At 43.3% G+C, this 233250-nt stretch overlaps 1 protein-coding gene across 1 annotated transcript; it reads right to left on the reverse strand.

Moving 5' to 3' along the window:
* Positions 1–6357: 6357 nt before the first annotated feature.
* CNTRL (centriolin) lies at positions 6358–191555 on the reverse strand. Its single transcript, XM_073599547.1, has 44 exons — positions 191241–191555; positions 184761–184964; positions 180953–181077; positions 179928–180058; positions 179360–179501; positions 178896–179082; positions 177909–178102; positions 170765–170884; positions 162510–162738; positions 161537–161646; positions 148379–148573; positions 121769–121922; positions 109542–109762; positions 107817–107993; positions 107604–107738; positions 105527–105672; positions 100026–100233; positions 88472–88651; positions 88204–88383; positions 85847–85963; positions 82900–83044; positions 82655–82797; positions 80650–80836; positions 78100–78398; positions 77462–77637; positions 77156–77348; positions 76911–77041; positions 76142–76282; positions 75887–76013; positions 75630–75794; positions 74275–74434; positions 72860–72975; positions 71936–72153; positions 64970–65127; positions 63032–63105; positions 53745–53933; positions 50077–50302; positions 46860–47065; positions 30441–30581; positions 29199–29477; positions 27937–27999; positions 25880–26080; positions 21606–21710; positions 6358–6691 (listed from the first exon to the last, which is right to left on the reverse strand). Exons 2-43 carry the CDS (start codon positions 184930–184932, stop codon positions 21606–21608), a joined length of 6966 nt encoding a protein of 2321 aa, XP_073455648.1. The 5' UTR covers positions 184933–184964; positions 191241–191555; the 3' UTR covers positions 6358–6691.
* Between the last annotated feature and the right edge of the window lie 41695 nt (positions 191556–233250).

The following is a 233250-nucleotide window of genomic DNA, read 5'->3' on the forward strand; positions in this document are numbered from 1 at the left end:
AATAGCATGCAGTGTTGAGGTGCAGCTACCAAAAGCCAACAGAACATTAGCATGCATTAAAGTGGGAATTTACTCCAGAGATAAAACAATAATGCTGCCATTTTATAAAAGTCTGGTTCGGCAGCTTCTGGAGTATTCCATCCAGTTCTGGTCATCAGTCCTCAGAAAGGATGTGCTGGAGAGAGTCCAGGGCAACTAAATTATTAACAGGCTTGATGGAACAATCTTTGCAGGGGTCATCAGCTGGAGATCTGTCCTCAGATTAAACAGGGCATAAGAAGGATATTCAAACCAAGCTCCATCCACCCCATGATCAGATTAATCATAAAATTAAAGAGGTGCCAGATAGTGTAAAATCTCAAAAGGTTTGTTTAATATATAAAGTATTGCACTTACATTAGTAGGTAAAACCAGCGTTGTGTACAATATAGGTGACCACCTTAAGATATCCAGGCACTGTGCAAACGCGATAGCAGGAAACGGCTTCTAACCCCTTTTGTGTGTTGGCTGTGACTTTATACAATGGGTTAGAACCCTGAACCTCACCATGGCGGTATGACTATGTCAGATTTTTTAATCTCAAAGCGGTACATTGTTTTGCATAGAAATTTGGCGTTTTATATTGTAGGTCTGTAATTCTTAGTAATAACACCCTTAAATCTGTCCCAACAATAGTCTAGTAGACATCCCGGGTATGATAAAGTTTGAAACACGAAATTCTAATAAGTATAAATAATATAATAAAATTAATTTTTCCCACGATTCACCATTGCTCAATTCTGCAGGTGTTCTAATTTACTATAGCTGTTTTCTAGCTGGTCTAAAAATGCTTTTGATGTAAAGGGACAATTTTTGGTTGCAATGCACAATCTCATGTTTAAAGGCAGAAAGAACAGTATATATAATATAAAAGTGCATGCAGGGCACTGCATAAAGCATTGGGGACAAAGGGGAGGTGAAATGATTTGATACAGTAATGTAATCTGTAAGATTACAGTGTACTGTATGTGTAATGTATATTGTACTTTTTGAATTTGCCGCCGGACTCTGCCCCCATGCGTTGTGACGATCGCAGGGAACGGAGCCCGGCCCACAGAGCATTGGGCAGAGGACACAGCCTGCAAACAGTGGGGGGACATCGCAGGATCTTAGTGACACAGTTAAGTATGCTGTACCAGGATTCTGCAATGCAATCCCGAGTGTGGCTCGTGCTTACGGGTAATGGTACTGAAACTTAACCCCGAGCCACACTTGGGATTACCGCCAGGGAGGTTAAAGAATCTCTCCACCCACAGGCTGGACTCAAAAATGAGTTGTGATGGTTGTTAAAAGCATCTAAGCAAGTGTCCTGTGTGGGTCTGATGTCTATACAGATGTGCAGAACACTCTGGTTAAGATGCAGATGCTGTTTGAAAAGAGCATTTGACTGGTTGGTCTTCAAGGGATGCAGACCTATCTTCAGGAAGCCTTCATGAAGGCGCATGCCTGCGTGAAATGCATAGAGGCTGAGAGGTCGACGTCCTTTCTGGTTTATCCATCCAGATCAGTGGAACGTGAGCGGTGTGACTAAACCACTTACACTGAGGAAACCGTTTATGTTGGTGAGTCTTATTACTTCCAACATGTGAGTTACATAGTCAGGTTGAAAAAGACACAAGTCCACCTAGTTCAACCATAAAAAAATATCATACAATCCAATATACCCTCAGTTGATCCAGAGGAAGGTGAAAAACCCCCCAGAAAAGCAGGATCCAATTTACTACAGCAGGGGAAAAAATTCCTTCCTGATCCCAGAGAGGCAATCGAATTTTCTCTGGATCAACTTTACCTATAAATGTTAGTACCCAGTTATATTATGTACATTTAGGCATGTGTAAGTGTAAAGGCGTATGTTTTTATCTTTTTTTTTTTTTTGATTAAATAAACGGTATCACATTATATGCCCCCTTGTTGGAATGTTGTATTTATCCCATGAGCTACATCTGGACCCACCAAGAGAGGAGCGGACATATCAGTGAGGATGGTTGTCTTTGAGCCTAATGTTTTTTTTAACTGATCTGTTGAGTGCAATATATTGGCACAAGGTGGAGCATGTTTGGAGGAAGTCCTTTCCAGCACTATATTGTATTCACCCAGGAATCTTTTGGTAATTGGATTCACATAAAATGGACTATTAACACAAGTGCACGGTCATCTCAAGGACTGGGACTGCATGGTTGTTTGAAATTATTGCTTGTTTGTTTCTTCACTATTGTAGGTTTATTGACTTGCACATTGGCCTAGCGCCTCTTTTGTTCATTTTTGCTTAGCCATTGGGCATATAAAGGGGCAGCTGCTCATTTATCACATTCACTATTGTTGGGGTGAGGTGGGAATCGCACCCCCTCATTCATATTAAAAAAAATATATATATTTATATATTATATTTGAGATTTTATATTATAATGTATAGGTTTGTAGAACACCTAGTGCTCATTTCTAAATACCCTATGGAAGAAGAATTAAAAAAAAAAAGACTGTTACCACTGTGGGACCCGGACATTCTTGCACTAAATTATCAATCTGTTTCTACTGAGTGCATTTCCTCTTTTAGGGATTCCATTGACAGACAGACATGTGGAGACTTTTGAAGTTGTCCTTTGTTCTGGCAGGTCCAGCCCTGCAGCTGGCTATTGTCACTTTATAATTTCCCAGACTATGACAAACCGAACCGGAGATGCCATGGAGAACTGTCAAATCCTCCAGAAAGTACTTACGGTACATATGCATAGAATTTATGGGTTAGCGCTTAGTTCAGCTGATCCTGCTTGGAAGGATTTTTTTTTGTACATACCCTTTTGAAGGTTCGCTCATATTTCGAAAATGCCTTTGAAGAATACTTTGAGGCAGTTAGGGCCTTTTCACACTAAAGCACAGCTGCTTTAACACTGCAGCTCTTCTAAAACGCATTGCGTTTTTTTTTTTTTTTTTTAAATACACATAACCCGTTTTAAATGTTGTATTACAGCCCATATGTGTGAATACTTCTCAACAATCAGCTATTCATTGGTTGTTTAGGATGCCAGCATCCTTTAACTACACATTAGGGGGGGGAGCTGGAAAAACTGGGCAGGACAGCTGGGAACATCTAGAGTACCTCAGAACTGATGTGTGAGGGGAGCAGTGGCCCATACTCCATAGGAAGGAAGCCGAGGGGAGCTTTAGCATCTGTATCATGACCACTGTGAGGGGGGGGGGGGGGGGGGCATTGTTTGTGTGTACATATCTGTTGACCGTTAACGATGTCGGCTTTCACCGGCTCCTTAATCAGTTCCGACAACAGCAATTTTTTTTTCTCTTTGTCGCATACATGTAAAAATCCAAATTTTTGGCAATAAAATTACATAAACCAGAACAGGGGGCCCTGTAGAATAAAAAGCTGCAAATGTGTTTCACATGATATTTGTGCGCGACTGTTTATCAAATACAAATTTTACTGAAAAAAATATAAAATCAATTTTAGTGCAAAACCACACTATTTTGGTTAAAATTCAGAAGATGAGGTTGTATCAAGGCATTAGATACCTAACATTCCACATTTTAAAATTGCCTGCACCTGCGATATCACCAAAAACTATGGTACCCACATATCACCATAGGTGATGCTTTAAAAGCTGTTACAGCTCATTCAATTTATAGTTAACTAGGAGCTCTTGTGCTAGAATTATTGTTCTCACTGACGTTCGCGTATGTAGTGCGACCGCAGTTTACATACATGTACGCACCCTGCGCTTGTGTTTGCGCAGGGCAATGGAGGTTTTGGCAGTTTTTCATTTTAATATATATTTATATCAAAAAAAGGTTTTACGTGATTGCTATCAAAAGGGGTTAATAAACCCCTGTGATAGCATTGGGCAGGTGACAGGTACTCTTTTTGGAGACAACCCCAATGTCTCCCCTGCCCTTCACACCATCTAACCAAGCTGATCTGTGCTTGGTTAGAAGTGTCCCCTGGCTGTACTGGTCAGGAAATGATGCATATGAAACCGGAAGTGACATCACTTCCAGTTTCATTGCATGTAAGATCAAGGCATGGCTTTGCCTTACTGCAGTCTCTCTCTTGTGACAGAAGTGCATAGGAGGAGGTTCTTGCCCCACTATTCACGATCACACCTCCCTATTGATCTGTCCCTCCTATACCTAATGTGTACAATCTGTTCTTTTTTTTTTTTTTTTTTCTTCACCTTGCTGACTGGACTTTGCACCTGGTTTCCACCCTTAGTGAGGGTATTTCCCTGTGAGGTACTCGCAAAGGACCCATGGCAGAAGGTCAAGAAAACACTTGTGCTGAAAATTTGCAAACTGCTCAGGAGGGACAATTCTTCCCTTGCACTAAAGCAAGACGCTATTTTAACCCTGGTCTCTGCATTTGATTCTAGTTCTACCTTGGCCATGTACACGCAACAAGCGGCCTATCTGACCCATAGTTGCTTTTTCTGTAATTCTGTTAGGCTTTTTTGGACAGTTACTGGTCTTAACACAGCCATCTCTGTCCAAAGCTCAAAAGCGCCAGGCTGCTTCTCCATCCCTGCCTGGGTTGGAAGTGCGTCTATTTGCTCTAGAACCAAGGGGCGATTGCATTGGACCTAGAGTCAGTGCTAACAGAGGCTGTGGAAGTTTTCTGACCCACAGGTACCTAAACACTTGATGCCATGGCTTCTTGCAAAATACTTGCCAATATAGACATGCTCACTTTTGCTTTTCTTTTTATGGTTACACTTGAGTCTTCTCTGTCTCACTGTGCAACCAAGAGACCTACGAAGTGTAAAAAGACATTGCCCATTCTATTTTTTTTTTTAATGAATGGGTTGCAGGGTCTGTGAATATCCAATCTGTGTAATGTATGAGTAAGATAAGGAATTTTGGTTTATCTTTAAGTACAGGCCACTTTCTCTCTGTTCCTATGCATTGCTAGATGTGAAAAAACAAAAACGAAACAAAAACTAGATTATGGAGTGGGGGGTAAGGTTATAGAGGTATGCCCAGGTGGGCATGTCCAAAAGTTTTGGTGGTGTCCAATTGCCTGGCAGGGTCTATGAATATCAAGCCTACATCCTGTACTACAAGATACAGAATTTTACAGGCAAATCAAAATTCCTAATCTTCTTCCCAGCATGCCTTTTGTAGCAAAGCAAAGAACCAACCAGAAGTATGGGGGACCTGTGTCCCTTGAGGGGCACATGAATTAAATGACATGGGTTCTACCATTGCATACGAAAGGGTTTGAATGCACACACAATTTTTTGGCCAGCCCAGTTTATCCTCTTCCCACTCCCAGCATGCCTGTTTCTTTTGTTAAAGCCTCGTACGCACGGTATGATTGTTGGCCAACCGAGCATCTGATTTGTCTTAAGGGCGTATGCCAGGATCTTGTCTCGCATACTAACTGTACACAATTGTCATGCCACAAACACAAATGTAGTGACGCACTACGAGGAATTTCAGCTCTTAAGCGCCACCCTTTGGGCCCCTTCTGCTAATTTAGTATTCGGTGAGCACTGATTTCGAGCATGTGCGTTTGTACTTTTGACATTTGTGTACTAACCATACAACAATCTGACAACAGACCGCTGTCTGCTGAAAATTTACAAGCCTGCCATCCAACATTTGTTGGCTGAAAGTTGGACAACAATTGTCAAAAGGAGCGTACTAACGGTCTTATCGGTCAGATTTTAGGACAACAATCTCAACAGACAATCCCCTGCCAACAATCGCATCATGTGTACGAGGCTTTAGAGTCCAGGATGATTTTTTTCAGCAATCAGGATTCCTTTACAAGCTAATCTGGTGTCTACAGGCAGTTATCGGATTGGCGTTTCCTCAGCACTAGATAGAGAAACTGTCCTGGCCAATTGTGGTCTTCCTGGACTGTAGCCTTTGGGCACTACATTGTGTGGCTCTTTCCAGACTGGAGTGTACTGCATTTTCAACGGAGCACTTTGCAGGTCTGGAGCTGTGGTACAGCTGAGTGCCAGGGGTCCAGCTATTGCCATCCTCCCAATGCTCTGACAGGTGAAATGTGATCGGTTACTCAGCAGCCTCTCTGTTAGCACCTCCCTTATGTTTTTCTCTTTCCCTGAAAGCTCAATAAGGAATAAACAGGCAAGGGAGGTTGAAGGTCAACATATTAAGGTGCTAGAACATACCACTGCAGTTTCATGTAGTCATAAGTTTTATAAGGAGGGAATGTTCACTTTAAAGCTGTGTTGAGTCTTGGCCAGCTAAAGAGTAAAAGAGGGGGACTGCTAACCTTAATGGTGGTCAGTGAGGCTATACAACTTTTACCTGTAAAAAGAAGTGATACCATTACGTCTAACAAATTGTACAATGTTTTTATTTCTTTTCTAGAAATATAAAAAAATCCATCTGTACATTTTAATCTTTATGTAGAAAAATATTCATTATAAAAACAAATATTCAAATACAAAAACATACAAATTAAATTCTTATATACAGATTAGTGCACATAGAATAGGGGCGTCAGATACAGTAAGGCTCATAATGGCACCTCCATATTGTGATCTGGAAGTAGCTTTTACAATCGGTCAATATGATCAAGTTGTGTATCCAATGGTGGAGGCGGCAACAAGCTGAAAGATTTCCTGTCCTGCTGTGTCTATTGAACATTGCAGTCTCCAATAACAGCTTCCTTCTGAAATACAAACATTATTCTGAGAAAATCTAGATGTAGAAAACACTTTATTTGGCAAATCGGCATCCTTAGGTTTCTCTATGACAGATTATTATACAATCAAGTTTCCTAATACAGAAGCAGCAATACATACACTTACCAGCCACTTTGTAAGGTACACCTATGCAATTGCTTGGAAACACAAATTGCTAATCACATGGCAGCAACTCAATGCATTTATGCATCTAGAATGTGGTGAAGACAACTTGCTGAAGTTCAAACCCAGCATCAGAATGGGGAAGAAAGGGGATTTAAGTGACTTTGAATGTAGCATGAAAATATTCAGGGAGCAGCACTTGTGTGAACAAAAATGCCTTGCTGATGTCAGAGGAGAATGGGTAGACTGGTTTGAGATGATAGAAAGGCAACAGTAACTTAAATAACCACGTGTTACAACCAAGCTATGCAGAATACCATCTCTGAACACACAACACATTGAACCTTGAAGCAGATGGGCTGCCACTCATGTCAGCTAAGAACAGGAAACAGACTACAATTCATACAGGCTCACCAAAATTGCACAATAGAAGATTGGAAAAAATGTTGCCTGGTCTGATGAGTCTTGATTTCAGCTGCAACATTCAGATGGTAGGGTCAGAATCTGGCACAAACATAAAAGTATGAATCTATCTATGCCTTGTATCAACAGTTCAGGGTGGTGGTGTAATGGTGTGGGAGATATCTTCTTGGCACACTTTGGGCCCCTTAGTACCAATTGAGCATTATTTAAACACCATGTCCTACCTGAGTAGTGTTGCTGACCATGTCCATCCCTTGATGGCTACTTCCAGCAGAATAGTGCACCATGTCACGAAGCTCAAATCATCTCACCACTGGTTTCTTGAACATGACAATGAGTTCACTGTACTCCAATGGCCTCCACAGTCACCAGATCTCAATCCAACAGAGCACCTTTGGGATGTGGTGGAACGGGAGATTCACATCATGGCGTAATGCCACCATGTCAATATGGAACAAAACCTCTGAGGAATGTTTCCAACATCTTGTTGAGTCTATGCCACAAAGAATTAAAGTGGGGTTCCACCCAAATTGTGAACAATATCTGTATGTATTCTCTTCCTTGCCTAGATGCTGACATGCCGTTTAAAAAAATTTAAATCGCCATAATTACCTTTTATTTTTCTATTCTTCTTTGCACTTCCTGGTTCTCCTCCCGTGGGAGTAGGTGTGTTTCTAGCCTCTCCCAGACTCCTGGGAGCTAGTCTCAGGCTTCCCAGGATGCCATTGAGCATGTGCGGGAACGAGCAGTGAATGCTGGGAGCACAGCATTCACCACATCCAGGAAATAAATGCTTGTGGGCTTCAAATGCCCACAATGAAGATGGAAACCGCCTGCAGTGAATAATAAAAGTTATTCTTTCCGACGAAATCTGACACAGGCGGACATATTACACACAATATGTGAGTATGTAATGCTGAGAAGAAAAGTTTGTGAATGAACTCAAAAAAAAAAAAAAAAAAACGATAGATAGGTGGACCCCCGCTTTAAGGCAGTTCTAAAAGCAAAAGAAGGGTCGAACCTGGTACTGGCAAGGTGTACCTAATAAAGTGGCCGGTAAGTGTATGTTACATAGTAGGTGAGGTTGAAAAAAAGACACAAGTCCAACCCATGGATATATACCATGCCTACGTCAAGGCTCCTCTGTGTAATGTGATCCGAAAGCCTCATACACACGGGCAGAATGTCTGGAGATATTTGCCGGTTCAAAAAAAATAAATGTCCGACATTCTGCCCGTGTGTATGTTGGGTCTGGCCGGCTTCTTTTGGATGTGCATGCTGGAAAACCAGCAGTCCACTGACTCCCGATCAGCGCTCTCAGCCAGTGTTGGGGGGCTGCCCCTGTCAGAACACAACAGTTCAGCGAGGGAGATTGCTGGACGGCATGGTTAGTAGAGTGTCTCCAACTGCAGCTGTCAGTTAGTGTGTGCCAGGCTTTACTCTATACTTATGTTTTTGAGAGTCTCCAAGTTGGAGGATATATAGCAGCATCCAGTGTATTCCTGTACCTCGTGAGGTCCCTCCAAGAAAACCTCCCCCAACACTGCTATATATGCTCCAACTCAGAGAATCTCAAAAATATAGAGTTAGGACCACAATACACAGAGGAGCTTTGACGTAAGCACTGCGGCTTCTACATAGATTTTCAAATGTGTGCAACCAAAATCTTTTTAATTTGAATTGTTAGACAAGGTCAGTTTGTTTTGTTTTTTGCAGGCTACCTGGTAAGTGTGCTAGGAAATGTTTGTTTGGGTAATGCCTTCTTTAGAAGCGTCTGACGACATATACATATCCCATTAAATACTCTTACCAAGACTCAAATTAGACCAAAAGTCAATCCAAATGAATATTAAATGATTTGACATATTAAGTAAAATTCACAATGTGGTTTATTCACTGAAAGTGATTAGGTGCGTGCCTCATTTAATCACCAATCATTTCCTAATACTCACAAATTCATAAACAGTGTATTAAAGAAAATTATTTAATTGGCATGTGAAAAGACAATTTTCCACAAAAGTCCATCAAAGTGATACACATACAACAAGGCCACCAATGACAGTCCATTTAGATAATAGATACCCCAGTGATTCAGTGTGCAAAGGTCAACAAAAAGTGACAGGGTGCTTATAAAAGGCCATCCCCATATCACGCCTCTTACCACTTTGATGGACTTTCATGGAAAATTGTCTTTTCAAATGCCAATTAATTAATTTTCTTGAATACACTGTTTATAAATTTGTGAGTATTAGGAAATTGGTGATTAAATGAGAAGCGCACCTAGTCACGTTTAGTTCATTTTTTTGATTCCCATATTCAGACTTACTGGGTAGCTGGTCTCATATTAATAATCTCTTGTAAAAAAAAAAAAAAGTTAGATTTTTTTATAAACAGATAACTGTATTATTTTTGGGTTCCAAAAAAAAATAAAAACCTTTATATAAAACTTTAAACAAAATTAAAAAAAAAAAAAAAAAAAAAGGGTTAAAAAGGCAATTTCAATAGGCGGATGACTATTTTTATATAATTATCCCTGCTGGTTTTTGTTTTTTTTTAAAGGACAACCTACATTCAGGCCAGTGAGACGACCCAGGGTGTTCAACTATATCCAGAAGGTTTCATTTATAGATCACTCTAGTTAAATTTCCCCCCGTCCAAGGCCTCTATACCCTGGTCAATTCCACAGAATTCAAGACCTGTGGGATTTCTCTTAAAAAACATCTAAAGTGTAATGAAAGGTTATGGGCTTTAAATCCTTTTCTGGAAACACTTATACGTTTCCATAAGAAAGATCCCATTTGCCTTACATTCTGTGGAATTGGCCAGGGTATTTAATCTTTGAAGGGGTGGAAATTTAACTAGACGGATCTCTAGAAACGAGACACCTTGGATCCCACTGGCCTGAATGCATCATTAGATTTAAATTGTGACCTGCTTATACTTGTAGTGCCACTCTAAGCAAAAAAGGAAAAATTCCTGGTGCTCAGGAATGGGGTTGCTGGCATGAAATATCACCATCCAGTAGTGCAGGGATATGCAATTAGCAGACCTCCAGCTGTTGCAGAACTACAAGTCCAATGAGGCATAGCAAGATTCTGACAGCTACAAGCATGACACTCAGAGGCATAGGCATGATGGGACTTGTAGTTTTGCAACAGCTGGAGGTCCGCTAATTGCATATCCCTGCAGTAGTGTATAGTATACTTAGAAAAATCGCTGCTCTCCCCGTCCAGTCTATGTTGTTAAAGTTTGACATGGTCTCAGCCTTATACCACTCCACAAGCCATACCCTCTGATATGTTTCACCCCACCCATCAGGGGATTGCCCTGATGAAAGCACAGGATGTGTGATGCAACGCATAGGGTGGAGCATGTGGAAGTGGTATACTTCCACACTGGAAGTAGTGGTATCTCCATTTATTCTCGATATGCTAGTGTTTTTTTTTGTATATGCGAGTGTTTTTTTTTTTTTAAATAATAGAATACACTGGCTATTACTACTACACCATTGGAGACTGCTTCCACCTCCCTCTTTTCTCTTAACATGTCACTGGAGTATAACGCTATAGCAGTCATAAATAAGGCCTTAAACGGACCAACACCACTTTCTACCTAGAGGGGTCCTATGGAAGCGTGAGACATCCTAGTGGACAAGGTTGGTGTGATACCTTACTCCAAATGCACAGAAGGCACCTTATGACCAGAGAGTTGCCATTTTGGAATAACACATGCATTGTTTGACCTTACATACATTGTAGGTCAAGACAATAAGGTGAGCACAGTGGAGAATGTGAAGAAGATTTAAAGCACATAAGAATACATGGTGAAGATTTCAATTTAAAGAACTGTTTGCTTTATGACAGAAAATTGATGAACTGACATCACTCTTTGGAAATTAGACACAGACTATATTTTGAGATGCTTTTCTGTTTTTGTGTTTAGATTTTGTGATATGTACATAATAGGTATTACTCAGTGATTAATATTAATATATTGGCAAGTAGCTATTTATTAGGTTTGTATAACACACTTATGGCGACGTATTTATAGGCAGTGCAGCACTTGAAATTTTATAGGACTGCAAAAGAGTTTCCAAATGCCTATCAACTAAATTCCTAAAGCTGAAATTGAACTAAAAAAAAAAAAATCCTACGGCTTTAGTCACATCACTTACCTGTAAAGCTGGCCAAAAATAAGTCAGTTTTATCATTCAATCAGCGGGTTGAATAAAAAAAAACGGACTCAATTCCCCCATCCACACATTCGAGGTGTATGGGGGATCCTCCCTGCTGCGCTATTATATTCTGGCAGCAGGGAAACCTCCCCGCCATCAGAATACATAGATCATCTATCAAGAGGAAATTTTATAGCAGGGGGGTTGCACAGAAGTCGATCGGTAGATCACAGTACAACCACAGTGCCCATACATGGATCAAAATTGGCCAGTGCCTGCTGAACAGGCCTGAATTTCGAACCATCCATGGACAGCTTTAGGCTCCATTCACACTAGCGCGTTTTTTGATGCATTTTGCAGAAATGCATGGGAATTTTTTAACATGGGTTCCTATGGAACATGTTCACATCAATGCCTTTTTGTATCTCTGCATTTTTGGAAAGGGTCAGGGACTTTTTTGTCATGCAAAATGCAGCGTTTTGCATGTAATGGAATTCAATGGACAAGCATCAAAAACGCAAGTGCACCGTTTTTACAGCGTTTTTGATGTGTTTTTGCCGTTTTTTTTTTTAATTTTTAAACTGTAACAAACAAAAAAACCCTGCAAAACACGGCAAAAACGCTGTAAAAACGCTACAAAAACGTGGCAAGCATGACTAAAAAAAAAATCCAAAAACGCTCAAAAGCAACATGCATAGGTGTGAATTGAGCCTCAGTCTCTGAACTTCTGGCGCTGCAATGATTAACAGCTCCAGGTCTTCGGGCAAAAAAGCAGTACAGATGTCAGGAACAAACCGCCTCCTCCTCCATTGAGAAAAGTTCTTAAATTGATTACACTGGCTGTAACATGATCTATGAATGTGGGAGAGTCTGATCAGTCACAGGATTCAATTCCCCATTCACAATATATATATATATATATATATATATATATATATATATATATATATATAAATTTTTTTTTTTTTTTTTTTTTAAGCTAAAAAGGTGACTGGCTTTCAGGTTCTATGTGCCTATTGTCCATTTCTTCCATAGGCAGCAGTATAACCCTTCATTACGTATTACCAAAAATGAACAACAGAGAAATTCAGTTATTGGTTTTATACAGTGCATCCAGAAAGTATTCACAGTGCTTCACTTTTCCCACATTTTGTTATGTTAAAGCCTTATACCAAAATAGATTAAAATCATTATTTTCCTCAAAATTTTACAAAAAAACCCCTCATAATTACAACGTGAAAGTTTGTTTAAAAACTTTGCACATTTATTAAAAATATAAAATGTACACAAGTATTTACAGCCTTTGCTTAATACTCTGTTGAAGCACCTTTGGCACCAATTACAGCCTCAAGTCATTTTGAGTATGATGCTACAAGCTTGGCACACCTATTTTTGGGCAGTTTTTCCTATTCTTCTTTGCAGGACCTCTCAAGCTCCATCAGGTTGGATTAAGAGCATCTGTGCACAGCCATTTTCAGATATCTCCAGAAATGTTCAATCGGGTTCAAGTCTGGGTTCAGAGTTGTCCGAGGCCACTCATTTGTTATCTTGGCTGTGTGCTTAGGATAGTTGTCCTGTTGGAAGATGAACCTTCGCCCCAGTACAAGGTCCAGAACGCTCTGGAGCAGGTTTTGAACAAGGAGGTCTCAGTACATTGCTGCATTCATCTTTCCCTCGATCCTGATCCTCCAAGTTCCTGCTGCTGAAAAACATCCCCACAGCATGATACAGCCACCACCATGCTTCACTGTAGGGATGGTATTGGCCAGGTGATGTACCTGGTTTTCTCCAGACATGACGCTTGCCCGTTAGGCCAAAGAGTTCAATCTTTGTTTCATCAGACCTGAGAATTTTGTTTCTCATGGTCTAAGAGTCCTTCAGGTGCCTTTTGGTAAACTCCAGGCAGGCTGTCAGTGTGTGCCTTTTACTGAGGAGTGGCTTTTGTCTGACCACTCTACCATACATGCCTGATTGGTGGAGTGCTGCAGAGATGATTGTTCTTCTGGAAGGTTCTCCTCTCTCCACAAAGAAACACTGGAGCTCTGTCAGAGTGACCATCGGGTTCTTGGTCACCCAAGCATTCTCCCCTGATCACTCAGTTTGGCCGGGTGGCCAGCTCTAGGAAGAGTCCTGGTGGTTCCAAACTTCTTCCATTTACAGATGATGGAGGCCACTATGCTCATTAGGATCTTCAATGCTGCAAAAAAATTTCTGTACCCTTCCCTAGGCCTGTGCCTCCATACAATCCTGTCTCAGAGGTCTACAGACAATTCCTTGGACTTCATGGCTTGGTTTGTGCGCTGACATGCACTGTTAACTGTGGGACTTTATATAGACAGACGTGTGCCTTTCCAAATCATGTCTAATCAACTGAATTTACCACAGGACTCCAATCAAGTTGTAGAAACATCTCAAGGATAATCAGTGGAAACAGGATGCACCTGAGTTCAGGTTTGAGTGTCATGGCAAAGGCTGTGATTACTTTGTGATGTTTTTGTTTTTTATTTTTAATAAATTTGCAAACATTCCAAACAAACTTCTTTCACGTTGTCATTATGGGGCACTGTTTGTAGAATTTTGAGGAAAATAATGAATTTAATCAATTTTGGAATAAGGCTGTAACATAACAAAATGTGGAAAAAGTGAAGTGCTGTGAATACTTTCCGGATGCACTGTATGTACCTACGCTTTAATGCTTAAAAGGATCCTCTTTTTTTTTTTTTAAATAAATGGCCCCCAGAAACTTTATGCCATAATGTGATCATATGCATAGCATACTTACCTGTTAAACAATGTCCTCCAGCAATGTGCTGTCAGCACTCCTACTTGTCACAACATTCCATCTTCTTCAAGACTTCCTCCTGGGTACACCTTGTTCAGCTACTCGAATGGCCGGGCCGCAATGACATCACTCTTGCACATGGGCACAAGAGTCACAACATCACGGCAAAGAGTAGTACTGTAAATCAGTGGCGTCACTAGGGTTGGTGTCACCTGGTGCGGCAAAACCTGGTGTCACCCCGTCTCCTGTCTGTCCTGCCCAGCGCCTTGCAGGCAGCGCACGGTCACGGGGCGCACCCACAATATATGGTATAGGGCAGGCTGGGGTGGTATAGTGGCAGATTAGGGTGGCATAGGGGCAGGTTAGGACTATGTAGTGACAGTCTGCAGTAACTTACAGCATGCTCGGAGATGAAGACATCCGGGGCTGCTGTGTTCTCAACTTTTTCTGCTTCAGCTGCAGGATCAGCCAGAATGAAGGAGTCTGTGGGAGGAGTGGAGGAGGCAGCCACACCCCCAGCTCCACCCACCAACTCCGGCTGCCTCGGGAGCTATTGGAGACACCTGAGGGACAGCTTAACCTGACGGGGGAGTGTTTTATAGGCAGCCTCCCCTGCACGGCTTGGTGCCCTGCTCGCACAGCTCTGCTGCAGCTCTGCAAGTGCAAGCAATATTTTACAGTGTGTAGTGGTGGCCCGGGTGTCACCCCGCACCCCCATAGCAACGCCACTGCTGTAAACGTACACTGAGCTGCCCATGGGTGGTTCAATGTACATGACTGCTGACTGGCAGGGACAAGCATTTTTGACAGACGAATAGGGTCCCTTCTATCATAAAATTCCTGTCAGCAGTTTTTAAATGTAGTTCAATTCCTCTTTAAAGTAATCATAACGTCTATTCTCTACAAACTTGACCACTGTTGTACAGGTTGCAATTTTCCACCTCCACAAATCTTACAAATAGAACCTTATTTTCAGTTAAGGTATGGTAACATGATCGCAAATCCTCTGCACCAGCCAAAGCCTTGTAGCTAGGGGACGTTAAAATCAACCGTTGTAACACCGCTGGCGGAAGTGACCAAGCAGAGGCGGCTCTCTAATTAGGCCTCGCGGCCGCCGCCTGATTTGCCTAAGTTGTGTGTGGAAATGAGAGGGAATGTCCCCCGGTCAGTGTCCCCGAACCGTCTTTAACACGGTGGAACGCGGTGTCCGCAACTACCTTTCCCAACCGAGGGCGGGTGGGCGGACTGACCACTCGAGAACTGCTCAATGTCCTGGGTCAGTGGGTGGCTGTATGTATTTCCCTCCCCCGGCTCCTCCCCCTTCTGCTGCGCTCATCGAATCTCCTGCATGCAGCGGCTGAGCAGCTCCCTGCTCTACTCTCCAGAATGGATCGGCCTGCAATGGAGGACTTGCCAGAGCTGCCGTGTCATCGAGGAGCCAGTCTGTCACAGCCTTAAGGTACTACCCGACACTGACAGGCCGACAGCAACCCGTGATGTCACCTCCTGACTGAGAGCACCCCGAAAATCAAGGCTGCCAGCCGCCCGTGACCTCACAGCCCTGAGTGACGTTATGTATGCCATCTGGCATATGATGCCACCTACTGACCCCTGCCATAATCATAATCCATCTCATCATCCCCCTCTTCCTGGCATGCCACTTCCCTATCTCCTGTCATCATACTTCTTATCATCTCCCGTCATCATTTCTATCCTCACCATAATCCCCCTGTGCCTGGTATCCTACTACCCCACCCCCGTGTCATCCTCATCCCCCCTGCACCCCACTGCCAGCTTCCTACCACCCCACCCTGTGTCATCTTCATCCTCCCTGCACCCCACTGGCAGCTTCCTACCACCTCACCCCCGTCATCTTCATCCTCCCTGCACCCCACTGCCAGCTTCCTACCACCTCACCCCCCGTCATCTTCATTCTCCCTGCACCCCACTGCCAGCTTCCTACCACCTCACCCCCGTCATCTTCATCCTCCCTGCACCCCACTGCCAGCTTCCTACCACCTCACCCCCGTCATCTTCATCCTCCCTGCACCCCACTGCCAGCTTCCTACCACCTCACCCCCTTCATCTTCATCCTCCCTGCACCCCACTGCCAGCTTCCTACCACCTCACCCCCATCACCCCCCCTGCACCCCACTGCCAGCTTTCTACCAGCCCACCCCCGTCATCCCCCCTGCACCCCACTGCCAGCTTTCTACCACCCCACCCCCGTCATCCCCCCTGCACCCCACTGCCAGCTTCCTACCACCTTACCTCCATCATCTTCATCCCCACTGCCAGCTTCCTACCACCCCACCCCTGTAATCATCATTCCACCTGTATCCCATTGCCAGTTTCCTACCACCCCATCCCCTGTAATCTTCATCCCCTTTACCCTACTGCCAGCTCCCTACCACCCCACCCACCATCACCCCCAACCTCTGATATCCTACCACCCTGCCCCCTGTCATCAACATCCTCATCATCCCCCTGTACCCCACCTCTAGCATCCAACCATCCTACCCCCATCATCATCCCCCCTGTACCCCACCTTTAGCATCCAACCATCCTACCCCCATCATCATCCCCCCTGTACCCCACTGCCAGCTTCCTACCCACCCACTGTCATCATTATGCCCCTTTGCTGACCTCCTACCACCCCACCCATTTTCATCAACATGCCCATCTTCCCTCTCTACCCCACCTCTGGCATCCTACCACCACACCCCCTGTCTTTATCATCCCCATCATCCCCCTGTACCCCACCTCTGACATCCTACCACCCTGCCTCCTGTCATTATCATCCTCATCCCTCCTGTATCCCACCTCTGGCATCCTATCACCCTACCCCTTATCGTTATAGGGAAGATATGATCTCAGCCTCTCACCCCAATGCTGCCACCATCGTCCCAAACTGCATCCTGTCATCCAACCAACTGTACCCCAGCAGTTGCATCACACACCACAATACTGCCCTGCCACCCAGTGAGAGGTAATGATGTACTGTAACCTCTGGCAAACAATCAGTGGGTAATCATTAGCAACCAATCAGTGAGTGATAATGATAAGCAGTAACCTATAGCAACCAATCAGTGAGCAGTAATAATGTGCAGTAACCTCTATCAACCAATCAGTGAGTGATAATGATAAGCAGTAACCTATAGCAACCAATCAGTGAGCAGTAATAGTGTGCAGTAACATCTATCAACCAATAAATGTGCAATAACCTCTAGCAACCAATGGGTGGGCAGTAATGATGTGCGGTACCTCTAGCACCAATCATTGAGTGGTAATATTGTGCAGTAACCTCTAGCAACCAATCAGTGAGCAGTAATGATGTGCACTAACCTCTAACAACCAATCAGTGAGCTTGGAGCAATCAGTGAGTGTGAACCAGACTTTTATGTGTACATTATTAAAGTGTTTTTTTTTTTTTTTAGAAAAGCCTATGTGCATGTTTGTTTTTTAGGATATTGGGGTGGAGAGCAAAATTGCTAGGGGTCTATCGCTTGAGTTATTTTTCCCATTATGGGAGCAAGTAGGGCCTTATGTCTAAGATTTGCCTAAGCCCTCACAAAGCCTAGAGCTGCCTCTGTGACCAAGCCCACATGTCAGTTCGGCTTCCAGGGCAACCAGCATCAGCTAGGCGAGGGGGAGAGAAGCTGTTCGGGAGAGGTTTACACATGCAGGAGCGTGAATGATGGTGTCTGATGTGCATGTGTCATTCAGCATAGTAATTGGGTTCAGAGGGCCGACAATGCTAGCAGGAAATCTTATTCATAAACGGCAATGCACTGTAGTCTGCCAAAAATCTGAACTGGAGAATAGGTAAATAGGCATGATCAACAAGTCAAATCAACTTATAGATAGAACAATATAAACAATGCATAAATAATACCAATGAGGAATTATTACATAGAAAACAAAGGACCTTTTTTAACTTTTGAATGGAATTCCAGGAAACCTGTTCAAAAGCACTTGCATGATTAGGCTGTGATGAAAGCAGCTTTTCCCACTTCTAATTCATGTACCATATATCGGTCCTGAGTCAGTGATACTGAACCCATTTACAGAGTCACTACCCTGGCACACGTATGGAACACATGGGTGAAAGAATTGATGCTTCTAGGAGAGCCAGATTCCACATGTGCTTACCTTTGTAGCACTTTGCTATAGTTAAAACTGTATTTGACTCCCCAGGGGGACCAAGTGTATATAGCACTTTGTCCTGTTCAGATTGGTGGCCCCATTGTCCATTAAATACACACCTTATTGTTAGCTGTATGGACATCTCTGTGGTAGGAGGAGCCCCACTCTTTCTCAGCCGAGTGATCTGTCACGATTATGAATGAATATTCAGCACTGCTTGTTCATTCAGAATAGTAAAAGATCACTCAGAGCTTCAGCTCTGTGTAAAGTATCCGACAGTGCCCTGTATGAAGAAAACGCAGCCAGAGATACAGTCAGGTCCATAAATATTGGGACATCGACACAATTCTAATTTTTTTGGCTCTATACACCACCACAATGGATTTGAAATTAAACAAATGAGATATTCTTTAACTGCAGACTTTCAGCTTTAATTTGAGGGTATTTACATCCAAATCAGGTGAACGGTGTAGGAATTACAACAGTTTGTATATGTGCCTCCCACTTTTTAAGGGACCAAAAGTAATGGGACATTTGGCTGCTCAGCTGTTCCATGGCCAGGTGTGTGTTATTCCCTCATTATCCCATTTACAAGGAGCAGATAAAAGGTCCAGAGTTCATTTCAAGTGTGCTATTTGCATTTGGAATCTGTTGCTGTCAACTCTCAATATGAGATCCAAAGAGGTGTCACTATCAGTGAAGCAAGCCATCATTAGGCTGAAAAAACAAAACAAACCCATCAGAGAGATAGCAAAAACATTAGGTGTGGCCAAATCAACTGTTTGGAACATCCTTATAAAGAAAGAACACACCGGTGAGCTAAGCAACACCAAAAGACCCAGAAGACCACGGAAAACAACAGTGGTGGATAAGCGAAGAATTCTTTCCCTGGTGAAGAAAACACCCTTCACAACAGTTGGCCAGATCAAGAACACTCTCCAGGAGGTAGGTGTATGTGTGTCAAAGTCAACAAACAAGAGAAGACTTCACCAGAGTGGATACAGAGGGTTCACCACAAGATGTAAACCATTGGTGAGCCTTAAAAATAGGAAGGCCAGATTAGAGTTTGCCAACCAACATCTAAAAAAGCCTTCACAGTTCTGGAACAACATCCTATGGACAGATGAGACCAAGATCAACTTGTACCAGAGTGATGGGAAGAGAAGAGTATGGAATAGGAAAGGAACTGCTCAGGATCCAAGCATACCACCTCATCAGTGAAGCATGGTGGTGGTAGTGTCATGGTGTGGACATGTATGGCTGTCAATGGAACTGGTTCTCTTGTATTTATTGATGATGTGACTGCTGACAAAAGCAGCAGGATGAATTCTGAAGTGTTTCGGGCAATATTATCTGCTCATATTCAGCAAAATGCTTCAGCAACTCATTTAACTCAATTCAACTCATTGGATGGCGCTTCACAGTGCAGATGGACAATGACCTGAAGCATACTGCAAAAGCAACCAAAGAGTTTTTTAAGGGAAAGAAGTGGAATGCTATGCAATGGCCAAGTCAATCACCTGACCTGAATCCGACTGAGCATGCATTTCACTTGCTGAAGACAAAGCTGAAGGAAAAATGCCCCAAGAACTAGCAGGAACTGAAGACAGTTGCAGTAGAGGCCTGGCAGAGCATCACCAGGGATGAAACCCAGCATATGGTGATGTCTATGCGTTCCAGACTTCAGGCTGTAATTGACTGCAAAGGATTTGCAACCAAGTATTAAAAAGTGAAAGTTTGATGGATGATTGTTAATCTGTCCCATTACTTTTGGTCCTTTAAAAAGTGGGAGGCACGTATACAAACTGTTGTAATTCCTACACCATTCACCTGATTTGGATGTAAATACCCTCAAATTAAAGCTGAAAGTCTGCAGTTAAAGCACATCTTGTTCGCTTCATTTCAAATCCATTGTGGTGGTGTATAGAGCCAAAAAGATTAGAATTGTGTTGATGTCCCAATATTTATGGACCTGACTGTACATTACACAGAGCAGCAGCTCTGAGTGATTTTTACTTTTATGAACAAGCGGCGCTGATCTTCATTCATAACAGCAACAGATCGCTCAGCACTGCAGCTCTCTGTGTCTATCAGAGGTTGTTTTTACATATACGCAGCTTGGCCAATGGATCACAGAGCTCTTTCACTTTTATGAATTAAGGGTGTGCATAAAACACAGCTGATCACTTATTCAGAAAACTGAAAGCGCACTTAGCACTGCAGAACTGTGTGATACCGGCTGTGTTTATATAAAAGCAGACACTGATAGACACAGAGCTGCATGCTGTGAATTTTGTTTTTCTTATGAACAGCTTTGGTCTCCAGAGCAGCTCCTGCTGCCAGGGACAAGAGCTGTGAAACAAAAATCAATCTCCTCTCTAGCAGCGTTGTCGGAAGGTAGGGGTGCTTCCCGTCTGACCACACTGCTAAAAAAACAAAGGGATGGAGTTGAACAGGGGCCAAGTGTTATATGCACTTGGTCCCTATGGGGTGTTTAATAGCATTATATCATTTCTAATGATAGTTTTTTAAATCTAGGCTGTGGCACTAGTTGTAATTCTGGCCTGGCATGTTGAAGGCTGTTTAGAAAATAAAGTGGTAACAAAAGTGACTTGTTTATAGTGACAAAAGGCTTCATCTTTTCTCCTTGAAAAAATTTGAGTTTTTTTGACTTCCTGGTATATAAAAAAAACTCCAAGTGATGGCAGTTTATAGGGATATAAATAGGATTGAAATGCACATCATGTGATCCAGAGCATTCCTTACAGCATCTCAATTTCAATTCTACAGGTGCTGTGGTGACAGCTCAATGGATGGCACTCTCAAGTGGCCTCTAAAAGTAGCAGAGCATCACCAGCACACCAATGCTGACAAGCTCTTTTATTGGCACAAAATCACAATGCAATGTTTCACAGCTGTAAGAGATACTTGCCTCAGAGCAACAGCACGAAAAAGTTGCATTATGATTTTGTATTGGCTTATTATTATTATATAGGATTTATATAGCGCCAACCGTTTGCGCAGAGCTTTACAACATGATGGCAGACAGTACAATTCAATACAGGAGGAATCAGAGCACCCTGCTTGTTAGAGCTTACAATCTAGAAGGGAGGGTCAAGTGAAACAAAAGGTAATGACTGTGGGGGATGAACTGATGGAGAAAATGAAAATACATTCGTTAGGTGTGGGTAGGATAGGCCTCTCTGTGCTGATGTCAATCTGCTACTTTAACAAATGATAAAGGGAGACTCACCTATTTCTCCAGGTGGCAGACTGTCGCCGAGTATTCACTACCGAACAGTTGCTGTGTTCCCACCAGTCCTGTCACAGGGATAGGACTAGTGCTGGCTTTACAGTTCTGCAATATAGGAAATGGAGACAACCATGAATATCAGAACAACAGATAAACCAGGGCTCAGGATGTGTGCTGGGATTGTCAACATGACACAATGGATCGTACTGGCCCTTCACTATTGAGGCCACACTTTTTTGTAAACATTTTATGATATCTTTTCATGTGACAACACTGAAAAAAGGACACTTTACTACAATGTAAAGAGTGTAAATGTTCTGTCCACTCAAAATAACTCAACACACAGCCATTAATGTCTAAACTGCTGGCAACAAAAGTGAGTACACCCCTAAGTGAAAATGTCAAAATTGAGCCCAATTAGCCATTTTCACTCCCCGGTGTCATGTGACTCGTTAGTGTTACAAAGTCTCAGGTGTGACTGTGTTAAATTTGGTGTTATCACTCTCACTCTCTCATACTGGTCACTGGAAGTTCAACATGGCACCTCATGGCAAAGAACTCTCTGAGGATCTGAAAAAAAGAATTGTTGCTCTACATAAAGATGACCTAGGCTATAAGAAGATTGCCAAGACCCTGAAACTGAGCTGCAGCACGGTGGCCAAGACCATACAGCTATTTAAGAGGAGCATACAGCATATCCAGAGGTTGTCTTTGGGAAATCAATGTATGATGTATGAGTGCTGCCAGCATTGCCGCAGAGGTTGAAGGGGTGGGGGGTCAGCCTGTCAGTGCTCAGACCATACGCCGCACACTCTATCAAATTGGTCTGCATGGCTGTCGTCCCAGATGGAAGCCTCTTCTAAAGCTGATGCACAAGAAAGCCCGCAAACAGTTTGCTGAAGACAAGCAGACTAAGGACATGGATTACATGAACCATGTCCTGTGGTCTGATGAGACCAAGATACACTTATTTGGTTCAGATGGTATCAAGCGTGTGTGGCAGCAACCAGGTAAGGAGTACAAAGACAAGTGTGTCTTGCCTACAGTCAAGCATGGTGGTGGGAGTGTCATGGTCTGGGGAGCTACAGTTCATTGAGGGAAGCATGATCCCCTCCCTTCGGGGACTGGGCCGCAGGGCAGTATTTCAACATAACGACCCCAAACACACCTCAAAGACGACCACTGCCTTGCTAAAGAAGCTGAGGGTAAAGGTGATGGACTGGCCAAGCATGTCTCCAGACCTAAACACTATTGAGCATCTGTGGGGCATCCTCAAACAGAAGGAGGAGAAGCGCAAGGTCTCCAACATCCACCAGCTCCGTGATGTTGTCATGGAGGAGTGGAAGAGGACTCCAGTGGCAACCTGTAAAGCTCTGGTGAACTCCATGCCCAAGAGGGTTAAGGCAGTGCTGGAAAATAATGGTGGCCACACAAAATATTAAAATATTGACACTTTGGGCCCAATTTGGACATTTTCACTTAGGGGTGTACTCACTTTTGTTGCCAGCGGTTTATGCTTTAATGGCTGTGTGTTGAGTTATTTTGAGGGGACAGCAAACTTACACTGTTATACAAGCTGTACACTCACTACTTTACATTGTAGCAAAGGGTCATTTCTTCAGTGTTGTCACATGAAAAGATATAATAAAATAGTCACAAAAATGTGAGGGGTGTACTCACTTTTATGAGATAATATATAATTACAAATTTTTATTTATTTAAATTTTATACTAGTAGTGGCGGCGATCAGCGACTTACAGCGGAACTGCGATATTGCGGCAAACAGTCGGACACTGACACTTTGTGGGAACCAGTGACACTAATACAGTGATCAGTGCTAAAAATCTGTACTGTCACTATACCAATGACACTAGCTGGGAAGGGGTTATACATCTATGGTGATCAAAGGGTAAACTGTGTGCCTAGCTAGTGTTTTACTGTACTATGTGTGCTGCTTTTACTTAGGGAAGTGATGGATTTTATTCACAAAAGCCATCCCTTCCCCCCTCTCAGAACTGCCTGTTTTACATAGGCAGATCTCCGTTCTGTGTCTCTGCCTGACGAGCGGCGGGTGCTGATGGACATCCAGTGCCTGGCATTCGCAGATCAGCTTCTGTTGTGAGTAATCACAGCAGAAGTGGGATGCCAGCGGCGCGCAGAATCACACACATTATATTATATATACACATATACACACACACACACACACGCAATTCTGCACAGGAGGACAAACCTCTGGGAACCCCCCTCTCAACCGCCAAGCTAAACAACCGGGCCGAGACCGCACTCTACCTATAAACAATAACTTTTCAGAGGTAGGATCTCAGCATGTCTGAGCTTGAGAATTCAATCCAGGGTGACCACAATTTTGTAAACTTATGATGACAGCATCCCTGTATACTTGCCGTTATTTCCTCCATTCTCTTTACTTGATTCAGTTCAGCAATCCACTCTTTAATAGTGGGAGCAACTCTTGTACTCCAATGTCTGGGTATGATTATTCGCGCTGCAGAGATTAAGTAGGGAAGCTGTCCTTTTGTAGCCTCTCACATGGAGCCAGAGTATATAGATAGTAAAGCTATTTCTGGAGATTCCTGGTAAGATATGCCAGTGACAGAGGAGCAAATTTGAAATACAGACTCCCAAAATGCTTTAATCCACCATATATGAATCATTGTACCTACATCTCTTCCACAGCGCCAACACTCCTCAGGGTAAATCTGAAAAATTCTATGTAACCTCGCCAGGCATCTATACCATCTAGTTAATATTTTAAGGTTCTTGTATGTAAGTTGAAGAACTAGATTTGAAAGTTAGCAAGAAAGCTTTCTCCCATTCTTCTGCGGGGATCAAATGGCCCAATTCTCTTGGATTTGTAACTTTACTGCAGAATTAGAAGGATGTGTCCGTCTGCTTTGGACACTGCACTTATCTTTTTTACATATTATACATATGAGCCAAAAGTATTATCCTCAGTGACAACCAAGTGTCTAACCAGCAAAATTGATAAATGCGACCTCATATGACCAGTATGACCCATTCTTATGGTTGTGAACATAGTGGGGGGGGGCACAAGAAACTGGCGAAAGTGGCATGCGCCACATTAACAAAGCCGATCGGTTTTAGGTCCATCTGCATCACACAAACCAGCCTTTATTTCAGAGTGAAACAGAGTGAGAACCACAAAGGGATCATCCCAGTTTCTAATACAGTATAGAAAACTGGCACTGGCCCTGCCAGAGTGGACCTGGTGTACAGGATGTCAACTGTCTGCTGGAATTTTCCCTACATGAGAAGAGCCTGCATATAGACAGAGAAAACTCCTTTCCCTACCTATATGTCCAGATGTTAACCCCAGCAAATGCAGTATTAAGAGCCTTCCAGAGAGAGAGCAAGCAGCAAAGAAAATGAAGCAGATTTCTCCTAAGGGGCTTGTGTCTCTTTTATATGCCTAAATCTCCCCAATCTATGGATAGTGTAGGACCCACTAATCATGGGGTACTTTGTCGCAGTAAGTGGGCTTAAGCACCATATAGCAATATGGTGTGACCAAAACCCCATATTTTTTGATAATATTTTTTGAAAATGTCTAGGTGTTTTAAATAAGCCTTGCTGGAGGTAAAATGTCTTTTTTACATGTGTGCGCTGTAATATTTTGTTCTGTTGTATGGTCTTATGGCTGCACCATCTTTAATGCATCTTTTAGGGGGTACCCCCCAAATATCTTGTTTGTCTTTTATAAGCCTGGTACACACTGGCAGAATACTTCAACAGAAACATTCATCCTGTGTGTACAGCACCCTGTCCGGCTTCTGTCGAACAGGCACGCTGGAAGAACAGCTGCCAATTGGCATCCGATCACCGCTCACAGCCAATGATTGCGAGTGCTGACCGGAGTGTTCTGGAGGGGGCAGTCCTTCTGTCAGAACACAATAGCTCAGCAGGGAGTTTGCTGTACTAACATCACACAGTACAGCGAGCTCCAGGCATTAAATAGAAGCTGAGTCTGCTCCATTTTTGTAGTTTAGAAGTGTCACGTAGGCTTTTATGCCTACGCTACTATTTTTTTTCCTTGGTGTACTGTTTACTTCAGTTTTTCATAAGTACTTTTTCCCTTTCCAAAAGCAGAAAATAAACTGAATAGCTGGTATTTTCTCAAACTCAGCTTAGCACATTGATTGGGTTGCTTTCCCTTGCTACGATGTTGCTTTTATGTCCCAGTTGTACATTATAGACAAAAATTACAATGTCACATAAACTTTTGTTACACTCACCAGGCTACGTGTCTCTTCGCTCAGTAACTGTGTTGCACCAGAGGAATTCTGGGAATGGAATGAAGAATCTGCCGATATGTTACTGACCAGTTCATCCAGAGCATTGACCTGTTTCCTCAGATTGTACAGAGAACCAACTGTCTGCAGTCGACCTCTGCTCAGAACATCTGCCTGCTTACACATCTGCTGATGGAGCTGAGCCTAGGAATGCACACAGCATATTAGAATAGAATATTGGCAGTTGTAATTCAGACACATAATTATTCGTTTATATGCTTCCTGTGAGGTCGGTGCACAACTCTCTTCGAAACACATCAATGTGAATACAGAGTGATCACAATTCACAGAATATCACAGATTAATCTGAAGAGGGTGGCGGCAAGAAAGATATAGCCCAAGGCATGAGTTACCTACAAGACATGTGAAAATTGAAATACTTCTCACCTGGCCTATTGTCAAATGACAGCCGAGTGGGAGCTCTCCCATCCAGGGTGGACTTCATTTGATGTTCTGCCAGGATCAGGCCACGCTGCTGTGCAATCTGTCACCCGCTGTGTCCAGTGGATGATAGAACACTATACTGGGTCTGTGCCGGTACCATGTGATTGCTCACAGTGATCACATGACAGTTGTACACAAGGAATGGCTTTCATTCATAGCCATTCATTGTGTACTGCTGTGTTGCTCATTGTGGTTGGTCGCAGTGATCACATGGTACAGACAGGGCCAATCACAGTGAATCTGTACCATGTGATAGCTGTGGCCAATCACATCTTCACAATAGCACACAATGAATAGAACTGATGCTATTCATAAAAGTGATTGCTTATAACAGTGATCATCACCACTATAAGCAATCAGTGTATAAAAAAAATAAAAAAATAAAAAAAATAAAAAATCCTGACCACTTTCCCAGACCAGTACAGCATCACTTTGGTTACACTGCACTGATATGGTCACAGTATGTAAAAAAAAAAAAAATAAAAAAAAAAAAATCGAAAAAAGATAAAAATTAAAGTCACTTTTTTTTATTTCCTTTATAAAATAACAAACACGTCATACTTACCTGCTCTGTGCAGTGGTTTTGCACAGAGCAGCTCCAATCCTCCTCTTCTTGGGTCCTTTTCCGGCGCTCTTGGACCCTCCCTCCTGCTGCTGAGTGCCCCCACCCCACAGCAACCGAGGAGGCTTGCTCCATTCAGGCACGGAGCCGCAGCTTGTCCCCACCCCCTCTCTCCTCATTGGCTCACTGCACAGTCTCTATCTTGAGGGCAGATATGCCTGAAGGTAACCGGTTCCTCCTAAAAGTCCCAAGGGCACATCAGAAGCCCAGCATAGGACAACAGTAACTGAAGGACTCCATTGCCTTGCCATGCTAAAAACTGAAGAACTGCTATATATTAATATTTTTGAATGCCGGCCATAGATGGTTTGAATCTCACCTGGTTCAGCAGGAGCCGGCAGAAATTCTAAACCATGTATGGGCAGGCTGAATGTACCCAAGTTGATTGATCAATCAACTTGGTTTATACAACCAGCCTGCTGGATTTTACATGCGATTTTACAATAGCTAGTGGCTAATATAGCGACTGGCAACAATCACTGTGTATTGGCGCGGTGGTAGGGATTCCCCTTTCGACACTCTTTGCATGAAAAAAATTCTCTCCATCTATGGCCGGCCTAATGATTGAAAGGGCACATTTTTCTTGTGTCCTCATTCAACAACATTACCATTTTCTCTAGGCATGGTTTGAAAAAAAAAATCTAATGTTTGCCTTTAAATATCTTGAAAGAGTCAACAATTTCCATGGGGTGTTCTTTGTTTTTCATATGACTATACAACTCTGTAGGTGCTAATGCATCTGTAAGGACAGGGCAAGTTTTGTGGTTTTTGTACAGTTCATCTATAAATGTCCCAAATGTGATGATGCCCACCAGAGCCTGGAGTAATTAGGGATTAGATTACTGCAGTCAGTTAGGTTCTGATTTCACACTGGTTGCTGTGGACTACTGCACTTTACTGAATATGCAAATTCAGTGTTATAAAATGTGCTCACCTTCAGCCGATCTTCCTGCTGTCGGAGCTTTTCCCTTAGTGCCTCCCCACGCCAGTTTTCCACCTGCAGGGAAGATACAATCTTTGTCATCTCCATAGGCGATTATAATAAACTGTCCAATTTATCAGCGTTGGAAGAACATTAAATAGGACATAATGAGGATTCCTCCTAGTATTGGAGATCATACTATGCCACACAGGTTACACAGGAAATCACTTGGCTTACTAAGGAGTCAGAGGTTTTACACTTCTGAGCTCATTAACCATTCATTTACCCACTTATTAATTAACCACTGAATTGCAGAGTGCTGTGTGTGGCCTGAACTTTTATCTGACATGAGCCCTGATGTTTATTGCTTGAGAGCAAGAATTGTTACAACGTATATAACACACAATAACATGCATCCATTATCTATCAAAAAGCACCACAAGAAAAATATGTGTGCGCCCCTATAGATGACTGTTCACTTCTAAATTATACAAATCAGAGAAACACTTCTGCTTTATGTTTGCTCATTGTACTTTGTTACTTTATATTTCTGTCATTAAAATTTAAAATGAAGAGTTGGAAGCTACTGTAAAAATGCTGGTGATAAAACCGCAAAATAACAGAAATGCCACCTTAAAGTGCCACCGTCAGAAGGCAGTCCAAAATGGTATGTGAGGAGAAAACAGGTAAGGAAAAACAGCCCCAATTAAGGATGTCACAGCTGGAAAAGGGCCACAGGACTTGTGGACAGATAAATCAGTAGAGTAGTAAAAAGACTGCAAGAAAAGACAAACTTGGAGGGGAAACTGACACAACAGGCTAAAGCAGCCCAACCAGTGAGCTGAATGTAAAAAACTGACTCGATTCCCCCATCCACACATTCAATATGAACGTGGGAATCCTCCCGCTGAGCCTTTGTATTCTGACAGTGGGGAGATTGCCCCGCCGTCAGAATACACTGATCAGTGATGCCGGCTACAGCCAGCAGCATTAACTGAGCGGAAAAGATCCAACAGGGTGGTTGTACAGCAGTCAGTCTACTGATCAACTGCTGTAAAACCACCCTGCCCATACATGGATTCAAATTTTGATCCATGTATGGCTGGCTTAACTTGACTCAAGCCATTAGGGAATGGGAATGAAAGGTAGATACAACCTTACCTCACAAGCCATATCACACACAGGATGACGGTTCAAGAGTAAGGCAAAGGAGCTTGGGGGGTTGCAGGCTACCTTGGTCAGCATTTGTTTTTTGTGGATTTCAGTTGACTCACCGATAAGTGACCCTGGCTACTCCCAAGTTTGTCTGCCAATTCTGATGCTGATGCAGAGTTTGCTGTGAAGGGAAAATTCTCCTTCAGACTCTCTAGCTGAGAACCAAAACTTTGATTGCGTTCGAGTGCAGCTTCCGCATCCTCATCAAGATCGTCTTTTGTAGAGCAGTGTAGATCCTGGAGGGTGCTCTGGATTTCCCACTTAACCTTAGCTTTTAACTCTTTCACAGCCTCATTAACTTCTTGCTGCCTCTTGTCCAGCTCCTCCTGACTCTTCAGCTGCAGAGAGAGAAAAAAAAAAAAAAAAAGTTTCATCATTTGTTTGGGGACAGCAAAAATGTTTAGAGACGCTAGAAGACGGGCAAACATGCTCACATAATCTGACCTTCAAGTTTTTTTTTTTTTTTTTTATATAAACAGCCTCTAGAACTGGGGGGTGTAAACGATTGTTAAGGGAAACCTGAATGACGAGTGGTGGGGGGAAACTTTCCTGTGCTTCCTGTCCCTGAAAATAAATCTAAATCCTAACTGAATGACAATTAATCAACTGCCATTTGTTTTTTAAATGATAAAATGCACATCTCCTCCAGCCTCTTGCAATTTCTTCTTGTCTACATGCCCTTGTTCCAGTGTTAGCTGCCCAGCACTTCTTTGGAACAGCTAACTGATGCTGACAACAGTAGACCTTATATGTGCTATGTGGGTTGGCTTGTAGTGTTTGTAGTCTCTACCAGGGCAACATATGACAGGTTGACAATGCAGTAGAACAACTGGGATAGTTGTCACGCAAATAAAAGGAAGTACTGAATAATGAGCATCATAAAGGGATTACTAGAAAGATTAATGAAAGCAGATAAAAAAACAAAAAAAACCTTAAAACAATTTTAGGAATTAAATTAACATGGGTAAAGATTATACGAGATTGTAGTGAGTGAGTTTAGAGCTACTTTAACAGGAAGGACCCGATGAACTCTCTCCTTTGTTGTAGAGAAAACTATTTATAACTATTATACAAGAATATTTATATATCTTTCTATGCTCCAATTCTGAACCCTGCTTTTTTAATGACATCCAGTAATATGCATTGACAAGAAAAATTCACATGATCTCCAGAATGTGATTCTGTGATTGAGGCCAGATATTTGTATTCTCTACAGAGGTGTGTACACAGACATTACTTCTGTACTCTCATATATAGAGCTGATTATCATTACTGTAAGTCAAAGTTGGTAAATGTTTCACCTGGTTTCGAAGTATGGCATGCTCCGTCTGTAACTGTTTCAGCTCTTTAAGGAGACGTTTGGCCCTCTCATGACTGTCATAAGCAGCTTGTTCTACTGCCAGGAGCTGCTTCTTCAGACTGCTGTTTTCCAGTTTCTGTTCCTGCAATGAAAGGAACAGGGTTGTAAAGAACTCTGAAGTGCCATTTTCTGCACAGCTTAGGCAATGTGTTCTTAAAGGGCATCTATCCCAAGAGAGATATGCTGGTTGTCATGTCTGGTCTTGTGAAAATTTTAGTTAAAAAAATTCCAATAAGCCAGCGCTATAACTCCAATACAGTACCCCCTATATTACTAATAGGAGGGTGCATTCTGCCAGTACAACTCAGTGGAGCCTGGTAGATGAAAACTAAACTGCGCAAAGCATTCCTTTCTCTATGTCAGCAGGGTAATAAAAGCAACAACTAACAGAGAGGATCAACCATTCACTGAATAATGGGTTATATACTGTTGGAGACTATCACAGCACAGCCCAGTAAGCCTTAATTAGGGTCTCATATGCAAAGCTCAGTAAGTGCAGCCTAACAATCTATGTGTTGCTGACAGGAGTATAAAAAAACTCCAATGGTTAGTATGCAATAACTTATAAAAATATATCCGCTTACATTGAAATTTGAACTCAGCTGTGTGCCCACAAAGGAGGGTCCCAGATGGGTGATACATAATCCAACTCTTGGCTAGAGAGAGGAGAGGGCAGTAAGAGAGCCGGGATCACTGTCAGATACAACATCGACCTCCAGGGGCTTCCCCTCCAAGTGTTGGCTGCAGCAGAGCTTCCCTCTGGCTGTGTAGTATCATCTGTCAGTGATCCCGGATCTCTTACTGCCCTCTCCTCTCTCTGGCCAAGAGTTAGACCGTGTATCATCCATCAGAGACCCTCCTTCATGGGCACATAGCAGAGTCTGAATTCTAATATAAGTGGATACATTCTTTCAATAAAATTTATTGAATACTGCTTACTGGAGTTTATTATCCTCCTGTCTGTGACACATGTGACACTGATGTGATAGCCTCCAACAGCTTCTTACACATTGGACACAAGTTTTCATGTGGACTTTTTTTTTTTACATATGTGTGGACTTACAACTAATCATTCCACATGGAATACCATCATCTAATGTAACCCATTATTCAGTGAATGGTTGAATCTCTGTTAGTTGTTTTGACACCCTTTGCTGACATATAGGGAGGAGTGCTTTGCGCCGCTTTCTTTGCTTGAAAATTTTAGTTGTCTGTCGGTCTCTGGTTTCAGGATTTGTAAGTCACTGATCTGTAACAAGCATGCAAGTTAAAACTCCTCATCCTTACACTTGTTGTCGGTCACCAAAATAGTATGGAAAACAGAGGATCAGTGACTGCCAACTTGCATTTTCAGATGGAAAAGTTAGCATTGGCCCCCAACTTTACACATTTTTAGGTTTCCTTTAAGACAGGGGCACCGGCTCCTGTCACAGACGGAGTGATACCAAATTTACTCCGCCTGTGACAGGAGAGATACAAGAAGCATCGACTCTGCTCTCTACTGCAGCCACATGCTTCCACCAGTGCTCCGGTCACACTGATGCTCATTAATGGCGGATTGGGAACCCGCGATCTGCGACAGCAGCCACCAGGGATACCCACCAACAGTGCCAGCAGTACCCACCAACAGTACCAGTAGTACCCACCAGCAGTACCAGTGCCAGCAGTACCCACCAGGGATACCCAGCAACAGTACCATCCACCAGGGATACCCACCAGCCGTACCATCTAGGGATCGACTGATTATCGGTGCGGCTGATTATCGGCGGCATGTTTACATTTCTTGTGGCAGCAATAACAGTGATAAAATACAAAAAAAAAAATGTAAAATGACAGTGTAAAAAAATAGGATTTTTTAAAACAGCTTACCTGTAAAATCCTTTTCTTTCGATGGACATCACGGGACACAGAGCCACAATAATTACTGATGGGTTATATAGGTATCACTGGTGATTGGACACTGGCACACACCCTAACCAGGAAGTTCAACCCCCTATATAATCCCTCCCCTTGCAGGGATACCTCAGTTTTGTAGCCAAGCAATATAGTGCATTAGAAGAGGGGCGGGACCTCTGTGTCCCATGATGTCCATCGAAAGAAAGGATTTTACAGGTAAGCTGTTTTAAAAAAATCCTATTTTCTTGCTCGAACATCACGGGACACAGAGCCACAGTAATTACTGATGGGATGTCCCAGAGCAATGCTATCTGAGGGGGGAACCACAACCAAGTAGGGTGCAATCAGACCTGAGGACCCTGTACCGCTGCCTGCAGCACACTACGCCCAAAGGCGATATCCTCATGCCTTCCCACATCCACCTGATAGAATCTGGTGAATGTATGAACTGAAGACCAGGTTGCGGCCTTGCAGATCTGAGCCATCGAGGCCCGGTGATGCACTGCCCAAGAAGCACCAGTAGCCCTTGTGGAATGTGCCCTGATCTGAAACGGAGGAATCTTCTGTTTCAAACCGTAAGCTTGAATGATCAATTGTGGAATCCATTTAGAAATGGTAGCTTTTGATGCTGCCTGTCCTCTACTGGGACCCTCTGGCAGCACAAACAAAACATCCGTTTTGCGAATCTGAGCAGTCGCTTCCAGATAGACATTAACTGCTCTTACTACATCCAAGGAATGTAGTGATCTTTCTTCCGGAGAACAGGGATCTGGAAAAAAGGAAGGTAGAACAATGTCTTGGTTTAGATGAAAAATCTGAGACCACCTTCGGTAAAAAACTAGGATGAGGGCGCAGTACCACTCTATCCTTGTGTATACTCAAATAAGGCTCTTTACAGGAAAGAGCTGCTAATTCTGATACTCTTCTAGCAGAAGAGATGGCTACCAGAAAAATTAACTTCCTTGTCAGCAAGACCAAAGGAATCTGACATATTGGTTCAAAAGGCTGTTTCTGTAACACAGACAGAACCAAGTTCAAGTCCCAGGGGTTTAAGGGTGCCCTAACCGGAGGATTAAGGCGCGTCACCCCCTGCATAAAGCTTCGGACCAAAGAATGCGAAGCAAGTGGCCGTTGAAAAAATACTGATAAGGCCGAGACCTGGCCCCTGATGGTACTCAAGGCCAGCTTCATCTCTAAACCCAATTGTAGAAAATCAAGAATTCTACCGATCACATACTTTCTGGGATGCCAACCCCTGGATTCACACCAGGATATATAAGCTCTCCAGACTCTATGATAAATGCAAGGAAGCCAGCTTCCAGAATGATTTATCAAGGTAGATATCACAGGACCTGAAAGCCCACGACTCTTCAGAACATGGGTTTCAATAGCCAAACCGTCAAATTTAACGTTTGTAAAGCAGGATGGAACACTAGACCTTGAGATAACAGGTCTGGTCGTACTGGTAGTGTCCATGGGAAACCCACCGTCATCCTTACTATTTCCACATACCACGTCCTTCTAGGCCAAGCGGGAGCCACCAGAAGAACTGACTTCCCTTCCTGCCTGATCCTGCGAAGGAGTCGTGGCAGTAGCAGAATAGGCGGGAATGCATAAATCAGTGAGAACCGATGCCACGGAAACACCAACGCATCCGTCCCGCATGCAAGAGGATCTTTTGTCCTTGCCACAAATCTGTCTGTCTATCTTTTTGTTGAAACGGGATGCAAAGAGATCTACATCTGGGACCCCCCATCTTTGGCATATGTTCCAAAAGACGTCGGGATGCAGAGACCATTCCCCTGGAAGTAACCGCTGGCGACCTAAATAATCAGCCTGCCAGTTCTCTATCCCTGGAACGAAACTGCCGATATGCATGGCACATGCCTTTCTGCCCAGACTAAGATCTGGTTCACCTCTCTTTGAGCAGCTCGGCCCCGTGTGCCTCCTTAATGACTGACATAAGCCACTGCTGTGGCATTGTCGGACTCTATCCTGACTGGGCAACCCAGTAGCCTGATAGTCCAGGCCTTTAGGGCTAGATATACCGCACGGATCTCCAGTATGTTGATGGGTAAGGTCCTCTCGGTCTTGGACCATACCCCTTGGACCGCAGACTGTTCCAGAACTGCTCCCCAACCCGACAGACTGGCATCTGTTATTATTACTGTCCAGGTAACCGGTAGAAAGGATTTCCCCTTCTGCAGGTGTTCGGGTATTAGCCACCAATTGAGGCTGTGATGCACCGCATGAGACAGGTGCATCGGAAAGTCTAATGCTGAACCTTCTTGTTCCAGGCCGACAGAATACTGTGTTTACTGTGAATACAGCATTCTTGAATGAAACTGAACATAGGGAACTGCTTCGAATGAAGACACCATCTTCCCTAGTAGCCTCATACAAAGGCGGACAGAAGGACCATTCTTGGTCCTGACTGCCAGAATCAGCTCTCTTAAAGCAGTGATCTTTGCCTGAGGTAGAAAAATTTTCTCCTGGCTTGTATCTATGATCAGACCTAAATACTCCAGTCTTCTTACTGGTTTTAGGAAAGACTTCTAGGTTGAGGATCCAACCCAGGTGTTCCAGATACCTGACTGTGGTCCTCAAATTTCCGTTCAAGGAGGCTACCGACCGGTCTATTAAGAGCAGGTCGTCTAGGTATGCTATGACAGCTATACCCTGAGCCCTTAGTCTGGCCAGAGGAGGAGCCAAGACCTTTGTGAACACTCGAGGTGCAGTGGCTATCCCAAAAGGCAGAGCCACAAACTGGAAATGGCACCCTCCTATCTCGAAGCGCAGAAACTTCTGATGAGCAGGAAAAATGGGCACATGCAGATATGCATCTCTGATGTCTATTGATGCCAGAAATTCTCCTCCCTGCAGGGTGGAGACTACTGTCTGAATTGATTCCATGCAGAAGGATTGAATCCTTAGGAATCGGTTCAGATCCCTTAAATCCAGAATGGGCCTGACATCCCCATTTGGTTTTTGGACCGTAAAAAGGTTGGAATAGAAGCCCAATCTTTGATCCTTCGTGGGAACTACCACAATGACCTCCTGCGACAAAAGTCGCTCTAACGCTAGAAGGAGCGACTGCTTCTTCTCTGGATCTCTGCGGACACTTGACCTGAGGAAACGAGGAGAAGGAAATTCCTGAAACTCCAGCTTGTACCCTAAGGTTACCGTGGAGATTACCCATCTGTCCTGGAAATCCTCCTGCCAGAGCCCTGAGAATTGTCACAGTCTTCCCCCCACTCGAGTGAGCGGGGGCGCCCCCTCATGCAGAGGTCTTAGTGTTTTGCCTAATAGGCTTCTTCCCCCAGGACTTCTTTTGTCCCTGAGGTTGACTCTTGTCTCTGGACCTAGATGGAGGAGGCCGTCGAGACTGCTTGGAGGCTGAAGCCCCCGGCGCTGGGGAAAGAGTCCGTTTGAAAGAGGGACGCTTAATCTTCTTCTTAACAGGTAAGAGAGTGCTTTTCCCACAAGAGATTCTCTTGATATAGTTATCCAAGTCTTCTCCAAACAACCTTTCACCACGAAATGGAAACCCAGCCAGGAGCTTCTTACATGGTGCTTCGGCCGACCAATCTTTCAACCATAGGATTCTACGTATATGCACCAACCCCAGTGAAAGACGGGAGGTTTGCACGATAGAATCTCTAATGGCGTCAACAACAAAGCATAAGGCCGCTGGAAGGTTAGCCAACCCCTGGGCCTGCTGTTCAGGTAAAACTTTGATGACCTGTTTAACATGGTCTCTTAAGTATTGACCGACTCCAATCGCTGCTACTGCAGGTTGAGCCACTGAACCTGCTAAGGAGAAAACATCCTTCAATAGGGATTCCATCTTTTTATCTACAGGATCCCTGAGCATCTGAGCATTGTCTACAGGACAAATCAGACTATTATTTACAGAGGAAATGGCGGCATCAATGGCCGGTATTCCCCACATTTTATTAAAATTTTCTTCCAAAGGATAAAGTGTAAAAAACTTTTCCGGCGGAAAAAAACGTTTATATGGGTGATCCCACTAAGCATAAAGGAGCTTTTCAAGTAAATTATGAACAGGAAAAGCCTGTGCTGTTTGAGGAGGTTTCAGTGACCCTAAAGAAGAAGAGGGTTCTTTAACTGATTCAGATATGGGCAACTTAAATGTGGAGCGGACCAATCCAGTAAAGATCTGCACTAAGACTTTCTCCTCTTGGGAAGTCGCAGAGGGTCCTTTTCCACCTGATTCCTCCAAAGAGGAATCATCCATCCCATCCGGATCCTCTGAAAGGGATTCCTCTCCTTTATCCCAGAGCTCCTCTTCCTGAGGGTCTTGGGGAACAGAGGAAGGCCTAGTGCGTTTTCTTCCACCAAGTGAAGACGTAATCACGGCCATTAATCTTTGCTCTAAACCATTAATGGTTGAGGAAAAAACCTCCTGTGTAATATATACAGGGGCTGAAGTGCCAGAAGCAGGTATAGCCCCTGACCCCGACGGCTCTCCCTGGCTAGCCGTCCCTGGCCCCTCAGGGGGGGAGGATGCTGCAGACAGGGGGCCCTCAGAACCTGAACGAGATCCCCTAGCGTCTCTGGTTCTTGGGGTGTTTGAACCTCTTCTACCCATAGTGCAAAGCAACAAGGTGGAGGTATCAAAAAATGAACACTGACTGCTGAGCGATGTAGTCTGGCTAAAAGCCTTGCTACCCAATGCTCAGTCTGGTGTTACTTTAGTAAATGCTGCCTAGGAGAATGCCTGTGTCCCACCTTACATGCGACTGTCAGCTCTGTGTCCCTCCAGAAGGCTTAGTGCACCTGTAATTAGTGCCTTTAATAGCCTGCAGCCAGTCCTGTGGGCGTCTGAGCACACTGTGCCAACGCCCCGCCCCCCCCTCAACCGCACGCCCCCTCTTCGTTTTTTGAAAAAACGAGCACTTCCCGCGCTAGCCGACCCTTCTAAATCAAACATGGAGGAGGCTGGGGGAGGGGGAGGAGGGATAGAGGCTGGTAATGATGGGCCTGCCTGTGTAATGGCGGCGGTGGCGGCCGCTACAGCTGTGAAAATGCGGTGACTAACTGCCTTACAGATCACCTGCGGCCTCCCCCTAGTCTGGGGGGAGATATCCCTGAGGAGAGCCCCCCATCCCATCCTACCTGGAGCCGGCCGGAGGAGCTTGTACAGCGTCGAACACCTGAGACAGACATCAGCATGAAAAGGTATGTGCTCTTGGCAGCCCCCGGTGGTCACAATAGGCATAGCATGCATTTACCTTAACCAGTTGCCGACCGCCGCACGACGATGTACGTCAACAGAGCGGCACGGGCAGGCAAAAGGGCTTACCTGTACGTCCTTGCCTGCCCGCGGGTGGGGGGTCCGATCGGACCCCTCCCGGTGCCAGCGGCGGTCGGATCGAGGTCAGGGTCGATCAAAGGTGAGGGGGAGGCCACTCATTCGTGGCCCCCCCTTGCGATCGCTCCTGGCCAATGACAAGCTTCCTCGGCTTCTGTGAATGTAAACAGAAGCGGAGGAAGTGATGTCATCTCTCCTCGAGCCGGTCTTTTCGTCCGGCGCCGAGGAGAGAAGACATCCAAGTAAGTGCACCAACACTACACATACAGTAGAACACGCAGGCACACTTGTCACCCCCCTGTCACCCCCCAGTCACCCCCCTGTACCCCCTGTCACTCTGACACCAATAGCAGGTTTTTTTTTTTTTCTGATTTATTGCATTGGTGTCAGTTTGTGACAGTTACAAGTGTTAGGGCAGTTAGGTTAGCCCCCTTTAGGTCTAGGGTACCCCCCTTCAGGTCCAGGGTACCCCCCTAACCCCCCTAATAAAGTTTTAACCCCGTGATCACCCCCCGTCGCCAGTGTCACTAAGCGATCGTTTTTCTGATCGCTGTATTAGTGACACAGGTGACGCTAGTTAGGGAGGTAAGTATATAGGTTTGCTGTCAGTGTTTTATAGCGACAGGGACCCCCATATACTACCTACTAAAGGTTTTAACCCCTTGATTGCCCCCTAGTTAACCCTTTTACCAGCGATCACCATATAATTGTTACAGGTGACGCTGGTTAGTTGGTTTGTTTTTTGTAGTTTATTGTAGTTTATTACAGTTTTAGGGCACCCGCCGTTTATTACCCTATAAAGGTTTAACCCCCTAATTGCCCGGCGGTGATAGAAGTTAAGTTTTTAGGATCAGATAAGGTCTGCGTCGCCCCAGGCAGCGTCAGGTTAGCGCCAGTACCGCTAACACCCACGCACGCAGCATACACCTCCCTTAGTGCTATAGTATCTGAACGGATCGATATCTGATCCGATCAGATCTATACTCCCCAGCAGTTTAGGGTCCCCCAAAAAAACGCAGTGTTAGCGGGATCAGCCCAGATACCTGCTAGCACCTGCGTTTTGCTCCTCGGCCCAGCCCAGCCCACCCAAGTGCAGTATCGATCGATAACTGTCACAAAACACTAAGCACACATAACTGTAGCGTTCGCAGAGTCAGGCCTGATCCCTGCGATCGCTAACAGTTTTTTGGTAGCGCTTTGAATCAGTCGCTGACAGTCAGGAGCTTTTTTGCCTGTGAGTCTCACTAGTGTACCCCTAAATTTAGAGCCCAAAATGGCAAATAGAAGGTACACTAGTGAAGAGGCCTACACGTTTCTGAGCATGACAGATAGTGAAGAGGAAGTCACTCATCTGTCAAGTTCAAGCTCAGAATACGAACCTGTAGAGGACAGCGGCTCCATGACAGATAGCTCTGACGACGGAGTTGTGGTCCCTGCTAGGGTCAGGCGTACCAGACCCCGATCTTCTTCTTCTGTCCTTGAAGTGCAAGAACCGCAGGGCTCTCGTATGGAGCAGAGAGGTACTAGTGCCGCTACTCCTTCTGGTGAACTGGCAAGCACCAGCGGCCTAGTACACCCTGGTCGTACATCCAGCACTGCAGTATCACGTGGTGACGTGGCGAGTCCCATAAGTGCAGTTCAAGCTGGCGAGGTGGCAAGCACAACTAGTGTCCCGCTGCCACCAATAAGACAAAGACAGGCCCGTCGTGCCCATAGTGCCCTTCCTGCTGCATTCGCCAATCCGAATTGGGTACCCACCACTTCTGCAGCACCCGTACTTCCCCCTTTCACTGGCCAACCCGGAATTCAGGTGGAAACAGTTGACTTTATGCCACTGGATTTTTATTCACTGTTTTTCACCGAAGATCTCTATAGATCTATTGTGGACCAAAGCAATTTATACGCTGGTCAACACATCGCCGCTAATCCCCAGTCCTCCCTTGCCAGAGATTGGAGACCAATTACGGTCTCCGAATTTAAGATCTTTCTGGGCCTTTCCCTCAACATGGGCATAACCAAAAAGAGTGAGTTGCGGTCATATTGGTCCACTGACCCAATTCACCATATGCCCGTGTTCTCTGCTTCAATGGCCAGGGCACGATACGAGCAGATTTTGCAGTTCATGCACTTCAACGACAATGAACTCTGTCGTCCTCGTGGAGACCCTGCATACGATCGGCTCTACAAAATTCGGCCCCTCGTAAACCACTTCAACCAACGTTTTGCAGACTTGTTTACCCCCCATCAAGTTGTCTGCGTTGATGAGTCCCTGATTAAGTTTTCTGGCCGCTTGTCCTTCAAACAGTACCTTCCCAGCAAGCGTGCCAGATACGGGGTCAAGATGTATAAGCTCTGTGACAGGGCCACAGGCTATACATGTAGATTTATGGTTTACGAGGGCAAAGATAGTCACGTAGAGCCGATAAACTGCCCTGACTACATAGGAAGCGCTGGCAAGATAGTGTGGGACTTGGTGTCACCCTTATTCGGAAAGGGGTACCACTTGTACGTGGACAATTATTATACGAGCGTGCCACTTTTTAGTCACTTGTTTGATCAGCAGATTGGAGCATGTGGCACCGTGCGACCTAATCGCCGGGGCTTTCCCCAGCGGCTTGTAGAGTCCCGTCTTAGGCTGGGGGAGAGAGCCTGCTTGAAGTATAATAATTTGCTCGCTATGAAGTGGAGGGATAAGAAGAATGTTTTCGTTCTCACCTCCCTTCATGCAGACACGACGACCCAAATTACTACGGCGACTGGTGTTGTGAAGAAACCCCTCTGTGTCCACGAATACAACCTTAATATGGGAGGGGTGGACCTCAACGACCAGTTGTTGGCGCCGTACCTAATTGCCCGTAAGGCCAGACGCTGGTACAAAAAAGTGTCTGTTTATTTATTTCAATTGGCTTTGCTGAACGCTCATGTGCTATACAGAGCTTCAGGACGGACTGGATCCTTCCTTAAATTCCAGGAAGAGATCGTCAGAGCCCTTCTGTTTCCAGACGGTGCTCCACCTCACCTTCCCAATCCAAATGCAGTAGGCTGGCTGCATGAGAGGCATTTTCCTTATGTCCTCCAGAGTACCCCTACCCAACGAGCCCCCCAAAGAAAATGTCGTGTCTGCAGAAAGCGCGGATTTAGGCGTGACACCCGGTATTATTGTCCCTCCTGTCCTGGCAATCCTGGTCTTTGCATTGGTGAATGTTTTGAACGCTACCATACATTAGTTGAGTATTAGCGTAGGGTACAGCACTGCACAGACTAGGACACACTTCCACAGGGTCTCCCAAGATGCCATCGCATTTTGAGAGACCCAAACCTGGAACCGTTACAGTTTTAAAAGTTACAGTTATAAAAAAAAAAAAAGTAAAAAAAAAAAAAAAAAAAAAGTAAAAAAAAAAAAAATACACAAAAAAAATATAAAATAAAAAAACCAAAAATAGTTGTCGTTTTATTGTTCTCTCTCTCTCTATTTTCTCTCTATTGTTCTGCTCTTTTTTACTGTATTCAATTCTGCAATGTTTTATTGTTATGTTTTATCATGTTTGCTTTTCAGGTATGTAATTTTTTTATAGTTTACTGTGTTTTAAACATTTTTTTGTTTTCAGGTACGCCATTCAGCTGCAGCGCGGATTTATTTATCTTGACAGCAACAGCGTTTGCTCCCACGATACATAAAGCCGTGACTCCAGCGCTGTCGGAGGTGATTTCACCACCACAGTTACATACTTCAGCATATATGCCGAAGCGTGGGGGCAGAAGTGGGTGGAGGAGCGATTTGCTCCTGCCTTTTGCGGGAGGATGCCCCCATGCTTCGGCATATATATATTTTAGGTAGGCACAGGTTGCATTAAATGTTTTATTTTTTACTATGGTTTTTTTTTGTATTTGCTTTGCAGGTATGGTAAGTATTACTGTTATACTGTAATGTTACTTTGTTTTTTGTTAACCATCATTTGCTTAGCAGGTACGCCATTCAGTTGCAGCGCGGATTTATTTATCTTGACAGCAACAGCGTTTGCTCCCACGATACATAAAGCCGTGACTCCAGCGCTGTCGGAGGTGATTTCACCACCACAGTTACATACTTCAGCATATATGCCGAAGCGTGGGGGCAGTGGGTGGAGGAGCAATTTGCTCCTGCCTTTTGCGGGAGGATGCCCCCATGCTTCGGCATATATAAATGGTGCATGTATGCCCATCATTAGAAGTGGGTGGATGAAGGGAGGTATTCTAATGGTGGGCATACCCACCGATCAATATCTTTTTTTCGTTCAGCCCACAGGCTGCATGAAAAAAAAGTTTACAATATATGCACAACAAGGACCAGCAACGTACTGGTATGTTGCTGGACTTTGAGTGGTTATACCAGAATGATGCCTGCAGGTTTAGGTATCATCTTGGTATCATTCTTTTCAGCCAGTGGTCGGCTTTCATGTAAAAGCAATCCTAGCGGCTAATTAGCCTCTAGACTGCTTTTACAAGCAGTGGGAGGAAATGCCCCCCCCCCCCACCGTCTTCCATGTTTTTCTCTGGCTCTCCTGTCCCAACAGGGAACCTGAGAATGCAGCCAGTGATTCAGCCAGCTGACCATAGAGCTGATCAGAGACCAGAATGGCTCCAAACATCTCTATGGCCTAAGAATCCGGAAGCTACGAGCATTTCATGACTTAGATTTCGCCGGATGTAAACAGCGCCATTGGGAAATTTGGAAAGCATTTTATCACACCGATCTTGGTGTGGTCAGATGCTTTGAGGGCAGAGGAGAGATCTAGGGTCTAATAGACCCCAATTTTTTCAAAAAAGAGTACCTGTCACTACCTATTGCTATCATAGGGGATATTTACATTCCCTGAGATAACAATAAAAATGATTTAAAAAAAATAAAAATGAAAGGAACAGAATATTGCTCAAACATGCCATGGGAATATGTGAAATTACACCCCAAAATACATTCTGTTGCCTCTCCTGAGTACGGGGATACCACATGTGTGAGACTTTTTGGAAGCCTAACCGCATAGGGGACCCCGAAAACCAAGCACCACCTTCAGGCTTTCTAAGGGCGTAAATTTTTGATTTCACTCTTCACTGCCTATCACAGTTTCGGAGGCCATGTAATGCCCAGATGGCACAAACCCCCCCCAAATGACCCCATTTTGGAAAATAGACACCCAAAGCTATTTGCTGAGAGGTATAGTGAGTATTTTGCAGACCTCACTTTTTGTCACAAACTTTTGAAAATTGAAAATTGAAAAAAAAAATACGTTTTTCTTGTCTTTCTTAATTTTCAAAAACAAATGAGAGCTGCAAAATACTCACCATGCCTCTCAGCAAATAGCTTGGGGTGTCTACTTTCCAAAATGGGGTCATTTTGGGGCAGTTTTGTGCTATCTTGGCATTTTATGGCCTTCAAAACTGTGATGGGTAGTAAGGAGTGAAATCAAAAATTAACGCTCTTAGAAATCCTGAAGGCGGTGATTGGATTTCGGGGCCCCGTATGAAGCTAGGCTCCCAAAAAGTGCCACTCATGTGGTATCCCCGTACTCAGGAGAAGCAGCAGAATGTATTTTGGGGTGTAATTCCACATATGCCCATGGCATGTTTGAGCAATATATCATTTAGTGACAACTTTGTGCAAAAAAAAAAAAAAAAAAAAAATTGTCACTTTCCCGCAACTTGTGTCAAAATATAAAATATTCCATGTACTCATCATGCCTCTCAGCAAATAGCTTGGGGTGTCTTCTTTCCAAAATGGGGTCATTTGGGGGGGTTTTGTGCCATCTGGGCATTTTATGGCCTTCAAAAATGTGATAGGTAGTGAGGAGTGAAATCACAACTTTACGCCCTTAGAAATCCTGAAGGCGGTGCTGGGTTTTCGGGGCCCCGTACGCAGCTAGGCTCCCAAAAAGTCCCACATATGTGGTATCCCCGTACTCAGGAGAAGCAGCAGAATGTATTTTGGGGTGTAATTCCACATATGCCCATGGCATGTTTGAGCAATATATCATTTAGTGACAACTTTGTGCAAAAAAAAAAAAAAAAATTGTCACTTTCCCGCAACTTGTGTCCAAATATAAAATATTCCATGGACTCAACATGCCTCTCAGCAAATAGCTTGGGGTGTCTACTTTCCAAAATGGGGTCATTTGGGGGGGGGTTGTGCCATCCTGGCATTTTATGCCCTTCAAAACTGTGATAGGTAGTGAGGAGTAAAATCAAAAATGTATGCCCTTTGAAATCCTGAAGGCGGTGCTTGGTTTTCGGGGCCCGTACGCGGCTAGGCTCCCAAAAAGTCCCACACATTTGGTATCCCCGTACTCAGGAGAAGCAGCTGAATGTATTTTGGGGTGCAATTCCACATATGCCCATGGCCTGTGTGAGCAATATATCATTTAGTGACAACTTTTTGTAATTTTTTTTTTTTTTTTGTCATTTTTCAATCACTTGGGACAAAAAAAAAAATATTCAATGGGTTCAACATGCCTCTCAGCAATTTCCTTGGGGTGTCTACTTTCCAAAATGGGGTCATTTGGGGGGGTTTTGTACTGCCCTGCCATTTTAGCACCTCATGAAATGACATAGACAGTCATAAACTAAAAGCTGTGTAAATTCCAGAAAATGTACCCTAGTTTGTAGGCGCTATAACTTTTGCGCAAACCAATAAATATACGCTTATTGACATTTTTTTTACCAAAGACATGTGGCCGAATACATTTTGGCCTAAATGTATGACTAAAATTGATTTTAATGGATTTTTTTTATAACAAAAAGTAGAAAATATAATTTTTTTTCAAAATTTTCGGTCTTTTTCCGTTTATAGCGCAAAAAATAAAAGCGGCAGAGGTGATCAAATACCATCAAAATAAAGCTCTATTTGTGGGAAGAAAAGGACGCAAATTTCGTTTGGGTACAGCATTGCATGACCGCGCAATTAGCAGTTAAAGCGACGCAGTGCCAAATTGTAAAAAGTGCTCTGGTCAGGAAGGGGGTAAATCCTTCCGGGGCTGAAGTGGTTAAAGGAGAAACCTACTAAAATTTAAAAATTCTGTGGAATCTCCCTTACCTTATCCAGCCGCAGGGTTCTGTTGTACAGACCCAATCTTCGCCTCTCACGGTGGGCTCCGTTTGAAAAAACCGTCAGAGACTGGGGCCCCCTACGAATAGGGGGATCCACAGTTCTGGCCCTGTAAAGCACCCGGCTAGAAATTAGGCTAGAAAAACCATTTTCTAATATGCGGGGTCCAGCTCTCTAAAAAGAGAAGCGTTACAGGTAAAACCTCGTTTCTTCGGACACAAGGCCCGGGTACCATCCAATTCGGCCTAGAAAAGACACTTTGGAATGGATCCGGTTCGCCTGGCCTGCCCTAGTATAGGATATAGGATATTCCCTTTGGAGCGCAGCACAGGACATCTTTACATGTCCATCACCTAAGACACTGGTGTAAAAACGGAGGTATTACTGCAAGGGGAGGGATTATATAGGGGGTTGAACTTCCTGGTTAGGGTGTGCCAGTGTCCAATCACCAGTGATACCTATATAACCCATCAGTAATTACTGTGGCTCTGTGTCCCGTGATGTTCGAGAAAGAAATCATAATTTTAAATGTACAAAATATCAGCAAAAAATATCGGCTATCAGCAGGAGAGGTGGCCGAAATATCGGTATTGTATCAGCACCGAAAAAACAATATTGGTTGATCCCTAGTACCATCCACCAGGAATACCCCAACAGCAGTACTCACGAGCCATATGATCCACCAGGGATACCCACCAGCCATGCCATCCACCAGGGACACTGCCAGCCGGACCCACAGCAATAAAAGCCAACAGTACCCGCCAGCAGGACCCACCAGCCCTGGAGGACAGCCAGCAGCAGCCGCCAGCCATACCTGCCCTAGGGACAGCAGCAGCCACCAACCCTAACCGCCTGGGGGACAGCAGCAGCCGCCAACCATACCCGCCTGGGGGACAGCAGCAGCCGCCAACCATACCCGCCTGGGGGACAGCAGCAGCCACCAGAGATACCTGCAGAAATGCTAAGGAATAAGAGACGATTGAGGTCAGTTGAGGTGCAGGTAAACCACAGTGCATCAGTGTGAAAGCAGCCTTATTTCCCATACACACGATCAGAAATTCCGCCAGCAAAAGTCAGATGTGAGCTTTTGGTCAGAAATTCCGACCGTGTGTATGCTTCATCGGACTTTTGCTGGCAGAATTCCAGCCAGCAAAAGATTGAGAGCAGGTTCTCTATTTTTTTGGTCACAAAAAGTTCCTATCCGAAAATGCGTTCGTCTGTATGCAATTCGGATGCGCAAAAAAATCACGCATGCTCGGAAACAAATCGACGCATGCTCGGAATCATTGAACTTCATTTTCTCGGCTCGTCGTAGTGTTATACGTCACCGTGTTCTTGATGGTCAAAAGTTCAGAGAACTTGTGTGACCGTGTGTATGCAAGGCAAGCTTGAGCGGAATTCCGTTGGAAAAACCATCCAAGTTTTTTCTGACGGAATTTCCACCTGTCCTTTTTTCGGTGCAGACCCACTCAACCCACTTCTATAGAGCAGCAGATGTAGACGGATTTGTGTCCGTTTACACACGCCTATGTCCAATCCGATCCACTTAAAAAAAAGAGAAGGGGATCCGTCCCCCTTCTGTCTGGGCGGATCGGATTGGAGGGCCCATAGAGCAGGCTGTGTCCATTCTGCATACTCAGAGTGGACACAGACCCGTCACCTGCCCGCTACGCTCATTATGGCCTGCGACCGGTTACCAAGTGGCTAAAGTGGCCCTCTCTCTTAAAAAGGTTGGGCACCCCTGCTTTAGGACACGGTGACATAAATTACTGGTTTATGTAGAGGAGTTTTACAATAATAAAATTTGATAAATATATGGTCAGAATTGAATATGGATAAATTGGGGTGGAATAGCTCCAGAGTATTTTTCCAGCACAGCAACGGCTTCCTGTACAGTAATCCCTCAGAAGAACAACACTGACAAGTGTCAATTGTTAACCAGCACAGGTTAGGCTGTCCAGCAATTACATTATGGGAACATTGCATACCTATTAATAAATGTTATACACCGGTAGAATTTGATAGATCTGCCACTGCCATAGATAATACAATACCTCAGCCGATTTCTCGAACTGCAGCCGCTGTTTTGTATTAGCTTCTTTCAGCATCATTATTCTATTCTCATCATTCTTCTTCTCACATGACAATTGTTCTCTCAAATTGCTCGATTCATTCCTGTAAAACTCAGCCTCTTTCTTCAGCTCCAAAATCTCATTGGTTTTATCCCGTAACTGCACCTCATGCTCTGACAGGAGATGACCTGGAAATACAAAAATTTTCCATGAAATAGATTTCTTTATCCCCCTGGCTGTCAAAAAATGTCCAGTGTTTTTTAGAAGCTGTTTGAGAGTGATTAGATTAGCCCACACACACACACCGGCTTTACAACTGACAAAGAAGCTCAACCTAATCCAGGTGTGTCACTGTTCAGTTATGCATTCTGTTCTTGAAAACATCTGGTAATTTAAAATCAGAACATTATTATAAAGAAAGACTAGCAAGAGTGGGCCAGTTCAAGAATGGCCAGGTTGGTTGGGGATGGGGAAGATGAAGAGTGGCAGCTGGGTTGGTGGCAGGTTTGGTGGTGATAGTCCTTTGAGACATGGTTGTGGGTGTGCCGGGGAGGCTCATGCCCAGTAGTGAGTCGGCATGAAGGTGTGCTGGTGGGTGTTGATGGCAAAGAGAATGGAGGTGTACACAGGCATGGTGGTAGTGGGAATTACTGGTAGAGTAGTGAGAAGGTGACTGGAAAATGTTAGGAGTGGGGCTGGCAGAGTAGGCTTACCAAACACCTGCCAGCACTTCTTTCTATGTGTAATCTTCAGTGGGTATTTGCATATGGCCAGGTATGCCCTTTGGTCTCCCCTATGAGCAGGGACCCATTTGCAACAAATGCATCTGTTGCCACTGTTCCTACATTAATGTCTTGGGCAGAGGTGATCTTAAAATATGTACAGAGGAGCACTTAAGTTGTGTGTGCATGGGCCCCCTCCAGTAATATCCATGTGTGATGTATTTGATTTAAATATACCCCTGAGAATCCAAATAAAAAAAAATGAAAGAATTTTCAAATTGGACATCTACTGTACTTACCTCTTGTGTTGCCTCTGGAGGGAAATCACTACTGCCCCATTGCAAAATAAAGAAAAGGTTCTTCATTAATTGATCAGTGCACTTTTGAAAAAAGGGCACCATACCATCCAACTCTCCTGAGCTCAATCATAGTACCTACTGCATTCCAGGTGCAGACATCTCTTATTATTAGAGCTGCAATGTAACCCAAACAATACTATTTCCAGTGCAGCATTTTTCTGTCCCTGCTTGCCGTGTATGAACAGTTAACTTATAGAAACACAAACAGAGCTAATGGCAGTCACCTCTATTAAAGACAGCTGCAAAAGGTAAACCCAAAAAGAGAAGAGAAGTTCCACCACACTCCAGTAACTAGGGCATTTGCCCCCTCCATTACAACTCATGCATGTGACAACAGCAATGAGGCGGCAAGCGGAATATGGAGATGTGACCTCGGTGCTGCTAATTTGTTGCCTATGTGATTAAAAGCGCTTCTGACCACCTTGATTATTTTAGGGATCCATCGCATCAGGTGAGGAGACACGCAATTGGGCATGAGGGCAATAGTCTATGGTGAAAGATTTCTGATACTGTGGAAGATTTACCTTTATTGAAGACACACTGAACTGTGGCTGCTGTTTTTTTTCTGGACACTTACAAACAAATTGGATAAGATATGGGACATGCTTTATTTTTTCATTTACTGCACATGATATATGATTGTATACTTTATGAACATTGTTGTGTGTAAGCACATTTGGTCATTTTTATTAAGGAGCGGTTCACTGTGATTGGGTATAGATTAGTGTGGTGATTGCATTGTGGAGTGATAGCGGCTCTTTGATGTTTTTTTTTTTTTAACCCACAATATTGCCACAAATCCCAGATGGAATACAAAAGCCATTTTGGATTAGTCCAGGGGGTGAAGTTATTATTTATAAAATGCTTAAAATGAAAAAATTTGTTTTCAATTTTGAATGCAACTAAAATCTCTAATCAACTAAGCCAGGGGTCTCCAAACTTTCTAAGCAAGGGGCCAGTTTTTTGTCCTTCAGACTTTAGGGGGGCTGGACTGTGGCCAGCAGCAGTGAAAATTTTCCTGGCAACAGTGGGCGTAAACATGTTCATATTTGGTTTTAGTGGGAGGTATAGTGTCCCATCAATGGCAACATTAGACGGAATGGTGCCCCATTGTTGGTGTCAGTGGGAGAAATGGTGCCCAGTCCTTGGTGTCAGTTGGCAGAATAGTGTCTCATATCAGTGGGAGGGATGTTGCCCCAAGGGCTGGATAAAGGCAAGCAAAGGGCCACATCCAGCCCAAGGGCTGCAGTTTAGAGACCACTGAACTAAGCTAATGCTTATCCAATAATATTAATTTTGAACTTGCAATCTTTAGCTCAGGACCAAATCAAGTTGGAAACTAAAACTCCATTTCACTTTCTGTATTCTTTTTTTTTTTTTTTTTTACTATAGAAAAAAAATACACTAGTAAAGACAGTTTTCACTTTTGCCTCCCTTCCTTTTAACAAGATAGCATCTAATGTGCAAAATTGAAGCTCTTATAGTGTGCGTTTGTACCTGCCCTGCTTCTGCAACATGCTGATAAACTGAATAATAGTTTAATTGGACAAGCAGCTCTCATTTAGTAGCTACAAAAGTATACTTTTGTATTTCATACAGCTCCACTCTGCCTTACAGCAGACTTCTTTTAGAGTCACCATACACATTACAATCTGATCACACAAACTTTTTTAGATCTTTTAACAAATATGTAGTGCAAGGGTCACACCTGATTATAATACGGGCACCTACCTTAGTTATCCAGTCAATTTGTATCCATAGGTTTGGTAAATCTGAAGGAGATTGTGCTTTTATTTTGTGAGGTGAGCTTATGGCTATTACCTGGGACCCATTTCCAGGACTAACTAGAAGCTCTATAAAGGGAATATTTATAGAAGATATATTGATCTACTGAGAGGACAGCTGGGAAGGATGTTCACAAACATATCCAAAAACAAGGATAAACCATTTTGTGAAGAAGACATTTCCATAAGGTTTGCAACTCTTTAAACTCAAAGCAAAGATCCAAACATTTGCTTTCTACTACAGACCGAAATCTTATGGAATGTTAGGGGTTAAAAGAACATTTTTAATAATTACGCTTTGACAATGGAGATTACACTGTACTGGGAAACTTACGTGCATTGGCCAGAGACTCCTCCAAATCTCCACACCATCTCTTCTCCTGCTGCAGCTTATGAGCACGCTCCTCTAGTGCAAGGACTTTGGATTTTATTCTCTCCAGAGTGTTCTCTTGGTTTGATAGTTCATGCTCATATTTTTGCTTCTGATCTTCCAGTCTAGCTGCTGAAGCCCTGAGCTGTTCTTCTTGGTGCTCGATGTCCTTCATAATTTGTTTTAAACGCTGAAAGGAAACATTTTTGCTGTCAATAATGTAAGATGTCATGTGGCAAAATCTTTAGCCACCTTTGTTCTGCTGTATTTAAAAAAAGAAAATGGCAGGAAGGTGGATGGGTATTTTTGGAGTGCGTCTATTTATAACAGTGCTTCAGGAAACAAAGTGGGGCCGCCAGTGCAGTCATGAACAGCTGTGATCTGCATTTGATCTGAGCAATCATTGGGCAGTTCTCCTTCCCCTGTTGTGTTGTTGGGTCTCGGCATATTGAAGGTGAAGGTGGGTGGACTTAAAGTGCCAAATTATTTTGGGATGCATTTATTAATTGTGGTGAGAAGGGTGGTTAAATGCCAATGACTACCAATAATTGAGAGAGTGCTATAGGAAAATGGAGGTCAAAGCGGAGTTCCTGCCGAAATATGACTTTTAAGATAAAAATACCCCTAGAATACTCATGCCTCGTGCAATGTAACAAAGGTATGCTGTAAACTTTTCCCAGTTTTCTATTTGTGCAGCATTGTTTTCCTACTGGGCATCTCAGTCTTTCCTGGACTCCGTGCATGCTGGATACCCAGCATGCACATGCTGATCTCGCACATGTGTAGTGCAATCTATGGCAAGCTGACCAAGATTTTCCATAGACGCCAATGTTAAATGTTACTGGAGCCGTGCCATGCCAAGCTGACCAAGAATTTCCATAGATGCCAATATTAAATATTACAAGAGCAGTGCCATGCCAAGCTGACCAAGATCTCCCAGGAGCCAATTCAAAACCGGAAATTACATCCACGGCCACTAAAGGAAGAAGTGAAATTAGATATAAGTTTAAATCAGGTAAGTGAACAGAATTTTTTTTTTATAAATTGCCATTATTGCTGCATGGTGAGGAGTGAAAAATGTGGGTGGAACTCCACTTTAAAGACAAAATGGCTATCTGTATGCACAATTATTACACTGCTCATTATATATTTAGCAATAAAGGCCTGGGGTAAGAACACTGAAACTGCAAATTGTTTATGTTCTGCATGTGGTGCAAGACACCTCACCACAGGACTATGGGGAGAGGGAGGGGATAACGGTCTAGAAGCACTCCCGAAAATAATTATTACTAATATGATAAAGTATTATTACTGGGCAATTATGCCATTATATTCAGGTGACATACAATTGTATTAGCAAAATGACAAGCTAGTTTATAATGCTAGTGCCTAATCGGGGTATAGTGGGGGTGTTTTGTATGTAGAACAGTAGATTATTAGTAGATTATTCAATTAAATTTAATATGTGCAGGAATGCCTCAAGCAGGACATGCTGCATCATATTGTAAGTGGCTATACTATGATGAACACATTTCTTCCTACTTTAGATTGACGTTCATGTCTAATTTACAACAGTTTGGTGAGCTAGGGAAGAGGGTATATCCAAAAAGAGTACCTGAAAATCCTCTCTGAACAACATTACCTTGGGATAGACTGCCAGTGTTTGACAGCTCCAATATCAGATAAGCAGATACTGAGCTTTGCTAAAGTCTGTCTGCACTTGCACCTGCAATGTGCATGAGGTATATTGGTTAGGGGCCAGACTAGGAAGAATGTGTAGTTTAAGATCCCTCACTAGTTTTGGAGGAGGACCAGGATAACTATAAGCTATATATGCTTGTTATATCAGTGGGAGGGGGTCACAGGTTAGATTGTTTCCACTGCCCAGCATAACTGCTGCTGTGACAGATAATCGCTGGTAAAGCCCATCGATACTTTACTATCTTTTAGTGAGAAGAAGCCATAGGTCTGGGTTGGAGGCACGCTTTTGTTTATTTTGTTGTCTGACTTGCATGTCATACTAAACAGCTACACATAATAATAATAGTAATAGGTCTGAATAGTATGAGTGAGTACTCAAAAAGGAATAATACACAGCAGCTAGCACAAAGAAGGTGATCAGCCAACATCAAAATTGTACAACGTGACAGTGCAGCACTAAAATAAACAAAAGATGCTACCCAAAATTACTAAAAGAGTAAATTAATTGATACAATTAATGTAAAACTATTCATATGTTAAAGGCTATCCCCCAAAAAGATATACAGCATTATAAACAAAAATAGTCCATAATAAAGTGCTTATAGTGTAAACAGTTCTGAATACAACAAATACATTTTAGCCTTCTCCCTCCAAACAGTGCATGCAAAGAGTCCCAATGTGTATGAATGCTCCACTCTGTCCCCAGCAGTGTGCCAAACCCCCTACCTCCTATATGCACTCACCAGATATTAAAGTGATTGCAAAGGCTCCTTTTTAAAAAAAAACAAACAAAAAAGCATGTTCTACTTAACTCCTCTGTGCAGTTGGTTTTGCACAGAGCAGCCTGGATCCTCCTCTTCGCTGCTCCTAGCCCCTCCCTCCTTTGAGCACCCCTCAGCCAGCAGCTTGCTACAGGGGGCACCCAAGCCAAGTCAGAGCTCCGTGTATCTATTCAGACATGGAGCCCCGACCTGGCCCCGCCCCCTCTCCCCCCTGATTGGCTGACTTTGATTGACAGCCACAGGAGCCAATGGCGCCACTGCTCTGTCTCAGCCAATCAGGAGGAGTGTCCTGGATGGCTGAGGGGATCATGGACATTGCTGGAAAGAGAAGGGGCTCAGCTAGGTAATTGGGGGGTGCTGCTACACACAGAAGGTTTTTTATTGATTGGTCTATGTTTGAAGGCAAATATGATAATCATAACTTAAAACTAGTTTAGGATTAGCGATCAAAGTCAGTGACAAGGGTGGGAATCTGGTTCTGATGTCACAGCAACTCTGAGGCAGAGGCAATGAGACAGTTAGATGAACAATATTATATCAAGGATTCATAGAACCTTTTTCTTTTGTCTCTAATGTCAATGGGTTATTAACCTGAGCATGGTGTGCAAGTGGGCTTTGTGTGGAGTTATGCTTTAGAGACTATCTTGTATACATATGACTTGCGATCTTGTACTGTACAATCAAGATAAACTGTTTCTGTATCTGTTTAAAAAGTACTGTATTTGCTGGAGTTAGGCTTTTATTTGTTAGTCACTTATGAAAAATCCACTAGTCCATCTAACATTACCCTCGCCAAGTGTGTGTGTTGCTCCTCCAAACATACAAAACACACCCTAAGAAACAAAGTTTGTTATTGAATGGATCACCAAGTAAAGATAAAAGAAAAAAAAAAAAAAAAACAAAGAAAAAAAACATGCAGTCACCACATCTAAAGATTAGTAAGCTGTAATATATTAACATTTTTGTTTTTGGGTTTAGATACGCTTTAAGTCAGGAACTGTTGCAATAATTGCAATTATTAATAATATTAAACCTTCTGTGGTAAGAAGTTTTCACATAGTTACTTCATAACTATGCTGAATTTGTAATTCCACAGAATTGCATTCTATATCGAACAGGATCATTAAATTAGCTGTGTGCTGGTCTTACACTTTCTTGCTGCTTGATCTCGCCTTCCTTGTCTTCAATTGCACGTTGCTGCTGTTTCAGGTGTTCTTCCTTTCTGTTCTCCTTTTCCTGCAGCAGCCTGTATCGGCTTGTGGTTTCTAACACTTCATCTTTTAGGGTGGACTGCTCACGCAACATGTCATCCCGCTGTTTTGTAGTATTCCTCAGATCCTATAAGAGAACAATTGAACATGAATGTAATAAAGTTGTAGCACCTGCCTTTATTATGTTTGCTAGAGGTTATTGAAGATGAGGAGATGGATGCGGCTACGAAATTGTTTCTTAGATTACTTTTATTTATGCCCTGCAAACTTATTGTGAAGAGATGGATCCATGTTGAATACCTCTCTGTGGGATGAAATTGGTCAATACGGATATTCCGCTCTATCAAATGACCTATAAAGCCAAGGGAGCTCCAAAAAAGTTTAGGAAGGTTTGGTTCCGCTGGGTTGACTCTGACACACTAGAAAGGGAAGTCGATACTTGAAAGGTTAAGGGATGATGTTCTCTTGGATAGTGTATTGAGGAGAACTAACACACACACACATATTACAGGGACAGGAGGGGGGGATATTTTTGGTTTTGTTGTTTTGGATACTAACTGTTTATGTTGGGAATATCTGAGTATGAGGTTTACTGTTAACTCCATAAACAAAAAAAAGGGGGAGGAAAAAAAAAAATTGGATTTTTAAAACAGCTTACCTGTAAAATCCTTTTCTTGGAGTACATCATAGGACACAGCGCCTCAAGTAATTACTTGGTGGGTTATGGGCCTACCTTTAGGTGTTGACACTGGTATAACCAATACAGGAAGTTGACTAACCTATATAACCCCTCCTCCTTCCAGGAGTCCTCAGTTTTTGTAGCCAAGCAATATAAGCAATATACTCTCACCCCATAAAAACAGAGGGGCGGGAGCTCTGTGTCCTATGATGTACTCCAAGAAAAGGATTTTACAGGTAAGCTGTTTTAAAAATCCTACATCATAGGACACAGAGCCTCAAGTAATTACTTGGTGGGATGTCCCATAGCAATGCTACTTGAGGGGAGGGAGACACGACCCGTAGGGCACCCCCAGACCTTGAGGAATTATACTGCTGCTTGCGGCACACTGCATCCGAAGGCGATATCCTCATTCCATTTTACATCTACTTGATAAAATTTTGTAAATGTATGCACTGAAGACCAAGTCGCGGCCTTGCAGATCTGAGACATGGAGGTCTGGTGACGCACTGCCCAAGAAGCACCAACCGCTCTGGTAGAGTGTGCCTTAACTTGAAAAGGGGGAATCTTTCCCTTTAAATCATAAGTTCGAATTATAATTTGCCGAATCCACTTAGCCACAGTGGATTTTGACACTGCCTGTACTTTTTTAGGACCCTCTGGCAGAATAAATAAGACAAAACTAAATTCAAGTCCCAAGGGCTTAAGGGTGATTTAACTGGCGGATTAATCCGCATCACTCCTTGCATGAAACCCCGGAATAAAGAATGCGTAGCAAGTGGTCTTTGAAATAAAATTGATAAGGCTGAGACTTGGCCCTTAATAGTACTCAGGGCCAACTTCATCTCTACGCCTACTTGTAGAAAGGCAAGAATTCTGCCTCTAATATATCTCCGAGGGTGCCAACCCTTGGATTCACATCAGGAAACATAAGCTTTCCAGACTCTACAATATATAGCTCTAGAAGCTGGCTTCCTAGCATTAATTAAAGTAGAAATAACTGCCCTGGAAAGCCCACGTCTTTTCAGAATGTGGGTCTCAATAACCAGGCCGTTAAATTTAGCATTCGTAAAGTAGGATGGAATATTGGCCCCTGTGAGAGCAGGTCTGGCCTTAGTGGAAGGGACCACAGAACCTCCACTGCCATCTTTACGACCTCTACATACCATGACCTTCTGGGCCATGCTGGTGCTGCCAGAATTACCGGTTTTCTTTCCAGCTTGATCCTGCAAAGAAGTCGAATCAGCAACTGAATAGGGGGAAATGCATAGATCAGTAAAAGCTGATCCCACAGTATCACCAACGCATCTGTTCTGCATGTGAATGAATCTTTTGTTGTGGACACAAAGTTGACTAACTTTATGTTGCACTGGATGCTAGAAGATCTACATCCGGAGTCCCCCATCCTTGACAAACAGCCCGAAACATGGCGGGGTGAATAGACCATTCCCCTGGGAATAATCTGCTGGCGGCACATGTAGTGCGTGTGCCAATTCTCTATTCCCGGAATGAAGACTGCCGATGGGCACGGAATATTTCTTTCTGCCCAAGTTAGAATATGGTTCACTTCTCTCTGCACTGAGAGATTCTTGGTGCCCCTTTTGGTGATTGATATAGGCCATAGCCGTGGCATTGACGGATTGGATCCTGTTGGGACAATCCCTTAACCTGGAAGTCCAGGCTTTTAGAGCCAGACGCACTGCCCGAATCTCTAGGATGTTGCTGGGCAAGGCTCTTTCGGTACGTGAACACTGTCCTTGGACAGTTGTCTTCTGTCATTACCACTTACCAGATAAGTGGTCTGAAGGATTTACCCTTTAGGACATTCTTTAGTAACCACCAATTGAGGCTTTGGGACAGCCTTGGGGACAGCCGCATTGGCAAGTCCAAAGCTTGGATCGTTTTGTTCCAAGCAAATAGAATACTGTTTTGCAACATTCTCGAATGGAACTGGGCAAAGGGAACTGCTTCGAATGAAGCCACCATCCTTTCTAACAACTTCATGCAAAGGCGAATGGAGGGACCTCCTTTTGACCTGACCATCCGCACCAACTCTTTTATGGAGTTGTGTTTTTTCTCTTTCTGGGCAAGAACACCCTTTTTCTGGGCTGTATCTATGATCAGACCCAAATACTGCAGCCCCTTTTTTAGCGATTTTAATGGAGACTTTACTAGGTTGAGAACGCAACCCAGACCTTTCCAGGTAACTGGTTGTAATGCGTACACCTTACTCCGAACAGCGATTGGTCTATTAGCAATAGATCGTCTAGGTATGCCAAGACTGTTTAAGCCTTGTGCCCTTGACCTGGCTACAGGTGGGGCTAGCACCTTTGTGAACACTCGAGGTGCTGTAGCTAGCCCGAAGGGCAAGGCTATAAACTGAAATGCTGCTGTTCTACTTCGAACCGCAGAAACCTTTGGTGAGCGGGAAATATATGGACATGCAGATATGCATCCCTGATGCTGATAGGCGCCAGAAGTTTTCCTCCTTGCAGGATAGAAACTACTGACTTGATCGACTCCATAGAAGAAGCGGATCTTCAGGAACTGATTTAGATTCTTTTAGCTCTAGAATGGATCTGTTGAATTTCTGCATGGCTCTGTACATGTACAGGAAACGCATGAAAAAGGCAGTGAAGGTTCCAAGGAACCTAAGAAAAAACAGAACTATCAGCTGACTCTACTAGAGGTAGCTTGAAAGAGGCACAAATCATCTCTGCAAGAGGTTTGTACCAGCAATTTCTCAGATTGCGAGGCTGAAAAAAGTTCTACTCTAGTTGTCTCCTCTGCAGAGGAGTACTCGGTTTGCCTTTCTTCCCGATTACCTGAGGGTAATCCTTCATCCTCTACCCACTGTTCCCTTGATAAGGGATCTCAAGTGGGGGATCTAACATGCTTCCGATCCTTGGATAGCGGATGCGATTAAAGTCGCTAATTTTCCTCTAGGCCCTGCAGGGCGGAGGAAAAACGCATCTTCAATCATGTATACAGGGGCTGAATATTTTCTCCTCTTAGGCTCAGTTTCCACTATTGCAACCCCAAAGTTGCGCGATTTTACCGTGATCTTTTGCCGCCGAGAATACATCGGGGCGACAGGAAACAATGCCTGTGTATTCTAGAGGTTTATGGACCTCAAGTCGCATAAAAGTGGTACCAAAGTAGTGCAGGGACTACCTTGAAGTCGCACAGATCTGAACAGTATTTCTTGGAAATCATGCCCTAGAGTCTGACGGTGGAGGCCGTCACCGTTGCCTAGAGGCAGCTGCCCCTGTGCAGGGGAAGGAATCCGTTTAAGTGACTTGTCCAAGGTCACAAGGAGCCAACGGTGAGGACGAGGTCCCACGTCTTTCAGGAAGCCTCCCATGGCTACGCTGGCCATCAGAGTAGTTAACCTGTGAGGAGTGGCTCCTTCACTAGTAAACGCCGACATCTGGATCTGAACCCATGTCTGTCAGGAAGTCTCCCATGGCTGTACTGGCCGTTAGAGTACTTAACCTGTGAGCTGTTGTGGCTTCACTTTAAATAAAAGGACATTTATACCTTCCACTGGACAAAAGAGCTTTACTGCTAGAAATCATTTGGATGTATTTCACCAAACCTTCCCCAATGAAAAGGGAAACTAGTCAGACACCCTTTTTTGCAAGATGCTTCGGCTGACCGACCCTTTTAACTACAGGGTCCTAAGCATGTGTTTTAGCACAAGCGCAAGACGAGACACCTGGTGGATAGGGTCTTTTATGGCATCTATGGCGAAACATAGCGCCATTGCTAGGAGGATTTTAACAAAAAAATTCCAACTCCTTATCTGTTAGATGCTTAAGCAATTATGCATCTTTATTGATGCTGGAAATCGCAGCGTCTACTGCTGGTACTTTCCAACCTTTGTGAATTTTTCCTCCATGATAGAGAACTGGGAAACTCTTTGGAGGGAAAAAATGCTTATCCAGATGATCCCATTCAGCATAAATAAGCGCTGTAAAAGGTGTTTTTTTTTTTTTTTTAAACCAAAGAAGGGACCTGGACTTTCAGCTTACTCTGTTAGGAGTAGTATAAAAAGTGGAATGAACCATCTCTGTAAGACTTTGTACCATCAATCTGTCAGATTGTGAGGTTGCATAAGGTTCATCAACTGTTCATCCGCAGAGGAAAATTTGGCTTGTTTTTCCCCGTGATCACCTGAGGATAACACCTCATCCTGTGCCCACTGTTCCCTTGGAAAAAGGGGTTTGAGGTGGGGGAGGGGGATCTAGCATGATTCCTATCCTCTTGGATGGAGAATGCGATTAAAGCCGCTAATCTTCCTTCTAAGCCCAACAAGGCAGAGGAGAATGCATCTTCAGTCACACACACAGGGGCTGAAGTGTGAGAAGCAGTTGCACCACCAATTGCTTCCAATGATTCACCCTGGCTTGCCATGTCAGGTATCTCCGGAGAGGATGACAGTGTGGAGGCATGACTGGATTTGCCAGCGCCTGGGGGTGGAATCCTTGGTACCTTTGTGGTACACTGGAAATCAAATGTGCTAAGCACAACAGCAGAGGCACTTTTACAAATTATGGTACATTTGAACAATAGTTTTAGTAAAAGAAAACAATGTCACCATAAGGATCAGCCTTTAATGCTGAGTACCATAATATTTCCTGTGCTGGAAATGCCTGTTTACACACCTTTACATGTCCAGCGCTCCTGTGTCTTAGTGTGACAGACTTCTGTCTTCAGCATATGAACTGAGTGCGTCTGTATTAAGCCTCAGGTGAGAACCTGATTACACATAAGTGTCAGCTGTTACCGCACCTCTCCGGGAGGAGAGGGGAGGGGAGGGGGAGGGGAATTTTTATCAGCAGTGTTTGTTAAGCTCCTAGTTTTAAAGGAAGACTTCACTTTATACAAAAAAATGCAAATGGCTGGTTTTGTATGTTCATAAACTACTGCTGTAACCCCTTTAGATCCCTCAGAAGAGGAACACCATCTGTTCAATTAAGAACTCCACTCTGGCTGCACGGACCACACCCGCTGCTATAGCCAGACACAGAGCTGCTGAAAAAGCATCGTACTAGGTAAGTGTAATATACTCCCTCTAGAGGAGACATTTTAAGGCATACAGTTATACATTTTATATATATATATATATATATATATATATATATATATATATATATATATATATAAATATAATGTATTTTTGTAGGAAAAGGCATAGGTGGACTTTTTACAGTTCCTAGGCTTCTCCCCTTACCTTATCCTCGCTGCAGGATACTGCTGATTTAACAGACAGATCCAACTTTCACCCATCACGGCGGGCAATGTAGTTAAACCTTCAAAGACTGGGGCCCTTTTAATAGGGGTTCCGCTCCTTTGGACCTGTATAGCACCCCTCAGGAACAACTTTAGGTAATATGAAAAACCAAAAAGAGTCCTGGTTCCTAGGGTCCAGCTCTCAAAGAGAAGCTTACAGGCAAAACCTCGTTCTTCAATGCGAGGCCCAGGTACCATCCTATGGCCTCAGTGGCGAGGATGGATCCGGTTGTGGAGGTTTTTTAAATCCAGCATGGATCCCTCCCTGGAGCTCCTCAGAGCACATCTTCACTCGTGACCAACACCTTAGACACTGGCGAAAAAACTGAGGACTCCTGGAAGGAGGAGGGGTTATATAGGGGAGTCAACTTCCTGTATTGGTTATACCAGTGTCAACACCTGAAGGTAGGCCCATAACCCACCAAGTAATTACTTGAGGCTCTGTGTCCTATGATGTACGATAAAGAAAAAAGGTGCTTATCAGCCTTTGAAGTCCATTGTTATCAAATACGGTGTCTGTGTGACATGTGAGAATTTTGGTAACAGTTATTTTGGATGGATTCATTCTATTCTCTTTGTATGTCTCTGTATTTCTATGGATATTTTTCTGTAATGAAAATGCTCCTGTTTGTAACCTCTGCTGAATGGCAATAAAAATGATTTCCAAAAAAAAAAATAAAAAAATTATAGCAACTGAAATATTGCCAACTAACCTTATCTAATAAAGAATGCCTGACTACAGAAATACGAATTGCTTCCTTTTCCCTATTTCATTCCATCTTCTCCATCTTACATTATACCAGTAGAAAAAATTGCTCAGAAAAACACTAAGATTTTTGTACTTCTTGTAAAAATCTTTTTCCTGAAGTCCCAGGGACACCAGCATTCTCAGTCAGGTAACATAACAGATGGATTATACTGCCACCTACAAGAAGCTAGGACACCAACAAGTAAAAAATGCCAGCCCCATCATGCCTTAGGTTTTGTGAGCAAGCAGTACAGGACCCAATAGAGCAAAAGAACCAGTTTCCCTTCAAATGGACTTCAAGAAAAAGGTTTTACAGTAGATAAAAAAATTATATTTTTTATGTGCATGATTTGAAAAAAGAATTCCTAAACAGTCTGATATCCAAAAGCAGTACAACTGAGGAGTGGGAAACAGCAACTGAAAGGAATCAACACCTAAAGAAATGGCTAGATGAAGAAACCGAGTATGAACATTTCTATGACCAGGTACACCTACCAATCAATCTGTTTTAGACCAAGGGAAAACTGCTACCTAAAAGGAAAGATGGACCTCAACCAGCAAAAAGACGGATCAACCAACCATCTATCAATAAACAGGAGTAAAAAACTACACAAAAAAACAGGAGAAAACCAGACCAATAACTAACATCGTCAACAAGGAGAATGCTAAGCCCAAACCCTAAGGAGTAGTTCAAACACACATACCAAAGTCCAATAGAAAAAAAGAGATGTTTGATTAATCTGCAGAAAATAACAAAACAAAATATAAGCCTTACATATCTAACCCTTAACTTCAGAGAAAGGAAGTTTTGACAGACATTCTATTCTCCGAGCTTTCTTAAATAAATTAAGCTTTGGATAGAGTGGAGAGGGATTAGAACACTTGCCAGTTTTTATTGCGTTCTGTGCCCAATTAAGAAGATTCACCCTCTCCATTTATCCTATTTACCATTATCATTGAAAGTGAAAGTAAAAGTAAAAGAAAATCCCAAATTTTGTGTTGTCCCCAGAAAAATAGAGGGGAAATCTTCTAATGGGGACACTAGTTTTGGTGACCTGGGAGTCCCCAAGTAATTCCCTTGATTTACAGAGATTTTCTCTAACTTCCTCCTAAGGGACAGGAAGTGAGGGGAAATCTCCACAATGGCGAAAAAAAAAAATCTGACGGGGTTATAACCCTTCCTTGCTCTATCCAAAATAATTTAAAAAAAAAGTGCCTTTAGTTCTCTTTTAAATAGAAACAATATGATGCCAGCTTACATCTAGCAGAGGACCCTAAAACAAGGAGGCAAGGTCCACCCTCATGAACCAGCATCTACTCTTTTTACACCAACCACCCACTGGAAAAGAAACTAGGGGTTAAAAACTCAGCAACATTGGGTGCAACCTATTCTCAAAAACACAGTCTAAAAACAAAGAACAGACATCTCAGGAGTGCTTTGAAAGTTTGTGGCTGCCCAGACTGGGCTTTTTTCTTTTAAACATTCACAGGGTCAGGTAAAAATACAGGACTATTGAACAGAGGGGAGAAGCAGAACACACAGAATAATATAATCATTCCATATGTAGTTGGGTGTAATTGTGTGACCAAGCAGCCGCACTCTGCCCTGGTACCATGTGATCGCTGTGACCAATCACAATCAAGTCCAGTAGTAAACATAGTTGCCATTTATACAGCCATTCAGAACTATTGTGATTGGTTACAGTGATCACATGGTACAGGGCCAAGCACTGCCTTCCTGTACCATGTGATAGCTGTAGCCAATCACAGCATTTTCAATGGCTGCAGGAATGCAGGGGAGAACTGTCAGAAACGATTGATTATAAAGCCATCATGACTGTATAAGCAATCATAGTACAAAAAAAAATCCAGTCACTTTGCTAGAGTAGTGCAGTGTTACCATGATAACATTGCACAGCTCAGGTGACAGGAAATCTAGATTACTTTTTTTTTATACTATGGTGACATTGTACCGCTGTAGCGATAACGTACAATGTCTGGCTGCTCTGATATCAATGAATGCCAGTGCCGCCAGCCATGATCACTGCCACAGCAGTACAATGTCACTAGATCAGTGCTGCCAGTCAGTGTTCCTAATCACTGCCACACCAGTCACATGGTCTGTGATCACCACCACACCAGTCCCAGTGTCCATGATCATCGTCACACCAGTCACATTGTCCCTGGTCACCACACCACCAGTCATATTGTCCCTGATCACCGTCACACCAGTTACAGTGTCCCTGATCACCACACCAGTTAGTGTCACCACACCAGTTTAAGCCAGCAACGGTATCCCTGATTGTCCCCACACCAGCCCCAGTATCACTTGACCAGCATAAGTCAAGGATATGATGAGGTCTAACTGAATAATCCTAAAAATCAGATTGTCCCTTTCTATTCTTCCATACTATAGTAAAACAGAACAGGGAGAACCTGACTGTTAAGTATGGGTCAACATCAATAGATTTACCCTCAGACACACAAAGCATGAAACATTTACCTGCTCTACCACCCTCAGCTGATCCCGTAAGTCAGTCAGCTCATCCTGCAGCAGCTTCACTTCCTCCCTTTTCTCTATAAGAAAGAAAACATTGTGAACACCAGCTCTGTTTTTTTTTTTTGCAAGAAGCATCCTTAGATATAAACTGCATAAATGGGAAACTGAAGGTAAATATAAATCTTGCAGAAAAGAACAAAGAGAATAGGCAGAACAGAAACAGTTCATTATTCATTTAACTCAGAGACTGGCTTTTGAAATAGACAAAATAAGCGTATGGACGGGCCGCCACTGTTATTCACACTAGTATGTGGCACATGACTGCTTCCACTAGGATAATTAAGAGCAAAGTTTGGGACTTTATAAAGTCTTTTGATAAACTTTGCTCATAATTATCCAATTGTCGGGGATGGAGGTACAATTTTATGTCCTCATATAAAGTCCCGAATTCTTGATTCCTTTTATTTATTGTATTATTGGGGATGGAATCATGTGCCATACATGGCCTATATTTTAGTTGGTAGCATACATTATATACCTATTACTGTGGAGACACATATCAATGTGTCTGGCGATTTTATGATGTCACTATTGTGATACCATTACGGTGCTATGTTAATATGCTATTATGTATTATATGGAATTAAAGTTTGCTCATTTTTACTGTATTATATTGTATATATTATGTTATAATGCAATACGAATAGTCACAATTATGGTATACCCACCAAACATTATTGCGCTGGGCCACCTCCCTGGCTGCATGATTCATACTGAGTCCCAAACTTTGCTCTCAATTACCCAATTATCGGGGATGGAGGTACAATTTAATGTCCTCACATAAAGTCCCAAATTTTTGCTCTCTCTCTCTCTTCATTGCTTCCACTAGGAGGTTAATCACACAGGTATTTTGCTTAAAAATACGGGTGTAACATGTACCATGTTCCTAAAAGTAGACTTAGCTTTTAAAAAGAGATTTCCTCAAATTACACAAGATCCATGCACTTATAGTTCAAAGGCATACATGGGGAGATTTACTAAAACTGGTGCACACAGAATCTGGTACAGCTGTGTATAGTAACCAATCAGCTTATATATTCAGCTTGTTCAATTAAAGTGTTACTAAACCCATAACAGTAAAATCAGCCAGAATATGCAGTAAAGAATGCTTGTTATACTTACTGTGGAACCTAAGGGGTTAATCCTCCGTATTGTGTAAAAAGGCGGTTTGTTCCTGTCTTCTCTGATCCTCTAAGCTTTGACAATGAAACCTAGAAGCTGACTGGTTGCTATGCACAGCTGCACCATATTCTGTCTGCACCAGTTTTAGTAAATCTCCCGCACAATGTCCAGACATTCTGGTCCAGAAGAAAGCAAATAAAACCCTTTCCATGGTTCATGCCAATTTAGCCCCCTTAGTGGAGAAACGGGGATTTGATTCCTGATGCAGACATTAACACATGCATAAGCTTAACCACTCTAACTGTAAAGAACCCCTTCTTATACTCTATGTAGGAGTTATGAGAAACAGACAAAGGTTTGCATAATAGGAGTTGGCAGATACAAGCAAAGGTGTTCTTACTATGTGGCAAAGAGGTGGCACATTGGTCAAACTTTGGTGACAGACACAGTCTGAGCCATTAATAGCATTCAGGGGTTACAAATTTAGTTACGGGTTGTTATTAGTTTTGTGGAGCAGGGTAGAGGAGGCAAAGGTTAGTCAGGGGTTACAGATGAGGATAGAGAAGTTAGCTGCCTGAGGCAGGGAGAGGGGGACAAAGATAAATAAGTCTGGGGTGACAGATGCAATCAGAGGAATTTGCCAGACATGAAAAAGGCTAGTCGGGGATTACAGATGTGGCCAAGGATGTTAGTAGCTGTGTGAGACAAGAAAGAGAACAAAAGCTAGTCAGAGATGACAGATGCAGTCTCAGCTCTCACCTTGCAGTGTCTGTTGAGTGGCTGTGGTTTCCTTTCTCAATGATTGTTTCTGCTTGTTCAGCTGACTGAGCTCACTCTGTAGGCTTTTTATATCAGACTCCAGCTTGTCTAGCGTGCTGCTCGCCGTCCTTGTACTCTCTTCTGTGTTGGCTAGGGCCCTGATCATGAGGGAAAATAGTTACAAATCACAATGTGTGATAAAAAAGAACTTTTAACGTACCTGCAATTCTATATCTTGGAGTACAGTACAGGACACTGGAACTGATACATAGACTGTGGGTTTTATGCCGCTACCTTCAGGTGCATGGACACTGACAAAGGCTTTATGGGTCTGCCCCATAGTGTAATATAACCCTGTCCACTTTGTGGGAAGCGGTTTTGTTAGCAAGCAATATAGAGATAAAAAAGAAGAGAGGGGAGGGGCCTGTGCCCTATACTAACTCCAAGACATTGAATTTACAGATATGGAAAAATTCCTCTTCTCGTTATTGTACAGTACAGGACACAATAATCAATTCATTGACCATAGGATGTCCTCAAGCAATAGTCGAAGGGGGGAGTGCACCAAGACTGCTAAATAGCTGCAACAGACCCACAGAAAGAAAACGCAGGCCAATTGGCCTTAAAACAAACTCTTAACAGTAGAAACACCTCGTAGCAGAAGCAACGGAAACTGAACAGCTGCCTAGCAACCAATCACTTGGGAGAAATGTGAAGCCGAATTTAGGTGGTGGCTCCACTCAAAGGTAGGAATGCAGACTCTAGGTGCTGTATAGGCCCAAGAATCCAATTTTAAAGGGGCATAGGCTAGAGAGGGAAGGAGGGACATTATCTTTAAGGGTAGAAGCCTCAGAAAGGAAAAAAAAAAAAAAAAAAAAAAAAACGACCACGCGGTTGGGAGCAGAGAGAGGAGCCCCAATGGGATATTTAACACTTAGTACAAAATCTTTTGTTGGTAATGACAGCTTCAAGACGCCTCCTGTATGGAGAAACTCAGGTGCGATTTTGGCCCATTCTTCCACACAGTCTTTAAATCTTTATGGTTCTGTGGCCTCTTCTATGAACTCTGATCCTTAAGTTTTTCCATAGATTTTCTATTGGATTCAAGTCAGGTGATTGGTTGGGACATTCCAGCAGCTTTATTTTCTTTCTTTAAAACTAATTGAGAGTTTCCTTGGCTTTGTGTTTGGGTTCATTGTCTTGCTGAAATGTACACCCTCGTTTCATCTTCATCATCCTGGTAGATGGCAGCAGATTTTTATCAAGAATGTCTTGGTACATTTTTCCATTTATCCTTCCTTTTAATGACATGACGTTTGCCAGTACCGTATGCTGAAAAACAGTCCCACACCATGATGTTCCCACCTCCAAACTTCACTGTTGGTATGGTGTTTTTGAGGTGATGTGCAGTGCCATTTGACCTCCAAACATGGTGTGCATTATGGCATCCAAAGAGTTCAATTTTGGTGTCATCTGACCAGACTATATTCTCCCAGTATTTCACAGGCTTGTCTAAATGTCGTGTAACATACTTTAAACGAGCTTCAACATGATTTTCTTCTGCAATGGAGTCTTGCGTGGTAAGTGTGTATACATACCATGGTTGTTAAGTGCATTACTTATTGTTTTCCTTGAAACAATTGTACCTGCTAATTTCAGGTCTTTCTGAAGCTCTCCACAAGTGGTCTTTGACTCTTGGACAACTCTTCTGATAATTCTTTTCACTCCTCTGTCAGAAATTTTGTGAGGAGCACCTGGTTGTGCCCGGTTTATGGTGAAATTACATTCTTTCCACTTTCGGATTATGGCCCCAACAGTTTTCAGTGGAACATTCAGAAGTTTAGAAATCCTTCTGTAACCAATGCCGTCAGTATGTTTTGCAACAATAAGGTCTTGAAAGAGCGCTTTGCTTTTACCTATCATGAGATATTTCTTGTGTGACACCTTGGTAATGAGACACCTTTTTATAGCCCATGAGTTGAGACTGAACCAGCTAATCTTAATTTAACCTGACAAGCGGCAGGATTGCTTTCTAATTACTGACAGATTTAATCTAATGTCTTGGCTTTCCAAGCCCCTTTGCACCTTCCTTTCTTTATGTGTTCAATACCTTTTCCCTGTGTCATTACATTTTATTATACATAACTTAATTTCTGAACTTATTTGTTTTGGTTTCTTTGTATATATGGATTGCATGGGTTGTTACCGACATGTGGTGAACATTTCATGTCACTAGCACCTTTAGAAATATATTTACTTAGAGAAATGGTGACATGTTCAATACTTATTTTACCCGCTGTATATAGAATAGGGGATGAGTAAGAAACTCAGGATGAGCAGGAGCATCATCTTGTGTACAAATGGGGATGTAAAGAGTGGTGGCCTATGTAAGAGAATATTGGGGTGGTAAGGATATCAAGAAATTGTCTGTGCAGGCTGTCATGCATCCATAGGCTAAGGAGGATGGCTACAGACCACCCAAGAAACTCTAGAAACAGGGGGATTTAAACAGTTTTTGATACAATTTGGCAATAGTGTACCCTGTATTAAGCTCTACAGCTAGGTAGGGAAGGGCAGACTAAAAACCATATCCCAGAAACAGCAATTGGCGAACTGCAGTCATAGAAGCGATGGGTGGGAAAATAAGGAGTGTCCGAGCTCAGGACAAGGCCTGAGGGTTAAGCCAGGTAAATCCCATCATGGCAGAACTAGGTGGTGGGGTTCCGGGCTGTGGAAAAAACCTCCTTGAGTAGTGGGGATAAGGAATCGGTCACCCGAGAGAAAGGAAAAATACTTGGGCTGTCTTCAGGAGAATTTGCATAACAGCAAAAAGCATTAAATAAGGGTCAATAGATAGTGCCTAGAAGAAGGTCTCATTTTTTCTTTTTTTAAAAAATCAGACATAGACAAGAATGTCATGCTGAAGAGGGTGTCTGAAGAGACGTTAGTATCTAGACAATATTATGTCAGGAAATAAATACTTCTCAGAGTAAACAGCAGCTGTCAACCCCTGGGATCTCATTGGTTATCCCAGGGCTTGAGAACAATGCCAATAATGAAGCACCACATAGACATAGTGAATAGACGTAGTCATTCATGTCAGTAAAAAAAGATTTACAGGGAAAAGTAGACAGAAAGGAAATTAACCCCCAAAATATAGGGTATGCAAGCCTTCTAAGGACAGGGGTTTGCTATATAGGGCTACGTAAGCCTTGAGATAGAAGCAAACAACCAATGTAATCATAAAGTGAGAAAGGGGTTAAGAAACATTGTTCTTAGAACTAGAGAGGCTTTATACACCTTCCTACCTGCACTCTGTGCATTTCCCCTGCATGGGTAAATGCAAGATGTGCACAGGTTATGTAGATTTGTAGCATCATTTGTTACCTTATACCAATAGCCTATAGTTGAGTAAATCTTCACATTCCTTTGTCAGCGGTTTCTGTTTTTGTTCAACCATGAGGAATGCTGGATGGCACTGAACATCTCTGCCTGTAGACTAAGAACTGGACACATTCTGTGAAGAAACTACATATCCCACAATCCCTAGGTCTCTCAGTCTCTCGAGCTTAGCAGCAATTAGATCAGAGCCACAAATAATCAATTCAATGATTGGAAGAAATGTAATTCATTACATTAGCACTCCCACATCTGTGATGCAACACAGATAAATGTTGAGGCATTGATTGAACTTGGCAATGAATTGTGGTGGCAACCCCAATTCCAAAAAAGTTGGGGTGCTGTGTAAAACCTGCATAAAAACAGAATGCAATGATTTGCAAATCTCAAACCTTTTTTTTCCACAATAGAAAATAGAAAACATATCTAAACATTTAAAACTGAAAAAATTTACTATTTTAAGAAAAAAATAATGTAACTTTGAAATTGACGGCAGCAACACATCTCAAAAAAGTTGGGACAAGGCAACAAAAATCTGGCAAAGTACAACCCCAATTCCCAAAAAGTTGGGACAGGGCCATGTTTACCATGGTGTACCATCCCCTCTTTTAACCCCCACTCTGTAAATGTCTAAGAATTGAGGAGATCGGTTGCTGTAATTTGGGGAGAGGAATGTCACCCCATTCTTGCCTGAGCATATGTTGCTCTAAAACCTGGCTATATCTTTGAGCATTACTGGTGCCTTTCTGGATGTACAAGCTGCCCATTCCATATGCACTCCACATACTATCAGAGATGCAGGCTTTTGATCTGAGCACTGATAACAAGCTGGACGATCCTTCTCTCTTTAGTCTGGAGGATACAGTGTCTATGACTGCCAAAAAGAACGTAAAATTTCTATTTGTCTGACCACAGAACAGTTTTCCAATTTGCAACAGACCATTTTCAATAAGCTCTGGCCCACAGAAGACATTGGCGTTTCTGGATCATGTTCAGATGTGTCTTCTTTGCAAGATTGAGCTTTACCATGCATTTTTGGATGGCACTGCAAACCGTTTACAGAAAGTGATTATTGGAAGTATTTCTGAGCCCATGCAGTGATGTCCATCACAGAATCATGGCTGCTTTTAATGCAGTGCAGTCTGATCACAGACATCCAATATTGTGTTTCAGCCTTGTCCCGTGTGCACATAGATTTCTCCAGATTCTCTGACTCTTTTGATGATATTTTGTACTGTAGATGATGATATATTTAAAGCCTTGACATTTTTATTTTGAGGAACATTATTCTGAAATTGTCTGACAATTTTTAGACGTAACTTTTCACAGATTGATGAACCTCTGCTGGGGAGGGGGGGTGGGGGCAGCGGGCCAATAGCAGCTGCTGTGAGAGCAGAGAGATTACATCATCTTTAACCAGTGACGACATTATACTGTGCCCCCCCAATTAAAATACCTTCTTTTTCTGTAGCGGGTGCTGATGCCGACCCCCCCCTCGCACATTTCATCAGCCGCTGCTGCCACAGGACAGGGCAGCTGTGTGGAAACTGACAGGCTCTGTGAAGGGAGTGACACAGGCAGAGCCGCAGCTGCGGGGGATTTCCACCCCTCCTTCTCCTCCTTGAGACGAGCAGCTCTCATTCACCCGGCAATGTCCTATTGGCTACATTCAGGGCCAATGGCTGGGAAACTAACAAGAGGATTATGGGACATGTAGTCCCGGATACCAGCAGGCCCCAGGATAATTCCCTGAGAGTGCACAGCAGCCCCAACATGCCAAGCGGGAGGGGAAGAGGAAGAGGGGAGAGAGGACCGTGAGAGGAGAAGAGGGACCATGAGGCTGTCAGGTAGAGGGAGCCAGAGAGAAAGTGGCAGTCATTCTACTAGATATCCCCCAAGGTAAGAACTTACCTCCAGGTGGGGATTAAGGGGGCAGGGATGCAGGCTTCCATAGAGGTACAGGACCTTATCACTGGCTGCTCCCACCCTGTCCTCCCCTCCACCTGGCTGCTCCCACCCTGTCCTCACCGCAGCACCTGACTGCTCCCACCCTGTCCTCCCCTCCACTTGGCTGCATCCACCCCATCCTCTCCTCCACCTGGCTGCTCCCACCCTGTCCTCCCCGCCAAATGGCTGCATCCACCCCATCCTCCCCTCCACCTGGCTGCATCCACCCTGTCCTCCCCTCCACCTGGCTGCTCCCACCCTGTCCTCCCCGCCAAATGGCTGCATCCACCCTGTCCTCCCCTTCACCTGGCTGCATCCACCCTGTCCTCCCCTCCACCTGGCTTCTCAAACCCTGTCCTCCCCTCCACCTGGCTGGTCCCACCCTGTCCTCCCCTCCACCTGGCTGTATCCACCCTGTGCTCCCCTCCACCTGGCTTAAAAAGGGTATCCAACAGTCAAAGGTATGGATTAGCTCCTGTCACTACAGCTATGCCTGTTATACATATTAAGTGATCGGCAGGAGACTTGGTCTGTCCCAAGGTTCTAAATCAGGAAAATTGCTTTGTGGTTACAGATAAAACAACCGAAAGTCTGAAAAGTGCCATTAGCACAGCTGAAAGTCCAAAGGCTTATATGAAATTGTATTAACCATAACACAGATATTTTGGGAAAGTGAGTCTATGGAGACTGGTTCACACCAAAGGCTTTGCTGCAGAACAGAGTCAGGAAGACACTCTCTGGCTGACACAATACGTGTAGTCTACAAAGCTTTAAAATGCAGGGTCCAAAGATCTACCAACAGATGACTCTACAGAGACTGGGTCACATCAGAGACTGTGCCGCTGCTCAAGGCCAGGAAGATACTCTGAGGCTAATGACATGGTAAACAAGGCCTGGAAAGCACCATTAGAGTTCAATGCCCGAAGGTCACTATCATAGACGTACCGACAAATGAGTTCTCAGAGACTGGGCCACTCCAGAGGTTGCGCCTCTACTTTGATATAAGCAAGGCAAGTCAGTGCCTGAAGGGTATCTTCACCATGTCCAGGCTTACTCACAAGTGAATCTACGGAGACTGGGTCACACCAGAAACCGTGCCATTGCTTTGGACCTGGAGAGTGCCCTGCCCTATACTAACAGAGTACAATAAGGTCTGGAAAGCAGCACAGAGCCAAGTGCCCTCCCAAGCTATCGCTGAGAAAATGCCAAACTAAATAGCAATTGTATAGAGACTAGCTTAAGCATCTCAAAGTCTTAATTGAAGAAATAGTCATCAGAGTATTAAGAATGTTAATAGAAGAGAAGAAAAAAAAAAAATTATATATATTTTTATATATATATATATATATATATATATATATATATATATATATATATATATATATATATATATATATATATACATATATACACACACACACACACACTAGATCACTGACACACATAAAAGTAAAGTAAAACTTCCAGGGATGGATGTGTGCATGAAGTAGACTAGTCAGATAATATTATGGAGAAGAAGAATACTGGACAGCAGAAAACGGACCAAACAATGTACTGAAAAGCTGCTTTCTGTAGTGGTCACCACAGTATGTCAGATAAAATCAGAAGTTTAGCACTTACTTCTTAGTATGAGCCAGTGTGTGCTCCAGTTTATCTCTGCTCTCCTCCAGCTGTTCCTTTTCTTTACTCAGGATTTCCACCTTCTCCTGCAGCGTGTGCATCTGTGTCATAAGAAGCTCGATCTCCTGGTGATCTTTTTCAAGCAGCTGCTTCTTCCAGTCTGCCTCACTGTGTATGCGCTGCAACATTCTCTGCAGGTTCTCCAGTTCCAGTTTACCCTGCAATCACACGTTGCCAGGTAAAAAAGAAAATCAAATAGTACTGTACTAGCACACAAATGTATGTGCACAATTCTGACATAATAAAAAAATGTAAGCACTTGTGCCTTTACAGATCCCCCTGTGTGAGTGACAAATGAATTATTGTATCTGAAAAAACATTTTTCTTTCTTTCCTGTTTTTTCTTTGTCACATATGTTTTTTTTTTAAACTCAGTAGCTTGTACTATTTTTCATAATCTATGAATTGTGCTCCATGCCCAGTGTCCAAAAACATGAAAATGAAAAAGCCTGTCTGTTGAAACAATTTAATGTGTCTCGGCAGATTATTTTACTCTGCAGCAAGTTATATTACTCGTATTGTAAAACACACATACAGCCAACTGCCTCTCTGTACAATACTGTCCAGTCTGAGCCTCCCAAAAACGTTTTAGGCCTCACACATGGATGGTGAGTGTGAAAATATGCGTACAAAATTTCAGGTGCTTTCCCACACCCGGGAAGCCACAGGTGCTATGTACAGCCTGACGCTGATGCTTCTCTGCATCTGTGTTTACCTATGCATGCGTGTACAACATATTTCCTGAAAGCATTTCCGCTTTCACGAAAATTCTCAGAGTTTTAAGCCCAGCACATTTTCAGCCTCTCACCGTCCGTGTGCATGAGGCCAATGCTGGGTTGGGATGAGGCTTATTGGCAGAACTCACCTGCAGCAGCAGTGACTGAGTCTTCTCCAGATCATTCATTTTATGGTCATGCTGTAGTTTCAATCCCTGAAGCTCGCTCGTTTCTAGTTGCTCCATTTCCAGCACATGCTTCAACTCTATAAGAGAAAGTATTTTTTTTACAAGCAGAGAGCCACAGCAGAGCAAAAACATTTCAAGACCAACTATAATATAAGTTATAAGACTTTAAAAGACTGCTAGCAGTACAGATCTTTACCGCTATCGCAAAAAAATAAGTAGAAGAGAAACATTTTAGCTCAAAAAACACAATCCACCCGGTGTCCATAGGCAACTTGCACAATAGAGTAACAGTTCACAACCACACATTAGGGGATGAAAACTGGATAAATAGCAGATAAGGCAAGCACTCCACGTAGGAACGGAAAACCTTTATGAATAAAGAAGCAACAAACTGATCTTGATTACAGATGTACTTCTTGATCATATGTTGTATGTCCAGCACATTTTGGGGCAAAAAAAGGGTTCCCTTCTACAGTGCAGTATGTACAAAATGTCTGTGGTTAAAAGTTGTCTCTAAAAGAAAATAAGGACAGAGGGCGCACCAGCCTTGTGCATTACCTTTGCAACACTGAAATTTATTAAAAGTAGAATTGCATACTCACAAACGAGTGATAAAATCAGGCAGATGATAAAAAGTCAATCATTTGCATCATCCAGCAAGATCTGCTGGCCAGCAGATCTTGCTGGATGATGCAAATGATGGACTTTTTACCAGTTTGGCACTACGGCAGATCGCATGTAGTTCTTAATGAACTGTGATGATGCTGGTGAGCATTCTGGTAGTTCATTGATCCTCCTGCTCTTCAGTAACTGTCTCACCATATGGGAAGTACGGGCAGCCAGCTATAATGAGAATCTGCAGGAGCCTGATATTGCATACATGATCTACTGATCATGAGTGCAATGCTTTCCAGGCTCCTGTGGGAAAAAATAATAAATGCACATATTTCTGCAGAAATATGTGTATTTATTGTTTTTTCCCCAAAAAGGTTTAAAACTACAGAAATTTGGTAAATACATACCTGATGAAAGGAAACTTTAACTGTCATAAAATGCATTGGCAATACAAATTAATGCATAAATAAAGTACCCCGATCAAGATTAATTTACTTGCTTATTTGCCTATAAAAGTTTGTCTCTCCTGTTTGGAATAAAGTGCACCCTTTATCTGCTTTCGTATCTAGCAGAAGTTGTCAGACTGTGCCAAGAAAGGAGGAGGATCTGCACCCCAGAAGCATGATCTCTCACTGGGTATCTTACTGCAAACTTAAAAAAGAACACAGGTAGGCGATATGCTGAAAAATAATAAAATCAAGGGGTTTGCGGCAAGTTTCCATTTTCTACTGGGATAAATGAAGACATGCTAGATATATTACCAGTTTTCTGTTTGTGAACCTGAGAGGTGAGTTTTTGTAGATTGTCCTCTTCCTGCATCACTTCTTGTTTAAGGTTGGAGAGCTGCAGTCTTTTCTCATTCAGCTGCGCATTCAGTTCCCCTTTCTCAACACTTAAATCTTCCAACAAGGTCTTCACCTCCTACAAGACAAAGCAGAAAATAGATGGTTCAGTACTTCTAAACTGGCTGACGGTAACATCAGAAATCATTTATTAATTAATTTAGTTTATTTACGGCTATAAAAAAAAGCTAGAAACTGGCCCTTGCTGTCTAGTGGAGAAACTTTTATGTGCCCAAAAAAAGACTATTTTTTTTGCAGAGCAGCCTAGGAGCCCCCAAATACGTGGATTTTCTTAATTCTTTGCATCTCCAGAGTCTTCCTATTTGTCCATTATACTTGATTTGATTGTAGCCGTATTTGTCCATTAATATGCCATGTTAGCCTCACTAACCAATAGGCGACAGGCTAAGTTCAGAGCCACAATTCATGATTCACTGGGTGCTCTGTAGAAAATATGACTAGACAGACATATAGGCACTCAGGAGGTGCCTTTCACTACAAGAAAGGCACAAAGTTTAAAACTTTTGGAGCCACAGATATGCTTTAAAAAAATATATATATATTACATTGTACTCAAAATTCTGTTCTGTAATAGCATGTGCTTCTCTACTTTGTGGCACACATCAGTAGTTCCTTACTTGTCCTTCCACACAGGTCCATTCAAAACCAAACTACATAGCAGCCATAGATTCCATTTTTTTGCACTGATGAGAGCTAACAACCTAGAAACATTTATATACAGTAGATGACTCTATATTTAAACCAGTGGTTCTGAATGGACAGTTGGATGCATGGTTCTACATATAGACTATATCTGGGTTAATAACCAGCAGCTTTGGATGGACAGTTGGCGCCATATTTAGGATGCATGTAGGCCAAGTAATCCAGTAACTCTTGGTAACTTGGTAAGTTGGTAAATTGGATAAACAAGCTATAAAACCAGCAGTTCTGCATTGAAGAGGATAAATGGTTTTATATTCAGGCTGTATCTGTGGTAAAAACAAATGGTTTTGGATGGGAAGTTGGATAAATGGCTCTGTATTTAGACTGTCTCTGGGCTATAGATCAGTGGTTTTGGAAGTAAAGTGGCATAAATGGCTCTTTGTTTGTGATGTATCAATCCTATAGTTCTGGATGGACAGTTAAGTAAAACAGATATGCTGTGTTGTCATAACCGAGCTATTTACCTTCACCTTTTATTTACCTTCCGTTTATTAAAGGAGGGCTGTGCTAAAGCCTCTCTCTATTACTATCCCAACTGCTTGAAGGATTACCTTTATCTCCCGCCTTCTCTCAGCTGCCTCCATCTCCCCATCTCGCAGGACCTCCTTCAGATCAGTCTTCTTTAGCTCAGTGTGGTTCTGCAGGAGATGCAGCTCCTCTTTCTTCTGTCCCAAGAGCCGGTCCAATTCTGAAATCTCCTCCTGCTGTGCTGAGATCTGGAGGACAAGAACAGCATTAATTAGTTCAGAGGGCGATTATAGCAACATTATAATTGCCCTAGTGAAACAGAAAGCAATAATTTACTTACCTGATTGTTTAGTCTTTCCAGAGCCATCTTCTTCTCCATAAGGAGATTTTCAGCTTCCTTCAGTGTCTGCAGATGGTGGTCTTCCTTCCCCTCCGCTATCAGGATGTCGTCCTGCAACTTCTGAAGACTGAAAGTGTGAAATTTTCATAGAAAATGATAGAGGGGCGAGAAAAATGAAGAGAATAATTAATATTTCACAAATTTACCAAAGCAATATATTGCATCATACATAAACATGGGACATAAAATGCCTACCTATCAGCCATGGTTTGGATCTTGTGGTTCAGAGACTGGAATTCAACATCTTTTGCAGACACAACACTATTTATCTCATGCAGGATGTTTTCCTGCTCTGCTCTGTGCTGTTCCAAGTTTCTGGCATTTGCTTGTAGAGCCCTAAATACATAAACTTTCATTTATAAACATGCAAAAACTGTAAGGGCATTTTATTTTGTTTCTGGGAAGCTTCACATATACAATTATTGTCAATTCTAGCACGATGACAATGTGTATCTATGTGTTCTAGCAGACACTTTTCACTGCCTGTGCGCATAATAAGGTCCACTGACCTGATTAAATCTTTCTGGGAGTTACGTTTGTCTCCCTGGCAATAAGACCAGCATCCTCTGCCGACTGCATGAATGCACACTAAGGCAACACAAATGCAAATGTTCACACATCTTATATGTGTTTATATGTTTAGGTGACCATGTATGAAGGCCTAGGACCAACTGGGATTCAGTCATCCGTTAAAGTCTATATCATCCTACACAAGGAATAAATAAACAAATACAAAACTCAGGCGCTAAATGGGCAAATCCAACAGCCTGTCAGGCATTATAATCAGGGGACGCAAGCCTAAAGTGTACTGATTTTGGCAGTTTGTTTCCATGTCTTCTACTGAAAACGGGACCTGATCTGTTCTCCTTATGGTGCTTTTGACAACGCATGTGAGTGAATAGTGAAATGAAGGTGTGCAATCCTGATCATACATAACTGTACATTCAAACACATTGTGACATACCGCAGCTGTTGGTCAGCTTTTACAAGATTCACAGCCATTTCCTCTGCCCTTTTCTCCAGCTCTTCTGCATCATTCTCTGTTTGGGATAAATGCTTCTTGGCTATACTGTATTTTTCTTTTAAATCTGCAGTCTGGAAAACAGAGAATTACAGGATGACAGTAACTGTCACATATCACATTCTTCAATGTGCAGTCTTTACAGCAGGTACTGTAATACATTACATACAGAGCTGTTAACTACCAACCTTTTCCTCTGTGTTTTTCAGTTCATTTTCTGCTTCTGCCAGCAACCGGTCAGCCTCTCGGAGCTCTACCCTTCTCTTCAGAAGTGTTTTTTCTATGCACTCAATCTCATTCTCAATACTGTCATGATGCTGCAATGATCTCTCTAGCTCCAGCTCTGTAATCAGGTGGTCCAGATGTCCCTCCATGAAATTCCTGAAACGGCACAAATTGCTAGCTATGCTAAAACATACTCAAAAGACAAAACCAATCTAAAAATCACAACTGTTATTACACATTTAGATAATTCCTGCACACGAGACACTTACTTGCGCTTACGTTTCTGGGCAGCATTGTGTAAATCATCGACCTCTCTTCTCAGCATTTGTCTGCGACGTTCCAATTCTTCAATATCACCTTTTAACTGTGCTTTTGCTCTATTTTCTTTTTTATGTCGAGACTTTAGATGATCAATAACATCTTCAAGGTGAGTAACTTCATTTTCCTATTAAAAATAAATTTGATGGGAATCTATAGTAAATTTTACATTTCTACATATACAATCAATTTAAAGGGTATGTAAAGGAAACTAGTTTTGGATAGAGTACAGAAAGGTAGACACTTTGTCAAGGTTTTTTTGCAGTTTGTGCACCGCTGGGGAGATTCACCTCCCTTTTTGTCTAATTGACCATTGTTATCATAACAGAAAATTAAAATGGGAAGGGGAAGTCCAAACAGCTTGAGTTGTCATCAGAGCAAGAGGTGAGGGAAGTTCCAATAACAACTCTCTAAGATGGTAATCCCATTTAGTTTACAGAGATTTCTTCTCATTTCCTCATTTAAAATACTTATTTACTGAATTACAGACAAGAGTTCAATTGATTAAATAGTACAACATTATCCAGTGCCACATGGTGGTACTCCTACATGTAATTATCTATTATGCATATTGGGAAATGGGACTCACCAGATTGTGGTGTGCAGACACATTGCAGTGCAGAACGCCAGCTGGAATGACTGGAATAGTAAACTGTGGAGGAGGAGGACCATAAACAAACTGAGTGCCAGGAGGTGGGGGCCCATATATAACAGTCCCAGGGGCCACAGAACTCCCAGTGGAGGGAGGTGGAGGTCCATAAATGACTGTTCCTTGGGGGACTGGCGTACCATTAGGAAACACTGTATAAATAACTGAGCCGGGAGGAGGGACAAAATGACATGGTAGTGCATCACTATCACTGTGTGAGCCTCCATCAACGTCATCATCTGCCAAGGAAAGAAAAAGATTACTAAATGAGACAGTAACTGACTTTCCAGTCCATTTATTGTTTTACGCAAACCCAAACAAATACAATTACCAAATTTCTGGCATTAAAGGGAACCCGTTTTAGATGACTGGATTTTTGTACTTACCGTAAATCAATTTTTTTGGAGTTCATTGGGGGACACAGGAATTCAGAGAAAATCAGATTATAGTGCTGCCTACTGAAGGATTTGAACCCTGGCAAAAAATAAATAAATTGTGGCCACCCCAGTATAACCCTTCCTGCTCTCAGCATGCCTCAGTTTGGTGGACACACAGTACAAGAGCATTAGCACCTGTGTCCTTCAATAACTACAAGAAATGGATTTTAAAGTACAAAAATCCTGTTTTCTTTCTCGTACATTATGGGACACAGGAATTCAGAGACTGTCAGCATGCCCAAAAGCAGTCTAACTTAGGGATGGGTAAAATTAACAAAACACTACTAGGTCCACAAAAACAATAGAACCAGGGACTGCCTCCAGCTCACAGCACAGCCTGAACAGCCGTACATCGCAGCTGGCATTACGGAGGCATGAACATTCACCTGATAAAACTTGGTGAAAGTGTAAACAGAGGACCAGTTGGCAGCCTTGCAAATCTGGGAAACAGCCTGGCGAAAAAGCCCAGGAAGTGCTCACAGGTCTAGTGGAGTACATCTTGACAGGGGAGGGTGGAATTCGACCTTTAAAGCAAAACTAAAATTGGTTCTAAAGGCAAACTATTTTACCCTAATGCATTCCCTGTACTTGCAGGGAGAAGAGGGGTGGGACCTCCAAAAATAGTAAAGGGACTAGCGCTGAGCAATATTACTGCACAGAGCAGGTAAGTATAACCTGTTTTTTTATGTAAAAAAAATTGCCTTAAAACAAAAAAAAGAGAACATACAGGCTCTGTATTGTAGTAAGTCCAGGTGGGAGTAAGGCCACACAGAGGCAGCCCCAGACCCACATGGGGACAAAAGAAAAAAAAAGCTGCCATGTTTGAATGAGAACAGTGGCTGTAAATCCCATTGTGGGTTCCAGCTAAAAACAGCACAACTTAGCACCCAGTATAAACTTAGGAACTGGCTGTAACTCCCGTTGTGCCAAAATTATAAGGAGGCAGCACCCTGGACTTCCTAGATAGGGTCATAGCTCTGACTTTACCGCAGTGTCTTCCAGTCCCGGCAGCCACTGGAACATCGGGACTAGGCCCCTAGCTCATCACTCACCTGGTGGCATAAAGCACAAGGAAGACTGCAGGAACAGGGTTACATCAGGTGGTAGTGTCATGGCAGTGGAGCTGTAAAAGCACCTATGCGGCTAGTTTAACACGCTGCACCATGTGCCTAGGTGAGCACACAAGCAGGATCCAGTGCCCAAACTAACATTAAGGAGGGGATTTTGCTGGGGCTGTCCTTACAACTTTGTTTGCCAATGTCCAATCACCAGACCGCAGCTGCATAACTCAGTAGTCAAAAGGCCCGTACACACTATCACAAAATCAAACAAAAAACAAAGCTTTTGAAGCGATTGTACGATAATTTGATCATTAGTACACAGTCCAAAACTATCTGAAGGGGCAAACACGAAAATTTTTCTCGTACAATATCAAATCATACGATTTTCATATAATCAGTACAGTTTTCATCTGAAAATACAATACAACACATTACATTACTTCCAAATTTTTATTCCATCATATGAGAATTTTTGAACTTTAGTAAACTCTTAATTTTTGATATGGAGACTAGCATGCAAAAAAACAAAAAAAACCCAGACTATCATTCGCCTGATAGTCTCATCGTGTGTACCAGGTGAGATCTACACAGTAATTATATTTGACACAGGCAGAGCTCACACATGCTGCAGGAGACCATTTTTCATCACAATCAGCCAGGACACTACAAACTGCAGCCACAATATGTGAGCCCATCATTACAAGGTAAGGCAAATGAACGGCACAAGGAATATTAACTATACTTGTGCTAATACCTAGTTAAAACACAAACATTTGAAAGTAAACAATGCCCTCAAAGTTGCACGTGTATAGTTTGTTCTGAAGATGAGCATCCAGCTGCTAATGAAAGGAGACCTGATGAGGTCTCCTGGCCTTATGGGCCTAAGCAAAGTCACGCTTTGTGTAGCTACAGCAAAAATGATAAGATCTCTCCTATAGAAAAGTAATTTGGTGTTTCACATGGAAACGATTTAGTACTGCTACTGAACCTACCTTTGTGGCACCTGTGATGCCTATGATGAAATGGTGAGTATACCCAATGCCCCATTGCTTGAGGCAAACGCTTCTCCTTTTTGCTGTGTCTGTGGTGACCACCTTTCCATCTTGCAGGAGATGAAGTCAGTGGGTAATGTAAACTGACACCAGAGTCTTTGGTACTTATGGAATCACGGCCGGAGTTCTGCCATATAAAACTCAGTTTAGTATTGTTGTATATCCTGCAATATTGCTGATTTTTAAAAATAGACATTTTAGGGGGGAAAAAAATCTGAAAACTAAAACAGAATAAGTTTTCATAGACATTATGGGGTTGATTTACTAAAACTGGAGTGTGTAAAATCTAGTGCAGCTCTGCATAAGAAGCAATCACCTTCCATGTTTTTTTGTCAAAGCTTAAGTGCACTTTCACACTGAGGCGTTAAAGGCAGTAAAGCGCTGCTATTATTAGTGGCGCTTTACCGTAGTTTTAGCAGTGCTTTTCGGCCGCTAGTGGGGCGCTTTTAACCCCTGCTAGCGGCCAAATAAGGGTTAAAAGCGCTGCTTTGCCGGCGCTGCCCATTGATTTCAATGGGCAGGGGTGTTTTAGGAGCGGTGTATACACCGCTCCTAAAGCGCCTCAAAGGTGCTGCTCGCAGGACTTTTTTTAGCGTCCTGCCAGCGCACTGCTCCAGTGTGAAAGCACTCGGGCTTTCACACTGGAGTGACAGGAGAGGCGATGAAGACGCACTATTTTTAGCATTATAGAGCCTGTAAAGCGCCTCAGTGTGAAAGTAGCCTTATTGAACAAGTTAAAGATAGAAGCTGATCGGCTACAATTCACAGCTGCACCAGATTTTGTACTCTCCAGTTTTAGTAAATCAACCCTGTGTGTTTTTTTATACAATCATGTAGTTACAGTACTTATTGCTCCCATACAGACAAGGACAGCAGAAAAAAAAAAAAAGACAGGAGTATTAGGAAATCCAAAACAATGTCCTATCTAGACCTTCCCAGGAAAATTTAAAGCACAGCAGCAACAGATATTCTACAACGTTGTATTTAATTCTGGGGAAAACAAGGATAATGCATTAAAATGCTTTAACTATTGTTTTAGGGCACCTTGGCACTGTCAAATTTAGGCAATTCTCTACGCCTGTGTGACACCATGCTGTTGGTCTGTTACAATGGCAGCACTAGAAAGCTTGTGGGGGGGTTAGGGGAGGCAGAAGAATAGCATTGAAGGGGCACAAGACTCTTCCACAACCAGCCCCCTAACAGAGGCCATTTGTCAAATGAATGGAGCAGAATATACAAAAGATGGAGCATAATATCCCCCCCTCCCAAATACCCTTAAAGTGATTTTAAACACATATTTTTTTTTCTTTAAAATAACAAACATGTCATGCTTACCTGCTATGTGCAATGTTTGCACAGAGCAGCCACGATCCACTTTTTCTCGGGTAGCCCATCATAGGAAGCAGCTTGCTATGAGGGCACTTGTGTGGGCCAAGCCCTGCCCTCCCCTGCTCCCTCCTCACTGGATGTGATTGACAGAAATGGGAGCCAGTGGCCTATGAGGAGGGAGAGAGCCGAGAGAGACGCTGCTCTCGTAAACAGCACTGGATTGAGATTGGGGTCAGATAAGTATAAGTGGGCACTGTGGGGAGTTGCACAGAGAAGGTTTTTTTACCATAATCCAGAGAATGCATTGAGGTAAAAAAAAAACTTCAGCCTTTAGAACCAATTTAAAACTTATGTGGGGGAAAAAAAAAAAAAGGAGCAGGGCTTCCTTATTTTCCTAAATTGTGACATAATGGTCCATGCAAAACTACGAGTGCATTTTGCAATCAGTTATTTACCAACAAACCTACTTCCCATACATGAGCCTTCAAATGTAGCTGAGAGGGCAAAATGTCCTTAACAATGACCACAATTTATACATACACATTAATCACAGAGATTTCTATTTTTATTACAGTGTGCCCTTAAGGTAGTGCTCCTCCAAGCATAATACACTTACATTGGAAGAAGATGGCACATAATACCAGTAGCCTCTCCTTCGGAACGGGTCGGTCATGCTGGTGATATAATCATTCTGATAACCGAGGGCAGTTCTGAGGGAATCAATCTCATCCATCAGATTGTTGATCTCTCCAGTGTTATCTGGAAAACAAATACATTTACTATGAAATCTATAACTGAAAAAAGCCTAGAGTGTTGTAACTATGTCATATGTGTTATTTAAATCCGTAAAAAGCATCTCACCAGCTCGGACATGCTCCAGCACGTGTCTGAGGCGCTCTATCTCAGCTCGCTGCCTCTGCAAAGTATGGTTGAGTTTGTCAATCTCCAATTGCTGGGAGTTGGAGATGGTGGCTCCAGCATCTGCATTCTGCATTTCTTCCCGGAGCTGTGATAACACAACAGGACAGAAGCATATATGTCACATTTCCATGGCATGACAGTGCACTGAATCTCCATGTATGATGACAGGTAAACACATTTACTTAAATGAGTGTGGAAAACCGATAAATTACCTGTCACTCAGTTTAGCCAGATAGTAAAGGAAACATGACCTGATACTATGAAGGTGGCCACAGGAGAACAGATGTTGCCCTTCGAACAGATGGGGAGAAATATTTCTGTCCTTGGCAGTGCGGAATTCACCAATGCCAACTTGTGAAGGTTCCGTTCCCAGGTAAATCTCTCCAGGACTGGTACCATCTGCTGGAAACTGGATGTCAGGTGCAGAGCCGATTGTTCCCTTATAGGCAAGTTGTCCAGGTACCCAACAATTGGGATATACCAAAATTGGAGCCAACACCTTGATAAACACTCTGAGGGCCATGGATAGGCTGGAGGGTAATTGCACGAAATGATAGTGACAATCCCTTACTGGGAATATCATAAATGTTGGGGAGGTCAGAAAAGCAGGAGGTGCTGGCATTCATCTTTGATATTCACTGATGCCAGGAAGTCTCCTCTGCTGGCAGAGGTGAGATGTCCTCTTGGGACAGCAGCCTTTTTAGTGGATCTGAAAATACCCTTGAGCACATGAACCATGGAAGGGAAAAGCAACCATGTTGCAGACCCAGTCATCTGAGGCCTCCTGAGTCCAGGAGGCCGGAAAGGCCAATAAACATCCTGTGCAAGTTGGGGGTTCCCTTTCGCAGAAGAGGATTTGTCTCCGGAACTGGAGATCTTAGGGGTCACCAGTCACCTTCTGAATGTAGGCATCCAAGGATGGTCCAAACAAACATTCACCCTCAAATGGCAGCCTCTCAATTTGTTTCTTGCAGAGTTCTACTGACAAATACTTAAGCTATATGATTCTTCTCATGTGTACAAACATAGTGCCCACTCGTCAAAAGGTGCCTTATGGAAACTTCTGAGGCAGCCAACGAGGCTCTCAGAAAAATGTTTAGGTGGTGATAACACTTTCTCCACGTGAGCCCAAATCTGCATGCATCAATTCCTATAATTAACTGCATACATAACTTCTTATAATTCAGGGTGCACTTGGGAATTTTAAGCAGCCGCCATGACCCAAAACCACTGAGGGGAAGAAGATTTTGGCAGCGGTAGCTTAACCACTTGTTTACTGGGCACTTAAACCCCCTTCCTGCCCAGGCCAATTTTCAGCGCCGTCACTCTTTGAATGACAATTGCGTGGTCATTGCACAATCTACCCAAATGACATTTTTATAATTTTTTTTCTCCCACAAATAGAGCTTTATTTTGGTGGCATTTAATCACTGCTGTTTTTTTAATTTTTTGCTAAAAAAATGAAAAAAGACTGAAAATTTTGAAAAAAGCAAAACAGTTTATAGTTTGTTATAAAATCTTGCAAACAGGTAATTTTTCACCTGAAGGTGACAGTATAACCCAAATAGTCTTGTGTATAAAGTGCCCTTTGTGCCCTGTGATGTATGATTGACAAAACACAGCCACTCTCCTGGCATTGTGTTTGTGGGAGGGGTTATTCTGTGCTGACCAATCGTGTCCAATTCTCCTGTAGACAGCAGTATAACCCAACATTCTAAGAATTCTGATAACTTCTGTGTGCCTCAATAGACAATAAAGAACTAGGGTTTTTGTACAAACCATGAAATCCTTACCTTAGAAACCACTGATGGACACAGCTCCCTACTCTCAAATGTTGTTTTCTCGTTGGACTGTTTGCTACAACTGTGTAGGATTGGTGGGGGAGGTGTTATAGTCTAGGGTGCTCACATTTTTTTTTTTTTTTTTTTATGTGCCTAGGTTGCTTATGATCAAGCATGGTCCCTCAAAAGATTACAGCTAGTACAAAAATCTTATTTTACCCCCTTTCCGGATGAAGGTGGAACAGAGCACTTTGCAGTCACCCCTACAAACTACAATAACAAATCTCTGCCTATTAATGCCACTGCAAACGCATTTCAAACCCCAGTCTTCTCTGCATATAAAGATTTTATTGAGTTATGTGAGCTGAGCATTTTTAAGGCAAACTTGATTAGGTACAACATACTGGTGAGGAGGAGTTACAATTTGCAGCTGCAAGAAATGGTTTGCGAATAAAGATAATTGTCAGATCTTCTGCAACAGAAAATCACGCTGCAAATGGCAGGAAAAAACAAACATTAAAATGGTTGCAAACCTCCGACATGAAATATGAACAAAGCATATTCCTTGATGGTGTGTACTTGTCTCAAACCAGAGCACTAACTGTTATTTCTGTCTGCTGCCTTGTTCCTCTCCCATCTGCATGAGTCACTTCTGACAAGTTTTCCTGATACCAACAGAAAAAATGTGATGGGGAGGGAACACCAGCACACAACCTGTGATTAACAGCCTCAGATCTTTTCCTGTGTGCTGTGTGTAAGGGGTTCTGTTGCCTTCCCTCCAATCAGCTCTCACTGAGCTCTGCAGAGTGTAAATTCAGCTCCATGCCCCCTGCTTTCTGAAAGCTCAGACAAGCTATAAAAATTGTGGACTTTGTAAGACTGTAAACAAGAGAAGACTTTATATAAACAGGTACAACTTATGTAGGGGGATTTGTTTAATCTTTGTGTATCATCTGAGGCTAGTCACTTCACTGGGTATATGTAAGTGTTTACAACCACTTTAAACAATGTTGGATGAGAAGTCTGAAAGTTCCAGACATGTTTATATGCAGTAAACCTGTACCATCCGGTACAAAGAACTAGTGATTGGGCTCAGCAGTCCTCACCTGTCTCTCCTTATCTTGCAGCAATTCTTGCAGAAGATCAATTTCTGCCTCAGCTTTAGCCAAATCTCTAGCCGCTTGAGCTGCCTGGGAGCAGAAATTGTCTGCTTCCCGCATTCCCTGCCACAAAGAGAAAAGAAAATTGTCCTCATTATTGACATCAACATTATTAGATCTACCCAATCTAAATACAGCATTATTGTGTCAGCTATTACTGAAAGCAAAAAGTAGTACAGTTCATAAGAAGCTTAGTAATGAATGTTATCATTTTTCAGGTTTAGTGCCCTGCATTTTCACCTTGTGCAATCAGAGAACACCTTGCATTCACTGTATCAATCAGCAAATGGTGCTCAAGCCAAGCGGCCACCCCCTGTGGTTACTGTACAGCAGGGCAGCCGCCATTCGGCATTGGACCTGGAAGACAGCGGTGATCATTGTAGTAGTGACTACTACAGTGATTTCCATCTTCCACAGGGACCCCACAGGTATGGAATATGCATACCTGCATTGATCCAAGGTGGACCAATGTAACTATGCAAAAAAATCCATATCTGGAATTCAGCCTCAACTTTAACTAGTTTTTCTGAAAAGAACGCTCATGCTGGTCATTACTATGGCATTTCTGGGTCAATCTCAGCAATCAGTTTACATAAAAATTACAAAATGAATGAATGCAACCTACCACCAACAGTTATTGTTGGAATTGTGCACTGTGTTTAGTTGTTTTTGTGACTAAACTCTGGTTAAAACTGCCTTGCGTTGGCCAGCACTGGAACTGAGAGTCAAAGGTGAGAGGCCCCCTGAATTTATGCAGTTGCTCCCCTAGCAATTGCCTGAACTCACTTTGATAACTCGTTATCTTCTAATTCCTAAGTAGGCATTATCAGTAACACTTTTTCTGACACTGAATCAGCTATCATAAAACTGAAACATTCCTCATAACTACAGGGCTCTGTTATGAAACACGGCCAAGCACAGCAAACATAAAGGGTCTTCGGACATCATGTGGTGTCTCCTCTTAGGCAGGACTATTACTTTTAGGCCTCATACACACGGACGTTTTTAAAAATGGGCTGTAAAGCTAGTAACACCTGGAAAAAAAAACAGCGTTAAAAACGTGATTTTATTAGCATTTTGATTTGGTGTCAATGCGCGCTTAACGTCGTTTGTAAGCGTTAACGCTAAGGTGCGTTTTTTTTTTTTTTAAAACATCCCTCTGCGTGTTAAACTTCCACTCCCAAATTACCCACATAAACATTTTTACAGCTTAAAAACGCTGACGCTAAAAAACGTCGGTATATCGCTAATGCGCGTTTTTGCAGTTTTTTTAGCTTTTTCCGGCGTCGGCGTCAAAACAGCTCTAGCTCTGGAGCCTCAGAACGCGCTGGTCCTTGATTTTTTTGGAGCTTAAAAACGACCATGCCTGTTACAGCTCAAAAATGCCATGGTGTGTATGAGCCCATTGAATAACATGGAGTGGCGTTCTTAAGCAGCAAAAAAAGCTCAAAAAATCCGCTGTTAAAACCGTCCGTGTGTATGAGGCCTTAGAGTAAAGTACAAAAGTGTTACTAAACCCAGGACCCTGCATTCAATATATTTGGTCTCCCACAGTACACAGAAGATTGAAATGCAATAGTTTTAGTAAATATAAACTGCTAAATACCTTTTTTCATCAGCAGTATATAGCAGTCTTGTGACCTCTATCAGTGTCTGATTAAAGCCTGTAGGAGGAATTTTCCTTCTACTCTGACTGTCCTATGAGGCTGCAGGACCCCTGACCCTCTGTTTGGACAGTGGGGATTGGCCCTGTGCTGATCACATGCACCCTCCCAAGGGAAAAAAAAAAACTCTCTAGCAATACACACCAAACTGAGCATGTGCTGCTTGCACCCAAGGCTCTATTCTATCAGGAGATGGATTGGGGACAGTGGAAGAAGGGGAGGATCAGAGAAGACAGAATCAAAACAGCCTTTTTACACAATGCACAGGATTAACCCCTTAGGTTTCACAGTGAGTATATACAGACTGATTTTACTGTTGTGGGTTTAGTAACACTTATAGCTATTTATGTCTGTAGCACCTACACAGCCTTTTACAATTAATGACCTCTAGAAAAATAAGGGCAGAAACCTGCCCTCAGTCACTTGGTTATTAAGACCCATGCTGTGACAAACAGGGACTATAATACAGCAGGAAGACCCTTTACACATTTGGTCTAAGTTTTCTCATTCACAGAAGTGCATACAGAATCATTAATTGAGCCCATGTTTTTTAGACTTAAGTACACTGATAAGAAAATGTCATAAAACACGAATTAGCCACCACAATTGCCATTTGATTCTAAACGTGCCATATAATACCTCAGAACGCTCTCGGTTGATCTGAAGTACTGTGCCATGGAGAGACCTCAACTGGTCTTTGGCATCAGTCAGCTCTGAGGTGGCCAATTTGTCTGACATAGCCACGGCCTTCTTCAACTCCCTGAGTTCATTTTCAAGTCCGGAGAGGTGTTTCTGTGCCTTGGTATCATCCATTCTCCTCTGGAATAAAGGGGTCAGTGTTAGATATACAGTATATGGAGTATATGTGTCTAAATTTCCCACATACAAATCAGAGTGAGATTCCAACCTCACTCTCCAGATCATGCAGTGCTGTGAGCAGTCTCTCCCGCTCTTCATCTGCTTCCACCAGCTGCTGGTCAGCCAGACCTTGAATCTCCTCCATTGTCTTCAGCTTGCCATTCAATTGATGTACTTCTCTCTCCAGTTGTTGCACTCTGGCCTCACACTGCTTTTTCTCCTGCTGGATCTGCAATCACAAATTGGAATTAGTTCCGATTGTACACAGGGGGTCAGGATTAAAAGCGCATACATAAACTGTGCATACATACATGCAAACACACATGTACGCACACACACACACATACAGTAGCTCACAAGTGTGAGTACACCCCTCACATTTTTTGTAAATATTTTATTATATCTTTTCATGTGACAACACTGAAGAAATGACACTTTGCTACAATGTAAAGTAAAGTAGTGAGTGTACAGATTTTATAACAGTGTGAATTTGCTGTCACCTCAAAATAATTCACACAGCCATTAATGTCTAAATTGCTAGCAACAAAAGTGAGTACACCCCTAAGTGAAAATGTCCCCGTGTCATGTGACTCATTAGTGTTACAAGGTCTCAGGTGTGAATGGGGAACAGGTGTGTTAAATTTGGGGTTATCGCTCTCACTCTCTCTTACTGGTCATTGGAAGTTCAACATGGCACCTCATGACAAAGAACTCTCTTCTAAAAATGATGCACAAGAAAGCCTGCAAACAGTTTGCTGAAGACAAGCAGACTAAGGACATGGATTACTGGAATGATTGTCCTGTGGTCTGATGAGACCAAGATAAACTCATTTGGTTCATATGGTGGCAAGCGTGTGTGGCGGCAACCAGGTAAGGAGTACAGAGACAAGTGTGTCTTGCCTACAGTCAAGCATGGTGATGGGAGTGTCATGGTCTGGGGCTGCATGAGTGCTGCCGGCACTGGGGAGCTACAGTTCATTGAGGGAACCGTGATTGCCAACATGTACTGTGACATACTGAAGCAGACCATGGTCCCCTCCCTTCGTAGACTGGGTTGCAGGGCAGTATTCCAACATGATAACGACCCCAAACACACCCCCAAGACGACCACTGCCTTGCTAAAGAAGCTGAGAGTAAAGGTGATGGACTGGCCAAGCATGTCTCCAGACCTAAACCCTTTTGAGCATCTGTAGGGGATCCTCAAACAGAAGGTGGAGGAGCGCAAGGTCTCTAACATCCACCAGCTCTGTGATGTTGTCATGGAGGAGTGGAAGAGGACTCCAGTGGCAACCTGTGAATGGTGGCCACACATAATAATGACACTTTGGGGCTCGATTTGGACATTTTCACTTAGGGGTGTACTCATTTTTGTTTCCAGCGGTTTAGACAATAATGGATGTGTGTTGAGTTATTTTGAGGGGGCAGCAAATCTACACTGTTATACAAGCTGTACACTCACTACTTTACATTGTAGCAAAGTGTCATTTCTTCAGTGTTGTCACATGAAAAGATAGAATAAAATATTTACAAAAATGTGACTGGTGTACTCACTTTTGTGAGATACTGTGTAAACACACACTATATATATTATATATTATAATAGTACAGTATCTCACAAAAGTGAGTACACCCCTCAAATTTTTGTAAATATTTTATATCTTTTCATGTGACAACACTGAAGAAATTACACTTTACTACAATGTAAAGTAGTGAGTGTATAGCTTGTATAACCATGTAAATTTGCTGTCCCCTCAAAATAACTCAACACACAGCCATTAATGTCTAAACCGCTGGCAACAAAAGTAAGTACACCCCTAAGGGAAAATGTCCAAACTGGTCCCAAAGTGTCAATATTTTGTGTGGCCACCATTATTTTCCATCACTGCCTTAACCCTCTTGGGCATGGAGTTCACCAGAGCTTCACAGGTTGCCACTGGAGTCCTCTTTTACTCCTCCATGACAACATCATGGAGCTGGTAGATGTTAGAGACCTTGTGCTCCTCCACCTTCCATTTGAGGATGCCCCACAGATGCTCAATAAAGTTTAGGTCTGGAGACATGCTTGGCCAGTCCATCACCTTTACCCTCAGCTTCTTTAGCAAGGCAGTGGTCAGCTTGGAGGTGTGTTTGGGGTCGTTATGTTGGAATACTGCCCTGCGGCCCAGTCTCCAAAGGGAACATGGGGACATATTGGCATTCATGGTTCCCTCAATGAACTGTGGCTCCCCAGTGCCGGCAGCACTCATGCAGCCCCAGACCATGACACTCCCACCATCATGCTTGGCTGTAGGCAAGACACACTTGCCTTTGTACTCCCCATCTGGTTGCCGCCACACACGCTTGACACCATCTGAACCAAATAAGTTTATCTTGGTCTCATCAGACCACAGGACATGGTTCCCATAATTCATTTCCTTAGCCTGCTTGTCTTTAGAAAACTGTTTGCGGGTTTTCTTGTGCATCATCTTTGAAAGAGGCTTCCTTCTGGGACGACAGCTATGCAGACCAATTTGATGCAGTGTGCGGCATATGGTCTGAGCACTTACAGGCTGACTCCCCACCCCTTCAACCTCTGCAGCAATGCTGGCAGCACTTATATGTCTATTTCCCAAAGACAATCTCTGGATATGACGCTGATCACGTTCACTCAACTTCTTTGGTCGACCATGGCAATGCCTCTTCTGAGTGGAACCTGACCTGTTAAACCGCTGTATGTTCTTGGCCACCATGCTGCAGCTCAGTTTCAGGGTCTTGGAATTCTTCATATAGCCTAGGCCATCTTTATGTAGAGCAATAATTCTTTTTTTTTTAGATCCTCAGAGAGTTCTTTGCCATGAGGTGCCATGTTGAACTTTCAGGGACCAATATGAGAGAGTGAGAGCAATAACACCAAATTTAACACACCTGCTCCCCATTCACACCTGAGACCTTGTCACATAACACCGGGGAGGGAAAATGGCTAATTGGGCCCAATTTGGACATTTTCACTTAGGGGTGTACTCACTTTTGTTGCCAGCGGTTTAGATATTAATGGCTGTGTGTTGAGTAATTTTGAGGGGACAGCAAATTTACACTGTTATACAAGCTGTACACTCACTACTTTACATTGTAGCAAAGTGTCATTTCCTCAGTGTTGTCACATGAAAAGATATAATAAAATATTTACAAAAATGTGAGGGGTGTGCTCACTTTTGTGAGATTATATATATATATATATATATATATATATATATATAAATAAATAAATAAAACACACATACATACAGATAGCCTTTTAAAAAACGGCAGTCCCTTACATTATCTCTTCCTGCCGGTATTTCACTGTATGGGGAGACAAAGAGCACAGCACACACTGCTTTCACTTAGGTGTAAACGGTGTGACCAGCTCCCCACATTGCTGGTTTACAGTTCGGCTGAGGATCGGGGAGCTCAGTCTCAGCCGCCCTTGCTGCTCCTTTTATCTAGGCATACAGGGGGCCTACACTGGCATTTCCACTGCAGCACATCTGGATAGTTTTTTGGATACCTACAATCTACCTTCCAAGTTCCTTCTAAAACTGTGTACCTAGAAAAAGTGATGCTGTTTTGAAGCCAAAGGTCACACCAAATTATGATTTTATTTGGATTTCTCTTCTATTCATTTACTTTCCATGTTGTTTATATATATATATATATATATATATATATATATATATATATATATATATATATATATATATATATATATATATATATACACACACACATACACACACACACACACACACATATATATACACACACATACATACATACATACATACACACACTATACTACTGTGCAAAAGTTTTAGGCAGGTGTGAATAAATGCGGCACATTATTTTTTTTTTTTAGAAATAGAAGTGTTTATAGTTTTTAGGGGGTGTGTATATATGTATATACAGTGGGGACGGAAATTATTCAGACCTCCTTAAATTTTTCACTCTTTGTTATATTGCAGCCATTTGCTAAAATCATTTAAGTTCATTTTTTTCCTCATTAATGTACACACAGCACCCCATATTGACAGAAAAACACAGAATTGTTGACATTTTTGCAGATTTATTAAAAAAGAAAAACTGAAATATCACATGGTCCTAAGTATTCAGACCCTTTGCTGTGACACTCATATATTTAACTCAGGTGCTGTCCATTTCTTTTGATCATCCTTGAGATGGTTCTACACCCTCATTTGAGTCCAGCTGTGTTTGATTATACTAATTGGGCTTGATTAGGAAAGCCACACACCTGTCTATACAAGACCTTACAGCTCACAGTGCATGTCAGAGCAAATGATAATCATGAGGTCAAAGGAACTGCCTGAAGAGCTCAGAGACAGAATTGTGGCAAGGCACAGATCTGGCCAAGGTTACAAAAAAATTTCTGCTGCACTTAATGTTCCTAAGAGCACAGTGGCCTCCATAATCCTTAAATGGAAGACGTATGGGACAACCCTTCCTACCAAACCCGTCCGGCCAACTTGAGCTATCTGGGGAGAAGAGCCTTGGTGAGAGAGGTAAAGAAGAACCCAAAGATCACTGTGGCTGAGCTCCAGAGATGCAGTCAGGAGATGAGAGAAAGTTGTAGAAAGTCAACCATCACTGCAGCTGTCCACCAGTCGGGGCTTTATGGCAGAGTGGCCCGACGGAAGCCTCTCCTCAGTGCAAGACACATGAAAGCCCGCATGGAGTTTGCTAAAAAAAACACCTGAAGGACTCCAAGATGGTGAGAAATAAGATTCTCTGATCTGATGAGACCAAGATAGAACTTTTTGGCCTTAATTCTAAGCAGTATGTGTGGAGAAAACCAGGCACTGCTCATCACCTGTCCCAACAGTGAAGCATGGTGGTGGCAGCATCATGCTGTGGGGGTGTTTTTCAGCTGCAGGGACAGGACGACTGGTTTCAATAGAGGGAAAGATGAATGCGGCCAATACAGGGATATCCAGGATGAAAACCAGCTCCAGAGTGCTCAGGACCTCAGACTGGCCTGAAAACAGAAACAAATGGACCAAACCTCCGGACTCAAGAGTGGGCCATACCCCAACATCAGGAGCCCAGCCCCAAAAAACAAAAACACCCACTAAAGATCCACCCACCAACACCACTGCCAATACGCATACAAATCACAATTCACCACCAGTGGCCACCACCACCGACCACCTCATCAGACGACAGGAGGCCAACCCATCGACTCAGCCAAAACCGATAGAAATTACATCACCATGCATTTTTTTAGGAGAAAGAGCTGTGGACAGTCAGAACCCCACAGCTCAACAACAACAACAAAAAATCCCTCTAGAACTCCCACAGATGATGATAAGAAAAAGAGAAGATGGAGAAGAAGAGGACGACGAGGAGGACAGAAAAACAAAAAAAGGGAAAAGATAACTCCTACACACACCACAATCAAAATTTTTAACCTATCCAGTTCAGTCTTTGATGACACAGAACTAGATGTCCTACGCAAGGGCCTTAATTTTGCCCCTAAAAATCCACCAAACCTCTTCGAGATCTTCGTAGACCTCAACAGGTACACAAGAAATCTCACTCTGAAAAGGTACTTAGCTCTCCAGGAATCGGCCTCTGAAGCATCATCCTCACTCACAAGTACTAGATTTGACAAGACTCCGTATGTAGATAATGCACTCGAAAATCTAGAGAGTCTATACCAAGGAGCTTGCGAGGACTATGAAATAGAACCAGAACTCCTAGCCCTTATGGAAAAACAGATCGTACACACAGAGTTCCAACCCAAGTCTTCTTTTCATCCCCACTGGGCAAAAGCAAAATACATTCCCATCTTCTATGAGATAGTGCTGGATGAAATTAAAAGGATTTGCCAGAACGACCACACCAACGGTAAATATACTAAAATCAGGAACAAAGACTCCGAAGTCTGCAAAGAAACCCTTAAGAACTTCCAAGACCGTGAAGACATCATTATTAGACAAGCTGATTAGGGCGGTGGTCTTGTAATTCAAAATAGAGACGACTATATGGCTGAGGCTCTTAGACTACTCGGAGACACTGAGACTTATGAGAAACTCCCTGCCGATCCTTTACCATCTTTCTCCATCTCTCTGGAAATTCTACTTAAACAAGCTAAGGAGAACGGAGTCATCACAAAAAGTGAATTCCTTTTCTTGAACAAACAATACCCACTCACCCCCCACTTCTACCATATCCCCAAGATCCACAAGAACCAGACACATCCACCAGGCAGACCCATCATTGCTGGTATTGACAGTCTAACTAGTAATCTAGCCTGCTATATAGACCATTTCCTACAAGACTTAGTATCACAACTCCCATCTTACGTTAAAGATTCTGGTCATATGCTCGATATCCTCTCATCTGTCTCGTGGCAGCCGCAATACAAATGGCTTTCTCTTGACGTCTCATCTCTTTACACCTCCATAGAACACAAATACGGTTTAGAAGCAGTGGAGTACTTTCTATCAAAAAGCGATACACACCCCCTACAGACTAAATTTCTCCTCGACTCCATAAAATTCTGCCTCACTCACAACTACTTTTCTTTTGTGGGTGAGTTCTTTCGACAAACAAAAGGGACAGCTATGGGAGCAAAATTTGCTCCCAGCTACGCGAACCTATTCATGGGCCTATGGGAAGACTTGTCCATCTGGGCCAACAACCCCTTTAAGGATCAGCTTGCACTGTACACCAGATACATCGATGACATTCTGATCATCTGGAACGGATCGCATACAGATCTCAATAAATTTCTGGACTACTGCAACTCCAATCCCTTTGGCATCAACTTTACCCACGTAACTGATGACACATCACTTGTCTTCTTGGACCTCGATCTCTTTATCGACGAAGAAGGAATGATCACATCTAAAACCCATTTCAAACCCAGTGCAGGGAATTCTTATCTTCATGCCAAAAGCCACCATCATCCCAAGTGGATCCGCAACATCCCTTTTGGGCAATTCTGTAGGTTGAAAAAAACCTGCACCAAAAGAAGTGACTACGAAATACAAGGGTCCATCCTAAAAAAGAAATTTTTTGAGAAAGGATATAAAGAACATCTGATTGAACAAGCCTTCCTAAAATACTGGTCACTCTATGATGAACACCCCACAGCTACCATGGTAACAACCTTCAAAAAAACAGAGAGGAAAAAGCAGACAATGAAGGATTCTATCAGATTTAGCACACAATTCAACACCAAAGCCTTTGACATAGAGAGCCATCCAGAAAAACTGGAACATTCTCAAGCAAGATCCCATTCTCAATTCAATCTTACCACCCAAACCTGAAGTTGTATTCCGGAAAGCAAAAGACCTCAGAGGTCTAATAGCACCAAGCAGAGTACGCAAACCACTGAACCAAACCAAGACACCTACAGACCGTTGGACATCCCTGTTTGACCAGAAGGGTAACTACAAATGTGGAATCAGAAACTGTGGAGCTTGCCCTTTCATGGCACATAGAAAAAAAGAAGTCACTGGAACAGACGACCGGAACCATAAGATTGGCCAATTCATCAATTGCGGCACCCCCTATGTGATTTACGGCCTTATTTGCCCATGCGGGCTACTATATGTCGGACGTACAACACGTCCCTTGAGGACAAGGTTTAGCGAGCACAAATGCAGCATCAACAGCAATATACATCATCGGTCCATAAAAAATAAGAAAAACCACAACTACTCAGTACCCAGGCACTTCAGAGAGCACCACAATGGAAACCCAACAGGTCTCAAAGTGTTTGGTATCGAAACCATCAAAAAAGACGATGATGCTGGGAGGAGATTCAAAAAACTCTGCAGACAAGAATCCTTCTGGATATTTTCTCTCGGGTCTATGGTTCCTGATGGACTAAATGAAGATCTGGAAATACATGGCATCATTTAGCTCCAAATTTACATTAGCATCCATCATCACCATTCCCCGTCTTGAGCAATTCCCACAACCCCCCCCCAGTCCCACTCTGTCCAACCCACCTTCTGCCGACTTGTCATTCCCATCATTTTTCATCAATTTACTAATGATAGTGATGATAATAATAATTAAATAATTATATTATATATAATAACCATTTTTTCCACATATATAATTTTTCTTAATTTTTACCGGTTTTGCCGCTGTTACCACTTTCATTTGTAATATTACCATTTATAATAATAGGTTTATTTCTACTTTCATTTTCCATTCAATATTTTTTCATCATTCTTTCATCACCTTTTAATTTTTTTTTTTTTTTTTTTATTATTATCATTTTCATTCCAAATACTTTAATTTTATTTAATTATTTAACTTTTTATTTATTTTTCCATTTTCATTTTCATGTTTCATTCTCATTTCATCTATTGCTATTCCATAAATTCATTTCATTTTCATTTTCAATACATCTGTATTATAATATACATCCCCCCCTCCCGATGCCCCTGCACACCTGAGCCGCCTGTGTGTGAGTGTGTGTGAGTGTGTGTGTCCGTGTGTCTCCATCCGTTCCACACGACACACACCAGACCGGCTCATTCTCCGCCTAGAGCTCTCTCTGTCTCCAGGCGCTGACAGGAGCCAGATCACGTGACCGCCCTTGGAGCGCACAACCACGCCCACCCGCCTGACGGCGTGCGCTCCACCGCTGGCCACACATACACCTCCCAGTCATCCAATCCTCTTACAGCCCACGCTCAGGCCCGCCCCCTCAACCGGCTTTATAGTAAGTATCCTCGTCTGCCATTCTCCCTCACTTAAGACAGAGTGACTGCTGCGAACACACACGGCTGCAGCATTCTCTCGTGAGACTTCTACCCCCCTCCATCCTCCATTTACTGGACAATACCTTTCCAGGAGTGCTACAAGACAAAAGATCTTCCCTCCACCCAGCCAGTGACAGGTACACAGCCTTCTCCATCTTTTTATCTAGCTACATGCCTAAATATGATTTCCTGCCAGTGCCCTGGGGGATCCCCCCTCCCCCCCCCCCCTCCTCTAACATCATGTTCCTTTTCTCCCTCCCCCCTCCACCAGGTTCACACCACCCCATAACCAGTCTCTACATACTTAAAGGAGAACCCACACACCATATACTATCACATAGGTAGGTGTATTTTTTTCTACATGACAAGGCACCAGCTTTTCCTTTGTCAATATATATATTTTCCAACTAATACAACAACCTCTTAAATTAACCCTTCTGAGTCATACACATATATATACATACATATATGCGTATGTATGCATTTTTTATTTTTATTTTTATTTTTATTTTAAAAAATCTTAAAAAATCTTTTTATATATATATATATATATATGTTTATATATATATTTTTTATATATATTTTTCTCTCTTTGACCATTCATGTATACTATCCTTAAACACTATGCCATATCCAATTGGGATAAATATTGTTCCTTTGCCAATTCTCTGTACACATATGAGTTCCCATTCCATCACATTCATACATCAATCCATTTTTATTCACTTATTGTGTGATTGTGTCTTTTGTTTTATGCATATTCACCCATCATGCGCTTCCTGTTTTGTTTTGTTTTGTTTATTTGATTTCTTGTTGCATTTTCTCGTCATGTGCTCCATACTGCAATTTTAGCTGATATTCTGTCTATGTATGTAATTGCACACATATACAAATGTTCTCCTTTTTATACTGTCTGTGTATACGTGTGTGCCTGTGCATGTGCACACAGGTGCATACACGTCTACAATTTGTACACATGTGTGTATATATATATATATATATATATATATATATATATATATATATATATATATATATATATATATATATACATATATATATATATATATATACATATATATATATATATATATATATATATATATGTGTATACATATATATATATATATATATATATATATATATATATATATATATATTTCTCTTCTGTTCTCTGTTCCACCTAGAACGCTTGATGGTGGACTGGTATGGAACACAGAAAATCGCATCTTCCATTTCAGGCCGCTTTGTCCAACTAGCCATCATGTTGATGTACATACTTTGGCCTACTGGCGATTAAAGACTGCACCCTGGTTCTCAAACAGGCTCTGATGAAGAGGTCATCCTCGAAACGCGTTAGCCAACTCTAAATACCTGCCTAAACATGGGCTCTTGATATATTTTTAACCCATTTTTAATTTTTGATGTCTTTCATATTTTGTCACCTGTTTGCATGATACGTAGTATTGGTATTATTCTACTGTTTTTATTTGCTCTTTATTTCCTCTGAAATAAATTTTATACATTTTCTATGTTTTGATGTGAGCTTGATCACGCGCCCTTCATCCATCATTCTCCACTTAGCCTACCTGACCACCCCGGGGTCATTCTCTGGGCAGCGGGACAAGCATTACCATCTCTTCTAGCTTCGTTACAGTTCACAATACTACTCTTCCCAAAATCAAATCAGACCCTCACAAGCGCAGGAGTAATTTTTCCTTGTCCACAATCTGGCCTGAAGGTTTACCTTCCAACAAGACAATGACCCTAAGCACACAGCTAAAATAACGAAGGAGTGGCTTCACAACAACTCCGTGACTGTTCTTGAATAGCCCAGCCAGAGCCCTCACTTAAACCCAATTGAGCATCTCTGGAGAGACCTAAAAATGGCTGTCCACCAACGTTTACCATCCAACCTGACAGAACTAGAGAGGATCTGCAAGGAGGAATGGCAGAGGATCCCCAAATCCAGGTGTGAAAAACTTGTTGCATCTTTCCCAAAAAGACTCATGGCTGTATTAGATCAAAAGGGTGCTTCTACTAAAAACTGAGCAAAGGGTCTGAATACTTAAGACCATGTGATATTTCAGTTTTTCTTTGTTAATAAATCTGCAAAAAATGTCAACAATTCTGTCTTTTTCTGTCAATATGGGGTGCTGTGTGTACATTAATGAGGAAAAAAAATGAACTTAAATGATTTTAGCAAATGGCTGCAATATAACAAAGAGTGAAACATTTAAGGGGGTCTGAATACTTTCCGTCCCCACTGTACATATACACACACACACACACACACACATAAATCTACACACTATATAATCTGCACCTTCTCCGAAAACTAGTTCATGTCAGCACTGCTGATGGCAGATAGGGGCTCAGACTTTATACAACCCTTGGCTCTCCTGGACAGGCTACTAAGCTGCAGGTTGTAAATTATGCAGTACGGTATCTCTTTGTATCGCCTTGGCGCAGAGTGACCGTGTACTTGCGTGCAATAGCACCAATAGAGCTGTGCTGCGAGTGCGCGTCCTGCATGCTCCCGTCAGTGAACTGCGGCTAACGGAAACCTCCCGATTGCTGCTTGCGATTGGGAGTTTTTCAATGATGTGAACGTCGTGATTGCAATCACGGCGGTCACATAGCCATAAGCCTCGCCCTGCCTCCCGACATTCTAAAGTCCCTAAAGGGCCAGCGGGAACCAGCGCCAAGGGGTTACTACACTTATATACTAACGTGACAGATTTTTCAGTGCACTCGTACCAAGTTTCTAGAAATTTCAAACTAACAAAAAATGTTTCTGTTTTGATCTCTCACAAGACTGGACTGAATAGAAGTCTCTCTCACCCTGGCTTCTGCAGCTTTGTTGCAAGCTTTCTTATATTCTCCAGGAGCCTCTTTGGCTCTCTCCTGCAGGGCTGCTATTTCCTCCTGTAACTTTCTATGTCTCTCCTCTGCTTCTCGTTTCTCCTCCTCCGCCTTCCCCAGAACCTCCTTTATCTGCCGCTGCAGTTCAGCAAGATTCTGACCAAGAACGTCTGAGGGACCAGAAGACCTAAAGTGTAAAACACAAATAAACAGTTGTGAATTTCAGCATCACTTGCTGTGAAATATATGTAATTTTTTTTCTACTTTAAGGTAAACTCCAGGCATATATATATATATATATATATATATATATATATATATATATATATATATATATATATATATATATATATATATATATACATATAAAAAACAAATAAATAACCCTAAAATAAAGTGGGACTGTTTACTTGCAAGTAAAATGGGTTATAGGAAGCTACATTCATGTAATTGGACAATTACAAAAAAGGAGCTGCGGAGAGATCCCCTATATCGACCTTTCCACTCCCAGCCAGGCCCAGTTTTGTAACAAAGCAACAGGAAGATCATAAACAACAGCGGGTGGGACCTGTGTGCTGTGTACTGTACTCCAAGAAACTGAGTTCACTGGTAAGTCAAAAATTCAACTTTGTTGTACAGCAAACACAAGATCTATGATCTTTAACCATGGGACATACAAAAGCAGTCAAACTGAGGGGAGCACAGCAAACGCTAACAGACCCACATAACAAACCTGTCAAAAGGAGCTCAACAAAACTTGGGAGAGCAGCTTGTAGCACCTTACACCTAAAACTGGTATCAAAGGAGACCTAAACATACACTTGGTAAAACCTAATGCAGGTTGCCACTTTACAAATCTGAGAAACAGATGCCTGATGGTAAAAAGCCCTTGAAGCACTAACTAATCTGGTAGAGTGCACTTTTTTTTTCGAAAATCTTTTTATTTGTATAGAAAAAAAAAAACATACATCATACAAACATTCAATAACACAAAAAAAGGCCTGGTGTGGCTCCGGTGGTGTTGGTAGAGTGACCGTTAACAGAAAAGGAAGGAGTCCTATCCTATAGGCCAGTGGTTATCAACCCTGTCCTCAGGGCCCACTAACAGGCCAGGTTTGCAAGATAACTGAAATACATCACAGGCAATATCATTTGCTGCTCAGTGATTGCAGTATTCTAGTCTGCATCTCCCCAAGGTAATACATAAAACCTGGCCTGTTAGTTGGCCCTGAGGACAGGGTTGATAACCACTGCTCTAGGCCACATGTGTCAAACACAAAGCCCATGGGCCGAATTGGGTTTGGAAATTGCTGTTTCCCCATTGTCATGGTGTTAATCATTTGGGCCACATATGTCTGGTTTCCCCTCTTTCTCATGCGTTATACGCCATAGCCAGGTGAGCTAATACCAGATATATCCCAGTTTACTTTAAACATCACAATATGTTATGAATAACAATTTTTGTTGTAGGTGAGGTGATGCGCCAAGGCAATTTATGTAATTAGTTATTAATAAACAACACGGCCGATGGGGGCGAGTAATATGAGCATGTTAAGGGAAATCCACCAGTGCTCTTAAAAAGGTGAGCATCTATTATATTTGCAGACCCTGATTTACATTTAAGTGGTAATCTCGGTGCTTTAGTTTGGTTATCTTTTATATATATTTCAGGTTGTACAGCAGCCCTGACATAGAATTAGTAAGCCCCTCAGACTTTTTTGCCGTTTGTCGATTATACCAATTGGGTCTATTTGCTCTCATAAGTAACCCTATGTTTGCAGTAAGGTTGTAGGTATCATGTTTGTTTTGGACACCACTTAATACTTTATATTTGATAATATTCAGGCCAGTTACATTACATGATTGCCGCCTATTAGCATGCTCCCACACACGCCCAGGGACTTGCTGGCTTGCTGTGTCGCCCATGTGCACCCAATCCATTTGTGTATTAAAGTGAGTACAAGTAACAGGGGTTAACCCACATTATGTTTTTTTTTCTTTTTTTGTGTGTTAATATGCTAATACCCTTTTAGATGTTTGTATATATTTAGTTTTATATATTTTAAAGAGCACCCAAGAGCTCCTGAAGAAGCAGTTCACCGCGAAATATGTTGAGCCAAGATATGGAACAAACCCCCATACATGACTACTGAAAAGTTACAGCATAAATCACGGTTGGGGGATATCCTTCTCTAATGTGGAGGGCGCTGCTTTTTTATTATTTATGTCTACTATCAAACAATTCTCTCAAAAGCCGTTTTAAGCTGATAATAAAATTATGGATTTTATAAATTTGTGTTTGTGTCTAAAATGTACGTTTTTCAATATATCCCAGCTCTATTTAGTAATTACTACACAGCACAGGGTGTATAATCTTCGAGTGTCCACAGTACCACCCTATGGTCATATTTTCTGCTGAACCCAGAAAGTCATCCAAAGATTGCTTTCTGCACTGTGGGAATCAGCAACCAGAAGCCAGGGGCCATCCAAGAAATGTTAAGGCATCACTTTATCAGCAGTAACGTATCTCCGGTGTACCTGGTATACCTTACATGTGAGCATTTCCACTGTTCACTTACAAAAATCCCTCTGCACTTAACAGGGATTTTCTCTGCTTGTACACATTGCATGCATGACTTAGTTGATTAGGTGAGTGGAATCCGTGGAGGGATTGGCAGAGAGAAGTGGAGCACATTTCATAATTGGTAAGCTGGACAAATTTGGCAGCAGCATTTATGATAGACTGAAGGGGGGGGGGGGGATAGCCTGTGTGGAGGTAAGAGAACAAGGAAGGAGTGGCAATAGTTGATGTGAGAGATAACCAAGGAAATTAGTAGCTTGGTGGTGTCATTGGTTAATAAGGGGCATGTAGTGGAAATGTTATGGAGGCTAAGGCAACACGGTTTTCTAGTGTATTTGGGTGTGGGGATGAACAGACAGGTCAGAGTCCTGGATTAAAATGATTGTAAAGGAATTTTTTTTTTAAATAACAAAACATCTCTATACTTGCCTACTCTGTGCAATAGAATTGGACAGAGCGACCTCTAACCTCCTCTTCTCAGGTCCCCCACTGGATCTCCTGTCTCCTCCCACTTCCCATGGGGGCACTTATGCATTCTCGCTCCTGACCCTGCTGCTGCGTCCATTGAAACAGACAGCGGGACTCGGCCCTGCGCCCCACTCCCTCATCACTGGCTTTGATTGACAGCAGTGGAAGCCAATGGCTCCCAGTGACCCAGCAACGCCATGTGAGACACATAGGTGAGGGGAGAGAAGAGCTGCAGGCATGTAAAACGTTGGATTGAATGAGGGCTTAGCTAAGTAAAAAAAGGGGGGGGGCCCAAAACCGATGCCTAAGCATTTTTTTACCTTAATGCAAGGAATGTATTAAAAGGTAGAAAATGTTTAGGCTTTAGAACCACTTTAAAACATAGCACCCTGGTATCAGGGGAGGGACTGATGGTTGTGTTATTGATTTTGATGGAAAAGTAGGGGGAGGGGAGGAGTCATTTACACAGAACCAGATTCCTGAGTCACAAAGCCAGGGACAACTTGGTCCTCAGCGACAAGCTTACCGGTCTGTCCAGAAACCAGACTAGTTCCATGATGAGAGAGTGTTGCATTTCAGTGGTCTGGAGTTAAACTAGGAAAATGGAACTGCCTCGAAGGTGGTTGCCATCAGGCTCAGGGCTCTTATGCAAAAAAATGGAGAGTCAGATGATTGATGATTCCTAGACTAGAGAGTTCAAACCTGGGGCCAGAGAGTGTGAAATTTTTACTGCGAAAGGAATTCTCTGTCCCGAGCTGTGTCTAGGACTATTGATACTCCAAACAATAAGTCGGTTCCAGAAAAGGTTTCTGTAGGTTCATGATCCATCCAAACCAATGTACCACTTGGACAGTCAAAGACATATTGTCTGACAAAACCTACCCTCAGTAGGAGGTTGTCCATATATCGCACAATGAGGCTGTGGATGGGAGCGCAGCAGGGCCAATCCTGGAGCCAGTACCCTGGTAAATACTCAAAGTGCAAATGAGACAATGAAAGAAAGGATCGCAAATTGGTAGTATGGGGTCCCTCGGCAAAGTGTTGGAATCACAGATACTCTGGAAATAAGGGAGCATGTATGTAAACATCCTTGATCCTTGAAGACATTCAGTGCTTTGAGATACAAGATGGGGTCGATTTCCCTTTTGGGTTTGAACATAATGAACTGTTTGGACTAAAACCCCTGAAACTGTTCTGTCACAAATGGTGGCAATGACACCATGATTCAAAATGCATGCCTAAGAGGGCTTGATGGAGACCTAATCTGTACTCGAACATAGGAAGGCTGGAGATGAGAAACTGAGTTGGGCGCAGGGAGTGAAACTTCAGGTTGCAGGACTGGGATGCCAAGTGTTTGAGAAGCAAGCTGTCCAAAGATCTACAAAGGCTAACACATTTTTTGAAAGTGGGGGTGCAATTTCATGCAGAGGAAGGTCTGTCTAAGGATTTGGCAGAGTTGAGTGGCAGGTCTTGCAGGTGAACGGGGAGCAAAGCTTGGAGGGTCTTGACAAGGACAATTCGGATAATCCTGGATGAGCGGTCGTGATCAGCTCGGGAAAGCTGTGTACCAACGATGAGATTATCCTATGATCGCTTCAAAAGAGGTATTTTTCATTGGCTCAGTGTGGGATCAAGTCCGATTGGCTAAAAAAAAAGGTATGCATATGGATTTCTGCTTTACAGGGCTAGATAGGTTAGTGTTAAAGCGTGGATGTCTATAGATGCAGGGATTTTAGTGTTAGGGTGGACTTCTACTTTAAATGTGAATTATGGTCTTAAAATTGTTGCTTTTACTCCAGCGTTAACAGTGTTATCTCACATGTGGCACAATTTGATGTACATACATTGGCATGCCTTGGAAATGTGTTTGCATTCTGGTGTATACAGAGTGCTTTTAAATTTTAAAATGAAATTTGAAAAAATATTTGTATTTATTTTATTGAATTCATTTTTTCACACATTTTTTTATTTACCTTTATTGCTATTACAAAGGGGTTCCCTGGAGGGGCACTAGAGCCAGGAAACCACTGAGGGCAGCGTCTGTGGATTCCTGTAAAAGTGATCAGGCTGCTCTAGAACTACCTGGATAACCTTTACCTGAAAGATGGGAGACAGATTTAAAAACCAATGCCAAGCTCACAGCTGCAGCAGCAGCAGTGAGCTTATTTTACCCTTTGAGTACCAGAATAATTATAAATGTACCTTGACAAGGTATACTCAAATTATACATGGCTGGAAAAGTCAGCACACTGACTCATTCCCCTTCTACTATGCTCTGTGCAGAGTTTCAGTTACAGAGAGGAAAATCCACTGCTCTGCAAAACCATGTTACAGTATGTATTAAACATTGATAAACAAAAAAAAACTATCAATTCAAAGCCAGACATTTTATGTTATAATAGGGTTGTTGTCACAATGCCAAGTAACTTACCTGACTTCTCCCACTCCAGTCTGCAGCTTTCTCTTTAGTTCTGACACCCGGGTAGTGATCTGTTCAGGATGTACCATGTTCTGCAGGGCGTCATTCAGCTCACCCTGTGCTTTCTTCAGCTGCTTCTTCAGCGATTCATTTTCTCTCTATAGGGGAAAGATGACAGGGAAATAGTGAATGAAAACACCCTATTGTTACACCTGAAGGCATGAATAATACCAGGAGCAAAAGAATACATTGGTGCAGTCCTCAACATCCAAGGATACTTTCACTGTATAACCCACACTTTTTTTTTTGCAGTCTTTAAAAAATGGACCTACCGATAATTCAACCCAACTAAACAAAGCGCACTTGGCTCACGAGTGTCTTTAATAAGTGATGTCTGTGTTGCCTCAGAGCAACCACTGACATTAGACTTTATCCATCTGTAATTTCTTTACTTTCAATGTGATTGGAGAGCATATTTAAAAAGTGAACTATCAAGGACGCTCTAATCCATGAGGCCAATTCTGTTTTAAAGTAAATTCATAATATTGTATTAATTTATTAATTTATGTTCAGGTTTGAGAGGAATGTACCTACAGAAAGACAAATGGGGTATAGGGGGTGAGGAGAGTCTGGGGTCATTTTGGGGATCATATCCAGCAAGCAGAAGTGGCTGCTGCAAAAGATCACTGTTTATGAGCAATATATATAACATTCATCCACATGAAAGTGTTACTAAATCCAGGACCCTACATATGCTATACCTGGTCTCCCACGGTACACAGAACATGGAAATGCAATAGTTTTGGTAAATATAAACTTCTAAATACTTTTTCTCATCAGCAGTTAGAGCAGTCTTGTGAATTATATCAGTGCCTGGTTAAAGCTTGTAGGAGGTGTTTTCATTCTCCTCTGACTGCACTATGAGGCTGCAGGACCCCTGACCCTCTGTATGGACAGTGCTTATTGGCCCTGTGCTGATCACATGCACTCTCCCAAGAAAAAAAAACAAACTCTAGCAATACACACCAAAATGAACATGTGCAGTTTGTCCCCTAGCCTCTGGTCTATCTGCAGATAGATTGGGGATGGTAGAAGAAGGGGAGGAACAGAAAAGGTAGGATCAAACAGCCTTTATACACAATGCAGAGGATTAACCCATAGGTTCCACAGTGAGTATAACAAGCTTGCTTCACTGCATGTACATCTATAAAATCTGTCATCTGTACAGCACAGACAACCAACAGCAAGAAGGAGTACATTACAGGAACAGACAAATTAAGAGATTAAAATGACAATGCCACAAAGCATGGAGGCTGTCAGTGTAGACTTCCTTCTGAAAATGCTAGATGCCCGGCTGTGTTACAAATGGAAAGCTCAGTAATGGCAGTCTCCATTAAAACTCAACTGACCCCTCTGTTTAAAGCAGCTAAATACAATTCAAGTGTATCCAAACAGAGTTCAAAGTCTTACAATTAGCTTTCTATAGAAAGCAGCCACAGCAGCAAAATAAAAAAAAAATAAAAAGTCTGTCCCCTGCCAGCCAGCCAGCTGCAGAGTGGGATAGTTGCTTTCCATGGGGAGCTGTGGTCTCTGCTGGAGTCCGACAGTCCAACATGCCCCATTGCTGAGTGAGAGCTGGAGCTCTCCATTCAGCTTGCAGCATGAACTTAAACGATTGCAAGGCTATAGAGCTGAAACAGCAGGGTGTGTCTGCAGAAAGAACACTCCTTTAATATAGTGCCAGGGTCCCACTCCACAGCTGCAGGCAGGGGGAAAAAGCTTTTTTAAATGGCGAATGCTTAAAATAAAAAAAAAAATAACTAAGACTTTGTACACCTTTTGTTTTGATGCACCTGTAATGCATCTTAAGGATTTAAACTGGAAGTTCAAATGGACTTTTCTCTCATAACAGTGCTCCTTTAATATTACTGATCCTCTTCAATGTAAAACATTGGTGAAAAGTTCAGGGTTTTGTATTGCTTTCATAACACTGCAGTTACTGTGGTCATACAAACTACATGCACCTAAGGACTATGTTTTTGTCAATGTATACTGTCCCATTTGTGCACACTGCAACCACATGACCCACCTGCAGCTGCTGAAGCTGATACGAAAGCCGTTTGTTGTCTTTGTCCCTCTCCTCCAACATGTGAGCCTTAGTCAGCGCATTCTCTAGTTCATGCCTGTCTCTCTCCATCTCAACTTTCAGCGCAGAACTCTCAACCTGTAAAAATATCACACACAGGATTGGCATTTCCTCCACTTTATAAACCATCATCAGCTCAGTCATGTGACAGCTTACATGTCCTTGCAGCTTTTGCCTCTCTAGCTCCTGCTTCAGTTGTCCGATGTCTGCTTCTCGTGATCTGAGCTTCTCCTCCATCTGGGTTTTATAAGCACTAAGGTCGCCCTGGGCCTGGCAGAGAGATTCGTTCAACTCCTGTTGTTCTTGCAGACTTTGTTCCAACTCCTCGATTTCCTAGAATCACAAAAGCTAGGCCTCATTCAATGGCAAGAATAGGGTCAGCACTAAACTATGATGGAACCAATGCAGAACCTGTAAGGTAAAGAATGAAGGTGCCTATGGACATAAGGTGGCAGTCAGGTAAAAGATCTTTCCATAACCAACTCATCCTGGGGGCAAACAATAGAAGTCAGCAAGTTAAACTCAACCCAGCCAACTGTTTCCCCAAGAAGGATTGCCTGAAGAGTTACGAGACAGACACACAGTTGTTTTATTTATATCTAGCTATATGCAAAACAAGATGGTGAAAGCTTTTATAAAATACAGTTTATTTATCATTGCCCAGTTGCCCACAGCAACCAACTGTCATTTTTCTCTCAAGTCAAAAGGACAATCTGACTGGTCGCTAGGGACAATAATGAGTGATCTTTAGAAAGTTGAACACCCCCCTGGGTCAGACAGCTGCTAAGAAGGCTAAAAAATATCTTTGGCTGAATGAAAGACGGGGTATTTTCTTTTGGATGGACAAGTTAGAATAAATCCAGCAAGTCTCATTTTGCGATACTACATTTGGGTGGGGGTGTGGGTGTGGGTGGGGGGGTGTGGGGGGTGGGGGTGAACCTTTGATACCTACATAAAAGAAAAACAGCAGGATCGGTGCCTTAGGAGTGATACAATGCTTTTTTTTGGCCCTTTTGGTAAAACATGGAGTCTATTCCATAGTATGTACTGAGCTTGCTAAATCGTTGTACTGTAAGTAATGCAGCATTCTAAGCTGTGTGAGCAGAGTCATTCCATTGTTGCAGCTGTGCGTACAAAAACTTTCCACCAAAATGTATCCATGTAATCACTGGAATTTTGCGGTCTCACGGTTACAGTTTCCCTCTAGCAACAAGCAAAATTTTAACATTTTTCAATGGGTACAGCTATTCAATAGAGAGGAGACAAAGGAGGAAATTAAGTTAAAGTGTTACTAAACCTAAAAACGTTTTTTACCTTAATGCATTGCTTAAGGTAAAAAAAAGTTTTCAGTGTCTCTGTGCTGCCCCCCCACCCCCTTCCCTGTGTGAAGGGGAATAAAGGGGAGAAGAGATCAGCGCTGTGCACGGCTGCATCCTTTCTCCCCTTACTTCCTCTTTACACTGCATTCGAGCAGCATCAGGAGCCATCGGCTCTTGCTGCTGTCAGAGGAAGTGGGGGGGCGGGCCTAAGTCCCCGTTGTGTGAGTCTATGGAGCGTGACTATGTAGACACACAGCTCAGGAGTGCGTGGGCCACCTCTCCCCATAGCCAGTAGCTGGTTATGGTAGTCCCGCAGAAGAGAAGCCAAGTTCGCCACCGGGGACCCAAGGAGAGGAGGATCAGGGCCGCTCTGAGCAATACCACTGCACAGAGCAGGTAAATATAACATGTTTGTTATTTTTATAGAAACAAAAAAATTGAGTTTAGTAACTTGGGATGAGTAAAAACAGAAAAAATTTTGAAACACTCATAGTGCACCTGGTCTTGTACCCTCAAACCCCAATTAATGGAAAAAAAAAATACATTATGATACATGATGTACCTTCTTCATATCTTCTGTGTCCTCTACCGCTGCCTGGAGCCTCTCCCGCTCTTCCTCCAGCTCTTCCAGTCTCTGCAGCAGGGTTTCCCGCTCAGACTGTAGCTCTCGACACTCATCATGGGCTTGCTTAGCCTGACCCTTCACACTCTCCAGGTACTCCTGTAATCCAGAGATGATCCCTTCAAGATCTCGCTTCAAGACCTCATTTGCTGCTATTTGGCCTGCGTACAATAGACAGATCATTTAAAAACTTTACTGTACTACTATAATCTACAAAACCAAAATTTTAGATGAGCCTTTTTTGTCTTCATATGGTAGAACTCTGACTAAGAGCAACAAGTGATACTCTGCATTGGTTGTCTCCCTTGAATGTTCGGGCACTATGTGACCTTGTAACACATGAAACAAATCTGACATTGCACAGAGTGTGTTGCCACCAGGGCCAATCCTGGGGTCACAGATGCCTGGGACGCCTGGGCGTGGTCATCTTAGAAACTCCTCCCCTTTACATATATGTTTCTATGGCAACGACTCAAACACAGAGATGCTCCCCTAAGAAGTCTTTGTTACCCTAGGATCCTCCCATGATCTTTTAACAATAAAACAAATACAGGAAGAGCGTACACTAATGAGACCTGAAGGGGAGTCTCTCTGATGCACACAGAGAGGGCTTCTGTTAGAGAGTCTGTTAGAAAGAGCCCCCAGACATAGTACAGGAGATGGTCAGAGACTGCAGACATGATACAAGAGACAGTCAGAGACTGCAGACATAGTACAGGAGACGGTCAGAGACTGCAGACATAGTACAGGAGACGGTCAGAGACTGCAGACATGTACAGGAGACGGTCAGAGACTGCAGACATGACACAAGAGACGGTCAGAGACTGCAGACATAGCACAGGAGACGGTCAGAGACTGCAGACATAGCATAGGAGACGGTCAGAGACTGCAGACATAGCACAGGAGACGGTCAGAGACTGCAGACATAGCACAGGAGATGGTCAGAGACTTCAGACATAGCACAGGAGATGGTCAGAGACTGCAGATATAATACAGGAAATGGTCAGATACTGCAGACATAGTACAGGAGATGGTCAGAGAGTGCAGACATAGTACAGGAGACGGTCAGAGAGTGCAGACATATTACAGGAGATGGTCAGAGAGTGCAGACATGTTACAGGAGATGGTCAGAGAATGCAGACATATTACAGGAGATGGTCAGAGACTGCAGACATGTACAGGAGATGGTCAGAGACTGCAGACATAGCACAGAAGATGGTCAGAAAGTGCAGACATATTACAGGAGACGGTCAGAGACTGCAGACATAGCACAGGAGATGGTCAGAGACTGCAGACATAGTGCAGGAGACGGTCAGAGACTGCAGACATATTACAGGAGACGGTCAGGGAGTGCAGACATATTACAGGAGATGGTCAGAGACTGCAGACATAGCTCAGGAGATGGTCAGAGACTGCAGACATACTACAGGAGATGGTCAGAGAATGCAGACGTATTACAGGAGACAGTCAGCACCCCCCCTCCATTAGTACAGACCCCCCCTCAGGACAAACCTCCCCCCCATTAGTACAGACCTCCCTCAGGACAAACCTCCCCCCTTCATTAGTACAGACCCCTCCCAGGACAAAACCACCCCCCCCCCATTAGTACAGACCTCCCAACAAACCACCCCCCCATTAGTACAGCCCCCCTCAGGACAAACCGACCCCCTCCATTAGTACAGACCCCCACAGACAAACCACCCCCCATTAGTACAGACCCCCCTCAAGACAAACCACCCCCCTTCATTAGTAGAGACCCCCTTCCATTAGTACAGACCCCCGGACAAACCACCCCCCCATTAGTACAGACCCCCCCACAAACCACCCCCTCCATTAGTACAGACCCCCTACACAAACCACCCCCTTCATTAGTACAGACACCCCCACAAACCACCCCCCTCCATTAGTACAGACGCCCCTCACAAACCACCCCTTCTCTATTAATACAGACCCCCCCCCCACAAACCACCCCCCCTCCATTAGTACAGACCCCCCCTCAGGACAAACCCCACCCGGGCGGCAGCTGGAGAGGAGAGGACAGTGTGCAGCCGGGCTGCCCGGGTGGAGAAGATCGTGACAGAGAGGAGGAGAAGTACAAATGACAGGCACTGCACGGCATGGACTGTCCCGCCCCCCCAACGACGTCACTGCGCGGGTCTCTCTCCGAACAGAGACAGCTGCTCCGATCTCCTCTGACAGGAGGATGGAGGGGGGACGGACTTGGGCAGGAAACACAGTGGCGGCAGTGGGCGGCCTTTGGACACCAACAAGGAGAGGAGGAGGAGGAGGAGGGAGGGGAGCATTCTGGCGCTTGAGCGCCCCCATCTCTGTGGGGCCTGGGTGAACTGCACCCCGCGCACCCACCTAGGATCGGTCTTGGTTGCCACCGTCTCAGACGTGTATTTATGGAAAGGAATCACATAAACCACCCAATTGTTATCAGAGGGTACAATCATGTGAAATCTACCAATGTGTCATAATAAAACATTTCAAATTTACATAATCTGAATATCCCAAAAAACGCAAGCACAGAGTCAAATGTTCACCATGCTCATATTAGCCTGTGACACTGGTAAATGCTGCCATAAAGATTTTTGGGTAGTCAGACATACAGCCACAATGTGACCACCCTACCAAGCATTTAGGGCAACTGCCAATACCCAATCACAAGAGGTCACACTGGGCGCGTCTAGCTTATAAAGCACAGCAGGGAAGGCATAGTGGAGACGACTCCAGCAGCAGAATTGTGGAAATTAAAATTAATCAATCAAAGTTTTTCAGTATACAATATTTGATTGCTTCTGCAACTGACTTTAACCAGTTGTGTCTGCTGGTCCCTATAAACATCATATCGTGTCCTGGTTTGTCTTGAAACTGTGGGATCAGCGAAACACAAAATGTCTAAGGGCATCTTAAAGATGAAAAAGTTTATTCTGTATAATTTTTTTTTTACCTTCTCTGGTTCCTTTCTCCCCATGTCCTCGACATGTAAATGTATTTTTTCAAATAAAACTTTGAAATTATTATTACTTATAAATTATTGAAATTATTGAAATTATTATTACATATAATAAATCCTCTATTACCATGCTATCTAACAATGCAATCATTTTTATAAACCCTAATAAAAAGAAACAGTTATTAAATAAATATAATAATTATATCCACATACACAACCAGCAATAACGTTCAAACACGGGCTGCAAATAATAATAGTCTTTTCATAGCTGCATGCTGTTTATCATAATAATTATCATAGTGCTCAGTGAATTTACAAAATGTAAGCACAACTATAGGTTTTCCCATTTTTTTTTTTTTTAATAAACTAGTATTACACGATTACGGTATGTTGCATTTTATGTTTATATCCTTCCCACACAGAAAACACATGAAGATGGGGTTGGAATGATGGAAAGGACTGAAATGTGTAAATAAAAAAGAGGCGGAACAGAAAAATTCAGGCTGGGAGATCGTATAAAAATAAGGAGCTTAGAATCACAGATCTAGAAGCAGGCTTTAAAGTATAACTAAAAGGCAAAACTTTTTTTTTCAGTTTTGGATGGAGTGGAGAGGGATTAGAATACCTGTCAGTTTTTATTGCTGCCTGTGCCCCTTTGTTAGGAGATTCACCCTCTCTATTTGTCCTGTTTACCATTGTCATTGAAAGTGAAAGTAAAAGAAAATCCCAAATATTGGGTTGTTCTCAGAAAAAATAGAGGGGAAATCTGCCAATGGGGACATAGTTCTAGTGACCTGGGGGTCCCCAAGGAAATTCTTTAATTTGCAGGGATTTCCCCAACTTCCTGTTTGACTATGGGGCAGGAAGTCAAGGGAAATCCTTCCAGTGGGGCACAGATGGCGAAAAAAAACCTGACAAGGGTTATAACTAGAAAAAAAAAAAAAAAAAAAGCTCGATTTACAATTCGAATCGAGTTTTTTTTTTTTATGGACACTGCGCCGGTCCTAAGGAGCTGCGGGCAGGAGTTTTTAGGTGAGGCTGCGGCTTCGGCCTAGTCCGCGGCGTCTGGCCTCGCTGACTAGGCCGAAGCCGCGGCCTCACCTAAAAACTCCTGCCCACAGCTTCTCAGGACTGGCGCGGTGTCATCGCCGGTCCTGGGGAGCTGCATGAAGGAGTTTTTAGGCGAGGCCGCGGCTTCGGTCTAGTCCGCGGCGTCTGGCCTCGTGGACTAGGCTGAAGTCACGGCCTCGCCTAAAAACTCCTGCCTGCCGATCCTGGTGAAAAAAGAAAAAAAATCTAAAAAATCGATTTGCTGAAAATTTTAATCGATTTGACCTCTCAACTCGATTCAATATTAAAATCGATTATTTCCCCAGCCCTAGTTATAACCCTCCTTTACTCTATCCAAAATGGGGAAAAAAAAGTTTTGCCTATAGTTCTACTTTAAACGAGTGTCAGAAAAATGTCAAAGTACTTATGTTAGATACAGAAAAGCAGCTAGCATTTTCAGGAGACCAGTAATGGTAAGCCTTATACTTCCCTCATGACAGTCACCTTAATGTAACCGAGATGCTGTAATAAGCAAAACAACATCCTCAGCGACATTACTGGTGCACTTCATTATGTACCTGGTAAGGGCTGTACCAGTTTTACAGTAAAACATCAAATGAAGAACAGTCAAAATACAGATAAAAATTAAACATATGTTTTTATCAATTAACAAACATTTTCTCTTATCTGGTTCTTTTATTTCAAAACCATCTAGGATATTATTTTTAAAGCCGAGTTCCACTCAAAAGTGAAAGCTCTGCTTATCTGCCTCCTCCCTCCCCCTTCCGGTGCCACATTTGGCACCTTTTAGGGAGAAGGGGGGAGCGTGTACCTGTTTTTTGACAGGTACCCGTTCCCACTTCCGAGAGATCTCAGCATGGCGAGATCACTTGGAAATTCAGCCCCCCTCCTCCTTCACCCGCCGTCGGGGCAATTAAGAAAACGCATGCGTAGTAGGGAACTGGCTGTGAAGCCGCAAGTTGCCCCCAAGATGCTCTAGGAGAACTCTGAATGTCCCGCGCAAAGTCATTCATACTTGCCCCCACAATGGCACCGCCGAATAGTTCCACGTTCACTATCCTATCCTGGAATGTCCGTGGATTAAATTCCAAATTTAAATGGGCTCTGCTGTTCCGCTACCTCAAATCCTACTCCCCTAACCTAATACTGTTACAGAAGACACATCTTGTGGGCAGCAAATTACTGACACTTAAAAAACCGTGGCTTCATAGAACAATTTACGCCTCATATTCCTCCTTTGCCCAGGGACTGTCCGTGCTGATATCGAAGTCCTTCCCATGCGAGATCGAACATGTCCACACGGACACCCAGGGCAAATATGTGGTAGTGGTTTTAACATTTCTGGAACAACGTTATATTGTAACAAATGTATATATACCCCCTTCTCTTCTGCAATACTCTACACTATCATGGAGAAGATAACCCCATACTGTCCTGCCAAATTAATCCTTATGTGCAACTTTAATGCTATCCTGGCCCCATATCTAGACAGGCCCAATCCCCCCAAATACTTCTCCACGGAGCTGAAGACATGGGCTCTGGCGATGGGGATGGATGAGGTATGGAGATGGAAACATCCCACAGTCAGATCATTCTCCTGCTTCTCCACGACCTACAAAATGGCCTCCCGCATAGATTTAGCCTTTGCCAATCCATCCTCCATGTCGAATGTACTAGATGCCACCTACCTGTCCAGTGGCCTATCCACCCACAAGCCCCTGATACTTACTATGCGCTCGCAATGCTCCCACACTTTGGCTCTGTGGAGACTTGGGCCCCAGTGGATTGCCCACCCAGAGATAGTAGACAAAATCCCCCCCTTCTCATTGAATATTGGAAGCATAATTCAGGGTCCTCCTCACCAGAGATCACTTGGGATGCATTTAAAGCGTTTACACGTGGCCAATACATGTCCTCCATCTCAGCGCAAGGACCAAGAGGTGGCAGTGACTTCCTTGCAGGAGACGGTTGACCCCTGCTCCGCTGACCCTTCTGAGGCCAAGTTTAGCGAACTTCAGAGTAAAAAGAGGTATCTGCATCTCCATTTGACTGAGGTTACTAGACTTTAACAACAACAAACAGCGATTCTTCGAGCAGGGGGACCGAAACGGATGCCTATTAGCAATGTTGGCACAGCATGTTCGTCCACTGACTTTAATCTCTGAAATCAGGCCTCCTTTGGGGGCGGGGGGGGAGTCGGTCTCCTCGCCAAATGACATACTTGATGCCTTTCGGCAGTTCTACAGCTCACTCTACACATCCGCACTGCCACCGAGTTTCAATCCCAGAGATCTGGCGGAACAGTTGGACCCCCATCGGTGGGGCCGATCACCCCAGGGGAGGTCATGGCTTCCATCCAATCCTTCCCGGCGGGGAAGTCCCCAGGTCCTGATGGCATCCCCATTGAGTTCTACAGGACTCATGGAAATCTACTAGCGCCGATTTTGGCGTCCCTCTACTCGAAATGTATAGAATCAGGGGAACTACTGACCTCTATGGATCATGCCCATGTGGTGTTGATCCACAAGCCTCCTAAAGACACAGTTGAATGGCCTTTTCTGTGGGAGGTCCTCCGCCGGATGGGTTTCTCAATATTGTTTATACAATGGCTACAGACAATATACAAGGCCCCTACTTCGGCCATTAAACTAGAAGAAGGCCTGTCCCAGCATTTCCCATTGTCCAGAGGCACCAGGCAGGGCTGCCCTCTCTCTCCAGCATTATTTGCCATCACCATTGAGGCGGTGGCAGAAGCCCTCCGCACCTTCCCGCATATCAAGGGACTGCGGATTGACTGGCTGGCTGGAGAGGATGGCTCTGTATGTGGATGACCTCCTCCTCTTTCTCAATGACGCGGGGCCATCGCTGCAGGAAGCATTGCAGGTTCTAAATACATTTGCACCAATCAAAGGCCTTCGGGTGAACTGGTCCAAGTCCCTCTTGTTCCCCATTGACCCAGCAGCCCAGGAGAAGGCTCCCCCGGATCTACCGCTTTTATGGGTGGATCAGTTTCGGTATCTTGGAGTGGAAATTTCCAGGAAAGCTACATAACTCTGAATCTGTCCCCAGTGATCCTAGAGGTTATGCAGAAACTGAAGGCATGGAAGTCTCTACCCCTATCACTATTAGGCCGAATCAACTTGATTAAAATGAAAGTTCCACTGAATTTTACCTACCTCTTTACACATTCGCCACACTGGATTCCAAAATCCTTCTTCACTCAGCTCAACAAAATGTTCTCCTCCCTTTTCTGGGGTCCCCAATCCCCAAGGTACAGTTGGACCACATTGATGTGCCTAGCCTCCCAAGGGGGTCTGGCATTCCCAGACCTATACAAGTACTTCTTGGCCACATAACTGGTCACATCGGCATGGTGGCTGAACCCGCATGCCACCAACTCTGCGGTGCTACTAGAGGCGGCAGTGGTGCAATCTCTGGAAGCCCTGAAATTTCTGCTTTTCCGTGGCCCACATGCTCCCTATAGCCTAACCCCATCCATGTGTACTACCTTACAGGCATGGAGAGCAGGTCTAAAACATGAACATTATCCAAATGATGCACACTCCCTGAACGCCCCGCTGTGGTGCAACCCCACACTTGCCCAATTTTACACGATACCAGAGCCTCACGTATGGACCAAATTTAATGTTAAAACGCTCTCTCAATTGGTTGAAGGCAATTCTCTGATCTCATTTTCTCTCCTCCGCTCTAAATTTAATGTCCCAGGATCACACTTCTTCAGATATTTACAACTCTCCCATGCCTTCAGATGCTAATTTCCTCACTCTAGCCCTCAGCTCATACAGGCCTCTCTGGAAGATGTCCTCAGACTTGATTGCACAAAAAAAAACTTCCCAGATATACTCTCTTCTCCTTAGAATCTCACTACCAGCCATGGGAAAACTCAGGGCCCGTTGGCTTCGGGACACCCCAGAGCTTGATGGGGACAACTAGGATGACATCTGGGACTTCCCATTCCGGCCCATAGTTTCTCATAGAGACCAGTTAATACAGTTTAAAATAACCCACATTGCCTATTACACCCCGTATAGGCTCCACAAAATGAACCCTGCCTTTCCCCGGAGTGCTGGAGGTGTGGGGGAACTCCGGGTGATTTTTCCCACAACTTCTGAGCCTGCCCAGCTATAGTGGGGTTTTGGGAGGAAGTGTTATCATGCATTTGTCTGATCAGTAACATCTCGCTACAATCCTCCATGTCAGTATGCCTGTTGGGACAAGTTGAGCAGCACATTCCCACTGTAGCGGGGAGCACCATGGTGAGTCTGTTGCTGTTTTATGCAAGAAAGGCCATTACTCTTCACTGGAAGAAATCATCCCCGCCCACAAGCATATTCTGGAAACATCTAGTGAATAAGAACCTCCCACCATATAAAAGACACATACTTCAACAGAGGATGTCCCAAAAAAATACCAAAAAGTGTGGTCTAAATGGCTAGCAGAACCGTCCACAGCATAATATAAACCTCCACAGGTGATTGTAAAATAGTCCTTCCTGAAATACACCCCTCATCACACAAGTCTCCTATCTATTTGGAGGTCTGAGAAGGCTAACCTTTTCTCTCAAATATATGAGTTTCGTTTCCTACCAAGATTTCTACCAGGGGTCTAGATTCATGAGAGAGCAGCAAAGACAACACCTCCACTAATATTTAGGATATTTGGCCAAGGGTTCCGCACCTTCTCTACTCAAAGGTGATACACACTTTATCAAAGTTGATTTTATACTGCCATAACCATATTTGTCCTAGGTGTGGGCCGCCTTTGTAATCTTGCTTGTTATCTGTTGTATGTGTTTATAACACCAATAAAAAGATTTATTAAAAAGAAAAAAAACAGATGGATTTTGGCCCTGGTATGGCCAGCTTTGGAATAACAGTTCTGCAGTGATTTTGTGCAGAAGAACAGACTTTACTGCATACTGCAGCGGAAACGGGCTTGTGGGGGTTTCAAAGGCATTTTAGTGTTTATAGACCACACCCAACTGTAACTAGAGAAATTACAGAGGAAATGAAATCCATCCATCATAAATCCAGCAGCAATCACATATGGAGGGATGGTAACCATATAAAATAAAAGGCACTCGATAGAAAGTACCAGTAGTTTCTACTAACATTATAAATGTCTCTGAGTAGTCAGCTTTCTAAGGATTAAATTAAAACCCTAAAATACACAGCTGATCTCTCAGTGATCCCATGAAAGAATAACCTGAGGCCCTTCACACCACATGCAGTCCAGTTTTTTTTTCTGAAACAAAAATGCACGTTACAGAAAAAAAGGGAAACTTTAGGGAAATAAAACTAGGAGGGGAAAAAAAGCACCAAAAACGCATTGAAAATGCATCCAAAACGTACATGAAGAGAGGCATCCAGACTGCGTTTCTGTGGTGTAAACTGACCCATAGACATCAGAGAGGGCCTGAGGAAATGGTCAAATCTCAAGTCACATGTGTCCAAATTTGGGGGCCTATTCACACCAGTCTAGTCCACTGCAGTGTGTTAATGTGTGCCGTCCTAAGGCAGTCTATTGATTTCCGTGGGCTGCCTAAGGCACCATCATAAAGGGACAAAAATTGTGCATGCTCGGCAGTGCAAGTGCGCTAGGGTGCTATTCAGAATAGATGGCAATGCATTATACCAACATGCATAATATGTGTTACTGTAGTGCAATAGTGTGAATAGGACCTCACAACAGGGTGGTCCAATGCAGAACGTTTAATGTACACACGTTGACATGCATTGCGTTAAGGCATGGTATGCTGTACATTACCTTGCACTGCAGTTATGCAGCCCAATTATTTAAAGAGCTTCCTAATGCACCAGAACAGGCCACCTGGTACAGCGCACAGTAGCACAGGTGCGTTGGGGGTGGCATCCACAATGAATGTAATCTGTTACACCACAGAACAATGGAGCTTCTGCTGCTATCAATCTGCCTTGTGAGGGGAGAGAGAGCTGCTGTAGCACTGGATTGAGAATGGGCTCAGGTTAAAGTATAAGAGGGGTCTAGGAGGGAGCTGCACACAGAAGGTTTTTTACCATAATGCATAGAATGCATGAAGGTAAAAAATCTTCTACTTTTACAACCACCGAGTACACCCCTCACATTTTTGTAAATATTTTATTATATCTTTTCATGTGACAACACTGAAGAAATGACACTTTGCTACAATGTAAAGTAGTGAGTGTACAGCTTGTATAACAGTGTAAATTTGCTGTCCCCACAAAATAACTCAACACACAGCCATTAATGTCTGAATCGCTGGCAACAAAAGTGAGTAAGTGAAAATGTCTAAAATGGGCCCAATTAGCCATTTTCCCTCCCAGGTATCATGTGACTCATTAGTGTTATAAGGTCTCAGGTGTGAATGGTGAGCAGGTGTGTTAAATTTGGTGTTATCGCTCTCACTCTCATACTGGTCACTGGAAGTTCAACATGGCACCTCATGGCAAAGAGGATCTGAAAAAAAGAATTGTTGCTCTACATAAAGATGGCCCAGGCTATAAGAAGATTGCCAAGACCCCGAAACTGAGCTGCAGCTCAGTGGCCAAGACCATACAGCAGTTTAACAGGACAGGTTCCACTCAGAACAGGCCTCGCCATGGTCGACAAAGTTGAGTGCACATGCTCAGCGCCATATCCAGGGGTTGTCTTTGGGAAATAGACCTATGAGTGCCGCCAGCATTGCTGCAGAGGTTGAAGGGGCGAGTGGTCAGCCTGTCAGTGCTCAGACCATACGCCACACACTGCATCAAATTGGTCTGCATGGCTGTCGTCCCAGAAGGAAGCATCTTCTAAAGATGATACACAAGAAAGTCTGCAAACAGTTTGCTGAAGACAAGCAGACTAAGGACATGGTTTACTAAAACCATGTCCTGTGGTCTGATGAGACCAAGATAAACTTATTTGATTCAGATGGTGTCAAGCGTGAGTGGCGGCAAACCAGGTGAGGAGTACAAACACAAGTGAGTCTTGCCTACAGTCAAGCATGGTGGTGGGAGTGTCATGGTCTGGGGCTGCATGAGTGCTGCTGGCACTGGGGAGCTACAGTTCATTAAGGGAACCATGAATGCCAAAATGTACTGTGACGTACTGAAGCAGAGCATGATTCCCCCCCCTTCGGTGACTGGGCCACAGGTCAGTATTCCAACATGATAATGACCCCAAACACACCTCTAAGACGACCACTGCCTTGCTAAAGAAGCTGAGGGTAAAGGTGATGGACTGGCCAAGCATGTCTCCAGACCTAAACCCTATTGAGCATCTGTGGGGCATCCTCAAACGCAAGGTGGAGAAGCGCAAAATCTCTAACATCCACCAACTCCGTGATGTCGTCATGGAGGAGTGGAAAAGGACTCCAGTGACAACCTGTGAAGCTCTGGAGAACTCCATGCCCAATAGGGTTAAGGCAGTGCTGGAAAATAATGGTGGCCACACAACATATTGACACTTTGGGCCCAAATTGGACATTTTCACTTAGGGGTGTACTCACTTTTGTTGCCAGCGGTTTAGACATTAATGGCAGTGTGTTGATTTATTTTGAGGAAACAGCAAATTTACACCGTTATACAAGCTGTACACTCACTACTTTACATTGTAGCAAAGTGTCATTTCTTCAGTGTTGTCACATGAAAAGATATAATAAAATATTTACAAAAATTTGAGGGGTGTACTCACTTTTGTGAGATACTGTATATTATAGATATCTATAAACAATTTTTTGCCTTTCATTTCTATTTTAAACTAAATGGGTTGTTTTACAAGGTATACCTTAAAGTTAGATTTTTACAGAAAGATGAAAATTGCATACCAGATGCCAAGATCTCTACAGCTACTGACTTTTCTGAAATATGATTTGCACCGAAGGTGACTTCTTATTATGCATTTTTTTATTATATGCTGAAGTTGAATTGCCCAGGTTAGTGACAGGCATTACATTTTTAGTGACCTAAAGAAACCAACAGAGTTCATCTTTCTACAATCTCACTCCAGCAAAGTGTAATCTCATCGGTTGATGGGGGTAAGTGCACTTTTCTTGCAATCACTGCAATTTGCACTGCTATAGTACTGTCACACCTTTTTGACACACTGTCCTCTTCCATATCACCAAAATACAGACCTTCTGTCAGCTGTTGCTCCAAGTCTTTTATCTCCTCGGTTTCTCTGGCAATACGGGACAGCATCTCATCCAAGCGCCCTTCCAGCTGCTTGTATTGTCTGTCCATCATCTCCAGCTGCTGCTCTTTACTGGCCTTCTGGGCCCGCACATGGACCTGCATAGAAAACATATTATGTATTAGAAAGGAGCCTCAAGCCTGAAATAAAAACGTTCATTATCAACAGTAAGCAATCAAATGCATCTTTTCATTTTTTTTTTTTAAACCTGCACAATATGCAGCAGTAATAATTTTCTGAAAGTCAAAAAGTAGAAATAAAAAATATTATGTGATATTTCAGTTTTTCTTTTTTAATAAATCTGCGAAAATGTCAACAATTCTGTGTTTTTCTGTCAATATGGGGTGCTGTGTGTACATTAATGAGGAAAAAAAATGAATTTAAATGATTTTAGCAAATGGCTGCAATATAACAAAGAGTGTAAAATTTAAGGGGGTCTGAATACTTTCCGTCCTCACTGTAGATCCCTTACAACAGTGTTTCTCAAACTTTTTGTCTTGCGGCGCACCAAAAAGATCTAAAAATTTTCACGGCGTACCTGAAAAGATTTATCAAATTTTTGTCGTGAAGAACTTATTTATTTTTACATATATATTTAATTTTGACTTTAATGTGAAGGATGTGCCTGCTTTCGAGAGACTCCAAAGTTGAAAAACAAGCGTGCATTTCATTGTCGATTTTAAGAAGTCTCTCTCTCTTTTTCGATTTGATTTCAGTCTTAAAGGGGGGGGGGGAGAGAATCCACCTGGGCTGCTGGTCCAAGTGTTGAACTAGACCAGGCATGTCCAAAGTCCAGCCCATCCGTTTCGAACTGCCCATCTGGTAATTTGGACATATATATCTTTTGTGGCCCCCAACGAATCCCCGAGTGCCAGGGCCACAAAAGATATATATGCTGGCTGCCTCAGCGGGGACAGGAAGGGGGTGGGAAAAGTGCCGTACATACAGGAGAATTTCCTGTTTACACTGCGGCCTCTGTAATAGGAAGTCTTGTCTCCTGCGCTGCCATTGGAAGACTGTTCTGTCCATCGTAGTAGGCGGGGCTTTGCATTAAAGAGGCCACAGAGAAAACAGGAGTTTCTCATGTATTTAATTTGTTGGCGCTCGTCCCGCCCCCCTCCCTGTCCCCTCCGAGGCTGCAGATGGGCATGGATCAGGCTGCACTGATGGCAATGGTGAGTCTGCATTCATGGCAATGGGGGTGCTGCATTCATGGCAATGGTGGGGCTGCATTCATGGCAATGGTGGGGCTGCATTCATGGCAATGGTGGGGCTGCATTCATGGCAATGGTGGGGCTGCATTCATGGCAATGGTGGGGCTGCAGATGGGCACTGATTAGGTCGCATTAATGGGCACTGACCCTTATTTTGCTTCACAGTTCTTTATTTAAAATTAATGGTGAGGCTGCGTTGATTGCAATGGTAAGGCTGCATTCATGTCAATGGGGAGGCTGCATTCAGGGCAATGGGGAAGCTAGAATTATGGCAATGGAGAGGCTGCAGCAGATGGGCACTGACCCTTATTTTGCTTCACAGTTCTTTATTTAAAATTTAAAACATTTCCTGAAACTTCCCTCCTAAAAGTGAAGGTGCGTGTTATACACCTGTGCGTGTTATACACCGATAAATATGGTATATCCAAATAACACGCCCAAGCTCAACCTTAGTTCTGAGCAGCGCTCGGGATTCGCTGGGGGCCACAAAAGATAATCTCTCTCTCTCTGTCTCTTACTATAATATGGGCATAAAGTATCCATTTTAATAGAGAAATCCTCATAAAAAAACAAACAGCAATCATTGTGCAGTATCTCAATGCTGTTTATTTAAATAGATTAAAAAGAGACTATGCACTCACATTTTTTTGGTGCCCGTAAGCCGACACCAAGCTCTTCCAGCAGTTTAAATGGGTGTAGGACTGTCGCCGTATCCTTTCTGAGCCGGCGTGCGGTGCAAGCCTCGTTTTCACCCGCCTGTGTCTTGGCCTAGGCTGACAAGGACACTGTGCCCATCAATTGCCACCACTGTGCCATCATACGCAGCCACTGTGCCCATCAATTTCCGCCACTGTGCCATCAAACGCAGCCACTGTGCCCACCAATTGCCACCACTGTGCCATGTGCCCTGATGTGCCCCGATGTGCCCTGATGTGCCCTGATGTGCTATGTGCCCTGATGTGCTATGTGCCCTGATGTGCCATGTGCCCTGATGTGCCATGTGCCCTGATGTGCCATGTGCCCCGTGCCCTGATGTGCCCCATGCGATGATGTGCTATGTGCCCCGAGCCCTGATGTGCTATGTGCCATGATGTGCCATGTGCCCTGATGTGCCCCGTGCGATGATGTGCTATGTGCCCCGTGCCCTGATGTGCTATGTGCCCTGATGTGCCCCGTGTACTGATGTGTCCCGTTCCCTGATGTGCTATGTGCCCTGATGTGCCCCGTGCGATGAGGTGCTATGTGCCCCGTGCCCTGATGTGCCCCGTGCCCTGATGTGCCATGTGCCCCGTGCCCTGATGTGCCCCGTGCCCTGATGTGCCATGTGCCCCGTGCCCTGATGTGCCCCGTGCGATGATGTGCTATGTGCCCCGTGCCCTGATGTGCTATGTACCCTGATGTGCCCGTGCCCTGATGTGTCCCATTCCCTGATGTGCTATGTGCCCTGATGTGCTTTGTGCCCCGTGCCCTGATGTGCCCCGTGCGATGATGTGGTATGTGCCCCGTGCCCTGATGTGCTATGTGCCCCATGCCCTGATGTGCTATGTGCCCTGATGTGCCATTTGCCCTGATGTGTCCCGTTACCCGATGTGCTATGTGCCCTGATGTGCTATGTGCCCTGTGCCCTGATGTGCCCCATTCCCTGATGTGCCCTGTTCCCTGATGTGCTATGTGCCCTGATGTGCACCGTGCCCTGATGTGCTATGTGCCCTGATGTGCCCCATGCCCTGATGTGCCCTGATGTGCTATGTGCCCTGATGTGCTATGTGCCCTGATGTGCCCCATTCCCTGATGTGCCCCATTCCCTGATGTGCTATGTGCCCCGATGTTCTATATGCCCTGATGTGCCATGTGCCCTGATGTGCTATGTGCCCTAAAGTGCTATGTGCCCTGATGTGCCCCGTGCCCTGATGTGCTATGTGCCATGATGTGCCCTGATGTGCGATGTGCCCCATGCCCTGATGTGCCCTGATGTGCTCTGCGCCCTGATGTGCCCCATTCCCTGATGTGCTATGTGCCCCGATGTGCTATGTGCCCCGATGTTCCATATGCCCCGATGTTCTATGTGCCCTGATGTGCCATGTGCCCTGATGTGCCATGTGCCCTGATGTGCCATGTGCCCTGATGTGCCATGTGCCCTGATGTTCTATGTGCCCTGATGTGCCCTAAAGTGCTATGTGCCCTGATGTGCTATGTGCCATGTGCCCTGATGTGCCCCGATGTGCCCTGATGTGCTCCGATGTGCCCTGATGTGCTATGTGCCCTGATGTGCAATGTGCCCTGATGTGCCCCGATGTGCCCTGATGTGCTATGTGCCCCGTGCCCTGATGTGTCCCGTGCCCTGTGTTGTGCCCTGATGTGCTGGGCTCTGTACCGTGCCCTGATGTGCACTGTACCCTGATGTGTTGTGCCCTGGGTCGGTCTGGATGAAGTCCAGGGCCACATTTTTGTCCCAGTCCACCCCTGGCTCCCAACTGTCTGATTTGGAGCAATGTCCCTCTGTCCTCCTCATTTGTCCCTCATTTTGATCTGATCTCTATAATTGTATATAAAATGCACTTTTTATCATTCAGAAAGTGTTTCCCAGTGCTGATAGGTATCCCTCATTCCTATCGTAAAAAGTTGGGAGGTATGCCTTCCCTACTGACAGAACAGCGATATGCTGAAGACATAGGAAGACCGTCGTTCTGCTTCTCTCCTGAGCGATCAGTGGGCCCGGCGGACATTGAGTTCGCCAGAACCGCCGATTGGCTCCCGTTGTGCTCAATCACAGTGGGAGCGGGTTGCCAGGGCCACGCCTGTCTGCGTCCCAGACCCAGAAGTGCAGAATCACGTACAGGTATTTATGTACAGTATCTGTTAGCAAGTGGTTAACTAAAACAAATTCCCACATAATATTACGTATTAGCTAAGATCAGTAGTATATTTCTGCTCTACAGCATACTGTACAATGTGCAATGCATATTATAATGCGAGAACTCGGTATGATCTCAAAACTGAATTTCTCATTGTTAATTCTTGTAGTTATTAAATGTTTTATAATATGCATATTTTTATTGTGTGTGTGTATGTGTGTATATATATATATATATATATATATATATATATATATATATATATATATATATATATATATATATATATTCATTCATTCTTGATTGATTTTTAGATGAATTTAACTGCAGCTCAGCTGCAGATAATGACCATAAGGTATTCCATTTTACAGCAGTAACAGCAAAAATATATATTTATTTATTTTTACTTGATTTTTTTCATTAAGACCCCTTTCACACTGAGGCGTTTTTCAGGCGCTAAAGGGATAAAAAATAGTGCCTGTAGAGCGCCTGAAAAATGCCTCCCCTGGAGCTCCAGTGCAGCCCCAGTGTGAGAGCCCGAGTGCTTTCACACTGGGGCGGTGCGCTTGCAGGACGTTAGAAAAAGTCCTGAAAGGAGCATCTTTGGAGAGGTGTATACACCTCTGCTTAACCTCCCTGCCCATTGAAATCAATGGGCAGCGGCACTTTTCGGGCGCATTTACCCCTTTCTTCGGCTGCTAGCGGGGGTTAAAAGCGCCACACTATCAGCCGAATGGCGCTGCTAAAACGACGGTAAAGCGCGGGTATAACTAGCAGCTCTTCACTGCTAACATGGAGTGCTATCAGTGTGAAAGGGGTCTTAAACTTCTCTGCTGGAAGTGGACATGGCAAGCCATAGTTTAAAATTGGCTTGCCATTCATATTAGATAGTGAAAGTGATTAAATGTCATAATGGCTATCTAATCTATGGCTATTGATGGCTGTCCCACTGCAGGGGCATCCAGGTAATAGGCAGTTAGCCCAGAGACAGCTGATCCCAGCATGCACTGGGGTCAGCTACCACTTCAAGGGATTGTAAAGGCAGATTTTTTTTATCTTAATGCACACTATGTATACTATGCAAGTATGCATACTATAACCCATCTCTATCCAGCAATGTCCACGAGTGTCTCGGCTGTCCGAGACTCTCCCTCCTGATTGACTGAGACACAGTAGTGGTGCCATTGGCTCCTGCTGCTGTCAAATAAAGTCAGTCAGCCAATCAAGAGAGAGGAGGCAGGGCCGGGCCATGGCTCCGTGTCTGAATGGACACAGGGAGCTGTGACTCGGCTTAAGTGCCCCCATAGCAACCTGGTTGGGGGCACCCAGCAGGAGGGAGGGGCCAGGAGCACAGAAGAAGGACCCGAGAAGAGGAGGATTCGGGCTGCTCTGTGCAGGAAAGTATAACATGTTTGTTATTTTTATGGAAAAAAAAACACAAGACTTTACAATCACTTTAAGGCTTGGTTGTGACTTGCTGTCACAGCCATAAGAAGCTCTGGGCATCTGTACATGCTGAGATCTCACTGATCTCAGCATGTACAGTCTGTCTGAGAGTTTAAGGCAGGCTGTAGGTGTTTATTTATACTTTACCACCCTTAGTGGTTGGCTAACAGTATATTGATAGTAGCTATATGGTACCACCCATGTCTGTGTTTCTTTTTATATGTAGATGAGAGCTACGTAGGTATCTTGCATGGAAAAAAGGAGTGATCCTGTCACCATTAGTGGCTTGCTGTCTAGTTGGGCCTTAACAGCCATGAGTGATGGGAGAAAAAGGCTAAGCGGAGCAGAGTACAGATTAAACAGACAGGAAAAATTGATCTATTTTTCACAAAACCTGTGACTCCTAGTACTGAGCAGGGTGAGGAGGTGGAGGAAGATGTAACTGATGATGTAGTAGCTACATTCAGTTATGATACTTCAGAAGCAACCAGCAGTATTATCAGTGAAACTGAGGCTTATGAATCTGGTGCAGAACGACCTCCAAGTTCAAAAGAATTTGATAATCCTGTTGTAATATTAGGTGTGAGCTCTGACCTTGCTGAATGGGTTCTAAATGATTCTACCCGAGACCATGTGGCTAAACATGGAATAGTACAAAATGAGAATCTGGACTTCACACAGTCTAGAAGGCTCTATGCTGACAAAGCTCGGGTTCTAACTAAACACCTGTTTCAAAAAAACAATTTTAATGGAGAGAAACAACAAAGGAGCTATTTGGTTTACTCCCAAAGCAAAGGAGTAGTGTTTTGTGCTCCATGCCGCTTGTTTGGTGGTAAATCCCAGTTGGCAGAGAGTGGTTTCAATGACTGGGAAAAATGGCACAGCATGATTAAATGAACATGAGCATTCAGCTGAACACAAATCCTGCATGCTCGCTTTAAAATCAAGAACATGTATATCGGGGAGAATTGATGAGAACTTACAAAACAGCTCTCTGATGAAATCCAATATTGGAGAAATGTTTTAAAAAGGGTTGCTGCTGCCGTTAAGGCACTTGGCATTCGAGGGCTTGCTTTCAGAGACAAAGATGACCATTTTGGTTCCACACACAACGGAAACTATATGATGATGTTTGAATTTCTTTCAGAATTCACTTACAGAGACACCCATTCTAAGGCTTCAAAGAGAACTAAAAAGAATAATAAACTGACGAGCGGGACAACCTTGTGGACCATACCTCTACCTTTCAACCCTTTTTCTTCTTTCTCTTTCCTTTTCTCCACCTTACGATTAAAGCTCATTATCAGAATTTATTTGACCTATATACACTCTACTTGTAAACAATATGTATAGTAGGTATAAATCATTTAAATACCTACAAAAGTAACTAAGGAAATGATATATATCTTTAATTTAGGTTTACGTGAACCCAATGTTTAATATTTGAAATTTCATGATATTTACCTATATAAACCCTACTGTAAAACAATAAGCTTACTTTACAGATCCTTGTAAACTTACTTTATGTATCTTTATAACATTGTATACTCAATAAACTTCTTTTGACAAGGAATTTCTTTCAGAATTCGACCCATTTATAGCCGAACATATTGCCCGTTATGGCAATGCAGGAAAAGGAGTCACATCCTATCTCTCATTTGCTACATGTGAGCAGTTCATTCAGCTAATGGCTGATAATGTTACAAAGCAGATAGTTCAAGAGGCAAAGACTGTAAAGTATTTTTTGATCAGTATCGATTCAACACCTGATAGCTCCCACACGGATCAGCTGGCCTTCATCTTAAGGTATGTCAAGGAAGATGGTTTACCCATTGAGCGCTTTCTACACTTCATTCCAAATCCTGGACATAAATCGGAACAACTGGCTGAAGTGGTCCTTGCCACTCTTAAGTCATATGGCCTTGATATTGCCAACTGTCGTGGTCAGTCATATGACAACGCAAGCAATATGTCAGGTCATTATACAGGCTTGCAGGCCAGAATTCTTGAAAGAAACCCACTTGCTGTGTACATTCCATGCTCTGCACACTCTTTAAACCTAGTAGGAAAGCATGCTGCTGAAAGTTGCAAAGAAGCCTGTGCATTCTTTTGTCTCCTACAGTACATTTATACCTTTTTTACTTCTTCTACTCACAGATGGGAGATTTTACAAGAGCACTTGTCATCTGTGCCTAACACTCTAGCTTTAAAGAGACTGACACACGGTGGTCAGCCAGAGAAGATGCCTGTCGGAGCTTAAATCGGAACTGGACTAAAGTAATCCAAGCTTTAACAACAATTAAGGAAAATACAGCAGAGTCACCAGGAACGTGCAAGGAAGCAGAAGGTCTACTGAATAAGCTGCAAGGAAAGGTATTCCAGCGAGGAAAAGCTCAGCAACTTCCGGCAAGACACAAGAAGAGGAAGCTCAAGAAAAGTTCCAGATCAACACCTTTTATGTCATTTGTGACAACTTGGTTGCAGAACTTGAGAGAAGAAAAACTGCATACGACTCTTTCTTTGGAAAGTTTAAATTTATTACGGACCTCACAAAAATTGAGCCATCAGCAGTATTAAAAAATGCTACAGAGCTTTGTACTTCTTAAAGCAAAGACTTGGAACAGGAGTGCTTTTTTGATGAGTACCTCCACTTTCGTTCCTATCTCCTAAGTTCTTCTGTAGAACATACCTCTGTTCCAGATATGTCCCAAGTGATAAGAGAGAGAGAATTGCAAAGTATTTATCCAAATGTGGACATTGCTCTCAGTATGTTTTTATGCACAGCAGCAACTAACTGCTCAGCTGAGCGTTCTTTCTCAACTTTTAAACGTGTAAAGAACTACTTGCGATCCAGAATGGGAGAGGAAAGATTGAACTCACTGGCTGTGTTGGCAATTGAGTCAGAACTCACAAAATCTTTGGACTACGATGAGCTTAACAGCTTTGCCACACAGAGAGTTCGGCGAAAGACACTTTAGTTTGATTTTGGCATCCTCTGATTCAACAATTTGCACTTATTTCAGTTCAAAATAGTTCTATATTAGTTTAAAGTTACATAAGTTATTAAAAACATCATCATGCCAGTTTCATGATGGATTGATTGCAATTTGCACTTATTTCAGTTTATATCTATATTTTAGATTAATTAAAGTTATCTAAGTTATTAAAAACATCATCTCAGTTTCATGATGGAGTGATTGATGCAAGTATGGAGTGAATGGTGTGTGATTTTTTTGTGCTATTACAGAGAGGAAGAGGTGGAGCTCTAAAAAGAAAGGGTGGAGCCTAAAGAGGAAGGGGTGTGGTTTACAGAAGACAGGGCGTGTCTTAAATAGGAAGGGGTGTGTCCTTGACAGGAAGGGTGGGTCATATTTAAATTAGGGGTGCATGAGTTTAGTCAGGCCTAGGGCAGCACAAAACCTAAATACACCACTGGGCGAGAGCGAGGTTTGAACCGCAAGGCGGGTGAAAACGAGGCTTGCACCGCACGCTGGGTTTAGAAAGGATACGGCGACATTCCTACACCCATTTAAACTGCTGGAAGAGCTTGGTGTTGGCTTACGGGCACCAAAAAAATGTGAGTGCATAGTCTCTTTTTTAATCTATTTAAATAAACAGCATTGAGATACTGCGCAATGATTGCGGTTTGTTTTTTTATGAGGATTGCTCTATGAGAATGAATACTTTATGCCCATAGTATATTGGGGTCAGCAAAGATAGATGTTGCAGGTGGAGTGGTTATCCCTTCTAAATGAACCAAAGGCACATTTATACCGATATCTGGTGAGTGGCCAATCCATGTGGTAGTGGTGTTGTCACTGAAGTGGTGAACTTGTCACTAGGAATCACGGATGATTAATTTAAAAGCACAAGAACAATATACTCACTAAGGACAGTTTCTAACGAAATCTTTGTATAAATTGGCACATTGCATATTGCACAATAATAATAATAATAATATAAGCTTGGCATTTTTGGATGTATACACTATGCTGGAATATAATTAAGGTTTGTTTAGTATCACGGATAAGATGAAAGAACGTCCGCATATCATTGTATAATATATATTTACATATACATTTTTTAAATTTAAAAAGTGGTGTATCTGACTGTAAGGTATTGGGGTAGCTCAACATTATTTTTTATTTTTTATTTTTTCCTTCACTGGTGGATTCCTTTGATTGCAGCAACCGATTTATAATTTTAATTCCAAAACACAATAGAATTACTTTGGGCCGGTGACTCACACACACTTATCGTGCAGAGACTGTACCCTAAACCGCACATGCGCAGCTCAGTGTACATTCTAAAGAAGACTGCAAACAGGCAGGTTCAATTTATTTTACTAGAGAAGAGGCATATCATGCTCACAGTTTCATGTTGCTTCTACACTTTGATTCTGCTTTATTCATAGTAATCATCAATTCAAAACATGTCCCCTTCTCTCAGAACCTGGGCTTCAACAATTAAAGCCAATGCCTGTGAAGCAGAAAGGTAAATTGGTTTCGTGACATAGAAATCTGGACAATCTGAAAGAGCCCACAGTGCATCTGCCAGTATTCTTACCAGGTTACCATATTACATCCACCTGGGCAGGTTTGAAGCAATGAGGATCATGAGAATGCCCTCTAGCTCGACCCTGCAAAGAAGACGAGGAAAGGCACAGATTGGGGCATACTAATCATATGGAGTCAGAGCATCAACTGCTTCGCTATAGGATCCCTGTACCTGGAGACAAACCTGTCTAATTTGTTGTTGAACCTGACTGCCAAGAGGTTCACATCTGATGTCCCCCACCCACAGGTCCACCAGGTACCTGCATAAGGACCTCTCCACTGGGTCTAGACGTTGCCTGCCAATTGTCTTCTTCTGAGATGTACATGGCGGAAAGGGCTGAAACATGTTCTGTCCAAGACAGAATGTGATCTACCTCTCTTGCCATGGCAAAACTTCTGGTTCCTCCTTTACAGTTGGTTATGGTATGCCACCAATGTGACATTATCTGACTGTATCCAGAAAAGATAACCCTCCAGCAGGATGGTTCGACGCTGCAAAGACAAATTGCCCAAAGCTCCATATATTGAGCAGGAAATGTGACTCATCTGACAATTAAGTTACCTGCAATGTGCCGATGACTTTTCCTCTGGCGAACAGGGTAGCATCCTTGCTGAAATTTTTTTTAAAAGCTGAGAAGGAAAGTCTTTCCAGATTCAAGAGCTGTATTTCAAGGTTCAACCTGGTCCTCAGTGTCAAACAAATCAGTCTATCCAGGGACAAGACTGACCTGTCCCACCGATGACCGAATGTTGTGTTGTAGAGGCTTGGAGTGAAACAAAGCAAATAGGACTGCCCTGAAGAAGGCTACCAATAGACCCAAAACTTATATAAAAGCAAAGGAGTAAGGCGACACCTCAGTTGGAAAGCTTGAACTTAAGATTGGACAGTTTTAAGTTGCTCCTGTGGAAGAAACATCCAGGGTTGCGCTGTGTCCAGGATTCTAATCAATGGGTTGGTATCAGGGATGATTTATGAAGTTTCGGGATCTATCCAAACTGCTTTAATGTCTGGACAGTCAAAGCCTGCACTGACTGTTCCCTAAACAGGAGGTCATCCAAGCATCTCGCAATGAGATTCCACAAGAACAAAGTAGGGCTAGTATTGGAGCCAGCACCTGAGGTTCCACACAAGAGGCCGAAAGGCAGACCCTCCCCTTCCCTAGTCCCCCCCTTCCCCTTTTCGTTCCCTGTTTCCTTGCACATATCTTATACATTTCCTATAGGTTTCCATGACTAATCATAATATTGTTTATGAGCTGTAGAGGATTATATATTTGTTTGAATCCTCTTTATTTTTATGTTCCTTATGCTTGTAAATTGGAGAGCAATATGGATTAAATACTGTAAGCTCAGGTTTCTTTATGCCTAAACGCTGGTATATTTGATGCTGACAGATCCCCTAGACCAGGGGTGTCCAAACTTTTTTCAAAGAGGGCCAGATTTGATGAAGTGAACATGCATGAGGGCCGACCATTTTGCCCGACATTCTTTGAACCATTCAAATTTGGTCTAAGTGTGTTCGTCCGAGCACTAATACACTGCCCATCAAGAATTCTATTGCCTTTGTGGCTGTGTGTGGTGAAGAGATGAGTTAGGGCGTGTTATTTGGATATACCATATTTATCAGCGTATAACACGCACAAGTGTATAACACGCACCTTCACTTTAAGAGGGGAGTTTCAGGGAAAAAAAAAAAATCACATGTGACACGAATGCAGCCTCACATGTGACTTGAATGCAGCCTCACATGTGACTTGAATGCAGCCTCACATGTGACTTGAATGCAGCCCACATGTGACTTGAATGCAGCCTCACGTGTGACTTGAATGCAGCCTCACGTGTGACCTGAATGCAGCCTCACATTTGACTTGAATGCAGCCTCACATTTGACTTGAATGCAGCCTCACATGTGCCATGAATGCAGCCTCACATGTGCCATGAATGCAGCCTTACCACTGCCTCAGTGCAGCCTGATCGATGCCCATCTGCAGCCTCAGAGGGGACAGGGAGGGGGGGGTGGGACGAGCGCCGACAGATTACATACAGGAGAATCTCCTGTTTACTCGGCGGCCTCTTTAATACAAAGTCCCGCCTCCTATGATAGAACAGTCATCCAATGGCAGCCCAGGAGACGGGACTTCCCATTACAGATGCCGCCGAGTAAACAGGAGATTCTCCTGCGTGTAATCTGACGGCACTCGTCCCACCCTCTCCCTGTTCCCCCCGAGGCAGCGCCGATAAATAAGGTATATATATCTTTTGTGGCCCTGGGGGCCACAAAAGGTATATATATATCCAAATAACCAGGGGGCCGTATTAAACCAGAATGCGGGCCTCAATTAGCCCGCAGGCTGGACTTTGGACATGCCTGCCCTAGACTCTACCAATTAGTTGTAAAAGTATAATTTAGCTGATATGTAGTTTGTGCGCTGTTACACCATGATGTCAGCCAATTAAGGTGTGAAGGGCACCCCCCTTGGTTCTGAGGAAGCCTGCGATTACAGGAAGTAGGTGAAACATGTAGACTGTAGCTTCCATGCTACAGAGTATGGGGCTCTCAGTATGACACACTGTAGTATTGACTAAGCTTTGACCAACTGCACATGTGCTGATTTGTTAAGCTGGAGTCAGAGCAGACCTGTGTGATCCCAGCTGCACAGCGCTACACCTGCGAGTCTTGGCGTCTCTGGTTGCAAGAAATCTGGGCCACGCTAATCCCCCATCCGCCAGGCACCAACCAGCTAACAGCGAGTCTGTATGCCCCTATAAGCACGGTCAAGACTGGGGTATTTATGTCCCTGTATTATGCTACTGATGGGATAACTGTCTTGTCAAACTTCTGGGTGCTGGACTGTCCTGTATGGAATCAGTGGAACTTATGGTGCCTTGATAAACGATTGGAGAGGAATGCTGACATTCACACTATTTGGCCCTGTTGTTAATTCATTTACAGCTAATCTAGCATTTGCAAGAAATAAGAATACTGCAGCCTTCATATTTACCCAACTCGGCTGTAACTCTGGAATCCAGCTACCTTGTGCAACCTGTGTTCAGCTTAAACTTTATTTCCCTTTCCCTAGGGATGAATGGTTATATCCATGAGCTATTGGATCACTATTAACTGAGTGCAGAGATCTTGCATCTCGCAACACTTTATTTAGATATGCTATGAGCATTCACTGACCTATACTTTTTGGCTCTCTCTTACAGTTATTTATGCCCTTGAAGCTTAATCATCCTTCAATCACACAGTGCGATATCCTTGATAAGCTATTTGGAGCGGTAACCATTACCTGCACTCTCCATGTCATTTCATTTATCGTTGTACACTAATTGGTATGTTTATGTATGCTCGGCTTTGAACTTGGAAACACTGACAGGAGTTCACTGCGGTATGGTATACATCAGGGGTAGGCAACCTGAGGCCCTCCAGCTGTTGCAGAACTACATCATGCCTCTGGGAGTAATTGTAACTGCCAGCCTTGCAATGCCTCATGGGAAATGTAGTTCCACAACAGCTGGAGGGTCCCAGGTATACATCCTATGTATTATTTGGTCTAGTGTGAGTCCAGGCTCTGTTGTTTTTATGTTATATAGTGTTGGGTTTAAGGCATTATGATGCTATTTTTCAAAATCTGGAGTCCATAATAAAAGTACAGTTTTTTAATATTATCATTTGTGGTAGCATTAAGTAGCTACTCTGGGGTCTCTTCCCCTATTGATTGTTAAAAAGCAATATGCACTATGTACACTGACCCACATCACATGGGTGTAATAATGGAATAATTAATTCTCCTTTTTCTTTTTCACCCGTTGAGGTGACATATATTACATTTTTGTGTCACACCCACGCATAATTAGTATAGGGGTCCCAGAGCAAAGCGTAGGAAAAGCTGATGCGTTGGAAAGATGGGGACACATAGGTATGCATCTATTGTGTCTACCAAAGCTGAAAAGTCTCCTTTATGAAGGGAGGCAATAGTGGATTCCATACAGAATTTGAGCTCAAATCCTGAAAATGTTGATTCAGAAGACCTCAGTGGAGATTTCTTTAGCTGCGCAGTGATATAGGAAGGTTGGAGGTAAAAAACAAACAGAGGAGGGGGCAGGGAGCAAAGCTCCAGCTTGTAGCCCTTGGTGACCACTTTCTGCACCCAGGCGACACAGATTCACGTAGTCCAGGTAACTGCAAAAGTTAACAAATGTCCTCCCACTCTGAAAAGTGAGGGCTCACTTTCATGCCAAGAAAGATTTGTCCAAAGATTAGGTTGACTTTCAGCCCCAAACCTTGCAGCTGGACTGAAAGCCAAGCTTTTTTTTAAAAAAAGGTACTTTGAACAATCAGCCAGGGTTTGGCAAAGCAAGATTACAGCAAAGATGGGTGAAAAGCAAAGCCTGCAAGTAAAAAGGGCGTTCTAGTGGGTCTTCCAACTATTTATCAGTTGATTCCTTAAAGTTAGGTACATCCTCCACCAGTATGGTAATCGCCTTGTTAAGGGGGGATAGTGCCAGAGCTACAGTTGGGACAAACCACTTTTTAACAAAGTCAAAAAAGTACAAGGCCAATAAGCACTTAGGGGGAGCAAACATTTTGTCAGTGTTTTATCACTATCCATACATAATTTGGAACAGTGGATGCATTGGGAATCTCTTGGCAGTCTTAGGGGCTGTAAAGGACCCAAGAGTGGAAATAGCACTGGTAGAAGCAAAAGGCTGATCCTGTAGTATCAAAGTGGTATTCACCACATCAACAACAGCCAAAACAGCCTCTTTAAATTTGTGAGAAATGGCCGGAAAATTGCAGCTAACTCCTCAGAGGCAAGCACATCAGGCAATGACTGGAGTGACTCAGAATCAGACAGAATATAAGCGGTTGATAGCTGAGAGGCAGCCAAGCAACAGGTAGATAAGATCCAGAATCTGAAGATGAAGGTGTGGGAGCACGTTTGTGGTCTCTGAGCCCAGAGTCAGCAAATAACTTGATTTGAGCCATAAAGTCTTGCATGAATATAGTAAAAACCTAAGTGGGGAGGGCAGAGGAATTGGCCACACATGACAGAGCTATAGAAGACTGTAAAGGATGTAAAAGATTCAAGGAGCAGAGGGCAACAGGATACAAAGCCAAAGGCAGTGGCTGCATGAGTATGCATGCTGCAAGCACCACAGGAGACATTAGTAGAGTGTGAGCTGGATCCCCTACTTAAGTGTCCCCCACCCCTACATCCCAGTGCTGCATCCGTTTCCAACCCTTCCCCTGGAAAGTACTCCAACGCTAACTTGTTGCAAGAGCGGCATCTGAACATGGCGCCCTACATGAAAACCAGGGCCGGAATGCCACTTCCAGGCAATCCCCACAATGTCCAGTCCAGTGGGGTCTAAAAGCCAGACTGAGGACAGTCACAATAGATAGCTGCAATTGGAGAGACCAGCTCTAGAAGCGATGTAAAGAAGAGTCTTGATTGTAGAAAAACGGCTGAAGAGTAAGACAAGGCAGAAAAGTGATGCTGGTAGTAGAAGGGGTTATACAGTTTTTGTTTGCCAGTATCCAATCCTCCTGTTGGCAGCAGTATAACCCAAAAGTTGAAGAAGGTCTTCCTGCTTCCTTCAATCTTCGAGAAAGAAACTACTGTTTTACCACTATACTAGTATGTAAGAATCCGCAGCACAATCATTTGCAAGAGAGGATACAAATCAATAGACTTCCGTCTGGTAAATATATTTCTGTTCTATACATTATACCTAAAAGATAAACAGTTATGGAGCAAGGAAAGTGAGGGACAAGGAGTTGGGTTCTAGAAGGGCATTGAGGTACAAAAGAGATAAAAGGTGGCTGGGGTACAAAAGAAGGTTTAGGGTACAACAGTGGGACAGAATGGTCATTGGGGACAACAGTGGCACAGACAGGGATTGGGGTATCATAGAGTTATTGAATGTGGATAGGTGTACAACAGGGGATCATAGGAGATGAGAGGTACAAGCTTGTGGGTACAACAAAGTGGGCAACTGGAGCACAAATAAGGTTAGAAATTGATGTGCAATAAAAGTACAGAGGAGGAATTGGGATATACGATACAATACAATTGCAGATGGGACACAAAAGGGGATTGAGGACCAATAGAAGTACAGAGGGTACATTAGACTTACAGAATGGGAAATGAGGCACAATAAAAAGGTACAGAGGATGGAGGAGAGGTGAAAGTCAGGTTTACAAAAAACAGATTTGTAAACTTGAAGTCTGTGAGATAAAAGAAGCTCTGATAAAAAATGAAAAAAAAAAGTAACATAAGCAAAATGGAAAGATTTAAAGCTCAGTTCATCATATACAAATTCAGAAACAAGAGAATAAATCAATTCTTTGTGCAAGCTGTTCTCTGCTAAGAGCTAGTTAATTATTAATGACACACAGAGGATGTTAAAATGATATATGTGTGTATAGACAGAAGCTGAAAGGGAGATCATATACTTATGCAGACATGTACATCACAGCACTGCAGTATAAGCCTTGCTAGAAGTTGTGGAACCTCAGATCCCAGCTATTTCAGCCTTCCAGAGCTGCACTTTCCCTACTTTACACAATTGCATAAAAGCGGTTCCTGACTTTAGTATGGAGTCAGCAGTCACATGTTGGCAAATGATTAAACACAGCCATAATTTAAATTACCAGCCTGCTAAAAATAACTTGCCAAATTCAACAAATACTTCACATACGCACTGTCCTAAAGCCTAAATTCATCATTATTACACATGTGCCAAGCTACTTGCTGGCCATACTGCATATTCATATTATTGAGGGCTGCTTCACACCAAAACTGCACAGGAACATGGTGCACATTCCTGAGTTCCCCTGCAGTGCGACTTTCAGCCCATTCATTTGAATAGGCTGAAATCACACTGGATTGCACAAAAAGTACTGCATGCGATATTTTTGAAAAACACGTTGCATCAAATCACATACTTCTGCAGTACAATGTGAGCTGGTGCCCACAAATTCACAGTGTTTGCAATGCTGTTAACAATGTATTGGCACCCGCAGCAGATCGCATAGGCTGTGCACGCTTTGAACGTGTTGCAGAATGAGCATTTCCCAAACTGTGTTATGGTTGAACCTGCCCTTATTACCTCATTTAGTCTTTCTGCTCTCACCTATTGTTTCCCCCCCCCCCCCCCAATTTACAGATTTCTGCGCACACCAAGATGGGCGCTGTTATCACCTTAATCTGTCACTCACAGTCACTCATGCTTGTATTGTGGGAATCGCACATTTAAAAAAAAAAAAAATCTTGAAAGGATGAGAACACTTCAAAAAAATATTTATATAGTTAAATACATAGACAGGGTCACAATTGCTTGCTACGTTCAAACATATCAAAAAAATAAATATATTTTATTTTTTTGACACACAGGAGATATATATATATATATATATATATATATATATATATATATATATATATATATATATATATATATATATATATATACACATATATACACACACACACATTGTTTTACAAGACATCATAAAAGACGTCTTGTATGATAGAAAGTATGCTGCCCTTGGTAAGCAATCAGCTTCTCCCATTACTTACACTACTAGATAGCTTATGTGTGTATGTACACATTACCAAGATTCATACTATAAAATATATAATATATATATTATATATATGAACCATATGCATAATTCGTACTATAAATATATAACTAAGCAACATGTGGCCTTGCAAGGGATGAAAAACAAAGCATGTAATGCCCGATAAGCCCCAAGCTGCCCTCCTGAGGCACTACATACACCAGCATGCTCTTCTAGTCAGGACCACCGGCTGCTACAGTTACAAGTCCTGCCACCTATTGACAGCTACGGCCACTCCCTGTAAAAGCTGCTTAAACAGCACACTTTGACTTGTAGTTCTTTAGCCATGGTTATGTAAACAAATCCAAAAATCTTCTGCTACAAAGCTCATCAATTTAATTTGCCTTCCGTTTCTCTGCAGCTCAGGAAGCAGAATGAACTGCACACTCCACAGCAACAAGACAAGACAAGTTTTAGTAACTTACAAAGTTGTAGCCTACAGCAGCAGGGGTGAGACTAGCCCTGCCTGATGATCCTCCATGTATGCAGGGCAGGAGGACAGAGCCTAGTGCTGGGTGTCAGTCTCCTCTACCACAGCACTCTAACAACTTCCTCATGTCATGGTGAAATGGAGGAAACTGCTCGCCCAGTATCCTGAGCTCCGAACCCCTGATGGTTTGAAATCACAACACAGGAAGCTTGATCAGTCAGCCAATCAGAAGCCAACATCCCCAGTGCCCCTCCCCCAAGAAAGACTTGAATTGTTCTCCGTCTTGTAACACTCATCTACAATGTATCCATTTATAACCCTGCCCTGGATGCGGGCCACTATTCATCATAATACACAGTGCTGGGTGTCCTGTGAGCAGAGAGGATGAATACACACTGATTGCTCCCAGCAGGGCTCATTATCTGCGAAAGTTTGTGTTCTACCAGATCATCAAACCTAGTGATAATAAACAGTGTGATGATGAAATCCAGATTTATTTATTTTTTTTGCACTCATTCTGTATTATATATAGAATAAGATGTTGCAGGGAACAAAGCAAAAAACCTTAAAGATATAGTCTGTTACAAAGATAAAAGGAGATAAAACGGTACAAGCTGGTTCAAATAAAATGCATTTTACAATAAAGTTACCAGGTACACACAGTTACATATATGTTTTATCAATGCCAGTTCATGCGTATTTGTTAGAGGTGGAAGATCAGGTTTACCAAAGACTTCATACAATTCTCTGGTAGCCCGGTAATTCCAGCATTGCCCCCAGCAACTATGGTGGCTCATTCCTCCTGCATTCCATGTAATCCAGCAGCAGGGAAGATGGTTTGTGTACCCTGGCACCAGATCAGGTGTAGCAGTTTAGTTGCTTTCAGAAAAAATTAGAGGAGATCTTCTGACCTCTGAATTGCACAGACATATAAAACAGCCAGAATGCAGCTGAACAGGACATGTGGCATCCACAAAAACTGAAATGCATAGCAAATGCAAGGATAACACATATCTACATTGCTCAACACAGTCCAAACATGGATTTTCACATCATTCAAAAATGCTTCACAAAACATATCAGCATCTAAAAACACTCCCTATATACACCAGCCCATAAAGCAGACTTTCTCCACTACATAAAATAAAAAAAATCGTCTCTGAACACCTTTTTTTTTTGTTTAAATAGTCCTCTTTCAACTTCTTTTTCACCTAGGCAAATGCCATAGCCTCTACTACCACTGGCTCCTGGAATATCAGCATCTCAAACCCCAGGAGCCTTTGAGCACCTTTATTTTATTTTTTTTGGGGGGGGGGGGGATTTGCGTCCTCAAGAGAGCGGAGAGGCATGTGTACATGCTGCTGCATCCCCTGGAAAAGAGTGGGCGATGGCTTCAGCTGCCCTTACTTAAAATGCCTGTTGACAGACATCGGGTGATCGCTGTACAGTAAAACCTTGGATTGAGAGCATAATTCGTTCCAGAAACATGCTTGTAATCCAAAGCACTTGTATATCAAAGCAAATTTCCCCATAAGAAATAAAATAATGGAAACTCAAATGATTCGTTCCACAACTATTTATTCATAGGTCCTTCAGGTTATAGTCTATATAAAAAAGATTATAGCAATGTGATAGGTTGTGTAACCATAAAATGTCCATCCACAAATGGAAGCCTCCACAAGGGGATTAGAAGCAAAATCCAGCAGGAGCTACAGAGTATAAAAGAGAAGAGAGGCGCCTCGAAGTGTAACAATATGTTGCTAAATGTTGTGCCTTCATTAAATGTAACCATATTGCTACACTTAGAGGCGGCTCCCTTCTCTTTTATACTTGGTTGTGACGTGACGCTACTTGTATATCAAGTCAAAATTTATTAAAACATTTTGTTGTCTAGCAAAATGCTCTCAAACCGAGAGAGAGAGAGAGAGAGAGAGAGAGAGAGAGAGAGAGAGAGAGAGAGAGAGAGAGAGAGAGAGAGAGAGAGAGAGAGAGAGAGAGAGAGAGAGAGAGAGAGAGAGAGAGAGAGAGAGAGAGAGAGAGAGAGAGAGAGAGAGAGAGAGAGAGAGAGAAATATATATATATATAATGCATGTGAACAAGCTGTGAATGAACAGCATTCACCACATCCAGGAAATCAATACTTGTGGGCTTCACATGCCCACAAGCAAGATGGAAACAGCCAGCATCACATTTTTTAAGTTATTCTTCAGTACGAAAACAGACAGTCCTCCTGCTTCTTCTGTGGACCATGTGCTGGGAAGCCTGTCACAGCTGTTACCCCCCCCTGCCTCATGGAGCCCCCGCCATCAGCACTTCAGCACTTACCGGCCAGGCATCTTCCTCCTGGGATCCCTCTGCCCTTGATTGGGACCCTCGCTCCTTCCACAAAGACCCCAGGCTTCCAGAGACAGACTTCCCTCTCTATCCCCACAGCACAGAGACTCATATCAGGCCTCAGTGCCTCCCCCAGCCTCACAGCTAACAGAGCTCCAGGGGGCTCATTCACATAGTAAACACCTGGATGGAGCAAACAAAGCATTGAACCTTAAATCCACTGCTCCTCCACAAACACCCGAGGCGTGCACGTCATGGAGGGATTAGGTTCGCCGTATGCCCACAAAACAGGATTTTCACATGCTTATCCAAGAAGTGCGCGATACATGCAGATCTGAAATCAATATGCTCCGTACTGACCTATACCAATTGTCTACCAAAGTCACATCTCTAGAAGAAGACGCATGTGACACAAAGCTTGAACTCTCGCAAATACACGATCGCCTGACCTCACAAGCTTCGGCTCTCAGAGACTTCCAACGCCAACTTGAAGACCTCGACAACAGAGGCAGGCACAACAATATCAGGGTCAGCGGCCTCCCAGAAGCCACCCAGGACGAGGATTCGCAAGTAACACTGCAAGCTATTTTCAACAATATACTGGGTCTCCCGGAAAACCAAAGAGTTAAAATGGATCGTGTCCACCGCGCACTCCGCCCTCGGGGACCGGGACCCAGACCACGCAATGTGATCTGCAGGGTTCATAACTATGCCCTGAAAGAGGACATAATAAGAAAAGCGCGCAACATGCACACCATTGACTTTGATGGCGCCTCCATACAGCTTTTTCCAGACCTGTCATGGATCACCCTTCAGCAACAACGCTCACTACAACCGCTCCTCACCTCCCTGAAGGAACATGACTTCCGCTACCATTGGGGTTTCCCTTTCAGCCTCACAGCTAAGAAAGATGGAGGTCCACCACCCTACGGTATCCTGAAGACCTCCACTCTTTCTGCAGTAAGCTGGATATCCCAGTCCCACCCACCCCTGGTTGGGACCCTCTTCCAGCCCCTCCACCTCGCCCGGAACCCAAGTAAATAGGAGAAAACGCCAGAGGCCGCATCCTGCCGGCCCTCCTTCGTCCTCTTACCAGGAGATAAATCTCCGCTTCTTTGATACCCTTTACTACATTAATGCTCAGTTGACTGGTTCTCTTCCTCTGACTACTTTTATAGAGCTCAAGGATGTACCCTGTTAGTCCCCTTACCTAACCAATGGCTGGGTTCTACCTAACGAGAATTCAGGGTTATGGTTTCAATCTGTAACCTGTTAAAAATACACCTAATTGATAGCATTTCATTTTTCAAATTTCAGGAGGTATCCCCCTACCCCTACCCTACCCCTATCCATCTCCCCCCCCTATCCTATCCCTCTCTCTCCTCCCCTCCCCTCTCTCCCTCCCATTCCCTACTTCCCCCCTCCCATCCTGTATCAGGGTAATGTACTATACCTAGAAAAACATCTTCGCCTCTCCGGGGTTCCTTCATAGGACGCGAAGACGGGGGATATGTTTCTATTCTGATATGAGTCCCCTAGACTATTTTTTTTCTCCTGAGCAAATTATCGTACCAGTTTAGACTATTTTCTTTCTCCTGAGCAAATTATCGTACCAGTTTTCTATATTTGAGGTTTTAGTTTTGGTTAATGATATACCGGTTAACAGTTGATAAACGCAGGTTTTCTGTTCTACTTTATTGTGCTGCATACTTAATTAAACGCAGGCAGGCCTGGGAGAGGGTTGCACCCATCCTGGTTCTAACCTATCCTCCCTCGGGAGATCTTCGAATGGCTTCCTACCCCACCCTCTTTGGCGGTATTTCCTCTACCTCCTCTGTAATGGGGGGTCCTTCGGAGATCTCCAACCCATCACCTTTTTTTAGGTGGGTTAAATTGTGAATGGTTATTACCTGATCTTGTACTAAATTTCATTTTTTTTCTCATCTGCCTCTCTCTTCTTTTCTCTACTACAGGAATTTCTCTTCTTCTCTCCTTCCCTCTCTACCATCCCATGGATGTCCCCTGCCTCTGGAGCCCGGACTTCACTCATAGAATCGTCAATCTTCGATATGTAACACCTCTAAAGATTTGATTACTCAACTTCCTAAATATCAAGATTCCGTCCAACCGGCTGGGTAAGCTACTGTCTTCCCTTCCTATCCAACCACCATGATTGACATACTATCATTAAATGTGAAAGGCCTCAATTCCAACATTAAACGAAGCCTAGCACTACGAGGATTCAAGCGGTCCAAAGCTGACATAATTTTTATTCAGGAGACGCATCTCACTAAATCTGACACCATGGCATTCGCATCCAAACACTACCCTCAAATATACCTAGCCTCTAATCCACGCAAACGAGCAGGGGTAGCAATTCTTTTCAAACAAGGGTCACCCTTCCAGTTACAATCCATATCTTCTGACCCCCTAGGGCACTATCTCATTCTTAGAGGTACATGGAAAGGGGCCAATCTTACTTTATGCAACATCTATGCCCCGAACACTAACCAAAACTCCTTTTTATCCAAAGTGTATAAATGATTATTTGCATCCCCCCACCAATATCTGGTCATTGGAGGGGACTTCAATTTGATATATTCCATATGCCTGGATAGAAAAATTGCAATAAGCGTATATTGATTGGTTTGCGCAAAAGTTATAGCATCTACAAACTATGGGAAAGATTTATGGCATTTTTATTATTTTTTTTACTAGTAATGGAGGTGATCTATGATTTTTAGCGGTATTGCGACATTGCGGCGGACAGATCGGACACTTTTGACACATTTTTGGGACCATTTATATAGCGAACAATGCACCGATTACTGTGTAAATGACACTGGGGGCGATCAAGGGGTTAAATGTGTGTTCCCTCAGTGTGTTCTAACTGTATGGGGATAGGACTGAGTAGGAGAGGAGACAGACATTTCGCTGTTCCTACTTACTAGGAACAAAATGACATGTTTCCTCTCATCTGACAGCACAGGGATTTCTGTGTTTACACACACAAATCCCCGTGCTTGCGCTCGTGTACGCGATCGCGCTTGGCCGGCGGCGATCATGATCGCCGGCCACAAGCATCAGGTCCCCCGCTGTGCAGCTCTGGTGGCTCTTAAAGGAACCCCTTTTTGGGTTTCTCTCAGTGGTGCCATTGTGCCATTGTGCCACAGTATATGTACGCGAGCCGGACGGGAACCGGTTAATATCATTGTCCTTAATGTCTTAGAAGTGTTATTGGCATTGCCTGGAATTTATACAATAGTTTTGGGAGTATTACCATTTTTACCATGTTTATTCTTCCCATCCATGACAGTGGACGTATTGCTATTTTCCTAATCTCTGGAAGAAGATTAGGAAAGAACAACAACTGACCAAAGTGCTGGGAGCGGTACATGACTATGCGACTGATATAAAAACACAAAAGAAATGAATTACATATGTTTAGCGAGATGGTATATAACCCAGTGAAAGCTTAAAAATATCAGCAGGTTAAATCCCCCCTATGCTGGAGAGGTTGCGGTCAGAGGGGTACTATGACCCACATTTGGTAGGTATGTACAAAAATAAAAGAGTACTGGCAGGAAATACAATGTTATATAAAGGGAAATTACAGGATAGGAAACCCCAAATGATCTGTGGGTATGCTTATTTAATAACACAAACTGTACAAAAAACAATATAAGAGAACCCCGACACCATACCTTTTGAACGCAGCGAACGGGATATTCCCTATAAAATGGTTAGACCCGGGACAACCCACCATAAAAGAATGGTTAGAAAGAATAGAATATATATTTGAAATGGAATAAAGTAATGAATCACAAGGAGAAAAAATATTAAATTCTCCAAATTGTTGCCAACATCCCGAATTTTATTTATAGAAGGAACCCTCTCAAAGGAGGAAAAGGGAACACTTGTACCCCCCAGGTACACAGGGACTTTAAAGGCGAACAGTCACGATATTATTATAAAAGCATATTTATTTAGAAAAATTACTTTAAAAACATGGTACTAAAAACATGATGATGATTTATACAAAACATTGATATACATCGCAGTATACATGCGTTTTGTTTTCTATACATTCCAAACTGAAGCCTATTTTCTCCATAGACCTAACACGTTTCAGGACAAAGTCCCTTCTTCAGAGGTGTTTTGTAGGAGAAACAGATGGATGTATTCAATATTAATATTTGAAGATATGTGCAATATATCAGTGTATGTATAAAATTGTATTTTCCTGAAGAGTTTGAAATGGACCTCTGCCGCCAAATGTCCATCAAAAGGATGATGGGCCCCGTCCGCGCCCAGGGAAGCCCACACAAAGGTCTCACAATAGGACGACCACCACGGCAATACCGAAAGAAACCTTATAAGGTGGATCGATATAGCAAGGGCATTGTTCCTTTGGTCAGGCGTCAGGGCCCATCATCCTTTTGATGGACATTTGGCGGCAGAGGTCCATTCCAAACTCTTAAAAATACAATTTTGGACATACACTGGTATATTGCACATATCTTAAAATATTAATATTGAATGCATCCATCTGTTAGGTCTATGGAGAAAATAGGCTTCAGTTTGGAATATATAGAAAACAAAATGCATGTAAACTGCGATGTATATCAATGTTTTGTATAAATCATCATCATGTTTTTAGTACCATGTTTTTTAAGTAATTTTTCTAAATAAATATGCTTTTATAATAATATTGTGACTGTTCGCCTTTAAAGTCCCTGTGTACCCGGGGGGGGGACAAGTGTTCCCTTTTCCTCCTTTGAGAGGGTTCCTTCTATAAATATATTTGAAATGGAATACCTGAGCAGAAGGGAGGAGGGTCAGGTAGAAATGCTCAATAGTATATGGGAAAAATGGAGAGGTTTCAAGAAAACTAGGAAACATATAGAGAAATTGATCAATTAGGTATTGGAAGGGAATAGAAAAAATTGAAATTAAGAAGAGGAAGGAAGGGGCAGAGGAGACCAACAAAGGAAGGGGAGATTGGGGGTGCGGGGAGGGGGGTAAACAATACTGTACATATATACACACACACGCACACACACGGAAATGTTTTGATGTATATTGTTGTTCTTTTTTAACATTTGATATATGTTGGTTTGTTATATATAAAACCAAATAAAGTTTAAAAAAAAAAATGCCAACCACAATACACGCACATGTATTATCTGAGTCACAGACTCATTACTAGCATTTTTAAATAGCAGTCTTCTGGCATTAGGCTCTGGGCCGGAAGTGACATCACTTGGCTCCACTGTATGTCAGACAGAGGCATAAAACATAAGGCGGAACTAACTGATATATATGATATAACTGATAAAGTCAACAGTTCTGACTTCACAGCTGCAATATTGTGCTAGGACAGTGACTCAAAGTACTGGAGCAAAAGGTGGCCAGGCAACTAACAATATTAGCAGGCCAACAATTAAAATTATGGAGGATATGTGGGTACCCTTCCAAACAGGTCCTTCCAAGAACTGACAGCAAATCTATAGCAGCACATGTACAGAGTGGAATTTTCCACACAGGTGTGCAGCCACCACAACAATGGTGAAGAGGCACATAAAAATGCAATAGTCATAATTTTAGGGAGTGAAGTCCAAAAATAGTTCATTTCTAAAGAAATATCTCGATCCAGTGGTGTGCATGTCTGCAGCGGCTCTTGTCTGTGTTTCTCATTTCAAAAAGGCTCCCGCTGCTGTCAATCAAATCCTGTGAGGGAGCAGGGGGCAAGGCAGAGCCGTGCTGTGTGTGTCTTTGGATGCACACAGCTCCGCCCATGAGCAAGCCCGCAGGTGTGCCACCAAAGCTAGCAGGAGGAGCCAAGAGCGTCGGCAGGGGACCCCAGCAGGCAAGGGGCCCCAGGTTCAGGGCCTCTCTGTGCAAAACTATTACACAGAGCAGGTTAGGATTAAGGTTTGTGATTTTACAAAAAAAATCTTTACAACCTCTTTAAAGTAATTTTTAGCAAACAAATGCAGGATTTTAACATGTGTACAAAAAAATTAAAACACTGCCCCAGTAGACAAGCAGTTAATCTATTTATATGTAGGTCACTTAACACTCACATGTCGGGGATCATGGGGGCTGAGAGAGTCGAGATGCCTCTGCAGTTCTTCAAGCTCTGTGTATTTCTTATCCATCTTCCTCCGCTGGTGATCCATCTGCCTCTCCAGTTCCTGCGCTTCCTGACGCAGCTCATTCAGCAACTGAATTTTATGGCTTAGCTGCTGACGAAGTTTCTCCTTTTCGGTCTCCAAGATCTAAATGGAAATTCACACTTTATTTACTTTTTTTTATTAAGGAAAAAAGGAACAACATATCCACAGAATGAAGTTTGGTTTCTGTTTAGTACAAGTACCACACACATTTTATGCCATATGCTGTATACAAGTACAGTACTGTGCAAAAAACGTAGGCAGATGTGAAGAAATCATATTAAAGTAAGAATGATTTCCAAAATGTACATTTTAATTTTTATTTTATTTTTTTATCAATTTACAAAATGCAAAGCGAGTGCACAGAAGAAAAATTTAAACCCAATCAATATTTGGTGTGACTACCCTTTGGCTTCAAACCAGCATGATTTCTTACACTTGCACGCTTTGTAGACTTGCACAAAGTCAGGGATTTTGAAGGATTAGAGGGGGGTACGATTAACCATTTATACCAATTAAATCAGGAGCTAATGATCATCAATCTCATAGGTACAAGTATAAGGCTGACCGCAGGTCAGCCTGTTTTTGTAGGCGGAGTCAGGCTGCATAAAGCCCGCCTCTGCCTCTGTCCTTCGTGGTCGTAGGCGCTCGTACCCCACCCACCCATTCCCTTTTCTTTATTTCAATTGATTTCTTTCTCTTTTCATACTTGGGTATGCCCCCTTTTAGGCATACTGACCACGGCACACCTCAGGTCAATGTTTTTGTTTTGGTTTTTTGTTTAACTCTTCACTATCACAGGTTGACTCCGAGTACAATGAAACACAGTCATTAACTGAAACAGAAAAGGCTGTGTAGCTTAAAACTGCACGAGGAACAGCCATATTCTGCTACTAAAGTGAGGTTGTGGAAGACTGTTTCATGTCACAGGTCATACACCATGGTAAGACTGAGCACAGCAACAAAACACAAGGTAGTTATACTGCATCAGCAAGGTCTCTCCCAGGCAAAGATTTCAAAGCAAACTGGGGTTTCAAAATGTGCGGTTTAAGTTCTTTACAAGAATTACAAAGAAATGGGCAATGTTGAAGACCGTAGGCGCAGTGGTCGGCCAAGGTTAACCTAATGCAGCAGATGAAAGACATATCATGCAGGGGCTTATCATGAAATCAGTGGGCCCGTGTGCAAGATCAAAAGTGGGCCCTAGACATTGAGGAAAAGTAAAATGCGGTGCGCAAAGCGAAAGGTGGACATGTTTTAAATAGCGATAAATATTGGGCGTGGCTTAAAGGGGTGTGGTTAAATAGAGTCTGACTTACATGGAGATGACTTGCATAGTGCAGAATGTGGTAATGTTAAATAGGGAATGTACAGTATGGCGGTGGGTAGTATGTGCAGGAGAGGGGTGTGGAGTGTTTGGCGGTGAGCAGGGAGAGGAGTGTCCCAATCCCGGCACTCTAAGGCAGGATTGGGACATGTGTATGCATGTATGTGTGTATACATGCATGTGTATGTGTTTATGAGAATGTGTGTGTGTATGAGTGTGTATGTATATGTGAGTGTTAGTCCGGTCACATGGAAAATGAGTTGTGTGCAGCTGAGTCATGGACAGAGCAGTCATGTGACCCTATGCAGATTGTAATGTGTGCAGACAAACAGATCTTCCCCATCATCTCACTGACCAGATCCCTGGACTCATGCAGATGGATCCTCCCCATCCCTGGACTCCTCATACAGACTTCACCACCAGCACCCTGAGCAGCCTCTGCATTGCCAGGGTGTAAACACAGGACATCGGGGAGGGGGGGCTGTCCCTGCCAGTCAACCCAGCAGCCTGTGGCTCATTGGTTTCCAGACCAACCAGAGGGCAGAGGGACAGTTGGGAGGCAGGATCACAGGAGGTGTGCAAGAGGGGGGCAGTGTTAAAGGAGAGCGGCAGCGTGACAGGAGAGGAGGGGGGCGCAGCGAGACAGGAGTGGAGGGGGACGCAGCGAGACAGGAGGGGGACGCAGCGAGAGAGGAGGGGAGGGGGACCCAGCGAGACAGGAGGGGAGGGGGACGCAGCGAGACAGGAGAGGAGGGGGACGCAGCGAGACAGGAGGGGAGAGGGCGCAGCGAGACAGGAGGGGAGAGGGCGCAGCGAGACAGGAGGGGAGCGCAGCGAGACAGGAGGGGAGGGGAGCGCAGCGAGACAGGAGGGGAGGGGAGCGCAGCGAGACAGGAGGGGAGGGGGGCGCAACGAGACAGGAGAGGAGGGGGACGCAGCGAGACAGGAGAGGAGGGGGACGCAACGAGACAGGAGAGGAGGGGGACGCAGCGAGACAGGAGAGGAGGGGGACGCAGCGAGACAGGAGAGGAGGGGGACGCAGCGAGACAGGAAAGGAGGGGGACGCAGCGAGACAGGATAGGAGGGGGAGCCCAGACAGGAGGCTGCAGAATGTGTGTACTGCAAATTTATGAAGCGGAGAGAAGACAGAAGATGAAAAGATAAAATAAACAGGAGGATCGGTGCTGACTTACTACATGGTTTTGTAGGGAAGACAGAGAGGTGTACAGGGAGGGTGGAGGTGAGATGAGTCGGACGAAGTGAGAGTGAATAATAGTTGCAAGTAGGAAAGATAAGGAAGAGTTTGGGCTGCTGGAACGGAGGAGTTGGGGAATAAGTACATTGTGCCATGAGGCCGAGGAAGGATGACAGTCTGACTGTTCAGTGAGGCGAATACCGAAGTTCCCAGTGCACCCTTCTCAATAATGATCAAGCCCACTCCCAGAGCAGGTGCTCCTTCTGTCCATGCTTTGTCCTTGCCCTGGCAACATCCTGCCACTTCAAAGGATGCACCCTGTGCCCTCTACTCACCTCCGATGCTCCACCCCCTCCTCTTCCTTACTGCCTCCTGTCTGACCCCGCTCTGTCCAGGACTCTGCAGGAATCATCCAGCCATCCACCTGTGGGCTGGGCTCGCCGCTTCTACTTGGTGATGAAGTGCTCCAATCCGATCTTCTCTCTGGGACCGGCCTCCCCTCTGCTCGCTGTGCCGTTAGTCGGGTGTACTGGGGATCCCTCTACACAAGTGTTGATGCATGGCACTGCTCCCCTAAGGCATCCAAGGGTGCTGTGTATGTCAAAGCACAGTGCCCCCCCCCCCCCTTTCGGGGGATCATGTGCAGTGAACACCCTGCACCCATGGATGATACGCCACTGACATCATGCTTACTTCCCTTCCACATTGGAAGATTTCCAGCAGTGCCATCAGCACAGAACTAGCAGAAACTTGTAGGACCCAGGTACACCCATCCTGTCAGCAGAAGTCTGGCCAGAAGTGGTCTTCATGGAAGAATTGTGGGCAAAAAGCCATACCTCAGACGTTGAAACAAGGCTAAGCGACTCAACTGTGCACAAAAACATAGGAACTGGGTGCAGAAAAATTGCAGCAGATGCTCAGGACTGATGAGTCAAAAATCTGAAATATTTGACTGTAGGAAGAGGCAGTTTGTTCACTGAAAGGCTGGACAGCGGGAAATAATGAGTGTCTGCAGGCAACAGTGAAGCATGGTGGCGGTTTCTTGCAAGTTTGGGGCTGCATTTCTGCAACTTTAAGATTTAGTGAGGATCAATGGTGCGCGCAATGCTGAGAAATGCGGGCAGATATTTATCCATCATATCATACCATCAGGAACGCCTGTGATTGGCCCCAAATTTACTTTGACCTGTCTTCAGCGTAAAGAAGAACAAGAGTCTTGGAAGTGATGGTTTGGCCGCCATAGAGCCCTGATCTCAAACATCCCCGAGTTTGTCTGGGATTACATGAATAGACAGAAGGATTTGAGGCAGCCTACATCCACAGAAGTTCGTTCTCCAAGACGTTTGGAACAACCTACCTGCAGAGTGCCTTCAAAAACTGCAGTTGTACATAGAAGAAATGGTGCTCTTTTGACAGGAAATGGTGGTCACACCAAATATAGATTTGTTTTGGATTTCTCTTCTGTTCATTTACTCTCCATTTTGTGAATTGATAAAAACAAACTATTAACGCTTCTATTTCTGATAGCTTTCTAAATTTACAGCATTTTTTAACACCTGCCAAAACATTTTGCACAGCAGTATAAAATGAATGGTCCACTCAAAAAAATCAAACCCATAATAATAATAATAATTTACCAACATAGCCCAAACATGTTAACACCTACTAACCTTAATCATACAGGACCCAGGACATGTATTCTTAGAGCATGGGATGTTCCCAAGAAATAATTGAGGGGTGAAGAACAAGCCAGCTTAACAGCTGCAACAGGCGCACGGGAAGAAAACAACAAGGCCAATGGGACCAAAACAGACTATTAACAGTAGAAACACCTCGCTGCAGGAGCAAATGCAGAGACTAAACAGCAGCCCAGCAAGCCAAAAGTTTGGGAGAAGAGAGCAACAACATAGAAAAACAGAACTGCCAACAGACCTACAAAAAGTACAAGGCTAAAAAATTTGAAAGCACTCAAAGAATAGCTTGAAGCACCTTTTGGCTGAAGCTCACATATCTAAGCCTGAACAGCCCCCTGGTAAAACTTGAACACGTGAACAGAGGACCAGGTGGCGCTCTTGCAAGTCTCGGAAATAAATACTTGCTGAAAAGCCCAAGAAACGCAAACAGCCCTCATGGAATGAGCTCTGATGGAGAAGGGAGGAACTCTTCCCTTTAAAGGCAGAGGCCCTGAAAATAAGTTGTCTGATCCACCTGGCAATAGTGGAGCAGGAAGCAGGAGGAACTGGTACAAGCAAAACAAAAGCTGCTCATAGATTATTTGAATCTTAGGCGGTTCAGCTGAGATTTGAACCATGTATAGAGAGGCTCATTGTACCCAAGTTAATCGATCGATCAATTTGGGTACAAACAGCCTGTCATATTTTTCATGCGATTATAGCCGCTAGCAATAATCACTGTGTGTGCTCTCAGCAGGGATGGCTCCTAGGATAACACAATAGCTCAGCGTGAGGGATTCCCCAATCAACACTGACTATGTTGATGGGGGAACTGAGCAATTGGCTTTCCTGCAATCCTGAGGGCTTTAACCGTCTGTCATCGCACCATGCAAAGTAAGACTTCTAAGTGCGAGGGTAAATCCTACAGGTGTATTTTCTTGCTCTTAGTAAGGAGAGAAAAACAGAATCACAAATACCCCTATCCTTTAGGACATGGGTTTCAACAGTAAGGCCACAAAGCCAGCGACTGAGAAACAGGATGGAACTGGGGGCCTTGGGCCAGTAAGTCTGATTGGTTTGGGAAAGCCCAAGGCTCATGTGCCAGAAGTCTGATTATATGTGTGCCAAAGTACTACTGGGTCAATTTGGTGGGATGAAAATCGCCAGAACCCTTACCTTCTCTAACTTACGCGGCAGATGAGGGAGGATCCTAATCAAAAGGAAGGGCATAAACCAGTTAGAATTGAGTCCAAGGAGTCACCACAGCATCTGGTGTGTATGCTATAGAACTCCTGGTCCTAGCCATACATTTTTTTCAGCTTGTTGTTGAACTTAGAGGCCAGGATGTCCTCAATGGGTTTTCCTCCAGCTTGACTTCTGGTGTCCCTCTGATGGTCTATGTAGGCCACTGCTGTGAAATGAGGTTCACGGTTATAAGATAATCCCATGGCTCTCAGTTCCAGAATGTTGATCGGGAGTTTCGATTCCTCTAGGGACCCTGGATAGTTACAGAGTTGTAAACTCTTTCACAGCCTGTTAAGCCTGGTATCTCTTGTGCCCTTCCAGGACATGTGAAAGAACAATTTTCCCAATTTCAGGGCAGAACTGGAGAACCACCATGCTAGAGAGATTTGTCTGACTGCATAGTAGCAAGGAAAGATTTTCTAGTAGCTTTACAACCTTTGACATGTTTTATTTACTTGCCACTGGAGAAATGTTTCCATCTAGGTGGAGATCTGCCCAACAAAGACAGCATTAAAATCTTACAGAGATGGCAGCCTCTTGCTTTCTTAAAAATCTCACAGAGGCACAAACTCTTCCCAGCTCCACCCAAAACTACAAAGCAGCGGGGTTGCACTCAAATTTTTAACTTAATCTTACCCCCTTCAGTTAATTGCATAGATGTTGAAATGCCGCACAAAACTTTTTTTTATCGCTGCAATTACCTTTATATTGTACTTTATTGTGGTACTTCCTGTTTCTCCTCCCATGGGAGTAGGCGTGTTTATTGCCTTTCCCCCGGCGCCGCACTGTCTCCTGGGAGCTTAGTGTCAGGCTTCCCGAGATTCAGTGCGGAAACAATGATCATGCGCGTGAACAAGCTGTGAATGAACAGCATTCACTGCATCCAGGAAATCAATGCTTGTGGGCTTTACATGCCCACAAGCAAGATGGAAACAGCCAGCATCACATTTTTTAAGTTATTCTTTAGTACGAAAACAGACAGAGGCGGAAATATTACACCCAAACTGTGAGTATTATTTTGGGATTAGAAAAGTGTCTCAATGACCTAAAAAAAAAAAAAAAGATTGGTCGCCGGACTCCCGCTTTAAATATTTGTTTACATGTACACTGGCCACCCCTAAACTTAACTCTCCTGGCAGCAGAAAAACAAAGGCTTCACGTACACTACAGCTTCTAAACTTGAAGTTTAGGAGCTTTTGGTGTTTTTTTTTCCAAAGTTCCTAAAAACGCAACTCCATAAAGCCTATGTGTTCATGTACACATAGGCTTTTAGGATTGTTTAGGAGCTGCTGTGGTTAGGGGAGGTTCAACCTCCGTCTCCTGAACGCAAAAGAATCGTGTTCAGGATAGGAATGTTTTGACCGTCGGCCGCAAAACGTGGTAAAATCACAGCACAATTTTGCCACATTTTGCGTTTTCCCGTGGCCGGCGGTCATAATAGGCTACTATTTGTACATGGAGCCTAAGGCTTCTTGCTGCTGAACAGGAAATTTTAGCCTCCTTTATAGGTCTGATAGATGACTTCAGCTTATTTACAGATTTCATAATACCAGCTCCAGCCAAAACTTTCTATATTCCCTCGTTTTTTGATGGAGTATGGAATGGTTATTAGGGGTCAAGCGATATAGTTTTTTCAGGGCCGATACCAAGTTCCCAGGCTGCCTTTCAGGCTGATAGCCGATTTTCTGTACATAATTGTCACCTGCCACCAGATGCATGTCACTTGCCACTGTCACCAATATGCAGCTTGCCACTGTCATCTGCCACCCATACACTACTTATATACTACTTCTGACAGCCTCTTCTCAGCAGCGTCCGAACAGGTAAACTTCCACATGCAGGCGGGCGGGCGGTGAGAGATGACATAACTCTCTCTGCTCACTTGTGGCTGCAGCTCTGTCAAGAGTTCAGCCTTCACAGTCCTGCTGCAAGGACGGAACATCGGTGATGCAAGGCAGGCAATGAAAGATGATCTCTGCTGCCCTCCGCACTGCTGACAGAGATTGTCAGAGACTGCAGCAAGCACCACGTGGGGACAGGGGGAGGAGGTCTGACCAATATCAGAATGTTTCTGACCAATACTTTAAAAAATGTGAATATCAGCCCCCAATAAATCGGCCACACCGATAATCGGTTGACCCCTAGGTTACATTATTTTTAAGGTTTTTATTTTGAAGAAATAGCAGAAGCCAGCACACCAGGTGACATTGAAAAGTTTTATGGAAGACTCATATCAACACTAGGATTTTGATTTTATACAGTACAGAAGACAGGCTCTTTAAACACCATCACGGGGTTATAAACAGCCACCTTCAGATGCCTGAACACTGGTAAAATAGAAGGCTGCAGGGACATCTCTCTATATAACTCTTCCCAATCCCAGCTAGCTTAAGTTTTGTAGCTAGCAAGAGAAAGAGAGAGAGATAGAGAGATAGAAAGATTGCCAAAACCGAGGGTAGGGACCTTGTCCTGTATTGTACTTCAAGAAACTGATTTTACTGGCAAGTCAAAAATCCTATTTTCCTAGTTGTACTGTATGAGACACAGGCTCTCGAACCTAGATTCACGCTTGTGGAGATCAGGAATGCTCCCAAAATCAGCCACGTTCCTGACCCACGGGCAAAACGCACTTTATCACATGTGTGGGGGTACCATTAATTCTTAATGGCAGCCCCAATCATTAGAAAATGCAGCATTCTTTCCCAGGTGCCAAATCACAAGGTGCTGTGGCAAAACAAAAAGGAGGCATGACTTCTTTCCCTGCATGTCTGTGGGTAGGGAAGCCAAAATAAATGAATGGGCTGCTTACCTGCAGAACGCAGGTCAATTAAGTGTGAAGCAAGGCTTAAAGTGGTTGCAAACCTCAGACATGAAATATAAACAAAGCATATCCCTCTATAGCGTGTACTTGTCTCAATTAAGAGCACTAAATGTTATTTTCTGTCCGCATGAATCACTTCTGACAAGTTTTCCTGACATCAAGAGAAAAAACGTGACAGGGAGAGATTTCCAGCAGACTGACAGCCTCAGGTCTGTTCCTGTGTGCAGTGTGAAGGGGGTGTGTCCCTTCCCTCCAATGAATTCTCAGGGCTCTCCTCACTGAACCCTGCAGAGTGTAACTAAGGCTCTTCCCCTCTTTTTTCTGTACTCTCACACAAGCTTTAAAAAAAAACTGGACTTTGAACAGGTGTAGAGAAGGGATGACTGCAGATAAAACAGGTACAACTTATGTAGCAGGATTTGTTTCATCTCTGTGTATCACCTCAGGCCAGTCACCTCAGAACACGGATAAAATTCTGTTCCTCAAAAACCATACAAATGCAACAATTTGATCTAAAAATATATGAACTTAATTTCTATTTCCTTTATAGTAATAATTTAGAAGCTGTATTTAGTAACAAATTTGATAGTTATGTCACAGGGCCTATTGGGTGAATTACGAGAATTTACAGTCAATCATTGTGGTGATTTTGTGGTGAGTTTTGTATTTAGTATACAGCTATGGTAACCATTCTAATATATTTTGTTTTTAGTGTGTTTAATAAAATGTTTTTTTCTAACAATTACATCAGTGCCTTAAAAGTCCACCTAGGGGATTTTCCTTTTTTGTCTAGCTAACTTGGATATGGCACTCTATAGGGACATCTTCACCGATATAACCATTGATTATAAGCAGAGAGCAGCATTTCCACTCCTAATCACAGCAACATAATCTGCTGCGCGGTTGAGATAATTTGCAATAGTCACTAGCGCAACTTATCTCAGTTTCATAAACAGACACCTTACTAGCAGGATCACTAGATGAAAATAAAGGAATTAAAGCCCGAAAAAGAAAACAAATACATCAACCACATTGAAGGATTGGTAAACTGCAATATAACAAACAAACAAAAAAAAACAAACAAAAGTCCCTTTCTTTTATTTATACAAAAAACTTTAAAATAAGATTTTTCCCAATCTGCGCCACTCCCCCTACAACCCTCCCTCTCTAATTTTCACCTAACCCCCCCGCCTCACCACTGCATTTTTTCTTCCTTTCCCAGGTGATTTTTCCTCTTAAGATCTTATACCTTCTGACATCTTCTGCCAATAGCTATCCGAGGTTTTGTATCTTACCCACCCATTCCAGACAGAAGTACATTTATCTAGTTGCCCTTTATCTTTAAAACAAAGTAATTCCATTTTGTGATAGTGCTCCACTTGGTTAAACCATTCTCTTATATCTGGACTTTCACTCTTTAACCAATTTTTTGGGATCAATCCCTTTGCAGCGTTTAGTAGTTTTGGCGTTACTTTTTTCATGTATTGCTTTTTGGGAGAGTTGGCGTCGTGGAACAGACAAGTCAGTCTATTATTTTCTATCTTCTCTCCCGTTTTCTCCTTTACACATATAATTACTTCTTGCCAGAATACACTGATTTTCGAACAATCCCACCATATGTGTATCACTGTGGCTTTTTTTCCACAATTTCTCCAACATAATGGTGATCTTTCCTGGTTAATTCTATGGAGTCTCTCCGGAGTCATGTACCACCTAACTAGAAATTTATAGTTCATCTCGATGGTGTTTACATCCCATGCTTGGTTATATTCTCCTGCAATCATTTTCTCAATTTGTTGCTTTTCCAAATTTGTTTCCAATTCTTTTTCCCATTTTTCTATGAAGGAAGGCCTTTTTTGTCCTTCAAGGTCCGACAGGAACTCATAGACTTTTGAGATGCCTCTCTTCAATGGCATTGGTGTCACACAGAGTTTTTCCAACCAATTTAATTCTTCTCTAAACGTGTGCGGTGATGTAGTGACTGAGTGCTTTAATTGAAAATATTCCCATTCACGTAGTTTCCCACCAAATTTAATCTCTAATTCTTGTGCAGATTCCATCTTCCCTTTCCTAATGATATCTTTGATTTGTGGGTTCTTTATTCTAAGTCTTCGAAATATATCCTCACCCGGTGTGAAAAAATTTGTTCCTGTGAGGGCAATTAACGGTGAATTGTGTACCAACGGTTAATTGTGTACCTTTCTAGATGCCCATTTATACACAATTTACACAATCATTAAAATACAAACTTTTTGAAGCTTTAAAAGCGCTCAAAAAAAATAGAACCTTTTACAAAGACGAGCTAATAAACACCAACATAAAACAATGCTACACAGTATATCGTAGTTGCTCCTCCCCTCTTTTATGAACTTATTCCCACTTTCATTGTGTAAAACTTGAAGAAAACTTGAATTAAGAAGATTTTGATAAGGGGGAGCTCCAACGATTTAACACTCACAATGCTTTTCGTAGGTACTACGTTAAGAGCTTCCTCAGGTGCTGCTAAACTCAAATTATTATTGATTTCAACACTAAAGCTTTACCCTTAAATAATTTGATTCTGAGTTTAGTTATGCTTTACCAAATGTGCAAAAAGAGGTCAAGGTGGTAGCCTTGCAAATCTGAGAAACAGATACCGGATGCTGAAAAAGACCAAGAAGCATCAACATGTCTGGTAGAGTGACAATCAGGAATTCCCTCACTTTGGAGAGATTTTCTCTCACTTCCTATTTTGGCTATGGGACAGGACGTGAAGAGAAATTTCCTCAATAGGACACAGATGGTAAAAAAAACTTGACAGGGGTTATATCCAAAAATAAAAAAAAAGTTTTGCCTTTAGTTCTACTTTAAGGTCCCAAAAGGGACACAGGAAAGTGCATAGGGGAAAAGATGTGTGGTACACCATGAACAAGGTCTTAACTCGATAGTGATAGAAGTAAAACATTTCTGAAACAGAACGGCCAGGGCTGAGATTTGTCCTTTGTACTCGAGACTAGATACTGACCCACAGCTTGTACCACGCAAAAAAAAAAGGCCTTCCAGGTGCGATACAAGAATTAGCAAGAAGCTGATTTCCTAGCCTTAAAAAGGGTAGGGATGACAGAGTCAATATGCTCCTGTGTCTAAGGACCGTGGCTTCAAAACAGCCAAGCCATTAAAGCCAGCTACCAAGAAGCAGGATAGTATTTGCGCCAGTAGAGCCGGAAAATCAGGAAGGGCCCACTGATCATTTGCCAGGAGTCTCAGTATATCCAATTACCACATTCTCCTGGGCCAATTCAGAGCAATGAGAATCAGTAGACAAGCGGGAATTCAAGGGGCATAAAGGCATAGATAAAGCTGAACCGATTCCACATACCATGCATTGAAAAAACCCAAAGGTCCATGGTCCTGGCGACAAACCCATCTAGTTCATTGTTGAATCTGCACCAGAGCCATGATCCTGTAGTAAAGGGCTTTAAACATCTCTGGATGGAGAGCACATTCCTTCAGATCCAGGATGATTGTGAAAGTCCACCCTTCAATTTTCTATGTCTGGGATATGGACAGATGACCGGGCTAGAGCGTGCTGTTCTGCCTAAGAGTGGATGAAGTCCAATTCCTTTTGAGTGGCGCAATTTCTGGTGCCAACTGGATTCTCGTTGGGTGTCTTCGCAAGAGTACACTGTTGGAGACAACTGAATTCATCTGGAGTTGTATGTGGATATTAAGGTGTGTTTCTGTCAATGACTCCTCCTCTGATAAAGTCCCCTGCACTGAGAGAACATCCAGGACCTTTCTCCATCCTAACAGGCTGGCAACTGTTGTGAGAACCTTCCATGTTCTTGGAGGAAACGGCTTCCCTAACTAAAGCTCTGTGTTGGATCCACCACTCTAGGGAGAGCCTGGCTTTGAATGTCTGATGTATGGAATGGTTTAAGGACTGTATCGATTTATGCCATACTGCTAGAATAGTGAGTTGCAATGATCTGGAGTGAAACTGGGTATATGGAATAGCCATAAAGGATGCAACCACTAGACCAATGACCCTCATGCAGACACAAAGAGAGGGCTTCCCCTGGGCCTGAAGAGCATGGGTATGGGAGCAGAGTACAGAAGTTAATCCATTGTCTAAAATCAGGCCCAGGTACTCCAATCTGTGAGATGGGTCTAGCAACAACTTCTTCAGACTGAGGTTCCAAGTTAAGCTCTGAAGAGTCTGCTCTGTTTGTTGGATATTGGCTGGTTATTCTTTAGAAACCAATGGGAGATGCGTTTTTGATGCACTTTTGAAAAGTGCGCCAAAGATGCAGCATACTAAACTTTTAAAAAGGCACCACTCCCACTGTGCGCTGGAGTGAAGAGTCCCAAAGGATTTAAAGGGATACATTGTTCATGCATTTTTCTTCTGCTTTTTATACCCCCAAAGCACACCAAATCCAGATTAATGTGAAAGGGTCCATACAGAGGTTTATCACGACATCCACTGCACTCTGTTACACAGTGTCAAAAGGGAGTTTAACTCTTCTCTAAAAAAGAAATGTTTTGGTTGAAGTAGGGCTTTAAAGGAAAACATAAAGTAGATCACATCTTTAAAAGGAGGCACAAGCAACAATGTAAACCTGACAAGTCTGGTCAGTCAACTCTTCAAGGCGGCACAGCACTCCCTGCAAGTGACAGAACCTTCTCTTCAAACCACCCAACTTCAGATCACACACACACACGTACTGGAATAATCTTTCCATTTTCCTTCAAAGAAAGGCAATGATATTACAAGTAAAATACATATAAAGACAAGGCAACAAAGCAGTTTCTGTGACTCACTCACCTTTCGCTGAGCCACAGCATCCTCCAGTTCTTTCAGTTCCTCAGTTGCCTTTAGGATCTGCTGCTCTGAGTTTACTATTTCCTGTTGCAGTTCGGACAACTTTACTTGTGCTGAAAAAACACAAAAATAAAATGTTATACCAAAATTATATTCAAACGTAGGAAGGGCAGATACTCAAATTATACCACATTGGACCAGTCTTTTAAGGGAGAGAGGTAACTAGTTTGAAGCCAACAATGCCTTAGGCCACTCTCACACTGAGGCGTTTCACCAGCGTTTTTGTGCTAAAAATAGCACCTGTAAACTGCCTCTTCTGCAGTACACCGCTCCTCCACCGCCCCTGCCCACTGAAATGAATGGGCGCCACTTTCAAGGCACTTTGAAAGCAGCGCTAAGCGGGCACTTTTAAACCCCTTTTTAACCCCTTCTGGGGGGTTAAAAGCATCCCGCTAGCAGCGCCAAAGCGCCGCTATAACAGAGGTAAAGCGCTGCTGAAACCAGCGGCGCTTTATCGCTAAGGGACCCGCCGCTTCAGTGTGAAAGTGGCCTTAAAATGTTCAATGCAGAAGGTATGACATCACTGCCCTAAGGTTTTAGCAGCACTGTTGAGGCTGCACAGATTTGGGGGGGGGGGGGGTTATTGCACAGCCTTTCCCCATGCCTACTGTGTAAGCACTGCCCCATTTATTCCTATAGCCAGGTCCACATTTAAAGGGGAACCAGCCATATGAGTAAGGCTACTATGTGCAAGCACAGCAGGTTCAAGGCCTTCATTAAAAAGGCTAAGCGGTACCAAGTAGAGCCGCACAATAAATATTTCCAAAGCTGAAATGCAGACTGCTGAAAATTATTGAAAGGTTCACTCACTTCAACAAAATGAGAGAAACTGTGAACACTTTTCCAGTGCAGGTTAGACATACAATGACACCACTAATTGTTACAATAGGCTTGACATCTCTGTGTAGAATGTTACCTGTCTGTATATTCTTCTCTCTCTCATTCAGGTCTACATCAAGTGTTGTATGGATCCGGGCACGGATTTGCTGATTTTTAATCTGGTCATCTCCATCCACCTCAATCTTTCCCACTTGCATGTGTTGCGTGCGGTCAGGGATAAAACCCTCTTGAGCATACAGGTTCCTCTTATAGCGGGCTTTTCCAATGTAAGGACTTTCACCAGGAGTCTCCTCTGCATCCATTTCCTACAAGTGTACAGACATTCGCATATTGCACTTTTTAGCTACTGTGGCATCTAGAAGTAAAACTGAAAAGCTATGGGGGCCATGAAAAAGAAAACTGGGGACACTTTCACAATAAAATATTTCCTTGTATGCCCCTAGGGAGTGTATATTTTTATAAAAATAGGATTTTTTATAACAGCTTACCTGTAAAATCCTTTTCTTTTGAGGTACATCACGGGACACAGAGCCTCAGTAATTACTGATGGGTTATAGGGTATCACTAGGTGATTGGACACTGGTCACACCCTAGACAGGAAGTTCAACCCCCTATATAACCCCTCCCCTTCCTGGGGATGCCTCAGTTTTGTAGCAAAGCAATAGAACTGTATTAGAAGAGGGGCGGGACCTCTGTGTCCCGTGATGTACCTCAAAAGAAAAGGATTTTACAGGTAAGCTTTTATAAAAAATCCTATTTTCTTTCTCGTACATCATGGGACACAGAGCCTCAGTCATTACTGATGGGATGTCCCAGAGCATGCTATTTGAGGGGAGGGGACCACACAAAGTAGGGTGTAATCAGACCTGAGGACCTCGTACCGCTGCCTGCAGCACACTACGCCCAAAGGCGATATATTCATGCCTTCCCACATCCACCTGATAAAATCTGGTGAATGTATAGACTGAAGACCAGGTTGCGGTCTTGCAGATTTGAGCCATAGAGGCCCGGTGATGCACCGCCCAAGAAGCACTAATAGTCCTTGTAGAGTGTGCCTTGATTTGAAAAGGTGGAATTTTCTGTTTCAAACCGTAAGCTTAAATAATCATTTGTCAAATCTATTTTGAAATGGTAGACTTTGACGCTGCCTGTCCTCTATTGGGACCTTCTGGCAGTACGAACAAAACATCCGTTTTGCGAATTTGAGCAGTTGCTTCCAGATAGGCCTTGACTGCTCTTACTACATCCAAAGAATGTAGTGACCTTTCTTCCATAGAAAAGGGATCTGGAAAAAAGGAAGGTAGAATAATATCTTGGTTTAGATGAAAATCTGAAACCACTTTCGGTAGAAAGCTAGGATGAGGGCGCAATACCACTCTATCCTTGTGTATGATTAAATAAGGCTGTTTACAAGAAAGAGCTGCTCTGATGCTCTTCTAGTAGAAGAAATAGCTACCAGAAAAAATTTACTTTCTCGTAAACAAGACCAAGGGAATTTGACGTATTGGTTCAAAAGGCTGTTTCTGTAAAACTGACAGAACCAAATTCAAGTCCCAGGGGTTTTGGGGAGCTCTAACCGAAGGATTAAGACACGTTACCCCCTGTATAAAGCTTCGGACTAAAGAATGCGAAGCAAGCGGCCGTTGAAATAATACTGAGAAGGCCAAGACCTGGCCCTTGATGGTACTCAAGGCCAGCTTCATTTCTAATCCCATTTGTAGAAAGTCAAGAATTCTACTTATGACATACTTTCTGGAATGCCAAGCCCTGGATACACACTAGGAGATCTAAGCTTTCCAGACTCTTATGATAAATCATTCTGGAAGCTGGCTTTCTTGCATTGATTAAGATACAAATCACAGGACCTGAAAGCCCACGATTCTTCAGAACGTGGGTTTCAATAGCCAGACCCTCAAATTTAGCATTTGTAAGGCAGGATGGAACACTGGACCTTGGGATAGCAGGTCTGGACGTGACGGTAGGGTCCACGGGGGACCTACTGCCATCTTTACTATTTCTGCATACCAAGCTCTTCTGGGCCACCAGAAGTACCGACTTCCTTTCCTGCCTGATCCTGCGAAGAAGTCGTGGCAGTAGCAGAATAGGAGGAAATGTATAAATCTGGGAGACTGCCCAGATTAAGATCTGGTTTACTTCACCTTGGGCTGCACGACTCCTGGTGCTTCCCTGGTGATTGGTATAAGCCACTGCTGTGGCATTGTCGGACTGGATCCTGACAGGGCAACCCTGTAACCTAAGTGTCCAGGCCTTTAGGGCTAGATACGCCGCACAGATCTCTAGAATGTTGATGGGTAAGGTCCTTTCTGTCTTGGACCATTCCCCCTGGACAGTCGACTGTTCCAGGACTGCTCCCCAACCCGAAAGACTGGCATTTGTTGTTACCACTGTCCAGGCAACTGGAAAAAAGGGTTTTCCCTTTTGTAGATCTTCAGGTATCAACCACTAACTGAGGCTCTGACGCACTGTAGGAGACAGACGCATCAGGAAATCCAATGCCTGAACCTCCTTGTTCCAGGCAGACAGGATACTGTTTTGCAGCAGTCTCGAATGAAACTGAACATAGGGAACTGCTTCGAATGAAGCCACCATCTTCCCCAGTAGCCTCATACAAAGGTGAATAGAAGGATCTTTCTTTGCCCTGACTACCTGAATCAGTTCTTTTATGGTACTGATCTTTGCCTGGGGTAAAATACCCTCTTCTGGGCTGTATCTATGACCAGACCGAAATACTCTAGTCTTCTCACTGGTTTCAAAGAAGACTTCTCTGAGTTGAGGAGCCAACCTAGGTATTCCAGGTAGTTGACTGTGGTGACCAAGCTTTGGTCCACGCGGGCTACCGAGCAGTCTATCAAGAGTCGGTCGTCTAGGTATGCTATTACCGTTATACCTAGGCCCTTAATCTGGCCAGCGGAGGGGCCAAGATTTTGTGAACACCCGAGGTGCAGCAGCTAGCCTGAAAGGCAGAGCTATAAACTGAAAGTGGCATTTTTTCTACTTTGAAACGCAGGTACTTTTGATGAGCAGGGAAAATAGGTACATGCAGGTATGTGTCCTTGATGTCTATTGACGCCAGAAATTCTCCTTCTTGTAGGACTACCGATCGGATCGATTCCATGCGAAAGGATCGTATCTTTAGGAATCGGTTTAGATCCTTGAGATCTAAAATGGGTCTGACATCTCCATTTGGTTTTTGGAACCCTGAAAAGGTTTGAATAAAACCCCAATCCCTGCTCTTGCGTGGGAAACAACAACGATAACTTTTTTGCGACAATAGACTTCTTTTTCTCTGGGTCTCTGGGAACATTTGATCTGAGGAAACGAGGAGAGGGGAATTCTCGGAACTCTAGTTTGTAACCTAGAGTTAATGTGGACATCACCCATCTGTCCTGGAAATCCTCCTACCAGAGCCTTGAGAACTGTAGCAGTCTTCCCCCCACCCGAGCGAGCGGGGGCACTCCTTCATAAAGAGGCTTTAGCGTCTTGTCTAGTAGGCTTCCTCCCACAGGACTTCCTTTGTCCCTGGCTCGACTCTGAGATCTATTTCTTGAGCCTGACGGAGGAGGCCGTCGCGACTGCCTGGAGGCTGATGCTCCTGGCACTGGGGACACAGCCTGTTTAAAAGAGGGACGTATACCAAATCCTCTCCGAACAGCCTTGCACCATGAATGGGAAACCCAGCCAGAAGCTTCTTACATGGTGATTCAGCTGAAATTTTTCAACCATAAGATTCTACGCATATGTACCAACCCAAGCGCAAAGCGAAAGGTTTGGATGATAGAATCTCTGATTGCGTCAACAGCAAACACAAAACCGCTGGTAGGTTGGCAAACCCCCGGGCTAACTGTTCAGGTAAAACTTTGAGTACCTGTTTTAATATGGTCTCTCAAGTATTGACAGACTGATTGCTGCCACTGCAGCTCGAGCTATTAGGACCTTCTACCACTGAACCTGCCAAGAAGAAAACACTTTTCAAAAGGAATTCCAATTTCTTATCAGTTGGATCCCTAGGTATCTGAGCGTTGTCGACAAAATAAGCCAAACTTATTTACGGAGGAATGGCGGCATCAACTGCCGGTATACCCCCCATCTTAGTAAATTTTTCCTCCATAGGATAAAGTGTTGAAAAACTTTTTTAAGCGGAAAAAAAATGTTTATCTGGGTGATCCCACTCAGAATAAATAAGCTTTTTCAGTAACCATAAACAGAAAAGCATGTGTAGTTTGAGGAGGCTTCAGTGAACCCAAACTAAAGGAGGGTTCTTTAACTGACTCAGATACGGGTAACCTGAATGTGGAGTGGACCAACCCAGCAAGAATCTGTAGCAACACCTTCTCATCCTGAGAAGCTGAAGAGGGTCCCTCTCCACTTGATTCCTCACAAGAGGAATCATCAGTCCCATCCCGATCCTCTGAGAGGGATTCCTCTCCTTTTTCCCCAGAGTTCCTCAGCTTGAGGGTCCTGGGTAACAGAGGGAGACCTAGCGCATTTTCTTCCACCGAGTGAAGATGCGATTAAGGCCATTAATCTTTCCTCTAATCCATTAATGGTTGAGGAAAAAACCTCCTGCGCAATGTATACAGGGGCTGAAGTGCCAGAAGCAGATGCAGCCCCTGACCCCGATGGCTCTCCCTGGCCAGCCATCCCAGGTCCTTCAGGGGGGGAAGGTGTTGCAGAAGGGGGGTCCTCAGAGCCTGAGGGAGATCCCCTAGAGCCTCTGGTTTTCGGGGTATTTGTACCTCTTCTACCCATAGTGCAAAGCAACAAAAGGTGGAGGTACCACAAAAAACACTGACTGCTGAGCGATGTAGTACAGCAACTGCCGCTGCTACCAATGCCCAGTCTAGTGTTTCTAAGTAAATGCTGCCTGAGAGAATGCCTGTGTCCCACCTCACATGCGACTGTCAGCTCTGTGTCCCTTCATAGGCTGTGTGCACCTGAAAAAAGTGTGCCCTTTATAGCCTGTGTAGCCAGCGATGTGGGCGTTTAAACACGCCGGACGTCGTGTTAATGCTCTGCCCCCCCCTCCTCCGACCACATCTCCCGCCCCCCTCCTCGGGTTTTTCAAAAACGTGCGCTTTCCCGCGCGAGCCGAGGCTCTGATCCTCGGGACAAGCATGGAGGGGAGGCTGGGGTGGAGGAGAGAGAAGGGCCGGTAGATGAGGAACATGCCGAACAGTAGCGGCGGCGGCGGTAGCGAGGTATACTACCGCTGTTTAGTTCAGGCCACCCCGGCCCCCCTAAATCTCGGGGGGAGATATCTCTAAGGAAAGAGCCCCCCATCCCATCCTACCTGGAGCTCGGCTGGAGGAGCGTACAGCGTGGACACTGAGACAGACAGATCAAGCATGAAAAAGGTATGTGCTCTTGGCAGCCCCCGGTGGCGACAATAGGCATAGCATATATTTACTTAAAGGAGAAACCTACTAGAATTAAAAAATTCGGAGGAATCTCCCTTACCTTATTCAGCTGCAGGGTTCTGTTATACAGACCCAATCTTCACCTCTCATGGTGGGCTCCGTTTGGAAAAACCTTCAGAGACAGGGGCCCCCTAGAATAGGAGGATTCGCAGTTCTTGGCCCGTAAAGCACCCCGCCAGGAATATGGCTAGAAAAACCAAATACTGGATCCCGGGGTCCAGCTCTCTAAAAAGAGAAGCGTTACAGGTAAAACCTCGTTTCTTCGGACACAAGGCCCGGGTACCATCCAATTTGGCCTGAAAAAGCACTTTGAATGGATCCGGTTGCATGGCTTGCCCCAGTATATGATATTCCTTTGGAGCTTAGCACAGCACATCTTATTCGTGACTAACACCTAAGACACTGGCGAAAAAAACTGAGGCATCCCCAGGAAGGGGAGGGGTTATATAGGGGGTTGAACTTCCTGTCTAGGGTGTGACCAGTGTCCAATCACCTAGTGATACCCTATAACCCATCAGTAATTACTGAGGCTCTGTGTTTTCCGTGATGTACGAGAAAGAAATCTTATTTTCACATACTAGGGAGCAGAGATGTGACGGAGAAAGAGGCTTCATTCTGCATAGCAAGTAATGGGAACACACGGCAGGGAAAAAAAGTGTGTGTGTTACATGCAGGCCCTCTGTCCTCATAGGCCTGGGAACAGCCATACTCCTGTTGTACAATGTTTGGTAGAGGAGAATGTTCTTCTATTCTAGTATCTTAAGTTTACCCACACCACAATCTTTTCTTCCAGATCCATTAGCTTATATTTTCACTGTACTAAATATTCAGGCAATGGCATCAAATACAGCTTGAAAAATCTCTAATTAGCTCATGCACACTGCAGCTCAAAAAAAATGCTTTTACAGGCCTTTGAGCTTTTAATTCCCTGCCTTAAAGCTTAAAGAAGAGTTTTTGAGCAGAAGCATATTTTTTTTTTTAACAAACACTCCCCGTCAGCTAATTTTTCACTCCCAAATGACCACAGGTCATTGCAAAATGAGTTCCAGTCACCATTTTCATTGAGCAGGAGCAGAGAGATCACTGTGAGAGCAGAGAGAATTTTTAATGTTTTACTGCAATCATCATTTTTTCAATTCCACAAGGATATCCATTGTGACCTTATTAACAACATCATTTGGATATATTATATATATATAGTCTCTATCTCTCGCCTGTGTGTCAAAAAAGAAAAAGAAAAAAAAGAAAGAAACAACTTTTGGCCACAAAATTTGGCCAGAAAAAAAATGGTCAAACTACAATTGACCACAGCATTTCCACTGGGATTTCCACAGCATGGCCACTGGGAAGTTCCTGTACCTCCCAGAGCTTCCAATGAGTAGACAGTATTTTCTTAACCACTGTATACGGGGAAAAAAAAAAAAAAAGTAAAACTTGAACGCTCATAAAAAAAAAAAAAAAAAAAGTTTTTTACATGCCTATGCACATTTATGCGTCTATTCTGCTTGAAAGTTGTTCTTAAAAATGCAAGTTTGGTGGGGGGGTTCTGCCTGTAAGCTCATATGCCTGTAAACTCATGTAAACGCCTACAGTGTGCATGGACACATTGGCTAACATGGAGGACAGTTTCCAGGCAGAGAAAAATGAGAGAACAAAAAAGCCCAAACACCTGTAGGAGCAGCTTCTTTAAAGAGGTTGTAAACAGCCAACATCTTTTACTGGAGTTACTTCCAGGTTCGCGGGCTTCGGCGCTGTGATTGGCAGAAATTAGGTAGTTTCTTCAGTGCGCCTGCGCACGTTTAGTAGATATTTACAGTACTTACAGGTAAGCCTTATTATAGGCTTACCTGTAGGTGCAAGTGGTGTAACAGAGTTTACAACCACTTTAAGCTGCAGTGTGCATGAGCCCTAAAGCAGAAAATAGCTGGGTCATCAAAATACAGACCCTGTAATTTGAAGCCCAAAAGGAGCTAAGTATATCAATCAGTGTTTTATGTAAAAAGTTCTGAAAACACATAAAGACCACTAAGACCTGATCAGCTGTGTCCAACCTTTTGACTTTCCTGGGTCACATTGGAAAAAGAGGAATTGTCTTGGGCCACACATAAAATACACTAACAAGGACAGCTGACGAGTAGAAAAAGTCGAGCAGGTCACAAGTTAATGATCACTGATATAGATCATGTAATGTAAAGTAATAAAAAAAATATATATTTTTTTTATTATTAAAGTAAAAAAGAGGGCAGCATAAAAAGGTATGCAATATTTGACACTGTTTTTGATAAACTAACGCATCAATATCTGGTTCAGTGAATGTAGTAGCAATTCTCAATGTGCTCATCAGATATTTTGGTTCCAAGTTTGCCCTTTGTGTGCTTCAGTCTTGAAAATAGTTGTTCGCAAATATTTAGATTGTAAGCTCCACGAGCAGGGCCCTCCTATTCCTTCTCTATTGAACTGTGTTGTAATTGTACTGTCCCCCTTTATATTGTAAAGCGCTACACAAACTGTTGGCGCTATACTGTATAAATCCTGAATAATGATAATAATATTATTCATAATAATAGGTGCTGCCGAAAACTGATGACATGAAAAAGGTGTTATTGTGAAGAGTGGGATATTTTTGGGAATAGAAAAAAAAAAAAAAAAAAAAAAAAAAAAAAAAAAACTTATAAAAGTCCAAGAAAGAGACACTGTCAAATTTTTCTTCAGCTGCATGTGTTCGCCAAGTGCAAAAAAAAAAAAAAAAAAAAAAAAGAAGAGGCGGGGGGGGGGGTTATGATTTTGTATTGGGCTGCATTTCTAGTGGTCTCGGGCCTCATGCAGCCCGTAGCCTACAGGTTGGGCATCCCTGATCTAAGCACTTTTACAGCTATAAAACATGTTTAAATACCTCTGATGTCAGATATCCTAGCGGTTCAAACTTGGCATCTATCTTGTAGAAGGCAAGCTCTTGCTCCAGCTCATATTGCTTCTGGCAGGCACGGGTTAACTCCAGGGTCTTCTGCTTCAGCTGCACAGGAGGAAACATCCAATTATTTTTTATTTTTGGGACACACACACACACACAATAGGGAATTTTTGAAAATGCTTCACAGACAGGCACAGAATAATGGGGGGCAGGCAGAACACATCACATACACCACATATGACATGCCATATGATGACGAAGTATATATTCTTGGATTTAGTGGTCTAAAGAGTGAAACCACCTCACTGATCTGAGAGTTCAATGTGGACATGATTGGGAGGGCACAGATCAAATGATAGTTTATAGAAAATAGAATAATGGAAAGAAGAAATCCAGTCAGCAACAAAAATGTATCAGTGTTAATGACTACATTCTACTTACAATTATTTTTTCCCTGAGCAGCCCAAGCCTTACTTCCATCAGTGTCCCCCCCCTCCCCAGTCCTAGTTAAACTTTGTTTCCTTCCTCAATACCTTTCTCCTTGCGTAAACAAGATAACTTTGTATGATGCCCGAAGAAGAAATGGTCAGAGCTGCTTTGTATGAAATATGCAGACTGCTGACGCTCATACTATCCCTTGCTCATTTCTGCCATTAACTAGGTATTCCCATTGTGCGCCCAACTAAAAATTTGCCTGCTGTACAGAATATGACAAAAACAGAATGTGAAGATGGCGGAAAAAAATGAAGGAAAAAGGACTTGTAAAAAGGTAGCAATTTTCAGTGAATAGTCTAAATTGATGTTTTTATACAGACTGGAATTCTTCTTTGGCAATTATATTCTCTGCTTCCATCAACTTAACTACATCTAAATAATATGGACAGATGTAGGGTTAAAAAGTACAAAAATGCGGGCAGTCACAAACAATTCTAAAAACATTCTGAATTTACATAAAGGTTTTAGCTGCGAGATGCCCTATATACTGCTGCGGCTTGCAGTTTGGCCACATAAAGCACCATTGCACAGCTTGTCACATGCATAGTGACGGTATACCTCACACATGGCATGCAGACCCCCTCTTGCAGAAATCACAGTGCAGAGCTACAGGAGGAATGACAGAAAACGTGAATGAAATTTCATGCAAACACAAAGCCACAAACAAGAGCGTACTAAACCTTAATTTAACATGGGGGCTACCTTTACACAGGCGTACAAGCTCAAAAGAAGAAAGGCACTGACACATCAGGACAGAAGCTGGATGAAGTAGGGAAGAAAAGGTGACAGATTGTTATAAGATGGACAAGTAGACAATACAGTAAGAGTGCCCACATTTGCGACCAACACAAACTCTGGATTGTTACAATCAAGATGTCTATTCGTTCTCTGTCATCAACATACACACTCTTGGACCAATGATCTCACAGAAAGAACTCTGCCAAGTGATATTGCTTTCCTGATGTGGTACAGCACTAGTGGAGTTTGTTCTCTACATACTCAGAGAAAAGCATTCAATTTCACACACAGACTGTTCTACAGCAGATGTCGCCAACCAGTGGTCCGTGGACCACTGATGGTCCACGAGATAATTTTGGTGATCGCCAGAGGTTCTGTCGCAAATCAACATTGTGGTGGATGTATACTGCCCAATTTTGTTTCCAGTGTTGTTGTCAATGCGTTGACAGTCAATACGGTCAGTAGGCATTGAGACCCAATGAATGCTCTGTAGTTCCGACTCCTGTGAACTGAGGGAGGTGCCGGGAGTAGCACAGAGAGCAGGAAGTGAAGGAGGACACCTTCCAATGGCAGTGCTGATCAGAGACTGTGGAAGGGAGCATGGAGCACGAGCACAAGGCTGGATAAGGAGGTGAAATTCCAATCAGGAGTCTGTGTAAGGCAGCAGTGTGATGCAGAGTGCAGGGTGGGCAGAGAGCCAGAGCATTGGGTTTATAAGGTGTGTAAAATTCATGTTAGTGGTCCATGGGATTCAAAATTGTGAGTTTAGTGGTCCGAACAGTTGACGACCACTGTTCTACAGTACAGTTGCTTAAACTGTCATCTCATGAGCAACTTTAATATTACACAGTTACATTGATACAGACACAAGATGAAATCCAGCTCATGAACTCTTTAGACAGGGCAGTCTAAACGTCATCACCACAGCTCAGCAAAATGCTTTTATGGGCAAATATTTTAAGACCCAAAACTGTCACTTAATTTTAGGAGGGAAACAAAAAAAAAAAAACCATAACTACTGTGAATATTGCAACTGTGACCATGCACAATCAAACTGCACTACTGACATTTCTCCGTGTCACCTGCCTGTCCATCACAATGCCAAAATCCAACAAATATGCAGACAGGATAAGTGTTATGTGCCCAAGTTGGGCAAGGTAAAGCAGAAGGGACAGGGAGTTGCACTTCTACTTCATATTTTTTATTGTTTTTCTCTTCCCCGTTCTGCAGACAACCCTGCTCCCCCTTGTCTGTCTTAGCCCCTGGGTCTCAAGGCTCGGGCACAGCGCACTGACCCCCGGTCCTAGCTGGTGGGTCGGTGTTAGTTTATATTCTATACCCTTATAATATACGTCTTATCACGTACTTTTATGTGAAACTCTTTCTTATGTTTTATGTCTATATTCCCTGCATGGGAATTTGTTATCTGGTTTTCCCTTTTTTCATATTTCAATAAAAAACCATTGTACCAGAAAAAATGCATACACGGTTAGAAATGCGAACATCAGAGAAAAAATTTCCATCCTCCTCCTTCAAATGTTCTGGTCACTGTGGTCGAAAACAAATGGCAATTTGACCCCACTAATTATTAGAAAAATGAATGAATGTTTTTACAACAAAAACGTTGAACAAATCCTACTACTGTATACCCAGCTTTAATGCTCATTACTGTCCCCTAGCAAAACCATATACAGCCCGATCTTTGGCCCAATTCACACAAAAGTGTCAAGCACATGCTTCTTGTAAAGATGGGTTTCTAAATGCTTTCTCCATTGCATATTATCTCTACTGTAGGTATATAAATAATCACATAATATCCAATTTTATTTGTATCTGCAAATATCTCAAAGTAGTTAGAAAAATACATGCATGGCATGCAGGGAAAAAAATGCACCATGCATTACAAAATAAAAGATCATTAAACACATTTGGAATATGTAAAACTTGGTGGCTGGGATGCATAAAACCAACTTACTGAAAAAATAAATAAAATATCTAATGTACTAGTGTTTCTCCAGCCAGTGGTAGAAACAGATTTGTCTTTGGTAACAGGTAGAAACCTTCTGTCACACTTGAACAGACAGACAAACTACAGTTCTTCCACGTGTATAGTATGTAATGGCAGGACGGTGTTCTCCACTTGTAACAATATTGTAAAAGTAAGGGGAAAGTTTAATAGAATGGGGCAAAGTTTAAACCTCACAGTTATAAAGTGTCACTTGATATTTTAAATGGGTGAGGCAGAGCCATTACAACAGCTCTTGGGTACTATGAGGCTCAGCCATACCATCTGCTTTTTCCATGCTGTGTGACTGCCAGGATTCCTATCCTTACAAATACCAAAAAAGGGCTATAAATGGGAGGGAAAAGTATCAAAATCAGCAAGGAGCAGTGGTCCATTCTGATAACTGTACCAATGAGACTGTTGAGGCTGGGTAGAGAAAGCCCTTTAAACTTCACACAGACACAAGTCCAAACAAAAAGTTCAGGCCTCAGGATCAGGATATTTTACATATGAAGTCTGAATGCTTTAGACTGCATATAGGGTTATGTGCATCCCAAAATGTAAATGTCAGTGCAAAAGTATCACACCAAGAGAATGCTACTTGCAAAGCAATTTCCTCTTTTCTGCCTGTACTGAACAAAATGACAAGAAATCCTGAGAAGACAGAAACAAAATGAGTAACATTTTGATTACTACACACTATACGATTTACCTGGTACATACTATGAAATCTGGTGACCTTATGAAACTCTGTTTACTAATACTTTGAATGTTCAATAGATATCCAGGAAAAGGGGGAAAAAAAAAAACACATATAAACGCAGTAAAGCCAAGAGTGGCTATTAATGATTTTCAATGTGGCCAATATTGCTCTATAAAAAAAAAAAAAAAAAAAAAAAAAAAGATACTTTGCCCTGTGTTTTTTGAAAACCTGGACATTTGATGGTAGCCACAGAAAAAACAGAATTCAGCCAATGCTGCGTGTCTTCCCAACTCCCTACGGCCAGAGACCCATCCATTCAAAGGTAACATCCCACAACCAGAACAGATAAACACGATGATCCATAAATTTGTCCAACATTTATTCACTTATTACAAGGTCAATGACATTAACTGAGAGGATGCATGTCTTATGACAAGATGGTCCAGTCATGGGCTTTTGGTAAATTTCAACATATGCGCCAGCATTAGCAACACATTTCTCTAGGTGGAGTTGAATGTTCTGCACGGCCCTTTGCAACATTTTGCTTGGGACTTTCTCTATACACCCCTCGAATTACCGCTTATAAATTGGTTACATTCTGAGGTTTCCTGGCATACACTTTCTCTTTAAGCTATGTTCAAACTGTTCTGACACGGAAGTTGCATGACGTATGATCCGACTTTGCCCAGCGATTTCATGTCTGACTTCCATTAATGGCATCCGACTTGCAGTCTGGTATGAATTTTAAGGAGGAACCCATTTGCCAAAATTAAAAAAAATAAATTAAAATTAAAAGTTGGATCTTCGTGTGACATCCCCCGGACGGCCACACCCCATGGCTATATAAGAAATAGCAGACACCTGACCTGACATAACAGTGGGAGGCAGCATTAGAGCAAGACCGGGTCGGCGGCGGCAGAAAACACGGAGCTACGACGGGGACGGGGACATTCTTCATTTTCTAATAAAGGAATTTTCCAAAACCGTCTCTTGTTTTTTTGTAACACTACACTTTTTTTGGGTTGTTAAGTAGGGGTACTCAATTAAATTGGGGGGGTGGTTGGGATCTGGAGCCCCCCCCCATGTTGAGGGCATGTTGCCTGGTATGGTCCGGGGGGGGTTCTCGCTCACCCCCCCCCCCCGACCTGCTGGGCTGCATGCTAGGATAAGGGTCTGGTTTAGTCTTGGGGGGGACCCCGCAATAATTTATTTTTTTCAATTTTGGCAAGGGTGTCCCTCTCAAGATTCTCGGAGCACAAGTCGCATGCCACAAGTCGGATTAGTTAAGATGATGATCCGACTTGGATGCGACTTACATTCAAATCAATGGGCTGAAATTGTGCCCACGTCGGACCAAAGTAGTTCAGGGAGCATTTTCAAAGTCAGACCAACACAAGTTAAGATGGCTCTGGAAGTCAGAGCGCATGTTGGACCAGTATGAACCAGTTAAAGTACCTCTAAAAGGAAAAAGTCCAGCGGTGTTAAAGTAAAACTATAGGCAACATTTTTTTTCCCATTTTGGATAGCGCAAGGGAAGGTAGTAACCCCTGTCAGATTTTCGCCATCTCTGTCCCATTGCAGAGATTTCTCTTCACTTCCTGTCCCATAGCCAAACAGGAAATCCCTGCAAATTAGGGGAATTCCTTGGGGACCCCCAAGACACCAGAACGAGTGTCCCCATTGGAACATTTTCCCTGTATTACTTTTCTGGGGACAACCCAAAATTTTGTGATTTTCTTTTAATTTCAATGATAAATGGTAAATAGGACAAATAGAAGGGTTGAATCTCCTTAATGGGGGCACAGACAGCAATAAAAAAACTGACAGGTGTTCTAATAATTCTACTCTATCCAAAACAAAACAAAAAAGTTTTGCCTTTAGTTATACTTTAAGTCTGGACTTCTCATGACAACTAATGACTCATCCAGGGGAAAGCAATGGCTAGCCAATCCCATGTTGTCAGTGCAAAATGTGCTGGTGAACGGTCCTGCACATTTTCAGCATCCTCCCAGGCAGATACAATGGGATGGACAAATTCCTTGAGAATGTTCAGGTATTTCTCAGTGTTCAGTGTTGCTTGCAAAATGTATGGGCCAGAGACTGGACCATTACAAATGCCACACCACATTCACCTTAAATGCAGTTTTTTAATGGTCCAGTCTGGATGCTGTGTACTGGGAGCCCAGTAATGGCAGTTGGGCCGGTTTACAAAACCACTAACATGGACACGGCATCGTCTGACAAAAGAATTTGTTGCAAAATGTTCAATTCCGCCTCATTTCATGCCAGCATGGACTCCGCAAACTCCACTTAGATATCACAGTCCTCACATGACAGAATTTGGACAAAGTGTGGTTTCCATGGCTGCCAGTTAATTTCCTTCGTTAAACGCTGCACTGACTCATGCGACATACCCAATTCCCGCTGGTATTGCGGAAGGAATTTCTTAGGGGTATTCTGGAAGGCCGCAGCTTTTCTTTCCTCTTTGAAAGCGGCTTTTGGCGACCCAGGGCCCTTCTGCTGATTCACTAAACCACTAGTAACAAGTTGTTGTGCAGCCTCTTTATGGTTTTGTAATCCGCCTCATGTTTACCTTTCACTGTTGTTCACCATCTCTGCACGAGAACTGGGGATTGCCTCATCTCCATTTCCGCAGCAATTTAAGCACAATCATACACCGACAGCCTGCTGGACACCATTATCGGACTTGCATTGGAAAGTGCTGCCACACACAGTAGAAGGAGGAACGAAATAATGAAAGTACTAAAAGGACATAGAGGAGCGTGCAGTATAGGAATGAAATTTCATACCTCACCCAATTCCTTCAATTATTACGGCAAACAAAAAAATTGGACATAAATATGGATCACCCTGTACTTTAGAAATGATACATCTAAATGGAATTGCACAATATTGGTACTGGCATAGATTAAGCTCGGCAAGTCTACATGAATCACAATCTGACATTTTAACTGAATTTGGCTTTTAGTAGATGCTATGCTACAAAGATTTGAAGCGAATTTTAAAAAAATCAATCCATAGTATAGTATAGTAGATAATAGAAAAACCAGTCTGAATTTAAACTGCATCAGTCTGAAGTAGTTAGGTCAAGGATTTCTTGTTCTGGGTTACTGCACAGCCTTAATGAAAAAGCAAAAGAGGTCAGTATGGGTCACTGTATTTACCAGCTCATTTTTGGTGTCCATCTCTTGCTCCAACTCTTTGCAGCCCTTCTTGTGTTGTTGAGCCTCCTGCCTCAGAGACTTGTTAAGTTCATCCTGGTGGTGAAGCTCATTAAGCACATTAGCCTTCTGGCTCTGCAGTTCTTCAATCTCCTTCATCTTTTTCTCCAGGTCTCTCTCCAGTTTCTCTACCTCTTCTGTAAGCAGAATATCTCTTGATTACTAGTTTTAAAATTTTAGGCAGCAAGCCATGTGAAACCAAACATTTAGATAGCTATAAGTTTAAGTGACATAGCCAGTCATCCCTTCATAGAAACAGAATATCTTTGGGGTTTGGAATGCTGCAGTTTGGTCACCAATATAGCAGTTCTCTTCATCAGAGAAAAAAATAAAATGCATTAGTTTAAGTGATTGTAAAGTCTTGTTTTTTACCTAAAAAAAATAAAAACAACAAACATATCATGCTTACCTGCCCTGTGCAGTGGATTTACACAGAGCAACCCAGATCCTCCTCTTCTGGGGTCCCTCTTAGGCGCTCCTGGACCCTCCCTCCTGTTGAGTGCCCCCACAGCAAACAGCTTGCTATGGGGGCACCTGAGCCGAGTCACAGCTCCCTGTGTCCATTCAGACACAGGGCCACGGCCCGGCCCCCTTTCTCTTCTCATTGGCTGACTGACTATGATTGACAGCAGCGGGAGCCAATAGCGCCACGCTGCTGTCTCAGCCAATGAAGAAGGGAGTGCCGGGCAGCCAAGACATTCCTACAACATTGCTGGATCTAGAGAGGGCTCAGCTAAGTATTGGGGGGGGGGGGGGCTGCTGTACACAGAAGGCTTTTTATCTTCATGCATATTATGCATGAAGATAACAAACCTTCTGCCTTTACAATCACTTTAATGCAGTTGACTAAAACATTTGTGTTCAATAGCAGATAAATGTCATCAGAAGTTAAAAAAATGATATATTTAAATGCAAAATGTAAACTTTTACCCATATTAAAGCGCTCATGTGCTTCTTGTCTCTCCTGGTTTGTGACTGGCTGACCATCCAGAACATTCAGGGAGCGCAGATGGAAAATTATGTAGAGGCGATAATGGGGAAGATCAGCAATCGGATTATCCGCCAAGAAGAGCGATGTTAAATCTTTTAAGGTCTTCAAGCGAGAGACATCCTGAAACTGTAGAAATACCACAATTAATACTGCATGGGAGCATTCAGGAACACAAATCATGGGAGGCCAAAATATTGGCCACATAAGTCTAACCTATCATTGAAGGAAGAACAATTTAGGGTGTCCCTGTTAACCAATCAATTTCTTCCACTGGTTCTCCCATAACATGTTGAAGGAATACAATTGCTACAATGGATAACTAAATCCCTGAGAGACAATTTGATAAATAAAGCCAATTCTGTTCTGGCAATGTTATTCATGCATAATAACCAGTTATACTTACTGAAAATATTTTATTCTGCTTTAGATTCAGGGTGCTAAGTGCTTTCATCTTCTTTCCAAACCATACAGGTATGTGCTCAATCTCATTCCCAGCCAGGATCAGCTTCTGCAGGCTGTGCATGTGCTCCAATCCTTCAATTTTACTGAACAAGAAATCAGACTTAATTAAGTCCCCTCAACAAATACACAATCCAAACTGAAGATCAAAAACAATGGTGTATTTTTTACCAAAAATGGGCCACTATTGCTGAATATAAGTGGTTATAATGTACAGTATATGCAACATAGAGCTGCAGTGAGTGAAAAATCAGTCTCCTGGTAAGAATTAGCCTGAAAAAAAGCAAACTGTAGATTTTGGTTTAATATGATCATAATGTAAGGTGCTAAAGGCGTTCCAATATTTTAGTAGACAAGGAGTATCATAACCTAAGCATACAAATTAATTCAGAAACAAAATGATTATAAAATGTGGAAGCTTTTTATTGTACTAAAATGCATACTCCCCACACAGTATTACTTTTTTGTATCTATTATAATAACGGAAGTGACAGTGTCTGACACAAGGGTACCTGATTCTGTTATGCGACAGGTTCAGCTCACGAAGCCGACTCTGTTTCTCCAGTTTCTCAATTTTCTCTATGAGATTATAGCCAAGATTCAAGACTTCCAGCTTCTCACATTTCTCCAGGTTTTCTATATACTGAAAACACAGAACTGTAAGTCAGAAAAAAAAAAACGCCAAAACACACACACTTACCCCCAGTCCACCCCATAAGTACCACCACCTCCATTCTATTCAGATTTTGAAGGAATACATACAAGACTTAAACACAAAGTATATAACCAAGATATAGAGAAAATGCTGTGCTCTGAATTGCCTGAGTGGGGACAGTGCATCCTCTGTATTCAGAATGAGAGGGTCAGGGTCATGTAAGACAGAGCCCAGGTAATAAAAACAGGACTAACACCTTCTCCATCTCCATCAGCATATAGAGTGCCATAATAGTAAAAACTGCACCATTTTAACACAAGCCAGGCTATCCAAATGACATTTTCCTCTGAAAAAGGTACAACTTACAGTATGGCTGAAAAATATCTGCATACTGCAGCTATGCAATTTTTTCTGAAACATTTTTTTACTGAAACATTTTTTTACGACGCCCATTAGCAGTGCTCAACAAAGCAGGGGGCCAGGTCTAGAGATTCTAAAGAAAGTAACATTGCCTTTATTTTTCTGCAGTGCAAACTGTACTAAAGCTTTTAGTTATATGAAGGCCTCCGGAACAATGTGACCTGAATATGAATGTCAGCTACATTAACTCTGACCGATAACCGCCAACTAGATCTATGAGAAGAAAAACATTTACAACTAATGAACCCTTTTCTTTTCTAAAAGGACAATGAGACCATTTCTGCTTTATATTCCACAATATTCTCAAATATTTCTAGGATGGTGTGATTTCTGGTTCTTCCCCAGTACATTAATTTGGTCCTCGCTGTCATTATTAGAATACATAAGCACAGCTGAATCCTCCTCATATTTTACCGAATGTACGATACTTGATTGGGTTTATTGTATGATCTCATAAACTACCTTGAATTTCTTGCCTCCTTCCTTTGATAGAGAGAGATTTAGGGTTGTCACAAAAGAAAAGTTTTCCTGTTTCGACAATTTTCGAATAAGGTTTTCAGTGATGTAGCGAATTCCAGATTCATTATCTTTTCCAACCAAAAAACAAAAAAAGGTTATTAGTTAGAATGAAGAGGGTATGTGTGTCTGTATACCTATTTTTTTTCTGATTAAGCATAAAGTTATAAATAAAATAAGCTAAAATCAGGTCTGGTCAGAAAAATAGAGGCTTACATTGACTACCACAGTGGACTGGACCACCTATTTATAACAACTAGCATATTTTGGCAGTGACCCTACAATGATCCTGCAGTACTCCAGTGTTAGGCGGACCACATATCCATGCATTTCACAGTGGCCCAAGTTTGTAACTTCCACAGGTACTGTAAGGGCTCATTTACACTTGCTTCGGCTTCAACACACATTAACGGCTAGTTTACACTTGCTTCAAAACAAGGCTTCTGATACACTTTGTTAAAGCTCTCTGAACACCGGTCAGAGCTACTGTCACTAAATAAAATGGTTAGCTTACAGTCCTGTTTACACTTTGCTTTTGCCTTGGCTTTGCTTCAAAAATCATACCCCATGTAGCTTTAGTGGTGCTTCAAAGTGTTTTAAAAGCCTACATAGAAATCTATGGCAAAGCTCACTTGAAGCCCCACTCCCGCCCCACTGAAACCTCAAAGCCCCACCAAAGGCTCATCGAAGCTCCACCAAAGTTTCTGGCCATCGAAGCACCAAGCAAAAGCAAGGTGTAAACAGGACTGTAAGCTAACCATTTTATTTAGTTACAGGAGATTTGACTGGCGTTCAGAGAGCTTTAACAAAGCGTATCCGAAGCCATGTTTTGAAGCAAGTGTAAACTAACCCTAACTGCCTCCCACAGGTACTCTAATTATTTTCTTCCAGAACTTTTAGAATGTGCCTTAAGTGGTATTAGGATTGTATCCCCCCCCCCCCTTTCTATTAGTTGAACTGGATGGACTTGTGTCTTTTTTCAACCAGACTAAATGTGTAACTATGTAAATATGACTGGACCAGAGAAGTGTGTTTCAGACAGGGGCAGACCAGCACACATGTTCCTTAGATCACTACACATACACAACCGCTATTTCAGAAATATGTTAATCAGAAGTCCTGATTTCTAGTACACTCATTGTACATCTTCAAGACTGTCACCTTTGAAAACTTTAAAAGGGGTTGTAAAGGTTCGATTTTTTTTTTTAAATAAAAATAACAAACAAGTTATACTTACCTGCTTTGTGGGTTTTGCACAGAGCAGCCCCGATCCTTAATGCATAGAATGCATTAAGAGTGCATGCATGAATACACAATGCTTAGAAAAACCATGAGATTTTACAATCCCTTTAAACAACTCCACCATTTGGCTCAGGCTCATAGCAGCCTATCTAGCAATAAGAATCATGACTATTTAATAACTCTGTTTTGGATCTAAATAAAACCAGCCATACATGGATTGAAATTTGGCTGGTTCATCAGGGACAGCCTGAATTTCGATCCATGTATGAATTATGGTTATGAAGAAGTACATAGGGGAAGGGTTTGGGACTTTGTATGAAACATGCAGCCAGGGAGGTATCACAACAAGAATGTGTCTGGTGGTTGTATTGTAAGTTATAACTATGTACATTACATAATGGTATAATACATACAAGAAAGTATATTAAGTAAAATGTATTTCATACATAATATATAGTAACATGGCCACATAATGGCATAGTAGCATATTATTGACATTATAAAAACACCAAACTCATTATTTTGTGTCTCCACAATATAAAACAAAACCATAATTAAATTGGTACAATGCAGTAAAACATGATCAGTATACTGTTGGTGACAATCTTGAGATGTAAACTAAGGGCATCTATATAGCTTGACGCATTTCATGGCTAACTTCCACTCTTCAGGAGCGGATGCAGGTTAAGTGTCTATAAAAATATTAAAAATTACAAGGGGTCTGTCTATAAGAGGAGGGAAAGAAGGATGGAAAAGTAAATCACCCACTCATACTTAAACTGCTAAATACCTTTTCTTATCAGCAGTATATACAGTAGCACATCTTGTGACTTTCTATTAGTGTCTGGTTAAAGCTTGTACAGGAGTTTTCATTTGCCTCTGACTGTCCTATGAGGCTGCATGACCACTGACTTTGTCAGGACAGTGCTGATACACACCAAACTAAGCATGTGCAGAGTGCCTCCTAGGGCTCTGTACTATCAGCAGATGGATTAGGGACTGTAGAAGAAGGGAAGGATGAGAGAAGACAGGATCAAATAGCCTTTTTTACACAATGCACAGGATTAACCCCTTAGTTTCCATAGTGAGCATAACAAGCATGCTTTACTGCATATACAGACTGATTTTACTGTTGTGGGCTTAGTAACACTTTAATGCATATAATGTATTAAGGTAAAAAACCTCGAGGCCCTAGAACTAGTTTAAGATCATTCGGCTATTCAAGTGTAAAATGTGAGTTGTTAGCCAGCAACCTATCTTTTAGGCTGTCATTTAAACTCCCTTCCAAAACCACCTGCTGAATGCTGCTATGGCCTGTAAAACAGCTATGTGGAGACAGAACAACCCACAATAGAACAGTGGCACGCCAGAGTAACCAAAATACAAATAATAGAATAACTTACCACAGGATTAAAAAGGCAAAAAAAAAAAAACACTTTCAAATGAGGTCACCTAGGTGCCTACACAAAGACTCCATCTCCGCAGGTCATAATATCAAGGCTGGCCCATAGACAGTTTGAAACTCGGTCAGTTCAGCATGAACCGGCTGAGATTCAAAGCGTGTCTGGGCAGGTCTGAATGTACCAAGTTGATCGATTAATCAACTTGGGTACATCTAGCCTGCTGGATTCACTTGCGATTATCACTAGCAGCTGCTAGCAATAATCGCCATTTTCTTCCAGCTAGAACGGCTTCCGCCACCCGCACCCTGCCGGGAGCAGACAGCTGTGCGCCAGGAGGAATTCCCCTGACAGCACTGTCTACGTTGATGGGGGAATCCTGCAAAATTTCTTTCCTGCCACCCGTGGCAAAAATAGCGGTAAAATCGCAGAAATATTGCACGACTTTGGGGTTGCAATAGTAGAAACCCAGCCTTACATTTTATACCCCCCCCCCCCTCCCAGAAGGTTTCCCTCAATGTACCCCCTTTTATTTCCATATATACACCACTTATACTCTAGAACAGTGATGGCGAATCTTGGCACCCCAGATGGTTTGGACCTACATTTCCTAAGATGCTCAACTACACTGCAGAGTGCATGAGCATCATGGGAAATGTAGTTCCAAAACATCTGGGGTGCCAAGGTTCGCCATCACTGCTGTAGAATATCCCCCCCCCCCCCCCCCATTAATTCGACCAGAAAATGGAATGTGATGGGTAGAACAGCGGTCTCCATCAAGTTGTGTGTATTGAAATAAGAAAAAAAAAAGTATACGAATGATTGACTTTTTCTAGTGTCATACAATAGAAAGTACCATATTTCTTTGAACTGATTTATACCGTGTTGATGTAACTCCAATCTTACAGAGCTGCACTACTTTATCTGTTCAGATAAAGAATTTATAATAACACAAAAAAATTTTTTTTAAATAAAAAGTTGCCACTCTAGGTCTCTTTTAATGTAGTTCTATACTTGAGAACAAGAAAGTAGGATCCACATGTGCTGCAGGAATGGGTTTCTAATCCTTCTAGTTTTTCATTCCGTATAAACAGTATACTTGCACAAGATACCTTGGTGCATCTCATATTCTGATATTTCACTATCCTCAGTCATGTCCAAGCTGCGGCTAATGACCCCAGTCCTTAGATACGACGCAGGGTTTTGGGGTTTCATTGCTAGAGATGCAGATTGTAAATTCGCACTCGAAAATGGCAATAAGGGAATTCTGGAGTTTTTCTTCATTGCTAGGATTTTCGCCAATCATAGATTGTGACCTGTAGAGAAAAAGTAAGAAGTGTGAATCTCTGAAATTTTACCTCCTAAGAGCTCTGTATTTGATTAGATTTGTTGCCCACCATTTCCATAACCATAAATTCTTTGGTCCGTCAACACCTACAATCAGCCTCATAGATATTTTTGCCAGTTTACTACAAGCAGAACATACATAATACACAAAACTATGGTCTCTATGAAATGAGACATTTATAAAAGAAGTATAAATGATCAATTTCTGCAAATAAAATACATGCATGGCGGAAAATAAAACAGACAATTTGCTGCACAATGGGTCTCATTATCCATAGCAACTGGTCAGAAATGAAAAAGGTACAACATCTTTCTTTTGCTGTCACTGTCCAATAAATTTCTTACCATGACTTTAGCTTTTGGTAACACAAAGCGAGGAAGGTCGTACATAGGGGTGCAGTGCCGAAGGGGGTACATGTTCCCCTGTTTATGCGGCAACACTGATTCAAGCCCCAAAAAAGGCCTCCCCTATGGGATAAGTGCAGTATTTATACATTCAGACATACTATCGGTCTCTATACCTAGTGGGATTGAGCACTCACCCACTTTAATAGTGGTCCTGTTGATACTGTACTGAATACATTTAGAGCGGATATCTGGTACTATTTACCGCTGTGTGTGACCTATATTTTAATATATTCTCACATAATTGCTATATATCAGTGATACCCTATCATAGACCACAGAATATGTGGGTATCCATACACAAATATGAAAATTTCAATTCTCATTTGTCTTGGTCATTTTTTAGTTCTGTAAGGTTCCCCCATACCCTGAGCCACAAGTTCACCAGCACCTACCTAATCTTTGTCCTGAGGAAGCTAATATCTCAGTGAAACGCGTTGACTAGCACATTTTTGGAGGCATTACTGGATCAGAAATTTTTCTTCCACTTTGATACATTTTGACATCAATCTCTGTACCTTAGATCCAGCCCTCTGTAACTGCATAATTGGATAACAGGTAACTGTGTCCATACAGGGTGTTGTTTATATGTTGGTTATATGTTTTTTGTAATTTTAATAATGTTGTAATAAAATGTATACTTTTTATTTACTTTTCCTCTCATTGTGTGCCCACAAAGTCCGCCAATTTTTTGATTTGGTTAATCCTTATATATAGCTTTTGGTAACAACTTCACTTTTATGTATAAATCAGCCAGATATTAGAATACACATTAGCTGCTCTCAATACTGTCATCATAGGAAGCCTGCAGAAACCAAAGAAAAGCACACACCGCTACAGGCAAATCTTCAGGTGCAGATGGATGACAGGTGCAGACCCCGGCTCACCACCATCCAATGCAAATAAAATAAAGAAATGCTCACACTCCGAATATCCAAAAAGCTTGCTACCTTAATAGTCACAAGTGTATCAGACAAACACAGGACAAGCACTTGACATGTTTCGCAAGGAATAGCTTGCTTGTTCACAACCCTTGTGACAATAAGCCCTCATGCACACAGGCTGTTAAAATAACGTTATGAAAACGCCAGTATCTTTGCAGTGATTTTTTTTAACTTTTTTCAACGTTTTTGCAATAGCGTTTTTTCAAAATTTTTTTTTTTTTTTTTTTTTCAATGGATCAAAAACGTCAAAAAACGTTGGTGAATGACGTTTTTGAGCGTTTTTGAGCGTTTTTACAGCTGAAAAACGTCTCTCAGAACCCACTGGTCCTGGGTTTTTTTTTACAGCTTAAAAACGCCCATGCCACTTAAAAACGCCTAGGTGGGCATGAAGCCATAGACTAACATAGACAGGCCTTTTTAAGCTGCAAAAAAAGCTCAAAAAAGCAGCTGTAAAAACGTCCGTGTGCATGAGGACTAAAGGTACATCAAGCAAGCTTTATGGATATTCGGAGTACGACCATTTCTTTATCATAGGAAGCCTGCATGGGTACCCAAAAATGTTTCCTGCGTGCACCAAACCTTTGCCTTCCATCAGATGGGCACAATGTCTGACTCTGCTGAAAGTACAAATACTTTACAATTATCTATTCTATAATATAATCTTCCGGCTGAGAGTGTTATCAGCCTACATGCTGAATAAAAAGATACATACCATGTCAAGGCACAGCACCTCTAAAACAGGGGCATTATCGCCTGCGTAGAAAAAGTGCTTTTTCATTCTATATCAAGACCTCAGAGATCGCACCTAGAAAATGCTAGAAAGGCCTGTTGCACACGGTACTGATGTTTGAGCATCTGCTTTTTTTTTTGGACGTATTTTCAAGCATCTGCTTTGTGTATATTTATGCATGTATTTGCACATTTGTTCACACAATACATTCCTAGGGACAATTCATTTATATTTATGCTCGTATGTGCGCAATTGCACGTGCCAGCACAAAATACTGACCGGGCACGCAGATTTTTCTATTTTTATTTTTTTTTACTCAAGAAGACGCAACACTTGTTTATGCGTCTGTGTGTATAGGCACATTGTAAACAGTGGACTGCATTGTAGATCAATAAAAAAAAGAGCTTTTTTAAACTGCATTGTGCAGGAGGCCTAAAACAGTTCAACTATGTTTACTTAAACAGATGTGGTGCTAAAATCCTCAATCAGCTGAATATAACAATGTATAGAGGGTGCCTGGACACCAAATTACAAATGGCTGACAAACCTGCACGATGTGCAACAAGGTGAAACATCAAAAGACTCACCGCACAATGACGATTAGTAACATCTGAACAGGAAAAACAAACATAATATGAAAAAGTGTTAATAATCAGCAGGAAACTAGAGCTGACTAATGCCCACTTCCTTCCTCTTCTCAGTATAGGATTCTCTCTATATATGATGCACTCCTTTACAGTGCCTATTCTGTTTGCACATTATTTGGATCACTTTTACAACCTATAGTTTAGAAAAGTTGACAGACACTCCACTCCCCTATATACACACACACACACACACACACTACTATACACACTACTGTAGTGCTGCCTTGGTGACTAAATTGCTGTCATAATAATAATAAAATCAATAACAGTATACAGTACCAATAAAATGACAATGTAACAGAAGAAAAATCAACTGACAAGCACCAGGCATAATAGTAAAACTACTACAATCCAGACACTGTTGGTGTGTACATATTATTATGGAAGTGATAAATAAAAACAAGCATTGCAAGTAGCTGTAATTAGCTGCGGGAGCTGGAAGCCTCCCACTGCTTTCAATGAGGCTGCAGCTAATCACAGACTGATTGTATCGCATATAAATCAGTACTGGGCAAAAACGCATATGGGAATGTGGCCTTCACACTTGTGCAGCTTGTCCTGTGACTTGGGACCCGATGATTTCCAATAAGTACCATTCACATCTGTGCAACTTCAAAGTAGTCCCCGCACTACTTTGGTCCGTCTTTGATGCGACTTGAGGTCCATAGACCTCAAGATTACACAGGCATTGCTTCAAGTTGCGTCAAAATCACGTGACTTTCAGGCCGTACAAGTGTGACAGGGGACTTAAAGTGATACTAAAGCTTCTTCTTTTTTTTTTTTTTTTTTTTAAATAACAAACATGTCATACTCACCTCCACTGTACAGCTCGTTTTGCACAGAGTGGCCCCGAACATCCTCTTCTGGGGTTCCCCGGTGGCTCTCGCGGCTCCTCCCCGCATTAGTTAACACCCTGAGAGAAGCGCTCTCCCGAGGGGGTTACCTTGCAAGCGCGCTCCCGAGTCATTCATTCGGCGTCCATAGAAGCCAAATGTATGACTCGGCCCCGCCCCCCGCATCATTGGATTTGATTGACAGCAGCGGGAGCCAATGGCTGTGCTACTATCAATCTATCCAATCAAATCTGGGACTCTGTGGAGAGAAGGACGGCGCGTCCCCGCCGAAGAAGATGAAGGGGCTCGTGACTGCCAGGTGTTTGTTCATCTTAATGCATTAAGGTGAAAAAAAAATGAGCCTTTATAACCCCTTTAAAGCCTTACGTTTGATCAAGAGGTCAGATCATGTCTGAGGATCTCGGTGTGTGTTAATCCACCTACTTTCTATTCTTTTAAATAAACTTTCAGAATCTTACTCATGAGTAGAGGTTGTTGCTTTCCTCATCAGAAGAAAACACTGAGAACAGCAGAAATCCATAATACAGTAATGAACTCCATACTGTCAGCATGGTGAGCAGTGCACCAAAGCTAAGGGACACAAAATATAGGAATTTTGACTGACCTGTAAATTGCTTATCTTGGAGCACAGCAAAGTACACACTACTTGTATCCATAGACCATGAGTTATATGCAGCTACCTTAAAGCGGTAATAGACCGCAACAAAAAAGATGAAAAAAAAAAGAGCCCCTGGGTAGTTTTTGTGATAATGTGCTAGTATGCACAGCATACTAGCACATTATGACAGACTTACCTGAAAACAATGCCCTCCAGCAGCAAGTTGTCACATCAAATCCATCTTCACAGGCTTCGGCCATATGTACAGCCGAGCCGTGATGACGTCACGCCCACGCATGCGTGCAGGAGTGATGGCCACGACATAGGGCGCTTGAGGATTGGCACGGGAATGGGTTCTGATAGGGACAGGAGAAACTATGTTTCTTTAAGCTGGTACACAGAGACCAAATATCACAGAAACCGTCGGACATTCGGCCAGTGTGTACAGCAGCCTGTCTACAGAAGCCAGTGTAACGACCGGCTTCTGTCAAACAGGCATGCTGGAAAAAAAGCATGCGATGAGCGCTGGCAGAGTGTTCTGGTGGGGGGCACTTATAGTGTGTACCTAGCTTAAAGGTGTAGGCCCTGGAGAAGAAACCACCTTAAGTAGGAAAGAAGTCTTTGGTCTCAAAACTAAATTTATCTTTGTGCAAAACAAGAAATTGCTCTTTACTGGAAAGTGCTGTCACATCAGAAACATACTACAGGTGGAATGGCTATCAGGAAGGTAACCTTACAAGTGAGCTCTTCCACAGAATACCTCTAATTGATGTAAAGGGACTCCCGTAAGATTTACCATCATACTTGGAAGACTTACTGGGGAATATGCAGTATACAGGGTATATAACATCAGAAGGGATCGGTGTATACAGGGTATATAACATCAGAAGGGATCGGTGTATACAGGGTATATAACATCAGAAGGGATCGGTGTATACAGGGTATATAACATCAGAAGGGATGATAGGTGTATACAGGGTATATAACATCAGAAGGGATGATAGGTGTATACAGGGTATATAACATCAGAAGGGATGATAGGTGTATACAGGGTATATAACATCAGAAGGGATGATAGGTGTATACAGGGTATATAACATCAGAAGGGATGATAGGTGTATACAGGGTATATAACATCAGAAGGGATGATAGGTGTATACAGGGTATATAACATCAGAAGGGATGATAGGTGTATACAGGGTATATAACATCAGAAGGGATGATAGGTGTATACAGGGTATATAACATCAGAAGGGATCGGTGTATACAGGATATATAACATTAGAAGGGATCAGTGTATACAGGATATATAACATTAGAAGGGATGATCGGTGTATACAGGGTATATAACATTAGAAGGGATCGGTGTATACAGGGTATATAACATTAGAAGGGATCGGTGTATACAGGGTATATAACATTAGAAGGGATCGGTGTATACAGGGTATATAACATTAGAAGGGATCGGTGTATACAGGGTATATAACATTAGAAGGGATCGGTGTATACAGGGTATATAACATTAGAAGGGATCGGTGTATACAGGGTATATAACATTAGAAGGGATCGGTGTATACAGGGTATATAACATCATAATGGATCGGTGTATACAGGATATATAACATCAGAAGGGATCGGTGTATACAGGATATATAACATCAGAAGGGATCGGTGTATACAGGGTATATAACATCAGAAGGGATCGGTGTATACAGGATATATAACATCAGAAGGGATCGGTGTATACAGGGTATATAACATCAGAAGGGATCGGTGTATACAGGATATATAACATCAGAAGGGATCGGTGTATACAGGATATATAACATCAGAAGGGATCGGTGTATACAGGGTATATAACATCAGAAGGGATCGGTGTATACAGGATATATAACATCAGAAGGGATCGGTGTATACAGGGTATATAACATCAGAAGGGATCGGTGTATACAGGATATATAACATCAGAAGGGATCGGTGTATACAGGATATATAACATCAGAAGGGATCGGTGTATACAGAATATATAACATTAGAAGGGATCGGTGTATACAGGATATATCTCACCCTCTGCTTACAATCCTGGACATCAGGAGGACTCGATCAACTGCCAGCTCTTGGTATCTCCTCAATATGAGTCGGGCCGCCGGTTGCCATGGCGACGCGTTGTTTGGTAAGTGGCAGTTGTAGTTCTGCACGGCTTCTTGTCCCCGCAGAGGAGCGCAGAAGCTGGGTGCGGATCTCCCGGAAAAGAGGAGAGCGGTGGATCGATGCGGGCAGAGCGGTACCCGGTGGAAGAATTAACAATTGGAAGCCGCGCAATTACCGAGCCATGGGCGCCGCCATATTGGAGAAGACTGCGCCTCAACTGTCTGACAGCCGGTGGGCGGGGGGAATGACATCACGCACATGTGACTCGGCAGTGAACGAGGAACGGACTTTCCAGGACTCAGCTGTGACTCCTTTTTCTTCTCCGGGACTTCTGTGGTCACTGCTCTGTAAAGCCTTGGGAAAAAATTCTTACCTTCCAATATTTAGGATGATATATTGTACAGTATACATAACTCCCAACTGTCCCTGATTTGGAGCAATGTCCCAGTTGCCAACATTGCAAAAAAAAAATTTGTGGGGCACTTTTTTGGCTGTAGGCGGGGCCATATAATTAGGGGCGGGGCATGCATTTGTAGGCGTGGCATAGCAAAAATAGGAAAACTGGGCGTGGTTTAAGGGGAATAGTGGGCGTGGCTTACATGGGCATGTCTCAAAGGGGGTGTGGTTAGAGTCTGAGATGAATGAGGGATGGAGAGGGAAAGGGGGAGAGAGGAATGAAGGGACAGCAACCCTAGCTCCTACACAACAATGGAAATATGTGTATTCTAGAAAGTTTAACAATCAGCAGATAAAGATACTCCAAACACCTGGTGTTAGCGCTTCAATCATCCCGGCACCATGATTGTTATGGTGTCAGGATGATTGAAGTGCATTAATTCTATTATTACATTGTAATATAAAATGAAATCATTCAACTCACCATAATGCCGAATCAGTCGGATCCCTGAGCGTGTCATTAGCCACATCGCCTGCCACCAGCAGAGTCCTTCCTTGCATCGGGTGTCCCCAGCAGAGTCCTTCCTTGCAGCGGGTGCCCCCAGCAGAGTCCGTCCTTGGATCGGGTGCCCCCAGCAGAGTCCGTCCTTGCATCGGGTGCCCCCAGCAGAGTCCGTCCTTGCATCGGGTGCCCCCAGCAGAGTCCGTCCTTGCATCGGGTGCCCCCAGCAGAGTCAGTCTTTACACCAGTGTTCCCAGCCTCAGTCCTTAAATCAGTGTCCCAGGCAGAGCCATAGTTCCCCCCCTGTACATAGTTACCCCCTCCCCCTGTACATAGTTTCTTGCCCCCCCGTGCATAGTTACCCCCCCTGTGCATAGTTGCCCTCCTGTAAATAGTTACCCCCCTCCTGTAAATAGTTAACCCCCCTCCTGTATATAGTTAACCCTCCTGTATATAGTTAACCCTCCCCTCTCCTGTACATAGTTAACCCTCCCCCTCCTGTATATAGTTAACCCCCCTCCAGTATATATTTAACCCTCCTGTATATAGTTAACCGCCCTTCTCCTGTATAAAGCTAACCCCCCCTCCTCCTGTATATAGTTAACCCCCCTCCTCCTGTATATAGCTAACCACCCCTCCTCCTGTATATAGCTAACCCCCCCTCCTGTATAAAGTTAACCCCTCCTCCTGTATATATCTTACCCCCCTCCTGTATATACGTAACCCCCCCTCCTCCTGTATATAGTTAACCCCCCTCCTGTACATTAAAGTTAAATTGCTGCAGAGACAAGAGCCAGTGGCGTCACTACAGCTGGTGTCACCTGGTGCGGAAAAAAATTGGTGTCACCCCCCCTCCACCAACTATGGTCCCCCTTCAGTACAGACCCCCCCACTAAGTACAGACCACCCCTCCAGCAGTATGGATCCTCCTCCCTCAGTACAGACCCCCCCACTAAGTACAGACCCCCTCCATCAGTTTAGACCCCCTCAGTGTAGACCCCCCTCATCAGTATAGACCCCCTCAGTACAGACCCCTCTCCCTCAATACAGACCCCCCTCCATCAGTGCAGACCCCCTCCATCAGTGCAGACCTCCCTCCATCAGTGCAGACCCCCCTCCCTCAGTGCAGACCCCCCTCCATCAGTGCAGACCCCCCCTCTATCAGTGCAGACCCCCCTCCATCAGTGCAGACCCCCCTCCCTCAGTGCAGACCCCCTCAGTGTAGACCCCCCTCTATTAGTGCAGGCCCCCCTCAGTGCAGACCACCCCCCCATCAGTGCCAGTGCAGACCTTCCCCTCCCATAATGCCCCCCAGCACATGTCCATTTGTCAAGAGCAAAAGGAGCATGAGTGCCCGGCGCTGTGTGTTCAGTGGAGAGGGGAGGGGCCGATCCATGCAGCTAACCCCGGCTTCAGTATTGTGAGAGGAGAAGCCGATTCATTGGCTGCACGGATCAAGCCCCCTTCCTCTCTCCACTGAACACAAGGGAGAACGATCTAGCGGCGGCCGTTTTGCTGAAGCCAGATGTTGAAAAAATGAAAAAGCAAACATTCCCAATCTCCTTGGGCAAAATCCCGATTCGGGACAGCCTCCGATCGGGACGAGGGTCCCAAAATCGGGATTGTCCTGGGAAAATCAGGACTGTTGGCAACTATGAAAGTGCTGCTGCAGCGCTTTGCCAGCGGTTTGGTGGTGCTGCCCATTGTTTTCAATGGGCAGGGGCGCTTTAGGAGTGGTGTATACACCGCTCCTACAGTGCTGCAAAGATGCTGCTTGCAGGACTTTTTTTACCGTCCTGCAAGCGCAGCGCTTCAGTGGGAAAGCACTCTGGCTTTCCCACTGGAGTGACAGGAGAGGCGCTATGCAGGCGCTAGTTTTAGCGCTATAGCGTCTGTAAAGCGCCTCAGTGTGAAAGCAGCCTTACTATGGTTTTTGGTCTGTTGCTGTGCTTTGGCAAACCCCTATTATGAATGTGTAGTAACGCACTGAAATGGACCCCAATAATTTAAGAGTTTGTGTCAACTTTGAACTTGCTTTAGTGGCATCAGTGTGGTAGAAAATTTACTAGACTTCAGTTATCCAGGAGAGAATACACCCAAGTCAAGCAATCGCTGAGAAACGGACACAGACACAGCAACATGTCCTTGAAAGCAGTTTCTAATCTATTAAAGTGATACTAAAGGCCGTTTTTTTTTTTTTTAAATAACAAACATATCATACTTACCTCCACCGTGCAAGGTTACCTGAATGCAGAATGCAGGACTCGGCCCCGCCCCCCGGCGCCCACGTCATTGGATTTGATTGACAGCAGCGGGAGCCAATGGCTGTGCTGCTATCAATGTATCCAATCAAGAGCCAAGAACCCCAAGCAGAGAGAGAGCGCGTCCCCGTGGGACAAGTTTGAGGGTTCAGGTAAGTAAAATGTGTGTGTGTGGGGGGGGGCTTGGGGGGCCGGTCACTGACAGGTGTTTTTTCACCTTAATGCATAAGATGCATTAAGGTGAAAAAACACAAACCTTTACAACCCCTTTAAGCAAGCACTTGATTTTTATATACACATCTTATGTATATCAATGGTACTAGACATAAATATTTGCTAGAATTTCAACAAAAGCAAACAGTGACTAGATAAAACTGATTCAACCAAAATTTCCTTATCTTTAAAGCTTAACGGTTACAATAATGTATACTAAGCAGAATGTTCTAGTATATTTCCCAATGCTAAGCTACAAGCTAAAGTAGTGTTCTCATTATCCATGAACTCTTTCTTAATCAGATTGTTTTCAATTCTAAGATTATGCAGGAAGGAATTGTCAGGCACGTTAATATAAATATGTATACGCACCTAAATACGCCTATAGACGTGTAAACATGTGTGCGCGTGTAAATTACTGCACTCTCACTTTCCATTTTTGTTTTAAGGCTACATACCAATCTATGTATTACTGATGTTTACACAACTGTGAGCATTATTCCATAGACAATGTATCAATATCCAGATTAGTAAAAAAGTGATGTTTTATTTACTTCCGTGTGCAAGAGGCACAAAAAAAAAAAAAAAATTTTTTTAAAAAGTGATCCACTTTCCTTAAAGCATGTTATACAGCACAGTGCTTGTGCTGTGTAATTTGCCCCCCTGTATCATCTAAAATACCTGGTTGAACCTGCATGGTTCTGCCCTCCCCCTGTAAACTGGCTAATGGTACTAGCTTGTCTAACCTTCTGTTAATTCTGGGGTCCATCAGATCTGGTAAGAGCAATATAATAGCTGGTGGAGGGCCTGTCACTCAGAATATCAGTGGATTGGAATTCATCTTCTCACGAGGTGTCTTCATCTTTCCTTGTCAAAAGAAGTTTATTGAGTATACAATATTATAAAGATACATAAAGTAAGTTTACAAGGATCTATAAAGTAAGCTCATTGTTTTACAGTGGGGTTTATATAGGTAAATATCATGAAATTTCAAATATTAAACATTGGGTTCACGTAAACCTAAATTAAAGATATATATCATTTCCTTAGTTACTTTTGTAGGTATTTAAATGATTTATACCTACTATACATATTGTTTACAAGTAGAGTGTATATAGGTCAAATAAATTCTGATAATGAGCTTTAATCGTAAGGTGGAGAAAAGGAAAGAGAAAGAAGAAAAAGGGTTGAAAGGTAGAGGTATGGTCCACAAGGTTGTCCCGCTCGTCAGTTTATTATTCTTTTTAGTTCTCTTTGAAGCCTTAGAATGGGTGTCTCTGTAAGTCATTTAATCTGTTACCATGGCAACAGGACAGAGTCATTGAAGTTTGACAGGAACTGTTGTTTTATCCAAGGATGCCAAAGTTTTTCAAATTTTGGAATTTGATTTTGATCGATGGCTACCATCTTAGCATGGGACATTGTATTATTCATTCTGTGAATTGTTTCTGCTAGTACCAATGTAGGAGATTTCCATGCCTTGGCCACTGTTTGTTTTGCAGCTGTTATTAGTTGGATCATAAGTTTGAATTGAGAGAGTGTTAACCATTCCGGTTTTAGATTAAGTAAAGTTAAATATGGATCTGGTTGTATTATTTTTTTAAATATTTTAGATGCAATCACGAAGACTTCCTTCCAGAAGGTTTGGATTACTGGGCACATCCACCATATGTGTAAATATGTGCCTATTTGTGGGCATCCTCGAAAACAAAGAGCTGAGGTATTAGGTGAATATTTTGCCACTCTAGCGGGTACAAGGTACCAGCGAGTTAGGACTTTATAATTTGTCTCCAGTGCTAAGATGTTGGGTGAAGATGACTTAGATGTGAGCCATATGTTAGACCAGTCCGTGTCTTCTAAAGTTCGTCCCAGGTCCTCCTCCCACCTCTGAACGTAAGAGGGTCTATTAAGATTTGCTACTCCATATAATTGATTATAAAGTGATGAAATTGTACCTTTAGCAAATGGATCTTTTGTACAGATTGATTCAAAAATGGATAATTGGGATAATGGTGTATCCCCCTTTAGGAATGGTGTATAGAAATTTTTGATTTGGAGATATCTAAATATCTCAGAGTTTGGTAGATTATATTTTTCTCTAAGCGATGGGAATGAAAGGAATGATTTAGATGCTATGAAGTCATTTAGTGTCTGAATGCCTGATGTTGTCCAAGCTTTAAAAGAATTTGGGTAGATCCATGCCGGATAAAAGGCCGGATTTCTGATAAAAGAAAGGAGAGGATTGTGTGGAGATTGTAACTGATATTTGGTTTTTAGTTTATCCCAGAGAGATAAGAAGTGTTTAGTTATGGGATTATGAATTTTAAAGCGGTCTTTAGGATCAAGCCATAATAAATTTGATATTAATAGAGGGTCATTTTCTGAAGCCTCTATAAATACCCATAATGGGATTTCCTGTTTTGCATGGTATTTGGACAGACTGGCCAAATGTGCTGCTCTGTAGTAGTTAGTAAAATTAGGGTATCCCAGGCCTCCTTTATTTTTGGGAAGATGTAGTGTGTGTATAGGTATACGTGGTTTAGAAGAGCCCCATATAAACGAAGTTGCTCTTTTTTGTACTATTCTCAAAAAATAGGAAGGAATTGGAATAGGGAGGACTCTGAATAGATAAAGCAATTTGGGTAGAATAGTCATTTTGATTGCATTAATCTTCCCTATCCAGGATAAAGGAAGTTGCGACCATTGTTTTATTAGATTTGTGATCTGTCTTAATACAGGAGGATAATTGGTTGAGAATAAGTCAGAATGAGATGCTGTTAAATAAATTCCAAGATATGGGATTGATTTTTCTGCCCATGTGAATGGGAGTGCAGCCCTAGCCGGGATCAATTCCATGTTTGTGAGTGAAATATTAAGCACTAGGCATTTCTTAGGATTAATCATAAGGCCGGATAGGGCTGCAAATCCATCAAGAGCTGGTATTAAGTTAGGACCAGAGACCTGTGGTGATGATAGAAAAAGTAATATATCATCTGCAAATATACATAATTTGTGTGTAATACCTCCTACTTCAATGCCAGTTATAGTTTGGTTTGTTCTGATGTATTGGGCCATGGGTTCGAGTATAAGGGCAAATAATAAGGGAGATAATGGGCAACCCTGTCGGGTACCTCTTTCGATATTAAAGGCTTCAGATTTGTATCCAGCATATTTTATATAGGCTTTGGGTTTATTATATAATGCTTTAATCCATGTTAAAAAGTGGGGTCCAAAACCCCATTTTTGTAATGAATATTGCATATATTGCCAGGATACTGTGTCAAATGCCCTCTTAATATCGAGAGATAGAAAACATAAAGGGATTTTCCGTTTTTTAGCAATATGTGCCAATAACACTGCTCTGCGTATATTATCGCCTGCCTGTCTATTTGGCATGAAGCTTACTTGATCTCTATGTATTAATTTTCCTATAATGCTATTGAGGCGTTTTGCTATTATTTTTGCTAATAATTTAATATCGAGGTTTAACAGAGGGATAGGCCGATAATTCACACAGGAAGTATCATCAGAAAGGGGTTTTGAGATCATACAAACAATTGCCATTAGTGTTTCTTGCCGAAAAGAATGTCCATCTAGAAGTTTGTTAAAAGTTTCAGTGAGAATGGGAGAGAGTATTTCTGAGAATGTTTTATAGTATAAAGCAGAGTAGCCGTCTGGGCCTGGTCTTTTGTTAAGTTTTAGGTCTTTTATGGCGTTAGCAACTTCATCTATAGTTATAGACTCATCCAAACTGCTTTTTTGATTCTGAGATAACTCAGGTAAGGTTATTTTTGAGAAGAAGGATTCAGCCTCTGTAGGATTAAATTCATTGTTTGTCTTGTATAAAGTTGCGAGATGTGAGTGAAATTTATGGACTATTTTAACTGGATTACAAGTGTAAACATTTTTTGATAATTTCAAACGTATTGGTTTGAAAGATTTGTTAGTTGAATTTAATGCCCGAGCCAAATATGTACCTGGTTTGTTTGTATTCATGTAGAAATTGTGTTTGGAGCGTTTGAGGGATTTATCAACTGACTCAGTGAGAAATAGATCGTATTCCAATCTAGATTTTTCCAGATGAGATTTTGTACTCTGAGATGGATTATCTTGAAATGATATGTAGGCTGCATTAAAATTGAGTTCTAGTTTTTTTGCTAGATTTTTGCATTCCCGTTTAAATAGTGCCATTTGTCTTTGTATTGTACCACGCAATACAGGCTTATGAGCTTCCCACAGTGTTATTGGGGAGATGTCTGTTGTATTATTAATTGATATGTATTCCTTTAAAGCTTGTTCAATGGCCATCTGATGTAGTGGGTGTTTGAGCATTATGTCCGGTAAGTACCACGTTGGGTCATGCGCTTTTGGTATGGCTGAGGCTATAGTAGTGTATACTGCATTATGGTCAGACCACGGAATCGGAATTATATCTGATGCAATAATTTCTGGTATCATTCCTATTGTTAGAAAAATATGATCTATTCTGGTGAAGGTTTGATGAGGGTGCGAGAAATAAGTGAATTTCTTTTTCATTGGGTTACTTTCTCTCCATGAATCTACCAGATTGTATTTGGAAAGAAGTTGAGAAAAAGGTAATCTAGAGGTTATTTTGGATGGTGTAAAAGGTGATTTATCTAGAAATGGGAGAAGAACCTGGTTCGAATCCCCACACATTATCACTGTTCCTATTTTGTGTGTATTAATCACTTGTAATATATGTGAGAGGAATGGTGTAGGTTGTTTGTTAGGAGCGTAGTAGGAAATCACCGTGATTGCTGTATCCATTATATAACCCATGAGTATCAGGTATCTACCTTCTGGGTCTTTCATTTCTGATGATAAGGTGAATGGTGTGGATCGGTGAAATGCAATTAGAGTTCCCCTTTGCTTGGTACAGGCAGAAGCCGTGTAAATTTGTTGATAAAAAGGAGAAATATATTTTGGAGTAGAATCTTTGGTGAAGTGTGTTTCTTGGAGGCATACTATGTGAGCCTTCTTGTTATGGAAAGTACGGAAGGCTTTGGTCCTTTTTTGAGGGACATTTATTCCCTGAACATTCAGGGAAAGTATATTCAGTGGTGCCATGGCAATAGATCAAATAGTTTTGACTTACTTTTTGTTATGCAGAGCTGACTGCACAGATCAACCTGTGTGGACTGAAGAGATGAATAGATAGAAAAGAAACCAGTGAATTCTGGAGTAAAGAGTAAACAAAAAACATATGAGATTAGATGATACATTGTATAAATTATTTTTTGCAAGTAATCACAATTTACCCGTGAAAGAGAATAAATATCTCTCTCAGGGGAATAAGTGCCTTCGTCACACTCCCACATAATATGGTTGGGAGAATGAGGAGGGCTAATGGGGGTACACGGATCTTCCGCTTACAGGAGAGAAGTGCTATGTCAAAAGACATCAAAATGATGTTTCATTAATTGGAGTGCAGAATATAGTTTTTGTTGAAATTATTTATTCCAGGGTGGTTGTATATGGTTAGTCTTGCCCTAGGCTAAATAATTCAATTAGAAAGGTACTGTTAATAACTTTGGTATTGATGAAGATAGTTTGAATTATTTTGGGATTTTAACCCTTTTAGAGTAAACAATTACATATTTTATTCATATGTAACTGTTTAGATATGTTAACTCATAAAATTGAGGTTGTATTGCTTCAGATTAGAATAAACAAAAACATAATTCTAGGAACTAGTTAGGTAATAATATATTTGTTTTAAGAAAAGAAAGAAAAAGCTTCCATTACTTCTGGATTATTGAACATATTTGTCCTAAAAAGTAATAAATCTATTGTTATTACCTGATAATATATAACTGAACAAGAATTTCCTTATTTCACTTATATATTCTAAGGCTATATGAATCAGAAGTAATAAGAAATATAACTGGAATGTAACATGATCCCACACAGTGTGTGACTATCAGAATGCAGTTACATTCAGTTATAAATATAGGTTTTTTATAGAGAACCATCTCTTAGTATAATAAATGAAGAGATATCAGGAATTAGGATGTCAGTCCATTGAATCTTCTTGGTCCATGGATGATGTGGCATAACGGCCTCTTTTGTGAGAATGATGATTCCCATTTTGTTCTGAAATTTTCTGGGTGCTGCCTGAAGGTGAAGATGATGCCATTCTTCTGCGTGTGGGAGTGTTGCTGCTTGTGGGTTCTGTCAGATTTAATTTTAAAAGGGTTTGTTGTAGTTCATCTGCTGATCTGCTTCTGTAAATTGTACCTTGGTAGGTAAATCTGACTGAAAAGGGGAAGCCCCATTGATACATAATGTTGTGGCGTTGCAGTTCCATTAGTTGGGGTTTCATGGATCGTCTTTTAGTAATAGTAAGTTGGGATAGGTCAGCAAAAATTTGATAATTGTGTCCTTGAAAATTAAGTTCCTTTTTTTCTCTTGCAGCAATTAGTATTTGTTCTTTCGTTCTGTAATAATGAAATTTTGTGATTATATCACGTGGGGGTCCATCTTTCTTTTTGGCTGTGAGGGCTCTGTGTACTCTGTCCAGTTCTAAACGTTCACTAGGGATATCTGGCTTTAGTTCTTGTAATAGAGCAGTAATAGTAGATTGCAGGTCTGTCACAGTTTCAGGTATTCCCCTTATGCGCAAGTTTGAACGTCTGGCTCTATTTTTGTAATCTTCGAGCTTAGTTTGAAGTATTAAATTCTCTTTTTTTAATTGTTCCAATTCTGTTATATTTTCTTGGGTTGTAATTTCAATTTCATCCATTTTTATTTCTAAGGCTGTGGTGCGGTTTCCCAGCTCTCTTATTTCTTTGGTTAGGCTTTTTGTTATTTGATCTGAGGTTTGTTTTAAAGCCTTATGAAGCATCTTTTCAAATTGTAATAATATTACTGGGGATACTGAGGAGGCTTGTGGAGAAGTTTGTGAGAGGATTTGTTCTGTATCTGACTGAAATGGAGAGTCTTGCTGTGACATTTTCTGTCTGTGAGAGCGCCCTGATGCTGTATCTTGTGAGGTGACTGGAGCTGCTTCAGCTACAGTGAGTGCCTGTGAGCTCTTTGTGAGGTGATTTTTATTTCTGCCACGGTTTCCTCCCAGTACCATATTTCCTGCCCAAACTTTCACAGTTTGTTCCCTGGGGCAAAAAGGTTCAAATGGATACCTTTTGAGCCTGCAGGCTCCGCTTTGTCCTTCTCTTCTCTCCTCAGCGGTGTGGAGCTCTAACAATGCATGTCTGCTCCGCTAGGCTCCGCCTCCTGCCCCTCGGTGTCTTCATCTTTCATCCTGGGACTTGCAGTTCCTTTGTATTTTTTGCTTATGATTGAAATTGTAGTTCCTGAACAGCTGGAGGGCCATAGATTGGAGACCCCTGCTCTAGAGATAGCCCCCCAGCTCTTTCTGAGCTTGGACCTCAATTAACTCCTTTGGGAAAGCAGGCCCCTCCAGCCCCAGTATAGTAACATCGATAACTAATAAGCATGTTATAAGACTTCTAGCAGAGCCTTTAACAGGTTTAAGGTATCCTGGTCATAACTGGGTGTTGTAAGCATACATTAAGCCAGAGCCTGCTAATAGCTGTTGTTAATAGCTCTCATAAGTAGTTGTAAAATAGTCTAGCAAGGATGCATATTGTTAGGTTTGGCTCTATACTTATCTGAAACTGCCCTGTCATACATATCCATCACTAAATTCTGGTTATATGTGATAATCCGTACTATAATGTAGACTCTAAAAAACGTAACACTAATGAATAAGAGAAAAACAATCAACACGCCTATTCTATAATGTACAACAGACAAAATTACCACATTAAATGTCTTCAACAATACATGTGTAGCACCCTGTAGTTTAAGCAGGGAGCTCCTCACAAATTTACTTGCCAGGAGTAGCTATCCTGGTTGATTGATAGAGATCTATTGATTTCTCCCTAAGTTTGGCCTTTTCTCTTCTACCGCTATGTGGCTGGGTACTTAGTGGGGCTAGATATGAGAAGGGCAACCCAAGGTCAGGTTATGGGTATATGGGGTATCTCAGCCAATGGGCAGGGGTTTTCTTGAATCCCTTGGCCTGCTGGGAGAACCTGTATGTTTGGGTGGAGTCAGGTGATCTATGTTTTGTGCCATGTGCCCCGGGCTGCTAGGCTGGAGAATCAGGAAAATTCAGGCGGTGATCAAGTCAGGGACCCAACCAGCGGAGGTGACACTTGCAGAGCAGCCTTGTGAGTCAAGCCAGAGACCGAGCCGGTCAGCAGGGGTGAAGCTTGAGAAGTATCTGGAGTGCCAAGCTAGGGACCCAGCAGGGAAGCGTGGTTGACACTTGAGGGAGATACCCCCGCAAATATTGGAGGAGCTCAAGGGATTCAGAGTCAGTGAATCAGAAGGTCTAGTGAGAGACCGGGAGCTCAGTGTCGAAGAACTACAAGGGGCAGTTGTAGTAAAGCTGAAGGAACTGTTACATTTGACTTAGGAACTGTTAAAGACTGTTGCCATAGGAAACAGCATTTCTGCATGTGCAGATGTGGTGCCTTGCTGGGGCCTTTCCCTGCATGGCTGTCCTCCTATTGAAGTCTCGGAGTCTGCCAATTGAATCTACAACTACTTAAGGGTGTCCTGGCCGTAACCTTCTTTTCCCCAAAAATATAAAAAGGACTAATAAGAGAAATAAAACCTCTTTTACATCCAAGAAGTGTCTGGTGCCCAATAACTTTGTCCACCTTGCACCCACTATGCCTCACAACCCTCCACTTATAAAAGGATGTCAGCTATCTTTGGCCAGGAAAGTTCTCATTAGACTGGACCAGGCCAACCTTGCTACACATGCATCCTAGTCATATCATGTTTGGTCTTTATCTAAATGTAATTTCATTCCATTCAATAATATGTTAGTTGTTGGAGTGTGAAACTCTGTCATCTGGAAATACTGATATAATTACAAAAACTGATATTAAAGTGATACTAAACTAACACTGTTTAATTTACATAATCTCTTCTCTTTATGCATATGGATGATGGCCTATGTTTATTTTATTAAAAAAAAAATCTACATACCTTTTTTTCATAATCGATATACAGTTGTCATGTGACTGTCGGGGCACTAACAGCAGGAGAAGGGCTCTAGGACCCAGAAGCTTTACCAGCACTTATGGCAGAAGAAGAACTTTAAGTGGAGTTCCACCCACTTTTACAACTCTTCAGCATCCCTCACTAAACTGTGCACTGTAAATGAATTGGATATTTTTTAATTGTTTTTCTTAGCACCTACTGTATATCTGCTGTATTCATTTTTCACTTCCTCCTCCCTGGCCCATCGCATCATTTCCTGTTTGCAATGCCTTCTGGGAAGGGGCGGCAACTTCCTCTGACACTGCCGTTGCTATGGAAACCTGACCTGAAACCTATTACACTGCTTGTGCTGCACCGAGCATGTGCAAGATCTGCAAGGATGAGATCCAGGAAGAAATACAGTCTGGCTTCAGATGCCCACACTTAAGATGGCCACGGCCTGCTGTAAGTTTATAAAATAACAAACTACTGCTATAAACTAACAAAACAGACCTTAGTTTGCAGACTAACTTTACTAGAATACATTAAGCTTGTGTATTATAGGGGTATTTTTATTTAAAAAGTATAGTTTTGGCTGGAACACCACTTTTAGGACCCAGCATCTCTACCAGCACTTCACGTGTGCCTATATAAGGAAGCTTGTTAGTGGCTGCAGTTGCTGGTTGATCTTCGGCTCCTCCAGTGTGTTATCTCTGTGATATTCCTGTTCCTATGTCTCCTGTTACTGATCCGGCTTGTCCTTGACCTGTCTCCTGTTTGGTTCCTGTGTTCGATCTCGGCTATCTACCTGACCACGTCTACTCTGATACCCACCTGGCTCATGACCTAGGTTTCCTTCTGACCACGCTCCAGTCTTAGTCTAGTTGCTTAGCGGGCATGAAGGAGGAGGGAGGGAGTGGGCTATCAATTATCTGGAGTGTATTTGCCCACATGTGTGACTCTATATTCACATGGGCTAGACAGATAAGTATAAAAGAGAAAATGAAAAGCGTAAGCCAGCCATACATGGATCAAAATTCAAAAAGTTCAGCAGGGACCAGCCAAATTTCGATCAATGTATGGGCAGGCTGGTTGTGCAAATGTTGATCTATCATTCTACTTGTGTACAACCAGTCTGCTGGAAAATTTTCTCTTGATCAGTCCCTCCAGCTGAAAACTGAATCATGCTCAGTAGATGTCTCAACAGCTGGTCTACACAATCTTAGGCTGCAATGGGGACACGGACAAGGAGGGAGGGACAGTGAACAGCAGGATCAACCAGTTATTTTTTTTGCAGGTTACAGAAAATTAATTCAATAGTGAGTATGCACCACATGTAATACAGAATGTACTGACAGTTTTTAATGATGAGCGTTTAATGACACTTTAACCAGATGCCGACTGCCCCACGTACATTTACTGCGGTGGCTCCTGTGTGCAGAATCGTGTACCAGCGACCCATTCCCGCTGCGATTGGACATAGCGGGAGCCAATCAGCGGGTCTGGTGAGCCCGATATCCACTGGTCGTTCCTAACAGAGGCAGAATGGCGGTCTGCCGATGTAAACAAGGCAGATCGCCATTATGTTAGTTCTGATAAGCAGGAACACAGATCTCTGTCTTCCCACAGTTAAATTATTCTTGATATATATCTTCCCACAGGGTGCTCAGTTTGAAGCTGTGGAGCTTGGTGTAAGTGGAGCTGGATTAAGTGGGAGTTAAAAACAAGTGTTAGAGTATACAAGTCTTGCTGTCTGTTGGTGTGTGTATTGCTGCTGTCTGTTGGTGTGTGTATTGCTGCTGTCTGTTGGTGTGTGTATTGCTGCTGTCTGTTGGTGTGTGTATTGCTGCTGTCTGTTGGTGTGTGTATTGCTGCTGTCTGTTGGTGTTTGCTGGGTTGCATTTTGGGGACTTTTCCTTTTAGTTTTTTAATTTGCCTTTTGCTGTCACTTTTTAAATAGCTTTTTTTTTTTTTTTTCTTTTCTGTTTCATCAGTCTATCAATTAAGGGGTGTGGTTAATTGCTCCCAGGTGCCTATTTAACTTGTTGTAGGACTCAGTTTGAGCGTGCTCAGTTTGAAGCTGTGGAGCTTGGTGTAAGTGGAGCTGGATTAAGTGGGAGTTAAAAACAAGTGTTAGAGTATACAAGTCTTGCTGTCTGTTGGTGTGTGTATTGCTGCTGTCTGTTGGTGTGTGTATTGCTGCTGTCTGTTGGTGTGTGTATTGCTGCTGTCTGTTGGTGTGTGTATTGCTGCTGTCTGTTGGTGTTTGCTGGGTTGCATTTTGGGGACTTTTCCTTTTAGTTTTTTAATTTGCCTTTTGCTGTCACTTTTTAAATAGCTTTTTTTTTTTTTTTTTTTTTTCTTTTCTGTTTCATCAGTCTATCAATTAAGGGGTGTGGTTAATTGCTCCCAGGTGCCTATTTAACTTGTTGTAGGACTCAGTTTGAGCGTGCTCAGTTTGAAGCTGTGGAGCTTGGTGTAAGTGGAGCTGGATTAAGTGGGAGTTAAAAACAAGTGTTTAAAACAGGAGGTTATAACAGGGGTCATAGTACCTGTGTAGTGTGAGTATCTGAGTGTTGTCTGAGTAGTGTGTGTGGATCGTTAGTACTTGTGTATTGTGTACCTGTGTATTGTCTTGTCGTGTACCTGTGTATTGTCTTGAGTATTAGTGCCAGGAAGCTAGTTGTTAGGTAATTTGGACAGGGTAAAATCCCCAAATCCTCACTAAATTTAATAGGTACGATGCCTGGCGGGTGTGGAGAGGCGACTCTTTGTACATCTTGCCGCATGTATGCGTTCCTTGATCATCCGATCGAGGGCGAATACTGCTGTGCAAAATGTAAGCACATTGTTTCCCTGGAAGCCCAGGTTCTGAATCTGGGGAAGCAACTGTCAGCACTGAGAAGTCCCTCCATACTAAAGGTGAGCCAGGAATGTACACGGCAGGTGCCGGCAGGGGCCAGCACAGAGGCGGGTGGAGACAAAGAGGTGCAGGCACTAGCAAAGAGTAGATGGGTGACAGTTAGGAGGGGTAGAGGGGGAAGTGCCAGGGAGGCCGATCCAGGACTGGAGCATCCCAATAAGTACGCTCCATTGAGTGACATTGGTGTAACCAGTCAGGGACCAGCACTACTGGAGATGAGGGACGCTCCTAGCTGCCAGGGGAAGAACTCCTCCAGTAAGAGTGGGGGGGCAGCAAAGGGAAAGGAAAGACAGATTCTGGTGGTAGGGGACTCAATTCTTAGAAGGACAGAGAGGGCAATCTGTAACCAAGACCTGAAGCGCCGAACAGTATGTTGTCTACCGGGCGCTCGGGTTCGGCACATCACGGATCTTGTGGACAGATTACTGGGAGGGGCTGGGGAAGACCCGGCTGTCATGGTGCACGTTGGCACCAATGACAAAGTCAGAGGCAGATGGAGTGTCCTAAAGAACGATTTTAGGGACTTAGGAGCTAAATTGAGGAAAAGGACCTCCAAGGTAGTGTTCTCAGGAATACTACCGGTACATCGAGCCACACCAGAGAGGCAGAGGGAGATTAGGGAAGTAAACAAGTGACTGAAGAGCTGGTGTAGTAAGGAGGGGTTTGGGTTCCTGGAGGACTGGGCCGACTTCTCAGTCGGTAACCGGTACTATAGAAGGGACGGACTGCACCTAAATGAGGAGGGTGCAGATCTGCTGGGAATGAAGATGGCCAAAAAGTTAGAGGGGTTTTTAAACTAGGCGATGGGGGGGAGGGTCCAGAGACAGTGATAGCCAGCGCGGAAGATATTCCAGAGGGTAGTATTGGGGGCATTAGTGGTAGGTTAACCAAAGCACAAAAACACAAGGTGAGTATAGTAGCAAGTCCAAGTTGCAATCTTGAAACACCCAATACGAGGACAATATGCGACCGGTCTAAACTATGTGGCATGTTCACCAATGCCAGGAGCCTGGCGGACAAGATGGGTGAACTAGAGATACTGTTGTACAAAGAGGATTTGGATTTTGTGGGAATTTCAGAGACCTGGTTCAACAGCTCTCATGATTGGCTGGCAAACATTCAAGGGTATACCCTATACCGCAAGGATAGAGAGGGTAAAAAAGGGGGAGGGGTATGCCTATATATCAAGAATAATGTACAAGTGAATGTGAGAGATGACATCACTGAGGGGGCTAGGGAGGAGGTGGAATCTTTATGGGTAGAGCTCCAAAGGGATGAAGCTAAGGGGAAAATAATACTGGGAGTATGCTATAGGCCCCCTAACCTGAGGGAGGAAGTGGAGACGGATCTCCTATCACAAATTGGATTAGCAGCAAGGATGGGAAGTGTTATCATAATGGGGGATTTTAATTATCCAGACATAGACTGGGCGGAGGGAACCGCGCATTCATTTAAGGCTCGCCAGTTCCTTAATGTCTTGCAGGACAATTTTATGGGTCAGATGGTAGACGCACCAACTAGAAATAAAACATTACTAGATCTACTGATTACCAACAACACAGACCTGATAACAGATGTGGAAATACGGGGCAATTTAGGTAACAGCGATCACAGGTCAATTAGTTTCAGTATAAATTACACAAATAGGAGACATGAAGGGAACACAAAGACACTGAATTTCAAAAGAGCCAACTTCCCTAAACTACAAACCTTGCTAAAAGGCATAAATTGGGAAAAAATATTAGGAACAAAGAATACAGAGGAGAGATGGGTTTGCTTTAAGAGCATATTAAATAAGGGCATTAGCCAATGTATCCCATTGGGTAATAAATTTAAAAGAGCGAACAAACATCCTGGATGGCTTAACTCCAATGTAAAAATGCATATAAAAGCAAAGGAGAAGGCCTTCAAAAAATACAAAGTTGAGGGATCATCCACAGCATTCAGAATTTATAAAGAATGCAATAAGAAATGTAAGGGTGCAATTAGGATGGCTAAGATAGAACATGAAAGACACATAGCGGAGGAGAGCAAAAAAAATCCCAAGAAATTCTTTAAGTATGTTAACAGTAAAAAAGGGAGGACAGACCATATTGGCCCCATAAAGAATGAGGAAGGACATCTGGTTACAAAGGATGGGGAGATGGCAGAGGTATTGAATTTATTCTTCTCCTCAGTCTTCACGAGTGAATCAGGGGGCTTCAGTAACCAAAACTGCAGTGTTTATCCTCATGACACAACACAGGAAGCACCTACATGGTTAACAGAGGACGGAATTAAAATTAGACTTGAGAAACTTAACATTAATAAATCACCGGGACCAGATGGCTTGCATCCGAGGGTACTTAGGGAACTCAGTCAGGTGATTGCCAGACCGTTGTTCCTAATTTTTACAGACAGTCTATTGACTGGAATGGTACCAGCTGATTGGAGAAAAGCCAATGTAGCACCAATATTTAAAAAGGGCCCAAAAAACATCCCTGGGAATTACAGACCAGTTAGCCTAACATCAATAGTATGTAAACTCTTGGAGGGGATGATAAGGGACTATATACAAGATTTTAGTAATAAGAATGATATCATTAGCAGTAATCAGCATGGATTCATGAAGAATCGTTCTTGCCAAACCAATCTATTAACCTTCTATGAGGAGGTGAGTTGCCATCTAGATAAAGGAAGGCCCGTAGACGTGGTGTATCTGGATTTTGCAAAAGCATTTGACACAGTTCCCCATAAACGTTTACTGTACAAAATAAGGTGCGTTGGCATGGACCATAGGGTGAGTACATGGATTGAAAACTGGCTACAAGGGCGTGTTCAGAGGGTGGTGATAAATGGGGAGTACTCAGAATGGTCAGGGGTGGGTAGTGGGGTCCCCCAGGGTTCTGTGCTGGGACCAATCCTATTTAATTTGTTCATAAACGACCTGGAGGATGGGATAAACAGTTCCATCTCTGTATTTGCAGACGATACTAAGCTAAGCAGGGCAATAACTTCTCCGCAGGATGTGGAAATCTTGCAAAAAGACCTGAACAAATTAATGGGGTGGGCGACTACATGGCAAATGAGGTTCAATGTAGAAAAATGTAAAATAATGCATTTGGGTGTCAAAAATATGAATGCAATCTATACACTGGGGGGAGAACCTCTGGGGGAATCTAGGATGGAAAAGGACTTGGGGGTCCTAGTGGATGATAGGCTCAGCAATGGCATGCAATGCCAAGCTGCTGTTAATAAAGCAAACAGAATATTGGCATGCATTAAAAGGGGGATCAACTGCAGAGATAAAACAATAATTCTCCCGCTCTACAAGACTCTGGTCCGGCCGCACCTGGAGTATGCTGTCCAGTTCTGGGCACCAGTCCTCAGGAGGGACGTACTGGAAATGGAGCGAGTACAAAGAAGGGCAACAAAGCTAATAAAGGGTCTGGAGGATCTTAGTTATGAGGAAAGGTTGCGAGCACTGAACTTATTCTCTCTGGAGAAGAGACGCTTGAGAGGGGATATGATTTCAATTTACAAATACTGTAATGGTGACCCCACAATAGGGATAAAACTTTTTCGCAGAAGAGAGTTTAATAAGACTCGTGGCCACTCATTACAATTAGAAGAAAAGAGGTTTAACCTTAAACTACGTAGAGGGTTCTTTACTGTAAGAGCGGCAAGGATGTGGAATTCCCTTCCACAGGCGGTGGTCTCAGCGGGGAGCATTGATAGCTTCAAGAAACTATTAGATAATCACCTGAATGACCGCAATATACAGGGATATGTAATGTAATACTGACACATAATCACACACATAGGTTGGACTTGATGGACTTGTGTCTTTTTTCAACCTCACCTACTATGTAACTATGTAAAGCATCCCCATACAGTTGGAAAGCACTCCCTAGGAACACATTTAACCCTTTGATCATCCCTGATGTTAACCCCTTCCCTGCCAGTGTCATTAGTACAGTGACAGTGCATATTTTTTTGCAATGTCGCAGTCCCGCTATAAGTTGTTGAGTGCCACCATTACTAGTAAAAAAAAAAACTAAAAAAAAAAAAAAAAATTTCCTGAAAAATATCCTATAGTTTTGTAGACGCTATAACTTTTGCGCAAATCAATCAATATACACTTATTGGGATTTTTTTAACCAGAAATATGTAGCAGAATACATATTGGCCTAAATTAATGACATTGACATTTTTTTATTGAACATGTTTTATAGCAGAAAGTAAAATATATTGGTCTTTTTATGTTTATAGTGCAAAAAATAAAAACAGCAGAGGTGATCAAATACCACCAAAAGAAAGCTTTTTTTGTGGGGAAAAAAGGACATCAATTTTATTTGGGTACAGCATCTCACGACTGTGCAATTGTCAGTTAAAGTATTGCAGTGCCGTGTCACAAAAAATGGCCTTTTTTGAAGGGGGCTTTCGGAGCTGAAGTGATTAAGGGAGTGTCCACATGAACATCACAAAACCTTTTAGCAACATCCCAGCACACCCCCTGATTACGTCATATTTGTAAAAGCCCTTCAAGGATTTCTAAGGGTCATTCATGAAAGCTGTTGAATTTAATACATCAGATCAGACTGATGCTGCATACGCACGGTCGGAATTTCCGACAACAGATGTTCAATGTGGGCTAGTTGTCGGAAATTCTGACCGTGTGTAGGCTCCATCGGACATTTGTTGTCGAAATCTCCAAAAATTTGAGAGCTGGTTCTCAAATTTTCTGACAACAAAATCCGTTGTTGGAAATTCCGATCGTGTGTACACAATTCCAACGCACAAAATTCCATGCATGCTCGGAATCAAGCAGAAGAGTCGCACTGGCTATTGAACTTAATTTTTCTCAGCTCGTCGTATGTGTTGTACGTCACCGTGTTCTTGACGTTCGGAATTTCCGACATTTGTGCGACCGTGTGTATGCAAGACAAGTTTGAGCCAACATCCGTCGGAAATAAATCCAGGATTTTGTTGTCGGAATGTCCAATCGTGTGAACACGGCATATCTCTGCAGCAGATTGGACTGTGACGGAACCAAAGACCAGGCAGACTTTGCTATGTGTTTTTCACTTTTGAATGCTGTTTATTTTACTGTTATTTTCTATTTTGTAAAATATTTTCTGCAAATATTGTTTTTCTTTTCGTTTAATTAAAATTATATTTAAAGGAGTTCTATAGTCACTTTAATTTTATAATATCAGCATTGTAATAGCAATACATGCATACAGTTTTTTAAACAATGGAGTCGGAGAGAGGACCCACTCAGAGGATCTACTTTGGGCCGTTATAGCATCTTTTAGTTGCATATAATAAAATCTCATAGATTGCGGTAAACCGAAAAGGCCTTGCAAGGTTTCAAACGTAACCATTTTCCCATTGTGGAAGCTCTGACTAAGGTAAACCACCCCATACCTCTTACACAACTTGCCGTGCTGTAGTTTAGCTATTTCTGGATATGAGTCGTTAGCCCAGATAGGACTATAGTCTGTGTACCCCGTCACCCCTTGCAGATATCTAGTTTTATTCCAAATTTTTTGGATAAGGTTATATGTCGGGAATAGTTTATTTGGTTTCCCAAATGCTGTCGACTCCAGGGCTGTTGATACTGAGTCTCTCCCCACCGTATGTAGCATTACTAATTCAGAAGAGTCACCGGTCTCCCTCTCTCTGTCTGTTCGCATGGATCATACCTATCAACTGTTGTAGTTGTGCAGCGATATAATATAACCAAGGATTTGGGAGAGCTAGCCCTCCCTCATCCTTTGGTCTTTGAAGATGTTCAAGTTTAATTCTATGTGTGCGGTTCTTCCAAATAAGTGTACGAAACAGGGAGTTAACAATTCTAAACACCTTCACAGTCACTACCGTCGGGGCATTGTGGAGCACGTAGAGTAATTGTGGCATGAGGATCATTTTAATTAGATTCACTCTGCCCGTTACCGACAGGCAGAGTGAGTTCCACGTTTTGATCCGGTCTCTAAATCTTTGTAGCAGCGGGGAGACATTCAGTCTTCCATAGTCACAAATGTTGGGTGTCACCTAAATACCCAGGTATCTAAATTAAGTAGTCAGTGGTACTATACTAGAGGTCGGGGCATCCCACCCTCATCAATTAACATCAGAGAAGATTTGGTCCAGTTTATCTGAAGGCCGGAGTATCTACCAAACTCCCCTATAGTGGCCATTGCTTCTGTAAGAGAGCCTTCCACGTCGCCCAGTAAGATCATAGTGTCGTCCGCGTATAGCATTATTTTCTCTTGTTTGTTCCCATATTTAAATCCCACAATTCCTGGATTTGTTCTCACCTTTATCGCTAGGGGTTCAATGGCTAATGCAAAAAGCAGGGGTGACAAAGATCACCCCTGGCGCATGCCTTTACCCAACGTGAAAGTGCGGGACATAGCTCCGGTCCCTGGATGGCTGCTTGAGGACTGTGGTACAGCAGTCGCACCCAGGAGATATATGACTCTCCAAAGCCAAAACGGTGGAGAATCTCCCAGAGATGCTCCCACTCGATGCAATCAAAGGCCTTCATAGCATCTAGTGAGAGGAAGGCCCTCTGTCCTACATTATCCGCCGGGGATTGCATATTAAGGTAAAGCCTCCGTAAGTTGACAGCCGTCGACTTATTAGGCATAAAGCCAGCCTGATCAGGGTGAACGATTCCTGTGATGGCCCCGTTCAGCCTAATTGCCAGAATTTTGGCCAGAAGCTTAATGTCACTCTGTATCAAAGATATGGGTCTGTTAGAGCACGGGTCCATAGGGTCCTTTCCGGGTTTCAATATGAGGAAAATGTTAGCCACGACCATGGAAGAAGGCAAAGCCCTCCGCTCCCTAGCCGAGAGATATTCCCACTCGACGCTATCAAAGGCCTTCATAGCATTCAGTGAGAGCAAGGCCCTCTGTCCTACATTATCCGCCGGGGATTGCATATTAAGGTAAAGCCTCCGTAAGTTGACAGCCGTCGACTTATTAGGCATAAAGTCAGCCTGATCAGGGTGAACGATTCCTGTGATGGCCCTGTTCAGCCTAATTGCCAGAATTTTGGCCAGAAGCTTAATGTCACTCTGTAGCAAAGATATGGGTCTGTAAGAGCACGGGTCCGTAGGGTCCTTTCCGGGTTTCAATATGAGGACAATGTTAGCCACGGCCATGGAAGAAGGCAAAGCCCTCCGCTCCCTAGCTGCGTTAAACACTGCCAAAAGTTTGGGCAGGAGTATGTCTGCATATTGCTTATATACCTCCATGGGTATCCCATCCTCCCCCGGGGCCTTACAGTTGGGAAACGCCACCCGTGCTGTCTGTAGCTCCTCCAAAATAATAGCGGCATCCAGGGCCCTACATTGTTCAGTCATGAGTTGTGGAAATGCAATGCTCTGTAAGTATTCTGTAAGCTCCGTCTGGGTATACTGTCCAGTCAGGAGATAGAGATTCTCGTAGAATCTGGTCAGTTCCTCCAATATCAAGTCAGGGGAGTTCACTATCCAGCCCTCTGTCTTTTTGATAGCCCCGATAGCGTTGTTGGGAGTTTGCTATCCGGGCCAACATGCACCCCGTGCTCTCCCTCCTCCTCATAGAAAGCTACCTTGGAGAAAAAAAGTTTTTTCTCTGTCGTGGAGGACAGCAACCGCTCATAAACTGATTGAGCCGACTGCCATGCCTCCCTGGCCGAGTCTGTCGGGGTTTGTACATAAGCCTCCTCCAGAGCCGCCACCTGTTTTTCAAGGTCCTCTCTGTGCCCAGAGGAGTTCTTCTTTACCTTATTAATTTCAGAGATAAGTAACCCCCTAACATACAGTATGTCTTAAAAGTGTCCCACAGTGTCACCAGGGAATCATTAAAGTTCCTTCCATCCAGAAATTCCCTCATGCTCTGCTCCATCTCATCGTGTGTCAAAAATAATTTTAGCCAGAAGGCATTAAATTTCCACGGGGCTCTGGGGAGTGTGGTTGGCGGGGATACAATCAAGTATATCACTACATGTGAGTGATCCGATACACTGCAGGACTTATACATCACCTCAGAGACAGATGGGAGCATGGCAGGGTTACCCACGCGCAAGGTCAATTCTGGACAATGTCCCATGAGTCTTGGAGAAGCAAGAAAAATGTTTATCAACAGGATGTTTAAACCTACATATATCAATCCAACCCACCTCATTTAGTAGTCTCAGCAATGGAGACTCCCTCGATGCGACAGAGACCCCTGAATTCGGGTGTCTGTCCATGGAGGGACTCAACCAGCAATTGAAGTCACCCACTATCAATAGTGGGGTAGATCTGGTTTGCCCTCTAAATACGTCAGCAGTAGTAGAGTAGAGAGTAGAGAGTACCGCCACCGAAAACGGCGGGGGTATATACACACAAGCCAGAATACAGTACACTTTTCCCACTCGGCAATGCAAAAAAATTAATCGGCCCTCGGTATCAACACAGACATCAATTTCCTGAAAATCTATTGAGTTATGGATCATTACACTCACACCCCTGGAATAGGAGGTGTGAGTGGAATGGTAGGCCCTTTCCACCCATGCATATCTAAGGCAACATTTTGTTTCATGAGTTAGATGCGTTTCCTGCATACATAAAATCTTAGGATGATATTTCTTCATACATGTAGATACCATCATGCACTTAAGTGGGGAGCCTAAACCTCTGACATTCCAAGAAACTATTGGTAATTCAGCCATCTGGAAGAAGCGGACATATCTTCAAGGAGGAATGCAATAACAAACCAGAGTACTGAGAATGATGTGATAGATCAAAGTCTCCTTGGTCAGGTAAACTCAGGGGTTCTCCTTGCCACACATGCAATATAGATAGTGGCTGCAAATACAGTCTCCAAGTGCGGGGCATAATGTCAGAGTAGGTGGAAACCACATCAGTGTCAGGAAATGCAGAATCCTGCGACCAAAGCGCAGTAGCGTGCAGGTATAGCTTTCGATATAAGTAAAAAAAATATATATACTCCAAGAAAAAAACAAAAAAGAACCAGGCTGTCAACAGGACAACCCCATGAATGTAAACCATAGACAAGAACCAACATGGTGATCTTGATTTACCCCTTACAGAGGGGAAGCACATTTTTTCTTGCCTACTTCACAAGATACGATTCACAAGGTAATATTACGTCTCCCAGCAGCATAAGACTGGGGAATTCCCCAGAAGTGCAGACTCTTCTATTGCCATAAAAAGATGTAAAAGGAGGAAAAAGAGGCATGTATACATGCAAAGGGGGAATGTAAAAGGGGGAAACCCCAGCAACACCCAGGGGGCAACAAATGAGCTTCAAACAACCTTCCTGTAATAATCCTGTGGAGGTCTCTGAAGGGGCTCAGTGATGACTGAGTCAGGCAGGTCTTTCTCCATCTTCATCCCTAGCTCGGTGATGTAGGGCCTGTTCATTGCGATCCAGCCACAAGGCCGCCTCCTGTGCCGACTCAAGGAAGTGGGACTGTCTATTTGCTGTAACTCTGAGTTTGGCTGGGTACAACATAGCATAGGGTAGCTGCAAAGCTCTCAGGCGCCTCTTAACATCCGAGAATTTGGCTCTGGATTTCTGCACCTCCGCTGAGAAGTCTGGGTAGAACGACACTCTGACCCCATTTACCTGCATATTGGCTTTTTCCCGTGCGTTTTGCAGCACCGCTTCCCTATCTCTATAATGCAGAAACCGGGCCAATATAGGTCTGGGGGGAGCCCCTGGCTGCGGCGGGGGCGGCCCAGTGTGCGATGTGCCCGTTCAACTGTAAAGAAAGGGGAAAAAGCTTCCTTCCCAAATATCTCAGTCAGCCAGGTCTCTACAAAGGTGGTGGTATCTCTCCCTTCCGTTTTCTTGGGCAGACCTACAATACGGACATTATTGCGATGCAGGCAATTTTCCATATCGTCAGCTCTTTGGTTAGTGTCTTTGGCAATTTGATAGGCAGCATGGGCCTCACGAGCAACTGGCTGGAGTCTGTCTTCTACCTCACTCACCCTGCTCTCCGTAGCAGTCGTGCGCTCTCTGATTTTTTGCAGGTCCTGCCTTAGCAGGGAGACATCCTCTCTCAACCCTCCAAATTGCTCCTTAAGGGTGTTCACAGAGGCTGTGCAAACATGTACAGCCCTAAGTATGTCAGCCAAAGTGGGTTGCATTGTGTCCTCAGCGTCAGTATCAGCAGGGAGGAGGGAGGGTTGTTCTGTCCGAGTGTCTGTATCTCCATGACCTTCAGTGTGCAGTGTGTCCTGTAGTAATGTCTCATGAACTGCCACTTGTGCCCGCTCAGCAGACCCCCCTTCTTCTCTGTCCTGGTAACCCCCCAGTTTTTGGGCATAGTACAGCATGTCTTTCGGTGGGTCCTTACCCTGTAGCTTACCCTGTCCCCTTGCTGGAGCCTCCCTTGATCTTGTCACTGCCTTGCGGTGTGCGCTGTGCCAGGGCCACGGCGGCGCCATCTTGGAATTTGGAGGTCATATTTTCCTTCCATTTCCTTGCCTTCCCTCGGGTGCAGAGAGCTGGCGGGTGATCCAGGAGGGTGAGGGAGTTGAGAACCACGTCCTCTCACATGCCGGTCTTGGCCACGCCCCCCCAATTACAATACACTCTGATACAGTAGGAATCAGAGAACCTTGCTCTTTAAAGCTTACAATCTCAAGGGTCAAGAGATACGAGAGCTAATAACTGTGGGGGATGGACTGATGGAGAAAATAAATCTTCAGTTGTAAGACCCCTTTCACACTGAGGTGTTTTTCAGGAACTTTTGGACTAAAAATATCTCCTATTAAGCGTCTGAAAAACGGCTGCCCTGCAGTCTCAGTGTGAAAGCCCGAGTGCTTTCACACTGAGGCAATGCGCTGGCAGGACGTTACAAAAACTCCTGCAAGCAGCATCTTTGGAGCGGTAAAGGAGTGGTGTATACACCGTTACTAAAGCGCCCCTGCCCATTGAAATGAATGGGCAGTGGCGCCAAACCGCCGGCAAAGCGCCGCTGCAGTGGTGCTTTGCGGGTAGTTTTAACCCTTTTTGAGATGCTAGCGGGGGTTAAAAGCGCCCCGCTAGCAGCTGAAAACCTCTGCAAAAACAACAGTAAATCGCCGCCAAAATTACTGGTGCTTTACCGCCGACTCCCCAGTGTGAAAGCAGCCTTAGGTGGAGGCCAGATAGACTTCTGAAGAGATGAGTTTTCAGAGATTGTCTGAAAGTGGACAGAGTAGGAGATAGCCGGACAGATTGGGGTAGAGCATTCCAGAGGATGGGAGAGGCTCTGGAGAAGTCCTGGAGACAAGCATGGGAGGAGGAGACAAGGGAGCTAGAGAGCAGGTCTTGGGAGGAGTGGAGAGGACGGTTTGGGTGATATTGAGAGTGAGGCCCCTTTCACACTGGGGCGGTGGGTGCGTCGGCTATTTTTAGCGGCACTTTACCGTCAATTTTGCGGCACTATTTGGCTGCTAGCGGCCGAGAAACGGTTAAAACCACCTCAAAGTGCTGCTACAGCAGCGCTATGCCGGCAGTATAGCCGCGCTGCCCCATTGATTTCAAAGGGCAGGAGCGGTTTAGGAGCAGTGTATAGGTAGACAGATTGGGGTAGAGCGTTCAAGATAATGGGAGAGGTTCTGGAGAATTCCTGGAGGTGGGCAGGTGGTTAGGTGGGCATTAGAAAAAAGTTTGGTACAATGGAAAAAAGATTGGGACTTTGAAAGTGCTGATAAACCTCCCCTTGGAATAACTGGTAATTTATTATATAGAATAAAAATATTATTTTAGTTGGTAGATAAAAAGTATGTCTCATATCACATGAGACATCCCACTAAAAAACAATGTGACAGCATCAAACTACTCATCCCCATATATTCCCCCTAGTCTCCAATTGATATTATAACCTCTAATAACTGATCAAATACAGCATGGATAGCAAGAAATACATCAGTCAAGGAAAATATAAGCCAAGGAGACAGCCACAACCCAACGCGTTTCGTCTTGTCTGCGTCTTCAGGGGTTCTAGTGGAGTGTAGATGGGTAAGTAGAGATGCTGTAAGAAAAATATATAATATAGATTCATGAATAAATTCAAACATATATATTTATTGATATTTCATATAATATAATATTGATATTTAATGATGGTATATATATATCATAAACACTTACATTCGATATATATGAGTTCTGGGGAACCCAATGGGGGTATAAACACACTTCCACCAAAGCACTTAGATATGAATCAGGTGTCTGCCAAATATCAAAAAATAGCCTCGCCCTGCCACAATAGTAAGTAAATACATTTTCTTTCAAACTCAGCATTAAAGCAAATTCGATATTTATGCATGTATATATATTCGTGATAATGATTCTTAGTTTGGAAAGTCGTTTATTGAATCTATTAACACACACAATGACAATATCTCTTCTCCTCTGCTCAAATACAATACAACACCCTTGTCACTCAGTTCTCAGGAATGCACTGTGCCAATAATCCAACCTCCAGCACAAAATTAATCAGCTGATTGGACTGTAAGATTTACTTGTGTTGACCTTTTATTTTATTAGATCTTTAATTAATTCGAATTACTGAATCAAGACGAATACATTCGTTATATTTGCTATAATTTCTTTCGTATTAGTTACAACTCTTTATTTTTTTATTAGGACATTCAGATGCATCAGCATGTCCGAAAGATGCAAAATTCGGCCGAATTTCGACTTGTTACGAAACGAATTGCACATGTCTAATATGCAGCCACTTGTGCTCATCACATGCAGCCACCTGTGCCCATCAAATGCAGCCACTTGTGCCCGTCATATGCAGCCACTTGTGCCCATCATATGCAGCCACCTGTGCCCATCAAACGCAGCCACTTGTACCCATCAAACGCAGCCACTTGTGCCCATCAAATGCAGCCACTTGTGCATGTCAAATTCAGCCACTTGTGCCGAGTATATGCAGCCTTTTGTGCCCATCGTATGCAGCCACTGTGCCCACCGACCCCCCCCCCACTCGCGGGCTCATGGCTCTGGCAGCACCCCCAACCCCCCCCCCCCCCCCGCGTGTGGCTCTGACAGACCCCCTGGCACTTATTGCCAGGCAGCAGCTCCTCTCAGTGCACCAGAGCGGTGGCAACCTCCGCTCCAGCATGTGTCTCCTCCGCACCTCTTCCTAAGTGCCAGGCATCCAATAGGGTGGCCTGGCGCTTTGGCCAATCAGGAAACAGGTCTGATGCCCTGCCTCCTGATTGGCGGGGAGGAAGGTAAGTGTGAAAATAGCGAAAATTACTTTGCTATCATCACACAATTGGGTGGGATTAGAGCGCACTCTCTGCCCCCCCGAGTCCACCCTATTTTGAAGCCTATTAGAGCCTCTGGTTCTAATCAGGTGCTTCAAAAAGTACCACCCCCTCCCGCCCCCGCCATAGGAATCCATGCGTCCTGAAAGAGGCCGGGCGCACGGATGGGGGGTGGCGCCCGTGCGCCCACAGTGCACGGGCCGGACTTGCCTACACACGATCACACCAAAGTCTGATGGATTCGTACGTGATGATGTACGACCGGACTAAAATAAGGAAGTTCATAGCCAGTAGCCAATAGCTGCCCTAGCGTCGGTTTTCGTCCATCGGACTAGCATACAGACGAACGGATTTTTCGACCGGGCTTGAATCCGTCGGAAAGATTTAAAACATGTTTTAAATCTACAGTCCGTTTGATTTTCGACCGAAAAAGTCCGCTGCAGGTCCGATGAAGCCCACACACGGTTGGATTGTCCGACGGATTTGTTCTGTCTGACCAGTCTGGTCGAAAAGTCCGCCCGTGTGTACACGGCATAAGACATCAATAAGGAATGTAAGGCAGCATGTATGCAATAGATGGGGAGGAAAATCCTGAAAACGTGACCTGTTGGGGGTCTGGAGTTGAGAAACATTGACCTAATCCGTCTACCTCTAGTGTATTACATTCAAAGTAAATGTAAATGAGCCCTAAGAGAATAAGTACAGTGAACTGTATTTCAAATGCCATGTACACACGGTCGGACTTCATTGGACCTGCAGCGGACTTTTTCGGTTGAAAATCAGACGGACTTTAGATTTGGAACATGTTTCAAATCTTTCTGATGGACTCGAGTCCGGTCGAAAAATGCGCTCGTCTATATGCTAGTCCGACGGACAAAAACCGATGCCAGGGCAGCTATTGGCTACTAGCTATCAACTTCCTTATTTTAGTCCAGTCGTACGTCATCAGGTACGAATCCGTCGGACTTTGGTGTGATCGTGTGTAGGCAAGTCCGTTCGTTCGGAAGTCCGTCAAAAGTCCGTCGGAAGTCAGTCAGAAAGACCGTCGGACCTTTGATGCTGAAAAGTCCGCCCGTGTGTACACGGCAAAAGAAGCAATATGTATAATTTTTAAATAAATGTGTTTTTTTTTTTGAATGCTATAGAGACAGACATTTATAGGCTGCTCCCATGTAAGGCAAAATAAATTGTGTTCTGGCTTCTTATAGGTTCAGGCAGGTCCTCAAAGGTTCAGGCAGACCTGCACTATTTTCATTGGTGAAAAGTTGGATGGGGGTTCTTTTGGTCAGCACAGCAGTTGATGGTCACTATACACAGAACAATGTGGCTTTTTCTATAATGTCAATTTATACATAGAAACCCTCATCTCATAGATGTCAGTATAGACTGTCCAGAGAATATCAAACATTTACCTTGGAATAAATAAAAACTGCACAATATATATTCCCAAACCACAAAAATTTAAACAAATTATTTCCAGATGAACCAGGAAATGGCTAGTAACATAATGAAGAGCAAACAAAGGGTTAGTGGTTTCCCGTAAGGGGACTTCATTCAGAGAAGTGGGCGTCTGGTATCAGACCTGTTTGCTCAGCTACTTATTGCACAATAGCTGTTTGTTCATTTTGTTTTAACAGATTAACCAACTACCCAGATGTAAATTCCTAATGAAAGGCATTCAATGACAACTAAAGCCCTACTGTTCTTTTTTTAACCTTAAAACTTGTATACTTCTCACCGTGTGTTGCATCCCAAAGCTGCTGATCTCCTGTAGCCTCTTTACAGCCATTTCATGTCTACCTGCAATCCAGCAATGGCTGCATGGCTTTTCTCAGGGCTGATTTCTTGATAGTGACAACAGTAGACTGATGAGTAGCTCTCAATAGAGCCAGTTCACACAGGTCCGGGGCGGCCGCAGTCTGGATTGCAGAAGGGTCCTGTGCGTCTTTCGGTCTGGTTCAGGTGCAAATTCAGGCAAAAATTCCGGCCTGAATCGCACCTGAAATGGTGAACAGACACGCCCGGACTCCAGGCACAAACCCACGGACGCACATATGTGAACCCAGCCTTATAGGGCGTACACACGGTCGGACTTTGTTCGGACATTCCGACAACAAAATCCTAGGATTTTTTCCGACGGATGTTGGCTCAAACTTGTTTTGCCTACACACGGTCGCACAAAGTTGTCGGAATTTCCGATCGACAACCACGCGGTCACGTACACCACGTACGACGAGACTAGAAAAGGCCGGTTCAGAACCAAGCGCAGCACCCTTTGGGCTCCTTTTGCTAATCTCGTGTTAGTAAAAGTTTGCTGAGAGACGATTCGCGCTTTTTCAGACTCGTGGCTTTCAGATCGTTTTCTGCCGTTCAGTTTGTGCTTGTGGGTTTGTATCTGCTCTTCAGTGCGTGCAAGCAAGTTCCGCGTGACTTTAAGTAGTCATTGTATTCTTGTTCGTTCGTTACTGGTTTTCAGGTCGCTCTTCACAGGCCTTGCTGTTCTTCAGTGCGTTCTGTTACTTCGTTCTGAGCAGCCGACTGTTTTCTAGCTATGTTTCGTATGCATACTCCTCGTAGAGTTCGTGCTGTACGGGGGATTGGTGTTGGGGTCCTGACCTTGACACAAGTCCAGTCCATGAACAGGGTGGGGAGGAGTTCATGGACCAAGAATTGGTTGCTTCAGCGTGACCAGTTCTCTCATATGCCTTTGCTCCGTGAGATCCGTGAGAATAATCCTGATGATTTCAGGAACTTTCTCAGGATGACGGACCCCGTGTTTCACCGTTTGTTGGCTTCGCTGACCCCCTATATCAGCAGGCAGGATACCTGCATGAGGCAAGCCATCACTCCGGAGCAGAGGTTGGTCGCTACCCTGCGGTATTTGGCCACAGGGAGAAGCCTGCAGGACCTCAAGTTCTCGACAGGCATCTCCCCCCAGGCTCTTCTTTGTGGACATTTACTGCTTGTGTTTGTTTGAGCTGACCCTGACAGAAATGTGTGGAGTGCAGAAAATGTCGTGATTGTGTAACCTTACAAAGCACTGTTGGCTGTTATTTACTAAATGCAAAGACACTTTTCACTACAAGTGCACTTGCAACTGCACTGAAACTGCACTTGTAGTGCAAAGAGGATTTGCCCTTAGGAAATTACCCCCATTTTCTCATAAAACAACAATTACATCACCCCAAAAGTGTTGTAGCGTTGAGACAATAATCCACACATTCTTGATGAACAATCTTTTTAATACCTGCACAATCACATGTGCATTTACCAAAGGTTTTTCTGACAAACCAACATGTTTGTTGTATAACAATTTTTGTGGTGTCATTATCCAAAATCAAAATGTGCATTTTATAGAAAACAGGCCTGTGTAAAACCAACAAGAAAGAAACAAATCTTGATCTTACAAAGTTCACATTTGGTAGAACTTGAAGGCAATATCAGACATGAGTATTTAGGAACTGTGTTTGATATTGCGTTCAGATGGGGTGAAGTCACCCCAGGAAAAGCCAAATTTGGAAGATGCACACAAATTTCACAATGTCAACATGTGCTACCTGCCATCACGGGGGATCAAGGGACGTGTTTTGGGGGAGAAAGCCCTTCCTCACCGCTACTTTATTATTGAGGAAGGGGTTGCACCCCCAAAACGCGTCCATTGATCTCCCGTGATGGCAGATAGCACATGTTGGCACACTGTGTGCATCCTCCAAATTTGGCTTTGGGAAAAATCACAAAAACATTTCGCACATTGTAGCACACAAAAGAAGAAAGTGATTTGGAGGGGTTTTAAACTCGCCCCAAAACATCAATGATGTTTTTATATTTTGGAATAACATCATTGATGTTTTGCTTGATGTTTTCCAATTGTAAATTACACCCCATGATCTCCCCGATCAGGATCTGGGCACTTTCGGATGTGAAAGGATCTTCATCCACAACCTCACGATCACCTAAAAAGAGAGGAACCCCAAAATAAATTAGGTTTCCCAAAAAATGCCGCCATCCATCTCTTATCTGAGCCTGTGGTCGCAGACACTCACCTGTTGTGGTGACTAGTTCCACAACCTCTTCTTCCTCCTGCTCATCTTGTGTTGGGGGGATTTCCCCTTCTTCCAGAGGGGGGGGGGCTCTGGTCTCCTTGGATGAGGGGTGTCCTCCGAGTCTTTTCTCCCCTATGTAAAACAAAAATGGTATACTTAGCACACAGATATTTGATGGCAGAACTATAAAGATGAAACATTGCTTGGAAGTGGGGTACAATTATCTATTTTAGCAGAGTTCCAAGATGTAGCTTTTTTTAGTGTCCTTTGTCAAGCTGCAATACTTTACCTGTTTAGTACAAGCTTCACAGATGTAGCCCCCCCTATAGTATACACTGGAGCACCTGTGTGGCCCCCTAATAAAAATGGTGTTCTTGTGTCCCACACTAGTGCTCCAGCGTCCAGATGTGAAAACAGCTGCTGAGTGTCCTCTCCTTACACAGAATCTAGTTTGCATTTCATTCTAGTAACAAAGCCATCTACACAACCCAATTCTTTGAAGACAAGTATAAGGCGTCAAAATGGTGGCCAAATGCATATGGCCTAAACAATGGTATTTTATCGTCCGAAATAAAAATGTGTGATCCGAAGGAATAATGTGCCCATGAACATGAAAGTTGCCATTTTAAACTGTACAACAGTTCCTAAAAGCACATGGAGCAGCACGAACGTAATAAACATAAAGAATATGAACACAGCACAACTACTTACTTTTTTGCAGCACTCTCCGGATCTTTCTGTACTGCTCATGTTCTCGTAATTTCAGGTCCGACCACCGCTTCCTGAGCTGATCTTTCGATCGTCGTAACCCAAATTTCCGGTGCAGACTCCTGACCACTTTCGCCATGATCTTGGCCTTTCGGACATTGTGGTTGGGGTAAGGCCCATACTTTCCATCATAGTCGGCCTTCTTCAGGATGTCCACCATCTCCAACATCTCCCCAAAGGACATATTTGAGTCCTTTAATCTCCTTCTGGATCGGGACGTTTCAGGCTCCGGCCTTTCCTCCTCCTCCTCGTTGCTGTAATTAGCACGATCCTGCTGTCTATCCGCCATGTGCTCTTCCTCCACTGCACCGAACGAAAAGGGGCGGGGAATAGACTAGAAAGAACGTCAGGGGCGGGCGGAGTTATACGCATGCGCAGTGTGTATAAATCGTAACGCGCGCGTCTTACGTACGATCTGTGAGCGGAGGAAGGAGCATCGGAGACGCCGATCGTGCTAACGAAGGTAGGATCTAAACTTGGGCCTATACTGGTTCGAAATGGAAGCCTATATTGTAACAAGATTAGGGGAGTTTGGCCTGACATTAGGGTTTGTCTTGTGTTGTGTCTTGCAGAGAAAATGGATGGGTTCAACGACCACAATTTCCTGCCCCTGTTCATTGACAAGTACAGGGAGCTGCCCTGTCTGTGGCAAGTCAGACACCCCCACTATAATCACAAACAGAAGAGGCAGGCAGCGCTGGAGAAACTGCTGGAGTTGGTGAAGCCGGTGGTTCCCACGGCAACCATCCCCTATTTAAAAACAAAAATTGGTGGCCTGAGGAGCACGTATCTTAGGGAGCGCAAGAAGGTCACAGATTCCCAGAGGTCCGGTGCTGCAGCAGATGACATTTATGTCCCCAGGCTGTGGTACTATGAGAGACTGCAATTTCTGTCAGACCACACTGAAGTCAGGGAATCCCTCTCCACTCTTCCTTCCACTCTTCCTTCCATCCCAGCTGAGGCTTCCGATGTCCAACCTGGGACTTCCAGCCAGGAAGAAGTGGAGGAGCCCAGCTGGAGCCAGGTATAGCATTCTTCTACAGATTTCTGGTCAATAAATAAATGATCTTTACTAGATGTTATTATTGATCACTAAATGCTGATTGAAAAAAGTGTTTTACATATCAATAGACAGTAGTGGGCACCCAAAATTGGGACAAGAATGCAAAATGCTGGGCTCAGAAGGATAGTCTGTTATATTTGTTAACATTCAATTTGCAGCAGTCAGGAGGTGAAAATTGTGTGTGATTGATGTAAAAAATACTAAAACTATGGCCCTTTTTCATACACAGGAAGACCTCAGCCAGGAGGAGGCTGTGGAATGTGGCAGTCAGGAGGAGGCGGGGGTTAGTGTCAGCCAGGAGGAGGCGGGGATTAGTGTCAGCCAGGAGGAGGCGGGGCTAAGTGTCAGCCAAGAGAAGCCTGGGACAAGTCGCAGCCTGACTGAGTCTCAGGTTCCTCCTCTCCGCCTGCCACATAAACGAGCCAGGAAGATGACTCCCAGTCCTGTGCAGGATTCAGCATACAGGCTGATCCAGGAGGCTTCGGCGTCCCTCAGAGCCTTCCCCAGTCCTGAAGAGGCCTTTGCTTGCATGGCTGCCACCAAATTGCAGGGCATGCAGGAGGGCCAACGCAAGATCTCTGAGGACCTGATTTATAAAGTCCTACGTAAGGGGGAGAGTGGGGAACTGACACACAAGACGGATGTCATTGAGATGGATGATCCTCCTCCTCCTCCTGCTGCCACAACTCCACCACCATAGCCAAAGGCTGGAAGGAAGCGTGGAAGGAAGACCAAAGAGTGATGACCCTGGGTTCAGTCTGGTCTGACAGAAGATGCAGTCTCTCGTATGACCACAGCCTGGGGACATAGATGTCATCTGCTGCTTTCCGGATCTCTGGGACTTCTGGACCAGACTGCCCTCCCTTAGATATGGACTCCTCAGGCCACCAATTTTGCTTTTAAATAATTGATGTCTGCCCTGGGGGTCCAAGGCTTCACCAATTTCTGCAGTTTCTCCAGCATTGCCTGCCTCTTTGTTTATAGTTGTGACCCCTTAATAAAATTTTTTTCGGTAAATTCTACTCTCCTGTGTGTGTTTTCATCCAAAAAGGACAGTTTGTTGGTGACGATTCAAATACATTTCTAAAAACATAAAATGTGAAATTAACAAGGGACAACAACACCAAACAATCTCCTACAGATTAAATAGAACAACATATTAGTGGTGTTGTGGGAACTTGTCACAAAAAACACACAAACATTTTCGGGAGTACAAATCAAAATCACCAAAAAAAACAATTAAAAAAGAGAAACACAAAAAAAGAATCTACATTAAAGTCAAAAAAAAAAAAAAAAATATGTTGTCAGATATGAGAAATCAAAATATATTGAGGGAATCCCGATAAATAGTAACGAAAGAAGTTTGTGAGAAGTGTGTGTGAATATGAGCATCAAAATTACTTAATTCTTGTCACATTATAAAGAAGAAGAGAGTGCGCTGTATTAAACCATTTTGAACATTGCAGCGTGACGAAAGTGCTGTATCCATTGCGAACGCTAAGTTTACCAGAACGAGCTGTCCCGTGTCGGAATTTCTTCTGAGCATGCGTGGCACTATGTGCGTCGGAACAGGCCACACACGGTCGGAATTGACGCGATCGGATTTTGTTGTCGGAAAATTTTATCTCCTGCTGTCCAACTTTGTGTGTCGGAAAATCCGATGGAAAATGTCCAATGGAGCCCACACACGGTCGGAATTTCCGACAACACGCTCCGATCGGACATTGTCCATCGGAAAATCCGACCGTGTGTACGGGGCATTAGTCTCTATCACAAGCCTGATTACAGGGTGAAAACACAAAAACACAGTTAAGAGGCATGCATAGAGCGTTGTCACCCTACAACAGAAAGTGCCTGAACAACGACCTACATGCCAGGATCACTTGTTAATATTTTACTAAAAACTGAAGATTTTAAAATATTAACAATGACCTCTGAAATGACAAATTTTAAACCTTATATGAAATTTTAGCGATTGTGGTTATATATGCTTAAATGTAAAACTTTGGCTATATCTATGAAGATGTAACTTGATCTAAAGTAAAATGTTAAGTTGATCTTTAGTTTGAGTTGTCATTAGGGATGAGCTTCGTGTTCGAGTCTAACCCATGTTCGACTCGAACATCGGCTGTTCGATCGTTCGCCGAATTGCGAACGATATGGGCCGTTCGCGCCAAATTCGTGTGGCGCGTCACGGCCCATAATTCACTGCGGCATTGCAGTGCATTGCTTGCTGATGATTGGCCAAGCATGCACTATGACCCGCATGCTTGGCCAATCACAGCGCCGCCTTAACAGAGAGCCATAATTGGCCAAAGCCAAGGAGGCTTTGGCCAATTATGGCTCAGGGGATTTAGTACACGCCCCACACTATATAAGGCCGCCTGCACGGCGGCCCTGTGCAGTGTGTTCCGGTGTGCTTAGAGAGAGAGAGAGACAGTGTCATTTCATTTGAGTTAGCTAGATTAGGCAGGACAGTCAGTCAGTTAGCTGCACTTAAAGTGTATTGTGTATATATATGCATCCCAGGTGTTGCATATATATATATATATATATATATACACTGTATTCAGTTTAGCTAGATCCGTTCCTGTTATCTTCTAGACTATTTACATTTAGTGCAGTGCGTCCTGCTCACAGTGTTCAGCTAGATCCGTTCCTGTTATATTCCTACTGACAGGCAGGCTTGTCTTGTTACAGTATTTTTGAAGAAAATTACTGGTGTTCTTTTGATCCTATTAGTACCACAGTCAGGCAGCTAGACTATTTACATTTAGTGCAGTGCGTCCTGCTCACAGTGTTCAGCTAGATCCGTTCCTGTTATCTTCTTACTGACAGGCAGGCTTGTCTTGTTACAGTATTTTAAAGAAAATTACTGGTGTTCTTTTGATCCTATTAGTACCACAGTCAGGCAGCTAGACTATTTACAGTTAGTGCAGTGCGTCCTGCCCACAGTGTTCTGCTAAACCTACAAGTAAGTGGGGTGCGTCCTGCTCACAGTGTTCAGCTAAACCTACAAGTTAGTGGGGTGCGTCCACCTCACAGTGTTCAGCTAAACCTACAAGCTAGTGAGGTGCGTCCTGCTCACAGTGTTCAGCTAGATCCGTTTCTGTTATCTTCTTACTAACAGGCAGGCTTGTCTTGTTACAGTAAATACAGCTACCTGAAGAAAATTGCTGGTGTTCTTTTGATCCTATTAGTACCACAGTCAGGCAGCTAGACTATTTACAGTTAGTGCAGTGCGTCCTGCTCACAGTGTTCTGCTAAACCTACAAGTTAGTGGGGTGCGTCCTGCTCACAGTGTTCAGCTAAACCTACAAGTTAGTGGGGTGCGTCCACCTCACAGTGTTCAGCTAAACCTACAAGCTAGTGGGGTGCGTCCTGCTCACAGTGTTCAGCTAGATCCGTTTCTGTTATCTTCTTACTGACAGGCAGGCTTGTCTTGTTACAGTAAATACAGCTACCTGAAGAAAATTGCTGGTGTTCTTTTGATCCTATTAGTACCACAGTCAGGCAGCTAGAGTATTTACAGTTAGTGCAGTGCGTCCTGCTCACAGTGTTCTGCTAAACCTACAAGTTAGTGGGGTGCGTCCTGCTCACAGTGTTCAGCTAAACCTACAAGTTAGTGGGGTGCGTCCACCTCACAGTGTTCAGCTAAACCTACAAGCTAGTGGGGTGCGTCCTGCTCACAGTGTTCAGCTAGATCCGTTTCTGTTATCTTCTTACTGACAGGCAGGCTTGTCTTGTTACAGTAAATACAGCTACCTGAAGAAAATTGCTGGTGTTCTTTTGATCCTATTAGTACCACAGTCAGGCAGCTAGACTATTTACAGTTAGTGCAGTGCGTCCTGCTCACAGTGTTCTGCTAAACCTACAAGTTAGTGGGGTGCGTCCTGCTCACAGTGTTCAGCTAAACCTACAAGTTAGTGGGGTGCGTCTACCTCACAGTGTTCAGCTAAACCTACAAGCTAGTGGGGTGCGTCCTGCTCACAGTGTTCAGCTAAACCTACAAGCTAGCGGGGTGCGTCCTGTTCACAGTGTTCAGCTAGATCCGTTCCTGTTATCTTCTTACTGACAGGCAGGCTTGTCTTGTTACAGTATTTTAAAGAAAATTGCTGGTGTTCTTTTGATCCTATTAGTACCACAGTCAGGCAGCTAGACTATTTACAGTTAGTGCAGTGCGTCCTGCTCACAGTGTTCTGCTAAACCTACAAGTTAGTGGGGTGCGCCCTGCTCACAGTGTTCAGCTAAACCTACAAGTTAGTGGGGTGCGTCCACCTCACAGTGTTCAGCTAAAGCTACCTGTAGAAGGTTGGTGGTGTTCTCATACTACAGGCAGGCAGTTGATTTTGCTAGCTGCAGTATCAGTACATATATATATATCCCAGCTTAGTGCAGCTACAGGCCATTAGTATGTCTGGAAGGCCAAGAAGGAGAGGCAGACAGTCACAAGCCAATAAGAGAGGGCAAGCAGGCTCTGTGTCTAGTGCTGGTCTTGGAGACGGTGCATCCTCATCAGCACGTGGCCATGGGACACGCTTGGCCTTTTTTTCGGCAGCTGGCCATGTTGAGCCGCAACATGCGGAAGACTTGGTCGAGTGGATGACCAAGCCGTCCTCATCCTCCTCATCCTCTCTCACCCATGCCCAGGGTACTTTGTCTGGCAAAGCAGCGGCCTCTTCCCTTGGCTCAATGTCATCAGTGACTCCTTCCCTAGCCCCACCATGTCCTCCTGAGGAGTCCCTCGAACTGTTTGACCACAGTGTTGGGTACATGCTCCAGGAGGATGCCCAGCGTTTGGAAGACTCTGATGATGATACTGAGCTCAATGAAGGCAGTAACACGAGCACGGACAGAGGGGGTGCCCAAGAAGGACAGCAATCTGGCAGTCATGCTCCCCCTGCTGCAGCATACTGCCAGGTTTGCTCCAGTGATGAGGAGGGAGGGGATGATGAGGTCACTGACTCAACGTGGGTGCCTGATAGGAGAGAGGAGGAGGAGGAGGAGGAGGAGGCGGCACATCACCAACGAGGCAGGATGCCCTCCAGGGGCCAGCCTAAGGGCAGCACATTGACTGCATCACACCCCAAAGCTCCACATGTGCAGGGCGCTGCAGTCTCTGCGCGTTATTCAAAAAGTTCTTTGGTGTGGGCCTTTTTTGAGACGAGTGCTATTTGCAACATATGTCTCAAGCGTATCTCGCGTGGCCAAAACATCTCCCGCTTGGGTACCACATGCTTGACCAGACATATGTTGACCTGCCATGCAGTTCGTTGGCAAGCGTATCTAAAAGACCCACACCAAAGAACAAAGAGGACCTCTGCTTGCTCCTCATCAGCTGAGATTTCCAACCCCACTAGACCTTCAGTCCTCTCTGAGACCTGCACTGAGAGGAATGAAGGTGTAGAATTAGGTGTGTCACAGCCACGTACTTGTGGGCAATCTGATTTTGGTACACCGACGTCAGATTGTACCAGGCAAATTTCCCTGCCCCAGCTGCTGCACCGCCGAAAGAAGTTTGCTCCCAGCCATCCACATGCCCAACGGTTGAATGCTAGCTTGGCAAAATTGCTAGCACTTCAACTGCTGCCTTTTCAGTTGGTAGACTCTGCCCCCTTCCGTGAGTTTGTGGAATGTGCGGTTCCTCAGTGGCAGGTACCCAAACGCCACTTTTTCTCACGGAAGGCGATTCCGGCTCTCTACCAGCATGTGGAAGGCAATGTCCATGCCTCGCTGGACAGGGCGGTCAGCGGTAAGGTGCATATTACCGCTGACTCATGGTCCAGCAGGCATGGACAGGGACGTTACCTAAGTTTCACGGCGCATTGGGTGACTCTGCTGGCAGCTGGGAAGGATGAAGGACAAGGTGCAGTAGTGTTGGAGGTTGTTCCGCCACCACGCCTCCAAAATGCTAATGATTGTGACACACCTCTCTCCTCCACCCCCTCCTCTTCTTCTTCCTCCATGGCCTCTTCCTCGGAACCAGCGGTGCTCCGTAGTCGTTCAAGGGGCTACGCAAGTACGCAGGCCAAAAGATGCCATGCGGTGCTTGAGCTGGTGTGCTTGGGGGACAGGAGCCACACTGGGGCAGAGGTTCTGTCAGCTCTGCAGGGGCAGGTTCAGAGGTGGTTGACGCCACGCCAACTTAAGGCAGGAATGGTGGTTTGCGACAATGGCACCAACCTCCTCTCTGTCCTCCGACAGGGACAAATGACCCATGTGCCCTGTTTGGCTCACGTCCTTAACTTGGTGGTGCAGCGGTTCTTGGGCAGGTACCCGGGCTTACAGGATGTCCTGAGGCAGGCCAGGAAAGTCTGTGTGCATTTCCGCCGGTCATATAATGCCAGTGCTCGGCTGACGGACCTCCAAAAGGAGTTTAACCTGCCCAAGAACCGCCTAATCTGTGACATGCCCACCAGGTGGAACTCAACGTTGGCCATGCTGCAGCGGCTGCACACGCAGCAGAGGGCCATCAATGAGTACCTGTGCGACTATGGCACCAGGACAGGGTCAGGGGAGCTTGGTTTTTTTTCCCCACGCCAGTGGGCCATGATCAGGGATGCATGCACTGTCCTGTCACCATTTGAGGAGGCCACAAGGATGGTGAGCAGTGACAGTGCATGCATCAGTGACACTGTCCCCCTTGTCCACCTGTTGGAGCACACGCTGCGTGGAATAATGGACAGGGCACTTGAGGCAGAACAGAGGCAGGAAGAGGAGGACTTCCTTAGCTCTCAAGGCCCCCTTTATCCAGACAGTGTTCCTGCGTGCCCGCCGATCACACAGGAAGAGGACGAGGAGGAAGAGGAGGAGGAGGAGGAGGAAGATTGTGTCAGTATGGAGGTGGAGCCTGGCACTCAGCATCAGCAGCAGTCTTTAAGGGATCAGTCCCAAGAAACACATGGACTTGTACGTGGCTGGGAGGAGGTGGCTGCGGACCATGTCGTCCTTAGTGACCCAGAGGACTCCGGACCGAATGCCTCAGCAAACCTACGCTGTATGGCCTCCCTGATCCTGCAAAGCCTGCGTAAGGATCCTCGTATTCGTGGTATCAAGGAGAAGGACCAATACTGGCTGGCAACCCTCCTTGATCCACGTTACAAGGGTAAGGTTGCAGACCTTATCTTGCCATCGCAGAGGGAGCAGAGGATGAAACATCTTCGGGAGGCCTTGCAGAAAGGTCTGTGCAACGCATTCCCAGAGACTGGGAGGTTACAAACTCCTGTTTCTGGACAACGTGTTGCTGAGGCTTCGGTCAGTCAAAGAAGGAGCGGTGGAGAAGGTGGCCGTCTGACCGATGCGTTCAGACAATTTTTTGGTCCGCAGCCCCAAGGTATGATCGGTTCCAGCAACCATCGCCAGCGTCTGTTTTACATGGTGCAGGAATACCTAGGGGCAAGATCAGACTTGGACACCTTTCCCACCGAAAATCCTCTGGGTTACTGGGTCTTGAGGAT

Source organism: Aquarana catesbeiana, linkage group LG09 (genome assembly GCF_042186555.1).
Source record: "Aquarana catesbeiana isolate 2022-GZ linkage group LG09, ASM4218655v1, whole genome shotgun sequence".
Taxonomy (NCBI): Eukaryota; Metazoa; Chordata; class Amphibia; order Anura; family Ranidae; genus Aquarana; species Aquarana catesbeiana.

Coding starts and splice junctions, on each gene's coding strand:
- CNTRL (XM_073599547.1), bottom strand. CDS start 184,932: ATGAAGAAAAACTCCAGAATTCCCTTATTGCCATTTTCGAGTGCGAAT. Junction 179,502..179,927: donor CTGTCGCATAACAGAATCAG/GTACCCTTGTGT, acceptor TTTCTTGTTCAG/TAAAATTGAAGGATTGGAGC. Junction 72,976..74,274: donor GGTTCACAAACAGAAAACTG/GTAATATATCTA, acceptor TTTCTCTTATAG/AGTTGAAGCATGTGCTGGAA.